A 288,358-nucleotide genomic window follows, 5' to 3' on the forward strand; every position below is an offset into this window, starting at 1 on the left:
GGCGTTTTGACGCATTTACATGCGTTTTTTCATGCGTTTGCATTTTTTATACGCATGCAGATAAATGTGTGACAGCTGCCAATCATCAAAATAAAGTAAAAAACCCACTATAAACAGAAAGAGTTAGGGGTAGGGTTAGGGGTAGGGATCCTAACCCTAAAGGGATCCTAACCCTACCCCTAACCCTAACGGGATCCTAACCCTAACCCTACCCCTAACCCTAAAGGGATTCTAAACCTAACCCTACCCCTAACCCTACCCCTACCCTTAAAGGGATTAGGGGTAGGGTTAGGGGTAGGGGTAGGATCCCTTTATCAATTTTATGGTGTGGGGTGGTTTATCAGTGTGTTTTTGTTGTTGTTTTTTTTAAAAACGCATGCGTTTTTAACACATGCAAACGCATGTGGTTAAAAACGCATGCGTTTACATAGACAGCAATGCATTTTTTTGCCACAAAAAACGCATGCGTTTTTTTGCCGCAAAAAAAAACGCTGCTAAAAATACTACATGTTGCATTTCTGCAACACAACGCATGCAGAAAAACGCATGCGTTGCAAAAACGCGTCAAAACGCATACAAAAAACGCATGCGTTTTTAATGTTAAATATAGGGGGAAAAAACGCATGCTTTTTTTGCGGTTTTTACCGCAAAAACGCAAAAAAAAAAACGCAAATGTGAAACCACCCTTAAAAATGCTCCCCAAAACCCCCATAAAAATGTTTAAAAAAAAGTATGTTGGCTAAAAACTTCAAAAAAGGAGCCCAGGAAACGACCAAAAACGGTATAAAAAAGGCCTGAACACAAGGTCATCAGATCGTAGCATAATGTTATCATTCCTACCTCTGCCATGTATTACTGTAACTTTCAGACTATAAGTCGCTCTTTTTTATGAAGAAAAATACTTGTTAAAAAATGTCTTAATGATTCTGAATGGAAGTGCACTCTGCCCAATCATGTAGCAAACTGTGCGGCTTTTCACTGCAGCTCAGTTGTCATTCTCTTTATTTGGTACTGATCCGTGTGATTGGTGCAATGACTGAGAAATGGAAAATTGTGCAATTTACATCCAGAAACCTCGATTTTCATCCACATTGCCATCCATGTGCCATTCATGTGTCTGTATTTTATGTCCATGTTACATCCATGTAGCGCCTGTATTTCTCCATCAACATATTAAAATGTGCATCTCTAAATAAAGCTTCCTATGTTAATATCGGCAATGTATCCATTCAAAATCAGATGTTTTGTGGATGATCCATATAAGATCCGATTTTGTTTTTGCACTTCCGTCTTCTTGTATAGGCAAGTCTCATCCGAGATACAAAAAGACTTCTGCATGCTGCAATTTTTTCTTTTTAACAGCGCTTCTCGGTGTGTGTGAAAAAAAAACTGTCCTCTAAACTTCCCTATTAAATTATATCGGTAAGTATACTGTCCAATTTTTACTCTATAGACAAACGAAATTGCAATAAGAAACAATATCTACTGCCTGGGATCTCCAGGGGCGAAGATACCCTGAATAGGGATCTCATAAAATTCTAACAGACCTAGCACATCTCATGAACAGCCCCCATATGTGCTCACCAGGGGGAGATATTTGACATAAGCTCGATCTAATAAAAATCAAAGTTTAGTTTTCTGCCATTATTAATTCTGGAAGACATAGTTCACTGTGAGAGTCTTCCATTTTCCTAAGTGGAGCGCTTGTTCTGTCCCCACATGAGGCGAATGGAGGTGTGGTTGATTAATAAGTGTTGTGAGAGAGAAACGTACCTCCGTATTTCTTCGATGTGAGGCAGACAGGACCAATGCTGCTCAGCGTCCAGAGAGATGATGCACTCCAGGGATTGTGTAATCCAGACTTGTTTATTTTGTAGATCTGGACATACAGCGTATAACTGGTAGTACAGAACTTCTCCAGAAATGCAGGGTAGACAGGGTACAGTAAGATGTAGCACCAAGTGTGTCTGCAAGTGTGAGCAGCATGAGAGAGTGGTCGAAAGACTGATGCCTTCCTAAGCCCAGTTCAAAAGCACGTCCTCTCACAACAGAAAGTAAACTGGAAATGGCTGCCAGAGGAAGAGAAGATTTGACCCCTGAACCGGATGTAAGACATGCCCACAAGAAATACATGAAAAACAAGCTGCCATACAGAAAAAAGCCATTGGGTGGCAGCAGAGTAAAATATAACAACATACATGGAAACTGAGGAATATACATGGAACAGCACACTCCCCGTCTGAAATTCCGTAAGGGATTTCACTATATCAATGTCCTTAAAAAGTCCAACAACCTAGAAAGTGAAACCAAACATGCATGTAATGCAATAATAACTTTAAACAAGACATTAAGTCAGTTCCTGAGATAATCCAATGGAAAACCCATCTTCGGATCAGAGAAGCCGCACTAGGCCAAACTATCTCTGACCCACTGTAATCCAATGGACAAATAGTAGTGCAGTGTTCTGTTCATAGTTTATCCTACCGGAATGTCCTCGATTGGTAGTATTTTTTGGCAGACGTGCCAACCATGACAGTCTTTGTCTCCATGTGGCTTGTGATAAGATCTCGCAATGTGGGCTAACCTTGCAATAGTCTTAATGAGTTTCATCCAATTGGAGAAGCATTTGAAGCACTGGCAACCGAGGGAGGAGGTTGGTTTAGCGTTCGTGGCCAGAGCACTGACCTCGGAGCGGACTTCTGGATCATCGTCCGGGTCCTGGATGTTGAAGACTTCCTGAACACATTCACTTCTCTTCTGTTCCAGCAGAAACTTTGGACCTGAAAGCCAAGAAGAGTTAGCAAAGGAATTTATAGACATAGGTCTAGTGGCATGGTCGGCTGGATTAAGTTCAGATGGGATATAGTGCCACTGTTCAGGTTTGGAAGACCTTCTTATTCTCTCAATGCGGTTACTGACGTACACGTAGAAGCGCCTTGTTTGGTTGTAGATGTAACCTAAGACAACTTTACTGTCACTGTAGTATTGTACGTCATCTATGTGAGTGTCCAGCTCATGCTGAATAAAGTCTGCGAGTTCTACTGCAAGCACAGCCCCACAGAGTTCCAGCCTGGGAATAGTGTGGTCAGGCTTGGGAGCCAACTTAGCTTTGCCGAAAACGAACCCAACATGATCTTGATTGTCAGATCCCGTTACCTTCAGGTAGACAACAGCTGCAATGGCCTCCGTGGATGCATCCGAGAACACATGGAGTTCCGTCCTAGTGCTAGCAGCAAGTGAGATTCCAGCGTAGCATCTCGTTATATGGATTTTATCCAAGGCACACAAAGACTGCTTCCAGGTTTCCCATTTTGGTTCCTTATCAGGAGGTAGAGGGGTATCCCAGTCCTTGACAGTTTCGGACAGCTGTCTCAGAAGGGATTTACCTTGTATGGTAATTGGTGCTACGAATCCCAGTGGGTCATACAGGCTATTTACCACTGACAGGACACCACGTTTAGTGAATGGTTTGTCTGCACAGTTGATTTGGAATTCGAAGGTGTCGGCTGACAGGTTCCACCTCAGGCCTAAGCTTCTCTGCACAGGCGGACGGTCTGGTCCCAGGTCTATGTCCTTGAATCCAGGTGCGTGGTCGCTTGACTCAAAGGCTCTCATGACAGCCGGGCTGTTTGAAGCAATTTTGTGCAGTCTAAGCTTAGCTCGGTACAGCATATGTTGGGTCCTTTTGAGTAGGTCGATTGCAGCTTCTTCTGTAGGTAGAGATTTTAGTCCATCATCTACGTAGAAGTCTTTCTCTACAAAGTCTCTGGCGTCTGTTCCATACTCGGACTCTCCTTCTTGTGCGGTTCTCCGCAGGCCATATGTTGCCACAGCGGGTGAAGGGCTGTTCCCGAATACGTGCACCCGCATGCGATACTCCACCATCTCTTTGCTGGGGTCATTGTCCTTGTACCACAGGAACCTGAGGAAATTCCTGTGGTCCTCTCGGACTATGAAACAGTGGAACATCTGTTCAATGTCGGCGGTGATGGCAATGGACTCTTTCCTGAACCTCATCAACACTCCTACTAAGTTGTTTGTCAGATTAGGACCTGTGAGGAGGACATCATTGAGAGATACGCCTTGATGTTTGGCGCTTGAATCAAAGACAACTCTAATTTGTTTAGGTTCCTTCGGGTGATATACTCCAAATGAGGGTAGGTACCAGCACTCCTCATTTTCCTTTAAGGGAGACGCTGGCTCCGCATGGTTGTTATGGAATATTTTGCCCATAAAGGTGACAATGTGTTCTTTCATCTCCGGTTTATTGCTTAGCATGCGCTGGAGAGAGTTAAATCTGGACAAGGCTTGTTCACGATTGTTCGGGAGCCTTACCCTGGTAGCTCGGAAGGGTAAGGGGAAAACCCAGTGATTGGTTTCGTCCTTAAGGAACTCATTGTCCATTATCCTGACAAATTCTTTGTCCTCCATAGATGGGGCTACTTTGTTGTCATCCTTAGTGGTATGAAACACCAATTTTCCCAAGTCGTCTGCATAGGGAGAAGGGATAACATCAGGCAGCTCTACGGAATCTGGAAGCTTTTCCTTCACCTCATAGTGATGAGGACATGGTTTGCAGAAGGTAGTGCGCCCGTCTCGGCGTACGTACGTCTTAAAGGAGTGGACTCCTGTTTGGTCCAAGCATACATTTCCTATGACTACCCACCCCAAGTCAAGTCTCTGGGCGTAGGGGGCGTAGTCAGGACCATTACACTGTTGGCGGACCTTATGTATCCTCAAATTGTCTCTGCCGAGCAGAAGTAGGATTTCAGCATCTGTGTCCAAAGGTGGGATAACGCTGGCTAGGTGCCTTAAGTGTGGTTGGTGGAAAGCAGCTTCCGGGGTAGGGATCTCATCCCTTTGGTCTGGTATTTGATCGCATTCAATTAGCGTAGGTAGGGGTATTTCTACGTCTTCATTGACAGGAGAAGCGATGAAACCTTGTGCTCTTCTGCCGCTAGTCTCTATGCGCCCCGAGCAAGTATTCAGAGTGTAGGCCGTTGCTGGTCCCTTGATTCTAAAGGCTTCAAAGAACTTAGGTCCAGCTAGGGATCGATTGCTCTGATCGTCAATGATGGCATACATTTTTACAGCCTTCTCTGGTTGCCCTTCTGGATAGACTCTGATTAGGCATATCCTGGCACAGCATTTAGCACTTTGATTCTCCCCACATACCTCTGAGCATGAGCAGGACACAGCTGTGGTGGACTTGGCGTGATTCTGTGGCTCCCCGCCATGGTTTGTAGCGGGACTAGAGGTAACTGCAACTGCTGTTTCGCCGGTGACTGAGCCTGGGTGCAAGGCTGATGGGTGTCTGTCGCTATGACACTCTTCACACTTAGTGGCAGATTTACAGTCCTTGGCCATGTGTTCTGATGAAGCGCAGCACTTGAAACATACCCCAAGTTCGTTGAGGATTTTCTTGCGCTCCTGCATGGTTTTGGACCTGAAGCCTCTACATTTGTTCAGTGAGTGTGGTTTTTTGTGAATGGGACACTCACGATTGAAAGACTTATCCCTCGACGGAATAGTGTACTGCTTGTCGGCAGGTACTGCAGGTGACGGCAGGTTAGTCTTTCTGACGCTTACACTGTTCCTTGAGTCCTTGCGTCTATGTGCGACGCTTTCATACCTTGATGAAGGTGTTGCTGGAGCTGCAGTGTTAGACTCCAGGAAGTCGAGGCTAGGGTCGTTCCTCATTTGGGCTTGTTCGTCAATGAACTTGCAGAACTGAATGAACGGAGGAAAGGTGACGTCATGTGACCTTTTATACCTGGAGACGCACACTGCCCACTTCTCTTGCAGACTATGTGGCAGCTTTGAGACGATTGGGTTCACCCCATGGGCAGTGTCCAGGTAGCACAGTCCTGACAGACGAGGGTCTCTTTTAGCAAGTTCCAGCTCCATAAGCAGATCACTTAAGTCCAGAAGCTTGTGGGCTTCCTTAAGGTTGATCCTTGGAACGTTCTGCAGTCTCTTGAATAGGGACTTTTCTATGGCTTCAGCGCTGCCGTAGGTTCTTTCCAGTCTCTGCCAGGCAGCAGCGAGACCTGCTTCAGCTTGCCCCACATAGACGGTCCTAAGACTCTTGATACGGTTTGTGGATTCAGGACCCAACCATTTTACCATGAGGTCGAGCTCCTGCTCCGCGGATAGGTTGAGATCAGCAATGGCGGCCTTGAAGGTTGCTTTCCAGGCTCTGTAGTTCTCTGCACGGTCGTCGAATTTTGAGAGGCTAGTGCTGATTAGCTCCCTGCTCACCATGAACCTGGCAAACTCGGACATGTCTGATCCTTCACTCCTTGTTACCATATTAGCTTGTGGTGCCCCTCGGGCATATAAGCTGTGTGGCGTGGAAGGGTGAATTGTTCCCGGGTAGAATGATGTCGCTGCAGGGTTGAGCTGTGGTTTAACCTCTAGAGATTCCGATGACTGCTGCTTGAACTGTGGAGGCGGGCTGGAGTGTGCCTTGTGGTCGTCTTGCGATGATGATTGCTCCTGAGGGGGTACATCACGGCGTTGGTCTTGGGTCTCTGTAGGGGCTGTGGGCGATACTGGCACCATAGGTTGGGCTGACTTGGACGTTTCCGCAATGTTGGGTTGAACGTCACTGGAGAAGGTGTGCGCTGCAGGTATCTGTTTCTGCACGTAGTCTCTGGTACGAACAGCTGGGTCGTCTTCTTCCTGTGGTGGCAGGCAAATTGGGTCGAGGTTTTGCTTCAATGCTTGCTCGAGTATTTTTACTTCGGCTAATGCAATTTCTTCCTCCATTTCTGTTTGAAGAATCCTTGCTTGAGCCTCTGCTTCTGTTTGAAGAATCTTTGCTCGAGCCTCTGCTCTCTACGCTTCTGCTTCTGTTTGAAGAATCTTTGCTCGAGCCTCTGCTTCTGCTCTCTTCGCTTCTGCTTCTGTTTGAAGAATCTTTGCTCGAGCCTCTGCTTCTGCTCTCTTCGCTTCTGCTTCTGTTTGAAGAATCTTTGCTCGAGCCTCTGCTTCTGCTTTCTTTTCGGTGTATGAACGTCTTAGTTTGGACCGCTCTGCATTTAAACGGGCCTCTAGGATTCTGTCGCTGAGGGCTGAAGTTCTTGAGCAGGATGATTTGTATGACCGAGCAGAGTGTTTAGACGAGGCTGACCTGTGCGATCTAGTTTCTTGCAGATGGGTGATACGAAGCTCCGCTTTATCTTTGGCGTCTTGCACGGCGGCGTCCCTTTCTCTGTCTGTGGAATCTGCCTTGCTTAACTCTGATAGGGCTTCGTCGATTTTAGATTCTTTTAGGAAGGCAGCATACTTTGTGGACAGTCTCTTGTATCTGTCGTGGGCCACGTCTGTCTTATAGTGTCCTGTAAACCCGCTGCATCATTTTTATGGCTTTGGACGCTTGACATAAGGGAGGCGACTCGTTCCCATAGGTCGTCCAAGTTGTCATTGAACTCATCCCTTGTGGAACAGTAATTCTCGAGGACCTTTAATGTTGGCTTGATGGAACGTACTGGTCGTGCATCTGGGTCTGCTGTGGAAGCGGGCTCCGCTTCCTGGTCTTCATAATGGACAGTATCAGGTTGTATTTGCTCTGTTTCAGCATTGGGGAACTGTGGAAGGTCCTTTTCGGCCATTTTGATTTAAGGTGCGCTGTCCCTTTAAGAAACTGAACCTTTAAATTAGGGGCTGGAAATTGCGGTGCAGCTTAGTTGCGACCCCCTGATAAGATTCCCAAGGTGTTGTTGGAGAATTGTGGGGTTCTGCGGTCCGACGATCTGCAGCAGTGTGGTATAATACACAGAGAGTCTTTATGTACAATGCAGTCTGAGGTGATGCTGCAGGAGATTTCTTAGCAGAGCAGGGCTGCAGTATGTGAGCGGGCAGAGAGCGGGCACGTGAATAGTGATATAAGGGTGGTTCTGGCCGGGCTTCAAGGCAGTCTTTCGACTGTTCTGTCCCCACATGAGGCGAATGGAGGTGTGGTTGATTAATAAGTGTTGTGAGAGAGAAACGTACCTCCGTATTTCTTCGATGTGAGGCAGACAGGACCAATGCTGCTCAGCGTTCAGAGAGATGATGCACTCCAGGGATTGTGTAATCCAGACTTGTTTATTTTGTAGATCTGGACATACAGCGTATAACTGGTAATACAGAACTTCTCCAGAAATGCAGGGTAGACAGGGTACAGTAAGATGTAGCACCAAATGTGTCTGCAAGTGTGAGCAGCATGAGAGAGTGGTCGAAAGACTCATGCCTTCCTAAGCCCAGTTCAAAAGCACGTCCTCTCACAACAGAAAGTAAACTGGAAATGGCTGCCAGAGGAAGAGAAGATTTGACCCCTGAACCGGATGTAAGACATGCCCACAAGAAATACATGAAAAACAAGCTGCCATACAGAAAAAGGCCATTGGGTGGCAGCAGAGTAAAATATAACAACATACATGGAAACTGAGGAATATACATGGAACAGCACAGCGCTTCCCTCCATAAAGATAAGAGCCATTCCTGCAACATCAGGTTTAGTGATTTTTTTTCGTTATTTTTTTTTTATGTTATGTAATTGTACATTCCGTATTGTTTTGTTCCCATTTGTATATTTTTTATAAACACTGCCTACCTTTCCGGATTAAATATATAAAATGTAATAGCTTTGTTCCTCTTGCTCTGTAAACCGCACCCCTGAAGCCATACGCTACCTGTATCGGGTGTCCAGTCAACCTATTTAAATGATTGGTGACAGCTAGAAGTTCTTTTTTGTTATTGTGGAGTTGGCAGTGACCGTACTGGGGTATATACTTATATTCCATGAGTTGGAATCAGAGGTGTACATACTATACCCTCACTGTGCGTTCCCCAATAACCGACATAGTAGTGGAAACAGATGCGGCCTTGTCCATCACTCATCAGCCAATTGCATACCTGTCCTGACATTTGGAGGTAGTGGAGTTGCCTTCCCTGACAAACTGGTGACAGTGGTTGGATCAATCTGCGCAACCGCCCCAGCTGTTATCGTTGATCAAAAAAGCATAAAATCCTACCCACTGGGACAAGGTTTACCCAATTGGAAAGGACCCTAACTCTTGCAGTTTACCTCACTACGTGTCAGCAGATGCCAAAATTGATAGTGAAGAGCAGGTCCAAGACCCAACTGTTCATACACCTGCCCATGGAAAGCTATATAAACAAAATGTCCAGCCCAATAAGTGGGGAGCCATGACCCTGTTTGTATAAAGTACAAAAAACTAACGCAAAACCAAAGAAATGAGCCGGAACATATGTTGGTATAAGTGCAATGTGTAGCTCCACATTCACACAGGAGCCATTTAACAGACAGAACCTAACCTAAGATAAAAACAAAATGATGAATTACCCTGTGATAAATGCATACAGTTGTGTTCAAAAGTTTACATACCCCAGCAGAATTTTTGCTTTCTTGGCCTTTTTTCAGAGAATATGAATGATAACACCAAAACGTTTTCACCACTCATGGTTAGTGGTTGGGTAAAGCCATTTATTGTCAAACTACTGTGTTTTCTTTTTTAAATCATAATGACAAACCAAGACATCCAAATGACCCTGATAAAAAGTTTACATACCCCATTTCTTAATACCATGTGTTGCCCGCTGTAACGGGGTCTACCAAGCTGGGGTACCTCTTTCAGTACCACCCCGTGTTTCAGGAGGTCCACTCTGCTTTGGCTGGAGTCTGAATGAAGGATGCTGGCTGGAATTCCTTGATTACCTGGGAGCATATAAAATATCACTGCTTCTCCACGTATTTCCAGTCTGACAACACTTTATTCACAGGACACAGAATATATCACACAGATAGAGAGGGCAGGCCAATAGAAAAGCAGCAGGCCAGACATACATTACAATAACCCAGTGGTCCCCAACCTTTATGACCTTGAGAGTCACATTCAGCTTAGAGAGAGGGTCACGAGCCACATCCAGCTCCCACCCCCTTCAAAAGTAGTGTCAACCAAAGCCCCCATTACAGGTATAATGATAACCAAAGCTTTTCCACAGAAATCACTCCAGAGCAGTACACTGAGATCCAGGGGTTCCCACAATACCCCCATTCAGTATTCTCCCAACACACGGTCACATCCAGCTTTGAGCACCTCCTCTAACAGGTAGTACAAACCTCCAGCGTATCATGCCTAAAACATCTCTAAACCCCTAAGACCAGTAAATGTGCATCCATATCTGCAATTCTGTGCAGGGCTTCTCACAAAATTCACCATTTTGAGATGCAGTCTTCATACCGGTTTGCTAGACCTGGACCTAATGCATCAAGCTGGCAGACAGTCGCGAGCCACAATTCATGGGGCCGCGAGCCACATGTGACTCCCGAGCTACAGGTTGGGGAGCCCTGCAATAGCCGCAGGGGGCCGGAGCCTGCCAATATTTACTGTGGGAATTACAAAGGTGGGGGAGGACAGAAGGGGGATATCTTGTCCTCTCTGCCCAGGGGCGCAGCCTGTGGGCTGATGCATCTCACATGGAACCTATTATACATACATATAACTGCACAACATATTCTGAGTGCTGAGTGGTTCTGTAACACGTAACACGGCTCCCCTTTTCAGCGACGCGATCGGCATACACAGTCTAATCCTTATCGGATCGGTTTGGGGATGACTGAAGTTTATGGGGTTGGTACAAGTTCCGTTTGTCGACTTAGTCCATCGGCGTTACCATTTTGTTTGCCGGGTCTGTAGTGGATGGTGAAGTCCAGAGGTTGTAGGGCTAAACTCCACCGCAGTAATCTGGCGTTGTCTCCGGAAACCCGATTAAGCCAGACGAGGGGATTATGGTCCGTTAGGAGAGAAAACTGTCATCCATACAAATATGATTGCAACTTTTTGAGTGCCCATACTACCGCCAGGCACTCCTCGATGGCCACATAGCTTACTTCACGGGGCAGTAGTTTCCGACTCCGGTAAGCTACCGGGTGTTCTTGGCCGTCTGGCCCGACTTGGCTCAGTACTGCCCCCAATCCAAACATAGAAGCGTCTGTGTGAACAAGGAACCGTTTAGTTGGATCGGGTGCGGCCAATACAGGGGTATTGGTGAGAGCGTACTTTAGTTGGCGGAAGGCTTCCTCACACTCTGAGGTCCAGGTTACCTGGCGGGGTTGGTTCTTACGGGTCAGATCAGTGAGGGGCTTGGCTACGCTGCTGTAATTGGGAACGAATTTCCTGTAATACCCCGCTGTCCTTAGAAACGCCATGACCTGGGTTTTAGTGCGTGGGGTGGGCCATTTGGCTATGGCCTCAATCTTGGCTGGTTCTGGTCTCTGTTTCCCACTTCCCACCCAATGCCCTAAATACTGAACCTCTGCTTTGCCCACGTGCCACTTGTTTGGGTTCAGGGTGATTCTGGCCTTGTGGATCCTGTTCAATACTGTCTCTATGTAATTTAGATGGTCTTCCCAAGTCGCGCTGTAGATGGCGATGTCGTCCAGGTAGGCACAAGCATAGTCCTGGAGACCATCCAGAAGCCGGTCAGCCAGCTTCTGGAACGTCACCGGGGCATTCTTCATCCCGAATGGCATAACTCGAAACTGGAATAAGCCAAACGGGGTGACAAATGCCGACTTGGGAATAGCGTCAGGGCTAAGGGGAATCTGCCAGTAGCCTTTGCATAGATTGATGGTGGTCAAATACTTTGCCCCCGCCAGCCGGTCTAACAACTCATCCACACGCGACATGGGATATGCATCCGTCACTGTTTTCTCATTGAGCTTACGATAGTCTACACAAAACCGTGTAGTCCCATCCTTCTTGGGCACTAACACTACGGGGGATGCCCAGGGACTATCTGACTCTTCAATTACCCCTAAACGCAACATCTCTTGTAACTCTTGTCGCATCCTTTCTCGTACAGACTCAGGGACGCGGAAGGAGGGTTGTCGCAGGAGGGTCTGATCCTGGGTCTCAACCTTGTGTTGTGCCAGGCGAGTGTACCCTGGTTTCCCCGAAAACATCCTCTGTCTCTGCCTCAACAACTCCTCCGCCTGCTGTCTCTCCCGGGGGCCTAGGTCTTCACCCAAGTGTACCTGGTCCCATTTTTTAGACTGAGTCCTTTCCCCTAAAACATCAGGCAAGGGAAGTCTGGCTAAATCCTCTGCTTCAGGTGCACAGATGGCCACTACCTCTTCAGGGCGCTCCCGGTAGGGCTTCAGCATATTCACGTGGAACATGCGGATAACCCTGGGGTCGTCACAATCGGTGACATTATAGGTTGTGTCGGCTATTTTCCCCACTACCTGATAGGGCCCCTGCCATGCAGCTTGGAATTTATTCTGCCTGGTGGGCTCTAACACCAGGACCTTCTGTCCTATTTCCAGGGTGCGCTCTCTGGCCCTCCGATCATACCATACGCGCTGGCGCCGCTGTGCCACCTGCATGTTCCCACGTACAGCCTGGGTCAGCTCCTGTAGGTGGTTCCGGAATTCCAGCACATAGGGTACAATAGGTACCCCTTCTATGATGCCCTCCCCTTCCCAGTGTTCTAGCACTAAGTCTAGGGGTCCCCTTACCCGTCTCCCATATACCAGTTCGAACGGGGAGAACCCTGTGGATTCTTGGGGCACTGTTGTGAATTCTGTGGCTGAATTCACTCCTGTGGTCACAAGTGGTACTGCAGCTTCTGAGCTTCCTTCCTCAGGTGTTCTGGTGAGCTCATTAGCTGCTTCGTTACTTAACTCCACCTGATGCTGCTATCCTTGCTCCTAGTCAATGTTCCAGTGTTGGATCTGAGCTTCTACTGATTGTTCCTGTGACCTGCTGCTCTGTATAGCTAAGTGCTTTTTTGCTATTTTGTTGCCTTTTTTCTGTCCAGCTTGTCTTTTGTTTTGCTGGAAGCTCTGAGACGCAAAGGGTGTACCGCCGTGCCGTTAGTCCGGCACGGTGGGTCTTTTTTGCCCCTTTGCGTGGGTTTTGCTTTAGGGTTTTTTGTAGACTGCAAAGTTCGCTTTACTGTCCTCGCTCTGTCTAAGAATATCGGGCCCCACTTTGCTGAATCTATTTCATCCCTACGTTTTGTCTTTTCATCTTACTCACAGTCATTATATGTGGGGGGCTGCCTTTTCCTTTGGGGTATTTCTCTGGGGGCAAGTCAGGCCTATTTTTCTATCTTCAGGCTAGCTAGTTTCTTAGGCTGTGCCGAGTTGCATAGGTAGTGGTTAGGCGCAGTCCACAGCCACTTTTAGTTGTGTTTAGGATAGGATCAGGTTTGCAGTCTACAGAGTTTCCACGTCTCAGAGCTCGTTCTTTTGTTTTTGGGTATTTGTCAGATCACTGTGTGCGCTCTGATCGCTAGGCACACTGTGTCTCTGGATTGCCTTCATTACACCTTTCATTAGCAGACATAACAGGGCACCTCTCGATAGGCAAACAGGAGGTGAGGCAAGAATTTCTCCCAGTCCCTGTAGGCCCTGGTAAAAGTCCCATTGAGTTGTTTTAACGTCCCGTTAAAGCTTTCACACAACCCATTGGTTTGCAGGTGGTACGGGGAGCTTCTACTGGACTTTACGCCGCACAGCTTCCACAGTTGGTTGGTCACCTCTGCTGTAAACTGGGTATCCTGGTCTGAGATAATCTCCAGGGGAAATCCTACCCGTGAGAAAACCTGGAGCAGGGCAGCCGCCACCGTCTCTGCCAGTATGTTAGGTAATGCAACCGCCTCTGGATACCATGTGGCATTATCTACCACTGTCAATATATACCTTTTCCCTGATGGACTGGGTTTTGGCTATTGGTCCTATCAGATCAACCGCTACTCGGCTAAATGGTTCTTCCACAATGGGGAGGGGGCGTAATTTGGCCTTGCATCGATCTCCCCTCTTGCCAATGCGCTGGCAACTGTCACAGGTCTGGCAGTACTGACGAACATCATAGGTTACCCCCAGCCAAAAGAAGTTTTGTGTCAGACGATGCCTGGTGCGACTGACGCCGAAGTGCCCGGCCAAGGGTATGTCATGAGAGATTCGCAGTAACTCCTGCCTATACTTCTTGGGAACTACCAGCTGTCGTTTTATAGTGGGGCTTGTCCCTGTGTGTCCCTCTTGTGGCTTCCCACGATATCCCTTCAATGAAGGATCCTCAAGTAACTCCCTCTTAAATTCATCTGGGGTGGCCCAAGAAATGTGCCTGGCTATGGGAATACGTGTAGGGCTGGGATGTCTTACCTTGGCCTCCTCTGAGTGTGATTCCGCCTCCGCAGCTCGAGCTTGTCTCCAGGTGGTCACAGGATAAGTCTCAGCCAGAGGGGCAACTGAGAAGGCAGACAACATGGGCCCCAATGTTATGACCTGGTGGTGAGGACAATAATGGACCTGGTGGTTAAGAGCACACGGAATGACCTGATAGTTACTAATAATACAGGACAAGCTCTGAGACGTGGGAACTCTGCTGACCGCAATCCCTAATCCTATCACACACACTAGAAATAGCCGTGGATTGCTCCTAATGCTCCCTATGCAACTCGTCACAGCCTAAGGAACTAGCTAGCCCTAAAGATAGAAAAATAAAGCCTACCTTGCCTCAGAGAAATTCCCCAAAGGAACAGGCGGCCCCCCACATATTATGACTGTGAGTTAAGATGAAAATTACAAACACAGAGATGAAATAGATTTAGCAAAGTGAGGCCCGACTTACTGAACAGACAGAGGATAGGAAAGGCAACTTTGCGGTCAGCACAAAAAACTACAAAAAGACCACGTAGAGGGCGCAAAAAGACCCTCCGCACCGACTCACGGTGCGGAGGCGCTCCCTCTGCGTCCCAGAGCTTCCAGCAAGCAAGACAAAAATCAAAATAGCAAGCTGGACAGAAAAAATAGCAAACAGAGAAAAACAAGCAGGAACTTAGCTTCTGCTGGGAAAACAGGTCACAAGAACGATCCAGGAGCGAACTAGACCAATACTGGAACATTGATAGGTGGCATGGAGCAATGATCTAGGAGGAGTTAAATAGAGCAGCCAGCTAACGAATTAACCTCGTCACCTGTGGAAGGAACCTCAGAAGCCGCAGCCCCACTCACAACCACCAGAGGAAGCCCATGGACAGAACCAGCCGAAGTACCATTCATGACCACAGGAGGGAGCTTAACAACAGAATTCACAACAGTACCCCCCCTTGAGGAGGGGTCACCGAACCCTCACCAAAGCCCCCAGGCCGACCAGGACGAGCCAAATGAAAGGCACGAACCAAATCGGCAGCATGAACATCAGAGGCAAAGACCCAGGAATTATCTTCCTGACCATAACCCTTCCACTTGACCAGGTACTGGAGTTTCCGTCTCGAAATACGAGAATCCAAAATCTTCTCCACCACATACTCCAACTCCCCCTCAACCAACACCGGGGCAGGAGGATCAACGGATGGAACCACAGGCGCCACGTATCTCCGCAACAACGACCTATGGAATACATTATGGATGGCAAAAGAAGCTGGAAGGGTCAAACGAAATGACACAGGATTGAGAACCTCAGAAATCTTATACGGACCAATGAAACGAGGCTTAAACTTAGGAGAGGAAACCTTCATAGGAACATAACGAGACGACAACCAAACCAAATCCCCAACACGAAGTCGGGGACCCACACAGCACCGTCGGTTAGCGAAACGTTGAGCCTTCTCCTGGGACAATGTCAAATTGTCCACCACGAGTCCAAATCTGCTGCAACCTATCCACCACAGTATCTACACCAGGACAGTCCGAAGACTCAACCTGCCCTGAAGAGAAACGAGGATGGAAACCAGAATTGCAGAAAAACGGCGAAACCAAAGTAGCCGAGCTGGCCCGATTATTAAGGGCGAACTCAGCCAAAGGCAAAAAGGACACCCAATCATCCTGATCAGCAGAAACAAAGCATCTCAGATATGTTTCCAAAGTCTGATTAGTACGTTCGGTTTGGCCATTTGTCTGAGGATGGAAAGCCGAAGAAAAAGACAAATCAATGCCCATCCTAGCACAAAAGGATCGCCAAAACCTCGAAACAAACTGGGAACCTCTGTCCGAAACGATGTTCTCCGGAATGCCATGTAAACGAACCACATGCTGGAAAAACAACGGCACCAAATCAGAGGAGGAAGGCAATTTAGACAAGGGTACCAAATGGACCATCTTAGAGAAGCGATCACAAACCACCCAAATGACCGACATCTTTTGAGAGACAGGGAGATCCGAAATAAAATCCATAGAAATATGCGTCCAGGGCCTCTTCGGGAGCGGCAAGGGCAAAAGCAACCCACTGGCACGAGAACAGCAGGGCTTAGCCCGAGCACAAGTCCCACAGGACTGCACAAAAGAACGCACATCCCGCGACAAAGACGGGCACCAAAAGGATCTAGCCACCAAATCTCTGGTACCAAAGATTCCAGGATGACCAGCCAACACCGAACAATGAACCTCAGAGATAGCTCTACTAGTCCATTTATCAGGGACAAACAGTTTCTCCGCAGGGCAACGGTCAGGTCTATCAGCCTGAAATTTTTGCAGCACCCGCCGCAAATCAGTGGCGATGGCAGACAAAATTACCCCCTCTTTGAGAATACCCGCCGGCTCAGGAACACCCGGAGAGTCGGGCACAAAACTCCTTGACAGGGCATCAGCCTTCACATTTTTAGAGCCCGGAAGGTACGAAACCACAAAATAAAAACGGGAGAAAAATAGCGACCAACGAGCCTGTCTAGGATTCAACCGTTTGGCAGACTCAAGATAAGTCAAATTCTTGTGATCCGTCAAGACCACCACGCGATGCTTGGCTCCTTCAAGCCAACGACGCCACTCCTCGAATGCCCACTTCATGGCCAACAACTCTCGATTGCCAACATCATAATTGCGCTCAGCAGGCGAAAACTTTCTAGAAAAGAAGGCACATGGTTTCATCACCGAGCCATCAGAACTTCTTTGCGACAAAACAGCTCCTGCTTCAATCTCAGAAGCATCAACCTCGACCTGAAACGGGAGCGAAACATCTGGCTGGCACAACACAGTCGCAGAAGAAAAACGACGCTTCAACTCCTGAAAAGCTTCCACAGCCGCAGAAGACCAATTGACCACATCAGCACCCTTCTTGGTCAAATCAGTCAACGGTTTAGCAACACTAGAAAAATTACTGATGAAGCGACGATAAAAATTAGCAAAGCCCAGGAACTTTTGCAGACTCTTCACAGATGTCGGCTGAGTCCAATCATAAATGGCCTGGACTTTAACAGGGTCCGTCTCGATAGTAGAAGGGGAAAAAATGAAACCCAAAAATGAAACTTTCTGAACTCCAAAGAGACACTTAGACCCCTTCACAAACAAAGAATTAGCACAAAGGACCTGGAACACCATTCTGACCTGCTTCACGTGAGACTCCCAATCATTCGAGAAGACCAAAATATCATCCAAATATACAATCAGGAATTTATCCAGGTACTGTCGGAAGATGTCATGCATAAAGGACTGAAATACTGATGGAGCATTGGAAAGCCCGAATGGCATAACCAGGTACTCAAAATGGCCCTCGGGCGTATTAAATGCTGTTTTCCATTCATCGCCCTGTTTAATACGCACAAGATTATACGCACCACGAAGATCTATCTTGGTGAACCAACTAGCCCCCTTAATCCGAGCAAATAAATCAGACAGCAGCGGCAAAGGGTACTGAAATTTGACTGTGATCTTATTAAGAAGGCGGTAATCAATACAAGGTCTCAAAGAACCATCCTTCTTGGCCACAAAAAAGAAACCTGCTCCCAATGGTGACGACGACGGGCGAATATGACCCTTCTCCAAGGATTCCTTTATATAACTCCGCATAGCGGCGTGTTCTGGCACAGATAAATTGAACAGTCGGCCCTTAGGAAACTTACTACCAGGAATCAAATTGATAGCACAATCGCAATCCCTATGAGGAGGTAGGGCACTGGATTTGGGCTCATCAAATACATCCCGGTAATCCGACAAAAACTCTGGGACTTCAGAAGGGGTGGATGACGAAATAGACAAAAATTGAACATCACCATGTACCCCCTGACAACCCCAGCTGGACACAGACCTAGATTTCCAATCCAATACTGGATTATGGACCTGTAGCCATGGCAACCCCAAAACGACCACATCATGCAGATTATGCAACACCAAAAAGCGAATATCCTCCTGATGTGCAGGAGCCATGCACATGGTCAATTGGGTCCAGTACTGAGGCTTATTCTTGGCCAAAGGCGTAGCATCAATTCCTCTCAATGGAATAGGATACTGCAAGGGCTCCAAGAAAAAACCACAGCGCCTAGCAAACTCCAAGTCCATCAAATTCAGGGCAGCGCCTGAATCCACAAATGCCATAACAGAATAGGATGACAAAGAGCAAATCAGAGTAACGGACAAAAGAAATTTCGACTGTACCGTACCAATGGTGGCAGACCTAGCGAAACGCTTAGTGCGCTTAGGACAATCGGAGATAGCATGAGTGGAATTACCACAGTAAAAACACAGCCCATTCCGACGTCTGTGTTCTTGCCGTTCAGCTCTGGTCAAAGTCCTATCACATTGCATAGGCTCAGGTCTATGCTCAGATAATACCGCCAAATGGTGCACCGATTTACGCTCACGCAAGCGTCGACCGATCTGAATGGCCAAAGACATAGACTCATTCAGACTAGCAGGCATGGGAAATCCCAGCATGACATCCTTAAGGGCTTCAGAGAGACCCTTTCTGAAAATTGCTGCCAGCGCACATTCATTCCACTGAGTGAGTACAGACCACTTCCTAAACTTCTGACAATATATCTCTACCTCATCCTGACCCTGACACAGAGCCAGCAAGATTTTCTCTGCCTCATCTACTGAATTTGGTTCATCATAAAGCAATCCAAGCACCAGTAAAAACGCATCAACATCACGCAATGCCGGATCTCCTGGCGCAAGGGAAAATGCCCAGTCTTGAGGGTCGCCACGTAACAAAAAAATAATGATTTTCACTTGTTGAACAGGGTCACCTGAGGAGCAAGGTTTCAAAGCAAGAAACAATTTACAATTATTTTTGAAATTCAGAAACTTAGATCTATCCCCAAAAAACAAATCAGGAATTGGAATCCTAGGCTCTAACATCGGATTCTGAACCACAAAATCTTGAATGTTTTGTACCCTTACAGTGAGATTATCCATACAAGAGAACAGACCTTGAATGTCCATATCTACACCTGTATCCTGAGCCACCCAGACTTAAAGGGGAAAAGAGAGACAAAACACACTGCTAAGAAAAAAAAATGGTCTCAGAACTTCTCTTATCCCTCTATTGAGATGCATTAATACTTTTGGCCACCTGTACTGTTATGACCTGGTGGTGAGGACAATAATGGACCTGGTGGTTAAGAGCACACGGAATGACCTGATAGTTACTAATAATACAGGACAAGCTCTGAGACGTTGGGAACTCTGCTGACCGCAAATTCCCCAAAGGAACAGGCGGCCCCCCACATATTATGACTGTGAGTTAAGATGAAAATTACAAACACAGAGATGAAATAGATTTAGCAAAGTGAGGCCCGACTTACTGAACAGACAGAGGATAGGAAAGGCAACTTTGCGGTCAGCACAAAAAACTACAAAAAGACCACGCAGAGGGCGCAAAAAGACCCTCCGCACCGACTCACGGTGCGGAGGCGCTCCCTCTGCGTCCCAGAGCTTCCAGCAAGCAAGACAAAAATCAAAATAGCAAGCTGGACAGAAAAAATAGCAAACAGAGAAAAACAAGCAGGAACTTAGCTTCTGCTGGGAAAACAGGTCACAAGAACGATCCAGGAGCGAACTAGACCAATACTGGAACATTGATAGGTGGCATGGAGCAATGATCTAGGAGGAGTTAAATAGAGCAGCCAGCTAACGAATTAACCTCGTCACCTGTGGAAGGAACCTCCAGAAGCCGCAGCCCCACTCACAACCACCAGAGGAAGCCCATGGACAGAACCAGCCGAAGTACCATTCATGACCACAGGAGGGAGCTTAACAACAGAATTCACAACACCCCAAGTCATTTCCCAGCAAGACGTCTGCGGGCAAATCCTCCATCAAGCCGACCTCAACAAGGCCATCCCCGACTCCCCAGTTCAGGTGAATCCTGACAGTGGGCAGTCGATGTATGGCTCCGCCTGCTACATGGACTGCCACTGTCCGGTCCGTCTTCTCTTGGTCCCAAGCGAGATGAGGCTTCAGAAGGGTCAAAGTTGCCCCTGAATCTCTTAGTCCCTGCATACGTTTCCCATTAACCCACACGACCTGTCGATGCTGTTGTCGATTATCTGCCCGGGCTGCCTGCATGGGGTCCACTTCATGCAGCACTTCCTCCATCTCTTCCACCCCTTGGTTAGTCGTAGCCCCCAATATCGGGACAGCTTCGCCTTGGTAGCGGTGTACAGCGGCCCGGCTGAAGGCAGCTGTTCCCGCCTTTTGCCACTGGGCATGCTGAGTCCGGTTGGGACATTGTCTTTGCAGGTGGCCCAGCTGACGGCAGGTGTGGCATCGTTCCCCAGGGGAACTGGGGTAGGCCGGGTTTCTAGCTGGTCCCCCTACAATCTTTGGTGGTTTGGGGCCCTCCAGGTCTGTGGGCAGACCCATAGTGACCATCTTTGATCCGGACAACTAAGGCTTCCTGGCATCATGATGTTCATTGGCCAGACGAGCGGCTTCCTCAAGAGTCGTTGGCCGCCTGTCCCGAAGCCATTCCTGTGTCTCAGGGGTTAGTCCATTAAAGAATCGTTCTAACAAGACGAGCTGGAGGACGTCCTACTTAGTGGTTGCTTGGCTCCCTTGTACCCACTGTAGCAGTGACCGCCGTAACTTAGAGGCCCATTCAGCGTGGGCATCGATTACTCGTTTTATAAGTCCGCGGAACTTTTGGCGGTATGCCTCTGGTGTCAGTGCATACCGGGCCAAGATCACTTCTTTGATCCGCTTATAGTCCATACATTCCTCATCAGGTACCGTGCGATAGGCGTCCGCTGCCCGGCCTGTCAGCTTGCTGGCCAGAATCTGAACCCGTTCCTCCAGCTTCACTTGATGAAGGGCACACTGCCGCTCAAAGTCCTGCACAAAGCCATCAATGTCTTCCTCTGCCTCCCCCAACTGTCGGAAGGCATTATACTGGATCTTTTTGTGGCTTACTATTGAAGGTACCTGGTCCGAGGCCAGAGCTCCCCCTGCTCACTGACTCTCCTCTCTCCGCTCTGCCATCTCCATCTTGGCCAGCTCCACTTTGGTCCGCTCTGCCATCTCCATCTCGGCTAGCTCTATCCTGGTCTGCTCGGCCATCTTTTCCTTCAGATCAGTACGCACATCAGCCATCACCTCTCGTATGATCTCTACTGCAGGGTTTGGGCCATAGAACGCCAGTCTGTTCTTTACCTCCCTCTAAAATTCAGTCTCCTCCACGTTCACATTGGGGGGCGCTACACTGTCGTGTTCCATGATGGCTGCTATCAAATCCGCTTTTGTTTTGTTGCTGGCGATCATTCCTCGGGCTTCCACCAGATCTTTTAATGTAGTCCTCTTTAACTTCTGGTAGTTGTTTTCCATTCATTCCTTTCCTCCTGTAGAAGGGGTATCATATCCCGCTGTCTGCCACCAGTGTAACGGGGTCTACCAAGCTGCGGTACCTCTTTCAGTACCACCCCGTGTTTCAGGAGGTCCACTCTGCTTTGGCTGGAGTCTGAATGAAGGACGCTGGCTGGAATTCCTTGATTACTTGGGAGCATATAAAATATCACTGCTTCTCCACGTATTTCCAGTCTGACAACACTTTATTCACAGGACACAGAATATATCACACAGATAGAGAGGGCAGGCCAATAGAAAAGCAGCAGGCCAGACATACATTACAATAGCCGCAGGGGACCGGAGCCTTCCGATATTTACTGTGGGAATTACAAAGGTGGGGGGAGGACAGAAGGGGGATATCTTGTCCCCTCTGCCCAGGAGCGCAGCCTGTGGGCTGATGCATCTCACATGGAACCTATTATACACACATATAACTGCACAACATATTCTGAGTGCTGAGTGGTTCCGTAACACGTAACACCCGCTCTAACATCACTGACAGCTTGAAGTCTTTTGTGGTAGTTGTGGATGAGGTTCTTTATTTTCTCAGATGGTAAAGCTGCCCACTCTTCTTGGCAAAAAGCCTCCAGCTCCTGTAAATTCCTGGGTTGCCTAACATGAACTGCGCACTTGAAATCTCCCCAGTGTGGTTCAATGATATTGCGGTCAGGAGACTGAGATGGCCACTCCAGAACACTCACTTTGTTCTGCTGTAGCTAATGACAAGTCGGCCTTGTGTTTTGGAATGTTGTCATGTTGAAATGTTCAAGTACATCCCATGCGCAGCTTCCGGGCTGATGACTGCGAATTTGCCTAGAGTATTTGCTGATAAGGTGCTGCATTCATCTTTCCTTCAACTATGACCTAGTTTCCTGTGCCTTTGTAGCTCACACATCCCCAGAAGATCAACGATCAACCTCCATGCTTTACAGTAGGAATGTTGTTCCTTTCATCATAGGCATTGTTGACCTCTCTCCAAATGTAACGTTTATGGTTGTGGCCAAAAAGTTCAATTATGGTCTCATCACTCCAAATTACCTTGTTCCAGAAGTTTTGAGGCTTATCTCTGTGCTGTTTTGCCTATTGTAGGCTAGATACTTTGTGGCATTCGCGCAGTAATGGCTTTCTTCTGGCGACTCGACCATGCAGCCCATTTTTCTTCAAGGGCCTCCTTATTGTGCAACTTGAAACAGCCACACCACTAGTTTTAAGAGAGTTCAGTATTTCAGCTGATGTTATTTGTGGTTTTTTCTTTGCATCCCGAACAATTTTCCTGGCAGTTGTACACAAAATTTTTGTTGGTCTACCTGACCGTGGTTTTGTTTTTACAGAGCCCCTGATTTTCCATTTGTTAATCACAGTTTGAATGCTTCTGACTGGCATTATCAATTCCTTGGATATCTTTTTGTATCCCTTTCCTGTTTTATACAGTTCATCTACCTTTACCCATAGATCCGTTGACAATTATTTTGCTTTCACCATGACTCACAATCCCGAAACGTCAATGGCTGGATGAAAGATGCAAGAGTCTGTCTGGATCACAGAAACTCACTCAACTTTTATGCACACTCTCTGATTACAAGCAAACCGGTCACAGTTGAGGATGTCACCTTTAGTAGCCATTCAAACCCATTTGTGCCAACTTCTGTGCATTTTATCAGGCCAAAATCACCAGGGCATCTCAACTTTTGATCAGGGTTGTTTGGATGTTTTGGATTGTCATTATGATTTAAAAAGACAAAACACAGTAGTTTGACAATAAATGGCTTCACCCTACCACTAACCATGAGTGGAGAAAACGTTTTGGTGTTATCATTCATATTCTATGAAAAAAGGCCAAGAAAGCAAAAAATCTGCTGGGGTATGTAAACTTTTGAGCACAACTGTAGTAATAGCACATGTAAGTAACACAGGGTGCTTAGTTGCCACTATTTTGATCAAGAAGGCGTAAAAGTCATCCCACTGCGTCAAGCTTTACCTCAATCGGGACAGGCTGGGCATTTTGTTTATATACCTCTCCACGGGCAGGTATCTGAACAGTTGGGTTTGGGTCCTACCTTGACCGCCATCTATTTTGCCATCTGTTGACACATAGTGATGTGTCTCATTTGGAGTACACCTTTTCGCAGTGTGATGGCTTTTATGCTTTTTTTGATCGAAATCGAGTTAACCAAGTACCCCATATTATTTCCCCTTTCCCAATGTACATGATGTAACATACGTGAGCAAGCTGAAGCACTCTTTCTCGCAGTGCATGCACTTTAACCTGCTCCACTTATGACGACACATACTGTTAGGGCCAGAAATATTTGGACAGTGACACAAGTTTTGTTATTTTAGCTGTTTACAAAAACATGTTCAGAAATACAATTATATATATAATATGGGCTGAAAGTGCACACTCCCAGCTGCAATATGATAGTTTCCACATCCAAATCGGAGAAAGGGTTTAGGAATCATAGCTCTGTAATGCATAGCGTCCTCTTTTTCAAGGGACCAAAAGTAATTGGACAATGGACTCTAAGGGCTGCAATTAACTCTGAAGGCGTCTCCCTCGTTAACCTGTAATCAATGAAGTAGCTAAAAGGTCAGGGGTGGATTCCAGGTGTGTGGTTTTGCATTTGGAAGCTGTTGCTGTGAGCAGACAACATGCGGTCAAAGGAACTCTCAATTGAGGTGAAGCAGAACATCCTGAGGCTGAAAAAAAAAAAAATCCATCAGAGAGATAGCAGACATGCTTGGAGTAGCAAAATCAACAGTTGGGTACATTCTGAGAAAAAAGGAATTGACTGGTGAGCTTGGGAACTCAAAAAGGCCTGGGCGTCCACGGATGACAACAGTGGTGGATGATCACCGCATACTTAATTTGGTGAAGAAGAACCCGTTCACAACATCAACTGAAGTCCAGAACACTCTCAGTGAAGTAGGTGTATCTGTCTCTAAGTCAACAGTAAAGAGAAGACTCCATGACAGTAAATACAAAGGGTTCACATCTAGATGCAAACCATTCATCAATACCAAAAATAGACAGGCCAGAGTTAAATTTGCAGAAAAACACCTCAAGAAGCCAGCTCAGTTCTGGAAAAGTATTCTATGGACAGATGAGACAAAGATCAACCTGTACCAGAATGATGGGAAGAAAAAAGTTTGGAGAAGAAAGGGAACGGCACATGATCCAAGGCACATCACATCCTCTGTAAAACATGGTGGAGGCAACGTGATGGCATGGGCATGCATGGCTTTCAATGGCACTGGGTCACTTGTGTTTATTGATGACATAAGAGCAGACAAGAGTAGCCGGATGAATTCTGAAGTGTACCGGGATATACTTTCAGCCCAGATTCAGCCAAATGCTGCAAAGTTGATTGGACGGCGCTTCATAGTACAGATGGACAATGACCCCAAGCATACAGCCAAAGCTACCCAGGAGTTCATGAGTGCCAAAAAGTGGAACATTCTGCAATGGCCAAGTCAATCTCCAGATCTAAACCCAATTGAGCATGCATTTCACTTGCTCAAATCCAGACTTAAGACGGAAAGACCCACAAACAAGCAAGACCTGAAGGCTGCGGCTGTAAAGGCCTGGCAAAGCATTAAGAAGGAGGAAACCCAGCGTTTGGTGATGTCCATGGGTTCCAGACTTAAGGCAGTGATTGCCTCCAAAGGATTTGCAACAAAATATTGAAAATAAAAATATTTTGTTTGGGTTATGTTTATTTGTCCAATTACTTTTGACCTCCTAAAATGTGGAGTGTTTGTAAAGAAATGTGTACAATTCCTACATTTTCTATCAGATATTTTTGTTCAACCCTTCAAATTAAACGTTACAATCTGCACTTGAATTCTGTTGTAGAGGTTTCATTTCAAATCCAATGTGGTGGCATGCAGAGCCCAACTCGCGAAAATTGAGTCACTGTCCAAATATTTCTGGCCCTAACTGTATATTATATGAAGGACGTTGTAGGACACAACTGTTTTGAAGAGTGTGGGCAGGCGAGGGGTCGTTGTGCTAATCTTGGAATGATAGTATTACTAAAATTTACACCAATTTCTGTTGAACAGTAAATGTGATTTTTCTGTTTTTAACTCCACTTCCATTAAGACCCACTAAGGAAAAGTTGTGCTAAAAAAAAAAAGTTTAAAATTTTTTTTCCACTAGAAAACTGGGGTAAATAGCACCATGAATCCCACATTTAGTCTTTTGAGTGTTGGCTGTCTTATCTCATCTTCTCCCCTGGTTGGGAAGTGAATTCTTAGTTCCAGATCATGCAGTGTGAATCTTTAATTACGGGGAATATGACGTCTTAACCCATCAAACATGTTTACGTTTTCCCTGCCTCTTAAGTGAGTGACAAACCTTCGACTAATACAACATGAAGCAAAACTATGCAACGACGGAACGTCTTTCGTCAATTGAGGACAAAACTTCTTTTGGGGGTTGTTGTTTTATGCTTTGTGTATACGGGGTTGAATCCCGTACAGCAATTAAAATCCAACAGGGGGTCTCGTTTAATGACACATTGAACACTAAGTTTTAACTCACAATGACATGGGAGGATTTTTCTTCGTTTTCGAACATGGGAAGACAGATGGCGATTCTCAGAGCGTTCCTGCCAGGCAGCCGAAGAGGTAAACACGTTCAGGGAGATCAAAGCGAGCAATGATGACTGAAGCCATTTTTGTACTTTCCGAAAAAATATTTACAAATGCTGTCGTTCACTGATGATTACACGTCTGCTCACAATCACTCATTTCTCTTCGACTTGCTTTCATTAGTTCTGGCTCCATTAATGCCGCAGGTCTGATTATGTGTGATTTTTACCTACTATTTCAAAGTTGTTTTTTATATTCGTCATGCCCTCATTTAAAAAAAAAAGAAAAAAGATATGCAGAGATGTCTGTGCCCGATTATAGGGATTAATGACATTATTTGGAATTGGTTTTAAAAGGGTTGTCTATCTTTGTGGCAAATTTTTTTTTTTACTTAACCCCTTAATGACCAGAGGAATTTTTTGCTCCCCTTCTTCCTAGAGCCATAACTTTTTTCATGGTCAAAATGGTCATGTGAGGGCTTGTTTTTTGCGGGACGAGTTGTAGTATTTACATATCGTGTACTGGAAAATGGGATCAAAATTCCAAGTGTGGTGAAATTGCAAAAAAAGTGCAATCCCACACTTGTTTTTTGCTTGGCTTTTTTGCTAGGTTCACTAAATGCTAAAACTGACCTGCTATTATGATTCTCCAGGTCATTATGAGTTCATAGACTCCAAACAAGTTGTATATTTGATTTTTTTTTATTGTTTAATTTTGAATGGGGCGAAAAGGGGGTGATTTGAACTTTTAGATTTTTTTAAAATTTTCTTAAATATTTTTAAAAACATTTTTTTTTTTCTCCATGGGAGACTAGAAGCTGCAGTTGTCTGATTGACTCTGCTACATACAGGTGATGAGCAGTTCGCCTGTATGTAGCAGAAATGCTCACTTTGGCGGCGCTCATAGAAATCTGGCTATGACAACCATAGAGGTCTGCTGGAGTCCTCTGTTTGTCATACCGACCCATTGGTGACCTGCGATCACATGTTGAGGTCACCGATGGGTGGGATTTCCGGTGCACTTCCAGGAAGCACAAGTTAAATGCTGCTGTCAGAGATTGACAGTGGTATTTAACTAGTTAACAGCCGCGGGTGGATTGCCATTTCACCCGCGGCTGTTGTGTGCTCATGTAAGCTGATATATATAGCTGACATGTGCCCGGAAAGGTGCGGGCTCAGCGCTGGAGCCTGGACCAAACAGGGGAAGTTCAACATCGGCGTACTATTAGGAAAGGTGTTAAAGGGGATCAGTCAGCAGATTGCCTGGTTGCTAGGCAACCCCCACTTGTACTTATGCTGGCTAACAGATGTAAATCATTCAGCTGTGGCAAGAAAAACTAAATCTCCGAGCACTAAAAAATACTCGGAGGACTCCCGAGCATGCTCGAGAAATCTCGAGTAACGAGTATATTCGCTCATCACTAAACATGTTGTATGCTGATAAAGATCTTCCCTCGCTTCCAAGCATGACATCACTCTCCCCGTGAGGAAAACAATGCCACTGTAGCAACCAGGACCCTGGGGTGTTACATTTAATCCTGCCCACACAACTGAATGGCAGCTTCCTGTGTACACTTACAATCAGTGGTGGGATTGGGGTTACACACATTAGCTGGGCTGCCTGGAACACAACTTCTAGTCCTGTAGTGCCAATCTGCTGATAAATCACTAATTACATTGAAACTTAAGCACACATAATAGTAAGTGATACATCCCTGGTATCAGGCTCGCTTGCTCTATTTGTAGCGCTCTGAATAAATAGAAAAAAAACTTGACAGAGTCCTTTTAAATGCATGTATTTAGGGGCTAAAAATAATTTTTGCAATTGGGTTTCATTTAAAAATAAATTTTACCAGGTGAGCTCGAAGATCATGTGACTTGTTTTCTGGGGGAAAAAAAGTATTTGGTCAGTATTTTACATCAGTATTTTACCTCAGTATTTATAAGCCAAAACCAGGAGTGGGTGATAAATACAGAAGTGGTGACGTGTTTCTATTATACTTTTCCTCTGATTGTTCCCCTCCTGGTTTTGGCTTACAGATACTGAGGTAAAATACTGAGGTAAAATACTGAGGTAAAATACTGACTATGTGCCCATGGCCTAACTCATATGATAGCTTCTGTATCTGGGTATTTAGTTAGTATTTACTGAAATCGGCAAGTCACATTATGGGGGCAGATTACGCAGGATCATGGGACACATAGGGCAGGATGGAGACAGATTGGGCAGGATGAAAACAGATGGGGCAGCCGCAGCATCATGGGACACATGGGACAGGATGGAGCCACATGGGACAAGATCTTGGGACAGATGGGGCAGGATCATGAGACACATTGCGCAGGATCATGGGACACATGGGACAAGATCATGGGACACATATAAGGCAGGATCATGGGACAGATGGGACAGGTTCAAGGGGCAGGATCATGGGACACATGGCAGTATCATGGGACAGATGGGGCAGGATCATGGGGCAGGATCATGGGACGCATGGGGCAGGTTCATGGGACACATGGGGCAGGATGGAGACACATGGGACAAGATCATGGGACACATGGGACAGGATCATGGGACACATATGAGGCAGGATCATGGGACAGATGGGGCAGGATCGTGGGACACATCGCAGGATCATGGGATAGATGGGGCAGGATCATGGGACACATGGGGCAGGTTCAAGGGGCAGGATCATGGGACACATGGCAGTATCATAGGACAGATGGGGCAGGATCATGGGGCAGGTTCAAGGGGCAGGATCATGGGACGCATGGGGCAGGTTCATGGGATACATGGGGCAGGATGGAGATACATGGGACAAGATCATGGGACACATGGGACAGGATCATGGGACACATATGAGGCAGGATCATGGGGCAGGATCGTGGGACACATCACAGGATCATGGGACACATGGGGCAGGTTCAAGGGGCAGGATCATGGGACAGGACCATGGGCCAGTCTAGCTAATCTGTATAATCCTGCCCCCACCACTGATTGGCAGCTTCCTGTGTACATTTGTTGGCAAGCTACCAATCAGTGACTTATCTACAGAGTTCAGCATTCTGAGCACTTCTGCATCTACAGCAGAAAAAACAATGATTCTACCAAAACTACACAAAGCAGCCCAGTTAGTAGCACATCCCTGGAATCGGGCTCTCTGTCCCTGCATCATGCTGTTCTCAGACTGGTGTTGCGCACGTCAGTCTTATTGAAGGGTTCACTTGGGGATGAAGCACTAAATTCATAAAGAGGCACATGCAACTTAATCGATTCTGGGCAACTTCTCAGTGGTGTGCGCCTCTACAGAAATGCTACTTCAGTAAAGAATTGGAGAAGCTTTTCTGGGGTAAGAAATGCTGACACTTTTCCTGAATTTGACAGGCAAGTTTAGCCACACCCTGTTTTGCCCTGGCTCCTCCCTAACTCCCCCCATTTCGGCAGAGCTGCTTCAAAAAACGTGTGACTTTTCAAAGCGTTTTCTGTCTCACTTAGCAAAGAAAAAAAAAATAAAGCAAAAAGACAAGTCATGTTACGATATAAGCCAACTACCGAGGACGTGAGCTGTCTAATTGGGAAAGGGGGTAGGGATGGGGATGAAAGGGGGTGGGATGGGTAAAGGGGGGTAAATGCTGGGGGGGGGATTGAAAAACACATGTGTTATTGTTAAATGTTTATTGCATTTTATAAATCAATAAAAATCTATTTGATTAAAAAAAAAAGCCAATTACCGTATTGGTATACATGATGCATCGGTAAATTAGATGGGTCATATGGCATGATAGCTAGATTAGATCATGGTGACTAGATTCCACGTCATTGTGTTGCATTTCAACAAGCATGTGGAAGAAGGTGGTCTGGTCAAATGAGACCAAACTAGCACGTTTTGGGCTAAATGCAAAACGCTGTTCGTGGCAGAAAACAAATGCTGTACATAACACTGAAAACCCCATCCCCACTGTCAAACATAGCGGTGGCAGCATCATGCTGTGGAGAGGCTTTTTTTTCAACAAGGACAAGGAAGTTCGTCAAAGTTTATGGGAAGATGGATGGAGCTAAATGCAGGAGGAAAACCTGTTAGAGGCTGCAAAAGACTTGAGACAGGGGCGCAGGTTCACCTTCCAACAGGACATTGGCCCTAAGCATACTGCCAGATCTACAATGGTTGGTTTATTCAAAACATATTCATGTGGGTGAATGGTCCAGTCACAGTCCAGACTTAAATCCCATTGAGATGTGCAAAGCTGGTAGAGACAGACCCCAAAAGACTTACAGCTGGACCTGCAGCGGAAGGTGGTCCTACATTGTATTGACTCAGGGGGGCTGAATATACTGTAAATGCACGTCACAATTTTTACATTTATATTTTTAAAATAATTAGAAAACCTTGTATAATTTCCTGTACTCTTCACAAATACTTGCTACGTAGTGTTGTTATATCACATAAAATCCAAAGAAAAATCACTTGAGTTTGTGGATGAGTCATTTTCTGGCTCTGGATATACATTCCCTTTAACTTGTTCTGACCCTGAAGATAGGGATCTTGAAGAAACGGAAACAATCTGCTGAGTGCATAAGTCTACGTGAGTGAGTGGTGCGCCTCGAATCGCTTGTACTCGAAGAATGGAATTATGAACACGACGTTTTCCTGTAAAAAGAGAATGACCTTTACAAGATAGGTCTTGTTTTTATTACCCCGACTTCCTAAAATTGTCTGCCTCGACACAATAGTATACACCTGCTCATAAATCACACAGTCTTATCATGAGATTGGCCTGTAGTGCCGATCGCTCAGGAGTCCCGGCACTTGCCAGCAGCTGTCACTCAAATTAAGTAATCAGGTGAAAGGTTGGAAATGGGAGCAGCAGATGCAATAAATCTGCCCATCCAGAATTAATATAATATAAAAAAAATTAAATGAAATATGTAAATCTAGAAATATTTCAATGCAAAGACACAGTTATTAAATTACCCGATGCTTCAGGTAAAACCACAATGTGGAAATCAAAAGGTTAACTAGGGTGGGGAGTTGTCACATGCACCAATAATGCGGAGTAGGGAAGGGGAGCGCAGCAGCGAATTGAGGATACATATTATTGGCCTGGGTCTTTGGCCCTGGGTGAAAGTAAGCCTTGGTTCATCACTAAAGGTAATTTTGAAAAATGAGACTAATTTCTAAGTCTGTGCACAAGATTCTTCTATTAGACCTTAGAGAACATGGATCAAATTGTCTGCTCCAAGAAAGCTGTACTGCAAGTTACAAAAGACAAGTAGGATTACAATATTTTATCAGTACTCTTTCTGACATTACATCGAAATAAATTTTGAAATATTGCAGTTTTCATGTTGCCCACTAGATGTCAGCATCACAAGATTTAGAAACAACGACTTGTTTTACATCCTGTTGCAAAACTGAACGTTATCATACTAATGTAATAAGTAGACAGCAATGGATTACCCAGCTCATCTGTCTGATTTGAGAACCACCAATCGATTATCAGTACCTGTTGTAAGAATATAGTGGAAAAACTTGATTTCATAGGTTTGTTGGCTGGTCACTATATATCAGCAGATTGATTTGCGGAGGATCGAGTCTGAGTAAATTTCCTGAAATGTATGGTTTCATGCTAATTCAAACATTTTGAGATTTGATTTGCAAAAAAAAAAAAAAATACAAAAATTGCTCAGCACTGCTGAAACATCCCTGATCACAAGCACTGATTCACGTGATAGTCATTATGTAGACCTTCTCAGTAACTGCATTGTACAGGGCACAGGTGATGTTAATGGACATGTGCTGGTGTAAGGTGGGGACTGCGCACAGGGAAAATAGTGGCGGCTGGGGATCGATTATCAAGAGACAGCTGCGGCCATGACATTGTAGAAAGCCTCAGTGTCCACAAGCCTAAACGGCAACAATTCCAGGTCAAGCAGTCTGGAAAGGTGCCCGTTTAGTGTTTTAGGCTTTAGATTGTGGACACAGGCCTTCGGCCCACCTAGTAGGGTGCTTTGATGACATATCCCTGAGCATGCTGGTGGTGGTCAGGCTGAGAATGGTCAGGCCCCTGCAGACCTTGATATGGCACAGGTTGAAAATTATTGTTCTTCTATCATCCACACTTTCTTTAAAAAAGCTCCAGACTAGGGAACACCTAACCCTTGGCCTGGGAACTTGTCACATGTGGGTGCACTGGGGAACAGTTGCCTGACTTCTCCCTCTGGGTGGGAATCCCACTGCCTTTTCCTGCATGTTTTGGTGCTGTGGATCCCTCCCCCTCTGCGCTGTTGTCCTCGCTCTGCATGGCACCTTCCCAGGTTGGGTCAGTGACTTCATCGTCCACCACCCCGTCTTCCACTTCTGCACTCTGGTCCTCCTGAGTTGTTTTAACGAGATCATTTGTTGGCAACTATGTCTCATAATTATCTAACTCTTGAGACAATAATTGCCATTCCCCACCGTCATTTTCTTTTGACCATGACTACTCAAATATTTGGCAATCACTACAAATGATCTCCTCATGTTCCTCTTGAAACCTGCAGGCCGATAGGCAAAAATGTAGAGCTCCTCGGAGTGTCTGAATGTGGGATCACTTGTCTCCTTGGACTCGCCATGATGGGAGAAAGGAAGATCAGGATGAGGATTATGTGGTCCAGATTCTTGGTTAGTGAGACATACTAGAAACATCTGCCATCAAACCGACCTCCTCTTCTCACTGTTCTGGCTACAAGAGTGGTGTCCCGCGCCCCCCTGCAAAGGGGGACAGGAATCTAGGTTTCATGGATGAGTGTGTTTGTTGTGCTCCTGCAGCAGGCACAGTTTCGCCTGGCCCAGGGCCTCAACCTCTGCATTTACCTTCCCTGTCCTTTATCGTACGCCTTGCGCATTTTAAATTAGGTACATAATATATGTCTGCAAACTTTCCGGTATTAATAGGAAAAAGAAAATATGTAGCCCTGAAAAGGACTTTTGTTTTTAGGTTGCAGCAGCAGTATACCTATGGAAGGACTGTAAGGCAATAAATCCTGACTATATATGCCTCTAATCCAAAACTATCCCTCCACCAGCCATCCCTAGACTGAATGCAGGTAACAGTGGTTTTACTAGAGAATGGACAGTATGTAATCCTGAAAAGGACTTTTGTTTGTAGGTTGCAGCAGCAATGTACCTATAAAAAGATTGTAAGGCAATAAACCCTACCTATGTGCCTCTAATCCAAAACTATCCCTCCACCAGCTATCCCTAGGCTGAATGCAGTTAACAGCAGTTTAACTAGAGAAAGAACAGTATGTAGCCCTTAAAAGAACTTTTGTTTTAATGATGGCATGCAAGTACTGCAATAGCAATATTAAACACTGTCTATATGACTGCTCTAATCTCAGCTCTACCTCCTATAACAACTTTCCCTGAACTGCTTCCACAAGCGAGTGTGTCGAGCATCACATCTTCAGGACTTATATAGGATTCCACGACGCTATGCAGCTGGCCAACATGGCTACGGGATTACCGTCTATTGCAGGTAATTCCCACATGTTTATTGGCTGTCTAGCAGGTGCGAAACGAGTGGGGCAGGGTCTCCAGCATGGCACTCGAGCACCCGTGATACTCGACCGAGTAACGAGTGTATATGAATACCCCAATGCTTGATCGAGTATCGAGCAGTGCTGAGCACACTTGTTCATCATTAGTTTTGATGTTTGATTCAGTCCTGAGATACTTGCAGTTAAATATTTGGTTTGTGCCACGTGCCGGGTATCGAGACTAGTTTCATTGACACCTTAGATCATTTCCAAATCACTCTGCTTTGGATGCACATCTGTTGGCTCAGAAGCACTGTGACTCCTGCCGTGAGAACTTGTGGAAGGAAATTTATGAGTTTTTGTTGGAAATTCTGTCTATGGGTCTACCTGCCGAAGTCATAAGAGAGCTTGGCAGTTATGGTTGGGTTTAGCCGGGGATCGTTTTCGATAGATTGACAAGGAGCATCTCAATGTCACTGTGGGTTTCTTAGTGTCTTTGAAGAAAAAAGGTTTGATTTGAAGACCAGTTACTTTTTCTCTGATACACAGGCTTCTTCAGGTTAAAAAATTACTTTTGTGTTGATAAGGTATAAGCGTAGACTGTACCGTGATGCCTCCTCTTTAGGTTTCTTTTGCGACACTTTGTCCCAGCAAAAAGAAGAGGGCTTGGGGTCTCATGATATGGCAGTTCTCACAGACAGGCTTGAAGTTTGCGTTGTTTGGTCAAAAACAAACATTGAAGGGAGAGGTGAATGGGCTACCATTGGTGTCTTAAACAGAATCTGTCAGTAGGATCAGACCTCCTAAGCTGTCTATATGGACCTGTAGGTCATAGGAAGCTGAATAACATGATGCCTTCATATCTGAGATCTGACTCCTTGTTAAAGAGAAATCCATGTTTTTCTTAATATGTAAATGAGCTTTTAAGATCTATGGGCCGGACATAGATCTCCCTGAGAATCTGATTGCCGGCTGTCAATCATTATGACGTCAGCAATCACGGCCCATCGCAGAGCAGCCTGGAAGAAGAACAGCTGCTCAGTTGACATAGACCAGCTGAATTGTCAGCAAGAGTAATCAGTGACCACAGTGAGCCGGCGACGGACACAATAGGCAGGTAGTTGCCTCTGTTAGCAACTAATTGTCTATTAATTGTTATGCCTAGATTAAAAAAAATATAATAGTCCTGGAAAATTCCTTTAGAAAGATCAAAAAGCGGTGGGTCACGTTTCTAAATTTTGCTGAAACTGTCCAGTAACTACGGTAACTACGGTAATTTCCTGAATAGTGGTGAATACTACATAGCGGTGAGCAGCCTATTTCCACCAATATGGGCCTTGAGTTCTCATCCGAGAAGTTAATATGATAGTGTCTGCTTTATTCAAAAAATTTGCTTGTGGTTCCGAGACAGTATTTTTTTTAGGGAGTAGTGTTGTAAACCCAAAATTAAAAATGTCGCTTTTTACAGTCCCATCTATAGGTTGTGTCTGCTAATTCCTATTCCAGTAAATGGGTGTAGGATGCAATACCGGACACAACCTGTGTACAAAAGTGGCACTATTTGTGCAAAAAATAAAAAATAAACCACTCAAAAAAACTAGTCAATTTTCTAATTTTATGCAACTCCTTTAACGCTGAGATGTTAATGGTGACTCACCTAGGCTCCGATACCTTAATATACTAATATTTGCTCTGTCATAGTGGTGTTGGTCTAGCGGCTTGGAACTTGGGCTTGTGGTATAACAATAATTCCCAGCGCTTCCGGCAGTAAGGCACACACGGTCATTTATCCATTTATTTGCCTACATAACACATGTAATTATGACAACCGAACCACAGCCTCCTTCCCCGGTGCAGTCGTGACCTCCGTACAATGCAGCCATGTTCCGTAGCATCTGGATAAGGTTGAGCGGTGTTTATTTAAACCAGTTTCAGGATATCCAGACGGGCGCAGAGACTTCACACGTACATGTCAGCATTTCTCCTCGAGAGGACTCAGCCTAACAACTGGATATGGAATTGAGCTCGCGGTGATGTCGTTTCTGTTGAAGGAGGCCCCAACGTTGGGAAGATGTCAAAAATAACATTTTAGAATACTGCACAAGTCCAGGTTTGTTCAGGAACCTTACAAGAAACCGGGATTCAACCACATCCTTCCCTTAAGAAAATACCATCAAAAATAAATGACGGTTCTTGGCAGCTAAAATGAAATTTTGTGTTTTGAGGCGAATTCTCTTACAAGGATGTGTGTCATAGTCCATCATATTCAATGCTGAATGAACCTTCTGATACCGGAGGATCATGTGCTGTTTTTAAAATGCAGAAGTGGTGTAGATGTTCATATTATACTTTTCCTCTGTTTGTTCCACTCATAATTTTGACTTACAAAACTGATGTAAACCACTGGCCAAAGACTAAATGTGTGAATGTGCTGTAAGAGTCTAGTTATAGAATGAAATCGCTCACGAGTCCAAGTGTATTTATTCTCCTTCCACACCACGTAAGTCTCAGCTGCAGCTTGTACTAAGCAGGGTGAGATTGCAGCAGCTGCAGAGAGGAGGGACATTGAGGAGCTGTTAATCAAAGGTAGGTGAGCAGAGCGTCTGTCACCTCTACAAATCGCTGTTTACCTACAGATTTGGCATTAATCAGCAGGTAAATAACATTAAATTGCCGTCTAACCACCTTCCTGCAGCTACAGGGGAAAAATGACCATATTTCATCTCAAGGACTGCCGGCTTTCAGTCATAGGAGCGTGCACAGAGAGATTACAGTCATCGCTCACAGAACCACTCACTGTACTGCGAACGACGGCTGTAAGAACTTTGATTGACAGCTGGCTATGCGGTGCCACTGTCCAGAACAAGCTGTCAATCAAAGTGTCGAGGCATGCATACAGCCACCACTCACAGTGCAGTGAGCTGTGCTATGACTGATGATGTAATTGCTCCGTGAAGTCCACCATGAATGAAAGCCGATGCCTCCCGTGAGGAAGTAATTTCATTTTCTCCCTGTAGTCACACTTTCAGTAAAGCAGCTGGGCAGCATTGTAATGCTATTCACTTTCAGATTAAGGCCGGGGTCACACTTGCGTGTGCAATGCGAGAAACTCGCACGAGTCTCTCGCATCAATTCCCAGCACTGCCGCCAGCTCTTGGGACCGGAATGTGCGGATGCATGTATTTCTATGCAGCTGAACGCTCTGGTCCCAAGTGCCAGCGGCAGTGCTGGGAATTGATGCGAGAGACTCGTGCAAGTTTCTCGCATTGCACTCGCAAGTGAAACCTCGGCCTAAAGGTACCGTCACACTAAGCGACGCTGCAGCGATACCGACAACGATCCGGATCACTGCAGCGTCGCTGTTTGGTCGCTGGAGAGCTGTCACACAGACCGCTCTCCAGCGACCAACGATGCCGGTAACCAGGGTAAACATCGGGTTACTAAGCGCAGGGCCGTGCTTAGTAACCCAATGTTTACCCTGGTTACCATCGTTAAAGTAAAAAAAACAACCACTACATACTTACCTACTGCTGTCTGTCCTCGGCGCTCTGCTTCTCTGCTCTGGCTGTGAGCGCTGGGCAGCCGGAAAGCAGAGCGGTGACGTCACCACTCTGCTTTCCGGCCGCTGTGCTCACAGCCAGAGCAGGAGGAGTGCAGAGAAGCTGTGCGCCGGGGACAGACAGCGGTAGGTAAGTATGTAGTGGTTTTTTTTTTACTTTAACGATGGTAACCAGGGTAAACATCGGGTTACTAAGCGCGGCCCTGCGCTTAGTAACCCGATGTTTACCCTGGTTACCAGCGAAGACATCGCTGAATCGGCGTCACACACGCCGATTCAGCGATGTCAGCGGGAGATCCAGCGACGAAACAAAGTTCTGGACTTTCTTCCCCGACCAGCGATATCACAGCAGGGGCCTGATCGCTGCTGCCTGTCACACTGGACGATATCGCTAGCCAGGACGCTGCAACGTCACGGATCGCTGGCGATATCGTCTAGTGTGACGGGGCCTTAACCCTGTATCTGCAGGTAAATAGCATTTTCAGAGGTAAGAGGATACCTTTAATACGGTTTCATGTTACTTAAAATTTTGCTGAGATTTGCTGCTGGTAGAGGAGGGAGAGAGCTGCTACTTCTAGTGTCTGGTCACAGAACTGTTCTTATGGCTGTTGTAAATCACACTATAGACATGGGAGAGTGTTATGGCTGGCAATCAGGCAACACAGCGTGCAGTAATCAGCGCACATACAGAGATCTGGCAATAACCCAAAACAATAGGACGAGCTCTGAGACGTGGAATCTCTGTAGACTGCAGTACCTGATCTATCCTCACACAACTGGAAGCAGCAGTGGATTGCGCCTATCAACTACCTATGCAACTCGGCACTGCCTGAGGAGCTGACTAGCCTGAAGATAGAAATACAAGCCTGACTTACCTCAGAGAAATACCCCAAAGGAATAGGCAGCCCCCCACATATAATGACTGTTAGCAAGATGAAAAGACAAACGTAGGAATGAAATAGATTCAGCAAAGTGAGGCCCGATATTCTAGACAGAGCGAGGATAGCAAAGAGAACTATGCAGTCTACAAAAAACCCTAAAACGAAAACCACGCAAAGGGGCAAAAAGACCCACCGTGCCGAACTAACAGCACGGCGGTGCACCCCTTTGCTTCTCAGAGCTTCCAGCAAAAGATAATAACAAGCTGGACAGAAAAAACAGAAAACAAACTAGAAGCACTTATCTAGCAGAGCAGCAGGCCCAAGGAAAGATGCAGTAGCTCAGATCCAACACTGGAACATTGACAAGGAGCAAGGAAGACAGACTCAGGTGGAGCTAAATAGCAAGGCAGCCAACGAGCTCACCAAAACACCTGAGGGAGGAAGCCCAGAGACTGCAATACCACTTGTGACCACAGAAGTGAACTCAGCCACAGAATTCACAACAGGAGAGATTTTCATAAAATTATAGGCTCTGGAAAGTATATATATGAGTGTGTACATATATATATAAACCAATCAAAGAACAAGAAGACTAGCACAGAAGCAGGGATCACCTTTTAACAAAGTAACAAGATATTTTTTATTGCATACCAAAACCTACAACATGAACATATAAAAAACATTAACGCCGCTTAGTGTGATTAAAACCAAACAGGTACATCTTATGGCTACATAATACCAAATACTGAGAAACATATATGTATATAAAAAGGACCATGGGGTATCATGAGTTGGATACAGAATAATAGGAAAATTCAAATATCGTTTTCCAAAAGCAATTGCAGTATAGCTGATGATTGGCACCAAATACCAGAGAGGGGAATTATAACCATAGATTGATAGACAGGGAAGATATAGCATATATAGCATACCAATATTAGGCTAAATGCCCATTAAGTAAGATATCCATTAAACAACCCCTGAAAAAAGATTCCTCCTAAGGTTACCATAAGGCCAGTCATACACCAATAACGATACATTACCACTCATACCGCAAATTCAGAGTAATATAGAAGGACCCCATGCCCCATAGACTCTCAAAAAGGTGGAGAGCCAGTAGATGCCCTATTTGCCCCACTCATATCGTCACCAGCGTGACTTCATCAGGGGCAGATAAGAAGTATATATACAGTACAGACCAAAAGTTTGGACACACCTTCTCATTTAAAGATTTTTCTGTATTTTCATGACTATGAAAAGTGTAAATTCACATTGAAGGCATCAAAACTATGAATTAACACATGCGGAATTATATACTTAACAAAAAAGTGTGAAACAACTGAAATTATGTCTTATATTCTAGGTTCTTCAAAGTAGCCACCTTTTGCTTTGATGACTGCTTTGCACACTCTTGGCATTCTGTTGGAGCTTCAAGAGGTAGTAACTGGAAATGGTCTTCCAACAATCTTGAAGGAGTTCCCAGAGATGCTTAGCACTTGGCCCTTTTGCCTTCACTCTGCGGTCCAGCTCACCCCAAACCATCTCAATTGGGTTCAGCTCTGGTGACTGTGGAGGCCAGGTCATCTGGCGTAGCACCCCATCACTCTCCTTCTTGGTCAAATAGCCCTTACACAGCCTGGAGGTGTGTTTGGGGTCATTGTCCTGTTGAAAAATAAATGATGGTCCAACTAAATGCAAAATGGATGTGGTAGCCATGCTGGTTCAGTATTCCTTCAATTTTGACTAAATCCCCAACAGTGTCACCAGCAAAACACCCCCACACCATCACACGTCCTCCTCCATGCTTCACGGTGGGAACCAGGCATGTAGAGTCCATCCGTTCACCTTTTCTGCGTCACACAAAGACACGGTGGTTGGAACCAAAGATCTCAAATTTGGACTCATCAGACCAAAGCACAGATTTCCACTGGTCTAATGTCCATTCCTTGTGTTCTTTAGCTCAAACAAGTCTCTTCTGCTTGTTGCCTGTCCTTAGCAGTGGTTTCCTAGCAGCTATTTTACCATGAAGGCCTGCTGCACAAAGTCTCCTCTTAACAGTTGTTGTAGAGATGTGTCTGCTGCTAGAACTCTGTGTGGCATAGACCTGGTCTCCAATCTGAGCTGCTGCTAACCTGCGATTTCTGAGGCTGGTGACTCGGATAAACTTATCCTCAGAAGCAGATGTGACTCTTGGTCTTCCTTTCCTGGGGCGGTCCTCTTGTGAGCCAGTTTCTTTGTAGCACTTAATGGTTTTTGCAACTGCACTTGGGGACACTTTCAAAGTTTTCCCAATTTTTCGGACTGACTGACCTTCATTTCTTAAAGTAATGATGGCCACTCGTTTTTCTTTACTTAGCTGCTTTTTTCTTGCCATAATACAAATTCTAACAGTCTATTCAGTAGGACTATCAGCTGTGTATCCACCAGACTTCTGCTCAACACAACTGATGGTCCCAACCCCATTTATAAGGCAAGAAATCCCACTTATTAAACCTGACAGGGCACACCTGTGAAGTGAAAACCATACCCGGTGACTACCTCTTGAAGCTCATCAAGAGAATGCCAAGAGTGTGCAAAGCAGTCATCAAAGCAAAAGGTGGCCACTTTGAAGAACCTAGAATATAAGTAATATTTTCAGTTGTTTCACACTTTTTTGTTAAGTATATCATTCCACATGTGTTAATTCAAAGTTTTGATGCCTTCAGTGTGAATGTACAATTTTCATAGTCATGAAAATACAGAAAAATCTTTAAATGAGAAGGTGTGTCCAAACTCTTGGTCTGTACTGTGTGTATATATATATATATATATATATATATATATATATATATATATATATATATACAGTGGGGCAAAAAAGTATTTAGTCAGTCAGCAATAGTGCAAGTTCCACCACTTAAAAAGATGATAGGCGTCTGTAATTTACATCATAGGTAGACCTCAACTATGGGAGACAAACTGAGAAAAAAAAATCCAGAAAATCACATTGTCTGTTTTTTTATAATTTTATTTGCATATTATGGTGGAAAATAAGTATTTGGTCAGAAACAAAATTTCATCTCAATACTTTGTAATATATCCTTTGTTGGCAATGACAGAGGTCAAACGTTTTCTGTAAGTCTTCACAAGGTTGCCACACACTGTTGTTGGTATGTTGGCCCATTCCTCCATGCAGATCTCCTCTAGAGCAGTGATGTTTTTGGCTTTTCGCTTGGCAACACGGACTTTCAACTTCCTCCAAAGGTTTTCTATAGGGTTGAGATCTGGAGACTGGCTAGGCCACTCCAGGACCTTGAAATGCTTCTTACGAAGCCACTCCTTCGTTGCCCTGGCGGTGTGCTTTGGATCATTGTCATGTTGAAAGACCCAGCCACGTTTCATCTTCAATGCCCTTGCTGATGGAAGGAGGTTTGCACTCAAAATCCCACGATACATGGCCCCATTCATTCTTTCATGTACCCGGATCAGTCGTCCTGGCCCCTTTGCAGAGAAACAGCCCCAAAGCATGATGTTTCCACCACCATGCTTTACAGTAGGTATGGTGTTTGATGGATGCAACTCAGTATTCTTTTTCCTCCAAACACGACAAGTTGTGTTTCTACCAAACAGTTCCAGTTTGGTTTCATCAGACCATAGGACATTCTCCCAAAACTCCTCTGGATCATCCAAATGCTCTCTAGCAAACTTCAGACGGGCCCGGACATGTACTGGCTTAAGCAGTGGGACATGTCTGGCACTGCAGGATCTGAGTCCATGGTGGAGTAGTGTGTTACTTATGGTAGGCCTTGTTACATTGGTCCCAGCTCTCTGCAGTTCATTCACTAGGTCCCCCCGCGTGGTTCTGGGATTTTTGCTCACCGTTCTTGTGATCATTCTGACCCCACGGGGTGGGATTTTGCGTGGAGCCCCAGATCGAGGGAGATTATCAGTGGTCTTGTATGTCTTCCATTTTCTAATTATTGCTCCCACTGTTGATTTCTTCACTCCAAGCTGGTTGGCTATTGCAGATTCAGTCTTCCCAGCCTGGTGCAGGGCTACAATTTTGTTTCTGGTGTCCTTTGACAGTTCTTTGGTCTTCACCATAGTGGAGTTTGGAGTCAGACTGTTTGAGGGTGTGCAAAGGTGTCTTTTTATACTGATAACAAGTTTAAACAGGTGCCATTACTACAGGTAATGAGTGGAGGAAAGAGGAGACTCTTAAAGAAGAAGTTACAGGTCTGTGAGAGCCAGAAATCTTGATTGTTTGTTTCTGACCAAATACTTATTTTCCACCATAATATGCAAAAAAAATTATAAAAAAACAGACAATGTGATTTTCTGGATTTTTTTTTCTCAGTTTGTCTCCCATAGTTGAGGTCTACCTATGATGTAAATTACAGACGCCTCTCATCTTTTTAAGGGGTGGAACTTGCACTATTGCTGACTGACTAAATACTTTTTTGCCCCACTGTATATATATATATATATATATATTGTGGAGGAAATAATGATTCGATCCCTTGCTGATTTTCTAAGTTTGCCCACTGGCAAAAGCATGGACAGTCTATAATTTTAAGAGTAGCTTCATTTTAACATTGAGAGATAGAATATCAAAAATAAAATACAGTGCATTTTTCAGTGAGAAATAAGTATTTGATCCCCTACCAACCATTAAGAGTTCTGGCTCCTACAGACCAGTTAGACTGTCCTGTAAGGGGTTACAAAGACTGAAAACACCCCCACCCTTCTCTCAGTTAAATGTTCCTACTGTCTATGTTTTACTACTAAATGCTACTATGTATATTGTATTATCTACCTGATTGCTGTGATGTGTAAATTGTGAATAGGGAAAGTGCAGTATGTTGATTAGGACACTAGATGGAGATACCTTAGTACAGTAACTTCAAAAGGAAGAGTAATAGTTAACAAAGGAGGGGCCAGCTGTGGATAAGATAGGAGTATTCCTTGTTGGATTTCAGAGTGGGCCAGGGAGCCCAGGCAGCCCAGGAGAGCCAGAGAGCCCAGGCAGTCCCGGAAGACACTAGAACCCGGGGCAACACAGTGGGCCCCATAACGTTGGAAGCTAGAAGCCCAGACATCCAAGGCCAGGAGATCAAGAATTGCAGCAGCACAGGAACGCGGGTGGCTCTATCATGTGGCAGCTTACTACGTGGGCAGATGCCCTTTTGTCTTGTGCGAAGCGGACAGGGGAACTCCTAAGAGTAGTGAAGCTGGACAGGGAGGACGCTGCAATACCGGACAAGACGATACGGTCCGGGAAGGTGCTGAAGGACATGAGGGAGAGCACAGGGAAAGCGAAGGATGTAAACTGTGTGGAACACTATGTTGATTCTGCAATAGACATGGATGCGCTGAGAGAAGAAACCAGTAAAGTTGTCTGTTTTAAGTTGAACTTGGACTCTGTCTCTTTATGCGTAATAGCGCCAGTAGCAGAACTTCAGCAGCCCCGATGGAACCCTCTTGATTACATTCCAGAGGTTTTAATGGGGTTCAGGTCTGGAGATTGGGCTGCCCATGACAGGGTTTTGATGTGGTGGTCTCTTAATTTTTGCCAGAGCTGTATCTTTAGCAATAGTGCTCAGACAAAGGCAGGAAATTCTGCATTTTCATCTCATAAAGGCCAAAAACCAGACTCCGTAAGCTTATATATATATATATATATATATATATATATATATATATATATATATATATATATATATATTTTTTTTTTTTTTTTTTGTGGGTTTAGATGCCTTTTAAGTAGTTGCAAAGTATACAATAATTATAAAAACTGTTTCCAAAACTGGTGCCAACCATATTAAGGCATCATCACCGCACATTGCTCCGTCTCATAGGCTGCAGCACATCGCCTCTTTATATACTGCGGCAATCTGATCATCTAAGGTTTGATCGTTCGCCACCCACCAGAGGATATTTCTTACTTGTTATACTTTGTGTGTGAGATTTATGAGCTCTGATTTTTCAGACTCGGTCTGGAAACCTGTTAACGATCCTTTACTATAAAGAAAACATTGAGATTTGCTGACAAGGTGTAATAGGCAGGAGAATGTGCAGTGGGTGCCGCGGAGAGGAAGTGGCTTTGTGCTTTCAGCAGCTGTTCTGAAGGAATTGCTAAGTGGCTCCAGTCCCAATTTTAGTTTGGAAAAGACCCTGGGGCATTCAGCGGATAAATTATTCTGTGGATCCTGCTGTAAAAGCACAGAGATTGTCTATTTATGAAAATGCAAGTGCTGTACAATGACAATACGAATATTTCCATACCAAAGGCGTAGCAAGAGGTTCAGCTCAGGGGGGCGAAATACTCTGAGGGGTCCCAAACCAGGTGTACCCCAATCATAGTGGGTACAGGGGAACCACAGCAGATGACTAGGCTGCTACTGAAAATAAATCACAATACAAAGACCAACACTGATATTACCGCCACATGGTGACCTACAGTGGTAGGTGGTAGATAAAATTCCTCCTACGACTGTAAGAGATTACAGTACAGTTACTTATAGATAGTGACTTACAGAGGACGTTCTTTCTGATGGAGTCATTCACTTTTCCCGTGTTTTCCATCTGGCCCAGACCGACATGACAACTTCTCCAGCCAGGACTCGTCTGAGAGTTTAGAACTAAGAAACATTTGGCTTCTCACACCATCCTGATCTATTCCCAACCCTTACAAACTCCTCACCGTGCTTATACCCCAAAGCTGAGCCGCTGTTGCCGTATGTTTCCCTATTACTGGACCTGCTGTGTGGCATGGTAACAGTGTTCCTCTTACTATCCCTCATAAAAATACCCATCACTGTGCCCCCTACAAGCTAAAATGCCACCTTTGTGCCCTCTAGATGGTAACATTTCCCCTTAGAAAATATAAAGCCCTCTGTGAGAGCCCTAGAAAGTAATAATGCCTCCTGTGTGCCCCTTTGATGGCTACAATACTCTGGGAGTTCCTATAATTGAATAATGCCTCTTAATTGCCCACTTAACATTTAATATTGTCCCAAGTCCCCACCCACATATAATAACAATGGCCCTTGAGTTCCCCCTCAAAAACGTAATAGTGCACCAAAATTAAAATACGTATAAACACAGCCCCCCACATGTATAATGTCCCAAAACACAGTATGATACTCCACAACACCCTAAAAACAGTGTGATCCTCCAAAGACCCACACATCTTATGATGTCCTGACGCACAGTATGATGCCCCACGACCCTCACAAACACAGTATAATCCACCCACAGTTCTCTGTTATGATGCAGTGGTCTAGGAGCAACATGGAACGAGCTCTAAAGGAAGTGGTAACTGTACTGACCGCAGTCCCTAAGCTCAACACAACACTAGAAGTAGCCGTGGAATGCTCCTAACTCTCCCTAGGCATCTCGTCACAGCCTAAGAGCTAACTACCCCTAAAGACAGAAGCAGGAAAACTATCTTGCCTCAGAGAAAATCCCCAAAGGATAGATTAGCCCCCCACAAATAATGACTGTGAGTGGAGAGGGAGAAGACATACACAGAATGAAACCAGGATGAGCACAGGAGGCCAGTCTAGCTAAATAGATAGGACAGGATGGAATACTGTGCGGTCAGTATAAAACACTACAAAAATCCATGCAGAGTTTACAAAAAAAATCTCCACACCTGACTAAAGGTGTGGAGGGTAAATCTGCTTCCCAGAGCTTCCAGCAAGACAGAATTAATTCATACTGATAACGCTGGACAAACATAGAAAGCACTGAATGGATAAGTCCACAATCTGTGAACAGAAAAGCTCAAGCAAAAACTTAGCTTTGCAGAACTGGTCAGGATAACAGGGAAATCCAAAGAGATGTGAATCCAACCAGGAACCATTTACAAGTGGCACTGGCTGAAGAAAGAGCCAGGCTTAAATAGCCGAGCAGAAGAGACGATAAGTGGTGGCAGCTGATGACAGCTAACTCCAAGGAGCAGCCATACCACTTGAAACCACAAGAGGGAGCCCAAGAGCAGGCTTAAATAGCCGAGCAGAAGAGACGATAAGTGGTGGCAGCTGATGACAGCTAACTCCAAGGAGCAGCCATACCACTTGAAACCACAAGAGGGAGCCCAAGAGCAGAACTCACAAAAGTGCCACTTACAACCACCGGAGGGAGCCCAAGAGCGGAATTCACAACAGTACCCCTTCCTTGAGGAGGGGTCACCGAACCCTCACTAGAGCCCCCAGGCCGATCAGGATGAGCCAAATGAAAAGCACAAACCAAATCGGTGGCATGGACATCGGAGGCAACAACCCAAGAATTATCCTCCTGGCCATAACCCTTCCACTTGACAAGATACTGAAGCCTCCGCCTCGAAAAACGAGAATCCAAAATCTTCTCAACCTCATATTCCAACTCTCCCTCAACCAACACCGGGGCAGGAGGGTCAACCGAGGGAACAACGGGCACCACATATCTCCGCAACAAAGATCTATGGAAAACATTATGAATGGCAAAAGAGGCTGGAAGAGCCAAATGAAAAGACACCGGATTAATAATTTCAGAAATTATATAAGGACCAATAAACCGAGGCTTAAACTTAGGGGAAGAAACCTTCATAGGAACATGACGAGAAGACAACCAAACCAAATCCCCCACACGAAGCCGGGGACCAACACACACCGACGGCGGTTAGCAAAACGTTGAGCCCTTTCCTGAGACAACGTCAAATTGTCCACCACATGAGTCCAAATCTGCTGCAGCCTGTGCACCACAGAATCAACACCAGGGCAATCAGAAGGCTCAACCTGCCCAGAAGAAAAACGAGGATGAAAACCAAAATTACAAAAGAAAGGTGAAACCAAAGTAGCCGAACTAGCCCGATTATTAAGGGCAAACTCGGCCAACGGCAAGAAAGACACCCAATCATCCTGATCAGCAGACACAAAGCATCTCAAATAGGTCTCCAAGGTCTGATTAGTTTGCTCAGTTTGGCCATTAGTCTGAGGATGAAACGCCGAAGAAAAAGACAAATCAATGCCCATCCTAGCACAAAAGGCCCGCCAAAATCTAGAGACAAACTGAGAACCTCTGTCAGACACAATATTCTCCGGAATGCCATGCAAATGAACCACATGCTGAAAAAATAATGGAACCAGATCTGAGGAGGAAGGCAACTTAGGCAAATGTACCAGATGGACCATTTTAGAGAACCGGTCACAAACAACCCAGATAACAGACATCTTCTGGGAAACAGGAAGATCCGAAATAAAATCCATGGAAATATGCGTCCAGGGCCTCTCAGGGACCGGCAAAGGCAAAAGCAACCCATTAGCGCGGAAATAGCAAGGCTTGGCCCGGGCGCAAATCCCACAGGACTGCACAAAAGCACGCACATCGCGCGACAAGGAAGGCCACCAAAAGGACCTAGCAACCAAATCTCTGGTACCAAAAATCCCAGGATGACCAGCCAACACTGAACAATGAACGTCAGAAATTACCTTACTTGTCCATCTATCAGGAACAAACAGCTTCCCCACTGGACAGCGGTCAGGCCTATCAGCCTGAAATTCCTGAAGCACCCGCTGCAAATCAGGGGAGATAGCAGAAAGAATCACCCCCTCCTTAAGAATGCCAACCAGCTCAAGGACTCCAGGAGAATCAGGCAAAAAACTCCTAGAGAGGGCATCAGCCTTAACATTCTTAGATCCCGGAAGATACGAGACCACAAAATCAAAACGGGAGAAAAACAGGGACCATCGAGCCTGTCTAGGATTCAGCCGCTTGGCCGACTCAAGGTAAATCAGATTCTTATGATCGCTCAGGACCACAACGCGGTGTTTAGCTCCCTCAAGCCAATGTCGCCACTCCTCAAACGCCCACTTCATAGCCAACAACTCTCGATTGCCGACATCATAATTGCGTTCCGCAGGCGAAAACTTTCTGGAAAAAAAAGCACACGGTTTCATCAAAGAACCATCAGACTCCCTCTGAGACAAAACGGCCCCTGCCCCAATCGCAGAAGCGTCGACCTCAACCTGAAAAGGAAGAGAAACATCCGGCTGACGCAACACAGGGGCAGAAGTAAATCGGCGTTTAAGCTCCTGAAAGGCCTCAACAGCCTCAGAGGACCAATTCGTCACATCAGCGCCTTTCTTCGTCAAATCAGTAAGGGGCTTAACCACACTGGAAAAGTTGGCAATGAAACAGCGATAGAAATTAGCAAAGCCCAAAAATTTTTGAAGGCCCTTCACAGATGTGGGTTGGATCCAGTCATGAGTAGCTTGGACCTTAACAGGATCCATTTCTATAGATGAGGGAGAAAAAATAAAACCTAAAAAAGAGACCTTCTGAACTCCAAATAGGCACTTAGACCCCTTCACAAACAAAGCATTATCACAAAGGATCTAGAACACCATCCTGACCTGCTTCACATGAGACTCCCAATCATCGGAAAAAATCAAAATATCATCCAAATATACGACCATGAATTTATCAAGATAATTGCGGAAAATATCATGCATGAAAGACTGGAACACAGATGGAGCATTAGAGAGCCCAAATGGCATCACAAGGTATTCAAAATGGCCTTCGGGCGTATTAAATGCAGTTTTCCATTCGTCACCCTGTTTAATACGAACAAGATTATATGCCCCTCGGAGGTCAATCTTAGTAAACCAACTAGCGCCCTTAGTCTGAGCAAACAAATCAGTAAGCAAAGGCAAGGGGTATTGGAATTTGACCGTGATCTTATTAAGAAGACGATAATCAATACAGGGTCTCAAGGAGCCATCCTTCTTAGCAACAAAAAAGAAACCCGCTCCCAATGGTGACGAAGAGGGCCGAATATGCCCCTTCTCCAAAGACTCCTTAACATAACTCCGCATGGCGGCATGCTCTGGCACAGACAGATTGAAAAGTCGGCCCTTAGGGAACTTGCAACCAGGAATCAAGTTAATAGCACAATCACAGTCCCTGTGCGGAGGAAGGGAACTGGACTTGGGATCATCAAATACATCCTGGAAATCCGACAAAAACTCAGGGATCTTAGAAGAGGGGAAAGAGGAAATTGACATCACAGGAACGTCACTATGTACCCCTTGACAACCCCAACTAGTCACCGACATAGTTTTCCAATCCAGCACCGGATTATGTTCCTGTAACCATGGAAAACCCAGTACAACAACATCATGCAGGTTATGCAACACCAGAAAACGGCAATCTTCCTGATGTGCTGGAGCCATGTACATAGTCATCTGTGTCCAGTACTGAGGTTTATCCTTGGCCAAGGGTGTAGCATCAATACCCCTCAAAGGAATAGGGCTCTGCAAAGGCTGCAAGGAAAAACCACAGCGCCTGGCAAATTCTAAGTCCATTAAGTTCAGGGCAGCGCCTGAATCCACAAATCCCATGACAGAAAAGGACGACAATGAGCAAATCAGGGTCACAGATAAGAGAAATTTAGGCTGTATAGTACTAATGGTAACAGACCTAGTGACCCTCCTAGTATGCTTAGGGCAATCAGAGATAACATGAGCAGAATCACCACAGTAAAAACACAGCCTATTCTGACGTCTGAATTCCTGCCGTTCTGTTCTAGTCAAAATCCTATCACATTGCATAGGTTCTGGACTCTGCTCAGAGGATACTGCCATATGGTGCACAGCTTTGTGCTCGCGCAGACGCCGATCAATCTGAATGGCTAGAGACATAGATTCACTCAAACCGGCAGGCGTAGGAAAGCCCACCATAACATCTTTAAGGGCTTCAGAAAGACCTTTTCTGAAAATAGCAGCCAGAGCCTCTTCATTCCATTTAGTGAGCACAGACCATTTTCTAAATTTCTGGCAGTATAACTCTGCCGCTTCCTGACCTTGACACAAGGCCAACAGGGTTTTTTCTGCATGATCCACAGAATTAGGTTCGTCATACAATAATCCAAGCGCTTGAAAAAATGCATCAACATTCAATAATGCCGGATCCCCTGTTTCAAGAGAAAAAGCCCAGTCTTGAGGGTCACCACGCAGCAAGGATATGATGATTTTTACTTGCTGAATGGGATCACCAGAAGAACGGGGTTTCAACGCAAAAAACAATCTGCAGTTATTTTTAAAGTTCAAAAACTTGGATCTGTCTCCAAAAAAACAAATCAGGAGTAGGAATTCTAGGCTCTAAAGCCGGAGTCTGGACAACATAGTCCTGGATACTCTGTACTCTTGCAGCAAGTTGATCCACACGAGAAAACAAACCCTGAACATCCATGCCAAAGCATATATCCTGAACCACCCAGATATCAAGAGGAAAAAAAAGACAAACCAAAGCACAGAAAAAAAATGGTTCAGAACTTTCTTTTCCTTCTTTTGAGATGCATTCAATTCATTTTCGGCCACTTGTACTGTTATGATGCGGTGGTCTAGGAGCAACATGGAACGAGCTCTGAAGGAAGTGGTAACTGTACTGACCGCAGTCCCTAAGCTTAACACAACACTAGAAGTAGCCGTGGAATGCTCCTAACTCTCCCTAGGCATCTCGTCACAGCCTAAGGGCTAACTACAAGAGAAGCAATGGTGTGCAAAAATAACACCATACATATACCCTCTGGCTCAAGACAGGATCAGCTGTGAAGGATATCCACTATTAAAACATAACTCCGCTCCGGTTTTTTTTCAAATCCCTACACACTCGTAACTAGGGGGAGGGGCTTTGGGTATATAGAGAGGCTTTACTGAGATGGGTTACACTCTACCAGAGACTGTGGACACAGACGGTCGCTTCCAGCTTGGGGTGCCTAGCCACTGCAGGCCCCACGCTCTATACGGACTTACATCTCTGTGCCCGTTGGCAATTCCTTCAATATGACTCCCCTGATGATTCTCCATGACTGGAGTTGAAACGCGTAGGGAGGAAGATACTATATCTCAAGAGGCTTTTGGGACTCTGCCTTTATACACACTGGGTGGGCTGGTTCCCTAGAGCAAGGTCCATTTGGGGCCTGTCCTTGTCAGGACAGGAGTTACATAGGGGTTACAGGGTAGACATATTATTTTAGCCCTGCCTCGCCTCATCTATTCGGATCTTTACTGTGTCGTACGGAAGTATACAGTGTCCGGCAGCTTGGGTGAGATCAATCCATATTTTTTATATTGAGCACTGGTTCACCTGAGCACTTTATATGTATTGTTATTGTCTGTGATCTGTTGGATGTGCATTTTTTAGCATTGAATATTAAGAGCTAACTTCCCCTAAAGACAGAAGCAGGAAAACTATCTTGCCTCAGAGAAAATCCCCAAAGGATAGATTAGCCCCCCACAAATAATGACTGCGAGTGGAGAGGGAAAAGACATACACAGAATGAAACCAGGATGAGCACAGGAGGCCAGTCTAGCTAAATAGATAGGACAGGATGGAATACTGTGCGGTCAGTATAAAACACTACAAAAATCCATGCAGAGTTTACAAAAAAAATCTCCACACCTGACTAAAGGTGTGGAGGGTAAATCTGCTTCCCAGAGCTTCCAGCAAGACAGAATTAATTCATACTGATAACGCTGGACAAACATAGAAAGCACTGAATGGATAAGTCCACAATCTGTGAACAGAAAAGCGCAAGCAAAAACTTAGCTTTGCAGAACTGGTCAGGATAACAGGGAAATCCAAAGAGATGTGAATCCAACCAGGAATCATTTACAAGTGGCACTGGCTGAAGAAAGAGCCAGGCTTAAATAGCCGAGCAGAAGAGACGATAAGTGGAGGCAGCTGATGACAGCTAACTCCAAGGAGCAGCCATACCACTTGAAACCACAAGAGGGAGCCCAAGAGCAGAACTCACAAAAGTGCCACTTACAACCACCGGAGGGAGCCCAAGAGCGGAATTCACAACAGTTCTCCACATATAGTATAATTTCCCACAGCGCCCCACATACAGAATGAGCCCCCATATGCAGTGCAGTATGATCACCCACAGCCCCAACACACAGTATTATAGCCCCACAGCAGTCCACATGTAAGGTTCTAGCAGGAATGCAGGATGCAGTAACGGGCAGGAGGCAACAGGTATAACAGTTTTAATGTAACAGGAATACTCCACGCAGGGAGGAAAAAGGGTTAAACAGGGAATAAAACAGTTCAATGGCAAAGGATATGTTGAGGTGAGGAATAACAACGGTTCAGACAACAGGAGTTCTGAAGAAAGTCAATGGTTCCTAAGTCTATGAAATGGATAGCGCCGACAAGAAGCGGGGCAGTATCTTTTCCAAGGAAGGTCCTGTGGGCATGAATGCCTCATCTTCTGGCGGCAGCCGTCGGTCTCCGGTACCTTCCTCTGAGCCCTAGTCCATATACTGATGTGGCCAGAAGAGTGTGGGTCACGGCACTGTCTGAGCCCCACGTGGCACCCGCACGACTTCCCTCACAGTCTCTATCAGCAGTGGCGGTGCTTGAGCGTGAGTCTATGCTGCACGGATGCTCTGGGACTGAAGCACTCACCGATTCCTGCTATAGTATCTCACAAGGGTACGGGCCACAGTCCTGTACGAGCCCAATGTGGCTCGGCAAATCTATAATGCACAGTCAGGGTGCAAGGGTCTGTCCTGTCCCCGGTCACTCTTATGGGGTACGTGTGTTGTACTCACGGACACGGTGCGTTTGGCACCTTGCTCTCTGGTAGTCACCGGTACACTGCACCTCTCTCCGTAGTTGTCAGGCACACACTGCACATCACTCTCCCTTTCTAATCCCGGCTGCTGGTGGCGGGAGATGGCGGACGCTAGCCTGCACGATGCTGGTGCTCTCCGAACGGAGCACTCCTCTCTCTGGCTGCTGCTAGACACGCAGCTCCCCTCAGCGCAGCAGCCCCTGTCCTTCTGGTATGCTCGGTGTGCACAGCTCTGCTCTATGTGTACGGCTCTGCACGGCTTTGCTGTGCACGGTTCTGCTCTGCACGGCTCTGCTCTGCAAAGCTTTGCTCTGCAGCTGTCCCTCTCTCCTGCTTGCTGCTGGGCACAAAGCTTCTTTCAACGCAGCAGACCCTGTCCTTCAGGTCTGCTACAGCACAGCCTGTCGCAGCCCCGGCACTCTCTGGTAGGGGAAGTAGAGTGCGCTCCGATCTGAAATGGCGCCACACTGACCTGCTTCACGCGCTTTTTCCTTTTATCCCTCTGCTGCTGCACACGCTTTTCTAGCTCTTTCCGACCCCCCTTGGTCAGGAGGAAGCTCCGGCTCACTCAGGCTTCCCCCAGGCTGCAGGGGAAGGTCCGCCTCCTTCAAGCTTCCCCCCCGGGAACAGTGGATGCAGCCTCTCAAGTTCCGAACCCGGAACGCAGGTCTCTTCGTTCCCCTTACACACACATAGTATGTTGCCCTCAGACATATTATGATCCACACATAGTATCATGCCCCCACAGTCCCCCTACAATTATGGATTATGAAAAATAAACATACTCACCTAACCTTGGGATCCTGTTAAATCCGCCAGCCCTGTATGAGGTACAGTGTGTGTAATCCAATGTGGTGGTCATTGCGAGGGGGACATCACAGCTCTCCGCCCATTACAGAACTTTTACGTCCCGTGCACTCATTCTGCTGTTCTGTAGGCCGCAGGCCTAAAGCAACCTGTGGCCTACAGAATGGAAAGTAAAAAGGCAGGGAGGCCTTGTCTTCCTGCTCTACCGCAGGGATTAACTTTGGGCCCTTCCTCGTGAGTGTAGAGCACCGAAGTATGAATCTGAAGAACATAGTTTTCTGAACACTGTACATGGGAAATATTAGGCAGTGTATATATTGACATATTTACACGTATGAGGTAGTAACACTCACCAAACCACGGGTAATCTGTCTTCAGCACCAGACATACAAGACGGATTACAAGGAGTGGAGCCACACAGATGTAAAAGAGAGGCAAGTTCAAAAGTGATTAATTGATTCAAAAGAAGAACAGTGAAAGTGATTCAGTGGCCAAGTGTCTCCAGGTCCGAACCCAACAGAACACCTATGGAGAATTCTGAAGAGACAAGCTATCATCGCTCTCCATCCAGCATCCAGGCTCTAAGGGCTCATCTCCACTTGTGTGAGAAAAAAACGGTCTGATTTACGGACCGAAAAAACTGATGTAACGTCTGCGAGTGCCATGCGAGTGTCATGCGATTTTTTTATCGCAACATCCGTATGACATCCGTATTGCTGTCCGATTTTTACGCACGGGTCTCCTTTGAAAAGCCGGTAATTCAGCGCAGAGTACAGTAAAATCACAGTGACAAGTTAGATGAGAGTAGATATATACACATAGAATAGGTATATATACATATATATATGTCAGGGAGACACCTATATATATATATTTATATTTAATGCAGCGCTAGATAGCTTTAAAGCTGGTAATTCAATTACCGGCTTTTGCTTTCTCCTTCACAAACCCGACATGATATGAGACCTGGTTTACATACAGTAAACCATCTCATATCACCATTTTTTTTGCATATTCCACACTACTAATGTTAGTAGTGTGTATATGCAAAATTTGGGCGTTCTAGCCATTATATTTAAGGGTTAAATGGCGGAAAAAATTGGCGTGGGCTCCCGCACAATTTTCTCCGCCAGAGTAGTAAAGCCAGTGACTGAGGGCAGATATTAATAGCCTGGAGAGGGTCCATGGTTATTGGCCCCCCCCCCCCTGGCTAAAAACACATGCCCCCAGCCACCCCAGAAAAGGCACATCTGGAAGATGCGCCTATTCTGGCACTTGGCCACTCTCTTCCCATTCCCGTGTAGCGGTGGGATATGGGGTAATGAAGGGTTAATGCCACCTTGCAATTGTAAGGTGACATTAAGCCGAATTAATAATGGAGAGGCGTCAATTATGACACCTATCCATTATTAATCCAATTGAAAGAAAGGGTTAAAAAAATACAAGGAAAGTTCCCACGATCTATGAACAGCCAGCAGAGGGCGCCTCACCGCAAATGAAGCTAAATATAGCTCATTGATCTATATTTAGACTCATTCCCCGGGGTTTTGCAGCGAGGAGTAGCATTGCATTAGCAAAGCTCCTGGCTGCAAAATGTTTTAACCCCTTCAGAAGGATTTACATCGTTGGACTTTACAGATCTGTGGAAGGTAAGTATATTGTTGGTTTATTATTTTTTTTTTGTCACAGAACGAGGGTCTTCACTGAGTGGATTGGGCGTTAAATAAAAAATTACAACAACCTTTGTTTTTATTTCATTAAAATAATTTTTAATAATGTGTGTGTGTATTTTTTTAACCCTTTCTTTCAATTGGATTAATAATGGATAGGTGTCATAATTGACGCCTCTCCATTATTAATTAGGCTTAATGTCACCTTACAATTGCAAGGTGGCATTAACCCTTCATTACCCCATATCCCACCGCTACACGGGAATGGGAAGAGAGTGGCCAAGTGCCAGAATAGGCGCATCTTCCAGATGTGCCTTTTCTGGGGTGGCTGGGGGCATGTGTTTTTAGCCAGGGGGGGGGCCAATAACCATGGACACTCTCCAGGCTATTAATAGCTGCCCTCAGTCACTGGCTTTACTACTCTGGCGGAGAAAATTGTGCGGGAGCCCACGCCAATTTTTTCTGCCATTTAACCCTTAAATATAATAGCTAGAACGCCCAAATTTTTCATATACACACTACTAACATTAGTAGTGTGGAATATGCAAAAAAAATGGTGATATGAGATGGTTTACTGTATGTAAACCAGGTCTCATATCATGTCGGGTTTGTGAAGGAGAAAGCAAAAGCCGGTAATTGAATTACCAGCTTTAAAGCTATCTCGCGCTGCATTAAATATATATATATATATATATATATATAGGTTAACAATGAGTCAGAGAAATATGCCAGTATAAACAAATGTGAAAAAGCTTTATTAATGTGAAAATAAAACAAACAAAGAAACAGAACTGTTCATACAAAGTGTCAAACAGTTCTAATGAGCAACCAATACAATGTATAGCCGTACAAACAACAAGTGTGAAGCAAGATTCCAATTAAAACAATGAACGGTTCGCCAAGCCTAATTGTCTACACAGGGTAGAAGTATATTATGTCAAATAACATCTATCACAGCGGTACTAGGAATGATATATACAGGGGATATCATATAATACATACATAGACCAAACTACATCGTATATCCATAAGTATGGGCAAAGAGTATAACGGGGATGTTTATGAAGAGGAGTAATGCTGATAATGATCCCAAAGCAGCACAAATAATGTGTCCTCCATAACTCCAATAGATCAAAAGTCACACCCACACGTATGAAACCCCCAAAGCACAGAAGAGTCAGTCTAAGAACAATGACATATATCCCCCAAATAGACCGCAGTAACAGAGAGGTGACGGTAAATAGTTACCCATGTGTACAAAGGCAGGCAGAGCCGGTCCAAGGTCCCCAACGCACGTTTCGGTGCGGGTACACCTTCCTCAGGGGGCGTGGTTTTGAAGATGACAAAGACCCTCCCTATATATCCGGCATGTGAGGTCACATGATGCGGTTCCCACCACTCAGAGTGGACCGGCTCTGCCTGCCTTTGTACACATGGGTAACTATTTACCGTCACCTCTCTGTTACTGCGGTCTATTTGGGGGATATATGTCATTGTTCTTAGACTGACTCTTCTGTGCTTTGGGGGTTTCATACGTGTGGGTGTGACTTTTGATATATTGGAGTTATGGAGGACACATTATTTGTGCTGCTTTGGGATCATTATCAGCATTACTCCTCTTCATAAACATCCCCGTTATACTCTTTGCCCATACTTATGGATATACGATGTAGTTTGGTCTATGTATGTATTATATGATATCCCCTGTATATATCATTCCTAGTACCGCTGTGATAGATGTTATTTGACATAATATACTTCTACCCTGTGTAGACAATTAGGCTTGGCGAACCGTTCATTGTTTTAATTGGAATCTTGCTTCACACCTGTTGTTTGTACGGCTATACATTGTATTGGTTGCTCATTAGAACTGTTTGACACTTTGTATGAACAGTTCTGTTTCTTTGTTTGTTTTATTTTCACATTAATAAAGCTTTTTCACATTTGTTTATACTGGCATATTTCTCTGACTCATTGTTCTCCTGTTGTATCTTATATATTGAGTCGTTTCTTGTCTGCTATTAATATGCCATTTAGCATATACATGCCACTGGATGCATGATACTATTATTAGTTTAAAATGACTTTGGGACTATTTTTCATATATATATATAGGTGTCTCCCTGACATATATATATGTATATATACCTATTCTATGTGTATATATCTACTCTCATCTAACCTGTCAGTGTGATTTTACTGTACTCTGCGCTGAATTGCTGGCTTTTCTAAGGACACGGGTGCGTAAAAATCGGACAGCACTCGCATGGTGCGAGTGGTGTGCGTTTTTTTTCTCGCACCCATTGACTTGCATTGGCGAGTCTCGTCCGAGAATCTCAGCAATACGCAGCATGCTGCGATTTTTTTCTCAGCCGACACAGATTTTTCTCAGTCCGATTTCGGCTGGGAAAAAAATCGCAAATGGAGTGTCACATATTGATTAACATTGGTCCGAGTGCAATCCGATTTTTTTATCGGATTGCACTCGTCCGTTTTCCTCACAAGTGGAGATGAGCCCTAACAGCCGTGGGTGGAATCATGATACACCCGCTGCTGTTAACCTGTTAAGTGCAACTGTCAGGCTATATTCACACTTTGCGGATTTTGCTGCGGATCCGCAGCGGACTTGACCGCTGCGGATCCGCAGCAGTTTCCCATGAGTTTACATTTCAATGTAAACCTATGGGAAACAAAAAACGCTGTGCACATGCTGCAGAAAAATCCGCGCGGAAACGCTGCGGATTACATTCCGCAGCATGTCACTTCTTTTCTGCGGATTTTCAGCTGCTCCAATAGAAAACTGCAGTTGAAAATCCGCAGAAGAAAACGCAGTAAAAACCGCGATAAATCCGCAGTAAAAACCGCGATGGGTTTTCACTGCGGATTTTGCAATTCCGCTGCGGAAAAATCCGCAGTGGAATCTGCAAAGTGTGCACATAGCCTCAAACTGTGACAGGGGCATTTAGCATGCGCTTCCGGCAAGAGGTCAAGATATCGGGTCACCAATGGGTTGGCATGACAACCAGAGGTCTCCAGCAGCTCGCTCATAGCAAGTCAGCAATTCTGCTACATACAGGCGATCTGATCATCGCCTGTATGTAGCAGAGCCGATTGGGTTATGGCAGCTTCTAGTCTCGCATGAAGACTATTGAAGCATGCCAAAAGTTAAAAAAAAAAAAAAAAAAAGAGTTTTTAAAAATATTTAAAAAATGAAAAAAAATTAAAGTTCAAAACCCCCCTTTCGCCCTATTCAAAATAAAACAATAAAAAAACAAACATACACATATTTGGTATTGCCGCATTCAGAATCACCTGATCTATCAATATAAAAAAAGAATTAACCCGATTGTTAAACTGCATAACGAGAAAAAAAGTCAAAACGCCAGAATGACGTTTTTGTTGGTTCCAACAACATTGCATTAAAATGTAATAACGGGCGATCAAAAAATGGTATCATTAAAAATGACAGCTCGGCTCGCAAAAAATAAGCCCTCACCTGACCCCGGATTACGAAAAATGGAGACGCTATGGGTATTGGAAAATGGCACAATTTATTTATTTTTTTAAAACTTTGGAATTTTTTTTTACCACTTAGATATAAAATAACCTAGACATGTTTGGTGTCTATGAACTTGTAATGACCTGGAGAATCATAATGGCAGGTCAGTTTTAGCATTTAGTGAACATAGCATAAAAGCAAAACAAAAAAACAATTGTGGATTTGCACTTTTTTTGCAATTTCACAGCACTTGTTTTTTTTTTTTCCTGTTTTCGAGTACACGATATGTTAAAACCAATGGTGTCGTTCAAAAATACAACTCGTCCCGCAAAAAAACAAGCCCTCATACGGCTATATTGACTGAAAAAGAAAAAAAAAGTTATGGCTTTGGGAAGAAGGGGGAGCAAAAAAATGAAAACGCAAAAATGAAAATACCTCCAGTGTAGAAGGGGTTAAAATGCCACAAATGTCAAAAACAAAACTTGCAGCTTCTTTGAGAACAAATGCAAATTTGACCTTAATCCAGCAACGTTTCCAGTTTCTGAACCTTGGGACACGGTGATATATGAGATTCTTAATGTTAAAACCATAATTTCTCTGTCGTTACAGATATTTATTATCCCTGCTGACACGGGGGACTGATGAACACAGTAAATAAGCTGCTTATATGCTTGTTTGTGGCTCTTAGAGGAAGATCGTTCATCATGTGAAGTCATCCAGATTATCACACGTAACTGACCATTTGCAATTCTTATTTACATGGTAAAGCGGTTCTCCTGTAATCCGTCTTCTTAATATACCAGCAGGAGTTATTCGTATGGAGATGTTACAGGTGTTTTCCTTTTTTTATTCCCTGAGGTCTGGTCCTCCAGGGACCCGGAAAAAACAGTATGAGAAATATAAATGATGATGGATGATTGATGGGCTGGTGCTGCATAAGAGAAAACATTCTAATATGTCACGTACCGAATCATCATACATAGTAAGGTTGGTTACATCGCGGTCATGGTGTGAATGTGGACCGCGAAGTCCAGACCGGCCGTAAGACTCTTATCCCACTTCCTACGGCATCATATATGTCTGTGAGGGTGTTGGACGGTTTGGAGACCGTGGTCCATATTCAGACCATGAATGTCAGACGTATGAAACTGGCCTTCAGTTAAGTCTCCACTATGAGCTTTAGACTCAATCTTGCCTTGCGCAGGCGTGTACTATGGAGGACAGAGAATGAACTTCAATCCAATATTGCAGCCAGCATGCAGCCAGCGGGTAAGGAAAGGGTGAATCAAACACCCAAAAACCCCACCTCCATGCCTGAAGATTGTTCCCTCCAAATTCAGGTGATAGTGTCCCTTTAAAGACCTTTTTTCCTTTCTGGTCTTCGGGGGTTAATGCAGTTTCTTTCCCCCGGTGGCCGCTGATGTTACTGCATTGCTTCTAGCTCAGCTGATGCTTGTGATGACCACTCCCTCCATCCTTTAAAAGGTCACCTGGTTCATCAGCTGACTGTCGGTGTTAGTTCATTGTTCAGCGACCAAGCCGGGAGTAGGATCTAGCTGGGATCTGCTGATCTTCTGCTGTGTCCGTTTAATCTGGTGTTTCTCCCTGTTGTGCTGTCTCTTGCTGAATTAAGCTAAGTTTGGGTTTCTTTTTCATTGCTTGTTTTCCTATTAGTTGTTCTAGTTTACACTGGTGCAGTCCACTCTTGGGGGGAGTGGGGGTCACTATAGGGTCTGCATAGGAGACAGGGTTACGCTGGCGGCTCGGGCCTCCCTACCTTCAAGGGTACCCCCGAGATAAGGGTTAGCCAGGGCCCCTATAGTGGCAGGAACAGGTGCGGGTTCCAAATACTCCGTCCTGCCCCTTTATTGCCGTAATCGGCATGACAACCCATTTGTGGACATTGGGCCCTTATACCACCCTCATGGAGTCTGTTGCTGACAGTTTGAGCAGACACATCGATGTTACTGGCCTGCTGTTGGTCACTCTGCAGGGCTCTGGCACTGCTCCTCCTATTCCTCCTTGCACATAGGAGGAGGTAACGGTCCTACTGCTGGGTTGTTGCCCTCCTACAGCCCCCTCCACGTGTACTGGTCTGTCTCCTGGTATCTGCTCCATGCTCTAACCACTGTGCTGACAGACACAGCTACCCTTCTTGCTACAGCTTGCATTAATATCCCATCCTGGATGAGCTGCACTACCTGAGCAATGTCTTTGGGTTGTAGACACCGCCTCATGCTACTGTACAGTACATCTAGGGTTGAGAACAATGACCAAATGCAAAAGTGACCAATACAACAACCAAAAAGGATGAGAACAGAGAAATGGTCTGTGGTCTCCCCCTGCAGAACTACTCCTTTATAGGGGTTGTCTTGCGAATTACCTATCATTTCTACCTGTTTGTTCCTTCTGCACAACAGTAGGAGAAATTGATTTACAACGAGTGTTGCTTCATAATTGGACAGGTTAATTTCACAGAAGTGTGATTGACTTGGAGTTATATTGTGGTGTTTAAGTGTTCCCTTTATTTTTTGAGCAGTGTATTTTCCAAGCACATTAGCTCATCTCTTCATTCCCAACTGATACCCGATTAATCCACTTTTCCCCTCTGTCACTGTCTTCCCCAATAGTATTTTGAACTGAATTTGCAGGGACACGGACTAAGAATGATTTGCAAGGCTGTCCACTCCATACTTCTCTGACCTAATATCCCACTACCTCCCCACATACTATCTCCTTGTTTGCACTCCTCTTGTCTGCCTCCATGCTGTCTCCATACTCTAGAACTTGCTACTCAAATCATAAGTCTGCCTTCAAAACCTTCAAACATAACCTGAAAACCAACCTGCCCAGAAAAGACACCTTGCTGCAGGGCCGGACTGGCCATCGGGCAGTTCTGGCAAATGCCAGAAGGGCCGATGGCAGTAGTGGGCTGCTCGAGTGTGCCACTGTCGGCACACTTCCCCCACTGTCGGCACACTCCCTGCCCCGCATTCAACTATACCGGCGTCATAGACGCCGGTACAGTTGAATGCAATGATGGAGGAGAGAGCGTCTGCTGTCGCTCCCTCTCCCATGATTCCCCGCTCTGCCTGCCGCTTACACTGCGGGTGTGCTATGACGTCATATCATCGCGCACCTGCTGTGTGACCGGGCGGGCAGACTGCAGCTGCTGAGACCGGAGCCAGGAGCAGTGCAAGGCAAGAGGAAAGGTGAGTAGAGTCAGTGTTTTTTTTTATTATTATTACATGGCATGGCTGCATTACATTCTATGGGGCTGGGCAGCGCTGCATTATATTGTATGGTGGCTGTGCTGCATTACATTCTATGTGGACTGGCTGCATTGCATTCTATGGGGGCTGTGCTGCATTGCATTCTATGGGGGCTGTGCTGCATTACATTCTATGGGGGCTGTGCTGCATTACATTCTATGGGGGCTGTGCTGCATTACATTCTATGGGGGCTGTGCTGCATTACATTCTATGGGGGCTGAGCTGAAATGCTGGATACAGCTGTAATTATGTTATATAGTTGTGTTACACTCCCCTCACTTCTTGTAACCTACAAGTGTACAAAGATATTATACAGTCACCATGTGACAAGTGGGCCTGTGTGACTTCAAATGCCAGGGCTGAATTTTAGTCCCAGTCCGGCCCTGCCTTGCTGCCACTAAACAGTACCATCTTGCACTTTGTTATGTACTGATAAATGAACATATTTCACTGTAAACCCTGTTTTCACATGGCAATGTGAGGGCTTTTTCGGGATGAGTTGTACTTTTAAATGACACCATTGGTTTTACCATTTCATGTACTGGAAAACAAGAAAAAAAAATCCAAGGGCGGTGAAATTGCAAAAAAAAGTGCAATTCCACAACAATTTTTTTTTTTTAATCATGTTCACTAAATGCTAAAACTGACCTGCCATTATGATTCTTCAGGTCATTACAAGTTCGTAGATACCAAGCATGGATGGGTTCTTTTTTTAAGAGGTGAAAAAAAAAAAAACAAAACAAAGTTTGCGTTTTGACTTTTTTTCTCGCTACGTCGTTTACCGATTGGGTTAATTCTTTTTATATATCGATAGATCGAGCAATTCTGAAAGCAGCGAAACCAAATGTGTGTTTTTTTTTTTTTTAATTGTTTTATTTTTAATGGGGTGAATGGGGGGTAATTTAAACTTTAATATATTTTTTATTATTGTAAAAACATTTTTTCTTACATATTACTGGCTTCAATAGTGTCCATGGGAGACTAGAAGTTGCAATCATCCGATCGCTTGTGCTACATAGAGAAGGGCTGCAGCCCTGATCTATGTAGCAGAAATGCTCACTTGCTATGAGCACCGACCACTGGATGGCGTTCATAGCAATTCGGCAATGACAATTGTCATGCCAACCCATTGGTGACCCGCGATCATGTGACACGGGCGCCGATGGGCAGGATTAGTGAGGCGCTTCTGGTACATTCACGTTAAATGCCACTGTCAGAGATTGACAGCGTCATTTACCAGGTTAACAGCCATGGGTGGATCGCGATTCCACCCGCTGCTGTTAGGGGCACATGCCAGCTGTTCAAATCAGCTGACGTGTCAGGAAAGATGTCGGCTAAGCGCTGGAGCCCTCATCAAAGGGAAAGACCTGACATGCGTCGTACATGTATGGCGCATGTCATGAAGTGGTTAAAGAGGACGATTCACCATATTTTTCATGTTGAACTGGACACACCATGTAATAGCGTCTGCAGAGTGGAATAAAAAGTTGTTTCTTAAGTTTTGCTTTATCATTGTGAAGAAATTAGCAATCAAGTATTGTATTTGTCACCTAATTAGTTAACTTTAGTTACATGCTGACCAATCATACACAGGCAGCAACACAGAGGTGTAGAAGGATCTGTGATGATGTCATTAGGGTCACATGACATAAGTGCACAGGTCCTGTCAGCCAGTGTGTGCAGCCTAAATAAGCAGTGATATATTACACAGCGCAGATATGTGGAGCCATTAACTGTGGTTAATATTTCCACACTCAGTGCTTATGTAGGCTGCACACTCTGGCTGGCAGGACCTGTGGACTCTGGTCATGTAACCCTCATGACATAATCACAGGTCCTTCTGCACTTCTATGTTGCTGCCTGTTTAACCCCTTTACCCCCCAAGTGTGGTTTGAACGTTAATGACCAGGCCAATTTTTACAATTCTGACCACTGTCCCTTTATGAGGTTATAACTCTGGAACGCTTCAACGGATCCTGGTGATTCGGACAATGTTTTCTCGTGACATATTGTACTTCATGATAGTGGTAAAATTTCTTTGATATTACCTGCGTTTACTTGTGAAAAAATGGAAATTTGGTGAAAATTTTGCAACTTTGAATTTTTATGCCCTTAAATCACAGAGATATGTCACACAAAATACTTAATAAGTAATAATAATGATAATAATGAGTAATAATTTCCCACATGTCTACTTTACATCAGCACAATTTTGGAACCAAAATTTTTTTTGGTTAGGGAGTTATAAGGGTTAAAAGTTGACCAGCAATTTCTCATTTTTACAACGCCATTTTTTGTGACACCATTCTAAAAACTGCACATCTCAAGGTGCTCAAAATCGCATTCAAGAAGTTTATTAACCCTTCAGGTGTTTCACAGGAATTTTTGGAATGTTTTAAAAAAAAAAAAAAATGAACATTTCACTTTTTTTCACAGAAAATTTACTTCAGCTCCAATTTTGTTTTATTTTACCAAGGGTAATAGGAGAAATTGGACCCCAAAAGTTGTTGTCAAATTTGTCCTGAGTACGCTGATACCCTATGTGTGGGGGTAAACCACTGTTTGGGCGCATGGCAGAGCTCGGGAGGGAAGGAGCGCCATTTGACTTTTCAATGCAAAATTGACTGGAATTGAGATGGGATGCCTTTTCGGGTTTGGAAAGCCCCTGATGTGCCTAAACAGTGGAAACCCCCCAATTCTAACTGAAACCCTAACCCAAACACACCCCTAACCCTAATCCTAACAATAACCCTAACCACACCTCTAACACTAATCCCAACCGTGAATATAATCCAAACTCTAACTTTAGCCCCAACCCTAACTTTAGCCCTAACCCTAACGGGAAAATGGAAAGAAATACATTTTTTAAAATTTTATTACTTTTCCCTTACTAAGGGGGTGATGAAGGGGGGTTTAATTTACTTTTATAGCGCTTTTTGGTGGATTTTTATGATTGGCAGCCGTCACACACTAAAAGACGCTTTTTATTGCAAAAAATAGATTTTGTGTCTCCACATTTTGAGAACTATAATTTTTCCATATTTTGGTTCACAGAGTCACATGAGGTCTTGTTTTTTGCGGGACGAGTTGATGTTTTTATTGGTACCATTTTCGGGCTCATGACATTTTTTGATCGCTTCTTATTCCAATTTTTGTGATGTAGAATGAACAAAAAACAGCTATTCATGAATTTCTTTTGGGGGAGGAGTTTATACCGTTCCACGTTTGGTAAAATTGATAAAGCAGTTTTATTCTTCGGGTCAATACGATTACAGTGATAACTCATTTATATAATTTTTTTTATGTTTTGGCGCTTTTATACGATAAAAACTATTTGATATGTAAAATATTTTTTTTTGCATCACTTTATTCTGAGGACTATAACTCTTTTATTTTTTTCATTGATAATGCTGTATGGTGGCTCGTTTTTTGTGGGATAAGATGATGTTTTCAGCGGTACCATGGTTATTTATCTGTCTTTTTGATCGCGTGTTATTCCACGTTGTGTTTGGCGGTATGATAATAAAGCGTCGTTTTTTGCCTCTTTTTTTTACGGTGATCACTGAACGGGTTAACTAGGGGGACAGTTTTATAGGACGGGTCGTTACGGACGCGGCGATACTAAATATGTGTACTTTTATGGTCTTGTTTTTTTTTTTACATAGATAAAGAAATGTATTTATTGGAACAAAAAAAAATAAATAAATAATATATATATATTTATATATTTCCGAGGGCCCCTTGTAGTCCACGGCAGCTTCCGGTCCCAGGGTTGGTATGAGCACAGGACCTGTGATGACGTCGCGGTCACATGACCGTGACGTCATGGCAGGTCTTTCTAGCGCAGGGCCTGTGATGACATCGCGGTCACATGACCGTGACGTCATGGCAGGTCCTTCTCGCGCAGGGCCTGTGATGACGTCGCGGTCACATGACCATGACGTCATGGCAGGTCCTTCTCCCATACCATCTTTGCCACCGTAACCTGCAACGGAAGATGGTGGGCGGCACGAGCGACTACGGAGGGTGAGTATAGCAGGTTTTTATTATTATTATTCTAACGCATCAGGTATTCTAGAATATGCATGTCCACGTAGTATATTGCCCAGCGACGTAATATATTGCCCAGTGACGTAGTATATTGCGCAGCCACGTAGTATATTGCCCAGTTACGTAGTATATACTACGTAGCTCGGCAATATACTACGTAACTGGGCAATATACTACGTGGCTGCGCAATATACTACGTAGCTCGGCAATATTGCGCAGCCACGTAGTATATTGCCCAGTGACGTAGTATATTGGCCAGCGAAGTAGTATACATAGTAACATAGTAACATAGTTAGTAAGGCCGAAAAAAGACATTTGTCCATCCAGTTCAGCCTATATTCCATCATAATAAATCCCCAGATCTACGTCCTTCTACAGAACCTAATAATTGTATGATACAATATTGTTCTGCTCCAGGAAGACATCCAGGCCTCTCTTGAACCCCTCGACTGAGTTCGCCATCACCACCTCCTCAGGCAAGCAATTCCAGATTCTCACTGCCCTAACAGTAAAGAATCCTCTTCTATGTTGGTGGAAAAACCTTCTCTCCTCCAGACGCAAAGAATGCCCCCTTGTGCCCGTCACCTTCCTTGGTATAAACAGATCCTCAGCGAGATATTTGTATTGTCCCCTTATATACTTATACATGGTTATTAGATCGCCCCTCAGTCGTCTTTTTTCTAGACTAAATAATCCTATATATATACAGCACAGAGCCACGTAGTATATTGCCCAGTGACGTAGTATATTGCACAGCGAAGTAGTATACAGCGCAGAGCCACGTAGTATATTGGCCAGTCACGTAGTATATTGCCCAGCCAGGTTTGTCACAGGTGAAAAAATAAAAAATAAACAAACATACTCACCTTTCCGAGGGAGCCCTTGTAGTCCACGGCAGGTTCCGGTCCCAGGGTTGGTATTAGCGCAGGGCCTGTGATGACGTCGCAGTCACATGACCGTGACGTCATGGCAGATCTTTGTAGCGCAGGCGCGCAAGGCCTGTGATGACGTCGCAGTCACATGACCATGACGTCATGGCAGGTCCTTCTGCCACCGAAACCTGCAACGGAAGATGGCGGCCGGCGCGAGCTGCTGCAGAGGGTGAGTATAGCAGTTTTTTATTATTATAAGTATTATTATTATTTAACATTACATTTTTTACTATTGATGCCGCATAGGCAGCGTCAATAGTAAAAGGTTGGGGACACACAGGGTTAATAGCGGCGGTAATGGAGTGCGTTACCCGCGGCATATCGCGGTCCGTTACCGCCGGCATTAACCCTGTGTTAGCAGTGACCGGAGGGGAGTATGCGGGCGACAGGCACTGACTGCGGGGAGTAAGGAGCGGCCATTTTCTTACGGACTGTCCCCGTCGCTGATTGGTCTCGCCAGCTGCCTGTCATGGCTGCCGCGACCAATCAGCGAATGAATAACCGTGACAGAAGGACAGACAGACGGAAGTGACCCTTAGACATTTATATAGTAGATTTTTTTTTCTTTATTTAGGAATTTTTTTTTTTTTTACTTTGTCCCGTGGAGGACATGACTATATAGGGTCAGATCACTGATCTGACACTTTGCTGTGCACTGTGTCAGATCACCTGCTCAGAGCAGGCGCTTGGAAGCCACCTCACTGCAGGACCCAGAAGGCCCCCCGCAGCCATTTTAGATCCGGGCCTGCAGGGAGGAGGAGGTAAGAGACCCTCGGAGCAATGCGATCACATCGCGTTGCTCCGAGGGTCTCAGGGAAGCACGCAGGGAGCCCCCTCCCTGCGCGATGCTTCCCTATGCCGCCGGAATGCTGCGATCATGTTTGATCGCAGTGTGCCGGGGGTTAATGTGCCAGGAGTGGTCCTTGACCACTCCTGACACATAGTGCCGGATGTCAGCTACGAGTCAGCTGACACCTTGCCCTGATCGGCCGCTCTCCCCCCGTGAGCGCGGCTGATTGGTGATGACGTACTATCCCGTCTGTGGTCATACGGGCCCATACCACCTTGACGGGATAGTACATCCGATGTCAGAAAGGGGTTAAGATTGGTCAGGATCATACTGGGAAAAGTAGACGCCCCTAGTAAAAACTACAACCCCTGGCAAAAATTATGGAATCATCGGCCTTGGAGGATGTTCATTCAGTTGTTTTATTTTGTAGAAAAAAAGCAGATCACAGACATGGCACAAAACTAAAGTCATTTCAAATGGCAACTTTCTGTCTTTAAGAAACACTAAAAGAAATCAAGAACACAAAATGTGGTAGTCAGTAATAGTTACTTTTTAAGAACAAGCAGAGGGAAAAATTCACTCATTTCTGAGGAAAAAATTATGGAATCATGAAAAACAAACAAACGAAAACACTCCAACACATCACTAGTATTTTGTTGCACCACCTCTGGCTTTTATTACAGCTTGCAGTCTCTGAGGCATGGACGTAATGAGTGTCACACAGGACTCTTCATTTCTGGCTCCAACTTTCTCTGATTGCTGTTGCCAGATCAGCTTTGCAGGTTGGAACCTTGTCATGGACCATTTTCTTCAACTTCCACCAAAGATTTTCAATTGGATTGAGATCCGGACTATTTGCAGGCCATGACATTGACCTTATGTGTCTTTTTTCAAGGAATGGTTTCACAGTTTTTGCTCTATGGCAGGATGCATTATCATCTTAAAAAAAATATTTCATCATCCCCAAACATCTTTTCAATTGATGGGATAAAAAAGTGTCCAAAATATGAACATAAACTTGTGCATTTCTTGAAGTTGTAATGACGGCCATCTCCCCAGTGCCTTTACCTGACATGCAGTCCCATATCATCAATGACTGTGGAAATTTGCATGCTCTCTTTAGGCAGTCATCTTTATAAATCTCATTGGAACGGCACCAAACAAAAGTTCCAGCATCATCACCTTGCCCAATGCAGATTCGCGATTCATCACTGAATGTGACTTTCATCCAGTCATCCACAGTCCACAATTGCTTTTCCTTAGTCCAGAGTAACCTTGTTTTTTTCTGTTTAGGTGTTAATGATGGCTTTCGTTTAGCTTTTCTGTATGTAAATCCCATTTCCTTTAGGCGGTCTCTTACAGTTTGGTCACAGACGTTGACTCCAGTTTCCACCCATTTGTTCCTCATTTGTTTTGTTGTGCATTTCCTGTTTTGGAGACATATTGCTTTAAGGTTCCGGTCTTGAAGCTTTGATTTCTTCCTTGGTCTACCAGTATGTTTGCCTTTTAACAACCTTCCCATGTTTGTATTTGGTCCAGATTTTAGACACAGCTGACTGTGAACAACCAACATCTTTTACAACATTGCGTGATGATTTACCCTCTTTTAAGAGTTTGATAATCCTCTCATTTGTTTCAATTGACATCTCTCATGTTGGAGCCATGATTCATGTCAGTCCACTGGGTGCAAAAGCTCTCCAAGGTGTGATCACTCCTTTTTAGATGCAGCATAACGAACAGATCTAATTTGATGCAGTTGTTAGTTTTGGGAACTGAAGTTTAGAGGGTGATTCCATAATTTTTTTTCCCACATAATTGAGTGAGTCCATAATTTTTTTCCCTCTACTTGTTCTAAAAAAGTAACCATTACTGACTACAACATTTTTTGTTCTTGATTTCTTTTAGTGTTTATTAAAGCCAGAAAGTTGCCATTTGAAATGACTTTAGTTTTGTGCCATGTCTGTGATCTGATTTTTTTTTTCTACAAAATAAAACAACTGAATGAACATCCTCCAAGGCTGGTTATTCCTTAATTTTTCCCAGGGTTGTACATAATAACTTTAGTAAAGTGCAAGTGAGATTAACTTACTAGGCACCAAATATTTATTTGCTAATAATTTCTACTCTCCATTGTAGAGTTAAGAAAAGACAAACGTTTTATTACGCTCTGCTGTCAGTATTACATGGTGTGTCCAGTTAAACATAAAAAAAAATTGGTTAAAGGTTCTTTAATCACATCTATTTAGATAGTATCCTATAGAACAGGGGTGTAAAAACTGCATTCCTCGAGGGCTGCAAACAGGTCATGTTTTTAGGATTTCCTTGTACTGCACAGGTGATGATTTAATCACCTATACAAATAATGAGTTGGTGATTAAATTATCACCTGTGCAGTACAAGGAAATCCTGAAAACATGATCTGTTTGCAGCCCTCGAGGAATGCAGTTTGACACCCCTGCTATAGAAGCATTGTATCTCGGGTCAAATGGTGCCAGACACTTTATACCAACACACTGCATTGCGTACGTATGTAAAATGTGATGGACCTTGTAGGACGCTCTACTTATGCATGACCTCTCATGATTACTGTGGAATTAAAACATGCTCATATTTTGATGTGAAACAAGGTCTTCCTCAGCCCTAGAGACGTGACCACACAATGTTCCACCTGAGTCTGCCGCACCTAATTCGGCAGATTATATGACCAAAACGTCTTCTTACAACATTTACCTGAATGCCAAGTTTTCTCCAAGAACTATATATAATTGCAGGCCTATATACAGCATAAAGTACAATACAACAAGGGATTGGCATAACATTGGCCAAGGGAACAAGCCTCCCACTGCCGTGCAGGTTACTTGCACACAACTCTTCTAGGTGCCTCAGCCCTAAAGATTAATTCAGACACCACAAAATCTAAATTTAACATCTAATTTGGAATAAAAGGTCTCAGAATAGGGATATTGCAGATTTAAAAATCCATTTTAGCTGCATTGTTTAATAAGAGTTTGAGCAGAGTCTCATCAGTGACCTAATGTGGTGGGAGGCACAGTGAATAGTGTTGAGCGAACGTGATTGGATAAGGTGGTATCTGATCATGCTCATGCGCTAACCGAGAGTTTTCGACGTGCTCGAATAATATGTTCGAGTCCCCGCGGCTGCAAGTTTCATGGCTGTTGGACAGCTGCAACACATGCAGGGATTATCTAGCAAACAGGCAATCTCTACATGTGTTGCGGCTGTCAAACAGCCGTGAGGACTCCAACATATCTTTCAAGCACGCCGAAGACACTCTGGTAGCACCCAAGGATGCTCGGATAACACCTTATCCCAGCACATTCGCTCATCACAAGCAGGTAAGCTTGCCTCAAATTCTCAGGGGCACTAAATTTCTGGGGCTCCCCACTGCCAACGTTATAAACTGTATCCATAAACATCTTATAATCTACAAATATACACATTACATACTAAAATAGGTTCACCATTTTGTTTAGCTTTTTTAGAAATTAAAGTGTAAACTTGCAAAGTTTAAAAAAACAAAGATTTAGTTGAAGAAATAAATAGCTTTAAATTGAAAAAAAAAAAATTGTATAAAGAAAGTATAAAAATCAGTGACAAAATAAGGGAAGCTACAGTGGTGTTTGCCCCAAGTACAAATTTTCTAAAGTGAAAAAAAAGTGCTTTTTATATTTTAAATTTTGTGCCACTAAGAAGCGACGCGCGTCGATGATGCAGAGTTGCAGTGTACTGCACATGCGCAGACCTCCTGGCTGGGCTCCCATGGATCGCTGGATAAGCTCCACTTTGAACTCCATTAATGTGAACATATTGTTGATACAGTCGGATTCTGTGTTCGGTCAGGGAGCCATAGTTTCCCTGATCCACCACACTTTCTCCTATAGTCCACAGACATCAGTGTCCCAGCACAGGTGGCACAATAATGTCACTGCACCGTGCTCGCTCTGCCGACCCGCTTTATGTGCCGGGGAAAAGGGGATTCAGTTCTTCAGATTAAGAGAATGGAAACTTCATTTTATTGTGTGGGTGATGGCACAAAAGTGACATTAATACTTGTGAGGGGGGAAAAAAGGCACTAAAAAGTCTCGAAGGTAATTATTACCACCTCTGTGTTGTAAATAGATGTGCCATTAGGTCTTAATTCCAGTGATCCAATTAATGTACCCAATAATTGCACAAAAGAAAATTCAAAAATCTACAACATATACCATAAAAAAACAAGCCCCTATACTGCAATATTCATGGAGGGGAAAAAAAAATTGGAGTCCCGGAAAAAGGTGACACAAAAATGATCTCTCCCCATAAAATATTCCCACGATGTAACTGATCCAGCGTTCTGCATCACCCACATGCCCTCATTCTACGCGCGTCCCAGCTGGCATCTCCAGAAGCGATCCAGTAATATATTCCTATGCGGCAGGAAGTGAACTGTGATGGTTGAGGCACCATTCTAATGGATCATGATAAAAGATCAATGCAAAACGCATTTCTTTTCTTTTTTCTTGTGGCGCGGACTGATTATTTATGGTGCTATGCCGTCTACCCACAGCTTTAATTAGACACAGCAAAACAAGCGTGTCTCTGCCATTTCCCGAGGAGGCCATAGAAAATGAAATGAGTCATTAAGCCCAGTTAGCTCATGGAAAATATACACACACCTCATCCCTCAGTCTATCCTCTACCTGATCAATCATCGTAATGCCAACAGACGACTTTTTTCTGCATCGCTGCTAAAGATGATATTATGGGTTATTTTTAATAGACAAATTACTCAACATTTTCCATTTCGTATTTAAGTTTATTCCTTTCTCATTTTCCAGATTTTTTTTTTTTTTAATGGAATGAAATGTACTGTTACCAGAAAACCAAACACAACCGGTATGCAATTACACCACATACTGAAAGTTATTCTAACATAACCATACTGCTTAATATCCATTTCTCGCCTCCCCGAATGGAGAAACCTCATGGAGGCTTCAGGTGGGTTGGGCAGGGCACGGGAGCTTTACCATCTTCTACGCAAATTCCGAGTTCTCCCTTTATTCCGGAAGAATCGGATAGTATGGACAGGCAAGGTTGACATTAATACAGTTCTCTCCATTTCTGTCGGAATCCCCAAGAAACTGTATTCCGAAGAGAGCATCAATCTTCCTATTCACTTGAATGAGGCCATTGTCTCGCAAACTGGTGGACACAGACAGAAGATGGCCCTGGTCAAGAACAGTACATGGGTCTTTTGCAGTCTAATAGCTCATCATAATACACAATTGCACCTGCTTTGGAGGTGCTAGTGGCCCCCATTGCCTTTTGGCCCCCTGTGTGGCTGCATAGGATGCCCCAATGATATGTCTACAATTGGTCTGACCTCGGTCCTGACAGTAATCATCCAGATGTGCACAAAAACATGGTTAACTATATACAGTTTTTCTGGGATTCCCACAGAAACGCCCTAAGGTAGTGCTTTGTATTAATGGAATTATTCAGCTTTTGGCTACAAGTCTGCAATCACTCTAGTCTCGTGGCCGCAAGTATGAATTGCATACATGTGGTCATACACCGGCTTGAAGTGCGCTGTCTCGCTCAATTCGTCTGGTTAGAATTTGGATGAAAGTATGAAGATCGTGAAAATCGCATACTTGTGGTCATATGACCAACCAGTCTCGGCACCGGAGAATCCTCACACCGTGCACTGTAGAGGGGAATCTTTGCATAGATGACTGCTATAGTCTGAATCCCACTGGGTCTATGTTCTGGGGTCGATAGCACCCATGGGCCTCAATGAGGAACTTATTTTCAGGATTTTTGGGCTAACTGTAATCCCTATACTAAGCTGTTTGATCCACTCTTTTCCTTTTATTTTCTAAAGTCATGTTTGCTTTGGTTATTTACCTTGATATCTGTTCTTCATTTTCTACATTAGGATGATACTAAGTTTGTGGTTCCAACTATGTATATAATCTCGCTTATCCTGACTTGTGGACCACCTTGATATGTTTGGACATCATTCTAGATGACCTTGGTCGTGATTTACCCGTCTGCCCTAACGAAGCTCACATCTTCCTCTGAATACCGAGTTCCACCACAGGATCTATTACATCGCCAGGAAAGGATGTTCTTCATAAAAAACTATGGGTTTTTTATACCCAGATAGATTAGCGAAATTAGGATTATTTAGTCTAGAAAAAAGACGACTGAGGGGCGATCTAATAACCATGTATAAGTATATAAGGGGACAATACAAATATCTCGCTGAGGATCTGTTTATACCAAGGAAGGTGACGGGCACAAGGGGGCATTCTTTGCGTCTGGAGGAGAGAAGGTTTTTCCACCAACATAGAAGAGGATTCTTTACTGTTAGGGCAGTGAGAATCTGGAATTGCTTGCCTGAGGAGGTGGTGATGGCGAACTCAGTCGAGGGGTTCAAGAGAGGCCTGGATGTCTTCCTGGAGCAGAACAATATTGTATCATACAATTATTAGGTTCTGTAGAAGGACGTAGATCTGGGTATTTATTATGATGGAATATAGGCTGAACTGGATGGACAAATGTCTTTTTTCGGCCTTACTAACTATGTTACTATGTTACATTTTTCTACATAACAGGACTCTGGGGACATACTCTATGATCATTAGCACACAATTTCTCCCATAACCAAATCGGATTTTTAATTCCTTTTTGTAATCAATATTGTTACATTTCATGGTTATTAAAATGTATACTGCAGTGAAGTTGGTGTCTGTACTGTTGAAGATTGTGTTTCTTCACATTGAGTGCACTCATTTATCAACCTTTCCTTCCCCTTTTATTTAATTACTCATGTCTGTTGCCTTTTTCTCATTTCCCCTCTTTTATATTTAATTTTTATTTTATTTATTCATTTTTTATTCATAATATTGTCCCTCTTTAGTTTGGTTCCATCCTTGTCTTTTTTCATTTTTCACCATACTCTTCCTCGTTAATTTACAGTCCGTGCACAATAATTCTTTTGAATATTATTTTCCTTTCTCCATATTTAAAAGTAATTACTTATATTTATATATACTTTTTTGCATTTTATTTTTGTCATCCTGCCCTATGCACTTTGTCTGTTCTGCTCCATTTCACGTTTTCATTTTGTCAAACTTATATTGTGTTCTTTTTCTGTCTTGTTTCTCGTCCCTTTTCCCACCTTTGCAGTTTTCTTTGCATCCAAAATTTCAGTGTTCTACCTGTGTACTCATGGTTTCTTTACCACATGTCTGGGTGGGTAGGCCTGCCCCTGCCCTGCCCAGATTTGCAGGCCACCCCCTGCCTACCCAGATTTGCAGGCCACGCCCCACCCCTGCCTGCCCAGATTTGCAGCTCTACCTGCTTACTATCGGTACGCATTCAATTCCTCTTCTCTTGTCTCCCGGGAGCTGCGCACGCGCACTGTCACCTGCATCCATCCTTGTGCTTTGCGCATGTGCAATCACGCTCTATTGGCAGAGACGTCTGCCAGTACTTTACATGCGCATCACTATTACCGCACTTCCGGCCTCCATCCACAGACCACATCGGTAAGTTTTTAATGATTTGCTTTCTGTTTATACCGGACACTCACATTTGTGCCACATTCCCCTGACTAAGCTCCGGGCGAAACGCGTGGAATGGGTCCCATTACCGGTCAGATGGCCTGTGCGACTTTGCCTGCATTCTGTGGCTCTTAGGCTAGTCAGGTGGCGCCACTCCAGATGACTGACAGGTGTCTCATGTGCTGGATTAGTCCTGCCTGTCCCCATGGTCCCTGGGCGGGACCATGGGTACAGGGAGAGAAAAGTATACCTGGCTGCAATCATCCAGCTAGACTTTGAGTCATGCTGTCCGTGGTTTGGGCAGCATGAATCAAATATATGTTCTGGCATTTCAGAAAAAAAATAGAATTATTCTTACCGTTAATTCGGTTTCTAGGAACCTTCCACGACGGCATATGGAGGTTGTCTCTTTGCCCTAATGGGGAACAGGAAACACAGAGAGGTTTAAAAGGACCTCCCACCTGCCAGTGACTTACAACTGAAACCATAGCACCGGTTTACCTTCTGAATCCCAGAACTAGTCCAGGAATATGTATCGGGTGGGAAATTAGTGCCGTCGTGGAAGGTTCCTAGAAACCGAATTAACGGTAAGAATAATTCTATTTTCTCTAGTCACCTTCCACGACGGCATATGGAGGAATACCAACTAATTTGGCACTAGGGAGGGACTAGTCCTTATTGGACAATACATCTAATCTGTAATGTTTAGAGAAGGTATGAAGTGAAGACCACGTTGCTGCCCTGCAGATCTGCTCTGGGGATGCACCTGCTCTTTCTGCCCAGGAGACTGACATAGATCTTGTTGAATGGGCCTTGATTCCTACTGGAGGTATTTTGTTTTGAGCAAGGTAGGCTTCCGTTATAGCCTTTTTGATCCATGTAGCAATGGTACTTTTTGCTACTTTTTTACCCTTATTTTGCACAGAGAGATGGACAAAGAGGTTATGATCTATTCTGAAAGCACGGGTCTGATCTAAGTATTGCAGCAGAATACGTCGGACATCCAGAGTGTTAAATCTTCTTTCTTCCGAGTTTGCAGGATTATGGCAAAAGGTTGGTAGAACAATCTCTTGGGAACGATGAAAGTCAGAGACTACCTTCGGAAGAAAAGAAGGATCTAGACGAAGTACTATTGAGTCATCTCTCACTAGAAGATACGGCTCTCTTATAGATAAGGCTTGTAGTTCACCCACTCTTCTAGCCGAAGTTATGGCTACCAAAAACACAGTTTTATAGGCAAGATTTTGAAGAGAGCAGGAGGACAAAGGTTCAAAAGGCGGGCCTGTAAGACCTTGGAGCACCACATTAAGATCCCATGGGGGAACTATGATCTGTTTTCTAGGATTCATCCTAGTTGCTGATGTTAAGAACCTTTTGATCAGCGATTCCCTGCTAGATCTTGATCAAAAAAGGAACTAAGTGCCGAGACCTGGACCTTGAGAGTACTGGGTCTAAGACCCATTTCTAAGCCTGTTTGTAAAAAATCTAAGATGTTAGGTATATTGGGCTTGAGAGGGTCTGAAAGGTTAGGCAAACAAAACGACGAAAACTTTTTCCAGATTTTGTTGTAGATGGCGTTGGTTACTGGCTTTCTCGATTTTTGGAGAGTAGCTATGACAAGGTCCGATAGTCCTTCTGCTTTCAAGACTTGGGCTTCAGTAACCATGCCGCTAAGTTCCATTTCTGAGGGTCTGCGTGGAGAATAGGACCCTGAGAGAGGAGATTGTTTTTTTTAGAGGTAACATTACCAGTCCATCCACTTGTAGTTGAATGATCAAGTTGAACCAACTTCTTTTGGGCCAAAAAGGAGCTATCAGGATAGTCGGAGTCCCTTCTATTCGTATCTTCCTTAGAACCTTTGCAAGGATTGGGATTGGCGGAAACGCATAGGCAAGCTGGAAGTGCCAATCTTGGACTAAGCCATCCACTCCTCTGGGATTGCCTCTTGGGTTCAAGGAAAAAAAGGTTTTGACTTTTGCGTTCTGGTGAGAGGCAAAGAGGTCGACCTCTGGAAGACCCCACTTTTTTTACTAGCATGTTGAACGTTTGAAGATCCAGGCTCCATTCGCCAGGATGAATGTCCTGGCGACTCAGGTAGTCTGCTTGAATATTTGCAGTCCCTTTTAGGTGAATTGTCGTCAGGGACAGTAAGTGTTTTTCGGCCCAATAAAAAATTCGAGCGGAGATCTTTTTCAAACTGAGGAATTTTGTACTGCCCTGGTGCTTGATATGAGCCACCATGGTCATATTGTCTGAATAGATCTGGACATGTTATTATTATTATTTATTATTATTATACATTTTTATAGCGCCATTTATTCCATGGCGCTTTACATGTGAATACGGGGCAAATATAGACAAATACATTAAACATGAGCAGATAACAAGGCACACGAGTACATAAGGAGGGAGGACCCTGCCCGCGAGGGCTCACAGTCTGCAGGGGGTGGGTGAGGATACACTAGGAGAGGGAAGAGCTGGCTGTGCGGCTGTTCAGTAGGTTGAGGATCACTGCAGGCTGTAGGCTTGTCGGAAGAGATGAGTCTTCAGGTTCTTTTTGAAGGTTTCTATGGTAGGCGCAAGTCTGATGTGTTGGGGTAGAGAGTTCCAGAGTATGGGGGAAGCACGGGAGAAGTCTTGGATGCGGTTATGGGAAGAAGAGATGAGAGGGGAGTAGAGAAGGAGGTCTTGGGAGGATCGGAGGTCGCGTGTAGGTAGGTACCGGGAGACCATGTCACAGATGTATGGAGGAGACAGGTTGTGGATGGCTTTGTATGTCAGTGTGAGGGTTTTGAACTGGAGTCTCTGGGCGATAGGAAGCCAGTGAAGGGCTTGACACAGGGGAGAGGCTGGGGAATAGCGGGGGGACAGGTGGATTAGTCGGGCAGCAGAGTGTAGGATGGATTGGAGTGGTGCCAGAGTGCTAGAGGGGAGTCCAGAGAGTAGGAGGTTGCAGTAGTCGAGGCGGGAGATGATAAGGGCATGCACTAGCGTTTTTGCAGTGTTGCGGTCAAGGAAAGCACGGATCCGGGAAATATTTTTGAGTTTGAGACGACAGGAGGAGGCAAGGGCTTGGATATGTGGCTTGAAAGAGAGGGCAGAGTCGAGGATCACCCCGAGGCACCGGGCGTGTGGGACTGGGGATAGTGAGCAGCCATTGACATTGATGGATAGGTCTGGTGGAGGGGTAGAGTGAGATGGGGGAAAGATTATTATTATTTATTTATATAGCGCCATTAATTCCATGGTGCTGTACATGAGACGGGGTTATATACAAAGTTTATAGATATTGTTTACAGTAAACAAATTTACAGTGACAGACTGGTACAGAGGGGAGAGGACCCTGTCCTTGCAGACTTACATTCTACGGGAGTATAGCAAGTATACCAACATGTTACATTGCACGGCACAGAGTATAGTGACATGTAACAGTGTACAGTACAGAGTATAGCGACATGTTACAGTGTGCAGCATAGAGTATGGTGACATGTAACAGTGTACGGTACAGAGTATAGCGACATGTTACAGTGTATGGCACAAAGTATAGCCACATGTTACAGTGTATGGCACAAAGTATAGCGACATGTTACAGTGTACGGCACAGTATAGCCACATGTTACAGTGTACGGCACAGAGTATAGCGATATGTTACAATGTACAGTACAGAGTATTGTGACATGTTACAGTGTACAGCACAGAGTATAGTGACATATTACAGTGTGCAGCACAGAATATAGTGACATATTACAATGTACAGTACGGAGTATAGCGACATGTTACAAACTCCAGGGTTCTCCCCACCACCCTAGAGTAGTGGTTGTCTCAGCTCCAGGGTTCTCCCCACCACCCTAAAGCAGTGGTTGTCTCAGCTCCAGGGTTCTCCCCACCACCCTAGAGCAGTGGTAGTCTCAGCTCCAGGGTCCTCCTTGCCACCCCAGAGCAGTGGTGGCCTCAACTCCAAGGTCCACCCCATCACCCTAGATCAGTGGTGGCTTCAGCTTCAGGGTCTTCCCTGCCACCCTACAGCAGTGGTGGCCTTAGCTCCAGCGCACACTTTTCCCAGTTATATCCATAGTTTTGCCCCTACACCACAGAGTAGAGCATGCAGACATGTTGACAAGAAATCTGATGGCTTGCTGCTAGCAGGGCCTCTTCCACAGCTTTGAGCTCTCTGAAATTTGACGATTTCTCGCTGATTGACTGGTTCCAAAGACCTTGGTAAGGAACATGATTTATTATGGCTCCCCAGCCCCTCCTGCTGGCATCGGTCTTGATCGTGGTTAGCGGAAGCTGAATCTAGCTCACACCCTTCAGGAGGTTTCTGGAATTCATCCACCATGTTAAGGATGCTTTCACTCGACCGGGTGTGTGAATCCTTTTTGTTAGAGTGCCAGGTCGACCATCCCACCTGTCTAGAATGTGGGTTTGGAGAATTCTTGAGTGAGCTTGAGCCTAAGCCACCGATTGTATGCAGGCTGTCATGGAGCCTAAGAGAGACATTCCTTCTCGAAGAGTAGGCAATCTCGTCTCCTTGAATTTTCTGACTTTTGCTACTAATGGTAGCCTGTGATCGTCTGGGAGAAAGGACATCTGTCTTGCTGAGTCCAGAACCACACCCAAGAACTTTCTGGTTTTTGAGGGTTGAAGCTGAGACTTCTTCATGTTTGGAATCCAACCCAGAGACTTCAATATCTCCAAAGTGGTTGACACATGGGACATCAGGGTCATCTCGGTGGGGGCTACTATCAGGAGATCGTCCAGGTAGGGCACTATACAGACACCTTGGCTCCGGCTAAATGACACTGCCTCTGCCATGATCTTGGAGAATACTCTTGGTGCTGAGGAAATGCCGAAGGGAAGGACTCCAAACTGATAGTGCTCCACTCGATGACTCCCCTGTATCGCAAACCTGAGGTATTTTCTGTGTCTCGGGTGGATAGGAATGTGAAAATATGCATCCTTTAGATCGATGGTTGCCATAAAGGAGTGATGTCCTATCAGAGGAATTGCAGATCTTACAGACTCCATCTTGAACTTGCGATATTTCACATGTTGGTTTAGACCTTTTAGGTTTATAATAATTCGTACATCCCCCTGAGGGTTTGGGTACTAAGAATAGCCGGGAATAATGTCCTTTTCCCTGTTCCAGATGTGGAACTGGGGAGATCACATTTGATTTCATAAGATCCCTGAGACCCAATGTCAACAAATTGTGATCTCTTGAGGTCGGAAGGGTAGTAACTTTTAGACCCTGAGGGGGGGTCAATAGGCCCTCCTTGATGACATTGAGGACCCAGTGGGAACTGGTGATATTTTCCCACTGACCCACATATTTTGAGAGTCTCCCCCCTACCGGGTCGGAGTCATTGTTTGTCCTGTTGGGACTGTTGCTGCTGCTGCTGGGGGACAAAAATATTTTTCCCTTTGCGTAACTCCACCTGCCGGTTTTGCCTTTCCCTCTTGCTTGAGGGGGCTGAGACTGTGGGGCACGAAAAAAACGTTTCCTCGGTTGTTTTTGCTCCGGGAGTGCCTTTTTCTTGTCAGTAGCCTTGTCAAGAATATCGTCTAAGGCCGGACCGAAAACAATCTCCCTTAAAGGGTATAGCACACAACTTGGCCTTTGAGGTGATATCACCGCTCCACATTTTAAGCCAGAGGGCTCTTCTAGCAGAGTTGGAGAGTACGAGAGATCTGGCGGTTACTCTAACGGATTCTAGAGAAGCGTCAGCCAGAAACCCAGAGGCTCTATGCAGGATGGGAAGTGAATCTAATAATTCACCTCTTGGGGTACCCTGAGATATATGAGACTCTAATTTCTCCAACCAGCAGGAGAGGACCCGGGCAACACAAGTGGAAGCGACATTGGCCTTAAGGATAGACGTAGAAGTTTCCCAAGACTTTTTTAGGAGACTTTCAATCTTTCTGTCCATAGGATCCTTTAATTGTGAGGAATCCTCAAAAGGGAGTGCTGTTCTTTTGGCGACTCTAGCCACCTGCACATCAACCTTAGGAATGTCCAATTTGATTGTTTCACCCTCTAGAGGAAATCTATGCTTCATCTCTGAAGGGGTACTGAGGCGTTTCTCAGGCTGTTCCCATTCCTGATCAATCATACTAACAATGTTAGCGTGCACCGGGAACCCCACTCTCTTCTCCGATCTGAGCCTACCAAACATCTGATCCTGTACGGACTGCGGTTCATATTCCTCTTCTAGGCCCATAGTATTACGGACAGCAGAAACTAGATCCTCAATGTAATCTGAGGAAAAGAGTTATTTCCTGACCTCAGCTTTAGGTGATACAGGATCTTCCCAACCCACAGATGAAGTATGGGAGAGGTCTGAATCAGAGTCCGATTCAACCACCTGAATTTTTCTCTTTTTAGCTGGGGAATGTGGAGGTGGAGGAGTAAAAGCTGCTAACGAAGATTGCACTTCCTGTTTTACGAAGGAGCGAATTTCATCCAGCAGAGATGGTTGCTCAGCTTTTACAATCCTGTCAGTACATGGCTGGCAAAGCTTTTTGTCCCAGTTAGGAGGGAATTTAGTAGAACAGACTGGGCACTTCTTTTTAATAGCGGCTTTAGGGGCAGACTTTTCTCCCTGAAATGGAAAGGGAGAGAGGAGTAAGGACACTAAACCCCCTATAGGTACTACCTCCCGGATCCTATCCCTGCAAAACACTCACTGTAGCAGGGGTAGCGCTGTGCTCCGCAGGGCACAAGGAACCATCCATACTGGGGAAATAGCCTTACCTCAGTGGTGGTTCAGCAGGGTTTAAGAACGCTGTCCTGCACCTGCCTCCAGCAATCAAGAGTTCCCCCTCCCCCTCCAGGATCCATGTGAGGGGACGCCATTAGTCCGACATGCCGGCCGGCGATCCCGGAAGAACCGGCTTCCAGAGGAATGAAGGACTGGAAGTGACGCGCGAGACCGCCGACGTCACATCTGGAACGCCGAGCCGTCGATGGAGGGGGAGAACGCCGGGCAGCTCATGGAGGAGCCCGGTGAGGGATCCCAGGCCTGCTTTGCCCTCGTGGGGGCGCGGGAAGGCCGGGAGGGGGTCCCGAGGCACCTGCACAGCAGGACGACGGGAGCAGCAAAAGGAGGAGGCAGAACGCGACCACAGCTGCCCGGCTCTGACAGGCAAAGCCTGCATAAAGGTACCGCAGTCGCCGGCCACTACAGCACCTGGAGACCTCTCCCTGTCCCATGGGGAACAGGAAAGACACTGGCAGGTGGGAGGTCCTTTTAAACCTCTCTGTGTTTCCTGTTCCCCATTAGGGCAAAGAGACAACCTCCATATGCCGTCATGGAAGGTGACTAGAGAAATATAGCTTGAAAAGACTGCCATGGACCATAGTGAGAGACTATAGTAGTCAGTCGTCACTCCCAGACGAGTTTTACCAGCCAGGGGGTCGGCGCCTGACAAGATCTTCAAGCTATATATATTTTTTAGATTATATCTTGCAGCCAGGCTCTGATTCATGCCGCCCATAGTTTGGGCAGCATTGAATAAACTCAAAGGTTCCCTTCATTTGTAGTGCAGCTTACCAATTGCAGTACCACTTTTCACCACCATGGTAAGTAATAGATATCAATGAAATAGCGCCTCCCTCTCGAAATCGGTTTTGTAGAAAAAAAAAAAGACAATATGCTTAGAACTGCCTTATTGTGGAGTGTTACACAAATTGTCATTTTTTTTCTCCCAACTTCTTTCTTACAGCAATTTACTATTCTGTTCACCTAAACTGGAGCAACCCTTTTAAATACACATATCTGAAGACCTAGCTCATTTTAAATACCGCTTCTAAATCTATGCAAAGCAAAAATGCATGCAATAAAACAAAATGGTATACCGGTAAATAAAAAATGAAATTGACTTTCAGAAATGGGTCCAAAATTACCAATTTGATACCATATATAAAAATATGAAATTAAGCCGAATTTCTTTATTAAGGGGCATGTACTGGAAATAAGAAAGTTTTTAGAACATAATTTAAAAAATACAAACTGAAAACATAGCAAAATATATGATTTTTTTTTTTGTTTATAGCAACTGAGAGCTACCAGCCAATTTACTACCAAACTGGTATATATTTTATAATATTTTTTTTTTCTTAAAAAGACATGTAAATATATAATTCATATTTATACATTTTCTAGCTATATACACAAGGAAAGCATTTACCACTTTGCTGCCCATATTTATATTACATAATTAGCTTGAAACCTGTAAAAAAAAAAATTCCTGTTTTCAGGATGATCTAGGCCTTTATTCTGGAACTTGTCCCCCTTGCGGTGTAGGTCTGAACTATATTTAAGACTAGAACTACACTAAAAGGCGGCTTCGGCTACGAGCGACAAAATAGGCCTGACTCAAACAATCAAAACCAGCGGTAAACTGGAATATGCCCCGTACCGAGAGCTGGCCAGCAGAATTTCATTTGATATGGAATAAAATCAGTGTGCGAGATTTGAGCACAGTTCATTTGTGGTAGGTGCCTAAACATTCCTTCGATTTATTAAGACATGACACATTCATAAGATATGAAGCATAGCGGCGTCCTCATCAGTTTGTCTGTATTTAAGATTCAGTTCAACTAATGGCGGACAGAGCTGCATGAAGACATCTTTGCAGAAGGACCTTATCCCAATTTTTCGCGCCAAAGGACATAGTCAACTGTATTTGTGTCTTCTTAATGGCGAAGGCATGCCCTTAGTATGTAAAAAATACCCTGCCAAATAGCAAGACCAATATGCACCAAATAGACTCCAGATCAAAGGTGAATGGTGACGTGAAGTTAGAAGACCAGAACTTGAGATGACATCTTTAAAGGAGAAACTGGTGGGTGCTTCTCCAACGATGAGGTCACGAGTTATCTCAGAAAAAAAACTTCTAACTTTACACCTATCAGATCAGATATTCTGGTACCGACACTACTAAAAGTTCACCGGCCATAAAAGTTAAATAATACTTGTGTCTCGTTTCCATTCCGAACATCTGAAATGTAAGGAGTTCCATCAATGCATGAGGCAAGACTAAAAGACACAGGCTCAAATTGGTCCGTTAGGTCTTGGAAATTTAGAACTAGGTTGAAATAGGTTTTTCTCTTATCGGAATGCATAAAACCAAGTGTCTATTAACTGGGGTGATGACCTAAGGTTAGGTGATCAACGCTTTTTAAGTCCTCCGTTAGCATATTTGGGAAGACATGGTTCATCTGGTAAAGGATCGTGAGAAAAAACGGAATCTTCCCCCGATGAACACGTGGAGCTTCGTGTATCTGGAAAACACGGAGAATACTGACTGACCGGCATGACAAGGTCGAGGTACTCCTAAAGATAAAGAAGGAGGACATAGGTTAATATAGAAATACTGCCGGAGTGATCAGATATTGCCTGGCACACAACCCACAATCCTTTCTCTTGTTTGACAGACATTTATTACCTGGTTAGAGCTTAGCGCAACAATACGGTCCAGATCTTCCACCAGTTGTACAAAGGTTGGTCTTTGACTGGGAACTGCATGCCAGCAATCTCTCATCATCATGTATCTGAGAAAAAAGGCAAAGGGCACATCATTACAGGATTGACTGACCCTAGGCGTCAACCTTATATTTCTCCCCCAAAAAATTCCAGTAAGAAGTGAACTAGAGCAAATCATGAGAAATATCTTAGAATTTTTCCACCACTGTTTGCAAAACAACCAAGCGTAACTGAAGTTTATAGAATAGAGGGAAAAAATTATTACTTCGGGAATGTGCACACATTTTTTTAAACTTAGGCAAATCTGTTCAGTATTTCAAGCAGAAGACGTTTCAGGAAACTCTCGGGTTTTTTTTTCCTGAAAAGCCTTGTGAGTCTTATTTTTTGGTCATTTCCAGAGTGATTTCCCGAGTGATTTCCCAAGAGTTTTTGGCCATTGGTGGGTTTTCCTATGGTATTTGTGCCGTCTTTTTTTTTTTTTTTTTACTGTTTTTCCAATCATTTTTTGGATAAGGAAGAAACAATGAAGGACCCCCCCCACAGGCCGACCTGGAACACGAGCATATCATTACCTCAAAACTGAAAATAAAGATTAAACAACAACCAAAAGATGGATTTCATCAACTAAGGTATCATTGTAATTAGTATAACTGCGCTGATCGGATACTGTCTGTAAGTTACTGTGCACAATCCTGCTGACAGGTTCCCTTTAAGCAAAAACAATGGACAAATGCTCCAAAAGATGTCTGGGTCTTTTCCGGCCATCTTTTGAGTCTTCAAATTAACTTGTATTGTAAAAAAAACAGAGTGTCTTCAGAATGTAAAATGCCAGAAGAATGGACTGGTCACTTATTTTATTCGCTTGCCGATTAAAAGACGTTAAAGTCTGAACATGTTCACACCAGGTCGTTTTACATAGAAATGTTTATATTCATTCTTTTGAGCGCTTTCCGTTTTTTTCAGGCAGTTTCCATGGTGGAATCAACCTAAAAAAGACGTTGCATGCACATAGCCTTACTTATCCATAATGCCGCCATTCTTGCACCAATCCAGTGGTCTCTGCTGGATCCAAAGTCCTTGCCATTTTGTCACCAGACTGTTGTGACCACTGTTGTCAACACAGAGACCAGAGTAGTGGTGCTGATTTAGAGGGGTAAGCAATACTTATTTCTATATTTCATAAGGATCCATTCTCCTCTTGCCATTTAAAAAAAATAAATGGTGAAAAACAATTTTAACTGGGGTGACTGTCCAACCGGCAAGCAGAATCCATGTTGAGTTATAAATTATGTTTGTTGAGGTCGCGCATGCATCTAAATAAAAAGCATTTCAGGCAAAAAAAAATTCCCAAAACGAGAGTCTTAGGTGGGATATGGATTGGTCGTGAGACAACTTGTCATGGATCAAACCGTTCTATACTCACAACTCATTGGTGCAATTTGTTGGCTTGTCCATCCGATGTCCTTCCTTCAGTAATTTAAATAGTTCTTCCATGGGGACACCAGGGTATGGAGAACCTCCAAGTGTAAATATTTCCCACAATAAAACCCCAAATGACCACCTACAGAATAAACCAAAGATATATTATTAATAGAAAAGTCATTTTATATTAGTCACCCAATCCAGAGAGTGTAATATCTACAACATTTCTGGAAAATAAAAACTATAGGAAGTCATAATATGGAATGATACATACACATCACTTTGATGCGTGTAAATTCGATCAAAGAGGGCTTCCGGAGCCATCCATTTTACAGGCAAACGGCCCTATAGGAAAAAATAAAATAAAAATAAGTTAATATAAAAGTTTTTAAAAAAAATACAAGATTAAAACAGACATTCGGAATAGCACATAAATAGCCAGATAGTCTATAATGTAACCAATACTGCGTTTCATGTCAGGTTGATACATTTTTATATGGCATTTTTTTCACTAGATATTACCATGTCTCATCATTTACATAAAACACCTACTCCTTTCTCCAGAGAACGGGAAAGACGCTAAATTTAAAGCAGATTTCCGTGTGCTGACTGAATGAAAAAAAGGTATAGCTTACGGAAGGTACATGGACCAATGCAAATCAATGTGGTAGTAAGTCACATGAACGTTTTCATAGACAGACTTAAAAAAATAAATAAAATAAATAAAAATAAAAAAAATTGCAGCATGAACTACTTTGATCCGTTTTTCGGAGCAGACTTGCCCATTATAAGCAAGTGCAGAAAAGTCGGACTACTTACGGGTTACATCCATATATCATTTTTCATGGATCTATTGCAATTATTAAGATAAACTGTATTTTGCCTATTATATTTTGTGATGTTGCTAGACACTCCTCAACATGGAGATTGTAAAACCAAGCAGGAAAAGTTATGGGATTACTGAAATCACAGGATCAATCGATCTAATGTCCCAGATGTGATTGATGGGAGATATGTCCGGAGACGCTACAGTACATGGTAGCGCATTTAGGCTACGCAGGCAGCTCACAGTAACACGAGAAACTGCTCCCGTGACACTTTAGAGAAATGGCCGTACCACTGGTTCCACAACTGATCCATTCTGTACTGAGGATTAAATTGGACGTCACATACCAAGCCTAAGGAATCAAACATTGTCTACACAAACCACCAGAAGGCATTTGCATGATACTAGCCTACGAGCCAGATGTCCGGCTACTGGTGATCCATTGACCTCATTCCACAGCTCTTAAAGACTATCATAGTGCAGAGCAAGAGGGCATTGGAGGCCGAAATAAAGGATTATCCTCATCAGTGACGAGTCCCATTTTGTTTTGAACACAACAATAGCCACAGTTTGGTTTAGAGACCACTTGCCCAACACCATTAAAAGGACTTCATGAGGGAGCCACAAACCGGTCCTACTCCTAGGATTATGTTGTGGGATAACCATGTACGATAGCCAGATCCCTTTAGTCCTAATTCCAGATGACTAAAAAGTTAGGATCTACATTGATTTGGTTGTAGAACCAGTGGTATGGACAACTTCTCCAAAATGTTCCAGGAGCCGATTTTCAACATGACATTGCCAAGTCGTATGTTGCTTGTGCTACTGTGAGCAGCCTGAATGGCCTAAACAAGCACTTTGATAAATTGCAAAGGGAGCTGCCAGCAGCAGATGTTGATGATTTGCCCAAGTGCACTCAGAATGGTGCTCAACAGAATGAACATTCCTCAGGCAACCATTATGAACCTCATTACACGTGGTGTTCACATTTTATATGGAATAACATTTTCATCATTTGCAGATCGCTTATATTCCATAATTCCACGACTTCTTACTGGTGCTGCGAATTCAATGTGGAGGAGTGTATAAAACGGATGCTTTATGGGAGTAAAAAACTGACATATGGAAGCTATAGTGGTGGCAAATGACTGACGCACAATACTTTACTAAAACTCTTACGTTTGTTGTCTTTTTGTAATAGTCAATGTGATGAATATCCCGAGCGAGGCCAAAATCTGCAATCTTCATCACGTTATCCTCTGTGACGAGAACGTTACGTGCCGCTAGGTCTCTATGAATGCACTGCGCATAAAAGTGTAAAACCGGCAATTAATTATAAGGTGTCGGAAGATGGAAAACACATACACAACAGTACCTTAAAAAGGCATTAAATACACTGCACAATATGGAAGTAATGCATTGGATAATCTACCAAAAAAGTCTCAGAAAATATCTGTGACTTGGAAATGTTCTAAACATGCTTTTTTGCCCACAGCATCTGTAAAATACCTTTTTAGAAGCCAAATATTCCATGCCCCGAGCCACCTGATAGGAACAGGAGACCAAATCTTTGAAGGAAAGCAACTCTTCAGGGGCACAGCTAGGATTGTAGCAATACTCCATTCCTGGTGGTCGTCTTGCACGCAAGTATTCACGCAAGTTGCCTTTAGAGGCATATTCTACAATCACATAAAGAGGACCTAGAAAACCAAACCAAGACAAGGATCAATCAGGAATGAAGAGATCTATCTGGATAGGAGTAGACCTTAAGTTTTGGGAAAAAAATTCTGTCTTGCCTGAAGTCTCATCTTCTGAGAATTTGTAAAGATCCTTACAATCCCATTTTATATTTTGCAATCTATCACACTGTCCCTGTGCCCTCAACAAGGTTAAATTTGATTGGTCTAAAGCTATTAAAGGGGTTATCCAGGACTAAATTAGTTTTATTTGGGGTCCCAGTTAAAAAAACAAACAAAAAACAACACAGGCAGGTAGTTGCCAACTACCTGCCTGTTCTGTTAGGCTCTGGCTCAGAGTGGTCACTGACTGCTTCTTTCATCAATTCATCTATTCCATGTGAACAGAGCACCTCTTCCCCTTCCAGGCTGTTCTGTTGACATGGAGTGACTGCCAGCATCATACCAATTTGACAGCCAGCTTCCCGCAGGTAGGCAGTGGGGAGCTAGCTGTCAATCATCGGCAGTCATGCTCCATCAACTGAGAAGGGCGGAAGAGAAGCCGCTGCTCTGTTGACGTGACATCATCCAAAGCCACAGGAGCGGTCTGTGAATGCTCTGAGATGTCATAGATTGGTAGTTAGCAGTTACCTGCCTGTTTTTTTATTTCCATAGTAGGAAAAATAAGTATAGTCCTTGATAACCCCCCTTTAAAGCTTCAAGGACATTCAATGAAGAGCCCTGTGTATGTCATCTCAAAGAGAGCCTTCCACTGGATTTTTTCATTTAAATTGCTGCTTTTCCAACAATTCTGGAACAGTTTTTCTTTTCTCCTGTGCCTCTCTGCAGCCAACTGTGTTAATACCACAGAACTTCTGTGGGCGTTGTCACGTTCTGATTGGACAGCGTTAAAGGAGAAAAAGGAAACTCCCATCTAGAAGTTCTGTGGTTTAAGTCCCGTTCGTTGAAGGGAAAATGTGCATCTTAATTTCTGTGGGACATCACTTTCTAATGGAGGGGCGCAGAAGAAAACCTGTTCCAGAATCCATGGATAAGTATCAATTGGAGGAGATAATCATGTTAAATTCTGATTTCAGTTAAATCTTCTCTTTTTTAAAGGGAGCAATTCAGCACAGAATGACTGTTCAAACATGGGTGCTCGGTGCACAAAAATGTTTCAGTGCACCTTCCAACTTACCGTACTTGTTTTCCATCTATCTCCATTCACCTTTTTCTTGATATAGACAGCTTTGGCTTTACAGGAGCCATCGAAAGGTGAGATGAATTGAAATCAAGTAGGTAGAAATGTGCAAGTGGTTGGCCTCGCCACATCAAGTGCCTGTGCTTGGTTTCAACAGTCAATTTGTACGGATAGACTCCCTTTTACAGTACCAAATTAAGTTAGGATTCACTTTGTGATATCGATTACATTGGGTCAACAAACTAAAATTAGTTATTCTTAAAATAATATATCTACAACTTATAGAACATATTCTACCAAAAAAAAAATACAACATAACTACGTAATAAACATTTAGGGAATAAAAGAAAAAATTGGTACGATACTGTACAGCATTGTAATAAGATGTAGATGGCAATACAAGCCCCTGCTGGGAGATAGTTAACACCACTACAAGCCTAAGCCAAAGGCTTAGGGGCCGGCTGCTATTCCCCATTTAATACTGTTTTTGAAAGGATTGACACGGACCAGTTATTTTATTTCTAAAGTGCTGCTTGTGAAAATGGGTGGGTGTACACTCTCTTTGGGAAGAGGACAAGCCTAAGCCAAGGGCTCCTCTTCTCCAAATAAAGAGGTTACCTGCATAGTAAGTTTACTAACAGTATAATTTGAAGTCCACAAATTTAGATAAAGGGGTTATCTAGGACTATTTTAGTTTTTAGGCTCATATTAAAAAAACAGGTAGTTGCTAACTCCCTGTCTGTACTACCCGGCGCCAGCACAAAGTGGTCACCGACCGCTTTGGCCAACAATTCAGCTGCTCAGAATCAAAAGAGCAGCTCTTCCTATTCCAGGTTGCACGGTAGAAGTTGTGCTGATTGACAGCTGGCTTCCCGCAGTTAGAAAGCAGGGAGCCGGCTGTCAATCAGCATGATGTCGGTAGTCACACCCCATCAACAGAGCAGAGCAGAAGAGAAGCTGCTGCTCTGTCAACGTGATGACAGTGGAAGCTGCTGAAACACCAGTGGGAGCAGTCTGTGACCACGCTGAGCCTGAAGAGATCAGTGTCGGGCACAGCAGGCAGGTAAATAGCAACTCTTTATTTTTTGCTATGGGCCAAAAAAATAGCAAGCAAATCACAGTCCCGTATAACTCCTTTAATTATTTTCATGCTTTAACTACATTCAACACTTATTACATTATGTTCATTATTGCAAAAACTTACCATCTTGTGTACAGGCTCCGAGAAGATTTATTATATTTTTGTGCTTTCCTATCATCTTCATCATTTCCATCTCCGAAATTAGATCAGAAAGGTCCTTCTCACTGGCATCAGCTAAAAAAGGAAGAGTACAGGTAATGATAGAGTATGGTAGGGGTGAAAGCAGAACATCCTTCTCCCCACCACCAGCTTTCCATTTCTTGCTAACATTGCACTGGCTGACCGTTACTAAAACAGCAACATTTTCTAGATCCCATTGCAATCCCGAAAACACTGCATAAGGCTATCCCCTATAAAGTAAAAGTATATCAGGACATGAAAATATTTTATGGTTTCCCTCTGTAGGTTTACATGCACAATGAACAGCCTAAACTGAATAACTAGTGCAAAATTTAGGAACACGTTAAAGGGAACCTGTCACCCCCAAAATCGAAGGTGAGCTAAGCCCACCGGCATCAGGGGCTTATCTACAGCATTCGGTAATGCTGTTGATAAGCCCCCGATGTATCCTGAAAGATGAGAAAAAGAGGTTAGATTATACTCACCCATGGGCGGTCCCGGTCCAGTTCTGGTCCGATGGGAGGCCCCGGACCGCGACGCCCATCTTCTTACGATGACGTCCTCTTCTTGTATTCACGCTGCGGCTCCGGCGCAGGCGTACTTTGTTTGCCCTATTGAGGGCAGAGCAAAGTACTGCAGTGCGCAGGTGCCTGGAAAAGTCAGAGAGGCCCAGCGCCTGCGCACTGCAGTACTTTGCCCTGCCCTCAACAGGGCAGACAAAGTACGCCTGCGCCGGAGCCGCAGCGTGAATACAAGAAGAGGACGTCATCGTAAGAAGATGGGAGGCCCCGACCGGACCGCATTGCCCATCGGACCAGAACCGGACTGGGACCGCCCCTGGGTGAGTATAATATAACCTCTTTTTCTCATCTTTCAGGATACATCGGGGGCTTATCTACAGCATTACAGAATGCTAGTGGGCTTAGCTCACCTTCGATTTTGGGGGTGACAGGTTCCATTTAAAACATTAAAATGGGGTGTTCGTTTCCACACTGAGAAATGAACGGTGCTAAAGACATTGTGTTTGCAGATTCCTGCCAGGAAGCATGCAACATCAACAGGACGCATGCACGGAAGACAGGCGCACAATACCTGCCAATCGTGCACACGTCCTGGCTGGTAACTGTTGGTGCAACAACATCAACACGGCTCACCTCCCGAGGTGGAAATGAGCAGTGCCAGACAAACATTTTAAATTAAACATACATGCTGCAATTTCTAACAGGATCTTAATTATTTGGCTTGCTATCAACCAAAAAGTTATTTTAGGCTATAAGTTTGACAGCCTAATCCAAAGAGACAATGGGTCATCTGTGCAAAATGGGTCATCTGTGCAAAATTGGGTAATCTGTGCAAAATTGAGTCATCTGCGAAAATGGGTCATCCATTTAATGCCCCATTTATAGCTCCAATTTTCATGTACCTGTGTGATCTGATTTTTGTATTTCTTTTTTAATACATAGCACAGACACATGACCCTTTTCACCTGTCCTTTTTTTTTTTTTAAAGGACGGAAGAAAATTCCAAAAACTTAATGTGCTACATTTATAATTTGAGTCCAATTTGTGGGGTCCATGAAATTTAACAGCACACGCAAACCATTAATTTGCTTTTCTTTTTTTCAGAATCTTGGAGAAACTCCATAAGTTTTTTTTCTCCCAAACAACAGAAACAGATGACAAAAAAAAAGGGCTAGGATGACCAAAAACAGATGAAAACTGTAATCGGTGGCACACTGATGGAAATCATTTAATTTTCTGCCTACAAGAAAAATGTCAGTGTGATTTTGGTCTAATGCTGGGCAAAACAGGTCCTCTAGGTCAGGATTTCTCAAGTATACTCCTCAAAAAACCCAACCTACAATACCAACTAAGAATCCCCAAATACCATAAATGGAAGTACAGTATGTTTTCTAAACTGAAGACACCTTTAACCCCTTTACCCCCAAGGGTGGTTTGCACGTTAATGACCGGGCCAATTTTTACAATTCTGACCACTGTCCCTTTATGAGGTTATAACTCTGGAATGCTTCAATGGATCCCAGTGAATCTGACATTGTTTTCTCGTGACATATTGTACTTCATGACAATGGTAAAAATTCTTTGATAGTACCTGCGTTTATTTGTGGAAAAAAAGGAAATTTGGCGAAAATTATGAAAATTTCGCAATTTTCCAACTTTGAATTTTTATGCAATTAAATCACAGAGATATGTCACACAAAATACTTAATAAGTAACATTTCCCACATGTCTACTTTACATAAGCACAATTTTGGAACCAAAATTTTTTTTTGTTAGGGAGTTATAAGGGTGAAAAGTTGACCAGCAATTTCTCATTTCTACAACACCTTTTTTTTTAGGGACCACATCTCATTTGAAGTCATTTTGAGGGGTCTATATGATAGAAAATACCCAAGTGTGACACCATTCTAAAAACTACATCCCTCAAGGTGCTCAAAACCACATTCAAGAAGTTTATTAACCCTTCTGGTGCTTCACAGGAATTTTTTGAATGTTTAAATAAAAATGAACATTTAACTATTTTTCACAAAAAATTTAATTCAGCTCCAATTTGTTTTATTTTACCAAGGGTAACAGGAGAAAATGGACCCCAAACATTGTTATACAATTTGTCCTGAGTACGCCAATACCCCACATGTGGGGGTAAACCACTGTTTGGGCGCATGGCACAGCTCGGAAGCGAAGGAGCGCCATTTGACTTTTCAATGCAAAATTGACTGGAATTGAGATGGGACGCCATGTTTCGTTTGGAGAGCCCCTGATGTGCCTAAACATTGAAACCCCCCACAAGTGACACCATTTTGGAAAGTAGACCCCCCTAAGGAACTTATCTAGAGGTGGGGTGAGCACTTTGACCCACCAAGTGCTTCACAGAAGTTTATAATGTAGAACCGTAAAAATAAAAAATCATATTTTTTCACAAAAATTATCTTTTCGCCCCCAATTTTTTATTTTTTCAAGGGTAAGAGAAGAAATTGGACCCCAAAAGTTGTTGTACAATTTGTCCTGAGTACGCTGATACCCCATATGTGGGGGTAAACCACTGTTTTGGCGGATGTTAGAGCTCGGAAGGGAAGGAGCGCCGTTTGACTTTTCAATGCAAAATTGACAGGAATTGAGATGAGACGCCATGTTGCGTTTGCAGAGCCCCTAATGTACCTAAATAGTAGAAACCCTTCACAAGTGACACCATTTTGGAAAGTAGACCCCCTAAGGAACTTATCTAGATGTGTGGTGAGCGCTTTGACCCACCAAGGGCTTCACAGAAGTTTATAATGGAGAGCCGTAAAAATAAAACAAAAATTTTTTGCCCCCAGTTTTGTATTTTCCCGAGGGTAACAGGAGAAATTGGACCCAAAATGTTGTTGTCCAATTTGTCCGGAGTACGCTGATACCCCATATGTTGGGGTAAACCCCTGTTTGGGCACACGGGAGAGCTCGGAAGGGAAGAAGCACTGTTTTTCTTTTTCAATGCAGAATTGGCTGGAATTGAGATCGGACGCCATGTCGCGTTTGGAGAGCCCCTGATGTGTCTAAACAGTGGAAACCCCCCAATTATAACTGAAACCCTAATCCAAACACACCTCTAACCCTAATTCCAACAAGTAACCCTAACCACACCTCTAACCCTAATCCCAACCCTATTCCCAACTGTAAATGTAATCTAAACCCTAGCCCTAACCCTAGCCCTAACCCTAGCCCTAACCCTAGCCCTAGCCCTAACCCTAGCCCTAACCCTAGCCCTAACCCTAATGGGAAAATGGAAATAAATACATTTTTTTAATTTTTCCCTTACTAAGTGGGTGATGAAGGGGGGTTGGATTTACTTTTATAGCGGGTTTTTTAGCGGATTTTTATGATTGGCAGCCGTCACACACTGAAAGACGCTTTTTATTGCAAAAAATATTTTTTGCGTTACCATATTTTGAGAGCTATAATTTTTCCATATTTTAGTCCACAGAGTCATGTGAGGTCTTGTTTTTTGCGGGACGAGTTGACGTTTTTATTGGTAACATTTTCGGGCACGTGACATTTTTTGATCGCTTTTTATTCCGATTTTTGTGAGGCAGAATGACCAAAAACCAGCTATTCATGAATTTCTTTTGGGGGAGGCGTTTATACCGTTCCGCGTTTGGTAAAATTGATAAAGCAGTTTTATTCTTCGGGTCAGTACGATTACAGCGACACCTCATTTGTATCATTTTTTTTATGTTTTGGCGCTTTTATACGATAAAAACTATTTTATAGAAAAAATAATTATTTTTGCATCGCTTTATTCTCAGGACTATAACTTTTTTATTTTTTTGCTGATGATGCTGTATGGCGGCTCGTTTTTTGCGGGACAAGATGACGCTTTCAGCGGTACCATAGTTATTTATATCTGTCCTTTTGATTGCGTGTTATTCCACTTTTTGTTCAGCAGTATGATAATAAAGCGTTGTTTTTTGCCTCGTTTTTTTTTTTTTTCTTACGGTGTTTACTGAAGGGGTTAACTAGTGGGCCAGTTTTATAGGTCGGGCCGTTACGGACGCGGCGATACTAAATGTGTACTTTTATTTTTTTTTATTTATTTAGATAAAGAAATGTATTTATGGGAATAATATATATATATTTTTTTTCATTATTTAGGAATATTTTTTTTTTTACACATTTGGAAAAATTTTTTTTTTTACTTTGTCCCGGGGGGGACATCACAGATCGATGATCTGACAGTGTGCACAGCACTCTGTCAGATCACTGATCTCACTTAGAGCAGTGCAGCCTTCACAGTGCCTGCTCTGAGCAGGCGCTGTGAAGCCACCTCCCTCCCTGCAGGACCCGGATCCGCGGCCATCTTGGATCCGGGTCTGGAGCAGGCAGGGAGGGAGGTAAGACCCTCGCAGCAACGTGATCACATTGCGTTGCTGCGGGGGGCTCAGGGAAGCCCGCAGGGAGCCCCCTCCCTGCGCGATGCTTCCCTGCACCGCTGACACATCGCGATCATCTTTGATCGCGGTGTGCCAGGGGTTAATGTGCCGGGGGCGGTCCGTGACCGCTCCTGGCACATAGTGCCGGATGTCAGCTGCGATAGGCAGCTGACACCTGGCCGCGATCGGTCGCGCTCCCCCCGTGAGCGCCGCCGATCGCGCTGGACGTACTATCCCGTCCGTGGTCATAGGGGCCCACCCCACCTCGACGGGATAGTACATCCGATGTCAGAAAGGGGTTAAGGACAAGCATCACAAGAAACATTCCAACACTGTGAGACAGGAGGAAATTTGATCCAAATGTGAACCAAGGAAATGGATCCAACAAAACATCAAATACTCACATTTTAACATCTTCACTGCAACTTTGGTGACCTTGTTTGGTTTCTCCTTGTCCAAACCTATGGCCTCAGCCAAAACTACTTGACCAAAGCAACCTTCTCCAAGCGGCTTTCCAAGACTCAACCTACGAGGAAGAACAGTGTCAACCATCTGTAGATGAATAAGGTAGTTTGAAGGAGGAAAGAAAGTCACATAGATATGAAGTTATTAGGGTTTACTTACCTATCTCTTGCTACTTCCCATCTGGGGTCTTCTGGAAGCTCATATTCTGACACCCCAGCCAGCATCGGTGTACCACTTGATGACAGTCGAGAAGGTCTTACCAATATAACTCCGGAGTTCATTGAAGAACTTGAGTCTGCAGATACCTGTATTAGAATGTCAAAACCAGCAGGTTATCATACGATTACGATTCTTACACATTTCATTAAGAAATTCAGTGTTCTTTAAATAAAAAACTAAAAGAAATAGACTTCAGCCTAGTTTGGAAAACAGTCCAAGCTCAGCCTTACGAAATGATCTTCAGAATAGAACTGGACTGGATGCCCTAGCTCTAAAACAAACACACAAATGGCAGCTGAGAATAAATGTGGTTAGTAGGTCAGTCAATGACATCTGGGTTAGCGGATGAGTCAGAGATAATAGTATTTACCTGGAGGTGTTACGGAGGAAGTGGGAAAGTATAGGGATTGCACGGAACAAAGCAGTTATTTTAAGTAACAGTCATGCAGGGAGATGTAGGCACAAAAACACACAGAGCAAACTTAATGTATTTACAAAAAAGTTTACTGACTTAAAAGGGTGGCCAAGCAACACAGAAAAAAAACCCGTCCATCTGTCCCTATTAGGGCACATAGCTATTATAAAGGGAGGTAGAGAGGGGCTCCCTGGTTTGTGTTTATCTTCAATGCTTATTATGGCACACCTTGGACCAGGTACAGCTACAGGTGAAGTGACAATGGCACTCTAGTAGTCAACTGATCAGCAGGAACCCAAGAGGAAGTCACATATTAATGGCCCATTTTAGGGCTATCAATATTTTTTCAAGGAGAATATTATAACTCAAGGTCATGTGTTCGATCTTTTTGGCTTAATTTAGATTGGTCGAAAAATAAACAATATCCCTAAAAAATAAATAATATCCCTAAAATCAAAAGTTGTCTATTTGCAGCCCATTTACTGACTGAATATAAATGTGATAAAACTAGGAGACATTATAAGAATGTCTTAGAAAGGCACAATTTTATTGTTCTCTAAAACGGGTGGTCTTGTTTAAGTTGTGCTCAAAAGTATACATAACTCGGCAGAATTTTTGCTTTCTTGGCCTTTTTTCTGAGAATATGAATGATAACACCCAAACTTTTTCTCCATCCATTATTGTCAAACTACTGTGTTTTCTCTTTTTAAATCATAATGACAACCCAAAAAATCCAAATGACCCCGATCAAAAGTTCACATACCCTGGTGATTTTGGCCTGATAACATGCACAGAAGTTGGCACAAATGGGTTTGAATGGCTACTAAAGGTAACATCCTCACCTGTGACAAATGCCAGGAAAATTGTTTGGGATGCAAAGAAAAACCCACAAATAACATCAGCTGAAATACAGGACTCTCTGAAAACTAGCGGTGTGGCTGTTTCAAGATGCATAATAAAAAGGCACTTGAAGGAAAACGGGCTGCATGGTCGAGTCGCTAGATGAAAGCCATTACTGCGCAAATGCCACAAAGTATCTCTCCTACAATACGCAAAACAGCACAGAGACAAGCCTCAAAGTCTCTGGAACAAGGTAATTGGAGTGATGAGACCGAAATTGAAATTTTTGGCCACAAGCATAAACGTTACATTTGGAGAGAGGTCAACAAGGCCTATGATGAAAGGAACATCATTCCTACTGTAAAGCATGGAGGTAGATCGCTGATGTTTTGGCTATGTATGAGCTACAAAGGCACGGGAAACTTGGTCAAAGTTGAAGGAAAGATGAATGCAGCACATTATCAGCAAATACCGGAGGAAAATTTGAAATCATCAGCCTGGAAGCTGTGCATGGGACGTACTTGGACGTTCCAACATGACAACGATCCCAAACAAGGCCAAGTTGACCGGTCATTGGCTACAGCAGAACAAAGTGAAGGCTCTGGAGTGGCCATCTCAGTCTCCTGACCTTAATATCTTTGACCCACTCTGGGGATCAGTCTCCTGACCTTAATATCATTGATCCACTCTGGGGAGATCTCAAGTGTGCAGTTCATGCTAGACAGCCCAGGAATTTACAGGAATTGAAAGCTTTTTGCCAAGAAGAGTGGGCAGCTTTACGATCTGAGAAAATAAAAAACCTCATCTACAACTACCACAAAAGACTTCAAGCTATCATTGATGTTAGACAGGGTAATACACGGTATTAAAAAATGGGGTATGTGAACTTTTGATCAGAGTCATTTGGCTTTCTTCTGGCGACTCGAACATGCAACCCATTTTTCTTCAAGTGCCTCCTTATTGTGCATCTTGAAACGACTACACCGCTAGTTTCCAGAAAGTCCAGTATTTCAGCTGATGTTATGTATGGGTTTTTCTTTGCATCCTGAACAATTTTCCTAGCTCTTGTCACAGGTGAGGATGTTACCTTTAGTAGCCATTCAAACCCATTTGTGTCCACTTCTGTGGATGTTATCAGGCCAAAATCACCAGGGTATGCAAACTTTTGATCAGGGTCATTTGGATGTTTTGGGTTGTCATTATGATTTAAAAGGAGAAAAATAGTTTTGACAACAAATGGCTTCACCCAACCACTAACGATGAGTGGAGAAAAAGTTTTGGTGCCATCATTCATATTCTATGAAAAAAAAGGCCAAGAAAGCAAAAATTCTGCCGGGGTATGTAAACTTTTGAGTACAACTGTACTCGATTAGATACTTTTTAGTTAATAAAGGTAGACTTAATACATAGACTGTTCAAGATCCTCCTATCTGGACCAGAATGAAGTTTGGTTATTAAGAACACCTCGCACTCTGGAGGACCTGACCTACACCACACTGGCAACTCATTCATGTGAATGGGCACTGTGTAATGCTTAATTTTTTCTGAAGCACTTCCTCACACAAGAAATAATTGTTGGGACCACAGTAGGGAGAAATTGATGTTTTGAAAGGATACATCTAAAAGTAAGCCAAAAACAACGTGGAGATCCTTATCTGAAGGAACCCTGTGGAACACTGAGATGTTTAGGTGTTGACTGCCCTAAGTAAAGGATTCCAGGGGACAGATGCAGCAAATGAGAAGATCAGAAGATGGGTGATCTTCACAAAGCAAAAAGGTGAGTGTGTGTGTTGTAGGAAGGAGCAGCAGTTGCGAGGCTGGAGACTTTTGGGGATGAGATCCAGTATTTTAGTAATATTTAAGAGCAAACAGTGTAATTAATGAAAGGTTAATGATAAATACCAACTAAGAATAAGTTACAGTAGTCAAAGAGAGAAATGCTTTGGGCCAGGACTGGTGTTTTAATAATTTCAATGGTGAAGTAAGGAAAGATGCAGAAGACATACTGTAATGAAGACAGTATGACCCAGCAGTGAAGATAATAATAAGAATGAAGTTCTAGAATTTATGGTAATCGGAAAATGAAGAATATCAGATATGAGTGATCCTGTGCACTGCAATCCACTAGACCTGTCTCACAAGTGTGGTGTAGGTAATGCATAATAAACCCCCTATATACTTTCTGTTACCTGTCTGCGCAGCGGTATGCTCTTGGCCAGCTTGTGGACAGCCATCTGACTATGAAACTCTGTCTTCTTGGACGGATGTTTCATCTTAAGGATGATGATGGTCACCAACATGGCTGACACAATTGTGGCGCCAGCACAGTAGATGATAATCTCCAGATGAAGGGAGGTCTTCATAAGTGATGGTTTATCCTCTGTAGCTGTACTCATGCGTACAAAAAATGTGCATTTTTAGAAACATTTTTTTTAAGGTAATTAATTATCGAATATACCAGAATGCACATACATCTGTACATTGTGTATTACTCTCTATATAACCAATAGTAAAAGCTCATTGACTGGTATATATAATTACAAAATGTACATGCAATGCAAATATAATCACTAAAACATTATGCAAAAACAAAGGAAATGGTTTAATTATTGCATTCAAAATGTTTAAAAATTATAAATTTGAGAGAAGTTATATATGGCTTAAGGAAATAACGGCCATATATTCAGATTACCCATGCAAAGAGTGTCAGAAAAGGACGTCAGAAACACAACAAGAAAATTCTATTAGCTACCAGTGCCTTTTTTCATTTTTTATATTAAATATTCAAACTTCTACTGAACTTTTTAAAAAATGTAATAGTTACTAAAAAAAAATTTGTATAATATTGTGAAAAAAGAAAAAAAACCTAAGAAAAAGTTAAGAAAAAAAAAAACAAAAAAAACACTGGCGCTCTCAACACAACACATGCATTTCATTGTAGCCAAAAAGGATCCAATTTTAGGGCTATTTCAAAGTTAATCAGTTTAGACCTATAAATTTAGTTGCAATCCCCCAATTGCGAGTTACGTAGGGGAATACAGGTCACGTGGGCTAGCTACGGTAAATATTCCACTTAACTTTACGGCTATGAATTATAAAATACGAAGTCCCAGTGTGAAGCACATTTTATACGGATAGGCCACAGAATGTAGGGTGGGGTAAAGGATATAGCGATGCATTAAAACAGTGACGAAAGGACTTGTCCTTTTTAATAAAACCCTCTTTATTAAACAGAGGGCATTGACTTTGGTGGGGCCTGGTTCTTGGTTATTTGAATTTTGAATGTTTTTTGGAAATTAGTGGATAAAAAAATTTGACAAGACTTTTTATACGCTAGGTTAGGATAAAGCCAGCCATACACAGACTTATGTTGGCCGAACCTGCCAACGACTGGTTCGGCCGAGGGTCTGATGAATATGGGGGAGCCAGCCAAATGAAGGTTGGGAGTGATGTCGATCAGGCATGTCTGATTTCGGACGGGTGATCACATTGTTCTCATATAGATAGGTTTTCGGCCAGTGTGTCAGTCGGTGGCTTTCTGATAGACAACACAGGAGTGCTCGGCCAAACGAGTGCTTCTGTGTACTGGAGAGTTGACTGTGATGGCTATCAGCCAAACAATCTTTCGGCTGACAGCCATCTAAGATATATGACTGGCTTAAGTCCCTGGAAAGGTCCTCAAATTAGATCAGTCCGACACCCAGCACTCTCACTGATCAGTCATTTTTAGCTCCGGTGGCGACCTTATGTAAACCGTAAAAGAAGCTCCAATTGAAATGAATAGGAGCGGAGCTGCAGCTCTAGACAACGCCCACTACACAGAGTATGGAGCCACGTCATTCTGGCTCCATTCACTAGATACATCCCATTGCTACTGGAGATTAATATATCTGATCAGTGGGGGTGTTGGATGTGGTATCCCCACCAATCTCATACTGATGACCTTGCCAAAGGACAGGTCATTTATATCATAACCCCCAATAATTTTTTTAAATGGGGCTGTAGAAAAAACTTGACCCATTTGTTTGGAGTCATGAATTGTAGCTCAGCCCAATATTAGACAACCAATGGACAGGTATTGCCTAATTAAGAAAACCTAAATGTCAAAAGACCCCATTTGAGAATTCGGAGCCAATGGAATGGAATGTTCCACTGAGGATTCTATCTACTGGAAGAGTATGGTTTCAAAAAGCATCTCTCACTCTGGAAGACGCAACACATCTGTGCCCTACATGACCGCTCATTCATTTCACTAGGTGTAGTGCCTCATTTCACCTGCGGTGGTGCTGCAGGAGAAAGGAACGCTTGCTGATAGATTACAGTTAGTTGCTAAAGTTCCACCCTCAGAATATAGTGGAATCCGCTAATCATAAAGGGACTGATCTAACAAAAAAAACGAATTATCTAAAAAGTGGACAACTGCTTTAAGCTAGCCTGGTATGGCACACAGAATGCACAGCAGTTTCTCAGTGAATTTTGTTGTAATTATGATGATCCAAGTTTGTGTTCACTTTTTTTTTACCTCTAATTTATTTAGGTTTAGAATTATACTGTCAAAATTGGAGTAGATGTTAATAAAAACTGTGGCTGTAGGCAACATTGGGACTTTCAGCTGATATTAAAAAGGGAATTAAAACCTACGCTTGTATACAACTTGGCTGACTCAAAAAGGCATAATTATTCCCCATGAAATTGCTAACCCGCTATGTAATACAGAGCGCTACGATTTATGGAACGATCACAACACTTTAATAAATTTATGTTCCTATGGGTAATGTGTGTTTATTTGCACAACTCCATCATTGCTTGCCTAGATAATTTAGATTTTTTTGTTTTTCCTTTAAAAGTTAAGGGTTTGACCAAGATTAGAGAAACCCTGACTACTTTCTTGCAAAAAGAGCAGTTCTCCTGCCCAATGAGTGTCTGGTATTCCAGCTCTGCTCCATTGAAATGAATAGGGCATGGCTGTAGTACCACACACATTCTGTGGACAGGTATGGTGCTAAAGTAACCAGATGTGTTTTTCTTCTCCAGGACAAAAAAAAACCCGGTCAAGGAGTAAAATTTGGGTACATTAACCTAAAACTGGATTCTTTTGGGTCTGAAATGCATGCCACATTTAAGAAGACAGAAGAGAACCTTATATACCTTCAAGAACGGTCAACCATGCAGAATGATAAGAGTGCCCAATGGAATTAGCAGCCAAGCAGGTATACTGGCCAGCATCCTCAAAAGTAACATTCGTCAGGTGGAGAACCTCCATTTCCTTGTCGGTGGTGTTGACTCCTGCAGTCTATAGAGAACAGCATCGAAAAAAGGGGGGAGGAAATAGACAAGCGAAATGCCGTGAGAACTAGAAGAGATGTGGGCAGGTACTGTCCTGAAACCATGCAAGGTGCCATGGACAGGAAGAGAAACCACTGGAAGAAATTTGTTAGAAGATTTGAAGAATACTTCTCCCTTAAGCCTGACCTAAAGAGAAGCTACCTTAGTTGAACCCGTCACCAAAATCGAGACCTCCTGCCCACTTGAAACATGCTAAAGATTGACAACATGGAAAAATTAGACCCGAGTGTGACAGCCTTGCTTGTTTCCGTAAGAAAGGGGAGGAATAGGAAAGAGATCAATAGAGGAAAAAAAGACAACATATTAGATATAATCAAAACCACTAATTTTGTGAGAAGCTGGTTGACGACTAATACGGACTGTCATTTTAACCCTCAAAGTTACGTTGCTATTCTCATCATGATTTTGAAGTCTTCCCAATTATGTAAAAATAAAGAAATTTGCAGGGTACATAGCTATGGCGAGTAGTTTGACTAAGGGCTGAAAACCTAAGAGAGTTCAAAGGCCCTCTGCCAGATTAAACAACCATTATTAATGTCCCATAGTAGAAACAGATTTTGAGCTAGGGCTACAGATTACATGTCTGATATGATTTGGTATGATTGCCATTTTGACAGTTACAAAAGCTTTTCAGAGACAGATATAGCAAATGAAAAAAAAATCAGCAAATGTCCAGCATGACTCTTGGATGGCTAAATATTGGGAATTCTTAAGTTTCGGTGGAAATTTTCTTTAAGGTTAAGACTTGCATGTAGTAGATAATTTCCAATTATGTACATAAATCCAAAGGACATGACTTTGTTATGAATCTCCAGCTCTACAGCAAAGAATCAGATTGCACTACTTCCTGTTACAGCCATTTTGGAACACTTTCAGCAATCAATATGACTAAGACCAGCTCCGAGAGCCAAGAAGAGCAGCCAAGCAATCTGAAGTTCTAAACAGTTCAGCTGGAAAAGAGAAGATTTTCCACTCTTGATAGACAAAATCATCTATAACCTCCAGATGGACGGTTACAACGTGATATAATTTATGGATTCTTGCAGTAATGGGAAACAGTAATTTAGGAAAGATTAGGAAGAATGTCAATCCAGGGCAGTGGTCTTCAACCTTTAGTTATCAAGTAACGCTGGGAGTCTCCCCCTAGCTGGAGACCGCTGATCTGGTCAACGAAGAATAATGGACAATTGTTATAAAATTTGTCAGGGAAAGAGCAGAAAAATGAAGGAAAGGGCAGAAAAATTAAGGAAAGGGCATCAGAAACGAAACTAGGCCGCACACACAAGTAATTTTCCATGGAAGTAAAGCAGACAAAAAAGGGAGAAATACAATTTGCCCGCCAAGAGTTTTGCAGAGCAAATGTTCCAACATTCTAAATTTCACTTGAGTTTTCTGGTGTTCTCAGGAGGTGCCACCGATTTTTTTTTTTTTTTTTTTTTTACCTTGTATCTCGGGTCTGGTGACGGTAAGCCACGCAGACTGATTGGCCTCACCAATATAATTGGACACTTTACATATGTATTCCCCACTTTCTGCCTCTGTCACATTGTACAAGGTCAAAACTTCTGCGTCTGAGCTATAAATCCCAGAGTGCTGAAATAAACCGATAACACGAGGGGGTCAACAGAGCAACATCATCACTAATTATATGTCATATCACCTCATAACCACTGACACGGTCCTCACCTGTCCTAGGCCTGCCCCAGATCATCCTGGATCTTCTGGAACAGACTGGAATGTTCTATCAATGGCATGTTTTGTGCACTATGAGACTGCATATTGCCTAGTCAGTGCCAGGAGATGTGGACTATAGACCTATAAAAAGCAAAGGGAGGCCCAAACAGGGGGCTGCCACTGCAGAACAACTGAAGGACAGACCTAGGTCAGGTGAGCATAATCTTTTATTAGATTTTTAACCTCTTCCATGTCCTCAAATGAATCCACAAAATGGGAGCAAAGCAGGCTGCGATTCTGCTGGATTCATGAGAACTGAATCCTAAAGATTTTTCATTCCGGCAAATTAAAAATTTTTGGGAAAGTCCGAACAAATTTGATTTGTTACAAATCACTTAAATGCTACACACAACATGGATAGATACGGGACTATTTCTGGAAAAGAGCAGCCTGTGAAGACCAACTCAAGTGACTACCAATGGACAGTATGCCACCAGTAACATTCATCGAATTGTGGTAGTTATGGGCACCACGGTACCCACAGGACAGTAGTAATTGTCCCTGAATCAACCAGGAAGCTCTGGTAATGCTAAGCAACCTCTTAATGTCACCTTTTTAAGAAAGACAATGTCTTCCCATCGGCTATATATATGTTATATATATATCAGTCTTAATGTTACCTTTTTTTAGACAAAGCCGACATCTTACCATCGACAGCCAAGAGATATATATATCTTACTCAAAGCAACCTTAGAAACTATGAAAGCCTAGTAGCATTTTAGTTTGTATTGGCTCTTAAACATTTTTAGGTCTCCACCGTTTCTAAGTCTTATAAAAACAACAAACACTTGGGTCAGTTTAATACACCCAACATTCACGGTCCGAATATGGATCGCCCGAGAAGGCCTCATCCAACCAGACCATACTGAAACATTGAATGATGGATGTGTGAAACCGACATAAAAGTCCACCCCACAATCAGGCACCATCACTTGAGGTTCCACTCGCTTTGGCCTCTTTCACACTTCCGTCTTTCAGCTCCCGTCACAATCCGTCATTTTTTGAGAATGCAATTTGCATGATCCTGCATTTTCCCATAGACTTGTATTAGCGACGGATGGCCATCCGTTTCATCCGTTGTACACTGGATCCGTCGGAAAATAGCGGTCCTTCGTGCGGAGAAAATGTTCAGAGGAACGTTTTTTCTACACGTCGGAAAATCGGTCAGCGACGGGTCCTGCGCTGTCCGTCGTCGGCTATAATGGAAGCCTATAGGCGCATGATCCGTCGCTGACCATCACACACAGGAATCCAGCGACTTATCACGTTTTTCCCCTCTGAGCATACCCGGAAGGATTTTCATATCGATCTCTCTCTCTCGTCCCCGGACATTTGATTCATGGAAATTTCTCCATTGACATTGTGGCAACAACACAAACGACGCATCCGTCATTACACTGGATGTGTCACACACGTTTTTCACTATTTTCGTGGCGTCCATCGATACGTCATTTTACTGCACAATGACGCACATCAGAAAACGGAAGTGTGAAAGAAGCCTTACATGCTGGACAGGTCTGGTAGGACCAACCCTTTTAGAGACGGAGGGAGCAGACTAAAATCGAGTTGAGTTGCACCATGGATTGCAGAGCAAATGGGGACAGCTTGTGAAAGGTTCCTAATCTGGTTCTTTGTTTAGACTAGGATCTTCCAGTTAATTGTAAACCATGTTCTGCACAGGAAAAGATTTCATAAATCACAAAATATAAAATGGCTTAAAGAAGTACAGGTAGTGCGGTTCAAAACATGGAGGGGAAGAGAAACCTGGATCACAAAGTCGGCGTGTTGTTAGGATATGCTCATGGATGGATCTATATTTAGCAATGCCTTAGTTAATAAATAATACATATCCTCGCTCGACACACTTAATGCATGCAGCTGACTGCTTGACACCTCAACCTCTTCATCTTTAGAAATCACACCACCGACACATTTAACATGTTATTTGCCTGTGCATACCTTGAGAATCTCCACATAAGGCAAACTGTCCGTTCCTATTTTACTCCCGTTGATTTCAAGGTGCCTGAGCCATTGGATGTGAGGCTGAGGGTCACTGTAGACTTTGCAATGAAACTCAACGTTACTTCCTATGGTGACCGTTTTGTTTGCCGGCAGACCAGCCTGGAGGATTGGCCGATGTGGGGAACGTTCTGAGGGGAAAAAAAAAGAAGAAGATTTTAACTTGGGCCTCATTCACACATCCATGATTTTTCTCACACTTCTAAACCAGGATGGTTGTTCAGCAGTGTTCTAGATCCAATTTTCATTAGTATTTAGTTAGTTAGTTTTTACTATCAGTGTTTAAAGGGGACATGTCATGTCCAAAAACACTATTAAGATGTAAATACGGGGTCAATCTATAGGTTAATAGTGTTTTACAGCTGTGCAGCCATTGCACTGGAAGTCTGGCTCCCTGGAGGAAATTAAGTTTTATCCTGCCTGCAGCCTCCGGCCTTCAGTTGTAGAGGCGTGGCTTCAGTCAACGATCAGTATATAGAAATGGCTGTAACCAATTCCCAGCACTGACTGACAGTATAATTACAACAGTATCATTACAGAGCCGGATTTCAGTCCATCCCAGGACATGGTTACAGCCACCGCTCGTTATGTACCTAGTGGTAATGCTGCGCCTCTACGACTGAAAGCCGGAGGCCGCCGGGAGGAAAAAAACTGCGATTTCTTCCTCGTAGCCAGGCCATCAGTGCAGCTGCTGCAGTGCTTTAGAACGCAATTAACCTACAGATTAACCTCATATCTGCAGATTAATTGAATTTTTTGACATGAAAGGTTTCCTTTAAAGAAAAACAAACAAAAAAAACAAAACTTGCAAAGCTTACATTATAATGTTAGTTATGGATAAAGCATGGATGGTTGCCATCCGTGTGCTATCAGTTATTTTCACGGACTCAGACTTACAGAGCAATTTCCATGACTCCGATCAAAATAGTACATGTCTCCATAATTTTTTACCACCAAAAAGACTATAATAAGTACAAGTTCTGTGAATGACACAGAGCATGTACATGATTCATGGATCTCTGAGGCCTCAGAGGCATCTACTTATGCATCCAAAAACTTCACGTTAAAAACAAAAAAACACTAATACAGATGATTAAATTATGATATCAGATTAGCCACACAATCAATTGTGAATATTGTAGTAGTAGTAAAAAAAAATATATATATAATAATAATAATAATAATAATAATATTGTTGTTATGACTACACTGGGAGGCAGAAGACCCAGATAGTTTTACTATAAAGTCATTATGGTACTACATGGCTAATAAAAAAATAAAAGAAAAGAGGAAATGTTTTATAGCGGCGTACGGTCATTTATTCTGGCATTTAGACATACCGTAATTAAACTATCTTGAGAACTCAATCTACCAGAGATGGAAGGTAAAAAAAAAAGAAAAAAAAAAAAGCTGACAGTCTAAATAAACTCAGCACCTCAAGTAGGCCTCACATTGCCCCCTGCACAGGAAATATCTGTAATTTAATATGATCTGTGAGGTGGAAATGGAGGAAAGCTGGAGAAAAACTAAAATATGTCAGATAATTAAAGGCGGATGTTGAATGAAGGAAATACTTGTGAGGAGAATTGGCTACTTATTGGAGGAAATGGAGGATAATTTCACGATTTGTTAGTTATAGGCCAGAAAAACAACCAAGTTTTTTTTCCCCTTTCCCCCCCTCTTCTCATTGAAACGGACAGAGCGCTATCATAACATGCACAAAATGCCTGATTTCTTTCCATTCACGTCTCAAATAACACAGCTGTTTGTGAAATTTTTGTTGTGTTTTTTTTTTTTTTTTTTTTAATCTGGAGCGTATCATAGAAGACATCTGTGTGGGGGAATTAGAAAAATGTCCAACGCAGACTTATTACATGTCGTTCAGCCATGATATAACGTGGTGGAATCACCAAATTACCTCAGCTCCACGACACATGTAATCAGCATTGTGTAGTGTAACGTTAGGTATTTATTATCTTGCGGACTTTTACCACTGTAGAATACATGCATAATAATAATACCGCCGGGATAATAAATTAGCTACACGTGGTTACCGTGCCGCGCCGACCTTCACAACAGTCAAACTTATCTATCTACACAGCGAAACCAAGATTACATTGGTTATAGGTTAAGATGAGCTATTTCACATCCTTATAGACTCCTATGTAGTTATAGTCACAGCCTTTGGCCTCTTTTACTAATACTTTATTCCGGCTCTTTGTATTGGCATTTTTTCATGCGTTTTCCCCATGTCCTACATTTTTCATGTCCCATGGAAACCAAAGGACCGATTAATTATGGGATTTATTTTTGTGAGATTCTTTTTTTTCCCCACATGATTCATATCGGTTTTGCATCTTTTTGAGGCCTTTTTTAAGCCTCTCTCTTATCTGTTCAGAAACATTGGCACGTTCAGCAATTTCCAAATGTTTTTACCTAATTTATCATTTGCTACTTTTTATACTTGCATTTTTTTTGTGTGTGTGTGCCAATCTAGCCCTCTTAGTTTTTGAGATTTTTCTTGTGCCGTTGAAAACTAAAGTGCAATTTTTAACTATAAGGTTAAAGTTACCATCATCAATTTTTGACGCTGTGTTTTCTCACTGCACAAAACAAAATGTGTCTTACAGTTCCCACAAAGGGGATGGTATTCTCCACCAATTTGTAAAGTTTTGTACTCACTGGGCAGTGGTTGAGGTAGGCACGGGAAGCGGTTTAATAAAAATGTCCAGGCAGGTTTATTAAGGACTACACAAACCGCTCAGGAAACCAAACAAAAGAACAGCCTTTTCCAGCACAAAGTGAAAATACAAAGTAAAAAGTCCATAAAATATAGCGGGTCTGCCAGCTCAGGATAGTGTTCTTTAGGCCAGGGGTCCCCAACTCCAGTCCTCAAGGCCCACCAACATGTCATGTTTTCAGGATTTCCTTAGTCTTGCCCAAGTAATAATTGCATCACTTGTGCAATGCAAAGGAAATCCTGAAAACATGACCTGTTGGTGGGCCTTGAGGACTGGAGTTGGGGACCCCTGCTTTAGGCCTTAGCAAAGACCAACCCACAGGAGATCCACACTTCTCCAGACACAGATGTGGTGCCCCAGGGTCCTGGTCGTCAGAGTGGTATCACAAACATGCAACACATTCCTGGTTATGGGGGACTTTAACTACCCGGATATTAACTGGGAAACAGAAACCTGTGAAACCCATAAAGGCAACAGGTTTCTGCTAATAACCAAGAAAAATTATCTTTCACAATTGGTGCAGAATCCAACCAGAGGAGCAGCACTTTTAGACCTAATACTATCTAATAGACCTGACAGAATAACAAATCTGCAGGTGGTTGGGCATTTAGGAAATAGCGACCACAATATTGTGCAGTTTCACCTGTCTTTCACTAGGGGGACTTGTCAGGGAGTCACAAAAACATTGAACTTTAGGAAGGCAAAGTTTGAACAGCTTAGAGATGCCCTTAATCTGGTAGACTGGGACAATATCCTCAGAAATGAGAATACAGATAATAAATGGGAAATGTTTAAGAACATCCTAAATAGGCAGTGTAAGCGGTTTATACCTTGTGGGAATAAAAGGACTAGAAATAGGAAAAACCCAATGTGGCTAAACAAAGAAGTAAGACAGGCAATTAACAGTAAAAAGAAAGCATTTGCACTACTAAAGCAGGATGGCACCATTGAAGCTCTAAAAAACTATAGGGAGAAAAATACTTTATCTAAAAAACTAATTAAAGCTGCCAAAAAGGAAACAGAGAAGCACATTGCTAAGGAGAGTAAAACTAATCCCAAACTGTTCTTCAACTATATCAATAGTAAAAGAATAAAAACTGAAAATGTAGGCCCCTTAAAAAATAGTGAGGAAAGAATGGTTGTAGATGACGAGGAAAAAGCTAACATATTAAACACCTTCTTCTCCACGGTATTCACGGTGGAAAATGAAATGCTAGGTGAAATCCCAAGAAACAATGAAAACCCTATATTAAGGGTCACCAATCTAACCCAAGAAGAGGTGCGAAACCGGCTAAATAAGATAAAAATAGATAAATCTCCGGGTCCGGATGGCATACACCCACGAGTACTAAGAGAACTAAGTAATGTAATAGATAAACCATTATTTCTTATTTTTAGTGACTCTATAGCGACAGGGTCTGTTCCGCAGGACTGGCGCATAGCAAATGTGGTGCCAATATTCAAAAAGGGCTCTAAAAGTGAACCTGGAAATTATAGGCCAGTAAGTCTAACCTCTATTGTTGGTAAAATATTTGAAGGGTTTCTGAGGGATGTTATTCTGGATTATCTCAATGAGAATAACTGTTTAACTCCATATCAGCATGGGTTTATGAGAAATCGCTCCTGTCAAACCAATCTAATCAGTTTTTATGAAGAGGTAAGCTATAGACTGGACCACGGTGAGTCATTGGACGTGGTATATCTCGATTTTTCCAAAGCGTTTGATACCGTGCCGCACAAGAGGTTGGTACACAAAATGAGAATGCTTGGTCTGGGGGAAAATGTGTGTAAATGGGTTAGTAACTGGCTTAGTGATAGAAAGCAGAGGGTGGTTATAAATGGTATAGTCTCTAACTGGGTCGCTGTGACCAGTGGGGTACCACAGGGGTCAGTATTGGGACCTGTTCTCTTCAACATATTCATTAATGATCTGGTAGAAGGTTTACACAGTAAAATATCGATATTTGCAGATGATACAAAACTATGTAAAGCAGTTAATACAAGAGAAGATAGTATTCTGCTACAGATGGATCTGGATAAGTTGGAAACTTGGGCTGAAAGGTGGCAGATGAGGTTTAACAATGATAAATGTAAGGTTATACACATGGGAAGAGGGAATCAATATCACCATTACACACTGAACGGGAAACCACTGGGTAAATCTGACAGGGAGAAGGACTTGGGGATCCTAGTTAATGATAAACTTACCTGGAGCAGCCAGTGCCAGGCAGCAGCTGCCAAGGCAAACAGGATCATGGGGTGCATTAAAAGAGGTCTGGATACACATGATGAGAGCATTATACTGCCTCTGTACAAATCCCTAGTTAGACCGCACATGGAGTACTGTGTCCAGTTTTGGGCACCGGTGCTCAGGAAGGATATAATGGAACTAGAGAGAGTACAAAGGAGGGCAACAAAATTAATAAAGGGGATGGGAGAACTACAATACCCAGATAGATTAGCGAAATTAGGATTATTTAGTCTAGAAAAAAGACGACTGAGGGGCGATCTAATAACCATGTATAAGTATATAAGGGGACAATACAAATATCTCGCTGAGGATCTGTTTATACCAAGGAAGGTGACGGGCACAAGGGGGCATTCTTTGCGTCTGGAGGAGAGAAGGTTTTTCCACCAACATAGAAGAGGATTCTTTACTGTTAGGGCAGTGAGAATCTGGAATTGCTTGCCTGAGGAGGTGGTGATGGCGAACTCAGTCGAGGGGTTCAAGAGAGGCCTGGATGTCTTCCTGGAGCAGAACAATATTGTATCATACAATTATTAGGTTCTGTAGAAGGACGTAGATCTGGGTATTTATTATGATGGAATATAGGCTGAACTGGATGGACAAATGTCTTTTTTCGGCCTTACTAACTATGTTACTATGTTACATTCATACTCCAAGCCACCAGGGGGAGCTTTTGATCCCCATATATATAACTGGAAGTCAGTAGGGAAAGTCAGTCAGTCCTTCAGGGAAGCTGTTCCTGGCAGGAGCAAATTCCTGTCAGAGGATGGAGGAGAGGGTCCACGGAGCTGTGCATGCCTCAAGAGCTGCAGCTCCCAGAAAGAGACATTTTGAAAGCAGAGTTGTATTGCAGCGAGCGTGAAGGAAAGCAAGGCACAGGAGAGGATACCAGAAGGGGACCAGCCCCGAACAGGCTGCCTCCTTCGGAGGTGCAGAACACCGGTAGCCGGAACACCAAGGTAGCAAGGACCTCTATGCCTTACTTCAGAGAGACTGCTAATTAGCAGGACAGCTAATTGCGCGTTACCTGTCCGCACCTACACCCAGGAGGCACGGTGGCACCCCTCAGAGGCCGGGGCATGCTAGAGTCCCTATAAACAGCCTCAAGCCACCAGTCATATGGGTTTTGTCCTATCCGACTACGGGGGACAAAGAGAGACACCACATCTGTGAGGACCTTATTTGAAGCTTATGCAGTAAGGGACTACTCCACTACAGCGCAAGAGAAGGCTATTGATTTCCACCTGGACAAGGGGACTCTGGACTTGCCTCCAAACTGGCCGGACTCTACCTGCCCTGTGATCTGGTGCCCTGGACTGTGGCTGCTGAAACCAACAGTAAACAAGGTAAAGAGACTGCAATCCTGGGTCCTCGTTCTTCACTGCACCTCTCACCATTCTACCATCTACACACTGGGAAGCCCTGGGGATATACTTTACTTGTGGGAAGGTGTACCATCTAGCTGCCATAACGTCACCCCAGCGGACCCCTTAAAGCAGCGTCGGTCACCCTGACCGAATACCACAGGTGGCGTCACAAACATAAACCTTATCCCTTTAAAGACCTTTCCCTTTTATACGGACATCCCAGGGCCACTCACCGGGTCAACCACCATGACATCCCCCTGTGAACCACAGGACCCGGTACCGAGTAACCCCCTTGTCCTGACTGGGCGCTCCACAGACACTGAACGAGACACTTGGTCTCCATTTTATCTGCCAAACCATGTCCAAGGGGGGGGGGGGATATGTGAGCCGTCACTCCCATACATCAAAAACGCACCTGCGGATTCTGCCAGGAGATGCAGATTTAGTGCAGAAAATTCTGCACCACATTTCCTACATGTGCGCATAGCCTAACACTGCATAAACCGACCAGCGGTGCGTGTTTGAAATCTGCAACATGCCAAATTCTCTTCAGATTTCTGGGTGGATCTGATCTCCCCAGTAGAATTGTAGTAAATTCGCAGATAAAAAAAATAAAAAAAGCATGAGCAAAAGTCATAAAAATGCATATGATCCACGCATGACTGGATCAAAGTTTTATGAAAGCCAAATACCAGAAGAATAAATTTGCTAACCACCATCATCGACAATTGTAAAATTTCCCTTGTCAGTGCAGCTTGGAGGGCAAGGCTAAGGCCGGGGTCACACTTGTGAGTGTGATGTGAGAAACTCACGGGAGTCTCTCGCATCAATACCTGGCACTGCCGCCGGCACTCGGAGCGTTCAGCTACATAGAAATACATGCAGCTGCACGCTCCGGTCTGAGTGCCGGGTATTGATTCGCAAGTTTCTCACATGACACTCTCTAGTGTGACCCCGACATAACACATACTTCAGCTTTGGCCTAGTGGAGGAGTGTTTTGGAACACTGAAAAAAAGCCGATTGCAGGTAGTGGTCCCTGTGGTGCCTGGAAAAATGTAAATGTCTGGAATTTACCTTTAAGTGACTTGTGTAATCTAAAGACTGCCATAAAAATGTAATCATAAGGTGTCATTCAGATATCTGATGAGAAAAATGGATCGATTATTTTGATCAGAGTGTGGTCCGAGCGTCATCTGTTTTTCTCATATGTCGAGAAATTAAAAAAAATAAAAGAAATTCTCCACCTTTTCCTTTGTAACAATCAGTGAAAAATTGATGATTATTTTCATCCTAGTTTGGTCCGAGTGTCATGTGTTTTTCTTATACGTGAGAAGAAAAAAAAAAGTTTCTACCCTTTTTCCTTTTTGACAGTCCGTGAAAATCGGATTGCTGTCAGATGTCATCCGAATGTGGTCCAATTTTGTCATGAACTCATTCACTTGCACTTGCGATTTTGATCCATCTGACCCTTGGATCAAAATCGGACACATCTCCATGATTTTTTATGGACCACAAGGTCTGGAGAAAATAGCGGACACGAGAAAGACTCCATAGTCTATCACGGATGCGAGTGCTGTCCATGAAACATCCGGATAGTGCTCGTATGTGAAAACCGGACATCTGAATGAAGGCTATTCCTGTTGGGAATTTTAATACTGGGATTTGCTGCAAAGTTCATTGCAGAAATTTATTAATATGGAACGTACGTACGTACGTACGTACGTGGAATGCTTTTGGAGGAACCTGGAATTGGACAAGATTTCAATTCTACAGTGCTCTAGAGGTGTCTAGCCACTTATCTGGTGTCATCCCTAGAATATAAATGCTTTGGCCAAGCTGCATAGGGAGTATTTACAAGAGTCGATGAGCTATCTGATGTCTATGGCCAGGTTTATGGGAACTTACAATAGGGAAAGGTTTCCTCTATACAGAATATCATGGCAGTAAGAGGGCGGCATGTTATGGATTCCCACCAAGTGTCAGACCCTCAGGAAATTGTTTTCCTGTACGAAGTCCATAAAGCAAGACCTTCAAGTCAAAAGAAACCTGTATATCAAAAATTCCCAGCATGCAATTGGGCAGACAGCTGCCAAAGATTTTGAGTTCAAGACCGACCGGAGAACAATGGCAACAGTAACACAAGTGGTCTGTGAACAGCTGATGAACTGCTGCCAATGTAAACTCTGTGGATGTGCAGTAAAAAATAAAGAACTGGGAAGAAGTTGGCAGCGTAAACGAAGTAAAGTAAAACTTGTTATAAGAAGATAACTATCCATTAAATATACGGTATATATACACAAATCAAATACAAATTCAGCAAAATTAACTTCTATTTCTGCATAAAGATAAAAAAAAATTCATATGAATAGAAGGGAAAAAAAATACTGAGTGGCGCTAAACTAAAATGAGATCTTCTGGTTAAAAAGAAACAAGAATTCCGATAATGGGTAGCCTCATTTTGGCAATCCCTTTTTTCAATTCTGGCGATCTCTTCTTGCCATGCCAAGCTAACTGACCATTAAAAAAGTTCTCAAAGTTTTGGCAATCCCCAAAAATTCCCACAATAAGAAATCGATGAAACAACAACTTTGGGTGTTGGGCAACAATCGTAGACCGTGATCATGATTATTGACAATCAATTCGATTTTTGTTTTATTTGGCGGAATGCAGAAAAGAGGAGCTATGGGTGTAGAGATACCTTTACTCATTGACTTAGAAAACATCTTTTTTTTCCAAGCTAATGGAAATGTTTGGGTACTTACCGACTACATCAAGCTGGTACGTGTGGTTGATGCTGCCATACTTGTTCTCAACAATACACGTGTAATTTCCTTTATCAGATGGGACGACTGAATCCATAATAAGACTCCAAGATTGAGATCGGACCTGGAAGTGAGCAGAGTGTGGAGTTACTTTAGGTTGACTGCTTGTAAAATCGATAAATCAAATTGATCTTGATAGCACTCAAGAGGCTGGATTCCTCAAACCCTTTTTGCCTGAATTCTGACAGAGCGGTTTGAAATGTCGCAAAATTTTAGCAAAACTGGTAGTTGGGCAAAATTGCTACAACTTTTTGATGTTTATTTCCCCGACAACTTTTTTTTTTTTAAAGTGTGCATAAGTTTGCTAAAAAGAGGGAGGGTTTTGAACAAATTAAGCATAACTTTATTCCACAAAAGTGGCAAAAATTACGATTAAAGTACATCAGTCAGGGACTGGAGTAAAAATTTTGCGGTGGCGCATGGCAGCTGAAAAACGCTCCAATTTCATTAATATTTGCACACTTCTTAATGAATTTCAGGAATCTTTTTCCAGTAAACACATCAAAGACTGGAGTATGAAATATTAGCCTTGATGAATCGGAACCATGGTGTTTGATCTGGCACCATACACGGTTCAGTATTTTGCAGCCCAGTGCTAAATTACGCCCCATAGATAAGTCAGTGAAAGGGAATGGTATGATAATTAAGTTATAACATATCTGAGATGTCTTAATGTGAGCATCCTATCAAATAGAAGCACTACATGTACTAAACAGTAATGCAGGAACTGCAAGATCATCTACTTGACCGGATATACAAGATGATCATCTGCAAAAGAAGAACAGGAGCAATAGGTGGGAGAAGAATGTCACCACAATCACTTTCTCCTTTCCATCTATTTGTTAATTACCCTCAGTTTGTTGAACCATCTAACAAGCTCAGTAATCAGCAGGGGGAGAGATTAATGAGCGTCAGCTTCTAAACCAGCTCAGACATCTTGGACAGCATGCTGGGCAGGAAAAAAAAAAGAAGATGGTCCCACTTCAAAGCCCAGTCTGGCACGCTAGGTGATCTCATGCCCTGGCAGCAACCCAATTAAAGTGGAACATCTCCGGTGTTGACACGCATACCCCACAAGTCACTATATAGTGAATAGTAGAGTCAATGTTTAAGCCTAGTTTTGTTTGTACCTTATATCCACCAATCCGATGATCTGGTTTAAACTCTTTGCCATTCTTCAGCCAACGTAGTGTAGGCATTGGTGTGCCACCTGCTGGACACCTGAATCTTATGGTCTTGGCTGCTGGAACAGCGTGAAGTTTCTTCTCCATTTTCTCTGGGTTTGCCCAAAAAGGTCCTGTAGTTAATGAAAAGGAAAAATAAAATCAGGTGTACTGGTTGGTATTGGAAAATATCAACAAGCTTGAAGACTGACCCATTTGTAACAGTCCAGCTCTACAGCATTTTATACTACAAATAGAATAACCATTTTAATGATAATCATATGGCTGAAAATAATTTCATAAATTACTATTATTACTCTGTGCCTACAACTGATCAAACAGCTTGGTGAAACACGACACCAAACTTTATCCATAAATCAAACAAGGATTGGTGTCCACCAAGACTCCTAGAGTTGAGTAAAAAAGTTAAAGTGCCGTCTGTAAGGTTTATCTATCAGAACACATGCAGCATTGTGCATACAGCTCCAAATGATCAAAGGATATAATGTAGCCTAACTGCTAAGTATTTTGTACAATTTTGTAAGTACATTATATTTATGTATTGACTTTAATATGGTGCTCGAAAGTCATAAAAGAAAGGCTCCTGGCAAAACTAAGCGCAGGACCTTAGCGGGCAGTATAAAACTTCTCTAGAGTTCTTTTGTCATGCCTCTCTCTCCAAGAAGCTTTGCACTAAACAAAACACAGTACATCGGCTTTGCCTAAAGGTTTTATTTTTTTTTTTTAAACATCCTACCAAAAAATATAAAATAAAGTAAAATGGTTTGACAAGTTTTAGACTAGAAAGCCATAAAGTGTTCCACAGTTGGAGGATCTCCAAGAAATAACTGTGGAACATGTGTCAAACTTGCTTCCCATCTGGCCATAGTCCAAATGCCCCTCAGCCGAGAGTATCAATGACACATGGTAGGTGGACTCCATATTCAGTGGGGCCTCTAGCTTCATTTCAGTCCTCACAAGTTGGCATCCCAGTAGTGAGAAGGTAAATGCTACACTATAGCCAGGCTTTATTCAGTAAGGATGGCATGGGGCCTAGAGGAATCCCACAGGAATTTAAGGTATGTGTTGTCTAAACGCAAATGGTTACCGGAGAAGAAGAGGAGGATCATATGGCAGCCTGTCCTGATGGTTTTATCATTAGTTAAGCTTAGATGTTTAAGAGAAAGGCCAGCTTTGGGGATAAAGACAGATGTGGTGCAACTCACATAAAAAAAGTCAACCAGTTAATTGGTGCTCTTATTTAATAGATTGCCGGATATCAATTGTAGCTTGTGTAAGCACAATAGAATAAAAAATGTGGGGGTCAAATTGATGACAATTTTTAAAGGGCTATTAGAGGAGGCATATTGGTTGGTAGTCAGACATATAATATTGCTGTAACTATTTTATTGCATATTCTATACACCAGAGTTCCCCAACTCCGGTCCTCAAGAGCCACCAACAGGTCATGTTTTGAGGATTTCCTTAGTATTACACAGGTCAGTGAATGCTTGCCTGTGCAGGTGATGCAATAATCACCTGTGCAATACTAAGGAAATCCTGAAAACATGACCTGTTGGTGGCTCTTGAGGACCGGACTTGGGGAACACTGCTATACACCAACACAAAGCCACCATCATGGCATTACTGCCTGCTGAACAGAAGTAAAGGAGAGGCCGGGCTCCCTCTTGTGCTTCTGCTCACCAGGCCCTAGGGTATAGTAAAGTATCGTGCGCCAGCCATTAGCAGCACACATCGCAGCACAGGGAGCCTTCTTGGAGCTCTACAGCTGTGCAGCTTCAAGGGAGTCGCTCCGCCTCTTCTGTGATGTTTCTGCATGTACACGCGCTATTCGCCAGAATACCAGTCAAGAAGTGGAGCAGCAGAGGATTGTATGATAGGCAAGTAATTTTTTTAAATAAAATTAATTAAATGGAGCAAATGATGGTGAATTAATTAATGGGGGAGAGCAGTTGATAATGAATAGAGGGTGGGGTGGAAGAGAGCGAGGACGTGACAATGAATTGGGTTGGAAATATATGTAAATATAATGAATCGGGGAAGCGGGAGGTAGAGAGTGGGGAGCATTGCGGATGCAACATTGTGACTGGCAATGAAATGGGTGAAAGAGTACAAGTGCTAATTAATTTATTGGGAGGGGAAGTGGCTAATAATTGTTAAGGCCCCTTCACATTTAGCGACGCTGAAGCGATACCGACAACGATCCGAATCGCTGCAGCGTCGCTGTTTGGTCGCTGGAGAGCTGTCACACAGACCGCTCTCCAGCGACCAACGATGCCGGTAACCAGGGTAAACATCGGGTAACTAAGCGCAGGGCCGCGCTTAGTAACCCGATGTTTACCCTGGTTACCATGCTAAAAGTAAAAAAAAAACAAACACTACATACTTACCTACAGCTGTCTGTCCTCCAGCGCTGCGCTCTGCTTCTCTGCTCTCCTCCTGTACTGTCTGGGAGCCGGAAAGCAGAGCGGTGACGTCACCGCTCTGCTTTCCGGCTCACAGCCAGTACAGGAGGAGAGCAGAGCACAGCGCTGGAGGACAGACAGCTGTAGGTAAGTATGTACTGTTTGTTTTTTTTTACTTTTAGGATGGTAACCAGGGTAAACATCGGGTTACTAAGCGTGGCCCTGCGCTTAGTTACCCGATGTTTACCCTGGTTACCAGTGAAGACATCGCTGGATCGGTGTCACACACGCCGATCCAGCGATGTCTCCAGGGAGTCCAGCGACGAAATAAAGTTCTGGACTTTATTCAGCGACCAACGATCTCCCAGCAGGGGCCTGATCGTTGGTCGCTGTCACACATAACGATTTCATTAACGATATCGTTGCTACGTCACAAATAGCAACGATATCGTTAACAATATCGTTATGTGTGAAGGTACCTTTAGTGGTGGGCACATTGGTTGATTACAATTTATGTTTGGAATGGTGGATTGCATAATAACTATATATTAATGGTGAGTGCACATCTGCATTCAGCAGCATAGTGTAGAAGAAAGGGAAAAAGTGTTAAATGTGCTCTGGACAGGGTGCTATAGATTACTGTGTTATTTTATGCAGAGACGAGTCCTGGCTGGATGCAGTCATGGTGGTCTTGCTGAATGAAGAAGAAAAGTGAAGATGAAGGACTTCAACTAGAGATGTTACTGGTAAGTCAGTGTGTTACCTGCACAATCACACTATACACTATATACAGATCTCCTGTGTATAATGTCACTGGTGATCACTGTATTATCTGTACACTATATACAGAGCTACTGTGTGTAATGTCACTGGTGATCACTATTACCTGTGCACTGACACTATATACAGAGCTCCTGTGTATAATGTCACTGGTGATCACTGTATTATCTGTACACTTACACTATACACTGTATAATAAGTACAGATCTCCTGTCTATAAATGGCGCTAATAGTAATATTAGTATTGTGTTTTTCAATTAATGATCAGTATTGTAGTATTTGATCACTATGTGGTGGTAATGTGTGGTCTGGTCATGGTGTGGTGGTATTTGTTCCTTGTATGTGATATTATTTTGCTACTATGTGGTGGTAATATGTGGTCTGGTCATGGTGTGGCAGTATTTGTCCCTTTTGTGTGGAATTATTGGTCACTATGTGGTGATAATATGTGGGCCTGCCATGGTATGATATAATGGTGTTTGTCCCTTGTATGTGGGATTATTGGTCATTTTAAAAAATGCATGTGACATTCCCTTAAAGAAAAATAAATAAAAACATACCTAAAAAGTATTGGGTATTTTAAGAAATGTTTAATATGTCAGAGTAGAGTAGGGCCCTGCCAAAGAGACTACCTTGTTGAGATGGCGGCTTAAAAAAATTCTTTCAGTCAAAACAAAAGCTGATGGCTATGTATATGATATGGTGTTCGATGGGAACTGTAATGTATGATTAGTGAGGACGTGGTGCAGAAGTGGAGTTTTTCCAGGGGTGGGTGGTGGGACTGTGGAAGGTTCAAGGTGTGGCGGTAGAGTCTCAAGGTGGCCCAAAAAAGTTGCCAGTATGGGGCCCTGAAATTCCTGGTGGCAGCCATGTAACCACATGAGCATACATCGAAAACAGTTGGCTTTATAATAAAGATTAATACACACTATCCCCTATTGTAATGCTAAGTTTTGCCACCCAGGCAAGCCCTTTCCATGGACCAATTTAACATGGTCTCCTAAGGTCTTCTATCCATCGCATGCCAGTCTCTGTGTTATTCGTGTCCTATGAATGGGAGACCTATGGCCATGTCCAGTCTAGCTCCCTGGCTCTACAGCATGACAAAAGCAAAGACTAATACATTGGTACATCGGCAAAAGGGAAGGACGCATCATTTTAGAATTCATAGAATGTTAACTATCGGTGCAGATTCCGCAAGGAAGAGCCATTAGATGCACAATCTGCGGGTGAAATCCAAGTTTAAACTCTGGCAAGTCCATGTTGTATAGACTGGACATTATTCTTCATGAGAATTCAGGTTTATATCTTATTCCGAGTTACTGAAACTAAAGACACCAGAACATCAGATATTGTCATTTATCAATCAACATCTGTAAGGAATTGTTCATACCATGTTTGCTCACAAAAGGTTATCTACTTGAAACAAGAGGCTGGTAACGAATAATTGACAATACTATAATTACTGAGGAGCATAGAAGAGAAACCCCCATTGTGTTGGAGTCAGACCATGTGTCTACAGGGTTGACAATTCCCAAAAACCTATTGGTTCTTTCATTGAATGGAGTCCGTAGCAAGATGCAAGTGGCCAAAGAAGGGTTTTGTGCGTGGAATTTTTTTTCCTATATCATTTTTTGTTCAAGGATTAGAGTCACGTGTAGACAGTTTTCTTCTTACAGTTCATTAAACTTTTAATTTACAGCCTCTATATAGGACTCATAGCATACAGAGAAAATATATGGGTAAACACAAAACAAAAACATCTAAAAAAAAAACACCAATCATTGCTACCAATATGACTGCTTTATTTGATTTCCTGGGCAGCCGATTGGATGTCATGCATAAAAGGTGTATGTACTGTCAACATCAAATTTAAGAATTGACATAAAACAGAAATCGTCTCACCCTTAAATGCTGATGAATTCAGGAGCTCAGATCATTTCTACTGCCTGGCATAGTATCACAGAAACCAAAAGAAAAGTATCTGGTTCAAGGAAACAAACACCATGAATAAAAGTGCTTGACGCACTAGAATCGCATTGGTGGTTGCATGGACAATTTGTGGACTCTATGTCTGGGTAGATCATGTTATTAGTGGATCAAAATATATATTGCATTTCCATTGAGCTGTATACTTTTCCTTAAATTCCTTCAAATTTTAAGAGATATAAAATGCGTTGAGTGATATTGCAAAACTTTCATTTAACCATTGGCAAGCATGGTATAATATTAACCAAACCCATTTTCCACAAAACTTTGTGTTGAAGCCATTGCAAAATATAAAATTTTCCTCTGAAATTATAAATGCCCATCACACTGTATCCATATACTCTAGCCAAAACAGATGAGCTTACTGTCATCTAGTGCAAAAAGCTCTTGGAGCAACCCAAAGATCTGGCAACATCTTGGTTTCACACAACAGGTCGTCAATCCATAACTTACGGTTTGGTTTCGAGTTCTCTGAAGCTTTCTCTTCCGAAGAAGAATTATCGTCATCGTCGTCATCATCTTCGGCAGACGGTAGTGCATCTGTGATGGCACAATAACAAGAAACCAGTTATTGTTGTACCAAAACCATCTAGATTTAATAGAAGTACGTTTTGTAGTAGGCATTCACTTGCCAAGACACGTGGTTGGACATACAATACACAATATGGAACTAGTTTTGACTCGACCCACCCAAGGATTTAAAAAAATAAAATAAAGTGGTCATGTTGTGTAGAAAAATTCTGCTTTAAGTTTAATATGTTGGTTCCAACGGAAAACAATGACAACTTTTATATATATCTAAAAATTTGAAAAATATTAAGTCAAAATTTCAGAATTTCAGCTTTCGTTGACTTTGATGACAACAGAGGACCACCTGTTATCTGTTTTGTTTTTATTCCCTTCCACCTAGGATCAGTGAGACATCTGCCAGTTCTTGGACTCAAAAGGGTGGAGACTTTTCAACACAATAACAAGAAGGAAACAAAAAAAAAAAAAGAGCATTCTATGACGAGTATTAGGTGGAGCCTCGGGTCTGGCACTACCTATTTCTTGAGGAAACAAAGGCATTGAACAGGAAAATATTAAGCGGATCAGCCCTGTGCCATATGGACAATTGATTTTTGGCAGATCCTCATGACAATAAATAATCTCTATGGGTAGCTTAAAAGGGATCTGAATTATGGTAAGGAGGACTGAAGCAAATGAAGTTAGTTAGGGCACGTTAGGTTAGGCTATGGGTTGAACTAGATGGACATATAGTCTTCCTTCAACCTTAATAACTATGTAACTATGTAACCATGTATTACATTACCCCCCAAAAAAGTACTATTGACTACAGGCAATTGGCCAAGAACTGAATTCTCCATTAGATGACGTGTCAAATGCTGATAAGGGATGACACAAAAGGGACAACTTAAGTTGATCAGCAAAAGGAATGTAGGCAAATGGTCAAAGGTCTGATAAGAAACCACTTAACACCAGGTCTCTGTCATAAGCAGGGTGCAGTCCAAAAGGTGACCTATTTGGACAAAAGCTCAGCCAAAATGACCTATCTGGACAAGAGCTCAGCCAAGTCACCGGACCATTTGCAATTAGAGAAATCACTTTGTCCTCTCTGATCAAATAATGGAGGTCAAATGAGCAGTGAGGGATCCTGAAGGGACTTTCTGCCATTTCTTTAGGAAATGTTAATGATATGCATTTCCTTACAGATTAGTGTGCAAAGGCCATTCATAGGAGAGATATACTGCAGTGATGCATTTGCATGTCACATGAAATGGAAACAATGGATATTGTGACAATCGTGGGAGGGTTGCACTTCTATTCCATCGCCATTGACAGTGTCAAAGGCATATGGAAGATGTTCAAAAAATATGGGAATCTTGTAGCACTATACGTGACTTGACGTCTTTCTCCTACTTTTAGCTGTGGCAGTTTGAACAAAAATTTACATAAATTTCAATGGATGGAAGGGAGGCTGTTTGACATCTCTGGTGTTGCTAATTGTATATTTTGAGGATATATAAAGAAAACAGCCCCCCCCCCCCAAAAAAAAAAAGACATGGCAGAGTGATTCCACACTCCCTTTTCGATAAGAAATGTTCTAAGCCAGCTTAGTATGGAGCATACAGTACCCATTTCCTTCTTCCATACTTCTAGAACTCAAAGGCTAAACTTACTGGAAATTAGGAACAATCATTAACGTTAGAATTATGTAAAAACTAAAATAAAAAAAATTGGCAAATCCTTTTAAAAGTTTAAAACACACAAAAAAATAAAATAAAAACATTTTACATTTTTTATTATATGTCACAATCAGGTAGACATCGGCTACAAACCTGATATGTTAACTTTGAATAAAACAGTATCTGTTCCAAATGGGCCACTAGTAACGCAGACATACAACCCAGAATCCTCCTGCCTGGTGTTGAGAATCTGGATCGCATCGCCCGTTATGCGAGTGCGGTTAGTCTCCGAAAGCTGAACTCCGTTTTTCACCCAGCTGATGCTCTGAACATCCTCTCGAAGCCTGCACTGTAAAATTATCGGGTCTCCAGGATGAGCCAAAAACGATTCCATTTCTTGTTTGGACTCTGGGCCAACTAAGTGGTGGAAAAAAAAAATTGGAATTAATTTTGTTTTCAAGTAGAAGGCTTTTTATTTGAGCCTTTATTTTTAAAAGGAATGATGATTTAAAGGAATAGACTTTGGGATTGGCTGGAGGTTGACTATCTCCAAATGATGGGACAATTGAAGATTTCTCACAAGGGGTTTTTGAACATGTCTAATTAAAAAGATAGGCCGTCCATCACAAGATTTAGGCCAAATTTTGGTGGTTTGACCAAACTGAGAATATTCTTCAAAACAAATTTCACACATAGGTGTATATTCTTAAAATCCTCTCTACTGAGGATCTGGGTGGAAAACATAAGATATGCAGGTACTTCATGGGTGAAGAACAGGTTGGATAGCAAGCTAGAAAATGTTAGTGTAATATAACATTAGAAGAAAAGCAAAATACCAAATTAACAACAAATGATCATTTTCGACGATAGTGAAGGATCATAATTGTCTGAAAAGAAGCTGCCCGTAAAAGATCTTTCCGTTAAGGAACATCCTCAGAACTCAGAAAAAGATGGTCTATCCTTTTCTCAGCGGCATTGGACATATATGGTCTGAATGGCTGTTGTTCAATCTTTCTATATCCTTCTATATAATGTATATGGCCCCCATCCCGTGTGAATAAATCAAAAGACACTGCGGGGCGGGATCCCGGGCAGCGCGGCCGCACAGGCGCAGTCAGCAAGACATCAAATGATGTCAGAAGACGGGCAGCGCTAACTGCGCATGCCCAAGGGATAACATAACAGCACAGGTGCCGGTACAGTTGAAAACAACGCTGAGGAGGCGGCGCCCAGCGCCAAGAGGGTATGAGTGATGGTGGTGCTGCTTCTGCATTAGGGGGAAAGACCTGCCCCCAGGACTGTTTCAAGGTATTTTGGACAATTACAAAATCGATTATTTCTGCAGTTACAGCACCAAGAACTAAAAGAGCTACCTTGTCAGAATGCAGCATTAGTGCTGCACAAGGTGGCCCTTTTAGTTACAAATGCCTAAGAGGGAGTGGGGGGGTGACAGGTTCCCTTTAATGAACTTTGCAGGACCCAGGCAGTAAGTATTCTATTTCTCTGCAGCGCCTTACCAGGGGAAATAAAGTATTACAGCATTCACATTAATATGAATGCATTTCTTTTACTCCCCCATCAATATGTCTCTGGAGTGTGGGAGCAAAACCCCGAGGAAACCCATGAAAACATGGGGAGAACATAAACTCCCTGCAGATCTTGTCCTTGGTGGGATTTGACCTCAGAACCCCAGCGCTGCAAGGCAACAATGCTAATCACTGAGCCACCATGCTACCAAGTACAGCATGAACATGCTTGTTCTTCCAGAGTAAAGGCCTCCATACATAGCCCAAACGTTCGCTTGGCTAATATCGATCTCTCCGGACTCCCCCATACAGAGGAATGCTCGAAACGGTCAAGAAAATTGTGTTCTTTATGAGAGCTGCTGCCAGATTCCAATGGCAGTGGGTTTTGTCCCTGCCAAACAAAATTATCGTTTGTTGAAATTCCAACGGCGGAATCATTCGCTCCTCTGACATCACCTGTTGGGGGAGAGCCCGAGTACAAGTAGACATTAAACTGTTGGATGAACAGTATCAATGGGTTCATCCGACTTCAATCTAATGTTCTAACTGATTAGATATCTGAAAATAGGGTTTTATTCTAAACCGTTAAAGCGATAATACAACATGAAATCTTTAAATTCTTATTATAATGAATTTATATAAGATGACCTTTAAAATACACAGCCCTTATACACCATATACACCACCCCTGCCTAGGCCAGAGTCCAAGAATCCATGAATCAGTCCGAGTGTACTTTCAAAAGGCAAAGTGCAATCGAGAAGGAATTAAACACCGAGTAAGAGCCAAGATGGTAAAACAGTCATAACATCTTCACACATTCACCGCTTTCACTTCTCTCACAACTAAGTAATAACCAATCAGTCATTTGTTAGCAATTTTCATCCCTTGCCCTTCAAAAAAACAAAACAAATTGTTTTATAAAAAAAACCTTTATTGACATGTTCTTAAAAAAATAAAGTAAAAGTTGTTTGTTGGCTTGTTTACACACAACCAGTCTTCTAAAATCTCCTAGAGCTTTTGATTTTACTGCGCTTTTTTTTTACTCTGCATTGTCAATTTTAGGGTTTTTGACACTTTTTCTATAAAATAATAAAAGTATGGAAAAAACGCATAACAAATGCAAGCAAGGGACGCAGCATTTTTCCTGCCAACATTTTTTTTTCTGCAGTGTTGTTTTTTTTTCTCTGCCTGCCTCGTTCGCATAGGTCATCAATGTTTAATTGGCGGGGGTGCAACTCCCGTCGATCAGCTGCTCCCTATGTTGGCGGCGGCGGGAACTACGGAGCTGCACAGGTCTGTCTTCGAAAATGTGGCTGCAGCCGAGTACTGCACATCCTCCTCCTACTCAAATCAATGGTGGGGTGGATGTGTAGTACCTGGCTGCGGCCACTATTCCGACTCAGCAGTTCCGCGTGCAGCTAATACCAGGGAGAGCTGATCGGCCGGGTGACGGATGTTGCACCCCGCGGATCAGACATTGATGTCCTATCCGATGCATCGCCCATCAATGATAAAAGTCTAAGAAAAAAAAATACAAAGAAAAAAAAAAAATCGTACATGGCTGCAGGATACGTTACCGCTATATGAGCGCCATGATATAAATAAAAAGAAAGAAGATACAGGAACAATTGCTTTTCCTTCTGGATGACAATTTTCTTGACTCTTACAACAAGAAGCTTTCGAGAAGGTTATACGTTGCTAGGGAACCATTAGAATCGGGAAGCGTTTTACAAGCTAGTTTGCATTTTTAAAAGGCAGGTTTTTTTTGTTCTTCATCTTTAAGAGTTTAGAAAGTGACAGATGCAGCTTCCCTTTTTTATGCCGGTTTATATGGTCATAAAACATTAAGCTTCGGAGGCTCAGCAGACCCTTAGATGATTTTAAATAAGTGAATAACCCTGTTACACCCATAATGGGACCATTACTGGAATGGCCCTAAACGAGGTCAATTGGGCTGGAGATGCCAAACAAGGCCATTTTTATTGTTTAATGACATTTAATGCCAGCGTTTCTGATATGTTACATGGCCGATCACTTACGGTTATTGCCAATTGCAGGTTTTCTGACAAGTCAAGGGAAGAACCTTATTTAATCTGTTGTTGTTCTCCTTGTGACAGGAGAGACGCTGGGAAAATTAACTTAAGAGCTCAAATTCTTGCTTGAAGGCAACTGATGTAAATGATGATGCTCTGGCGGTACGTTGGACACAAGAGGGGATTTAATTTCAGACCTGCTCTGGGCTACGTATATAAAACACCAGGACAACAATCAGTGAACAGCTCAATCATAAGAATAGAGGGTAGTCTACAGTGACATTTCTACCCCAGTCGGGGGGAAGAATCATTTTTTTGTAGTAGTAGAAGGTCTTGGTTTCAGATTAATACCAGTAGATAAATGATTCCGGCACACAGGACTCACATAATACTTTCATATTATGCTTACAAAATTGGTGAAAATTGTTAAACAATGCCATGGTGTAATTGGGTAGGAAAGGCAGTAAATGTCCTCAATGTTGAAAACTAAATTTTCTACTTGTCCTTTGTAAATTCCCCAGTGAAATTTAAAGCCACAAGTACCGTGCTGTTACCAAAACATCTACTATATAATTGTCTAAGGGTCACTTCCGTCTTTCTGTCTGTCCTTCTGTCACGGATATTCATTGGTCGTGGCCTCTGTCTGTCATGGAATCCAAGTTGCTGATTGGTCGTGGCAAAACGCTCACGACCATTGCCACAACAAATCAGCGACGGGCGCAGTCCGGCGGCAACACGGCAGCTCCTTCCTCCCCGCAGTCAGTGCCCGCTCCATACTCCTCTCACACAGGGTTAATGCCATCGTTACCGGAGCGCGGTGTAACACACTCCGGTTACGCAGCTATTAACCCTTGTGTGACCAACTTTTTACTATTGATGATGCATATGCAGCATCAATAGTAAAAAGATCTACTGTTACAAATAATAATAATTAAAAAAAACGTTATTCTCACCCTCCGACGTGTCGTCCTGTCCTCGGCAGTGCAAGCAGCAGGTTCCGGTGCTAAGGATGCTCTGCGAGAAGGACCTGCCATGACGTCACGGTCATGTGACCGCGACATCATCACAGGTCCTGCGCTCATACCAAACCTGGAACCGGAAGCAGCCGCGTGCACCGCACACAGGCGACAGGACTACAAGGGGCCCTTCAGAAGGTGAGTATGTTTATTTTTAATTTTTTAACCTGTTACATACGTAGCTGGGCAATATACTACGTGACTGGCCAATATACTATGTGCCTGTGCTGTATACTACGTGGCTCTGTGCTGTATACTACGTGGCTCTGTGTTGTGTACTACGTGGCTCTGTGCTGTATACTACTTGGCTCTGTGCTGTATACTACGTGGCTCTGTGCTGTATACTACGTGGCTCTGTACTGTATACTATGTGACTGGGCAATATACTAAGTCACTGGGCAATATACTACGTGACTGCGCAATATACTACGTGACTGGGCAATATACTACGTGACTGGGCAATATACTACATCACTGGGCAATATACTACGTGGCTGCGCAATATACTACGTGACTGGGCAATATACTACGTGACTGGGCAATATACTACGTGGACATGCATATTCTAGAATCCCCGATGCGTTAGAATCGGGCCACCATCTAGTCTACAGTATATGGGCCTCCAGCTCGTAACCATTACCAGTATATTAGAAAAAAGTCTTAGACATACCCACATGCCTAAAGTACATTTTGAGCCAAAGCTTTTTTTGCCTTGTCATTTGATATATTACAAAAGGAAAAAAAATTCTTAGGTAGAGAATCAGTATCATTCTCGCCATCAGTTTCTCAGATTCACCCTAAAAGAAAGGTATTTCCTTCCTGAGGCGCTAACAAAAGGGTTCTCTCATATCAAGAGTTTGTAAAACTCTTACAAAACTCAGTAATGAGTCATAGAATGGAATAGCAAAATACATATTTATTTTTTTTTAGAAAAAAAAATAAAAGTGGATCAAAGTTTAAAACAGGCTTTTCCATTTTATTATTTGATGTCTCACTGGATCCAAGGAAATGTTTCAGTGTTTATTCCTACATTTATGGTTAATGTACAAAACCAAAACTTCTGCAGAGACTAAAATGAGGCCCAATGATGATGATTAAATGAGGCACAAACTACATACCGTACAATAAACCGTATGCGGTATGCTCCGTCTAGTGACCTCTGCACATACACAGAAAGTTTGTCTAAAAGGAGGGATGGTACTATATTTGCAAGTCTAAAGGATAGATGGTCAGTTGGTTAACTCTGGGGTTCTACCAATCATTAAAATAAGGGGCAAGAGTTCCATGTATGATTGGATCGTCAGAGTGCATACTTGAAGCTGCTTTATTTAAAGTGATGTTATACAGCTTTATCTTCAGGAGCACAGGGGCGGTACACTCCTGAAAATTAACAGGTCCGACCAGCGGCATAGTTGTGCTGCTGACTAACAGTGCACTCTCTGACACTGCGGCAACATCAGGAGTGAAGAGGCTATTATAACTAGAGTTGAGCAAATTTGTTCAGGTTCCCTCTTATTCGGCAAGCTATAGTGATTGGTCACAGAACATACATGGAGAGCTCAACAAACAGGCTTTCCATGCATGTGCTGTGATAGTGACATAGCCGAAACACATGCAGCTGCGGCGCTGATTAGCCGGCGCGCTCCAGTTAGCCAGGTTCCCTCTGCAGCTTATTCGCCAAGCACTATCGCTTGCCGAATAAGAGGGAACCCGAACAAATTTGCTCAACTCTAGTTAAAACTAAGCTCTAAGTGTGGGGCTCCTTAGACAGTCTTTCTTTCGATGTCTGAATTGAACCAGCACTCACACCAAGAAACTTCATCAGATAGCTTGACTCGACTGCAGAGGCACGTATGAAGATTTCAGAAGAGGTTTATTCTCAGCCTGAATTCTTCTATTATGCAGCTGCTGCAACAACTGCAGTAGGTAAAAAAACAATTCTGAACCAAAGATATACAGAGATAAACCTAGCAAGATGGCTGACATACCCTAATGGAGGAGTAACTGCACTCTAGTGATCCAGACAGCTTTAGATCAGTGCTACCAAGATCTGTTTAAAAGAATTTGGAAATAGAGATGGTCGAACCCAAACAGAAATGTTTGGCATTCCTACGGGACGGTGACTGTTTGGGTTTAAACACCGAACACGGATTTTCAGCTGAAGAGAAGGTGAGAGAAAGCGAGAGATGGAGAGAAATGGAGAGGGAAGGCGAGGAAAGGCGAGGAAAGGCGAGGAAAGGCGAGGAAAGGAGAGGAAAGGAGAGGAAAGGAGACTTATGGAGAGACAACCCCTTTAAAGTTTATGGGGATTGCCAAAGATATCCAAGAGCTGTACGAGGCACCTCAGCCATTCTTGGTAGAAATCCCAGTGGTCAGACCTCTGACATTAGAAACTTGTCACCAATTGGGTAAAAATTAAGAACAGCACAGGATTGTTAAACCTAAACCACTATGGTGGCAAATGACAAGATTCTATCCACCTCCGCAATTTACATTCCAGGACCAGATGACATTAAACCCACCATATAGGTTGCAAGTAATGAGTTCACGAATAACATTCCTCAACTGCAACGCGCTGTCCGTTATAGGAACCTTATCACTGTGGTCGATTAGATGGAGGATTTCTGTTTCACTAAACACCATAATACTTTATTAACTCAGATTACATATAACGAGTCATCAACTCTTACCCTGTAAACCTCGGATAATGTTTAACCATGTTCTGCTTCACAGAATAGGGTAAAGAGTACACGGTCACATTGCCCTACTGTGCCCAATCATAGAATGCCCTTTAATGAGCTCTCTAGAAAATATAAATAATGAAGGGAACATACTGTACATGTAATGTTCATACCCCATACATTGGTATATTTGTTTTTATTTTTGATTCAGGCTGGAGGGGATCTCATATCTGAAGTGTTGATGTAGTGCTCTCTTAGGAGGATGGAAAATGTGATTTCTTTTGACATTAAACCTTAACACCTATTTCCTCTGAAGTGAGAAAACACAAAATGAAATACTATGGTCACCTTACATTTGCACCTATAATTGGAAAGCTAAGATAAGACATATATGTATATATGTGTACTAGATGGTGGCCCGATTCTAACGCATCGGGTATTCTAGAATATGTATTTATGTATGTATATAGCAGCCACATAATATATAGCACAGGCCACGTAGTATATAGGAGCCATGTAGTATATAGCAGACAAATACTACGTGGCCTGTGCTATATACTATGTGGCTGCTATGTACATACATATTGTAGAATACCCGATGCGTTAATACAGGCCACGCAATATATAACAGTGGCCACGCAGTATATAACTGTTATGAACAGGTAATTCAGAACCACAATGGACCTTGAAGTTCAGAGCACACAAGGTGACCTGACGTTTACCAAAAACATAGGACGAGCTCTGAGACGTGGAAACTCTGCTGACCGCAATCCCTAATCCTAACACACCACACTAGAGATAGCCGTGGATTGCGCCTAACGCTCCCTATGCAACTCGGCACAGCCTGAGAAACTAACTAGCCCTGAAGATAGAAAAATAAGCTTACCTTGCCTCAGAGAAATTCCCCAAAGGAAAAGGCAGCCCCCCACATATAATGACTGTGAGTTAAGATGAAATACAAACACAGAGATGAAATAGATTTAGCAAAGTGAGGCCCGACTTACTGAATAGACCGAGGATAGGAAAGATAGCTTTGCGGTCAACACAAAAACCTACAAACAACCACGCAGAGGGGCAAAAGACCCTCCGCACCGACTAACGGTACGGAGGTGCTCCCTCTGCGTCTCAGAGCTTCCAGCAAGCAAGAAAAACCAACATAGCAAGCTGGACAGAAAATATAGCAAACAAAAATAACACAAGCAGAACTTAGCTTATGCAGGATAGAGAGGCCACAGGAACGATCCAGGAGGAAGCAAGACCAATACTAGAACATTGACTGGAGGCCAGGATCAAAGCACCAGGTGGAGTTAAATAGAGCAGCACCTAACGACTTAACCTCATCACCTGAGGAAGGAAACTCAGAAGCCGCAGTACCACTCTCATCCACCAAAGGAAGCTTATAGACAGAACCAGCCGCAGTACCACTCACGACCACAGGAGGGAGCTTGGCCACAGAATTCACAACATATAACACAGCCACGTACTATATAACACAGCCCACGCAGTATATAGCAGCCACGCAGTATATAACACAGGCGACGTAGTATATAACACAGGCCACGCAGTATATAACACTGGCCACGTAATATATAGCACAGCCCATGCAGTATATAGCAGCCACGTAGTATATAACACTGCCCACGCATTATATAGCAGCCACGTAGTATATAACACTGCCCACGCAGTATATAACAGTGGCCACGTAATATATAGCACAACCCACGCAGTATATAACAGTGGCCACGTAATATATAGCACAACCCACGCAGTATCTAACACCGCCCACGCAGTATATAACACTGCCTATGTAGTATATAGCAGCCACGCGGTATCTAACACAGCCCACGTAGTATACAGCAGTGTGGGCACCATATCCCTGTTAAAAAAAAAATATTAAAATAAAAAATTGTTATATACTCACCCCCTGGGATCCACCGAAGCTCTGGCGATACGCGCGCGGCTGCTGCCATCTTCCATTCCCAGGATGCATTGCGAAATTACCCAGATGACTTAGCGGTCTTGCGAGACCGCTAAGTCTTCTGGGTAATTTCGCAATACATTGCCGGGAACGGAAGATGGAGGCAGGCTCGGCGGACTACGGAGGGTGAGAATAGCAGGTTTTTTGTTTTTTTATTATTTTTAACATTACATTTTTTTTACTATTGATGCCGCATAGGCAGCATCAATAGTAAAAAGTTGGGGACACACAGGGTTAATAGCAGCGGTTACGGAGTGCGTTACCCGCGGCATAACGCGATCCGCTACCGCCGGCATTAACCCTGTGTGAGCGGTGACTGGAGGGGAGTATGCGGGCGCCGGGCACTGACTGCGGGGAGTAAGGAGCGGCCATTTTCTTCCGGACTGTGCCCGTCACTGATTGGTCGTGGCTGTTTTGCCGCGACCAAATCAGCGACTTGGATTTCCATGACAGACAAAGGCCGCAACCAATGAATATCCGTGACAGACAGAAAGACAGACAGACAGAAGTGACCTTTAGACAATTATATAGTAGATATGTCTGTATATATGTGTAATACACAAACATACACATATATTTTTTATTGCTCAAAAAAATAAAGGGAACACTAAAATGCCACATCATAGATATCACTGAATGGCATATTTCAGTTGTAAATCTTTATTCATTACATAGTGGAATGTGTTGAGAACAATAAAACCTAAAAATCAACGTAAATAACAACTAATATCCCACGGAGGTCTGGAGTTGGAATGATACTCAAAATCAAAGTGGAAAATGAAGTTACAGGCTTATCTAACTTCAGTGGAAATGCCTCAAGACAAGGAAATGATGCTCAGTAGTGTGTGTGGCCTCCACGTGCCTGTATGACATCCCTACAATGCCTGGGCATGCTCCTGATGAGGCGGCAGATGGTCTCCTGAGGGATCTCCTCCCAGACCTGGACTACAGCATCAGCCAACTCCTGAACAGTCTGTGGTGGAATGTGACATTGGTGGATGGTGCAAGACATGATGTCCCAGATGTGTTCAATCGGATTCAGGTCTGGGGAACGGGCGGGCCAGTCCATAGCTTCAATACCTTCATCTTACAGGAACTGCTGACACACTCCAGCCACATAAGGTCTGGTATTGTCCTGCATTAGGAGGAACCCAGGGCCAACCGCTCCAGCATATGGTCTCACAAGGGGTCTGAGGATCTCATCTTGGCACCTAATGGCAGTCAGGCTACCTCTAGCAAGCACATGGAGGGCTGTGCGGCCTTCCAAAGAAATGCCACCCCACACCATTATTGACCCACTGCCAAACCGGTCATGCTGAAGGATGTTGCAGGAAGCAGATCGCTCTCCACGGCGTCTCCACTCTGTCACGTCTGTCACATGTGCTCAGTGTGAACCTGCTTTCATCTGTGAAGAGCACTGGGCGCCAGTGGCGAATTTGCCAATCCTGGTGTTCTGTGACAAATGCCAAGCGTCCTGCACGGTGTTGGGCTGTGAGCACAACCCCCATCTGTGGACATCGGGCTCTCATACCATCCTCATTTAGTCGGCTTCTAACCTTTTGTGCAGACACATGCACATTTTTGGCCTGATGGAGGTCATTTTGCTGGGCTCTGGCAGTGCTCCTCCTGTTCCTCCTTGCACAAAGGCTGAGGTAGCGGTCCTATTGCTGGGTTGTTGCCCTCCTACGGCCCCTTCCGCATCCCCTGGTGTACTGGCCTTTCTCCTGGTAGCGCCTCCAGCCTCTGGACACTACGCTGACAGACACAGCAAACCTTCTTGCCACAGCCCGCATTGATGTGCCATCCTGGATGAGCTGCACTACCTGAACCACTTGTGTGGATTGTAGAGTCCATCTCATGCTACCACGAATGTGAAAGTACAACCAACATTCAAAAGTGACCAAAACATCAGCCAGAAAGCATTGGTACTGAGATATGGTCTGTGGTCCCCACCTGCAGAACCACTGCTTTACTGAGTGTGTCTTGATAATTGCCAATAATTTCCATCTGTTGTCTATTCCATTTGCACAACAGCATATGAAATTTATTGTCAAACAGTGTTGCTTCCTAAGTGGACAGTTTTATTTCACAGAAGTTTTATTTACTAGGAGTCATATTCTGTAGTTTAAGTGTTCTCTTTATTTTTTTGAGCAGTGTGTATATATATATACAGTATATATTAGCTGAAGAGCCCGGCGTTGCCTGGGCATAGTAAATATGTGTGGTTCGTTATAGCCCCTCACTTCTCTTATTTTCCCTCTCTCATATCTCTTTTTCTCCCTTACACCTCTTATTTTCCCCCTCACTCCTCTCATTCCCCCCTAACACTTGTCATTTCGACCTCACATCTGTCATTTTCCGATCACTCCAGTATTTTCCCTCACTCCTCTCATTTTGCACTCACACCTTTTCATTTTCACCTCACACCCCTCATTTTCACCTCAGTATATACACATTTGTCATCTCCCTTATATATAGTATACACCTGTATGTCATCTCCTGTATATAGTATATACCTGTATGTCATCTCCCCTCTAAATAGTATATACCTGCTGTATGTCATCTCCTCCTGTATATTGTATATAAGTATGTGTCATCTCCTCCTGTATATAGTATATACCTGTATGTCATCTCTTCTGTATATACTATATACCTGTAGGTCATCTCCTCCTATATATAGTATATACCTGTAGGTCATCTCCCCTGTATATAGTATATACCTGCTGTATGTCATCTCCTCCTCTATATACCTATGTGTCATCTCTTTTATATAGTATATACCTGTATGTCATCTCCTCCTGTATATAGTATATACGTGTCATCTTCTCCTGTATATACGTGTGTCATCTACTCCTGTATATAGTATATACCTGCAAGTCATCTCCTCCTGTATATAGTATATACCTGTGTGTCATCTGCTCCTGTATATAGTATATATCTGTGTGTCATCTCCCCTGTATATAGTATGTACCTGTATGTCATCTCTTCCTGTATATAGTATGTACCTGTATGTCATCTCCTCCTGCATATAGTATATACCTGTGTGTCATCTCCCCTGTAAATAGTATGTACCTGTATGTCATCTCCCCTGTATATAGTATATACCAGTGTGTCATGTCCTCCTGTATATAGTATATGCCTGTGTGTCATCTCCCCTGTATATAGTATATACAGTGGGGCAAAAAAGTATTTAGTCAGTCAGCAATAGTGCAAGTTCCACCACTTAAAAAGATGAGAGGCGTCTGTAATTTACATCATAGGTAGACCTCAACTATGGGAGACAAACGGAGAAAAAAAAAATCCAGAAAATCACATTGTCTGTTTTTTTTATCATTTTTTTGCATATTATGGTGGAAAATAAGTATTTGGTCAGAAACAAACAATCAAGATTTCTGGCTCTCACAGACCTGTAACTTCTTCTTTAAGAGTCTCCTCTTTCCTCCACTCATTACCTGTAGTAATGGCACCTGTTTAAACTTGTTATCAGTATAAAAAAAGACACCTGTGCACACCCTCAAACAGTCTGACTCCAAACTCCACTATGGTGAAGACCAAAGAGCTGTCAAAGGACACCAGAAACAAAATTGTAGCCCTGCACCAGGCTGGGAAGACTGAATCTGCAATAGCCAACCAGCTTGGAGTGAAGAAATCAACAGTGGGAGCAATAATTAGAAAATGGAAGACATACAAGACCACTGATAATCTCCCTCGATCTGGGGCTCCACGCAAAATCCCACCCCGTGGGGTCAGAATGATCACAAGAACGGTGAGCAAAAATCCCAGAACCACGCGGGGGCACCTAGTGAATGAACTGCAGAGAGCTGGGACCAATGTAACAAGGCCTACCATAAGTAACACACTACGCCACCATGGACTTAGATCCTGCAGTGCCAGACGTGTCCCACTGCTTAAGCCAGTACATGTCCGGGCCCGTCTGAAGTTTGCTAGAGAGCATTTGGATGATCCAGAGGAGTTTTGGGAGAATGTCCTATGGTCTGATGAAACCAAACTGGAACTGTTTGGTAGAAACACAACTTGTCGTGTTTGGAGGAAAAAGAATACCGAGTTGCATCCATCAAACACCATACCTACTGTAAAGCATGGTGGTGGAAACATCATGCTTTGGGGCTGTTTCTCTGCAAAGGGGCCAGGACGACTGATCCGGGTACATGAAAGAATGAATGGGGCCATGTATCGTGAGATTTTGAGTGCAAACCTCCTTCCATCAGCAAGGGCATTGAAGATGAAACGTGGCTGGGTCTTTCAACATGACAATGATCCAAAGCACACGGCCAGGGCAACGAAGGAGTGGCTTCGTAAGAAGCATTTCAAGGTCCTGGAGTGGCCTAGCCAGTCTCCAGATCTCAACCCTATAGAAAACCTTTGGAGGTAGTTGAAAGTCCGTGTTGCCAAGCGAAAAGCCAAAAACATCACTGCTCTAGAGGAGATCTGCATGGAGGAATGGGCCAACATACCAACAACAGTGTGTGGCAACCTTGTGAAGACTTACAGAAAACGTTTGACCTCTGTCATTGCCAACAAAGGATATATTACAAAGTATTGAGATGAAATTTTGTTTATGACCAAATACTTATTTTCCACCATAATATGCAAATAAAATGATAACAAAACAGACAATGTGATTTTCTGGATTTTTTTTTCGTGGTGGAACTTGCACTATTGCTGACTGACTGAATACTTTTTTGCCCCACTGTATGTGTGTGTCATCTCCTCCTGTATATAGTATATACCTGTGTGTCACCTCCTCCTGTATATACAGTCATGGCCAAAAGTATTAACACCCCTGCAATTCTGTCAGATAATACTCAGTTTCTTCCTGAAAATGATTGCAATCACAAATTCTTTGGTATTATTATCTTCATTTAATTTGTCTTAAATGAAAAAACACAAAAGAGAATGAATCAAAAAGCAAAACATTGATCATTTCACACAAAACTCCAAAAATGGGCCAGACAAAAGTATTGGCACCCTCAGCCTAATACTTGGTTGCACAACCTTTAGCCAAAATAACTGGGACCAACCGCTTCCGGTAACCATCAATGAGTCTCTTACAATGCTCTGCTGGAATTTTAGACCATTCTTCTTTGTCAACTGCTCCAGGTCCCTGATATTTGAAGGGTGCCTTCTCCAAACTGCCATTTTTTAGATCTCTCCTCAGGTGTTCTATGGGATTCAGGTCTGGACTCATTGCTGGCCACCTTTGAAGTCTCCAGTGCTTTCTCTCAAACCATTTTCTAGTGCTTTTTGAAGTGTGTTTTGGGTTATTGTCCTGCTGGAAGACCCATGACCTCTGAGGGAGACCCAGCTTTCTCACACTGGGCCCTACATTATGCTGCAAAATTTGTTGGTAGTCTTCAGACTTCATAATGCCATGCACACGGTCAAGCAGTCCAGTGCCAGTGGCAGCAAAGCAACCCCAAAACATCAGGGAACCTCCACCATGTTTGACTGTAGTGACCATGTTCTTTTCTTTGAATGCCTCTTTTTTCTCCTGTAAACTCTATGTTGATGCCTTTGCCCAAAAAGCTCTACTTTTGTCTCATTCGACCAGAGAACATTCTACCAAAATGTTTTAGGCTTTTTCAGGTAAGTTTTGGCAAACTCCAACCAGGCTTTTTTATGTTTTGGGGTAAGAAGTGGGGTCTTCCTCGGTCTCCTACCATACAGTCCCTTTTCATTCAGACACCGACGGATAGTATGGGTTGACACTGTTGTACCCTCGGACTGCAGAGCAGCTTGAACTTGTTTGGATGTTAGTCTAGGTTCTTTATCCAACATCCGCACAATCTTGCGTTCAAATCTCTTGTCAATTTTTCTTTTCCGTCCACATCTAGGGAGGTTAGCCACAGTGCCATGGGCTTTAAACTTCTTGATGACACTGCTCACGGTAGACACAGGAACATTCAGGTCTTTGGAGATGGACTTGTAGCCTTGAGATTGCTCATGCTTCCTCACAATTTGGTTTCTCAAGTCCTCAGACAGTTCTTTGGTCTTCTTTCTTTTCTCCATGCTCAATGTGGTACACACAAGGACACAGGACAGAGGATGAGTCAACTTTAATCCATGTCAACTGGTTGCAAGTGTGATTTAGTTATTGCCAACACCTGTTAGGTGCCACAGGTAAGTTACAGGTGCTGTTAATTACACAAATTAGGGAAGCATCACATGATTTTTCGAATGGTGCCAATACTTTTGTCCACCCCCTTTTTTATGTTTGGTGTGGAATTATATCCAATTTGGCTTTAGGACAATTCTTTTTGTGTTTTTTTCATTTAAGACAAATTAAATGAAGATAATAATACCAAAGAATTTGTGATTGCAATCATTTTCAGGAAGAAACTGAGTATTATCTGACAGAATTGCAGGGGTGTTAATACTTTTGGCCATGACTGTAGTATATACCGGTGTGTCATCTCCCCTGTATACAGTATATATGTGTGTGTCATCTCCCCTGTATATAGTATGCACCTGTGTGTCATCTCCTCTTGTATATAGTATATACCTGTGTGTCATCTCCTCCTGTATTAGACCTCGTTCACATGTTATTTGCTCAGTATTTTTACCTCAGTATTTGTAAGCTAAATTGGCAGCCTGATAAATCCCCAGCCAACAGGAAGCCCTCCCCCCTGGCAGTATATATTAGCTCACACATAAACATAATAGACAGGTCATGTGACTGACAGCTGCCGTATTTCCTATATGGTACAGTTGTTGCTCTTGTAGTTTGTCTGCTTATTAATCAGATTTTAATTTTTGAAGGATAATACCAGACTTGTGTGTGTTTTAGGGCGAGTTTCATGTGTCAAGTTGTGTGTGTTGAGTTTTGTGTGGCGACATGCGTGTAGCAACTTTTTGCGTCGAGTTGCATGTGACAGGTTAGTGTAGCAAGTTGTGTGCAGCAAGTTTTGCGCATGGCGAGTTTTGCACGTGGCGAATTTTATATGTGGTGCGTTTTGAGTATGTGCAAGTTTTGTGTGAGGCAACTTTTGCATGTGTTGCAACTTTTGTGCATGTGGCAATTCTTCCGCGTGTGCAAGTTTTGCGTGTGGCGAGTTTTCCATGAGGTGAGTTTTGCACGTGTGGCGAGTTTTGCGTGAGCCTAGTTTTGCATGTGGCGAGTTTTGCGCGTGGCGAGTTTTGAGCGGCGACTTTTGTGTTTCGACTTTTATGTGGCGAGGTTGGTGTATGTGTGGTGAAATGTGTGCTGAGGGTGATATATGTGTTCAAGCACGTGGTAGTGTGTGGCGCATTTTGTGTGTGTGTTCATATCCCTGTGTGTGGTGAGTATCCCATGTCGGGGCCCCACCTTAGCAACTGTATGGTATATACTCTTTGGCGCTATCGCTCTCTCTCTTTAAGTCCCCCTTGTTCACATCTGGCAGCTGTCAATTTGCCTCCAACACTTTTCCTTTCACTTTTTCCCCATTATGTAGATAGGGGCAAAATTGTTTGGTGAATTGGAACGCGCGGGGTTAAAATTTCGCCTCACAACATAGCCTATGACACTCTCGGGGTCCAGACGTGTGACTGTGCAAAATTTTGTGGCTGTAGCTGCGACGGTGCAGACGCCAATTCCGGACATACACACATTCAGATATATATATATACATATACATATATATATATATATATATATATATATATATATATATATATATATACACATATATATATATATATATATATATATATATATACACACACACACATACATGTATTACACTCATCATATATTTGTACAAAATATATAATGTATATGCACACAGTATGTATATATTACCGATAAACTGTACATACGTGTGCATGTACATTATATATTTTATAAAAATACGGTATACACACACACACTTAGATAGACATATACACACATATAAGAACACACATGGTACATGGAAGGGACACTTGTTAACAAGCACTGAGGAGAATCTGAGGCAACATGTTTTGAAGAAATGGAGGGCTGAGGAGGGAAAAAAGTTGAAAACAAGGACACTTTCAAATGCAAATCGAGCAAAGCATGGGATGCAAACTTTAGTTAAGCTGATGCTGATGGAGATTTAGCCATAAAGGCCTTAAACAAAGCCTAACTAGGACAAAAGATAGTGAATGGCTCTAAGCAGCAGGCGCTGGCTGGTTTCCATGGAAACACCAATGGGGCCTAGTTAAATTTTTCCCTTCTACTTCCTGAAGCATACAAAAAAGGCCTGTGGGTACCCTAATCCCAAAACCTTAGTGGAAGGATGGGGGTCAGAAGTTTCCCACATATTAGAGCAGGAATAAAGCAGAAGCACTCAGCCACGTAACACCTTTTAATCCCCTTTCATTGACAGGAAAGCAGAATGTTTATATTTTACTCATCAAAAATCACAAGGTTAAACCTATAGTTAGGTCATGTGGAAAGGCTGCAAAAATGTCCGAGTGTACAAGAAATGTCGTATGATCAATACGTGTTGAATGACCACTAAAACTGGCAGGAAGTGTCAAATATATCAGGCAAGTAGAGACAAAAATCGACAAATGATAGCGTCAAACATTAACTTAAAGGGAACCTGTCACCTGAATTTGGCGGGACTGGTTTTGGGTCATATGGGCGGAGTTTTTGGGTGTTTGATTCACCCTTTCCTTACCCACTGGCTGCATGCTGGCTGCAATATTGGATTGAAGTTTATTCTCTGTCCTCCATAGTACACGCCTGCGCAAGGCAAGATTGCTTTGCGCAGGCGTGTACTATGGAGGACAGAGAATGAACTTCAATCCAATATTGCAGCCAGCATGCAGCCAGCGGGTAAGGAAAGGGTGAATCAAACACCTGAAAACTCCGCCCATATGACCCAAAACCAGTCCCGCCAAATTCAGGTGACAGAGTCCCTTTAAGAAAATAACTAAGTGAAAATATTAGGCCAGGTTCACATCGGGTCCGTGTGGCCGTTCAAAACTCCCGGGGACATTTATCGGAATCCAGAAAAACTAAATTTCAGTCATGCTGAATTATCAGTAAAACTGGAAAGAATTATTATAAATATATCATATGAGATGGAGCAAATAACTGTTTACAACGTTATTGTGTCCGACTAAAAAGACAGAAACCAACAGAAGAAAAGTCAAGTGGAGTTTTGGCTAAATTTGCCCCATTAAGCTAAATGACTCAGTTGGGGCCCGCTAAACAGGATTCAGATGGGTCATGAATGGATAGGCAGACACTATGTGAACCCGGCCTTTAGGCTACCATTCATTTTAGATTAATGTTGACTGAACCATCCGATATGGACGGGTTTAGCTAACTGTCTAATGTGTATGGAGTAGCTGGCTGACTGATGGTCAGGAGAGATGTTGATCAGGACTGTCAAATTTCAGCACTGTCCATGGCATTGCTCTCCCAGAGATAAGCCACCAGCTTTCTCATAAAGAACACAGAAGCGCTTGGCTAAGCGAGTGCTTCTGTATCCTGAGAGTCAGCAGAGCTGGCTTTCGGCCAAACGATCAGCCGAAACATATTTTTGCCGACAGCCATTTAATGTGCATGGCCAGCTTTAAGGCCCTCATACATGGTAAATATAAGTCACCCAATGCCACATATATCAGTGGAATTGGCTGACCATTAAATGTGCATTGGGTCTACCAAATACTCCCTGTCAGATTGGTTGGGAGATATAAGGATAAGGAGATTGGAATTGATTCGCTTGATCCTTTTGTTTGGAACAGAGATAAAATGCTGCCAGATGTCTCCCAAGGAGCCAAGCATTCTTGTGTATGGGAAATCAAGAGCGAGAAGTCAACCCAACGACAGGTCAATCGACAGCTAATGTGTATGCCTGGTTAGTTAATCAAAATGAATGATTTTAGCCTTAATGAATGTCCAACAGGTGAAATTTAATAATGATGCTGTAGCTGATGGATGACACCACCATCATCATCCAGAGCATGTGCTCAAAAAACATTGCTCATCCTTCAACCGATATTATGGAATATTTCGGCCACTTATATATGGACTACAACGTGTATGGCTTTGTTAAATGATCATCTGGTGAATGACCATTTCGCCAACAATCAACTTCTAGGTTGTGAGTATGACCTCTTTTATTCGATTTGACATTATTTGATTTTTTTTTTGGAGGATTTAAAATAAATATATAAATAATATTGTTGAGGAAATTATTTTTATTTTTTATGCTTATGGGAAATACAAATTTAGGGCTCATGCACATGGAAGTAATACAAGGCCTGTACATTCCCCAAGCTGTAATATGAGAGTGAGAGAGAGAGAGTGTGAGAGAGAGTGAGTGTGTGTGAGTGTGTGAGAGAGAGAGAGAGAGAGAGAGTGTGAGAGAGAGAGAGAGAGTGTGAGAGAGAGAGAGAGAGTGTGAGAGAGAGAGAGAGTGTGAGAGAGAGAGAGTGAGTGAGTGAGTGAGTGAGTGAGTGAGTGAGTGTGTGTGTGTGTGTGTGTGTGTGTGTGTGTGTGTGTGTGTGTGTGTGAGTGAGTGAGTGAGTGAGAGAGAGAGAGAGAGAGTGAGAGACCCTAGAACGGAAAATCTGCATGATTTGTATGGAGAATGCTTTGAAAACCGGGTCCAGGCGCCGGATTCATTGTTTCACACCTCCGTTTCATGTGTTTTTTGGCCGATTCCGTCAGTGTGCGTTTTTTTCCGCCGGACAAAAAAACGTTGCAGTGGACGTTTTCTCCGTCCACCGGAAACGACTATTTGGACGGATCCGGAAAAAAACAGATGAAACGTCTGGCCATCAGACACAATCCGGCGCTAATGGGACTCTATGGGAAAAAAACAGATCCGGCGTAAAAAAAAAACGGATCCGTTTTTTCCAAAAATTGCCGGATTGTGCCTGAAACAAAAAGCCTGATGTGTGAAAGTAGCCTAACACTTGCAAGTTCCAAGTTTCCAAATGATGCTTCATTATTTATATGCATGCTGGGATAAATATCATTTAATTGCTAGTGACTAATTACATCTTGGAATCTCCCCAAAACTACAGTTGGTTTCATGATTCCCGCTAAGAAAATGGAGGGGGGAAAAAAAGAAATTGTGTTTTCTCATTAAACCCTCCAATCCCTTATCCATCCTGACCTGACCCAGGAAATACCTCCAGGTCAAGCAAACACCCTTTGTCTGCTGGGGGGAGGAGGCGATTCATTAATTCTGCACATCCAAGCTGAGTGCATGGCTGCAAAATCATCTGTATAAGTGATTATACAAAACCTGGATTATCTCTATACATAATTGGGTTAATTAAAAATGCACAAAAGGTTGAGAAGAGCACTTACAGGTAATGAGCAATTTACAAAAACCAAGAGAGTCTGCTAGGATCCTGAATAAAATTTACAATCGAGATTACATCAATGCAATGCATAGGGGCAGCACGTTGGAGTGGTTAGCACTCTAGACTTGCAATTTGCATCTGGGATCTCAAAAACCCATTGACTTGTATGGCCGAGCCGGATCAATAAATGCGGATTAGAATAGACTCAGAATTTCAAATCACAGTCTGATCCGTTCAGTTAGCAAGTGAGGTTATGGATATAACCAAAAAAAGATCTTGGCTAACCACGGCTATGTACGTACAACATTCTAACGACTTTATAACCCTATATAGCGCTCTACATTTTATTAGCTTTTTATCCACTTCATAGTCTAATCAATGATCTTCATGGATATATGAATAGATCCATTCAACTTTGTGGATCCATGTCCTGTCTACTTAAAAAGAACAAATAAATAAATCATTAAAAAAAAAAAAAAAAAAAAAATCGGATAGCACACAGAAGCTTGAACCGCGCCTTATAAGAGCTCGAGAAGTCAGTTTTTGGCGTACCAGGTCTATGTTTTTCACAGATCGCACTCGTACCTATAATAGTGAATGGGGCCACTCATGGTTGATTTTCGTGGAACCAATTGCAGACATGTCTGATAACGATCAGTGTTCAAATTGGCAATGCATGTCTATGGATCCGTGAAAAAAAGACAGACAGTACTCAGGTGCCATCAGAGTATGGTCTGACGTTCATAGACTGTTAGATTGGAGTAGGTGGAGAAACATTTTTTCCTCCATACAGGAGGAACACCTGATGAAAAATCGGACCAAACTCTGAGGAACCTTGTAGAACACTAATGAAAATCACTGATGAAACTTTGTTTTATTCTTATACACGAAAAAAAAAGGCCATGTCTGAATGAGCTCTAGTAGAGTGGCAGATCAGAATTTTGACCTAAAATGCCATTACTTAAAAAAAAAATGAATGGGGTTTTCCAAGATTATGTCAGAAAGATTGAATCCGGCATCTGGATAAAAATGATAAGTTTATTGGGAATCCATTAAAAATCCCAAGGATCGCAGAACAAGAGATGTGTACGGGCTAATTGTACAATTTAAGGCGCATAGAGACAGCCGTACAAATTGGTCTGAGATCGTATCGCAATGCATGGACTGGCCACGGGTCTCCCGACCCAGATGTGAAAGTTTCATAGAAATACATGAAGCTGTCATGACCTGTGGCCAGTCTTGCAAGCCAATCTTTGACCGATTTGTACGGACGTCTGAATGCGCTCTAAGACCTGATTGAAGCTTTAAACATGGACGAGGATCCCTAGCCCACATTTCGAAGCTACAAGAAAAAAAAAAGGAGGAGGAGAGACTTCTCAGACTCCAGTTAAACAGGTTGGTGAATATCCCGATAAAAGGTCATCGAGAGCCATAAATGGCTCTGAAGGGCTGGAGGTTCCCCACACTTGATATAGATGAACCAATTTGCCAGATGAACTAAGAATTCCGTTTAGAACAGACCTGCGTATTGATGGGGATCCCCGGAATCTGACCCTCATTGCTCACATTTTAATGGCCAGTCCTTATGTATCTTATTGGACTAACCTTGTTCAATGTATATTCCTGGAAAAATACTTTAACGTGGAGTGATCCCATAATCTGTGATGGATTAACACACATAATTGAGCAGATCCCCCCTTTAGGTGTCTGTCTCGGAGAACACAAGTGGTTCACTAGATATACCACAGATGGACGTTTGTTCCTTTTATTTTAAGGTTTCCATAGATGTCATTTAGATGTCATGGATGCCATTCATCCTAAGTGTAGGGATTCCAGTGGCTAGACACCAAGCAATTAAAATTTTATGGCTTTTCTAATTGACAAGTCATAAAATTAACTTTCCGGGACAAGAGGAAATCATTGTATGTGAGCTGCCTAGAATGCAGGTAAACAAAAAAAAAGAAAAATACTAAAAACACTTATCTAATCAGAAGCAAAACCTTCCTGTTTGTGGTCAGGAAACTTTGCTTTGCTGCATGTGTATATAAGCAAGTGAATCGCCATCTCACACTTGAATCCTTATCTTTGATAAAGTGTTCTTAACAAATACAGATAATATCTGTTCCCAAATGGTAACGTTATCACCAATGTGCATCGCATAGGAAGTAGACTGATGCATAGGTTTAATGCAAATGACATGATAGACCGGTTTGCACCCTTCTACTTGGGTTGACACAGGACAAACAAGAGAGTCAATTAGCACAGGTTCTATAAGTCAAGAAACTGTGGATATCAGCTCTGTGAGCCAGTGATTGGGTGGTAATTACCTTACACTGATAATAATAATAATAATAATAATAATTTTATTTATATAGCGCCAACATATTCCGCAGCGCTTTACAAATTATAGAGGGGACTTGTACAGACAATAGACATTACAGCATAACAGAAATACAGTTCAAAACAGATACCAGGAGGAGTGAGGGCCCTGCTCGCAAGCTTACAAACTATGGGGAAAAGGGGAGACACGAGAGGTGGATGGTAACAATTGCTTTAGTTATTCGGACCAGCTATAGTGTAAGGCTCAGGTGTTCATGTAAAGCTGCATGAACCAGTTACCTGCCTAAGTATGTAGCAGTACAGACACAGAGGGCTAATACTGCATAAAGTGTATGAGAACATGATGCGAGGAACCTTTTTTTTTTTTTTTTTTTTTTTATTATAAATAGGCCACACAGGGATCGTTAGGTTAATGCATTGAGGCGGTAGGCCAGTCTGAACAAATGAGTTTTTAGGGCACGCTTAAAACTGTGGGGATTGGGGATTAATCGTATTAACCTAGGTAGTGCATTCCAAAGAATCGGCGCAGCACGTGTAAAGTCTTGGAGACGGGAGTGGGAGGTTCTGATTATTGAGGATGCTAACCTGAGGTCATTAGTGGAGCGGAGGGCACGGGTAGGGTGGTAGACTGATACCAGGGAGGAGATGTAGGGTGGTGCTGAGCCATGGAGTGCTTTGTGGATGAGGGTAGTAGTTTTGTACTGGATTCTGGAGTGGATGGGTAGCCAGTGTAATGACTGGCACAGGGTAGAGGCATCGGTGTAACGGTTGGTGAGGAATATGATCCTGGCTGCAGCATTCAGGACAGATTGGAGCGGGGAGAGTTTTGCAAGAGGGATTATTTTGATTAGTAAACATTAAAGGGTCAAACAAGATGGAGATAATCATTCTAACCATCAGTTCCAATCAGTGTCCACGTAAACATTGTAGTGCAGTTGAACTACATATAATTCGCTGTCGTTTATCGCACCTTTAAAGGTGCGACATCTAAAACGCATTTTTTGTTGGCAGCACGTCCAAGGGGATGTGCTGCCTAAAAATGTAAACAGGATTCTTTGGTCACTTGTAACAGAAACAGAAAAGACAAATCGCACAATTAATTGCTGGCAACAAAACACACACAAATATTGTACCTCATCAAGGACAGTCAAACAACTTGCTATACCGGTGATTGAGGTTTGTACTAGTATTTTATCTATCCATGTAAAAGAACCCTAAATACCCCCATATACATTAGGTGAAAGTTGACCGAACTCGTCAATTTCGACCGGACTAGTCAATAATCTCATACACATGGGGGTCTCTTGATTCTCCCTTCATGATATCGGCGGAAAGAACGATTAGTCTTTGGAATTTTAACTCCTGATCCTTAGTGTTTTCAGGAAAGGAAGTCGTGTCAGACAACAGCTTTCTTCACTCTCCCCATGGAAATGGCATGAAGGCTCAGCTAAGGCATGAATGCTCAGCTGAACACTCATGTGCATGAAGGAATCGGGAGACATAGTCTGTCAAATAAGCATTTGACCAACAGCTCTCTCATATGTATGGCCAGCTTAAGGATTTTATTTGCTTATATCGCACCATTAATTTTGCAGCACTTTACAGACATCATCACCCCTCTCCCAATTGGGGCTCATAATCTAACTTCTCAATCAGTTTGTCTTTGGAGTGTGGGTGGAAACCAGAAGTACCAGGAGGAAACCCACGGGAGAGCATACAAGATCCTTGCAGATGTTGTCCTTGGTGGGAACCCAGTACCCCAGCGCTAATCAGTGAGACACTGATGTAACTATTCATCAATATGGGGTCTTCTGATACCGAAAAACCCAACTATGCACTTCACTCATGGTTCACTATATATTTTGGTATGACAATTTAAAACATCAAGCACAAAAGCATCCAAGAAACTACTGTGAGATGTCTAAGGGCTTGAACTTCTAGTGGCCATTAGTGATGAGCGAACGTGCTCTGCTAACATCTTATCCGAGCACGCTCGGTGCTATCCAAGCAATTTGGAGTGCTCGTATATTATTCGAGTCTCTGCAGCTGTTAGACAGCCTGAGCACATGTGGGGATTGTGTAACAAACAGGCAAATCATGCAGCTGCAGAGACTCGAACATACTATATGAGCATTCCCAGATGCTTGGATAACACCCGAGCGTGCTCGGATAAAACATTGTCAAAGCGCGTTAGCTCATCACTAGTGGCCATGCATCATAAGATTGCCATATTGGCACAGCCACATCAGAAGCAGAAATATTGATTAGGGTTGTTATACGCCCCACAAGTGGCCATAACCATGGGCCAACATTTAGCAGAAATCTATCCCTGGATTTCTTCACAACCCCCATTACTAGCATTACTTCCAATTTTCGCAGTAGGATATTGTGATCTTAGATTATTTGGTCAGATGTCGTTTTGTCTCCTATTTGTTACAGTAGCCAACTGAGGTCATGGAGAATAGTGAAAAAAAATAAATAAGGTGAACTAAGGATCTTCAATGGAGATACTCAGATTTTCGACTAGTGTACTCAAAGGGTTTGTTCTCACAGTCAGTAAACGCTACGGGTTGGACGCTGCGTACATCCGCAGCGTCCAACCCGCAGCAGCCAGAAAGAAATCCCATCTCCACTATGCGCTGAGAGACACCCGCGGCATCCCTGCGTAAATGGACATGCGGCGTGTCTTTCCAAACTGCAGCATGCCTATGTTGCAGAGAAGCTCAGTCTCTGCAGCGTAAATTACCCATGGCTTACCATTACATGCGGTAAAACTGCATTATCTTTATAGTCACATGCGTATTAAGTGCGGGAACGCAGCATACTATGCATGTGAACTAATTTAAATAATGTCTAACCTTGTGCCACAGCCAGAACTTCGCATCCACTTCAGCGCTCGCGATGAGCTTAGCTGACCGCGAGAACTGCCATGCACGTGACCGCCGGGGACGGGGTTACCTCCGGTCACTTGTCAAATTCTCAGTGTCGGTCTTGAGAACTGCAGTGCAGGTGACCGCCGGAGACTGAGTTATCTCCAGTGGTCATCTACAAGCTCCGCTGTGTCTGGATGTCAGGCTGGATGGTGGCATAATGCTACCATTCAGCCAAAGGCATCCAGATGTTGCAGAGCTGGACTCGTCCTGGGACATTATGGATTATCTCCTCGGTGGACAGGTATAGTATATTGTTGTTTTTTTTATTTTACTTTTTTTTTTTTTTAACAGGAGATCGAGGGCTTCATGGAATTAGACGAGGTCGCATGTATGGCTTAAAGGGACACTGTCACCTGAATTTGGAGGGAACAATCTTCAGCCATGGAGGCGGGGTTTTGGGGTTTTTGATTCACCCTTTCCTTACCTGCTGGCTGCATGCTGGCTGCAATATTGGATTGAAGTTCATTCTCTGTCCTCCATAGCACACGCCTGCGCAAGGCAAGATTGTTCATTGTGACAAAATTGAGGCCTCTCTGCAGGACATCATACTCATGTCTAGAGAGCACATGCGAGGACAGGTTGATGATATGGCCCCTATTCAGTTGAGCCGGGTTCTTAATTGATACCCTGTTCTCGCATCCTGCACCAAAAAAGAAACCTAAATTTTTGGAATAGGGGGTTCTTGGCCAAGGAAAGTAGGGAAACGCAGTAGCCCTAATACTGCATTAGCTTGAATATACATCAGCGTACACAAAATAATTGTCAAATCTATGGACCAGAGGTTGTCGATGGACTCCAGATCACATGTAGACCATTGGCGGTATCGCAGGGCAAAATTTGTCTCAGTCTTGTACTTATACACTGTCAATATTCCCATTATCTGACCACAGAGTTCATAGTGCAAAGCAATAGATAAGATAGAAGAGGATGCTTGACAATTATAATCATGCAAAGCTGCTAAACTTCTCTATGGTCAGGAAATAATTGTCTCAGGAAAGGTCAGGAAGGTGTTGCACGGTTCAGTGATTTATATTTTCAACTCTGGTGAGTAAAGATTTTATTCCTCAGAAGAAGGATTAATTCCTGAAGGAGGGAAGAAAAAAAACATACAACATAGGACCCCAGCTGTTCCAGTTGGCCTCTGACCTTCTTCCTCACTAAAGTGTGATTTTTTTTTCCCCCTCACCCCTCTTGTGAAGCTTTTGCTCCCCCTCCCCCATTTTCCTCACAAGCCCAGACACAAAAGCTTCCTCAGTGCCTCTTGTTCAGGCAGCACAAAAATGTTTCTGGCCTCTTTGGCTAATGAAGTGTGTGGGTCAAAATGACTGTTTATATATGCTAATCTACTTCCTCTCCGCACTGGAGAGACAGGCCTCTCCTAAACACAAGCCGAGGCAAGAGCCATTAGAAGCACTCACGTACACGTGGTATCCTAAGGAGAACTTCTACTACTGTAGGCCTTTTTCCATCAGTTTGCCAAAAAAATAACTTGTCAACAAGTGAAAATATTGTCCTTGTAGCAAAAAGCTACATTTTTTCCTCCAGAAACAACATTATGATTTTTTTCCCCATAAGCAAGCAGGGAAATCATTTTCATCGTTCCATTTATAATTATCTGAAAATCTTCCCCGGTTTTTGCCCATCATTCTATAGAGCCAACATATGTCCTGAATGACGGGCAAAAATGGACAAACGTATCATAAATCAGGCATTGAACCGATCTTTGCATCACCTATTCTTGAGCTTTTGTCACTAGTAGAACCTGTGTGACAACTATCCTCCTCCTTTTTGTGAGAAAATGGATGAGTAGTATGAGTAGCTAAGTTTGCCATATACTAAAATCTTCACATTTTCTTGTGAGCCTCGTCATTAACGTTAAGTCTGTAAAGGATGATTTCTTAGAATCCAATATTATATGTTACAATCACTGATCGATCTTGGCTTGATCTGTGGTCAGGTCACCTAGACTGGGCTTCTATTGATTGAATTCACATCTGCCATTTAGCACAAATGGTTTGTCCAAGTACTTCTAAAATGTGTACCCAACAATGACCAAAATGGTCTAAATTGGTCTTTTAGGACACCTAAAATCTCTTATCTCTAGCCTAATGTTTGCTTATCGGCAGTCCCCCATATTTCACTCATACATAGCCCGATTCTTCTCTGTCCCAAAATCTTTTTTGACAGCTGCAACTGCTACCTCTCCAACGCAACAACTTCTATTTAGGAAGGGTTAGAGCCACACCTATGGTGGAGTCTGTTTGGATCCGCAATTACAGATTCTATAAAAGAAGTTGGAAAATATAGTTGCTATATATTACTTAAACATGAAGAATACCATGATGGAAAACCGAATCACTCCATTGTTATCAAAGGGGTCTGTTGGGCACCATCATTTTTACTTAGGACATTAAATTCTGTTTTCTGCTCCTTTGACAGAATGGACATAAGGAATTCCTAATGCAAATGTGAACCATCCTCATCAAAACATAACATGGGACTGATGGGTCATACAATCAAGATGACTTGAAGGTAAAGGTACTTTCACACTGAACAACTTTCCAACGAGAACGACAGCGATCCGTGACGTTGCAGCGTCCTGGATAGCGATCTCGTGTTTGACACGCAGCAGCGATCAGGATCCCGCTGTGACATCGCTGGTCGTAGCTGAAAGTCCGGAACTTTATTTGGTCATCAGGTCGGCGCGATTCGTCATGGTTGACAGCAAAAGCAACGATGCCAGCAATGTTTCTTCATGGAGCGAACAACCAGCGAGAACGATAAGTACGTCACTGGATCGCTCCTGCATCTTTCTGCTGTTGCCGGTGTCTGATGTCTCCTAGCGACCTAAACAGCGAAGCTGCAGCGATCGGCTCTTTGTCTATATCGCTGCAGCGTCGCTTAATCTGACGGTACCTTAAGGCTCAATCGATAGTATTTGCCCGTACTTAACCGATGATCAAAGTGGGAACAGGACTTTTTTTTTTTTTTTACAAGGCTCTTCAATTTACTACATGTGATTAAAAACATGGCTGACAACAAGCTTCACCAGAAAATTAGAACTGGTACTATGAATTGTTGGACTATGCAAGTTGTGTATAGATCATCACTTATTCAGGAATGTCAAAGTCTTCAACATACAAGTCAATCTTTACACTCTAGCTAATGATTGCTGACTGGGCAACATCTTCTGTTAGGTCTCATAAACTACTTGGTTTAGAGGTGCAAATATTTAACCAAGAACGTCTAGAATCCAAAGTATTAAGTGCTAAGTAACCTGGACAAAAAAGGAAGCGTGAGAATGTAACCCCATCCAGGTGAACTTCAAATTGTGGTGAATAGACAAGATTCGTCAAGCAGAACGAACTGTGATAATAAGTTTTTGAGAGGTTGTTCACCTCACTGGTGGCTTAGGAGCAACAGGATTTAACGCTGAAGCTCTCTAGGTGAAGTGCTACAAGTGATTAATAGGCAAGAAGAAGAGGTAATCCAGATGTTCTCTACATGGAAGACAGTCGGAAGGAAGTAGTATATGCAAGAACATTTTTTGGGAAGCAATTACAGGGTTGTTTCTGCCCTGGAATTATCATGATCAGAGAATTTATAGTTTAGAAATGCTCATCTTGTAAAGAACAATTGCAGCAAGATAACGCAAACCAGTTCCTAACTATTGGACTTCAGTCATCATCGGAAAAGGACTTTAAACACCAATGGTTGGTGTAACCCATTTATAACCTTTAAGTAGTTGATTTGAGTTGTACCACACTTTTCCATTCACTGGAAACGGACATGAAAATAGACCTCCTGGTGCTGATTCTAGTTCCACGAAGACCACCTCAACCCCTTCCTCAGCACAGGAATTGCTCACCTTTCCCCTTTTTAAAATCTTATTACCAATAGGAGAGAACAGTAACATTATCTATCCCCTGGCGTCTAATTAGAGGTGGTCATGTACAGACAAATACTGATCATGGGGATGCGCCAACACTAATTAGGCCCTACCGTCCATGTTTACACGGACTTCCCTCGAAGTATCTCAAAGACTCCATGTCTTTCACATACCCAACATTTACCATGTCCCTAAAGATCCATAGATTTCCCAGTGTCGGTATAAGGTATCTTGCACTATATACTTATATGGATGCTGGGAGACATAATATGAGCACTTCTTCTGACAGAATTATGACAAACGGTACTGTACAGATGAGACGTTTATACGCAGCACTTCTTTTTATCCACCCACATCATCACACGTCTAAGAAAACTTATCTACTTGTGCATAAAAGGATCAGTAACCCGGGGCTGTGTTCTGGTAGATTCACAACAGACTGCCAGAGAGGTATGCAATATGTTTACCGAGAAAGATGAGTGGAGATACCCTGGGGCTATGGAAAGGAAGACAAGTCCTTCGTTGGGACAAAGGCAGAACAGGAAGTCTGTGCCGGATTATCTGAGCCCCAAGGCTGGGAACCTGCTTTACGCTATACGTTTTGTCAGCTATCAGGCATAGGATTTCATTTATCTCCACTGACAAACATAGGCAAGTGGAATGCATAAAAAAAGGCGTAGTGATCAACTCATTCATAAAAAGAGCAACAAAGGCAACCAACTGAATGATTTTTGACCACATCGTGTAGAATAATATATATATATTGCTTTTATTGGTCCAAAGTATTTGAAATTATTGATGTATTTTTTCTCTACAGATGGTCGCTACTGATGGGTCAGAGCATGTAGTTGACAATCTTCCGTCCAGTTTCTATCACATTGGTTTAAGAAAATGGATGTTTTAAAAGGAGGCCAAACTCAACAAATTTGGTGAACTGGTTGCCCATCATATTAATGAGGGACTCCTAACTCTGTCCTGACCAATAATGTTGGGGAAAGAAGTATTGGGCGTGTTGAATCTCATTACCCTATCCCTAGATCTCCATAAGTTGCTGCCAGAGGTGTCTAGTAGAGATGGTGAAAATGTAACCGGTTCATTGGCCACGTCAGTAAACTGTAGCTGTTGGATGAGAGCCCTGATAACCGCATCTTATTTTTTGGCATCCGCGGCTCTTTTGATTAGCAGGCCTGGCATGACATCATCATTGCGATGTGACATCACGCAAGGCTGACTAAGCATAAGAGTTGCGGATTCTGTCAGGTAGGGGGCAGTTCTCAGGGTTCCCATCAAGAGATTGCCAACATGTCTGATGGACTGGGTCATTTGAATCGATTTGCACCCACTCGAATGTTTAGTTGTAGTTTACTCCCCTCTGACCATTAAAAACACATCCACATGTCAATATTCAGTTAAGTAGTGAGGGTCTCGACTATCATATGTTTGACAGCCATTCCTCCCAACCATCACATAGACATGAAAATTTGGCTCAGTTATCTTATATTCCACAGGAATAAAGGACAGGTTGAAATCGAATGTGTCCGACTTATTTTTCAAGGCCTCTACAGTTGGGGATGAATCGTTACACTGCCGTACTTATTAAATACTCGGCTGGTTACCAACCGAAATTACCAGGTTCAACTGCCTTCCATCTTATGTGAATGGGCATTCTTAAACTCTACCCAACAGACTAAAAGTTGGAATACGCCTATCTAAAAAAATAAAACAATTGTGTACTTTGTTTACATGCTACAAACTAGCCCTTAAAATGACACCAAAATGACATAAATGCCAACAAAACCTACCTTGATGTGGCAAGGTGGAAGGGGGCCGGGCAGCTGAAAGAGCAGCGCCGAGTAGGACACCCCAGAGAAGCAACGACCTTCCAGAGAACATCCCCACTCGGCTAGTGCAGGCCACCGGAATCCATGAGGCCTCCAGTGTCAAGAGGAGATGAGCCTCACACTGTTTCTGAAAAAAAAAACAACACAAACAAGTTACAGTCGAGCCATTCACCGATCCTTATCTAATAAACAAAAAAGAAAAAAGCAATTTTTATTAAGATTATCTTTTATTAAAGAAGCACTTGCATGAAAATTTTTATCCTCTTAATATATTGCAGTTATATTATATAGCACTGTGTACTTACAATTGCTCATTTTGCCCTTTTACCTAGTTAATCCTTCTCTTTCCACTAGGTCTATGACATCTTGTGATTAAAAACGGACTAGCTGAACCCTTCTAAGCTCTCCACAGAAACAGCAAGTCGTTTCACCGCATGAGTCAGCATTAGAACTACAATTCTACATCACTGCAAAGTCCCTGGCAGGAGAGAGGAGTGGAGAAACTCGGTCAAGAGTTTAAGAGGGGGGTGACTTATGCAGGGATACGAGACTTCCTGTTTGTACATAGAGAAAAGAGAAGAATCAACTGGGTAGAAAGGCGAAATGAGCAAGTGTAAGTATAGAGTGCTATATAATATGATGATTGCAATATTAAGAGAATAAAAACTTTGATGGGAGGAAGAGGAGGAGTGCTTCTTTAACGATCCTGTGACAGTGGACCTTTATTTCATTACTACATACCCTACATTTCGTACACTATGATATGTGCACATAATGTGTTTTCAAGTGGAAACGGTTAGGAAACACTCCTTCTTTGGGGAGTTTTTGGTTTCCTGAAGTAGTAACAAAAAATTTTGGATGTTTTTTTCCCTAAAGCATTTTTTGCATCCTTTTGATTGGTCACTGCCTAACTTGAAGCAGCCATTCCAAAGAAGTGACAGATAATTTTATCCGCCAGGAACTTTTAGACTAGGCATATAAGAATCATAATATATATGGTGGCCCGATTGTAACGCATCGGGTATTCTAGAATATGCATGTACACGTAGTATATTGCCCAGCCACGTAGTATATTGCCCAGCCACATAGTATATTGCCCAGCCACATAGTATATTGCCCAGTCACGTAGTATATTGCACAGCGACGTAGTATATTGCTCAGTCACGTAGTATATTGCCCAGCCACGTAGTATATTGCCCAGTCACGTAGTATATTGCCCAGCCACGTAGTATATTGCACAGCCACGTAGTATATTGCACAGCCACGTAGCATATTGCACAGCCACGTAGTATATTGCACAGCCACGTAGTATATTGCACAGCCACGTAGTATATTGCACAGCCACGTAGTATATTGCCCAGTCACGTAGTAAATTGCCCAGTCACGTAGTATATTGCACAGTGACGTAGTAAATTGCCCAGTCACGTAGTATATTGCACAGTGACGTAGTAAATTGCCCAGTCACGTAGTATATTGCACAGTGACGTAGTATACAGCACAGAGCCACGTAGTATATAGCACAGACATGTAGTATACAGCCCAGTCACGTAGTATACAGCGCAGCTACGTAGTATACAGCACAGAGCCACTTAGTATACTGCCCAGCCATGTAGTATATAACAGTGGCCACGTAATGTATAGCACAGTCCACGGAGTATATCACACAGCCCACATAGTATATAACACTGCCTATGTAGTATACAGCACAGAGCCACGTAGTATACAGCACAGAGCCACGTAGTATACAGCACAGACATGTAGTATATTGACCAGTCACGTAGTTTATTGCCCAGCCACGTAGTATATAACAGTGGCCACGTAATATATAGCACAGCCCACGCAGTATATAGCACAGCCCACATAGTATATAACACAGCCCACGTAGTATACAGCAGTGTGGGCACCATATCCCTGTTAAAAAAATAATTAAAATTAAAAATAGTTATATACTCACCCCTGGGATCCACCGAAGCTCCGGCGATACGCGCACGGCTGCCGCCATCTTCCGTTCCCAGGATGCATTGCAAATTACCCAAATGACTTAGCGGTCTCGCGAGACCGCTAAGTATTCTGGGTAATTTCGCAATGCATCTATGGGAACGGAAGATGGCAGAGGCCGCGCGCGGCTCAGCGGACAACGGAGGGTGAGCATAGCAGGTTTTTTGTTCTTTTACTATTTTTAACATGACATTTTTTTACTATTGATGCCGCATAGGCAGCATCAATAGTAAAAGGTTGGGGACACACAGGGTTAATACCGGCGGTAATGGAGTGCATTACCCGCGGCATAACGCGGTCCGTTACCGCCGGCATTTAACCCTGTGTTAACCCTGTGTTAGCGGTGGCCGGAGGGGAGTATGCGGGCGCCGGGCACTGACTGCGGGGAGTAAGGAGCGGCCATTTTCTTCTGGACTGTGCCCGTCGCTGATTGGTCGTGGCTTGTTTTGCCGCGACCAATCAGCGACTTGGATTTCCTTGACAGACAGAGGCTGCGACCAATGAATATCCGTGACAGACAGAAGGACAGAAAGACGGAAGTGACCCTTAGACAATTATATAGTAGATATATAAATAATCTATTATAATAAACATATATAAAAAATAATTTGAAAAACTTTTTCTAAAGAGATTTTTTTGGCAATTTTTGAAGCCGGCCTGCTCCAAAAACAAACAAACAACAAACTGTGCATATACCTTTACAGCAAATCGGTCACCAGAATTCACAATATAAACTTTATGAAGTATTAACTAAATCTTAGACCTAATGAGGCAGGAGTACTTATTTTGAAAAAAAAAAAATCAAAATGGCTGTAGAATTCGGATATAAAAATGAGCTTTAATAATAATAATAATAATAATCTTTATTTTTATATAGCGCTAACATATTCCGCAGCGCTTTACAGGTTGCACACATTATCGTCGCTGTCCCTGTTGGGGCTCACAATCTAAATTCCCTATCAGTATGTCTTTGGAAGCTTTAAGTATTAAGGTAGAGCTGACATTATAAAATGCAAATTTTAATATCAAGAAGGAAAACTTTAGAAAAAATTATAAAGTCATTTTTTTTTAAAACATTGGTTTTCAAAGTAAGTACACCATCTTCATTGGGTCTACGTTTTATTTAATAAATGTATGCAGTTTGTATTGAGAGGTTTGGTGACAGAGCAGCATTAAATAATGTTCCCTTATTTTAGTCTTTGCGACGTGGAGTGAGAACAGACAGGAAACATATTAGGCTGATTATACATTTTAAGCAAACAAAAGAACAGACATATGACGGCAGCCCAGCCAAGATTTTGATTACAATTTTCATCCTGAACGCAGTATTGACCCAGCAACCGGATCAAAGTCAGTCTTTCCGCTTAGATGCCACAAATGGGGAAGGTGAACATGGTGAATAAACAATAATATCCAAATTTGATCAACTTCACTGGAGGAGTGCAATCTGATAAGCATTCCGATTTTTTAATGGGGACTTTAACACCCTATCCACCAGTATTTGGTCTGTGTTTCAGTTTTTTACCATCAGAGTTTCATCAGTGAAAAAAATAAATTGTCAAAGCTTCTACCCATTAAACTGTTAATCACGGTCAGCACACTGATGTTATTCCTTTGAGGTCCGTGATTTTCACTGACCCATAGGCTTATATGGGCGATTTTCATCCATGGTTCCCATAAAAAAACGAACATAACTGACTTTTTTTTAGAGGACACACGGTCTGCAACAAAACACGGACATTTGAACATCCCCGTAGACCATAATAGGTAAATGTTCTACTCGTGAAACTTGAAGAAAGGACAAGTACGTGAAAAATGGATGACCAAAGGAGGCCTAATGTTATCGGCACCAAATCCCCTGTTTACATGACGATTTGCAATGATTTTATGCCAACATGTTTACATGGTCTCGTTGGCCGATTGTCAGTTAATTTGAATACACGTTTAATCTATTATCCACAAAAGTAAGCAAGGTGTTCTATTAAAGGGAACCTGTCACCCCCAAAATCGAAGGTGAGCTAAGCCCACCAGCATCAGGGGCTTATCTACAGCATTATGTAAGTCTGTAGGTAAGCCCCTGATGTATCCTGAAAGATGAGAAAAAAATGTTAGATTATACTCACCCAGGGGCGGTCTCGGTCTGGTTCTGGTCCGGTGGGCGTCGCGGTCCGGTCCGGCACCTCCCGTCTTCCTACGATGACGTCCTCTTCTTGTATTCACGCTGCAGCTCTGGCGCAGGTGTACTTTGTCTGCCCTGTTGAGGGCAGAGCAAAGTACTGCAATGCGCAGGTGCTGTGCCTCTCTGACCTTTCCCAGCGCCTGCGCACTGCAGTACTTTGCTCTGCCCTCAACAAGGCAAAGTACGCCTGCGCCGGAGCCGCAGCGTGAATACAAGAAGAGAACGTCATCATAAGAAGATGGGAGGCCCCGGACCGCAACGCCCATCGGACCAGAACTGGGCCGGGACCGCCCCTGGGGGAGAATAATATAACCTCTTTTTCTCATCATTCAGGATACATCAGGGGGCTTATCTACAGCATTCCAGAATGCTGTAGATAAGCCCCTGATGCTGGTGGGCTTAGCTCACCTTCGATTTTGAGGGTGACAGGTTCCCTTTAAATGAGTTGTCCACTACTCGGACAACCCGATCTGGCTTCAATTAGCAGCTGGAGAGCAGCCATAGCTCTCAATTTCTCCAGATGCCTTCATTTGTCCGAAGGATGTGAGAGTGAAGCCAGCGATGATCAGCCACTGGGATTGCGTGACATAATGTCATGCGATCCCAGGGAGAACCAGTGGTGACAGCGTTGGAACTACACCGGTGGCAAATCTAGGTGTTATTATTACTGTTGTCGAAGTAGTGGGCAATCCCTTTTAATGGTTCTGCAAAGAGTATCAAATTAGTTACAGGACAAGAATAACTGAAGTACTGCTCTAGATATACATAAATTATCCACACGCCCTAAAAAAAAAAAAAAGCTACAAAAAGTAAAAATGTTATATACCAATACAATCTACAGTGGGTAGGGCATTTTGGAGTTGGAAAACTTTAGGACACACATTCTGTGGCCCATAATACAAATGAATTGGTCCCAACATGTCCAAATCTGAAGCCATCAAATGTGAACTCTAGACTCTTAAGTACCAAGAAAACATTTACCGAAATGGGGGCTTCACTATCGTGAATCATTTATAAATTACAGTACATAAGTTTGTCCAGTAAATGGATGGATTACAATTTAACCAAGGTCGCGTTAGATCTCTAAAGTCTACAAAGGAAAAACACATTAGATCCAATGGAAGAAAGTTTTCTAGAAAGAGCTCCTCACCATGACCTCATGTCATTTTTTTTTTTAATAAACTGTCCTTCCTAAAATGCAATAGGTCTCTGATAATCTCCAGCAGCAAGGAGAGCGGCATAGAAGGAAGCAGCACGGTGGCTTAGTGGTTAGCACAGCAGCCTTGCAGCGCTGGGGTCCTGGGTTCAAATCCCACCAAGGACAACATCTGCAAAAATTTAAACAGGATCATGGGGTGCATTAAAAGAGGTCTGGATACACATGATGAGAGCATTATACTGCCTCTGTACAAATCCCTAGTTAGACCGCACATGGAGTACTGTGTCCAGTTTTGGGCACCAGTGCTCAGGAAGGATATAATGGAACTAGAGAGAGTACAAAGGAGGGCAACAAAATTAATAAAGGGGATGGGAGAACTACAATACCCAGATAGATTAGCGAAATTAGGTTTATTTAGTCTAGAAAAAAAGACGACTGAGGGGCGATCTAATAACCATGTATAAGTATATAAGGGGACAATACAAATATCTCGCTGAGGATCTGTTTATACCAAGGAAGGTGATGGGCACAAGGGGGCATTCTCTGCGTCTGGAGGAGAGAAGGTTTTTCCACCAACATAGAAGAGGATTCTTTACTGTTAGGGCAGTGAGAATCTGGAATTGCTTGCCTGAGGAGGTGGTGATGGTGAACTCAGTCGAAGGGTTCAAGAGAGGCCTGGATGTCTTCCTGGAGCAGAACAATATTGTATCATACAATTATTAGGTTCTGTAGAAGGACGTAGATCTGGAGATTTATTATGATGGAATATAGGCTGAACTGGATGGACAAATGTCTTTTTTCGGCCTTACTAACTATGTTACTATATGTTACTATGTTACTATGAAACTGTGGAACTTGTACGCAATACCAAACATTGGGGAGAAGAAATGGAAAAGTCTCTCATGATTGGCCTCACGTTGTGTTATGGTTCTGTACAAGGACAGTGAAGTATGAAGCTGTAATGAGCATCCAGAAAAACTGGATCACTGATTTCATATGGAGACATTTAAAATGTTTTATAATTTATAACATTACATAGCTAAGCTTTTAGAGAAGACCATGGACATGAGCTGGATGTATTGTTACACCCCCTCAATTTGGGTCTTAGGACTGCCCTAACTTGTGCTGGAAAGCGCTAGCTCCTAGAGCAAACACAGCCCTGCAGATTTGCACAGATACTGGCTTTGACGGCTGAGCACTTTCTTCTACCTGGCTCTCTGTGGACGCCACTCAACATTTCCAGATGTACAAGGGGTATCCTCAAAAAATAACCAGTAAGAAGAAAGTGTCCAGCCAATGTGGGCACTCAGCAGGCACATCCAGTTTTAGTGTGCAATTGTGCATGCACACACATGCGGGGCAGTATTTGCTCTAGGAGCGAGCGCTATCCATCACAAGTTAGACCACTACCAAAGATGCACATTGGGGAGGTGCAACAATAAACCCAGTTCATGGCCATGCGTTGAGTGCATACTGATTAAAATATTTTCACAAGCATTGTACCAGTAAGCCCGGGGTCACACTTGCGAGTGCAATGCAAGAAACTCGCGCCAGTCTCTCGCCTCAATACCTGGCACAGCCAACGGCAATCAGGACCGGAGTGTGAGGCTGCATGTATTTCTATGCAGCTGAACGCTCGGTCCGAACTGCCGGCGGCAGTGCCAGGTATTGTGGCGAGAGACTCACGCAAGTTTCTTGCATTGCACTCGCAAGTGTGACCCTGGCCTTACTGGTACAATGCTAATATGACTATATAGGGGTGAAGTCCCCTATATCACTGCATAGTTTGTGTAAAAGGCACTTTGGGGAGATAGGCTTCCTTTAAGACTATGTATATTTTGGTGTCAGACTCTGGAATGTTGATTGACATGAATGATGTGTAAAATTTCATCCACGGTCTACAGATGGTAAAGTTGGACGCTAGGTCAGTTTTTGTCCTTGTGTAGTCCTAGCAAATAATCTTGGTTCTGTGAATACAAAAGTCCTGACAATCTTGAAATGTACTTAAACTGGTCATGCATAAGATAGCTGGCTTTTGAACTTTCCTTCAGATGACAGCTATCCATACAGTGTACACATAATTCACCATTGTATAGAACAAATTGTAAGTTAGGGTAAGTTCTCGGGATGATCGAATCTTCTCTAGGTTCATTTAGTTTTTCCCCAAAAAATGTGATTAGCAGCAAATCAATCTGCCACAAATTGCAATATTGCAAAGCCCCCAAGTTGTTGAAACGCATGTGTAACAATGTCTCCTAGGACAGTATCTAACCCAGGGGTCCCCAACTCCAGGCCTCGTGGGCCGCGAACAGTGCAGGTTTTCAGGATTTCTTCAGTATTGCATCGGTGGTAATGTGATCATCTGCACAGGTGATGATTCCAACCCCTGTGCAATACTAAGGAAATCCTGAAAACCTGCACTGTTGGCGGCCCTCGAGGCCTGGAGTTGGGGACCACTGATCTAACCCCTTTTTAAGCCTTAGTAATGTCAAAGGGACTTCACCATGTATGAAACGGATAATAAATGGTAGTAACCAATAGCTCATTTAATAACAGCACACTGAAAGACTTTTCATATTTTAACAAAAAAATAAACTGTCCAAAAATTATCCCTCTTAAGGTACTGTCACACTACACGATATCGCTAGCGATCCGTGACGTTGCAGCGTCCTCGCTAGCGATATCGTCCAGTGTGACAGGCAGCAGCGATCAGGCCCCTGCTGGGAGATCGCTGGTCGGGGAAGAAAGTCCAGAACTTTATTTCGTCGCTGGACTCCCCGTAGACATCGCTGAATCGGCGTGTGTGACACCGATTCAGCGATGTCTTCACTGGTAACCAGGGTAAACATCGGGTAACTAAGCGCAGGGCCGCGCTTAGTAACCCGATGTTTACCCTGGTTACCAGCGTAAAAAAACAAACAGTACATACTTACATTCAGCTGTCTGTCCCTTGCCGTCTGGTTCCTGCACTGACTGCTGGCCATAAAGTGAAAGCAGAGCACAGCCACAGCGGTGAGTCACCGCTGTGTGACTCACCGCTGTGCTGTGCTTTCACTTTCACTTTACGGCCAGCAGTCAGTGCAGGAACCAGACGGCAAGGGACAGACAGCTGAATGTAAGTATGTACTGTTTGTTTTTTTACGCTGGTAACCAGGGTAAACATCGGGTTACTAAGCGCGGCCCTGCGCTTAGTTACCCGATGTTTACCCTGGTTACCGGGGACCTCGGGATCGTTGGTCGCTGGAGAGCTGTCTGTGTGACAGCTCTCCAGCGACGCTGCAGCGATCCGGATCGTTGTCGGTATCGCTGCAGCGTCGCTAAGTGTGACGGTACCTTTAGTCATTTGTGAACAAGCAGACTGTTCTACCACACATTATGTACAACACAGTAAATAACTTGTGATAACCTTTTCAACCCCAATTATTTAACGCTTGCCATAAAGGACAACAAGAATTGTACATGTACATAAAGCAAATGTGATATAGCGGGCTGCAGCACAATATAGGTGTGGTGGGTAGGGTTGTCATATTGGACGCTAAAACACGTGACCAAAAACAGACATGAGCAGTAAATGCTTAGTAAAATCCTCTTCCCAAATATGACATCATAAGAAATGCTGAGTAGGTGCACGTCCAAAAGGTCAGCATCTTCAAAAGGGAATTGTAGTGGTATAGTGTGTACAAATGTAAAATTTATCTAATAAAACAAAAATGCAAACAAAAAAAATTGCCTGCAATATGCACTTTGTGAGGTAGACAGTCGCAATTAAACGTCTGGATTATAGGAAATTTTCTTTTGTATTTTTTAAAAGACAATTACGGTATCCCCCCCATTCTCAAGAAGGACAGCATCAGATATGCAAAAAAACAAGTACAGTTGCTTGTGGTAATCAAGCACACCACCTCTAACTTACACAGATTTCAGAATTTTATTTTTTCTCCAAAAAATATTGTACTGTTTTGCTGTTGCTTTCTTGTGCATTAAGCATGAAGAAAAAATGGTGTAAATGTAATGGAAATTCAGGGCAGATGCAATAAGCTACACCATATCACTGATCAATCACAGGGACCCTGTCACCGCTTCTGGCACCTTCTCTCCCCCCATATCAATTGAATCTCTGTATTATTCACAGACTACTATTCATCTTTTTCACTGCTGTAGTTGTACAACATATTATCTGTAGAATTTGGACAATACTTTAGGGCACTTTCTTATATCTATTACTGAGGTGTGAGCTCAGACGTTCTCTTACTATTCTAAATTATCCTAAAATGGTTGTTGCATTCCTTGCCTGGGCTTTTATACAGGCTAAGACATGCGGTGCTGTTGCACAGAGGGTCATGGGGGAAAGAGATAAAAGGGCTTTAGGGCATACTTTAAGTTAACGCTATTAAAGGTTCTGACAGAATGGATGTACAGATGTGATTTTTAAAAATATAATCAATGAAAGACGGCTATATTCTGCTCAGCGTTGTCCATGTCGAGCCGGGCCGCGCATTCAAGCAAGCAATCACTGGTAACGAGTGGAGACTCATGGAAGCATGCTTCACTGCTATCTGGTCAAATCTATGCAATATGTTAAAATTTCATACTCTTGTGTCTGATCTTGAAGAAACAAGGCAAATTGATCCAAGGACTTCACTAAAAAAAATAAAAAATTGTGTCAAAATGATTACATACTCTTAAAGTAGTAAACTCAAACAGTACTCACCCTCCCCGGGTCCAGCGCCAGCTTTTCACTGCTACTCCGGTCTATATGTACTGGATACAGTGATGACATCATGACTACAGTGCCTATCAGCGCTGCAGCCAGTCGACAAGCTAAGCTGATGTAAATGGCACAAACAGCTGAGGTCAGCGATTGGCTGCAGCGGTGCAGGCACTGCGAGATTGTTGTTTCACAAGTATGAAATCGTTTGGATGGAGACCCAGATTCCAGAGATGTGTCACTTCGTTTACTGGGTACAGCAGTTGTGATAGGATCACAGGTATCCGAGTAGCAGATCTAGCAGAGCTGGAATGGTAAGCTGTCTACAACCCCACGCACACCACTGATTGGCTGCTTTCTGTGTACAGTGTATATTAACAGAAAGCAGCCAATCAGTGCTAGGGGCGTGGTTGGACCAGGAGGCACGAGACACCCAATCCTGTAGTGATAATCTATTGCTGATAAAACACTGATTTTATTGAAACATCCAAACACAGCCTAATAAGTGACACATCCCTGGAATAATGGCATTACATCATACTGCTAGCAGATTACACAGCAAAAACCTGCTGACAAATTTGCCTTCAGGGTATGTGCACACATGGTCTCAAACTCAGGCAAACCTGACAAGTTTTTCAAGCAGAAGTCAATTCAGAAAACGCTGGCACTTTGTTTCCCTCAAGTGTCTTCTGTCATTATTCTGATTGTTTTTTCCCATGGTTTTGTTTTTCTGGAGGGTTTTTTCACGGTTTGGGGTTGTCTTGATACGGTTGGTTTTTTTCACTCCTTTGAATAATGAGGAAACCGCTAGTTTTTTTCATCCTCTTAAGGACCAAGCCTCATTTTTTACACCTGACCAGTGTCACTTTATGTGGTAATAACTCTGAAACGCTTCAACTTGTCTCACTGATTCTGAGATTGTTTTTTTCGTGACGTATTGTACTTCATGATAGTGGTAAAATTTGTTCGATGTGACTTGCGTTTATTTGTGAAAATATCGAAAATTTGTCGAATTTTTTTTCCACAATTTTCAAACATTGAATTCTTATGCCCATAAACCAGAGACATTTTGCACAAAATACTTTAAAAAAAAAAAAACACTTCCCACGTGTCTACTTTTCATCAGCACAATTTTTGAACCAATACTTTTTTGTTAGAAAGTTATAAAGGGTTAAAAGTTGATCAATTTCTCACTTTTCCAACAAAATTTTTTTTAGGAACTACGGTATATCACATTTGAAGTGACTTTCTTGGACCTATAAGACAGAAAATACCCAAAAGTGACAGCATTCTAAAAACTGCACCCCTCAAAACCACATTCAAGAAGTGTATTAACCATGGATGGCAATGTGGAAGGAAAAATGTTTCCCTTTTTTCCACAAAAATTTTACTTTAGCCCCCAAATTTTCATTTTTACAAGGGTAACAGGAGAAAATGAACACCATAAGTTATTGTATAATTTATCCTGAGTGCGCCGATACCCCATATGTGGGGGGAAAACTACCGTTTGGGAACATGGCAGTACTCGGAAGGGAAGAAGCACTGTTCGACTTTTCTGAACGCTGGAATCAAGAGTGGACACCATGTCGTGTTTGGAGAGCCCCTGATGTGCCTAAACAGTGAAAAAAAACCACAAGTGACCCTATTTTGGAAACTAGAACCCTCAACGAATGTATCCAGATGTGTGGTGAGTACCTTGAACTCCCAGGTGCTATACAAAAATGTATAATGTAGAGCTGTGAAAATTATTATAAAAACAAAAAAAACCATTTTCCAACAAAAATGTTTTTAGGCCCAATTTTTTTAAATTTTCACTAGGCTAAAAGGATAAATGCACTGTACAATTTGTTGTGCAATTTCTCCCGAGTATGTCGATACCCCATATGCTGTCAAAAACTTCTTTTGAGGCACAGTGCATAGCTCAGAAGGGAAAAAGCACCACGTTGGAGTTCTGATTTTGCTGGAATGGTTTGAGGGTGCCATGTCACATTGGCAGAGCCCCTGAGGTTCCAGAAGAGCAGAAACCTCCCATAAGTGACCCCATTTTACAAATTACACCACTCCATTAATTCATCTAGTGGTGCAGTGATCATATTGACACCACAGGTGTGTCACAGAATTTTATACCATTGGGCAGTGAAAAAAACCAATTATAAAATTTTTGTCACCCAAATTTTGTTTTAGCCACAAATTTTACATTTTCACACTAAGAAATGGGTAAAAATGGCACCAAAATCTGTCACACAATTTCTGCTAAATGTGGCAATACTCCTTGTGTGGCTGTACAGCACTGCTTACCACATGGCAAAACTCGGGAGAGATGGAGCGCCAATTTCCTAGAATAGTTTGCGAACTCCAAATAAAAAGCCCCCAAGTTCTGGCAGAATGCCCCTCAAGTGAGCCCATTTTAGATATTATACCCCTGCCAAACATGTTGAGGGCTCAGAAGGAAGGGTGGCATTTTGATTTGGGAGCACAGACTTTGCTGAATTTTTTTTTGTGGGGGAGAGGAGCCATTTAGCTTTTTCAGAGCCTTTGTTCTACCGGTAACGTGAAAGCCACCTATATTGGATGATGGACCTGAGTGGGGACTTCTTTTTTTTCGATTGAGTTTAAGTTTTTATTGGGAACATTTTACATAATGTTTGGGATCACATTTATCCGGCACTCTACTCTGAGCACTTACTTTGGGGTTTCTATCTAAATATCCAAGTGATTTAATTGAAATAAAACCCCCGAGGGATCCATTCACTATAATGAGGCAGCAGAGTTACTCTGGACTCCGTATGGCCCCTGTTCAACGGTGTCCTTTTCAGAAGTGCACAAAACTGTGGTGGACCGCACTTCTTATGCACCCTAAAAAAAACGGACACCACTGAATCATAGACCATACGGCGTCCACAGAGTCTCCATCTGCCTCATTATACAAAATCTTCTTCAGGGGACTCTGTCTGAATCACGTATTTCAGAGATTTACATGGAAACCCTGATGTAAGCACTCAGCAAAGAGCGCAGGATAAATGTGCGCCGAACCTTACTGTGATCTTTGGGAGGCAGAATCAACAAATCAACAGCAGATGAAGAATTTGTTTTATTTATTTTTTTACGTAGTTCCTTTTTCACTTTGATCACAGGTATAATGCAATGCACCAAAACAAAAAAAAAGTTTCTCTTTTGATGTTCATGCAAACATCAGTAGTTGCATTGTTTAAAGGGGTTGTACAGACTTGCATGATTGCTGAAACGCAACAGTGTGCGGTGCATATGCCGTCCTGATTCCCCGCCAGCGCGCAAGTAAGCTAATGTATAAAATTTGTGCACCGATTACAGTATTCTGGAGTCTCTCAATTCTCATCTTTTGAGAGAACCTACAAAAATGCAAAATCACATACATAGGGCGACGCAACCACCCACTCGCACCAGCAATGCCGAGGAATTGTGACAGTGTGTGCATCCGATTCAGCGGTCACAGAGTTTTGTCCCAAGCCTGGACATCGCCTTTAAGGAAGAAAGCAGCCACGTTTTTATAATCCTGAACAGAACGGATGTACATTAGTTAGTTTTATTTAAGTACAAACAATCTATAAAAAGGAAGAATATCAGAGCCTGAAAGACTGGAAACTAAACATGTCAAAAGGAGGACGACAGACTTCCTCAATTGATCACAGGGCATGTCAAGTATCAAGAGATTCATAAACCACTCAGACACATCCTAACTGTCGAGCGATGGTCAATTCCACTGGGTTCATCCGCTTCCCCTCAAGTTTCTGATTATTACATAGGCAGAAAAAAAGCAGAGGATAAGGTTCGATAGGTCTGCCTGCTGAAGAACTTGATGGACGTTGGAGTCTAGTCCTTTAGAGAAAGCCAATAAATACAGCGCCAAGGCTGCAGAACGATGAAGAATAGATGTAGGGTAGGTCCTAAGGCCATCTAAGACACGACAACCAACATTAATATTACAGTTTAAGTTTGAAGTCAAAAAGTAATAAAACGTGGGAGGAACATTTCATATATGAAGGGATTAACTTGCAAAGGAATATTCGAAAAGTTTTGTTGCCTTATGGAAAACCCGTCGGAAGGATTTACCCTCTATAAACCGATGCCGCCAATATGTGTGACCGTAAAAATATTTTTCTACCTTTATATTGTTAGTCAATTGCATACCTTACAAAAGTATAAAAAAAAATAAATAAAAATCAAATGCCCTTGCCATATCGAATCTATAGCTCTCCATACACATGCTAACAACCAAAACGGCCTTTATCGACAGGTTCGGCCAACAGATTAATGTGTATGGAGTCCCCCAAACGATATCGATGGGAAAGTTTCGTATTGCAGACACACACACGATGATCATATGTGATGACGGTAATAGTAGTCATCAATGTTACTGCAGCACCAAAACACCGGGACCATGTTCATTACATAGAAGAGAGTTTATTAATATTAAGGGTTTTGAGTCATCTACCCATTACGGGGTTGAAACAGCCACTTCCTTAGAATAAAAAAAAAAAACACACTACTATACACATGTATAAATACATACAAACGGCACCAAAATGATTTGTTTTTCATATCACAATCTTTATTTTAAAAAAAACAACACAAATTACGGTAGTAATCTTGCAATTATTTTTTACACTTTTACTATCCTATCTTTTCAGGAAAAAAGTTAAACAGAAGTTTCCTTATCAGAGGCTATTTTTTAGAATAACTTCCTGTAATTTTAGAAAATTGACATGCACATTAGCAGCAACAAAAAGAATCCAACCCTATCTGCTGTAATGAAGCAACTAATGTGCGTGTGCAAAGATCACTGTGAAGTGGGAGGAGGGGGGGGCGAACTCACCTACTGTGATTGATAACATAGTTAGAAAGGCCGAAAAAAGACATATGTCCTTCCAGTTCAGCCTATATTATGTCAGAATAATCCCCAGATCTATGTCCTCCTGCAAAGTCCCTGGCAGGAGAGAGGAGCTGGGTCTGAAATTAAAGAGGGGGTGAAGTGGGGCTGCCAGGGACATTGCAGTGATGTAGAATTGTAGTTCTAATGATGACACATGCAGAGAAGAGAGACTTCAAGTTTGTATATAAAGCTAAGAAGGATCCAGCTAGTCTGTTTTCAAGAACTGTAAAATCAAAAATCTTATTGAAAAGAGAAGAATTTCTGAATAGAAAGGCAAAATGAGCTATTGTAAGTACGCAGAGCTAAATAATATGATGACTGCTGTTGTGAATTCTGTGGCTGAATTCACTCCTGTGGTCACAAGTGGTACTGCAGCTTCTGAGCTTCCTCCCTCAGGTGTTCTGGTGAGCTCGTTGGCTGCTTTGTTATTTAACTCCACCTGATTCTGTCTTCCTTGCTTCTTGTCAATGTTCCAGTGTTGGATCTGAGCTTCTGGATATTTCCTGTGGCCTGCTGCTCTGCTTAGATAAGTGCTTCTTTGCTTTTGTTGCTACTTTTTCTGTCCAGCTTGTCATTTTGTTTTGCTGGAAGCTCTGAGACGCAAAGGGTGTGCCGCCGTGCCGTTAGTTCGGCACGGTGGGTCTTTTTGCCCCCTTTGCGTGGTTTTTTGCTTAAGGGTTTTTTGTAGACTGCAAAGTTCTCTTTGCTATCCTCGCTCTATCTAGAATATCGGGCCTCACTTTGCTGAATCTATTTCATCCCTACGTTTGTCTTTTCATCTTGCTAACAGTCATTATATGTGGGGGGCTGCCTTTTCCTTTGGGGTATTTCTCTGAGGCAAGTCAGGCTTGTTTTTCTATCTTCAGGCTAGTCAGCTCCTCAGGCTGTGCCGAGTTGCATAGGTAGTGTCAGGCGCAATCCACTGCTGCCTTTAGTTGTGTTTAGGTTAGGTTCAGGTATTGCGGTCTACAGAGATTCCACGTCTCAGAGCTCGTTCTATTGTTTTTGGGTTATTGTCAGATCACTGTATGTGCTCTGATTGCTGGCACACTGTGTCACTGGATTGCCTACATAACAGTACAAGGAGCCAACCTAATGATTCTCAATAGAGGGAAAAAAGAAGTTCTGACATCATTTTTTTTTCTCAGCTCTGTGTTCAGTCTTTTTTTTCCCCTAGACATTTGGGTGTTTCAGGACACAGGTGTGGACATGGATATTCAGGGTCTGTGCTCTTCAATGGATAATCTCGTTACACATGTACAAAGGATTCAAGATACTATTGATCAGAAATCTATGTTAGAACCAAGAATTCCTATTCCTGATTTGTTTTTTGGTGATAGAACTAAAGGCCCCTTCACATTAAGCGACGCTGCAGCGATACCGACAACGATCCGGATCGCTGCAGCGTCGCTGTTTGGTCGCTGGAGAGCTGTCACACAGACAGCTCTCCAGCGACCAACGATGCCGGTAACCAGGGTAAACATCGGGTAACTAAGCGCAGGGTCGCGCTTAGTAACCCGATGTTTACCCTGGATACCATGCTAAAAGTTAAAAAAAACAAACACTAGATACTTACCTACAGCCGTCTGTCCTCCAGCGCTGCGCTCTGCTTCTCTGCTCTCCTCCTGTACTGTCTGTGAGCCGGAAAGCAGAGCGGTGACGTCACCGCTCTGCTTTCCGGCTCACAGCCAGTGCAGGAGGAGAGCAGAGCGCAGCGCTGGAGGACAGACAGCGGTAGGTAAGTATGTAGTGTTTGTTTTTTTTAACTTTTAGCATGGTATCCAGGGTAAACATCGGGTTACTAAGCGCGGCCCTGCGCTTAGTTACCCGATGTTTACCCTGGTTACCAGTGAAGACATCGCTGGATCGGTGTCACACACGCCGATCCAGCGATGTCTCCAGGGAGTCGAGCGACGAAATAAAGTTCTGGACTTTATTCAGCGACCAACGATCTCCCAGCAGGGGCCTGATCGTTGGTCGCTGTCACACAGAACGATTTCATTAACGATATCGTTGCTACGTCACAAATAGCAACGATATCGTTAACGATATCGTTATGTGTGAAGGTACCTTAAGGGTACCGTCACACTATACGATTTACCTACGATCACGACCAGCGATATGACCTGGCCGTGATCGTAGGTAAATCGTAGTGTGGTCGCTGGGGAGCTGTCACACAGACAGCTCTCCAGCGACCAACTATGCCGATGTCCCTGGGTAACCAGGGTAAACATCGGGTAACTAAGCGCAGGACCGCGCTTAGTTACCCGATGTTTACCCTGGTTACAAGCGTTAAACTAAAAAAAAACAAACAGCACATACTTACATTCTGGTGTCCGTCAGGTCCCTTCCCGCATTCACTGACTGCCGGCCATAAAGTGAAAGTGAAAGCACAGCCGCTGTGCTCTGCTTTCACTTTACGGCCGGCAGTCACAGTGCGGGAAGCAGACGGCAAGGGACCTGACGGACACCAGCATGTAAGTATGTGCTGTTTGTTTTTTTTTAGTTTAACGCTTGTAACCAGGGTAAACATCGGGTAACTAAGCGCGGTCCTGCGCTTAGTTACCCGATGTTTACCCTGGTTACAAGCGAACGCATCGCTGGATCGCATCGCTAGATCGCTAGATCGGTGTCACACACACCGATCTAGCGATGACAGCGGGAGATCCAGCGATGAAAGAAAGTTCTAAACGATCTGCTACGACGTACGATTCTCAGCAGGATCCCTGATCGCTGCTGCGTGTCAGACACAGCGATATCGTAACGATATCGCTGGAACGTCACGAATCGTACCGTCGTAGCGATCGAAATGGTATAGTGTGACGGTACCCTAAGTTTCTTAATTTCAAAAATAATTGTAAGCTATTTCTGGCCTTGAAACCTCATTCTTCTGGTAATCCTATTCAACAGGTTTTGATTATTATTTCTTTTTTGCGCGGCGACCCTCAGGACTGGGCATTTTCTCTTGCGCCAGGAGACCCTGCATTGAGTAATGTCAATGCGTTTTTCCTGGCGCTCGGATTACTTTACGATGAGCCTAATTCAGTGGATCAGGCTGAGAAAAATTTGCTGGCTTTGTGCCAGGGTCAGGATGATATAGAAGTATATTGTCAGAAATTTAGGAAGTGGTCAGTACTCACTCTGTGGAATGAATCTGCGCTCGCAGCTTTGTTCAGAAAGGGTCTCTCTGAGGCTCTTAAGGATGTCATGGTGGGTTTTCCTATGCCTGCTGGTTTGAATGAGTCTATGTCTTTGGCCATTCAGATCGGTCGACGCTTGCGCGAGCGTCAATCTGTGCACCATTTGGCGGTATTGTCTAAGAGTAAACCTGAGCCTATGCAGTGCGATAGGACTATGACCAGAGTTGAACGGCAAGAACACAGACGTCTGAATGGTCTGTGTTTCTACTGTGGTGATTCCACTCATGCTATTTCTGATTGTCCTAAGCGCACTAAGCGGTTCGATAGGTCTGCCGTCATTGGTACTGTACAATCCAAATTCCTTCTGTCCATTACCTTGATATGCTCTTTGTCATCGTATTCTGTCATGGCGTTTGTGGATTCAGGCGCTGCCCTGAATCTGATGGATTTGGATTATGCTAAACGTTGTGGGTTTTTCTTGGAGCCTTTGCGGTGTCCTATTCCGTTGAGAGGAATTGATGCTACACCTTTGGCCAAGAATAAACCTCAGTACTGGACCCAGCTGACCATGTGCATGGCTCCTGCACATCAGGAAGTTATTCGCTTTCTGGTGCTACATAATCTGCATGATGTGGTCGTGTTGGGGTTGCCATGGCTGCAAACCCATAATCCAGTATTGGATTGGAACTCTATGTCGGTATCCTGCTGGGGTTGTCAGGGGGTACATGGTGATGTTCCATTTTTGTCTATTTCGTCATCCACTCCTTCTGAGGTCCCAGAGTTCTTGTCTGATTATCAGGATGTATTTGAAGAGCCCAAGTCCGATGCCCTACCTCCGCATAGGGATTGTGATTGTGCTATCAATTTGATTCCTGGTAGTAAATTCCCTAAAGGTCGATTATTTAATTTATCCGTGCCTGAACACGCCGCTATGCGCAGTTATGTGAAGGAATCCCTGGAGAAGGGACATATTCGCCCATCGTCATCACCACTGGGAGCAGGGTTCTTTTTTGTAGCCAAGAAGGATGGTTCGCTGAGACCGTGTATTGATTACCGCCTTCTTAATAAGATCACTGTTAAATTTCAGTATCCCTTGCCATTGTTATCTGACTTGTTTGCTCGGATTAAGGGGGCTAGTTGGTTCACTAAGATAGATCTTCGTGGTGCGTATAATCTGGTGAGAATCAGGCAAGGAGATGAATGGAAAACTGCATTTAATACGCCCGAGGGTCATTTTGAGTATCTAGTGATGCCGTTCGGACTTGCCAATGCTCCATCTGTGTTTCAGTCTTTTATGCATGACATCTTCCGTGAGTATCTGGATAAATTCCTGATTGTTTACTTGGATGACATTTTGATCTTCTCAAATGATTGGGACTCTCATGTGAAGCAGGTCAGAATGGTTTTCCAGGTCCTGCGTGCTAATTCTTTGTTTGTGAAGGGATCAAAGTGTCTCTTCGGTGTGCAGAAAGTTTCATTTTTGGGGTTCATCTTTTCCCCTTCTACTATCGAGATGGATCCGGTTAAGGTCCAAGCCATCCAGGATTGGACTCAGCCGACATCTCTGAAAAGTCTGCAAAAATTCCTGGGCTTTGCTAATTTTTATCGTCGCTTCATCTGTAATTTTTCTAGCATTGCCAAACCATTGACCGATTTGACCAAGAAGGGTGCTGATTTGGTTAATTGGTCTTCTGCTGCTGTGGAAGCTTTTCAGGAGTTGAAGCATCGTTTTTGTTCTGCCCCTGTGTTGTGTCAACCTGATGTTTCTCTTCCGTTCCAGGTCGAGGTTGATGCTTCTGAGATCACAGAGAGGTTCTGGTTGCTCAGTGTTGAAACCATGTGCTTTCTTTTCCAGGAAGTTTTCGGCTGCTGAGCGTAATTATGATGTGGGCAACCGAGAGTTGCTGGCCATGAAGTGGGCATTCGAGGAATGGCGTCATTGGCTTGAAGGAGCTAAGCATCGCGTGGTGGTATTGACTGATCATAAGAACCTTACTTATCTCGAGTCTGCCAAGCGCTTGAATCCTAGACAGGCCCGTTGGTCGTTATTTTTTGCCCGCTTCGATTTTGTGATTTCGTACCTTCCGGGCTCTAAAAATGTGAAGGCGGATGCTCTGTCTAGGAGTTTTGTGCCCGACTCTCCGGGTTCATCTGAGCCGGCGAGTATCCTCAAGGAAGGAGTCATTGTGTCTGCCATCTCCCCTGATTTGCGGCGAGTGTTGCAAAAATTTCAGGCGAATAAACCTGATCGTTATCCGGCGGAGAAACTGTTCGTCCCTAATAGGTGGACTAGTAAAGTTATCTCTGAACTTCATTGTTCGGTGTTGGCTGGTCATCCTGGAATCTTTGGTACCAGAGAGTTAGTGGCTAGATCCTTCTGGTGGCCATCTCTGTCACGGGATGTACGTACTTTTGTGCAGTCCTGTGGGATTTGTGCTAGAGCTAAGCCCTGCTGTTCACGTGCCAGTGGGTTGCTTTTGCCCTTGCCGGTCCCAAAGAGGCCTTGGACACATATTTCGATGGATTTCATTTCTGACCTTCTCGTTTCTCAAAAGATGTCAGTCATTTGGGTGGTCTGTGATCGCTTTTCTAAAATGGTCCATCTGGTGCCCTTGGTTAAATTGCCTTCCTCCTCTGATTTGGTGCCTTTGTTCTTCCAGCATGTGGTTCGTTTGCATGGCATTCCTGAGAATATTGTTTCTGACAGAGGTTCCCAGTTTGTTTCAAGGTTTTGGCGAGCCTTTTGTGGTAGGATGGGCATTGACCTATCTTTTTCCTCGGCTTTCCATCCTCAGACTAATGGCCAGACCGAACGAACCAATCAGACCTTGGAAACATATCTGAGATGTTTTGTTTCTGCTGACCAGGATGATTGGGTGTCCTTTTTGCCGTTGGCTGAGTTCGCCCTTAATAATCGGGCCAGCTCGGCTACCTTGGTCTCTCCATTTTTCTGCAATTCTGGGTTCCATCCTCGTTTCTCTTCAGGACAGGTTGAGTCTTCGGACTGTCCTGGTGTGGATTTTGTGGTGGACAGGTTGCAGCAGATCTGGACTCAGGTAGTGGACAATTTGACCTTGTCCCAGGAGAAGGCTCAACTTTTCGCTAATCGCAGACGCCGTGTGGGTCCCCGACTTCGTGTTGGGGATCTGGTTTGGTTACCTTCTCGTCATATTCCTATGAAGGTTTCCTCTCCTAAATTTAAACCTCGTTTTATTGGTCCGTATAGGATTTCTGAGATTCTCAATCCTGTGTCTTTTCGTCTGACCCTCCCAGACTCCTTTTCCATACATAATGTATTCCATAGGTCGTTGTTGCGGAGATACGTGGCACCTATGGTTCCATCTGTTGAGCCTCCTGCCCCGGTTTTGGTGGAGGGGGAATTGGAGTATATTGTGGAGAAAATTTTGGATTCTCGTGTTTCTAGACGGAAACTTCAGTATCTGGTTAAATGGAAGGGTTATGCTCAAGAAGATAATTCCTGGGTTTTTGCCTCTGATGTCCATGCTCCAGATCTTGTTCGTGCCTTTCATGTGGCTCATCCTGGTCGGCCTGGGGGCTCTGGTGAGGGTTCGGTGACCCCTCCTCAAGGGGGGTACTGTTGTGAATTCTGTGGCTGAATTCACTCCTGTGGTCACAAGTGGTACTGCAGCTTCTGAGCTTCCTCCCTCAGGTGTTCTGGTGAGCTCGTTGGCTGCTTTGTTATTTAACTCCACCTGATTCTGTCTTCCTTGCTCCTTGTCAATGTTCCAGTGTTGGATCTGAGCTTCTGGATCTTTCCTGTGGCCTGCTGCTCTGCTTAGATAAGTGCTTCTTTGCTTTTGTTGCTACTTTTTCTGTCCAGCTTGTCATTTCGTTTTGCTGGAAGCTCTGAGACGCAAAGGGTGTACCGCCGTGCCGTTAGTTCGGCACGGTGGATCTTTTTGCCCCCTTTGCGTGGTTTTTTGCTTTAGGGTTTTTTGTAGACTGCAAAGTTCTCTTTGCTATCCTCGCTCTATCTAGAATATCGGGCCTCACTTTGCTGAATCTATTTCATCCCTACGTTTGTCTTTTCATCTTACATAGTAACATAGTAACATAGTTAGTAAGGCCGAAAAAAGACATTTGTCCATCCAGTTCAGCCTATATTCCATCATAATAAATCCCTAGATCTACGTCCTTCTACAGAACCTAATTGTATGATACAATATTGTTCTGCTCCAGGAAGACATCCAGGCCTCTCTTGAACCCCCCGACTGAGTTCGCCATCACCACCTCCTCAGGCAAGCAATTCCAGATTCTCACTGCCCTAACAGTAAAGAATCCTCTTCTATGTTGGTGGAAAAACCTTCTCTCCTCCAGACGCAAAGAATGCCCCCTTGTGCCCGTCACCTTCCAGCGAGATATTTGTATTGTCCCCTTATATACTTATACATGGTTATTAGATCGCCCCTCAGTCGTCTTTTTTCTAGACTAAATAATCCTAATTTCGCTAATCTATCTGGGTATTGTAGTTCTCCCATCCCCTTTATTAATTTTGTTGCCCTCCTTTGTACTCTCTCTAGTTCCATTATATCCTTCCTGAGCACCGGTGCCCAAAACTGGACACAGTACTCCATGTGCGGTCTAACTAGGGATTTGTACAGAGGCAGTATAATGCTCTCATCATGTGTATCCAGACCTCTTTTAATGCCCCCCATGATCCTGTTTGCCTTGGCAGCTGCTGCCTGGCACTGGCTGCTCCAGGTAAGTTTATCATTAACTAGGATCCCCAAGTCCTTCTCACTGTCAGATTTACCCAGTGGTTTCACATTCAGTGTGTAATGGTGACATTGATTCCTTCTTCCCATGTGTATAACCTTACATTTATCATTGTTAAACCTCATCTGCCACCTTTCAGCCCAAGTTTCCAACTTATCCAGATCCATCTGTAGCAGAATACTATCTTCTCTTGTATTAACTGCTCTACATAGTTTTGTATCATCTGCAAATATCGATATTTTACTGTGTAAACCTTCTACCAGATCATTAATGAATATGTTGAAGAGAACAGGTCCCAATACCGACCCCTGCGGTACCCCACTGGTCACAGCGACCCAGTTAGAGACTATACCATTTATAACCACCCTCTGCTTTCTATCACTAAGCCAGTTACTAACCCATTTACACACATTTTCCCCCAGACCAAGCATTCTCATTTTGTGTACCAACCTCTTGTGCGGCACGGTATCAAACGCTTTGGAAAAATCGAGATATACCACGTCCAATGACTCACCGTGGTCCAGCCTATAGCTTACCTCTTCATAAAAACTGATTAGATTGGTTTGACAGGAGCGATTTCTCATAAACCCATGCTGATATGGAGTTAAACAGTTATTCTCATTGAGATAATCCAGAATAACATCCCTCAGAAACCCTTCAAATATTTTACCAACAATAGAGGTTAGACTTACTGGCCTATAATTTCCAGGTTCACTTTTAGAGCCCTTTTTGAATATTGGCACCACATTTGCTATGCGCCAATCCTGCGGAACAGACCCTGTCGCTATAGAGTCCCTAAAAATAAGAAATAATGGTTTATCTATTACATTACTTAGTTCTCTTAGTACTCGTGGGTGTATGCCATCTGGACCCGGAGATTTATCTATTTTAATCTTATTTAGCCGGTTTCGCACCTCTTCTTGGGTTAGATTGGTGACCCTTAATATAGGGTTTTCATTGTTTCTTGGGATTTCACCTAGCATTTCATTTTCCACCGTGAATACCGTGGAGAAGAAGGTGTTTAATATGTTAGCTTTTTCCTCGTCATCTACAACCATTCTTTCCTCACTATTTTTTAAGGGGCCTACATTTTCAGTTTTTATTCTTTTACTATTGATATAGTTGAAGAACAGTTTGGGATTAGTTTTACTCTCCTTAGCAATGTGCTTCTCTGTTTCCTTTTTGGCAGCTTTAATTAGTTTTTTAGATAAAGTATTTTTCTCCCTATAGTTTTTTAGAGCTTCAATGGTGCCATCCTGCTTGCTAACAGTCATTATATGTGGGGGGCTGCCTTTTCCTTTGGGGTATTTCTCTGAGGCAAGTCAGGCTTGTATTTCTATCTTCAGGCTAGTCAGCTCCTCAGGCAGTGCCGAGTTGCATAGGTAGTGTCAGGCGCAATCCACTGCTGCCTTTAGTTGTGTTTAGGTTAGGTTCAGGTATCGCGGTCTACAGAGATTCCACGTCTCAGAGCTCGTTCTATTGTTTTTGGGTTATTGTCAGATCACTGTATGTGCTCTGATTGCTGGCACACTGTGTCACTGGATTGCCTACATAACAGACTGCAATGTATTAAGAGGATAAAATCTTAGATGGTAGGGCTTCTTTAAAGACACAAACAATAAAAACAGATCACAATAGGTCTTCATACTTCATCGAAACACACCTTAAAATGTGATATTTCCCATGGGAGGTCATAAATAATATCAAGTGCTAGTGTAGCACAAGCCTAATACCAGTCAAAAGGAACATACACTTCCTATTCTAGATTTGTCACATTTCTAGGTCAACATCGCATGAATGTAAGATAATCATCATAGCTACAGTAATAAGCACGAGGAAACTCCGAGATACATTGTGCCAGAACTTCCTTCATTAAGAAAAATAATCTGCCAGAAAATGATATCCATTTAATGCAAACATTGTTGGAATCAATCGCCGGGGGCCGAGCTAAGTATTTCATATAAAAACCTAACTGGTTTATGGAGCAACGTGTTATTTAATACTTGGAAATGATTACTTTCCAAAGCCAGCGCTAGAGATAATTAACAGAAAACACCATACAAAGCTAAGACTGTAAACTAGCCAGCAGCATGTAAATTACATTAATAGAACATCATTCCGATAACATTTTTCGCATCCCTGAAAAACGCAGAATTTATGGAGAATTTGTAACACCGCTAATGGGGGAGGAGGAAGGGGCGACGGCTCTAAAGCTGGCAATACATACTAGATGGCGGTCAATCCAACGATAACGGTCGGACGATAGTAATTTGTCCCCAGTCCTCATACACAGGTGTGGTCAGCTCGGCCAAACATTCATGTGTTCTCTATCTGGACGCGGCTCATCTCCCCATGGAACAAAAGGATCCAAATATTCCATCTACACTAGAGTCGAGAGTCCCCCATGCACATTAGACGGTCAGTCGATCCCGCTGAAAATCAGTTTGTTCAGCCAACTCGAATATGTATGGGGGCCTTATAGGGGTTGTATACACTTGTATGTAGCGAGGCCGCGACCTCTAATTGGATATGCCCACTGGACTGCAGCGTTATTGGGCGGGGCCTCAGCTCAATACAGGTGTATGGAGCAAGGCCACGCCCACTGGCGGGAGTATGTATAACTCATGCATACCCTCCGGTCTAGGGTCGAATGCCCGTAACACACAGAGCATACGCTGAGATTCATAAGTCACACAGTGACTGCAGACTTATTGATTTGGACCAGACAACCCCTTTAAGTAGTTGTTATTTTTTTTAGGCCAGATATCAAGCCACTCACATACAATAGAAGATGGTGAGCCACACAGTATTTAAAGAGTAACCAATTAATTTAAATTTTATAACTCAATAGTACATAGTTTTCAAAGTTGCTTATTTCATATATTATTAGAGGAAACGACTTCTTTCTCCTCCTGAATTGATCTTTTGTTCTAAAAACAGGGGTTAAATCTGTATTCAGTGAAGACCGCAGTTTCCATTACTGAAATAGAAGATGACCATTGCTGCTTATAAGATTCTATGGAGGTGGGAGGAGCTTGAGGAAGACTCAGACATTCTACTGCAAGTTCACCAGAAATGACAGTTTAACTTTTTCACATTTCAAAGCGTAACTGTCATTTCAGGTGAACTTGCAGCAGAATGTCTGAGTCTTCCTCAAGCTCCTCCCCTCTCCATAGAATCTTACAAGCAGCAATTGTAATCTCCTAAGTAAGAGGTAAATGTGTCTTCACTGAATACAGGTTTTTACAATTTTTTATCCTTGAATTGAGATTGAAAGATCAGTCCTGGAGGAGGAAGAAGCAGATTTCTCTGTTAAGATATTATATTATATTGATTTATGAAATAAAACTTAAAACGGAAGTTACTCTTTAAAGAAAACAAGCGGCTAGTCACATGAGAAACTTGAAAACGTTTCAGACTTTCATAGTTTAAAGCTTCCAATAGAAAGTCGTTCTGCACCACAAAATGCCCCGGATCCAGCATACAGCAAACTACATACATTACATAATTGAGGTATGATGGAGCTTTGGATGCACAACGATAATGGTTAATTTCTGGGTAAAGCGATGGCCAATATAGGATCAGCTGAGAAAGGAGAACCTGTGGTGCCAACAGACACTAGTAGACTATGGTGAAACTGGTGGTCTTTTATGACCAACTTAAAAGGGTAGACAGAATCTTCCACTTTGAACTCTCCCCTTTAAAGTCAATTGAAAGGCCATGTCTCATCTCAACATTGGTATCAAACAACCCTTCTCTCAACGATGTACAGTAATTAGTAGTTTAGAGGGTTTCGTTGTATACTTGCCTTATACAAGTAGCTTCCTCATCTAGGAAGACTACAGGAAGCCTAGTTCCACCTACAGACCTAGCAATCCAATAAGTCAAAATAGACCCTTTAATGAGCCTTGCCCCATGACTTCAGATAAGAAGCCAAACCAGAAACTCAATTTTCAGACAGGTATCTTTGGGTGTGAGTGGCCAACACCTTGTAACACTGCAAGTCGAGTTTCTGGTTTTGACTTCTTATCCCAAGTCATATGACAAGACTCGTTAAAGGGTCACTATTGAATTTTAGGATTGCTAATCCCATAGATGGAACTTGACTTCCTGTCCTCTTCCTCTCTGAAGAGACTACTTGCATATTTAAATTCCCAGGGGATGATTGCATGACCTTAAAGTCTCCCCATGCCATCTTGGCACTCTCCACAAGGAGTAACGTTAACCCTTAATTTATAGTTATCCGGCTAGGCGTCCATTATAGGTGAGAACAAAAGGATTTTGAAGCAGCAAGCTATGAAATGCTCCTATTACTGGACACACCTAGGAGGCAAAAAAAAGGATAAATCCATCAACCAGACGGTACTAGCCTGCGATAATCTAGGCTTCCAGACTTGAACTAGCTTTTCAATTGCCAAATGACTTTATTTAGCATTTAGGCAAAATTGTCACTATCATTTTCACTGTGTCAGACTATAGGAATTTTCTTCCTGTAACGGTTGGTTGTGTTCATGGGCTTATCCAAGCCGTTATATCCATAAATTTTCAGATTATTATTATTATTATTATTTATTATTATAGCGCCATTTATTCCATGGCGCTTTACATGTGAGGAGGGGTATACATAATAAAACAAGTACAATAATCTTGAAAAATACAAGTCACAACTGGTACAGGAGGAGAGAGGACCCTGCCCGCGAGGGCTCACAATCTACAAGGGATGGGTGAGGATACAGTAGGTGAGGGTAGAGCTGGCCGTGCAGCGGTTTGGTCAATCAGTGGTTACTGCAGGTTGTAGGCTTGTCGGAAGAGGTGGGTCTTCAGGTTCTTTTTGAAGGTTTCGATGGTCAAAATATGATCAAAATAACTTTTCATATAACCATCATCGGAACAGGTATACAACTTTAGCTCTACTTATCTCAAGGCTCATTGCCTCGTCAACACATTTGCCACCAAAATCTTGGCAGTCTCCACAAGATGAAAGAGTAACTCATGACATCGGTATAAGATGCATTACCTAACTAATAAGTTGATGAGGGCTCATTGACTACACTGGAACTTTACAGCTTTGCTCCTCTTACCAATCATTTAATTGGTGCACTATAATTTAGTACCTCAACCCTTATGGTCAACAGCCTCAGAGAAATTAACCGCAATTATAATAAAACTATTTCTCAGAGATCAAATGTCAGCAGTTTAGGACTTGTAGAGGAGTAAACACGGCAGGAAAGGACATCATGTTCTTGAATGCATTTCCGGGGTTCTTTCATTAACGGATTTGTAAATATATAAAAAGTAAAACAACTTCATCTTGGTCAAAGACAAAATGATAGTTGAGTGCAGTTGAACTCTTTAAGATGTAAAGGCCCCATACACATTAGACTAATGTCAGTTGAACCCACCGATATCAGTCAATGTGAATGTGGGCACCCAGGGTTGTGGAGTCGGTAAGCCAAACCTCCGACTCAATGACACTGACCACCAAAATGGGCTCCGACTCCACAACTCCACAGCCCTGGAGGCACTGGCCGAAAGATGTTGATCGGACATGTTTGAGTTCGGACTGTTGAACGCATTGGTATTCCAGAGACTAGCAGATGTCAATTGGTGGTTTTCTCAAAGAGAACACAAGAGCTCTAGGCAGAGTGAGTGACCTATGAATGGGAGAGTCGGCTGAGATGCCCATTAGCTGAAGGATCGGCCAAAGCGTCAACAATAGCCATCTAAGAAACTTAATTCCAGCTCACCCAGTTGCTCTATGCTCATCCACCTGGGGCTCAGACACTGGCCTCGTCATGAGTAAGACTGCCTAGTGCAGTCAAAACGCGTCGACTGGGTCATGTCGACCATGTAAATTTTTCTTTTGTATGCAATATATTTTCTTTTGGAAAATAGAAAGAAAAGAAAAATCCAGTCCTGTTGAGCCGGATTCCAAATTTTTCTAACAGCCATCTAATGTATATGGCCGGCTTAGAAGGCTTGTCCCAGTATTGCCATGCATGGCATTTTGCAATCTCTGATCTATGCTTAAAAGTGGCAGCAGAGTTCTAAAAGTATCATGCCACGTCCTCTCCTGTCGGATCCTTTGGTCTATCCTCCATGGTTGGCCCAATATTGACATTAGCTAATATCTCCTCTGAAAAAGCAGCATTAAAGGTACCTTCACACTGAACGATATCGCTAGTGATCCGTGATGTTGCAGCGTCCTGGCTAGCGATATCGTTGAGTTTGACACGCAGCAGCGATCAGGATCCTGCTGTGCCATCGTTCGTCGGAGAAGAAAGTCTAGAACTTTATTTTGTCGCTGGACCTCCCGCAGACATCGCTGAATCGGCGTGTGTGACGCCGATTCAGCGATGTCTTCACTGGTAACCAGGGTAAACATCGGGTTACTAAGCGCAGGGCCGCGCTTAGTAACCTGATGTTCACCCTGGTTACCAGTGTAAATGTAAAAAAAAACAAACACTACATACTTACATTCCGGTGTCTGTCCCCCGGCGCTGTGCTTTCCTGCACTGACTGAGCGCCGGCCAGCCGTAAAGCAGATTACAGCGGTGGCTGTGCTTTACGGCCAGCCGGCGCTCACAGTCAGTGCAGGAAAGCACAGCGCCGGGGGACAGACACCGGAATGTAAGTATGTAGTGTTTGTTTGTTTTTTACATTAGCACTGGTAACCAGGGTAAACATCGGGTTACTAAGCGCGACCCTGCGCTTAGTAACCCAATGTTTACCCTGGTTACCCGGGGACCGGCATCGTTGGTCGCTGGAGAGCTGTCTGTGTGACAGCTCTCCAGCGACCACACAGCGACGCTGCAGCGATCGGCATCGTTGTCTAGATCGCTGCAGCGTCGCTAAATGTGACGGTACCTTTACAGGAGACAAATTAGCAAAATTGATTTCCCTGCACTTTGTTCTGGTGATAGGTAGAGATTAAAAGAGAAATGCTACCAATAATGTCTAAGCCAAATCAACCCCTTCTAAACAGAAAAAAAAATGATTAAATATAAATTGGTTCCCTTGAGCTCAATCGTTGTAGGTTTAGCCGATTGGCATCTGTCATTGCTACTTGCTTTAATAATTGTTATAATGGCAAATAAGCTGTGCTCCGACATTACTTACCATTACCATTGTTGGAGTTACAATGGTGGCCCCAAGATCTGCGACTCATCTTTCTTAGAAACTGGTATAAAGGGATCAACAGAAGACAAGATCTCAAAAGCAGGGGCGGACATACCAGTGGCGGAACTAGGGGCCAAGAGGTAAGGAGGTCCATTTCCATCTCCAAAACAGGTGTAATTGTGCATTATGATGGACTATTGCATTCAAAAGGGCCCTTATATTGTTCTTGCACAGGGGCCCTTTTCGGTCTGTGTCAAAATCTTATATTAACTGGGGAAAAACTTTTTTTTTTCTTAAATGGTACAGTTTCTTAGACACCATGTGTCCCATGACTGGTTAAGGTGTTACATAATGTCATGTATAAATCAATATTACCCAACCAATATTATATAAAGTGTCAGTACAAAGCATAGCAAAAACTAAAATCAATCATTACCGCGAGTGGATAAAAAGAAGAACCGAATACCTATAAAAGGGAGTTTCCTTTAAAACTCATATTCCAAATGTAAAACCTCATCCTCAACCCCAAACCAAAGTGCAAATAAGAAAATTTGATTACAAGGTAAATCTCTTTAAAAGAAAAATCTGGTAACATGAAAAAAATCCCACCAAAATTAAAATGTCTCCAGGTCATACTGTAGTCCAATGGAGCCAGTCCATCTGGAAATCTAATATCTCCAAGGGTTTGCAAACCACCTGTGAAAACAATTTCATGTTTAGATTCTGTGGGCTACAGCTTCTTCACACCTAACCTTATGTTTCTATCCAACAGGGCTACTTCAAAGGCCAGCCATTAAAGCAGATGGTCATTGTCGCCTATTTAGGACTGGGAAGACCTGCAAATCAGCCAGTTAGACCCGAAAAACAAACAAACCTTCCATACACAACCAGCTTTTATGATGCACATTAACATCTACTCTGAATATGCACACCTCTAAGTACATACAATCCTAAATGTTGTTACTTCACTGCTTTTAGCTTTCTGTGGGCAGCAGAGGATTCATGAGATGGCCCTCAATGTCCCATCACAAAAGTTCTCCACACACCCAAAAAGTCCTTCAGGTTGGAATTTGGTTGTCATTTGAAGAGCAGCGTGTCTCAGTGGGATATATAGTACACACGTCTATAGGAATAGCAGTCATTGAATAAAGGCCCTTGTTATAGGATAGGTGAGCAGACTATCTGACCAAAAATAGTTCTGCGGTCAAAGCCATGACGCAAAGCTGCATTTGCTACAACCTAGTCATAACGTTGTGTCAAGGACAACCCAACAAGCAGTATTTTTTTTTACTCGCTTATATAGCACCATCCTATTTCATCATCATCATCACTGTCCACATTGGGGCTCACAATCTAAATACCATATCAATAGGTCTTTGGAGAGTGGGAATACACAGGAGTGCCTGGCAGAAGACCACGCAAACATGGGGAGAACACAAAAACTGCTTGCAAATTTTGTTCTTGGTGGGATTTGAAGCAAGGACCCCACTGCTACAAAACAACAGTCTTAACCACTGGGCCACTCAATAAGCAAGGAAGATGTGTCGTTGCCACTGAGCAAAACCAGAGGTTGACTCACTGAATGATGCTGCTGTTCGACAGCCATCACCATTGACTGCTCATCAACATGCAGGTCAGATCCTCGGTTCCTCAGACAGAAGAAGACCATCTAATGGGCTCTATATTCATTGGAGGATTGATAGACCCCAATGATATTGTCAGGATTGGATGACAATCCTTTGGGTCTTTAGGCACGCCAATCTACATGACATAGGACCAAATACCCACCAGGCCTGGAAGATATACACTTCACTAAACCAGTCGTATATAATTGGGGCAAACTATATCCATCTGTCCAAACCATAGCAAGTCAATGTTTGAAAATCTCAAACTTTCAAAGCTAAATTTCTCACGTTCCCCAAGAAAGATATAAAATGAAATATAATCATGACAATAAATGACCGCACGAAGCCGACATACGCAATAGGAGTCTTCATTATTAGGTGTCCAGGTCTTGAGACGTCACCGTAAAGTCACCCTGAGGCACAGAACAGGTTTCACAGACGCCATCTCTTCAGCCAACAGGTTGAGATAAGCAAGACAAATTATCGACGTATGTGGAACGCCAGCATTTAATCTAATTATTTACTGCAAATCAGACACATTTGTAACACACGACTGCAAACAATAGACCGAGGATTGAATAAGCAAAAGCTGGAGACGAATACTTGCCGGAAATCAAGCGTCATCTACAGCCAAATTTCCACACCACGTCAGTGCTCGGGATACAGAGAATATTTTTGTCACACATTTTGTGACTCATCTCATGTTGGATCACAAATGTCGGCCTAGATAAAATGAAATGCTGGGAATACTGGTGCAAATTTTGGCAATTTCTGGGACCTTTACCACCATCTTTGACTATTTTTGATGGGTTTAAATTACCCATCTAAGTCTAGCTATGGAAGTTCTTGAGTTAAAAATCTCAAAAAAACAAAATAAAAACCTCCGATGCAAAAAAAGATGCCAACCATCAGACCAAGAAGGGATTAATGCTACTTTGGATAGAAAGCGGGTTTACTAAGCGTATATGGCCTACAGGCATATTTCTGAATAACTGATTACTCATATACTTGGGCACTCTAATGGTCTGAGCCTTGCACCTGCACAACCAGAAAAATAAGAGGCATCAATGGATAACGGAGGCAAAGATGGAAGGAAGGATAGGTAGAAGAAAGGAAGGATGGATAGATGATAGGCAGAAGGAAGGATAGGCAGAAGGAAGGATAGGCAGAAGGAAGGATAGGCAGAAGGAAGGATAGGCAGAAGGAAGGATAGGCAGAAGGAAGGATAGGCAGAAGGAAGGATAGGCAGAAGGAAGGATAGGCAGAAGGAAGGATAGGCAGAAGGAAGGATAGGCAGAAGGAAGGATAGGCAGAAGGAAGGATAGGCAGAAGGAAGGATAGGCAGAAGGAAGGATAGGCAGAAGGAAGGATAGGCAGAAGGAAGGTTAGGCAGAAGGAAGGTTAGGCAGAAGGAAGGTTAGGCAGAAGGAAGGTTAGGCAGAAGGAAGGATAGGCAGAAGAAAGGATAGGCAGAAGAAAGGATAGGCAGAAGAAAGGATAGGTAGAAGGAAGGATAGGTAGAAGGAAGGATAGGTAGAAGGAAGGATAGGTAGAAGGAAGGATAGGTAGAAGGAAGGATAGGTAGAAGGAAGGATAGGTAGAAGGAAGGATAGGTAGAAGAAAAGATAGGTAGAAGAAAGGATAGGTAGAAGAAAGGATAGGTAGAAGAAAGGATAGGTAGAAGGAAGGATAGGTAGAAGGAAGGATAGGTAGAAGGAAGGATGGATAGATTGATAGAAGGATCCCTATGGGTATGAATGGAACAACTTTCTGATCCTGACCCAGCAAAGAAGTTCATCCTCCGGCAGGATTTATGATGGAGTCATGGAACATTCTGTTGCAAATACTTTCCGAAACCTCTTTCTGAAAACACTGTCTGCACACTGTACAGTAATACAAGCAAAGAGGAGAAATAAAATATATTCTATAGATGGCTCATACCATACATTCCCTATACTGGGAGATACACAAAATGTCCCCGCAGACAAGTTTCTATGGAGCTACAATTATCAGTAGTAAGGAAAGTGCGGTGACAGGTATCGGCATATTTTTCAGCAGACTGGAGAGAAAAGAGGTTGTGCAATTATCATAGAATACAAAAAAGTACAATATATATATATATATATATATATATATATATATATATATATAAAATGTTCTACTAAATAATATATATTTAATATGTAAATAAAAAAATGCATTATTTAAAGGACTCCGGGCTGGAAAGTTGGACAGAAAATCATGGCTTGGCAAACATTCAAGTCACCTATTGTACAAGTATGAAAACATAGGAAGGAGCAGGAAACTCTGATAGAAAACATATGTGCTGAATGGATCTCACTGACTTCATCATCAAATCAAAACCAGAATATATAATTTTATACCGTCACCGAAACCATTTTGCTTTACATAATAATACTTAAAAAAAAAAACTAAAAAAACTGAAATCAACAAAGCCTGATACTAGTAGCAAACATTAGTATGCAAGTAAAAAACTATGTATGTATTTACCCACTTGAAATGTTTGATTTTTTGCACTCCGAGTCTTCTACTTTATCCTTCTGTAGATTTCAACAGTTTAAAAAAATATATATATAAAAATGTAAAAGAAAAAAGAAAAAAAATAAAAGTTTTGTTTTGGCCCCCAACTTCCAAACCGTCTTCTTAACCCTTTTGTTTCTCTCCCATAAAATAAATTACCGGGTTAGGATTCACCGTAGCCCTTTCTTGAGAAAAAAAAAAAGAAAAATAAAAAAATAAAAAAAATTCAAGGTATTTGAAAAAAAAAAAAAGTTGGAAAGAGTTTAATTTAAACCGTCTGGTGCCCTTGGGACAAAAATATGGACCGTATGAAGCACCTACAGGAGATCCAGGCAGGACAGAAAGTTTTAGAGATGCAATCAAAAAGTTTTCTTTCCAGTGATTGAAAAAAAAAAAAGAATCTTGAAGATGATAAATAAAGAAGATTTGTGAAACAATGTATCCAGCTCTGCTCAGGGTACATGAGGCAGAAAGTGTATCCCTCCAAGTGTGCAGGATTCCTTGAGCATGGAGAGAAGTGAGGCAGCTCCTATTCAGACCTAACAATACACTGCAGCCCCATCCCCCATGTTCCCTACAAGAATTTGCAGCCCCTCCCAGGTAGAGTTCATTTACACAATCCCCTCCCAGCCTCTCAGATTTCTCCCTGTGCACACTGGGGTTTGTAGTTTACATGCCAGCCTGCATAGACTTCAGGACATGTGCAAGGAAAGGGTCAAAGGGAAGAAAGCTGGGACTGCGAAGGGACTTTATCCTGGGACTGCGAAGGGACTGTACCCTGGGACTGAGAAGGGACTGTACCCTGGGACTGAGAAGGGACTGTACCCTAGGACTGCGAAGGGACTGTACCCTAGGACTGCGAAGGGACTGTATCCTGGGACTGAGAAGGGACTGTACCCTAGGACTGCGAAGGGACTGTACCCTGGGACTGCGAAGGGACTGTATCCTGGGACTGAGAAGGGACTGTATCCTGGGACTGAGAAGGGACTGTATCCTGGGACTGAGAAGGGACTGTATCCTGGGACTGAGAAGGGACTGTACCCTGGGACTGAGAAGGGACTGTACCCTGGGACTGAGAAGGGACTGTACCCTGGGACTGAGAAGGGACTGTACCCTGGGACTGAGAAGGGACTGTACCCTGGGACTGCGAAGGGACTGTATCCTGGGACTGCGAAGGGATTGAACCCTGGGACTGCGAAGAGACTGTACCCTAGGACTGCGAAGGGACTGTATCCTGGGACTGCGAAGGGATTGTATCCCCAGGATTGCTCTCAGACCAATCCTACATAGTTTATTAGGTGCAAACTCCCACAGCACTACACACAACAATGTGAAAAATTGGACTACTTTATATATATATCGGGCTCATTATTTGAGCTGTCTTAAAAGGAAGGCTTTGCAAAAGTCACATTTGACATAAGTGGTTAAAGTATCCCATTTTTCACTTTGCAAGTTGATCTAGTAGTGATGAGCGAGCGTGCTTAGACAAGGTGTTATCTCAGCATGCTCTGGTGCTAACCGAGTGATTTTGGCGTGCTCGAATAATATCTTCTAGTCCCCGCGCCTGCCTAACAAACAGACAATCCCTTATTATTATTTATTGTTATAGCGCCATTTATTCCATGGCGCTGTACATGTGAGGAGCGGTATACATAATAAAAACAAATACAATAATCTTAATACAAGTCATAACTGGTACAGGAGGAGAGAGGACCCTGCCCGCGAGAGCTCACAATCTACAAGGGATGGGTGAGGATACAGTAGGTGAAGATAGAGCTGGTCGTGCAGTGGTTTGGTCGATCGGTGGTTACTGCAGGTTGTAGGCTTGTCGGAAGAGGTGGATCTTCAGGCTCTTTGTGAAGGTTTCGATGGTAGGCGAGAGTCTGATGTCTTGTGGAAGAGGGTTCCAGAGTAGGGGTGATGCGCGAGAGAAATCTTGTATGCGATTGTGGGAAGAGGAGATAAGCGGGGAGTAGAGAAGGAGATCTTGTGAGGATCGGAGGTTGCGTGTAGGTAAGTACCGGGAGACGAGGTCACAGATGTATGGAGGAGACAGGTTGTGGATGGCTTTGTACGTCATGGTTAGGGTTTTGTAGTGGAGTCTCTGGGCAATGGGGAGCCAGTGAAGGGATTGACAGAGGGGAGAGGCCGGGGAGTAGCGGGGGGACAGGTAGATTAGTCGGGCAGCAGAGTTTAGAATAGATTTCAGGGGTGCGAGAGTGTTCGAGGGGAGTCCACAGAGCAGGAGGTTGCAGTTGTCAAGGCGAGAGATGATGAGGGCATGGACTAGGGTTTTTGCAGATTCTTGGTTGAGGAATGTACGGATTCGTGAAATATTTTTGAGTTGAAGTCGGCAGGAAGTGGAAAGGGCTTGGATATTTGGTTTGAAGGAGAGATCAGCGTCAAGGATTACCCCGAGGCAGCGAGCTTGTGGGACTGGGGAGAGTGGGCAGCCATTTACTGTAATGGATAGATTTGTTGGGGGGGTCGCGTGAGATGGGGGAAAGATGATGAATTCTGTTTTGTCCATGTTAAGTTTCAGAAATCTAGCGGAGAAGAAGGATGAAATAGTGGACAGACATTGAGGGATTCTGGTTAGTAGGGAGGTGACGTCTGGTCCAGAGATGTAGATCTGTGTGTCATCAGCATAGAGGTGATACTGAAAACCGTGAGATTCTATGAGCTGTCCCAGGCCAAAGGTGTAAATGGAGAAGAGCAGGGGCCCAAGGACTGAACCTTGTGGGACTCCGACAGATAGGGGGCGAGGTGAGGAGGTGGTGTGTGAGTGGGAGACGCTAAATGTCCGGTCTGTTAGGTATGATGTGATCTAGGATAGGGCCAAGTCTGTGATGCCAAGGGATGAGAGGGTCTGTAATAATAGGGAATGGTCCACTATGTCAAAGGCAGCTGACAGGTCGAGGAGGAGGAGGACAGAGTAGTGTCGCTTGCTCTTGGCGGTTAGGAGGTCATTGGTGACCTTAGTTAGGGCAGTTTCAGTGCAATGGTGTGACCGGAAGCCAGATTGTAAGCGGTCAAAGAGGGAGCAAGAAGAGAGATGGGAGGAGAGTTCAAGGTAGATGTGTTGTTCCAGTAGCTTGGAGGCATAAAGGAGAAGTGACATAGGGCGATAGCTAGATACAGAGGATGGGTCAAGAGAGGGCTTTTTGAGGATAGTTGTGATGGAGGCATGTTTAAAGCTTGAGGGGAAAACACCAGTTGTTAGTGATAGGTTGAAGAGATGGGTTAGGGTTGGGATGAAGACTGTGGTGAGGTTTGGGATGAAGTGGCATGGGAGTGGGTCAAGTGCACAGGTGGTGAGATGTGATCTTGAGAGTAGAGTGGAGAGTTGATCTTCTGTAATGGTGGAGAAGTTGGTTTTGGAGGTGGAGGGCTGGGAAGTCGGGAGGAAGGGCTCTGGGGGTTGTTGACCAAAACTGTCTCTGATGCTATCAATCTTCTGCTTGAAAAATGAGGCAAAGTCTTCAGCTGAGATAAGTGGGGAGGGAGGAGGTGCTGGGGGACGGAGGAGAGAATTGAAGGTGTTGAATAACTGTTTAGGGTTGTGAGACAGGGAGGATATGAGAGATGAGAAGTAGGTTTGTTTAGCTGTGGCGAGTGTGGTCTTGAAAGTAAGAGACTGTTTGAATGCGATGAATTGCTCGTTGGAGTGGGATCTTTTCCATCTGCACTCAGCAGCCCTGGAAGCTCGCCTCAGTTCTTTGGTCAGGCTGGTGTGCCAGGGCTGTCTGTTGATTTTGCGAGCTTTGGTATGTGTTAGGGGGGCAGCAGATTCCAAAGCTACAGCTATTGTGGTGTTATATAGAGCGGCAGCGTCATCCGCATTGTGTAAGGAACTTATGTCTGTGAGAGGGAGGAGGGATTCAGAGAATGAATGTAGGTCAAGATGTTTAAGATTTCTGCGAGGGTCTGAAAGTTTGTGGGGTGGGGATTGTAGACATGGAGTGGAGAGGGAAGAGAATGTGAGAAGGTTGTGGTCAGAGAGAGGAAGAGGTGAGTTAGAGAGGTTAGATAGAGAGCAGAGGCGGGTGAAGATGAGGTCCAGTGTGTGACCATCTGTGTGGGTGGCTGCAGAAGACCATTGAGTGAGGCCAAAGGAGAAAGTGAGAGATAGAAGTTTAGTGGCAGCTGAAAGGGAAGTGTCGATGGGGATGTTGAAGTCGCCCATGATAGTGGGGATGTCCGCGGAAAGGAAATGAAGTAGCCAGGTGGTGAAGTGGTCAAAGAAGGTGGTGGCTGGCCCTGGGGGGCAGTAAATGATAGCCAGTTGGAGGGGGAGGAGTTGCACACAGAGTGCACCTCAAAGGAAGGGAGGGTAACAGAGGGTGGCAGTGGGATTGGGGTGAAGGAGCAGTTATCTGACAGGAGAAAACCAACTCCTCCACCATGTTTGCTGCTGGGCGGGGTGTGTGAGAAAGGTGGAAGCCACCATAAGAGAGTTCAGCAGGGGAGGCTGTGTCAGAAGGGGTGAGCCAGGTTTCGGTGATGGCGAAGAAGGAAAGTTTGGTAGTAACAAAAAGATCGTGGATGTAGGAAAGCTTGTTGCAGACAGAGCGAGCGTTCCACAGAGCTCCTGTTAGTGGGACTGGGGAAGCGGGGGCTGGGTGAATGGGTATAAGGTTAGAGAGGTTACGGAAGTTTGTGATAGAGTGTGGATGGGAGGTAGAAATGACTGTGGGAATGTGGTGAGGAGGACCAGGATTTGGAGAGATATCACCAGCAGTGAGAAGGAGCAAAGAAAGTGTTAGCAGGTGGGAGCAGGAGAGGGCATGAGGGGGCTGTCTGTGTTTGGGCAGCACGGTGGCGCAGTGGTTAGCACTGCAGCCTTGCAGCGCTGGGGTCCTGGGTTCTAATCCCACCCAGGACAACATCTGCAAAGAGTTTGTATGTTCTCTCCATGTTTGCGTGGGTTTCCTCCGGGCACTCCGGTTTCCTCCCACATTCCAAAGACATACTGTTAGGGATTCTAGATTGTGAGCCCCATCGGGGACAGTGATGATAATGTGTGCAAACTGTAAAGCGCTGCGGAATATGTTAGCGCTATATAAAAAAAATAAAGAAAGAAGAGGATTATAGGTTATGGAACAGTTCTGAGGAGGAGATGAGATGGATGGGGAGGATTGAAGAAGAAATGAACAGTTCCTTACTTGGTGTGGGGATTACGGGAGGTAGCATAAAGTGAAGGATTATAGGGGTGAAAGTGAAAACAAACAGAAACATTGTTTACAGTGACTGTGTTCAGTTCCCTTCAGGTTCAATTCAGGTTTTAATTCTACTGTAAACTTCACACTTTTAGGACACACTTATAGGAATCACGCTGCAGATTGAAGTCATTGCAGACTTGAGCTATGCAATATATGTAAAACTAAGTGCATTCAGGTGTGAAGCAGAGAGGAGTGGTCTCTGCTCATCTTGGTCAGAGAATTAAGGGTGGACCAGATGCATACAATCAAGCCAGAGTAAACAAGGTCATAAATAACACTGGGGTAAGCTGGGGTTAGCTGAAAGGCATACCATGAGAATGCTAGGAGCAGAGGAAAATCTGTGTGCAAAGCTGGGTGATGTACTATGTGCACTTCATAGACAGACAGCAGGAGAGCTGGGTGGATGAACATACCATGAGAATGCTAGGAGCAGAGGAAAGTCTGTGTGCAAAGCTGAGTGATATACTATGTGCACTTCATAGACAGACAGCAGGAGAGCTGGGTGGATGAACATACCATGAGAATCCTAGGAGCAGAGGAAAGTCTGTGTGCAAAGCTGAGTGATGTACTATGTGTGTGCACTTCATAGACAGATGCAGGAGAGTTGGGTGGATGAACATACCATGAGAATGCTAGGAGCAGAGGAAAGTCTGTGTGCAAAGCTGGGTGATGTACTATGTGCACTTCATAGACAGCCAGCAGAAGAGCAGGAGAGCTGGGTGGATGAACATACCTGTCGGAAGAATAGAGATGCTTGTTAGAGTGCGATGGTGGCAGGTAGCAGGGCACAGTCTGTCTTTCAGGTTTTAATTCTACTGTAAACTTCACACTTTTAGGACACACTTATAGGAATCACACTGCAGACTGAAGTCATTGCAGACTTGAGCTATGCAATATATGTTGTATAGCTCAATATATGTCATACAGTATGTCATATGTTGCGACTGTCGAACAGCTGCAAGACTTGCAGGCGCGGTGATTCGAACATTGTTTTCGAGCACACCGAAGACACTCGGTTATCTCTGGAGCATGATCAGATAACACCTTCTCCCAGCACATTCGCTCATTACTTCTATCTATCTATCTACAGGTGCTTCTCACAAAATTAGAATATCATCAAAAAGTTAATTTATTTCAGTTCTTCAAAACAAAAAGTGATCCTCCTATATAGATTTATTACAAACAGAGTGATCTGTTTTAAGTGTTCATTTCTGTTAATGATTTTGGCTTACAGCCAGTGAAAACCCAAAGTCTCAGTAAATGTGAATAATTAACAAACAACACCTGCAAAGGCTTCCTAAGTATTTACAAAGGTCCGTTAGTCTATTTCAGTAGCTCCACAATCATGGGGAAGACTGCTGACTTGACAGATGTCCAGAAGGCCATTATTGACACACTCCACAAGGAGGGTAAGCCACAAAAGGTCATTGCTAAACAAGGCTGTTCACAGAGTGCTGTATCCAAGCATATTAATGGAAAGTTGAGAGGAAGGAAAAAGTGTGGTAGAAAAAGGTGCACAAGATAACCGCAGCCTTGAAAGGATTGTTAAGAAAAGGCCATTGAAAAATTTGGGGGAGATTCACAAGGAGTGGAGTGCTGCTGGAGTCATTGCTTCAAGAGTCACCACACACAGAGGTATCCAGGACAAGGGCTACAAGTGTCACATTCCTTGTGTCTAGCCACTCATGACCAATAGACAAAGCCTGAAGCTTCTTATGTGGGCCAAGGAGAAAAAGAACTGGACTGTTGTCAGTGGTCCAAGGTGTTGTTTTCAGATGAAAGTAAATTTTGCATTTCATTTGGAAATCAAGGTCCCAGAGTCTAGAGGAAGAGTGGAGAGGACGCAATCCAAGTTGCTTGAGGTCTGGTGTGAAGTTTCCACAATCAGTGATGGTTTGGGGAGCCATGTCATCTGCTGGTGTAGGTCCACTGCGTTTTACCAAGACCAAAGTCAGCGCAGCCGTCTACCAGGAAATTTTAGAGCACTTCATGCTTCCCTCTGCCGACAAGCTTTTTGGAGATGGAAATGTCATTCTCCAGCAGGACTTGGCAGCTGTCCACACTGCCAAAAATACCAATACCTGGTGTACAAACAACAGTATCACTGTGCTTGATAGGCCAGCAAACTCGCCTGACCTTAACCCTATAGAGAATCTACTGAGTATTGTCAAGAGGAAGATGAGACACCAGACCCAACAATGCAGACGAGCTGAAGGCTGCTATCAAAGCAACCTGGGCTTCCATAACATCTCAGCAGTGCCACAGGCTGATCGCATCCATACCACACCACATTGATGTAGTAATTGATGCAAAAAGAGCCCCGACCAAGTATTGAGTGCATTTACTGAACATACATTTCAGTAGGCCAACATTTTGGATTTTAAAATCATTTTTCAAGCTGGTTTTATAAAGTATTCTAATTTACTGAGATAATGACTTTTGGGTTTTCATTGGCATAATCATCAACATTAACACTTGAAATAGGCCTAATGCCAAAACCTTGGCGCAAATTTTCATGCGAGAGATTGTAAAACTACATGGGATCCCTACCGATATTGTTTCTGACTGGGGTGGGTGCAGTTTATTTCTAAATTTTGGAGGGCGTTTTGCACTCGTCTGGGGATCCATCTGTCATTCTCTTCAGCATTTCATCCGTAGGCAAACTGAACTGGTTAACCCGAATTTTGAGACTTATCTTAGGTGTTTTGTGTTGAAAAATCAGGAGGATTGGTTTACCTACTTGCCTCTAGCTGACTTCATGGTAAATGATCGTTGTCTTGAGACTACTGGTAAGTTCCCATTTTTCGTAGTATACAGGTTTCATCCTCAGTTCAGCTCATTTTATAGGAATCGTTCTTCTGGAATATCTGAAGAAGAACGGTTTTCATCATTAATTATGTCTGTGTGGCAAGAGGTTCTTGATCATTTGAGGAAGGTAGGGTCCAAATATAACAATGTGGCTGATCGGAGATGTTTGGTGGGTCCGGACTGGTGTGTTGGAGACTTGGTGTAGTTGTCCTCAAGGGACATTAAGTTGAAGGTTCCCTCTTGGAAACCGAGTCCCAGGTTCATCGGTCCTCATAAGATTGAGACCCTCATCAATCCCGTAGCATTCCTCTTTGCCGCCAACTTTTAGGATCCATAATGTGGTTCATAGATCTCTACTCAAAACATATGTTGCATCCTCTGTACCATCACCGCTACTGACATCTCCTGTCATTGTAGATGGAAATTTGGAATTTCAAATAGCTAAGATCATTGATTCTCACTTAGTAGCTTCAGTATCTGGTACACTGGAAGGGATACTGTCCTGAAGAGAGGATGTGGGTACCAGAATCTGACATCCATGCGGCCAGGCTGATTTGGTCTTCTCACGTGGCACACCCTGATAAACCCGGTTCTGAGTTTCCGGAGGTCTCTCGTAGAACTGGGGGTACTGTCACGGGTTTAACACGACAGAGGGGAGTCAGAAGTGCTTCTGCAGCGACCCAGGGTCCTGGTTGTTTCAGTAATATCATTCTCCTCTAGGGGGAAGTGATGTTACGTTTGGAGGCAATAAAGGAGATCTCTTTACCAGGTAACACCAACACACAACACATTTCATACTCCAGTCCACCAGGGGGAGCTATGCTCCTATTTATTAGGGCACTCTTCACAATTAGGTAAAACTGGTGGTCTGAAAAGTGAGACAGATGCTGGCTGGGCTTCTCCCAGTTAGCTGCTGCCTGAGCTCTGCTCACTGAGTTCGTCCCTGACAGGGGTGGGATCCTGTCAGAGGCCTAGACAGAAGGCCACGGAGCTGTGCCTGCCCCACGTGCGGCAGCTTCCAGAAAGAGACATGAACAGAGAACTGTATTGTAGAGAGTAAGAAGAAGTCATAGCAAAAGGAGAGGAAACCAGAAGGAGTTCTGCCCTACACAGGCTGCCTTCTTCTGAGGCGCAGGATCTCGGTAGCTGGAACACCGAGGGAGCAACAGTTCTCTATGCCTTGCTACAGAGACCGGCAGGACAGCTAATTCTACGTTACCTGCCCGCCCTATACCCAGGAGGCAAGGTGGCACCCACGAGAGGCTGGGGCGTGATAGAGTCCCTGTAAAAAGCCTCACGCCACCGGTCATACGGGTTTGTCCTATCCATCTGGGGGACAGAGAGAGACACAACATCTAGAACATCTACAATAGTTGTGAGGACCTTATGAAAGGCTCAGCTATAAGGTACTACAACACCCAGGCGCTAGAGGAAGGCTACTGATTTCCACCTGGATAAGGGGACTCTGGATTTGCTTCCAAACCGGCTGGACTCTGCCTGCCCTGTGATCTGGTGCTCTGGACTGTGGATGCTGAAGCCTTCAGTAAAGAGGTAAAGAGACTGCAACCTTGTGTCCTCGTTCTTCACTGCGCCTCACACCATCCACCATCTTATAAACTGGGAAGCCCTGGGGACACACTTCACCTGTGGGAAGGTATACCATCTAGCTGCCATAACATCACCCCAGCGGACCCCTAAGCAGTGTCGGTCACCCTGACCAAATACCACAGGTGGCGTCAAGAACATATCACTTTAAAGACCTTTCCCTTTTACAATGGACCTCCCGAGGGCCACGGACGGGTCAGACACTGTGACATCCCCCTTGAGAACTGAAGGACCCGGTACCGAGTACCCCACTTCCCTACGGGGGCACTTCAAATCTTTTGGCGTCACAAACAGGATCTACTTAAGCCTGAAAATCGGGTCATGTACACCTAAGAACTGTGCCAGAATTGTACTTGAACTGTGATTTGCTTAAGGACTGTGTATTGCAAAAGACCGCCAAAAATTCCTGCCAAAACTGCCGCCATTACAGCGCCACGAGGAGCGCAGAAGAAGAAGGGCGTGTCGTCGTGGTCGTGAACTAACTGAGAAGCACGAAAAATAATGGCCGCCCAGTCTAAATATCTCTGTACCTTGAGGACGTGTCCGTCAGCAGCCGAGATCCACCTCCTGATCATAATGACAGGCGGAGACAAAGAACAAGAAACCGGCCCCGGAGAAGAGAGCGGGAAAAGGACGAGGAAAAAGCAGACATGGTGACCCATGGGCACCTGAGAGGAAACGATGCGACCCAGCACGGACCTCAGTCACCGTAGGAACATCCATAGCTACCGCCGTCGGAGAGCGTGAACTTCTCGGAGTCGTCAATGGAGGAGTCGCAGTCTATGCCGCCGCTGATCTTAGCGCCCTCCTGGGAGGAGTGGGACGGCATCGGTGGAGTCACATCTCGCACAGGTACCGGGGAAGACCACATCAAAGGGATCTGCTTGCCCCTCCGTGACCGCTCCTTCCCCCTCTATGGCCGCTGGAACCTCGGCGCCCCCTCTTCGGGCTCTGGATTAAATGGGCACGATCTTAGAGTCCTCCCCTGGAGGGAATATCAACGCTACTTGATATCCCAGTGGAGAGAGGAAGAGGAGCAAAGGGCCCAGGGTAACGCGCAGGACAGCCCTTCACTGAAATGGGGCATTGTGGTATTCTTCCATCTCCAGAAAGGAAAGGGGTTTATCCAGGAGATTGGGCTGCCGGTGAGGGTCCATGTCACCCGGAACGAAGTGGAACCCTGTCTCAGAGGGTAACGCCTGGACCCATACCTATACCCAGGGGATGCTGTGACCTACTCTCGACACCGGAATGGAAACGGATGGTGGGCTCGAGATATCAGGAGATGCGCAGCCCTCATGGCATCACCTGGGGCCCAGAAAGAAGAACTCATCACTGAGACAACAGACTTCCATTGCTGCGCATGATATGACAATCCACGAAAGACATGTAGAAAAGCCGCGGAGACACCATCACGTGTTTCTCAACGCAAGCAATAAATAGTCAGGTCTTTCACCGGGAAGGAACAACCACGGGAAGGGCAGCATCCAAAAAGGAAAACCACCTATGCCAAAACATGGTATTCATCCACAGACAGCTGTGGGGACACACTTCACCTGTGGGAAGGTATACCATCTAGCTGCCATAACATCACCCCAGCGGACCCCTAAGCAGCGTAGGTCACCCTGACCGAATACCAAAGGTGGCGTCACGAACATATCCCTTTAAAGAAAAGAAAAAATCATTCCAGCTCCAAATAGTAAAATCCAAATTCCAACTTTATTAAACCAAAATAAAAACAACGGTGGACATATGCTCTACATGTGCATATCAGGACACGAGCGCTCGTGTCCTGATATGCACATGTAGAGCATATGTCCACCGTTGTTTTTATATTGGCTTAATAAAGTTGGAATTTGGATTTTACTATTTGGAGCTGGAACGATTTTTTCTTTTCTTCATGAGATGACCGCGTGGATCAGCGTTGGGTTCTGTGCTCCTGCGTTGGCTACTTGGTGAGCTGGCTTTTTTTCTTCTTTGCTATATCCCTTTAAAGACCTTTCCCTTTTACAACGGACCTCCCGAGGGCCATGGACCGGGTCAGCCACCGTGACATCCTCCTTGAGAACTGAAGGCCCCGGTACCGAGTACCCCACTGCCCTACGGGGGCGCCCACTTCTATTCACTGATTAGAAGCACTTCACCTTCATATTAATGGGGTGAAAGTTGCTTGAGGTTGATCTGCTCAGTTGCGAGCTCCTGGAAGCTTTCCTGCCTTAAAGGGAACCTGTCAGCAGGATTGTGCATAGTAAACTACACACAGCGTCAGGTCTGCACCATTATACTGAATAAAATGATACCTGGGTTGATGAAATCTGTCTTGTGATTGTTTCTTAATCTTTATTTTCAATTTTGTGCTAATGATGTGCTCGTGCCATAAGACAGGTCTGGAGATCCCTCATTGACCTGCCCCCTAGTTTGCATAATAAATGCCATCACATGCTGAATTAAAAAAAAGAAACGCTTCTGCAGGCAGGTGCCGGCCGTGGCCCCTGCGCTACAGCATAATCGCATGGTTACTGCGCACTTAACCCCCAGAGCTTTTTTCGGTTTTGCGTTTTCGTTTTTTGCTCCCCTTCTTCCCAGAGCCATAACTTTTTTATTTTTCCTTCAATTTGGCCATGTGAGGGCTTATTTTTTGCAGGACAAGTTCTACTTTTTAACAACACCATTGGTTTTAGCATGTCGTGTACTAGACAACGGGAAAAAAATTCCAAGTGTGGTGAAATAGCTAAAAAAGTGCAATCCCACACTTGTTTTTTGTTTCGCTTTTTTGCTAGGTTCACTAAATGCTAAAACTGACCTGCCATTATGATTCTCCAAGTCATTACGAGTTAGGCTACTTTCACACTTCCGTCTCTTGAGATCCGTCATAATCCGTCGATTTTTGAGAATGCAGGATCCTGCAAAAAAATTTGCAGGATCCTGCATTTTCCCATAGACTTGTATTAACGACGGATTGGGACAGATGACCATCCGTTTCATCCGTCGTGCACTGGATCCGTCGTAAAATAGCGGTCCGTCGTGCAGAGAAAATGTTCATTGTAACGTTTTTTGTGTACGTCGGAAAATCGTTCAGCGACGCATCCTGCGCTGCCCGTCGTCGGCTACAATGGAAGCCTATGGACGCAGGATCCGTCGCTGACCGTCACACACTGGAATCCAGCGACGGATCCAGTTTTTTCCTGCTGAGCATGCCCAGAAGGATTTTCTAGTCCGGGAAAAAGTCTCTCTCTCTCTCTCTCACTCTCTTCCCCGGGAATTTCTACGGCGGATCCATCATTACACTGGATCCGTCGCACACGTTTTTACCTATTTTCATGACGTCCGTCGATACGTCATGTTGCTACACCACGACGAACCCCAGAAAACGGAAGTGTGAAAGTACCCTTAATAGACACCAAACATGTCTAGGTTCTTTAGGTATCTAAGTGATGAAAAAAAATTCCAAACTTTGCTTAAAAAAAAAAAAATGGCGCCATTTTCCGATACCCGTAGCGTCTCCATTTTTCATGATTTAGGGTTGGGTAAGGACTTATTTTTTGCATGCCGAGCTGGAGTTTTTAATGATACCATTTTGGTGCAGATACGTTCCCTTGATCACTGCATTTTAATACAATGTCGCGGCGACCAAAAAAAGTAATTCTTGCGTTTAGAATTTTTTTCTCGCTACGTTTAGTGATCAGGTTAATTCTTTTTTTTTATTGATAGATTCGGGCTATTCTGAACGTGGCGATACCAAATATGTGTAGGTTTGATTTTTTCTGTAATGCTGTAGATAAGCCCCCAATGTATCCTGAAAGATGAGAAAAAGATGTTATACTATACTCACCCAGGGGCGGTCCCGATCCGATGGGCGTCGCGGGAAAGGTCAGAGAGGCCCGGCGCCTGCGCAGTGCAGTACTTTGCTCTGAGCATCATGTGTGGTGGCCGTTATACAGTATTGAGCATCATGTGTGGCCATTATACAGTATGGAGCACTGTGTGGCCATATTTTTGTTTTATATACAATAATTATAAGCAAACAGTGTGATCAGCAGTGCTAAACGGCTGCGATTGGGACGTGGATATGGGTGTGACTAGTTGTGAAATGGGTCTGGTCAGAGGCGTGGCCTAAAATTTGCCGCGGCGCACTACGCGCGCCGCACACGTTATACCTCCTTCCCTTCTTCAAAAGTTGGGAGGTATGGTACCACATTTGCCAGATCACGGCAAGTGCCGCAAATCCCATAGGGAATGAATGAGGCCGAACGCAGTGTTGCCGTAAGTGATCCGTTACGCGGCAGATGCAGAAAAACTGTAGGATCTGCTGCAAAAGGCGACTTTCACATCAGCGATTCTTGCCAAAGTCTATGCCGATAGTGTCATACTCACCAAAGGGGGAGGCAGCACTAAAAGTGCCTAGGGCAGCAGAAACTCTAAATACGGCCCTGGGGGGCTACATTATATTCTGTGGGGGGACTGCATTATACTCAAGGTACTACATAATATTATGGGGGCTACATCATACTATATCAGGGGGCTACAGCATACTCTATGGGGGGGCTGCATTATATTCTGTGGTGGAACTGCATTCTCTCGGGACTACATTATATTCTGTGGTGGGTGGCATTATACTATATGGGGGGGCTGCATTATACCCTATGGGGTGCTACATTATATTCTATGGTGGGGACTGCGTCATACCTGAGAGGGTTGCATTATATTTTGTGGGGTGCTGCATTATATTCTATGAGAGGGGACTGCATTATATTTTATGAGGGGGCTACATTATATTCTGTGAGGGGGCTACCCCAACCCTTGCTACATTATTAAGACGTGAACTACCTTATATTATACCCTGATATTAGCGCTTTTTACCGCACAATTGGTGGTCTTGTATCTATTTCTATGTAGCTACATAGTGGGCCCCAAGAATGATTTTCTCTAGTGTGCCCAAGGTGCTCCAGTCCGACGCTGCCCACAATGGTCACCGAAATAACTTGAATCTGACAAAAGTAATAAATATTCTATGAAAATGAACAAATGAAAGTCAGACGTTGCTTTTCAACCATGCTTCCACAGAATTTGAAAAAAAAACCTCATGAAATAGGCCTGGACAGAAATGATGGTGCCCCTGAAAATAATGTGACAAAGGGACATGGTATATCAATGTGTGTCCACTATCCAGCATCACAGGTGTCAACAATCTTGGAATCAGTGAGTGGACCTGTATAGGGCTACAGATACTCGCTGTGCTGTTTAGTGACATGGTGTGTATCACACTCAACATGGACCAGAGGAAGAAAAGGAAAGAGTTGTCTCAGGAGATTAGAAAGAAAATTATACACAACCATGTTAAAGGTAAAAGGTATAAGACCATCTCCAAACAGCTTGATGCTCCTGTGACTACAGTTGCACATATTATTCAGAAATGTAAGATCCATGGGACTGTAGACAACCTCCCAGGATGTGGCCGCAGGAGGAAAATTGATGACAAATCCCAGAGACGGATAATACGAATGGTAACAAAAGAGCCCAGAAAAACTTCTAAACAGATTAAAGGTGAGCTTCAAGCTCAAGGAACATCAGTGTCAGATAGCACCATCCGTCGTTGCATGAGCCAAAGTTGACTTCATGGGAGACGACCAAGGAGGACACCATTGTTGAAAAAAAATCATAAAAAGCCAGACTGGAATTTGCCAAACTACATGTTGATAAGCCACAAAGCTTCTGAGAGATTGTCCTATGGACAGATGAGACAAAAATTAAACTTTTTGGCAAAGCACATCAGCTCTATGTTCACAGACGGAAAAATGAAGCATATCAAGAAAAAAACACTGTCCCTACTGTGAAACATGGAGGAGGCTCTGTTGTGTTCTGAGGCTGCTTTGCTGCATCTGGCACAGGGTGTCTAGAAACGGTGCAGGGAACAATGAAATCTGAAGACCATCAAGGGATTTTAGAGAGACATGTGCTGCAAAGTGTCAGAAAGCTTGGTCTCAGTCGCAGGTCATGGGTCTTGCAACAGGATAATGACCCAAAACACACAGCTAAAAACACCCAAGAATGACTAAGAGGAAAACAATGGACTATTCTGAAGTGGCCTTCTATGAGCCCTGACCTAAATCCTATAGAGCATCTTTGGAAAGAGCTGAAACATGCCGTCTGGAAAAGGCAACCTTCAAACACGAGACAACTGGAGCAGTTTGCTCTTGGCCAAAATACCTTTCGAGAGGTGCAGAAGTCTCATTGACAGTTACAGGAATCGTTTGATTGCAGTGATTGCCTCAAAAGGTTGTGCAACAAAATGTTAAGTTAAAGGTACACTGTCACCTGAATTTGGAGGGAACAATCTTCAGCCATGGAGGTGGGGTTTTTGGGTGTTTGATTCACCCTTTCCTTACCCGCTGGCTGCATGCTGGCTGCAATATTGGATTGAAGTTCATTCTCTGTCCTCCGTAGTACACGCCTGCGCAAGGCAAGATTGTATTTTCATGACTATGAAAATTGTAAATTCACCCTGAAGGCATCAAAACTATGAATTAACACATGTGGAATTATAATTACTTAACAAAAAATTGTGAAACAACTGAAGAACCTATAATATAAGACAAATTTTCAAAGTAGCCACCTTTTGCTTTGATGACTGCTTTGCACACTCTTGGCATTCTCTTGATGAGCTTCAAGAGGTAGTCACCAAAAAGGGTTTTCACTTCACAGGTATGCCCTGTCAGGTTTAATAAGTGGGATTTCTTGCCTTATAAATGGGGTTGGGACCATCAGTTGTGTTGAGCAGAAGTCTGGTAGACAGACAGCTGATAGTCCTACTGAATAGACTGTTAGAATTTGTGTTATGGCAAGAAAAAAGCAGCTAAGTAAAGAAAATCAGGTGGCCATCATTACTTTAAGAAATGAAGGTCAGTCAGTCTGAAAAACTTTGAAAGCGTCCCCAAGTGCAGTTGCAAAAACCATCAAGTGCTACAAAGAAACTGGCTCACATGAGGACCGCCCCAGGAAAGGAAGACCAAGAGTCACCTCTGCTTCTGAGGATAAGTTTATCCGAGTCACCAGCCACAGAAATTGCAGGTTAACGGCAGCTCAGATTAGAGACCCGGTCAATGCCACACAGAATTCTAGCAGCAGACACATCTCTGCAACAACTGTTAAGAGGAGACTTTGTGCAGCAGGCCTTCATGGTACAATAGCTGCTAGGAAACCACTGCTAATACCAGGCAACAAGCAGAAGAGACTTGTTTGGGCTAAAGAACACAAGGAATGGACATTAGACCAGTGGAAATCTGTGCTCTGGTCTGATGAGTCCAAATTTGAGATCTTTGGTTCCAACCACCGTGTCTTTGTGCGACGCAGAAAAGGTGAACAGATGGACTCTACATGCCTGGTTCCCACCGTGAAGCATGGAGGAGGAGGTGTGATGGTGTGGGGGTGCTTTGCTGGTGACACTGTTGGGGATTTATTCAAAATTGAAGGCACACTGAACCAGCATGGCTACCACAGCATCTTGCAGCTATTTCATCCGGTTTGCATTTAGTTGGACCATCATTTATTTTTCAAAAGGACAATGACCCCAAACACACCTCCAGGCTTTGTAAGGGCTATTTGACCAAGAAGGAGGCTGATGGGGTGCTATGCCAGATGACCTGGCCTCCACAGTCACCAGACCTGAACTCAATCGAGATGGTTTGGGGTGAGCTGGACTGCAGAGTGAAGGCAAAAGGGCCAACAAGTGCTAAGCATATCTGGGAACTTCTTCAAGATTGTTAGAAGACCATTCCCGGTAACTACCTCTTGAAGCTCATCAAGAGAATGCCAAGAGTGTGCAAAGCAGTCATCAAAGCAAAAGGTGGTTACTTTGAAGAACCTAGAATATAAGACATATTTTCAGTTGTTTCACACTTTTTTGTTAAGTATATAATTCCACATGTGTTAATTCATAGTTTAGATGCCTTCAGTGTGAATTTACAATTTTCATAGTCATGAAAATACAGAAAAATCTTTAAATGAGAAGGTGTGTCCAAACTTTTGGTCTGTACTGTATGCCTGCTCTAAAATAATCTCTGCCTCCTGGCTCTCATAATGGCAGCTATAAGCCAACTCTGCTGCTCACATGACCGTCTTGCTACAGGTCCAGGTGCCAATTCCTCCCCTTCTCGCACCTTCCGGGCTTTTTATAATTATTAACTGTACCAGGGTTCAGCAGCTCAATATTCAAAATCCAATATTTGGCCTCTTGCAGAGTCTAAGCAACTTACACAGTGTTAGGGCTAGCGGAACGCACCGAGTAAATAGAGATGTTTATTGATATTGGTGCGTTCGCAGCCCGGGGTCCACCGTGCAGGAGTACCTGCTGCTAGCAAACGGCGGAGCTATATGGCGGTATAGACTAACTCAGTTAATTCACTGAGTAGCCGTGAAAGGAAAGCACTGTGCCCTGTTAGACTCCACAGAGGCACAGGCAAACTGCCCAAACAGAGAGCAGTCAGTGGTCACACAAACACACAAAACTCCTCGCCGGAGGAGCCAGCATTCTAGGGGCTTATTTCAGCCGGGTCCCTGAATATACTCAGACTCAATCTCCTCGCCGGAGGAGCCAGCATTCTAGGGGCTTATTTCAGCCGGGTCCCAGAACACTCATACATGTGACCACACTGGCGCAAAGCACATAACATAAGACAATACTAGCGCATGGCCGTGCGGTCATGCGCTGTTTATATAGTTGCAGCACAGGAAGCTGCTACTGAAGTTTTTGCCCTTTCAGGACCTTCCAGAAGGACCAATGGAAAGTGCTGCAGTACCTGAGCATGTTTTGCCCTTTCAAGACCTTCCAGAAGGACCAATGGAATGTACTGCAGCACCTGAGCATGTGACCGAACATGTGGCCCTCGACCTCCAATGGGAGACCCTGCCCTGGGCATGCTCAGTGTGAGTAAACAAGGACTTAGTCCCAGAGAGGCTCGCTCGCCGCAGATCAGTGCAGGGTACCATAGGAAAGCCAGAAAAGGCAGTAGTGACCCTATGCACCGAATCAGCCCCAGCGAAATGCTGGGAGCGACGTCTCCTCTGAGCAGAGCCCACTGCGGCCGATACCGAATGGGAGACCGCAGCAGACACAGATCGAGATTCCCCCTGTGCAGCAGAGGAAACTCGACTCCTAACATTACCCCCCCCTCCTAGGGCCCCCCCCCCCCTCCTTGAGCCTCACTACGCTCAAAAGCTGCGATAAGCAGCGGAGCCCGAATGTGCTCCACAGGATCCCAGGTTCTATCCTCTGGGCCGTGACCCTTCCAGTCCACCAGATAAAATTTCTTGCCACGTACCACCTTGCACCCCACAATAGCATTCACCTCAAACTCATCCGTGGATGAACCCGATGTCCCAGCAGATGACTCGGAAAACCGGGACAAATGAACGGGCTTTAAGAGGGAAACGTGGAAAGTATCGGTGATACCAAGGCGTGGAGGAATAGCCAAACGGTAGACCACAGGGTTGACCTGTTCCAGAACCTTAAACGGGCCAATGTAGCGAGGAGCAAACTTAGTGGACTCAACTCGCAGCCTGATGTTACGGGCGGAGAGCTACACTAAGTCGCCAGGAGCAAAGACCGGAGCGGGGCGCCGGTGTGTATCAGCCGAAACTCTCATTCTCTCCTTGGAGGCCCAGATGGCATCCTGTGTGCGGTCCCAGATGTCACGTGCCTCCACCGCCCAGTCTGCCACCCTAGAATCGGTGGATGACACGGGCATGGGCACAGGGACACACGGATGCTGGCCGTAATTAAGGAGAAAAGGAGTTTGACCAGTGGAATCGGCTACGGCGTTGTTCAGGGCAAATTCCGCCCAAGGTAGCAAAGATGCCCAGTCATCCTGCCTAGCAGAGACGAAATGTCGCAAATATGTCACCAGGGTCTGGTTGGTTCTCTCCACCAACCCATTCGTCTCGGGATGGTATGCAGAGGAGAGGTTTAACTCTATGCTGAGTAAACGGCAGAGCTCTCTCCAAAACCGAGATGCGAACTGGGGACCCCGATCGCTGACAATCTTATCAGGCATACCATGCAAACGGAAAACGTGTTTAATGAACAACACCGCCAAGGCCCGTGCTGAGGGTAACCGAGGAAGCGGCACCAAATGCACCATCTTGGAGAAATGGTTGGTGACAACCCAAATAATGGAGCAGCCACGCGACTTGGGTAGACCCACCACAAAGTCCATCCCGACCATCTCCCAGGGCCTGTCTGCCACCGGTAGAGGGTAAAGCAACCCAGCAGGCCGTTGCCGAGGAGACCAATTCTGGGCGCAAGAAACGCACGCCTGAATATAGTCCTTGACATCTCGGGCCATATGCGGCCACCAGTATGTTCTCGCCAGAAGCTCAGATGTCCTCTTGGTCCCAAAATGCCCACCCACTCTGGAGGAGTGAGCCCAAGAGAGAACCTCCGGTCGCAAGTTAGCTGGTACGAAAGTCTTGCCCGGGGGCACAGACTCTAGCGAAACCGGAGCTACAGTTCTCAGGCTCTCAGAAGGGACAATAAGCCGAGGCTCCTCCTCCTCCTCCTCCGATGACACCACGGAGCGGGAGAGAGCGTCAGCACGAACGTTCTTCTCCCCGGAGAGGAAATGGAGAGTAAAATGGAAACGGGAGAAGAACAGGGACCATCTAGCCTGGCGAGAATTCAGCCGCTGGGCCGTTTGCAGATACACCAAGTTCTTGTGGTCAGTGAAGACTTGGAAGGGAAAGCGAGCTCCCTCCAAGAGATGTCTCCACTCCGAAAAAGCCAACTTCATGGCCAGCAACTCCCTGTCCCCGATGGAATAATTCCTCTCCGCTGGTGTGAAGGTCTTGGAGAAGAAGAAGCAAGGATGCTTCCGACCTTGAGCATCCTTTTGGAAAAGGACTGCTCCAGCACCAACGGATGAGGCATCCACCTCCAAGATAAATGGCTTATCAACATTGGGGCGATGTAGGATGGGAGCGCTAGCGAAGTGTGACTTGATCGAGAGAAAGGCTTTGGAGACCTCCACTGACCACAACTTGGGATTTGCTCCCTTCTTGGTGAGGGCAACCAAGGGAGCTACCAAAGTTCAGAAGTGTGGAATGAACTGGCGATAGTAATTAATGAACCCCATAAAGCGCTGCACCGCTTTAAGAGAATGGGGTTCCTGCCAGTCCATTACAGCCTGTAGCTTGGCAGAATCCATAGCCAAACCCTGGGCAGAGATGATATAACCAAGGAAAGGCAAGGACTCCTGCTCAAACACACACTTCTCCAACTTGGCGTAGAGGTAGTTTGCCCATAAGAGGTCGAAGACTTTGCGAACATCTCTCCGATGGGAGTCAATATCTGGAGAGAAGATGAGAATATCATCCAGATAGACTACGACCGAGGTGGTGAGCATATCCCGGAAGATGTCGTTCACAAAGTCTTGGAAAACGGCTGGGGCATTACAGAGCCCGAAGGGCATCACCAGATATTCATAGTGCCCATCCCTGGTGTTGAAAGCCGTCTTCCATTCATCCCCCTCACGGATGCGAATCAGGTTGTAAGCACCCCGCAGATCTAACTTTGTAAATACCCTCGCTCCCCGTAGCCTATCAAACAGCTCAGATATCAGGGGTAGTGGGTACTTGTTCTTAACGGTGATGGCGTTAAGACCCCTGTAGTCTATGCATGGACGTAAGTCGCCAGTCTTCTTCTGTACGAAGAAGAACCCTGCCCCTGCCGGTGACACTGACTTCCTAATGAATCCTCTTGCCAGATTCTCCTGGATGTACTGGGACATTGCCTCCATCTCCGGGAGAGATAACAGATAGACTCGACCCCGGGGAGGCTCAGCACCAGGCAAGAGGTCAATAGGACAGTCATAGGGGCGGTGAGGCGGAAGGGTCTCCGCAGCTCTTTTGGAGAACACGTCTGCATAGGGCCAATAGTGCTTGGTGAGAGAGGAAAGATCTGCGGGTACCTGTGTAGTAGCAACCTGAACGCACTCCCTCAGACATCTACCCTCACAAGATTTACTCCATGCCAAAATTCTCCCAGAGGACCACTCAATATGAGGAGAATGGTAGCGAAGCCATGGTATCCCCAACAGGACCTCATCAATTCCCTCAGGAATGACTAATAGGGAGATTATCTCCTGATGTGATGGAGACACAGATAGCGTGAAAGGAATGGTTTGGTGGGTAATCTGTGAAGGTAGTGTTGACCCATTTACCACTCGAACGGTTACCGGCTTGGCGAGCATCACCAAGGGTATTGCGTGACGCTGGGCAAAAGCGGAAGACATAAAGTTACCCTCTGCCCCAGAATCCACGCATAGCTCGACCATAAGAGTGGATGGGCCTATGGTAATTGTCCCCTTGAAGGACAACTTTGAGGCAAATGTCGCCGTGGCTAGTGTACCTCCTCCAACTGCCACTAGACGCTGACGTTTCCCCGACCGCTGAGGACCCTTGGAGGCAAGGTGTCCTGACTGCTGGCAAACATGACGGACCTTATGTGCACGGGCAGACTGAGACTTGGATCCCGCTCGTGTCACCTCTAAGGCCTCATGTGACTCGGATGCCTGGACTGGAGATTCCAAAGGTTTGGCGAAGGTGGGAGCCAGCCGAAACCTCTGCCTACACTGGGCTTGCTCCAACCTCCGCTCGTTAAAACGGAGGTCAATACGAGTAGAGACAGTTATTAACTCCTCCAGTGTGGCAGGAATCTCCCTAGTGGCCAGAGCGTCCTTAATGTGGTCAGCCAGGCCCCTCCAAAATATGGGGATAAGGGCTTTATCTGACCACTCCAGCTCGGAAGCTAAAGTACGGAAGCCGACGGAAAAATGGCTGACCAAGGACTCACCCTGAGTTAATGCCAGTAGTTGGAGCGCTGTGTCATGGGTGACTTGAGGTCCTAAAAAGACCTTTTTCAGAGTGCTCAGGAACAACGGAGCACTCTGCACCACATGATCACCACGCTCCCACAGCGGCGTAGCCCACTCCAACGCCCTGTCCGACAAAAGAGACACAATAAATCCCACCTTAGCCCGCTCTGTAGGAAATTGTGCAGCCAGGAGCTCGAGGTGAATAGAGCACTGACTCACGAATCCCCTACAAGTTTTGCTATTTCCAGAAAATTTTTCTGGCAGCGGGAGGCGAAATAACATCGGAACAGGGGTGGCAGTGGACAAGGTTGCTGCAGCCACGCTAGCAGCCTGTACAGCAACTGCGGTAACATCCACAGCTGAGGTTGAGCTCTCGAGAGCCGCCAACCTACCCTCCAGCTGCTGGATATACCGCAAAGATTGCTGAATGTCCGCCATTTACTAGCCAGACCCTGGCGCTAGTATTCTGTTAGGGCTAGAGGAACGCACCGAGTAAATAGAGATGTTTATTGATATTGGTGCGTTCGCAGCCCGGGGTCCACCGTGCAGGAGTACCTGCTGCTAGCAAACGGCGGAGCTATATGGCGGTATAGACTAACTCAGTTAATTCACTGAGTAGCCGTGAAAGGAAAGCACTGTTCCCTGTTAGACTCCACAGAGGCACAGGCTAACTGCCCAAACAGAGAGCAGTCAGTGGTCACACAAACACACAAAACTCCTCGCCGGAGGAGCCAGCATTCTAGGGGCTTATTTCAGCCGGGTCCCTGAATACACTCAGACTCAATCTCCTCGCCGGAGGAGCCAGCATTCTAGGGGCTTATTTCAGCCGGGTCCCTGAATACACTCAGACTCAATCTCCTCGCCGGAGGAGCCAGCATTCTAGGGGCTTATTTCAGCCGGGTCCCTGAATACACTCAGACTCAATCTCCTCGCCGGAGGTGCCAGCATTCTAGGGGCTTATTTCAGCCGGGTCCCTGAACACACATACATGTGACCACACTGGCACAAAGCACATAACATAAGACAATACTAGCGCATGGCCGTGCGGTCATGCGCAGATTATATAGTTGCAGCACAGGAAGCTGCTACTGAAGTTTTTGCCCTTTCAGGACCTTCCAGAAGGACCAATGGAAAGTGCTGCAGTACCTGAGCATGTTTTGCCCTTTCAGGACCTTCCAGAAGGACCAATGGAATGTACTGCAGCACCTGAGCATGTGACCGAACATGTGGCCCTCGACCTCCAATGGGAGACCCTGCCCTGGGCATGCTCAGTGTGAGTAAACAAGGACTTAGTCCCAGAGAGGCTCGCTCGCTGCAGATCAGTGCAGGGTACCATAGGAAAGCCAGAAAAGGCAGTAGTGACCCTATGCACCGAATCAGCCCCAGCGAGACGCTGGGAGCGACGTCTCCGCTGAGCAGAGCCCACTGCGGCCGATACCGAATGGGAGACCGCAGCAGACACGGATCAAGATTCCCCCTGTGCAGCAGAGGAAACTCGAGTCCTAACACACAGGTCCTCTACCTTGCATATACAGATCCAAATACCAGAGGTGTTTGCACCTCCACTCCCAGACAAGGAATGAACAGATCAGCTGCCCTTTTTAAACCAGCTGCACCTCCTGGATTGCAGAGTGGATATGACAAGCTCCGCCCACCTCATCAAATTATTACTGACAAACCTGGACCTATATATTGGTCCTATTCACCCTCTCAGTTCCTCCTATGCAGGATTCTGCCAGCTGCTTGTCTACAATATACTGCAAATATATTGTGACAAAGTCACTGGTAAACTGCTGGAGGGGATACGTTTCACTGAGACTGTTAGCTTCAGTGACTTGAAACCCAGAAATTTGCTCCAGCACATCATATGTTCAAAGCGCTTAATCGGCCACTTTAAGAACTGAGTTTTTGTGGACAACCATAGAGCGGGTGGGAAGTTGTCCACTTTATTTCCACCCCAGGGTGTGGTATGGGGTTTAAATAGTCAGCTTTCTCAAGCATTCAGTATTCAGTAGGCCTGGAGATAGGAACTCCAGTGCTGTGTGTCCTGACAAGGAAGCTGAATGTGTGGTGATTGATTTTCCCTTAATGGGGCGGAACCCTGCAACCACACGGACTGTGCTGCAGGTTATGTTTTGTTTTTCCTTAGGTCAGGAAGGCCTTGTTTATATTTGCTATCTCTGCACTGGCTTATGCAGCAACCCTAATAAACCAGTGAAAGACTTAAAAAGACAGTGTTCCTTTGTCTACCTCTGTTTGCAACCGAGTTAGCTGATCTACCACAATATATACACCTATACTGTATATTCTATATGTATGTAGTATACCCTCTGTCCTTTCTCTCTTTTTTCTGTTGCCGTTATATATATATTTTTCCCTTTGTCTATATAGTACCGCCATATTTTGGAGGGCTGTACACAGATAGTCCCTGATACAGCTCACAATCTAATCTCCTTATCTTTCCTGCATGCTAGGGGCTATCACATAGGAAGTCAATAAGAATGAGATTGGAGTGTGGGAAGGAAGTTATTTTAAAGGGACACTGTCACCTGAATTTGGAGGGAACAATCTTCAGCCATGGAGGCGGGGTTTTTGGGTGTTTGATTCACCCTTTCCTTACCCGCTGGCTGCATGCTGGCTGCAATATTGGATTGAAGTTCATTCTCTGTCCTCCATAGTACACGCCTGCGCAAGGCAATCTTTCTTTTTTTCAGTCAAGATGGGGTGCAGAGTGTACATTAATGAGAAAAAAATAAACTTTTTTGAATTTGCCAAATGGCTGCAATGAAACAGACTGAAAAATGTAAAGGGGTTTGAATACTTTCAGTACCCACTGTAGATGTTGTTTCCCACCATCAAGCACTTCCAATAGGCAATGAGGCAATGATTAGAGATGAGCAAACTAATTCTAAACTAATCAGATTTGTCACAAATTTCATGAAATTTTTTTCTTCAGCTTTTCTTGCTATGACTAGAGCCCAAGTGACCGCTGTGGCCCAGGAAGACTGAAGACTGAAACAAAATCCAAGCAAAGACTGGAAGAGCCGCAGTGGCAAGGCAGGTGAGAGGTGGGCCTAGGACATAGTAACATAGTAACATAGTAACATAGTTAGTAAGGCCGAAAAAAGACATTTGTCCATCCAGTTCAGCCTATATTCCATCATAATAAATCCCCAGATCTACATCCTTCTACAGAACCTAATAATTGTATGATACAATATTGTTCTGCTCCAGGAAGACATCCAGGCCTCTGTTGAACCCCTCGGCTGAGTTCGCCATCACCACCTCCTCAGGCAAGCAATTCCAGATTCTCACTGCCCTAACAGTAAAGAATCCTCTTCTATGTTGGTGGAAAAACCTTCTCTCCTCCAGACGCAAAGAATGCTCCCTTGTGCCCGTCACCTTCCTTGGTATAAACAGATCCTCAGCGAGATATTTGTATTGTCCCCTTATATACTTATACATGGTTATTAGATCGCCCCTCAGTCGTCTTTTTTCTAGACTAAATAATCCTAATTTCACTAATCTATCTGGGTATTGTAGTTCTCCCATCCCCTTTATTAATTTTGTTGCCCTCCTTTGTACTCTCTCTAGTTCCATTATATCCTTCCTGAGCACCGGTGCCCAAAACTGGACACAGTACTCCATGTGCGGTCTAACTAGGGATTTGTACAGAGGCAGTATAATGCTCTCATCATGTGTATCCAGACCTCTTTTAATGCACCCCATGATCCTGTTTGCCTTGGCAGCTGCTGCCTGGCACTGGCTGCTCCAGGTAAGTTTATCATTAACTAGGATCCCCAGTTGAGTAGTGATTGGCAAAGCCCCCGATGTTCGGGATCGGCGGGTTCACTCGAGTTTTTCTGCAAAGTTCGAGTTCGAGCCCGGAGATGACGCGAACTTGCATCCGAACCGCTTGGATTTTACAAATATGGGATGGGGGGGCAGTTGCGTCCGGGAGACAGCGGGACTGAAGGACGCGACGCTGGGCAGGTAAGTATAATTATAATGTTTATTAGTAATTTTATGCTTTCTATACAGTTGCCCTGGACCCGAACTGGACCCGAACTGTAACACAGGTTTCCCATGGAAACCCGTGTTCGGGACCTTGTGACCGAACAAGTTTGGTACGGTCCCAAACTTTATTGTTCGGATTCGCCCATCCCTACAGGTAAGTATAATGTTTTATTCTTTTTTTAACCTCTTCTCACACATTTATTTATTGTGCTTTGGAGTCAGGAGAGACCTTACAGCATAATAAGACTTTTTTTTCTAGGCATTTTCAATTTTAGCCAAATCAATTCAGATCCAAATCAAATTTTTCACACAAATTGAACTTGAATCAAATTCTTAAAAGTTTGCTTATCTTTAGTCATGATTTAAGAAAATAAATTCCCAGCAGGTTCTGACTGCTGCTGTTATGGTATGCTGTTGTTGTACATTTCTCCCGTGTATTCTGGACTCCGCTTCCTTCACGTGGGTCTACAGCCCTCTTCCATGCTCCACATCAGGTTTTGCAGGTTGCCCAGAGAGGATCAGTGACATCTTCTCCCTAGACCTATTTAAGCCCATTTAGACACATGCCTGTGTTACATAGTTACATTGGGTGAAACAAGACCTGAGTCCATCAAGTTCAACCTTTCTCCAAAAATTGTATATTTTGTCACTAAATTATCTATAGCCCACAATGTTGTGTACTGAGGAAATCATCCAGCCCCTTTTTAAAAAGTTGTTCTAGTGTCTGCCATTAGTACCTCTTGTGGTCGTCATTCCACAGTCTGACTGGGTTCCATTTCATTCATCCTGCTGCTCCTGAGATTTCTGAGTGTACCAAGCCCACGCCACCTACACTCTTTTCTGCTTCCTGTTGTAAGATAGCGCTTACTGCTTGTGTTGGGGGACACTCGCTTGGCAACGGGATAAATGTAGTCATTCACGGTTTTTCCACATAAACAGTCTATTCTGGTTTATTCAGACATCATAAACTACACCCTAGGACATGTTGCACATCACAGGTCTACACGTAGTCCGTAGCACTTTACAGTATATGGCTTTAACTCGCAGTCACTAAACACACGACATTAGGTTGCAGGCACTACACATGCCATGGGTGACTCACAACAGTCCAGACTCTTCGAAGGTCGGTAGCTCCCCAATGCAGTGCCGTCACTGACTCTGCTCACACATGGCCTCTCCGTGCACTCTTCAGGGATCTGATACTACTCCCAGGAGCTCCCAAATCAAAAGTCTTTCAGTGCGCTATTCAGGGATGCGATCCTACTCCCAGGATCTCCCAACACACAAGTCTTCAGGTTCACGGCCTTTCAGTGCGCTATTCAGGGATCCGGTCCACACACAGGACATCCCAACACACAAGCCAACCAGGACCTATACACTCTCTATCACAGAGACCATGTGACCACACCATGGTCACATTATGTACTTGTAACCACTCCCATAGGTGGGAGGTGTGTGTGGTTAGCCAGACCCGCCTAGCTCTCTGGCTAACCCTGCAAGCCTTCCTTTTAACTACACAAATACCTGTGGGACTACAGTTCCCAGAACAACAACATTACTGGCTTACAGCGCAGACTCCCTCTGCAACACATACCGGCTATTTACAATCCTGCCGGTCACTGTTTCACCATCATAATCACAGATATATGCCTCCATGCGGATCTCAAGGACCACCTACAGCGCCCTCTAGATGTAACAGGGGTCACTGCATCACACTGTGTAAATGTGATCGACTGGACAGTCGCATTCCTAACCTTGAAGAAACCAATCGCATCATGTTCATTGTGTAATGTGTATTGTGTCCTGCATCTTTGTAAATATATTGAGATGTGGTTGTGTACAGTGTACAGTAGTATTATTTATAAGTAATGTATAGTGTAGAATGTTAAAATGTAAGATAGGTAGTATAGGTAGTGACATTAAGGTAAGTTAGGAGTTAATGTTTGAGACTAGCCATTAGTGGGACGGGCTTAGTGTTAGAGAAAGAGTCTGCTTCCTATAGATAGTCAGATAGGGTTTGTAGACTGAAGAGAGAAGTGCTGCTGTTGTGGTGATCCAGAGAAGAAAAGGTGACTTGAGTACATGGATAGCGAGATCCTGAAGTGACCTAGGAGACAGAGTGGCCTTCCAGAAAGGGGTCCTTGAATAGGACGACAAGTCACGAGAAACCCTGAGCTTGCAGAATACCGAAGGTAATGGACCTAAACAGGGCTTAGTTCACGGGACTAATGGGGGTCCCGAGCGGTAGATCCAGGGTCCCAGCAGTGGAAGAAATAGGATGCAAAACTGCTGAGTGAGTAGAGAGACTTGCTGAACAGGAATGTGGCGACGAGCTAGGTTGTGATGAAGTAGGGTTAAACAGTGTGCCTCACCGGCCCTTGAGTAGAATACAGAGGAAGGATATTGTGTGGTGAAAATAATTTGTACTGCAAAGGAAATGTCCATAAGACTTTGAACCTGCTATCCCTTTTACATAACCCTCACTAAGTTACCGTTCGGTAAAGACTCTGTTTTTGAATGGAAGTCTCCTTTTTTGAACTGTGGAGCATACATGCTTGGCGTGCCAACCCAATTGGCTATAAGTGGCCTGCATGGGCACAAAGCCCTAACTACACGAATACAAACACCCACCCAGGACCAACACTTTCATGTAGAACGCCAGGGCGTAAAAGGAGGAGACACGTGCCTCACCCACAGCTACGTGCCACATCTGAATCAGCGCCTGGGGTCCATGTGCTCTCCCGGACCTAGGCTCAGTTAATCCACCTAACCTAGTGAGCCTTAACAGCTGGAAGTTGAAGTTTTGCAACAACTGGAGATTCCTAAGCTTCATAGCATTGAAAAAGCGAGAACACAGCCATATTGTCCAGACCATCATGGGGGTCCTGACCCAAACTCAACAACCTCACCGGTATGTTTGACACTGTTTGCTTGGGGGTAGGATGCCCACGACCAAACTGGACATTATTGTATATACTTGGATCGTGTTTCATGGATGTATGAAAAACAAACTAATTATGTCAACTCTGCAGTACTGAGGAAATCCTGAAAACATGACCTGTTGAGTTGAGATACATATCCATTAAACACAGTGCTCTTTATCCTGGGCCAGTACTATCTATTAGACTCTGGGCAATGGCAATGTTAATGCTTACCTATAGCATACACAACATAGTCATTGGTCAGAACCTCCGTTTTGGTTGGGATGGGCCAACAATCCCATATGAATTGGGATTCCTGACTCTTCCTCAATGGGAGATCATGGATTGGAGACACATGTGGAGAAACTACTATTAGGTAATAGGATATTTCAAGTAAATTTCTCTTTTGGCCTATTTTTTTATTATGCTCTACATATGCACCAGATTTGCCATAAGCCTTATGTGCTCAGTGATAAGCATCAACTTAAAAACAGCAGGAAGCACAGCGTGGAATGCATGGACACATGATCAACAGCTGTTTCGCGGCAGTCAGGGCCTTCTTCCTGGTCCCTCAAAATCATCCCTATACACACTCATATATATTGCAGAATAGATCCTGTATATTTCCTGTGACACTTGTTTCTGACTAACTTTCGGCTTCTGAATCCAAAAGTGACCCCAGTTTTTCTCTATCACAGTTTTTTAAGCTACTGGTTACCCTCCCTTTGTCTCCAAAACCATACAAAATGTACCGTACATACAATGGAAAATAATGCAAAAAATGATTTGAATGTATTGTTTATTTAAAGCTATTTTGTTCATACAAAGGATATATTGTTATTGTAAGTCAAATTGTGTGCCAGTAGTAAAGTTAGGAAAAAAAATTGGGTCAGCAAACTGAATTAAAAAAAATAAATCTTTATTTCATTCTTTTAAAAAAATTAGTCCAGACAGATGATAAAATCATATAGCATTCTTATGCATTTCTGGCCCTAGCCCTTAGTCGTAGAATAAGTAAAGTTAGGTAGCAGTTAAGGTAAAAATGTATGCTTATAGCTTTTCCTCGAGTGTTCAATCTGTGTTTCCCCTGATGCTCCAAAAATAGCCATCACATGTACATCCCATCTACACTGATATCGTCCCTCCATGACCTTAAAATGCTGGTGAAATTGTTCACCTTGCTCATCACTGAGGGCATCAAGGTTTTTAACTATTCACCCCCTAAAGTCAGCACTTTGCAGAGCCTCCTTTTGCGGCAATTACAGCTGCAAGTCACTCTGGTTAAGTCTCTATGAACTTTACACATCTTGCCTACGGGATTTTTGCTCTTTCCTCAAGGCAAAACTGCTCATACAAGCTAGATGGTTTTCTCTGCTGAATAGCAATTTTCAAGTCTGACCACAGATTCATGATTGGCTTAAGGTCTGGGCTTTGACTAGGCCACTGCAAAACATTTACACATTTCCCCTTAAACCACTTGAGTGTTGCTTTAGCAGTATGCTTTGGGTCATTGTCTTGTTGGAAGGTGAATCTCCGTCCCAGTCTCAAATCAGTGACAGACTGGGACTGTTTTGTTCAAGAATATCCATGTATTTTGCACCATCTATCTTCCCCTGACTTGGACCATTTTCCCTGTTCCTGCTGCCGAAAAGCATCCCCACAGCATGATGCTACCACCATGTTTCACTGTGGGGATGGTGTTCTTAGAGTGATGAGCTGTGTTGGTTTGGCGCTAGACACTGCATTTACCTTGGTAGCCAAAAAGTTAAATTTTGGTCTCATCTGACCACAGCACCTTCCACCATACATTTGGGGAGTCAATCACATGTCTGTTGTGGTTGTGGACAGGGTTCCTTCCCTGTTCTCTCAGGGTTAATTTTTTATGGCCTCCTTTTGGTTTGGGGAGGGCTTGGGTAGTCCGTTTGCCTTCTCGTGTATGATCCGGTCCGTGATCTTGTTCTGTGCATTGCTTTGTGATTCCGTGCTTACTGTCTGTTTCTGGCTCTGACCTTCGGCTTGGTACTCTTACTAATCTCCTGTCTGCCCCGTTTGTACTGCACCGCTATCTCCGACTACCTGATCTTTTACTACGTCCTCACCACTCTCAGCGTCTAACTCTTTACTACTTCATCGACCTCCTGGCTTGATTTTGGCACATTCAGACTACTCTCCGGTTTCGCCGGTCACCACCGCTACTCGGCGTTTGGCTCCACCTCCGGCCCCTTCCCAGTGGTCACGTGTTTCAGTTCCTGCGCCCCGCAGGTAAGCTCACCGCAGCCCTCCCCTCTCACCCCCTGTCCTTCTATATATCTCATGCACAAACTCCTGCTGTAAGTCTGCAGCAGGGTTTTTGATAATGTCTTTTGGTGAACTCAAAATGAGCATTACAGTTTTTGTGTGTAAGTAAAAAATGTTTCTGCTCAATCTTCCATAAAGTCCATCTATATGGAGTGTACGGCTTATCGCGGAACTATGGACAGATACTCCAGTCTGTTCTTGGGAACTCTGCAACTCATTTGGGGTTACCTATGGTCCCTGTGCTGCCTCTCTGAATAATGCCCTCCATGCCCGGGCTGAGAGTTTTGGTGGGTGCCCCTCTCTTGGCAGGTTTGTTGTGGTACCATGTTCTTTCCATTTGATGATAATGGATTTGATGGTGCTCTAGGGGATCATGAGAGATTGGGATATTTTTTTTTAGAACCCAACCCTCATTTTTACTTCTCAACAACTTTGTCCTGACTTGTTTGGAGATCTCCTAGGTCTTCATGGTGTTGTTTTGTTAGTGATGTGGAGCGCCCGCTAGGGCCTAGGGGTACTCAGTACCGGGTCCGGTGGTCGGCAAAGGGGTAGTCACGGCGACAGCGACCCAGTCCGTTGCCCTGGGTGTCCAAGTTAAAGGGAAAGTCTTTAAAGGGGTTGTTTTGAAAAATAATGTTCGTGATGCCACCTGTGGTAGTCGTCAGGGATGACTGACGCTGCTTAAAGGGGTCCATTTGGGATGATGTTATTGCAACAGGGATGGTATGGCTTCCCACAGGTGAAGCTTAGTCCCCAGGGCTCCTGTTGTAGTACGCAAAGATGATAGATAGTGTGGTCCCAGAAAGAATTAGAGGACACAAGATTGCAGTCTGTTTACCTTTTCCTTGTAGTATGCAGCCACAGTCCAGGGTATCGGTAACAGATGATTGTGAGGTCCGGCCAGCCTGGAAGTGATTTGGAGTCCCCTTAACCAGGTGGGGTTGGAAGCTTTACTTACTGCGCTGTAGTGTGTGTCCCTTGCTGCCTGAGGCTTCACACAAGGTCCCCTCTCTCTTTCCTATATGTAGGACAGTACCCACATGGCAGGCAACCGGAGCCTTTTTACAGGTGTCTCTACTTGCGGTGACTCTGGGCTTATATGCTGCTGTGCCTTTGGGTGTAGTTGTGGACAGGCGACTTGAAATCCCCTGCCCTCTGGTTTCTGCTGTGGGGCATACAGTCCCACACAGCCTTGGACTCCCGGTATCCGGTTCTTGCGCTTCAGCGTGGAGGGAGCTCAGTCGCTGCTCCCTTCCAGCTCTTCACTTCTCCTGTGCTTCTTCTCCCCTCACACGTTCCTACAGACTGCACTCTGTCAGGAGCTGCAGAACCTCAAGTCTGCACGGCTCCAGCTCTGACTAACTCTGACTCACTCTCTAACTCCTACTACAGCCAGAATATATATCTAGGGGAGCTACCCCTAAAGTCTGGATCTCCCCCTTCTGGCCTGGAGTCAGAACATGTTGCATGCATGTGCTACCTGTTAAAGGGATCCTTGTCGCTTCCAGGCATGGCATCACCCTTCCCGAAAGGAAGGCAGCACCACTGTAACAACCGACTTCCTGGGGTGTTACAGGTGCATCTTGCTCAACGATCTCAATGCAGCCTCTATGGCCTTTCAAAAAGTGTGTATACACTGACAGACCATGTGACACTTAGATAGCACGCAGGTGGATGTCCTGTCACTAAGCATAATAATAATAATAATACATATGCACATGGCAATTTTTAGTTACTTCATTCCAGAAATTTGATTTATGCCTATATTTTTCTCACTTCACTTCAAAAACTTAGACTGTTTAGTGCTGATGAATCACACGCAAATCGGTTTACAAAAATATTTCAACACAGGTTATAATGTAGCAAAATAAATAAAAAGCCAAAGGGGGTGAATACTTTCACAAGCCACTGTATATTTATTTTTCTTGTTATATTCTGAAGTTTTCACTTCACAAAAGTAATAGTCACTAGACTGATCTCTTGGTTCTCCCTAAAACATAGGTATACCAAATGGCATGCTATCGCGTGTTCCCCTCGCCCACATCCGTAAACTCTCGATACACTGCTTGTACACCTTGTTGGGGACCCAAGGTATATCACGATCATCAAATTTTACTTTGAAATGTGCAAAATAGGCTTGCTTGGCAAATGTGTTGATATTCGTCATTTGACTGGGAATGGTGAAACTGCCACAAATATCAGCCAGAACGTCTCCTTATATGTTACCAATCTTCATATCCACTACAACTCTCCATGGCCTTGCTTCAGGTCATGTTCATGTACATTTGTCTAAAGTCCACTTTAAGGGAGGATATTAGCGAAGGGAATGAGGATGTCGAGTCCATATGGGTCGAAATTCATGGAGGGAAAAATGGTAACAAAATTCTCATTGGGGTCTGTTACAAACCCCCAAATATAACAGAAATCATGGAAAGTCTACTTCTAAAGCAGATAGATGAAGCTGCAACCCATAATGAGGTCCTGGTTATGGGGGACTTTAACTACCCGGATATTAACTGGGAAACAGAAACCTGTGAAACCCATAAAGGCAACAGGTTTCTGCTAATAACCAAGAAAAATTATCTTTCACAATTGGTGCAGAATCCAACCAGAGGAGAAGCACTTTTAGACCTAATACTATCTAATAGACCTGACAGAATAGCAAATCTGCAGGTAGTCGGGCATCTAGGAAATAGCGACCACAATATTGTACAGTTTCACCTGTCTTTCACTAGGGGGACTTGTCAGGGAGTCACAAAAACACTGAACTTTAGGAAGGCAAAGTTTGACCAGCTTAGAGATGCCCTGAATCTGGTAGACTGGGACAATATCCTCAGAAATAAGAATTCAGCTAATAAATGGAAAATGTTTAAGAATATCCTAAATAGGCACTGTAAGCGGTTTATACCTTGTGGGAATAAAAGGACTAGAAAAAGGAAAAACCCAATGTGGCTAAACAAAGAAGTAAGACAGGCAATTAACAGTAAAAAGAAAGCATTTGCACTATTAAAGCAGGATGGCACCATTGAAGCTCTAAAAAACTATAGGGAGAAAAATACTTTATCTAAAAAACTAATTAAAGCTGCCAAAAAGGAAACAGAGAAGCACATTGCTAAGGAGAGTAAAACTAATCCCAAACTGTTCTTCAACTATATCAATAGTAAAAGAATAAAAACTGAAAATGTAGGCCCCTTAAAAAATAGTGAGGAAAGAATGGTTGTAGATGACGAGGAAAAAGCTAACATATTAAATACCTTCTTCTCCACGGTATTCACGGTGGAAAATGAAATGCTAGGTGAAATCCCAAGAAACAATGAAAACCCTATATTAAGGGTCACCAATCTAACCCAAGAAGAGGTGCGAAACCGGCTAAATAAGATTAAAATAGATAAATCTCCGGGTCCGGATGGCATACACCCACGAGTACTAAGAGAACTAAGTAATGTAATAGATAAACCATTATTTCTTATTTTTAGGGACTCTATAGCGACAGGGTCTGTTCCGCAGGACTGGCGCATAGCAAATATGGTGCCAATATTCAAAAAGGGCTCTAAAAGTGAACCTGGAAATTATAGGCCAGTAAGTCTAACCTCTATTGCTGGTAAAATATTTTAAGGGTTTCTGAGGGATGTTATTCTGGATTATCTCAATGAGAATAACTGTTTAACTCCATATCAGCATGGGTTTATGAGAAATCGCTCCTGTCAAACCAATCTAATCAGTTTTTATGAAGAGGTAAGCTATAGGCTGGACCACGGTGAGTCATTGGACGTGGTATATCTCGATTTTTCCAAAGCGTTTGATACCGTGCCGCACAAGAGGTTGGTGCACAAAATGAGAATGCTTGGTCTGGGGGAAAATGTGTGTAAATGGGTTAGTAACTGGCTTAGTGATAGAAAGCAGAGGGTGATTATAAATGGTATAGTCTCTAACTGGGTCGCTGTGACCAGTGGGGTACCGCAGGGGTCAGTATTGGGACCTGTTCTCTTCAACATATTCATTAATGATCTGGTAGAAGGTTTACACAGTAAAATATCGATATTTGCAGATGATACAAAACTATGTAAAGCAGTTAATACAAGAGAAGATAGTATTCTGCTACAGATGGATCTGGATAAGTTGGAAACTTGGGCTGAAAGGTGGCAGATGAGGTTTAACAATGATAAATGTAAGGTTATACACATGGGAAGAAGGAATCAATATCACCATTACACACTGGACGGGAAACCACTGGGTAAATCTGACAGGGAGAAGGACTTGGGGATCCTAGTTAATGATAAACTTACCTGGAGCAGCCAGTGCCAGGCAGCAGCTGCCAAGGCAAACAGGATCATGGGGTGCATTAAAAGAGGTCTGGATACACATGATGAGAGCATTATACTGCCTCTGTACAAATCCCTAGTTAGACCGCACATGGAGTACTGTGTCCAGTTTTGGGCACCGGTGCTCAGGAAGGATATAATGGAACTAGAGAGAGTACAAAGGAGGGCAACACAATTAATAAAGGGGATGGGAGAACTACAATACCCAGATAGATTAGCGAAATTAGGATTATTTAGTCTAGAAAAAAGACGACTGAGGGGCGATCTAATAACCATGTATAAGTATATAAGGGGACAATACAAATATCTCGCTGAGGATCTGTTTATACCAAGGAAGGTGATGGGCACAAGGGGGCATTCTTTGCGTCTGGAGGAGAGAAGGTTTTTCCACCAACATAGAAGAGGATTCTTTACTGTTAGGGCAGTGAGAATCTGGAATTGCTTGCCTGAGGAGGTGGTGATGGCGAACTCAGTCGAAGGGTTCAAGAGAGGCCTGGATGTCTTCCTGGAGCAGAACAATATTGTATCATACAATTATTAGGTTCTGTAGAAGGACGTAGATCTGGGGATTTATTATGATGGAATATAGGCTGAACTGGATGGACAAATGTCTTTTTTCGGCCTTACTAACTATGTTACTATGTTACTATTTATTCAGGATTGTTCTAATACTATCTATTAATAATCTTTCCTGATTACCCACCACAGGGCCCATCATCCAGGAGCTTCAGTGTTTTATTATGGCTTTCCATACATTGGATGCATTAAAAGGTAATAAAAGTCCAAAAACATTTTGCCAGTCTATCCTGTAACTACTCAGTCTCAGGGCCGGATTTAAGAGGTGGGTGGCCCGGGGCCCATTTTGGAGGGAGGACCATTTTTAAAGGTGTTGCAATATGTAATGCAAAAACACAGAACGTAAGTTTAGTTACAAAAATCATTTACGCAGAGTAATTCAGGTAAAATCATTCATTTTTTACAATTCAGGCACTTTCCTTGATTTTCGTGCTGCAAAATCCCTAATGATGTCACTAAAGTCCAATTCACGCAGTATATCGGACTCGATGCTCATGATAGCCTAATTTACAAGTCGTTCCTGCTTCGTGGATGTCCTTAATCGGTTTTCAACTAATTTGAGTTTTGAGAAGGAACGCTCACCACTGCAGTTTGTTACCATCAAAGTTAGATATATCCTTAGAGCTATCTCAATATTTGGGAAAGTGTCCTGCACACCCTTTTCCATGATAAGCTTGTACATGAAAAGTTTAGTGCTGATATCTTTTGGCTCCTCGTCTGTGAATAAATTGGCAAATGTTACAAACTGACACAGTTCATCGATAAATGTAATGTCCAAGTCACCTGAATAAGACCTGACGAGATGCTCTGCTGTGGCCTTAAGCTCGTCTGAAGACAGTTCTTTCAGATGGCTTAAAAAGCTAAATTTGCTTGATATATCTTTATATGCTTGAAGACGTTGGTCAAGAGAAGCGATAAACTGATCAGTGATAGGCAAGAAAGTTTCTGTTCTGTATCTCCGCGGTGGAGAATCCTCTTCTCGCGCCGACATCGTGGCTCCATCTCCTTCCTCGAAAGTAGCTGAACAAACTCTCATCTGATCTAATCCGAGGGAGCGATCATATAGCTGAATAGGTAGCGGCTCGAAACTTCTGTTGGGATCGGAGAAGGCTGCTGCATGCCATTAGCTAAGCATTAGGTACAGGGAGGGTACTAAGGAGGGACGCAGGTCAGGTGCCATGACTCTGCCGCTCTGCTCCAGCCACTGAGATGTAGGACCGTAGCCAGGTCCCTACGCTTTCAATAGTTTCTCTTTTGTTAAATGATCCTTAACATTAGAAATGGTTCACAGCAAAGAGATGTGTATTTTACATGTTTTGAAATATTTATCCCTATATTGGTGGGAGGCCCCCGCCTGGTGGGTGGCCCAGGGCCCGGGCCCCTTGGGCCCACCCCTAAATCCGGGCCTGCTCAGTCTAAACATGTGGAATACAGGAGGCATGAAAGTGTTAAGGTACTGTCACACTAGACGATATCGCTAGCGATCCGTGACGTTGCAGCGTCCTCGCTAGCGATATCGTCCAGTGTGACAGGCAGCAGCGATCAGGCCCCTGCTGGGAGATCGCTGGTCGGGGAAGAAAGTCCAGAACTTTATTTCGTCGCTGGACTCCCCGTAGACATCGCTGAATCGGCGTGTGTGACACCGATTCAGCGATGTCTTTGCTGGTAACCAGGGTAAACATCGGGTAACTAAGCGCAGGGCCGCGCTTAGTAACCCGATGTTTACCCTGGTTACCATCCTAAAAGTAAAAAAACAAACAGTACATACTTACCTACAGCCGTCTGTCCTCTAGCGCTGTGCTCTGCTCTCCTCCTGCTCTGGCTGTGAGCGTCGGTCAGCCGGAAAGCAGAGCGGTGACGTCACCGCTCTGCTTTCTGGCTGCCCGGCGCTCACAGCCAGACCAGAGAAGCAGAGCGCCGAGGACAGACAGCAGAAGGTAAGTATGTAGCGTTTGTTTTTTTACTTTTTAGGATGGTAACCAGGGTAAACATCGGGTTACTAAGCGCGGCCCTGCGCTTAGTTACCCGATGTTTACCCTGGTTACCGGGGACCTCGGATCGTTGGTCGCTGGAGAGCTGTCTGTGTGACAGCTCTCCAGCGACCAAACAGCGACGCTGCAGTGATCCGGATCGTTGTCGGTATCGCTGCATCGTCGCTATGTGTGACGGTACCTTTAGTGTATTCCATCTTTTTGCCATGAATGTTCTCTAGGTGGGAAAACAACTTGCCTAGGTTTAAGAAACAACTCCTGTGTAAATATTTGCCATGGAGTGAAGCCATCTTGTATCATGTCACCTGATTTTTTATTTTTCCACATAAATTTACTAGCGGTGTGGAACATCATCTGAAGAGTATAATTAAACTATTATCTAGCTGTCTATCTATCTATCTATCTATCTATCTATCTATCTATCTATCTATCTATCTATCTATCTATCTATCATCTATTATCTATCTATCTATCTATCTATCTGTCTGTCTATCTATCTATCTATCTATCTATCTATCTATCTATCTATCTATCTATCTATCTATCTATCTATCCATTATCTAGCTATCTATTATCTATCTAATATCTATCTATCTATCTATCTATCTATTATGTATCTATCTATCTATCTATCTATCTATCTATCTATCTATCTTTCTATTATCTATCTATCTATTATCTATCTATCTATCTAAAATAGGGGGCAGCACTCCAATGTCAGATGGTGAGAAAACAGATTTTTATCAGCATATGGACTGATTAAAATCTGTTTTCTCCCCATCTGACATAAGGGTGCTGTGCCCATTTTTTTGATTTGTAAATAAACTGCTTTTGATGATAACCATGGGGACTTCACACCCATTTTTGCCTGAAAAGCGCTGTCTTTCGTTCTTATTTTTTTCCTTTCTCTATATTTGGCTGAGCACTTTCAGATGATTTTTTATTATACGGTCGTATGACCTTAGCCTTAAGGTACCGTCACACTCAGCAACTTTCCAACGATCCTGACCAGCGATACGACCTGGCCGTGATCGTGGGAAAGTCCTTGGGTGGTCGCTGGAGAGCTGTCACACAGACAGCTCTCCAGCGAACAATGATGCTGAAGTCCCCGGGTAACCAGGGTAAACATCGGGTTACTAAGCACAGGGCCGCGCTTAGTAACCCGATGTTTACCCTGGTTACCAATGTAAATGTAAAAAAAAAAAAAAACATATACTCACATTCCGGTGTCTGTCACGTCCCCGGCGTCCGCTCCCCTGCACTCCTCCTGCATCCTGTGTAAGCGCTGGCCGTAAAGCAGAGCGGTGACGTCACCGCTGTGCTCTGCTTTACGGTCGGCCGGCGCTGACACAGGATGCAGGAGGAGTGCAGGGAAGCTGATGCCGGGGGACGTGACAGGCACCGGAATGTGAGTGTGAAGGAACAAATTATGAAAGATTCTCCATTTTGTGCTTTGACTCCATTTTGTTGTTGGTTAAAGATAAATTCTGTTATTTACTTAGGTAGAAGGTTACAGCTGCTATTAAATAACTCTGTCCCGTTTCTCACGAAGATAACATTTTGTTATTCAGCTAGTCTATGGTTCATAATTGGTATAAAGACCTTGAGTATTCTAAGGGTACCGTCACACTATACGATTTACCTACGATCACGACCAGCGATATGACCTGGCCGTGATCGTAGGTAAATCGTAGTGTGGTCGCTGGGGAGCTGTCACACAGACAGCTCTCCAGCAACCAACGATGCCGAGGTCCCTGGGTAACCAGGGTAAACATCGGGTAACTAAGCGCGGTCCTGCGCTTAGTTACCCGATGTTTACCCTGGTTACAAGCGAACGCATCGCTGGATCGCATCGCTAGATCGCTAGATCGGTGTCACACACACCGATCTAGCGATGACAGCGGGAGATCCAGCGATGAAAGAAAGTTCTAAACGATCTGCTACGACGTACGATTCTCAGCAGGATCCCTGATCGCTGCTGCGTGTCAGACACAGCGATATCGTAACGATATCGCTGGAACGTCACGAATCGTACCGTCGTAGCGATCGAAATGTTATAGTGTGACGGTACCCTAACTCGAGTGAGCCAGATAAGAGACTCGTGGGGGTATCGCTATACAAGACTGAGGCATCTGTTAATATGTTTTTCTATGCCAAAAAGACATTACCACATCTGTAGTTTCCATTTTTCCTGGATCCTCATGGGTTAAGTTTTTCCTGCATTCTTATAGGTTAAGAATTGTGAGCGTATTCTTATGCTGATTGGTTGAAGTATAATTTCTATGACTATGAAAACTCATACACAATAAACGGGGGCCCAGAGATCTGCTCGATCCCCCACACAGAGGCACGAGTCTCCGTCTGGTCATTTTCAGTTGCCGGCAACGCACTTTAGATTAATTTGGAAATCACTGAGTCAACCGTGAAGGATCACTTTAGATCCTCCCTCAACAGCTTGGCGCCCAACGTGGGGACCCAAACAGGAACGCCTCTGCCCCCCGGAGGACAAGACAAAGGACCCTCGGAGCGGACACAGGCACTGGAAAATTGGGACTGATCATCCCCCACAACAACCACGGTAAGTTGGCAGTTATACTGTCCAGACTGACCGTTTGGTGTGGTTTTCCTGTGTTTGTTGCTGCAAAGAGGATCTGAGGTTTGTCCCCGATGGTGGGTGATTTTTGGGTGGAATCATATAGAGGTGTAGTTCCGTTGGGAGCCCAGTGCTCGAACCGTACTTTATAAGGGACGGACACCCCGGATTGACCAGTGATGTAATTCTCTTTATAGTCAAAATATCCTGAATTCCTGATCATCGTTAGAATCAGGCGCGGTGAGGTGATCGAAGATTGGGTAGGATACGTAACTCAGGAATATATAGAAGTATACAGTATATATATTCAGAGGTATTCGGAGGGAATGTCTAAGACGCCCTCCTCCTTTCACTGAGTACCGCGTTTTTGGGTTGTCCCAGCGGGGGACAGGTAAACCTAGTGGAATAGACTATATACAGCCGCTCTGGTACTATGCACGACAAAGTAAGGATATTTAGCTCTAAAGGAGAATCATGTTTCCATGGAAGTAAGAGAAGACTTTGAATTTGTGTGTTGAATCTGATACTGTTAGCCCAAAGATGAGGAAAATATTCTCAATCATTGGTTTTTCTAAGGTGTTCTGGCATATGAATTGTGTGATGAAGGTTTTGTAGAAATGAATTAAGTCTGAGAACTGCTGTATTCTGTTTCTGTGTATAGATTTCCAAAATATCCAATGGGAGGGGTCAAACATCTGCGCTGTGTCTTTCTGCTTTCTGTGCTGAGGAATGCTGTAAATTCTTATCTCTGTGTCTCTGGTATGGAGGGGGCACAATGCCGCGTCCTCTCTGAATTTTCTATCCTTGTGTAGTGTGTGCAATAGTACAATATTGTATTGAATTAGAAAGAAATATTGTAAGTTTAAAGTAAAAAAAAAAATAAAAAATGGCGCCTAGTTTTAGAAGGAAACTTGAAAGAGATGGTTATCAGTGTGATTGAAAGATTGGTAAAAGATTCACCTGCTTCAAGTTGAGTGGTTGATATATAGCAAATTAAGGATTAACAGAGAAAGTGAATTCGGATTTGTTTTTGTTACGTTGAAAAAAGGAAAGTTGTCTATTACTATGACAAAAAGTGGATGTTTGTGGTGCAAGAAGGAACTGAGAAAGTGATTGAGGGTAATGTGTTAGAAAGACAAATAATTAAAAATAATAATCTGAAACAGGGGGGCTCCCTGCTAGATGATAAGGTCCCTCCCCAGGAAATCAAGCCTCTTCTCCCGACTGTAAGCTTTGTGCCCCTTAACCCCAAAGCTCCAATATATCCTGGGTTGCCAAAACTTAGTGCGCCCCCACCCTATGATCCTGCCGGGTGGATTTGTGATGTATGCAGAGTTACTAATTCTCAGTGGAGACAGGTCTGTTACAATTGTGAAGGAAGAAGACCCGGAGTTGTAGCCCCCACCTTTCCCTTGGTAAACGCTGACAGGTTATCAGCCAGAAACATCCCCCATGGCCTTCTATAGACAAATAGCAGCGAATCGAGAGATTTATTCCACTCCAGACGATGCATTAAAAGTAGTACAAAGTTTCCAGAAGAACTTAACCCATTCTGTATCAGCAGCTGCGCTCTCTAGCCCCCACCGCTCTCAGCCCCCTTCCCCACAGCTGCAAGGACACAGCTCCCAGCTCCGTTCCTTATCAGTGGCCCAAGAAGAAGACTTCAGCTCCAGCCCCCCTCCCCTACACAAATCCAGTCTCATACTCCAATATTCATTTTAACCCTGTGTCTGGAAATCTCCCTCGCCATGTTAATTCTCAGACCAAGACAAGACAGATGGACTTGTAAACATTGCGGTCAGACAAACCCAGACTGGAGAAATACTTGTATAATCTGTGCTGCAACCCAACCTAAGTGAATTACGCTGAATCCTGTCCAGACAAGATCACATGTAGTGACATAAGAAGCTGACACAGGATTGTGGTTGGTGGGTAGTGGGGGCATTAACTTTTGAGAGTAAGCTGACAGTAATCCTTTTGGGAAGGAGCTGTAGACCAGCATGTCATGTCACCCCCACCACCAGAGAACCAACCACATCAGGTAGTGTAGGACAGATACAGGAGTATTATCCCTGGAAGCCCTCTGACTAGGTAGCTACGCTAAAATAATTGGCTGACCCTGAGAACAAACCTTTCCCATTTTACAGACAAAGACAATATGATGGATGTATAAGTGCACCTGAGCAGACCTAGAGAGTTGGTGAGCCAAGATGATGGTCAGATGGTCCTTACGTTATATAACCCCTATGCAGATGAGCATAATGAGATGTGTATCTTACATGTCCTTTCCCGATCAGTTTGCAAAAAAAAAAATATATGGGCGAGTGTCTTTAACCCTGTCAGTTAGAATATCCCTATGTCACGTTGCTTCAGTATGTGGGACATCTTTTGTTATGTGCACAGAGAGAGCAGGAAGCCATTGTTGCCACTGTTAGTTTCCTCAAGTATCTTGCAGATCTGAACTGTCGGGTTTCGGCCTCGAAACTTCGGTTCTGCCTTGGTCAAGTGATATTTTTGGGTCACTGTCTCCTTCAGGGTGCCAGACACCTCACAGAAGGAAGAAAAATAGCCGTCAGCTCCCTTCCTTTCCCAAAAGATGAGACTGCACTCCAGCGTTTTCTTGGATTATGTTCTTATTGTTGTCAGTGGATACCGGACGCATCCCGCATAATGCTACCTCTCTACAAAGCCTTGAAAGACGGTTCAGGATATGATGATTTTGGCAGATTCCGCACAGGATACGCTGTTACTACGGAAGACACTGTAGTGCCCGGAGCTGCACTCCCTCCCTCCCTCACTGTCAGCACAAGAAGCAGAATTTCAGGCTCTGTCTACTGCATGTGTTCTGGCCAAAGACAGGCGGGCTAATATACACGGACTCACAGTATGCATTTGGTATTGCTCATGATTTCGGAGCCCTATGGGCCAATCGAGGGTTTGTTACTACTGCCGGGACTCCAGTGAAGAATGCTGAAGCTGTTAAAACCCTTATGGACTCAATCAAATTACCTACCCAGGTGGCCATTATCAAAGTTAAGGAGCATGGTACTATGGAACAGTCCACAGACTGTTGGTAACACCTTTGCGGATATGCAAGCAAAAGCTGCTGCTCTTCTACCCGTTGAACCGCCCATACCAACTATGGTGACCACACGCTCTCAGCGTAAACAGTTACAAGAAACAGTGACTCTACAGGAACCTGATGATCTATGCCAGACTGAGGTTTTCTGCCGGACCCCGCGAGACCGCTTAATGACGATGCAGAGAATGTTTCCAAAGGAAGAAGTGAAGCAGTGGAAGTTGATGGAGCACGTATGGACAATGGTTTCTGGAAAAAGGACCAACTTGTGTGTCTCCCTAAGCGGATGTACCCCGCTATTGCCACGTGGGCGCATGGGCCCACACATCGAGGTATCTGTCAGACCTGCAATCCCGGTCAACTTCAACGTGTAACCCCGAAGCACCTTGCTAAGCCCGACTATCCTTTCCAAAGGCTCCAGGTGGACCTCATCACGTTGCCTAAGTCTGAAGGTATGAATATTGTCTGGTGGTTGTCGATATGTTCTCCAATTGACCAGAAGCATTCCCCGTTACCAACGTAACTGCAAAGATCACAGCAAAGAAACTGGTGATGAAAGTTATATGCAGATATGGTGTTCCAGAAGTTGTTGAAAGTGACCAAGACCCGGACTTTCCTTCTCATGTGTATCAGGAGGTTCTGACAATGCTTGGATCCACTGTAGCCGTCCATATTCCGTACCATCCACAATCTAGTGGGAAAGTTAAGAGGCTGAATGGCACATTGAAGGGACAATTGACCAAAATGATACAGGAGACTACGGCTCCATGGCCAGGGCTCTTATATATTCGTACTACCCCTATTGCAAAACATGGCCTGTCCCCATATGAGATATTGTTTGGTGCTAGGTTCTCAGTTGTAAATTTTCAGTCTCAGTAGTTGTCAGAAGAAACTGACCGTGCTGTTCAATATGTTATTCAGTTTAGTAGAAATGTTGCTAACACCCATGTTTTAGTTTCTTCTTCCCTTCCAGATTCAGCAGAAACCGATATTGGTCACAATTTGAAGCCTGGTGGTTTTATGGTCGTGAAAAGCTATGTCAGAAAACACGGACTAGAACCCTTGTATGATGGTCCCTACCAAGTCCTCCTCATTATTCCTATGTCAGTAAAGCTGGAAGGAAGACCGACGTGGATCCACGTATCGCACTGCAAGCTGGTCAAACAGACTAGTAGCAAATAAGGGGACATGATGTTTTGGTTTTTCGTATTTCCATTTAATAATATTGATAACCGAATGGGACAGCCTAAATTCCACAACATCCTTGAATAATAAGTTTGTACAATATCATGAAAGATTAATAGTACAGATGGGTATAGCCAATAAAATTGTCAGTTCTATTTTCATTTACCCTATGATTACACAAATGTGGGATAAATTGCTTAGGGCCACAGATTATCCAGATGATCAAATTTGGGGATATATTGGATATACTTAATACCACTGCCTGTGTTATGAATCTGTTGAAGGGTTTAAAGCCCACTGATTGCTCAGATTATGTCCCACTAATTCATGAAGCACCTAAACTAAAGGTCCCAGGGGGGATAACCGTATTAGCTGATAATTATACCTGCTATAATACCCACGACACTACAGGTACACCAGTAGGGGTCTTCGAGACAGGTTTCTGCAACAAGAACAGTTCCCTGGATACTGACTTGCTAGCTAATCATACACAGTATATGTACGACATTTATTGGTTATGTGGAGATGGTAAGCTCCGTCCTAGGTTGCCTAATGCCTGGACAGGTCAATGTACCCTTGTTAAACTAGCTATGCAGTTCAAGATTTTACCTTGGGATCCGGAGACACCTGATGAATATACCAGAAGGAGGAGAAGTCTCGATCAGCTCCATATGAGTTATGAAGAAAATCCATTGATATATGTCGATGGCATTGGAGTGCCAAGGGGGGTGCCTGACCAATTTAAAGCCCAGAACTAGATCTACAGTATGCTAGCTTTGCTTCTATAATCCCACAGGTGCAGATTAATAAAAATGTTGATGGGATCAATTACATATATTACAGTGAACAAAGGTTTGTCAATTTTACCTGTGATGCTTTCCAAGGTATAGTTGAGGAGTTGAGCCCTAACACTAGAATGACCCTCCAAAACCGAGTAGCCATTGATATGATCTTAGCTGAGAAAGGAGGAGTCTGTGGGATGGTGGGAGAGGAATGTTGTACCTATATCCCTCAGAACTCTGGGGTAAATGGAAAGACCATGATAGCCCTTAAAACGATAAATGGGTTAGCAGCAGAATTAAAAACTAATGTTGGAGTAGACACATCTTTCTTTTCCGGTTGGTTGGGTGGGCTCAAAGGATTCCTCCAACAAGCTTGTCTGGTACTGATTGCCCTTCTTGTAGTTAGATCGATAATCCTCTGTTGTGTTATTCCCCTGTATAAAAAGGTTATCACTGAGGCAACTCCGACTGGCACCTTCCTCAACCAAGAAGTAGACTCACCAGAGTGCGATGGCACTGATCCAGGGGAGATCCCCAAGTACGTCCCCCTCAAGAAGTTAGACAATACCCTTTACTCTCAGATGATGCTAAGAGATTTAGTTTAGGGACAGTGGGAGAACTCCATGTGAAGCTAGTGAAGGGTTCAGCTACCTGGAGGCCTCTCACAAGGGGAGAGTTTCTGAGGTGTCTGGATGAAGAAATCCACCTCCCCTTTCCCCATCACATGGACAGTCTCGAAGGATCTTTCTTTTTAGGGAAAAACTTAGTGTTTAGTCAAGGTGAAAATATATATCTTTATACTCTTTTGTACTTTTATATATTCTTATGCTGTGAAACAAGTTTTTCCCCTTATGTTTGCTAATGCAAATTTAACTGTATTTAAGATGGCTGCCAGTATTCACATAAGTTAGAAGATATTCAAAGACTCAGAGATTAATATGATAGAGACAATGACCGTAATAAGGACAGTTGGTGGGCAGACACCTTCTCCTTTCTTAATCCAGCCAATTGGTTTGAGGGACTTGCGGCTGGATAGCTGGAATCTTACAAAGTTTGTTACATATCACTGCCTTTATCCTTGTCATGTATGTAATACTAAAACTTGTTTTTTTGGTGTATTTCTGTATGTATTAGGAAATTCTGCACTAAGACAACTAATGATGAAACCAAAAGCGTTGCCACCCCTGCTCTCTACACCAATTTCACAAAGTTACCTGATGAAGATGTTGAAGCCAAGCGCATGGCTATCTTCAAAAGATACCCACCACCGTTATCAACAATTGTAATTCATAAACTCTAGTATACAGGGGGGACGGGTACGCCGCAACAGCCATGGCTGGTAACATGGCACCAGTCATGTGAAGACAAGTACCCCTCGAGCTTATAGCTTGGGATAGTACCTCTGATGCTGGACATTAGTTAACAAAATTTATCTAGGGGGGAATGTGAAGGAACAAATTATGAAAGATTCTCCATTTTGTGCTTTGACTCCATTTTGTTGTTGGTTAAAGATAAATTCTGTTATTTACTTAGGTAGAAGGTTACAGCTGCTATTAAATAACTCTGTCCCGTTTCTCACGAAGATAAAATGTTGTTATTCAGCTAGTCTATGGTTCATAATTGGTATAAAGACCTTGAGTATTCTAACTCGAGTGAGCCAGATAAGAGACTCGTGGGGGTATCGCTATACAAGACTGAGGCATCTGTTAATATGTTTTTCTATGCCAAAAAGACATGACTATATCTGTAGTTTCCATTTTTCCTGTATCCTCATGGGTTAAGTTTTTCCTGTATTCTTATAGGTTAAGAACTGTGAACGTGTTCTTATGCTGATTGGTTGAAGTATAATTTCTATGACTATGAAAAGTCAGACAATAAACAGGGGCCCAGAGATCTGCTCGATCCCCCACACAGAGGCACGAGTCTCCGTCTGGTCATTTTCAGTTGCCGGCAACGCCCTGTAGATTAATCTGGAAATCACTGAGTCAACCGTGAAGGATCACTTTAGATCCTCCCTCAACATGAGTATGTGTTGGTTTTTTTTTACATTTACAATGGTAACCAGGGTAAACATCGGGTTACTGAGCGCGGCCCTGCGCTTAGTAACCCGATGTTTACCCTGGTTACAAGTGAAGACATCGCTGGATCGGGGTCACACACGCCGATTCAGCGATGTCAGCGGGTGATCCAGTGACAAAATAAGGTGCTGGCCTTCTAGCTCCGAACAGCGATGTCACAGCAGGATCCTGGTCGCTGCTGCGTGTCAAACACAACGATATCGCTATCCAGGACGCTGCAACGTCGTTCTCGATCTAAAGTTGTTCAGTGTGAAGGTACCTTTAGGTTGTTTTTTAATTAGTGCTGGACTCTACCTGCCCTTTATAGTTGTAGGTCTTGGCTTAGGACAGGTATGTCTGATAAAAGTAAGGGTTGCATCAAAAAAGGTATTCCTACTAGATGGAGGAGGGCGGTAATGTCACGATGGGGGGCAGTCTTTGCAGCTTTGAGAATCTCTCCCCCCATGTGCTCACCCACCTGTCCACTCTCTCTTTCCCCATGTGCTGACTTCTCCCGTCTGTGCTCTCTTCTTTGACCTGTCTACCCCATGTGCAATCCCCTTGTCTGCTGTCTCTCTCCTTCCTGTTTTTAGGAGGAGCCATGTTGGCATTGATATTTGCTTTTTAAAGGGGTTTTCCCACGAATGAAAGTTCATTTTAAAAATTGTCTGTGTCTGACCGTGTACAGAACATACCACGGCTCCTGGGCTGGGGAGGAAGCAAAAGACAATACTGACATTACAGCAGGCGATCACAGAGGATTCATTTTGTGAGGTAAAATATTGTTTCAAAGCAGTCAGTAAGATATTTTACCTCACAAAATGTATCCTCTGAGATCTCCTGCTGTAATGTCAGTATTGTCTTTTGCTTCCTCCCCTGCCCAGGAGATGTGGTATGCTCCGTACACGGTGAGACACAGACAATTTTTAAAATGAACTTTCGTTCGTGAGAAAACCCTTTAATGTGACTGGCTTCCTCTACCTGTAGACACGTCGCGCATCTGCTGCCGGGATCAGCCGATTGATTCACTGCACCTGCAGGCGCAGTAAATCAGACCGCCGCCATCTTTGTGCAGATAGATAGCGGCGGTCACATTAAAACTTCACATGCGCTCCTCCTGTACAAATATGGTGGCGGTCAGTGAATCATTTGGCTGATTCCGGCGACAGTGTGTTCACGACGGTGCTCCGCTGGTGGTACCGCGCAAGAGGCTGCGTACAGCGTATACAGTGTTTGTGTGGTGCATACGGCGTATACAGTGTGTGTGTGTGTGTGTGGTGCGTACGACGTATACAGTGTGTGTGTGTGTGTGTGGTGCATACGGCGTATACAGTGTGTGTGTGGTGCGTACGGCGAATACAGTGTGTGTGTGTGTGGTGCATACGGGGTATACAGTGTGTGTGTGTGGTGCGACGGTTTTCCGATGGTGGTACCACGCAAGAGGCTGTTACCACCATCAGTTTCCATATTGAGACACCCATCACTTGGGTGTCCCAATATGGAGGTCGGTGAAGTTCCGCCGCTTGGAATTTTGGGATCCGAACACATCTGGACGGAACAGGATGTGAAGACATTACACGGTAAGTATATATTAAGATATGGCAATAATGCAGTTCAAAATTCATACAGTCACTGTTTGTAAATATCTTAGTGTGCTGCTGCGCTGTTATTAATCTACCTTTCAAGGCTTGAAGGGGCGCACAGTGGAACTGATTATTCCTGTGGTAGGCCCAACTGCCTATCTGAGCAAAAGTTGGCAAAATACACTTGATCCTTTATGTACAAACAAAGGCAGCATCTTATCATTCATTTAACAAACTACTCAGTGTATTATTATATAGAAGCAGAAGTATATTTGTGAATGAGAGTAATGTAATATTTGCATACAGTAGAGCAATGGGCCCTCAAAGTAATGTTACTGGTGGGCCATTTGCACTCCACTCAAACACGATCTATCTAGGCTTGGACAGAGCAGGCCGGAGGGAGCCGTCCCCTCCCCCACAGACGGCGTACGTGCAGGCCGTCATGACAGGGGTTTGGGAGCAGAAGGTCAGAAGAGGTAGGGGTTAATTATGGGAGGAGGGTCGTATGCATGAGGAGGGGGTTTATAGGGTAGGGGGGGTGGTGCTTACCAGTTCCCGCTCTGGAAGCATCAGGAAGATCCCGCCCTCCCGCCCTGTTTTTTGTGTTTTTGTATTGTTGCGTTTTTCGGTAATTGTTTTTGGGTCATGGTGGCTCGAGGCGGTGGGAGGGGTCCTTGGAGTTGGTGCTAAATTGGCCTGGAGGATCCGTCGGGGTACGGATTCTTCAGCTGGTGTAAACTTTGGTTTTGGGTCTGGTGGTTCGGGAGGGGGGTGGGGGGGTGGAGGCCACACACACTACTGAGCATCATTTCCATGCCTTGAGGCATTTCCCCTGAAGTTGGGTCAGCCTGCAACTTCATTTTCCACTTTGATTTTGAGCAACATTCCAGCTCCCGACCTCAGTGGGATATTAGTTGTGATTTACGTTGATAATTTTTAGGTTTTATTGTTCTCAACACATTCCACTATGTAATGAATAAAGATTTACAATGGAAATATTTCATTCAGTGATATCTAGGATGTGGGATTTTGGTGTTCCCTTTATTTTTTTGAGCAGTGTATTTTCAGGAAGTATTGCTCCCAAAATCTGCTATCTGTCTTTTCTATTTTTCTATCTATCTATCTATCTATCTATCTATCTATCTATCTATCTATCTATCTATCTATCTATCTATCTATCTATCTATCTATCTATCTATCTATCTATCTATCTATCCTATCTATTTAGGCTTGGACTGGCCTAAGGGCGAATAGGTGAATCTCCTTGTGGGCCCACCTCACTATATGAGCAGTAGTTGGCACAATACACTTGATTCCTTTATAGACAGACAAAGGCAGACTACTCAGTGTATTATTACATAGCAACATAGGTAAATTTGTGAATGAGGGTAATGCAATATTTGTGTGGTAGCAAAGTGGGCCCTCAAAGTCAATGCTACTGGTGGACCATTGTTATTTCCATGTCAGCTATGAAAATCTGATTGTGAAATAGCCATGTAGATTACTGTCACCAATTTATTAGATTTTGTATATGGCGTGATTAATTTTGGGAGTCTGTAATTTGCTAAAAACAGTGTCTATCTATAATGAATTTGGAAACTTATGTGAATCCAGTTCATTCCTTGTCCTACAGTGGACTGGCTATAAATTTAAATCACTGAGAGAATAGTCATTGAGGTCCTTCGAGTGTTGTCCAAGTTTTACCATAGGCTGGGTTTGGAATTGCAGTTCAGTCCGTTCACTAGAAATGGGACGAGCTACTGTATAATACCATAAACATAAGGATGAATGACCTCGGGGAGATCAAAACATCCAACACCATGGAGACACCATCACGTGTTTCTCAACGCAGTGATCCAGAACACTGCGCCCATCCCTTATGGGAAATATGCAAATGCATGTAGAAAAGCCGCGGAGACACCATCACGTGTTTCTCAATGCAAGCAATGAATAGCAAGGTCTTTCACCGGGAAGGAACAACATGGTATCCATCCACAGACAGCTGTTTCAGGGTATTTGCCCTGAAAACCCCGAATACCCCGAAACAGCTGTCTGTGGATGGATACAATGTTTTGGCATAGGTGGTTTTCCTTTTTGGATGCTGCCCTTCCCGTGGTTGTTCCTTCCCGGTGAAAGACCTGGCTATTCATTGCTTGCGTTGAGAAACACGTGATGGTGTCTCCGTGGCTTTTCTACATGCAACTGTATAACACCAGGCACTGCCCAGGGACATTCATGATGCTGGCTTTGGAAATAAAATCAGTCACTTCTTTTTAATTCCATCAAACAAATAATCAAAATTTGCAAATCATGTAAACTATTGTAGATTCAATGCATTTCACCCATGTGTTTCATTGTTGACATTGTCGACTCGTAGAAGAAAAAATACTTTCTGGAGGAATTTTGTTGGGAAAATGCTAGTAGTAGTATTTGCTGTAAGAGATATGCATGTTGTAGATTTGCTGAATACTCTTGGGAGTATTGCATTTTTCTTCATCTGTTCCATTCAGGATTCATCCGGCCATTACTGAACAAATTTCACCTCACCAGGGAAGGCCATGAGATGCCTCCCTAAATCCATCAGCTCCGTCCTCATGACATGACCAGATGTACAGCTGGACCTCAGCTCTGCATGACATCTTCACCTCTCCTAGTCCCTGGAGTGTGGACTGAACACTTGGAAGACTTCTCTTTATGCCACATATTCACCTTCTGGTTTACTTGTGAGAAAATCTTAACTTCTAGGTGGTAACAGCTGTACATCTACTGTTATCTGTGATTTCTCATGAAGTAGAAGTTCTGGTTTTCAGAAATAAACAATATCCTTTTTTGGTGACAATTTTCTTTTTTATTTCTTGAATATATGGATTTTTTGGGATCAAAATAGTTTTTTGAAAGTGGGTCCTGTTAAATCTTTAGCACCGTTTTTCTTCTATATCCTTTTTGTAGCCCCAAAGTAAAAAAAAAAAAAAGGCAACCCATTGGACAACTCCTAATAGTTTCAGTAAAACTTCATCAGTCTAGATCTAGATTTTCCTTAGGGGTCACGTAAAAGACCGTGACTGAGGTGGAGAACCAAACTAATAAACTAAAATTGATTCTGCTCAGTATTATTATTATTAGTAGTATTATTAATAATATCATTTTACTATTAATTATCAATATTATTACATTAATATGAATTTAATCACGCAACCCCTTCACACTCCATAACGGATATATATTTGTCATGTAGGGTGTCAATGACTTTGGAGCGTGCTCAGAAGCAAAGCCTGTGCCACACAGGGCAGATGTCGGCTAGCTTATACTGTATAGCCGGCATCTGCCTCTAAAAGCAGCAATCAGTAATTTGTTAATTAGGTATTGGTCCCAGAGTTGAATCTCCCACCTATTAGACATATGTGGCATATATTATGTAATATGGGAATACTTTTTTTAAGCAAGCCATACGTTGAAACCGAGATGATCGGCTTTTTATATGCAGTTTTCTATAGGTCATAGGAACATAGGAATAAAGTATGATATGGGATAGTGATAAATATACCAAACGATAAACATATCGATACTTGGTGTGTACCACAATTTTTGGGGTGTGCTACTGGTGTGGTTTCGTCACATTACTCTTATGTGTGTGAACAGACTGTCATGCACATGAAACTCTCGTCAAGCCTTTACCGAGGCACACGAAGTGGTCTATTCTACTAGAGAGTTGTAGACCCCTTTTCTGCTGCCATATGGAGACTTTGTATGAACCTGTTAGATGTGAGGCTTCTAGGGGACAATACCTTCATACATGGTATTTGGCCACGATAGTTCAGCTTTAAGGGAGGATATTAGCGAAGGAAATGAGGATGTCGAGTCCATATGGGTCGAAATTCATGGAGGGAAAAATGGTAACAAAATTCTCATTGGGGTCTGTTACAAACCCCCAAATATAACAGAAACCATGGAAAGTCTACTTCTAAAGCAGATAGATGAAGCTGCAGCCCATAATGAGGTCCTGGTTATGGGGGACTTTAACTACCCGGATATTAACTGGGAAACAGAAACCTGTGAAACCCATAAAGGCAACAGGTTTCTGCTAATAACCAAGAAAAATTATCTTTCACAATTGGTGCAGAATCCAACCAGAGGAGCAGCACTTTTAGACCTAATACTATCTAATAGACCTGACAGAATAACAAATCTGCAGGTGGTTGGGCATCTAGGAAATAGCGACCACAATATTGTGCAGTTTCACCTGTCTTTCACTAAGGGGACTTGTCAGGGAGTCACAAAAACACTGAACTTTAGGAAGGCAAAGTTTGACCAGCTTAGAGATGCCCTTAATCTGGTAGACTGGGACAATATCCTCAGAAATAAGAATACAGATAATAAATGGGAAATGTTTAAGAACATCCTAAATAGGCACTGTAAGCGGTTTATACCTTGTGGGAATAAAAGGACTAGAAATAGGAAAAACCCAATGTGGCTAAACAAAGAGGTAAGACAGGCAATTAACAGTAAAAAGAAAGCATTTGCACTACTAAAGCAGGATGGCACCATTGAAGCTCTAAAAAACTATAGGGAGAAAAATACTTTATCTAAAAAACTAATTAAAGCTGCCAAAAAGGAAACAGAGAAGCACATTGCTAAGGAGAGTAAAACTAATCCCAAACTGTTCTTCAACTATATCAATAGTAAAAGAATAAAAACTAAAAAAATGTAGGCCCTTTAAAAAATAGTGAGGAAAGAATGGTTGTAGATGACGAGGAAAAAGCTAACATATTAAACACCTTCTTCTCCACGGTATTCACGGTGGAAAATGAAATGCTAGGTGAAATCCCAAGAAACAATGAAAACCCTATATTAAGGGTCACCAATCTAACCCAAGAAGAGGTGCGAAACCGGCTAAATAAGATTAAAATAGATAAATCTCCGGGTCCGGATGGCATACACCCACGAGTACTAAGAGAACTAAGTAATGTAATAGATAAACCATTATTTCTTATTTTTAGGGACTCTATAGCGTCAGGGTCTGTTCCGCAGGACTGGCGCATAGCAAATGTGGTGCCAATATTCAAAAAGGGCTCTAAAAGTGAACCTGGAAATTATAGGCCAGTAAGTCTAACCTCTATTGTTGGTAAAATATTTGAAGGGTTTCTGAGGGATGTTATTCTGGATTATCTCAATGAGAATAACTGTTTAACTCCATATCAGCATGGGTTTATGAGAAATCGCTCCTGTCAAACCAATCTAATCAGTTTTTATGAAGAGGTAAGCTATAGGCTGGACCACGGTGAGTCATTGGATGTGGTATATCTCGATTTTTCCAAAGCGTTTGATACCGTGCCGCACAAGAGGTTGGTACACAAAATGAGAATGCTTGGTCTGGGGGAAAATGTGTGTAAATGGGTTAGTAACTGGCTTAGTGATAGAAAGCAGAGGGTGGTTATAAATGGTATAGTCTCTAACTGGGTTGCTGTGACCAGTGGGGTACCGCAGGGGTCGGTATTGGGACCTGTTCTCTTCAACATATTCATTAATAGAGTTGAGCGACCTTGACCTTTTTAGAGTCGAGCCGGGTTTCGCGAAACCCGACTATCTCAAAAGTCGGGTCGAGTGAAATCGGCCGATTATGACGTAAAGTCGGGATCGACCGAAACACGAAACCCAATGCAAGTCAATGGGGCAGCATAGTCGGCAGTGAGTGGGGGCCAGGAAAACACCTAGAGTGCCCATTTTAATGTCAAAACCATCCATTCTTCTTAATGAAGCTTGTCAAGCGTAATTTACCTTATAATAATTGGAAGGCATTTGAAATTGGGGGTCATTTGGCTAAAGTTGTGGTGGGTAGGGCTGGTTCAAGTAATTAGTGGGCCCAGGAAATCTGGACCACGTCACGGCAGTGGAGCAGGGAGAGGTAAGTATTTCAACTTTGCAAGTGCTGTGAACCTGAGCAAGCAGGGGGGGCCCACTCGTTGGCATTGGCACTGGCACAGGGCCCCTCAAAGTACAGCGGTGTGTTTGCACGGCGGGGGCGCCTCCCACCGGCAGCAACACTTTTGCGTACCATGAGAGGCCCTGTGCCAGTGACGTCGCCAACTAGTATTCCTCCCCCCACCTGATGAAGGAACCTGCACTTTCATCTGCACCTTCCTGTTTGTCCCCGTGTAAGGTGGTATGGTATGCGGGAAGGGGGACCTGACTTTCAGCAGGGTCACAATCTTGCAGTGTAGCGTGCACGGGAAATGTTGCGTTATGGGTCAATGTACCAGCAGACTCATCTATCACTGGCTGGGCAATGGGCAGGATGAGGAGGAAACACAGATATAGGCCCAAAGAATAAAGTGGGCTAAATGCAGTTCAAAATTGGTAACACAGGACTAATCAGGGGGCATTGCAGTGGAGGACAACTGGAATGAGAGGCTGACACAGAGAGTAGGCCCAAATCAGTAAGTAGTCGAAATGCAGTTCAAAATTGGCAACAGTAGTAAACAGGCGGCACAGCTTTGTTCAGTGGAGGAGAACAGCAAGGAGTGGCAAACACCGATAGTAGGCCCCAACCCAACTAGTAGGCCAAATGCAGTCTAACATTAACAACTACTTAACGAGCGCCTGAAAACGGAATTTCAGGACAGGAAACCAGGAGAACAGCAAGGAGCGGCAGACACCGATAGTAGGCCCCAAACCAACTAGTACGCCAAATGCAGTTGTTCCGTTTAACCACAATTTAATGAGAGCCTGAAGATAGAAGTTCAGGAAAGGCAACCTGGAGAACACCTTGGAGTGGAACACACCATCTCTCTACACCCCATACCCAATTTGTAGGCCTAATGCAGCGTAGTTTCCAACAACTACTAAACGAGAGCATGATGATCGAAGCATTGGCAAGGAAACCTGGGGAACACCTTGGAGTGGAACACACCATCTCTCTACAGTGGAACACACCATCTCTCTACACCCCATACCCAATTTGTAGGCCTAATGCAGCGTAGTTTCCAACAACTACTAAACGAGAGCCGGAAGATCGAAGCAATGGAGAGAAAACCTGGGGAACACCTTGGAGTGTAACACACCATCTCTCTACACTCCATACCCAATTTGTAGGCCCAATGCAGCGTAGTTTCCAACAACTACTAAACGAGAGCCGGAAGATCGAAGCTCAGGAAAGGCAACCTGGAGAACACCTTGGAGTGGAACACACCATCTCTCTACACCCCATACCCAATTTGTAGGCCCAATGCAGCGTAGTTTCCAACAACTACTAAACGAGAGCCGGAAGATCGAAGCAATGGAGAGGAAACCTGGGGAACACCTTGGAGTGTAACACACCATCTCTCTACACCCCATACCCAATTTGTAGGCCTAATGCAGCGTAGTTTCCAACAACTACTAAACGAGAGCCGGAAGATCGAAGCAATGGAGAGGAAACCTGGGGAACACCTTGGAGTGTAACACACCATCTCTCTACACCCCATACCCAATTTGTAGGCCTAATGCAGCGTAGTTTCCAACAACTACTAAACGAGAGCCGGAAGATCGAAGCAATGGAGAGGAAACCTGGGGAACACCTTGGAGTGGAACACACCATCTCTCTACAGTGGAACACACCATCTCTCTACACCCCATACCCAATTTGTAGGCCTGATGCAGCGTAGTTTCCAACAACTACTAAACGAGAGCCGGAAGATCGAAGCTCAGGAAAGGCAACCTGGGGAACACCTTGGAGTGGAACACACCATCTCTCTACACCCCATACCCAATTTGTAGGCCCAATGCAGCGTAGTTTCCAACAACTACTAAACGAGAGCCGGAAGATCGAAGCAATGGAGAGGAAACCTGGGGAACACCTTGGAGTGGAACACACCATCTCTCTACAGTGGAACACACCATCTCTCTACACCCCATACCCAATTTGTAGGCCTGATGCAGCGTAGTTTCCAACAACTACTAAACGAGAGCCGGAAGATCGAAGCTCAGGAAAGGCAACCTGGGGAACACCTTGGAGTGGAACACACCATCTCTCTACACCCCATACCCAATTTGTAGGCCCAATGCAGCGTAGTTTCCAACAACTACTAAACGAGAGCCGGAAGATCGAAGCTCAGGAAAGGCAACCTGGGGAACACCTTGGACTGTAACAAACCCTCTCTCTACACCAGGGAAGGGCTGATTCTTAGGAAGGAAGGCTGTCGGAAAGAAGCAGGGCGCGTCCGAGGGTGATTATATTCTTATTAGGTATATACTCACCCTCGGACGCGCCCTGCTTCTTTATTTGTAATGAATGTTTATTTGCAATGTGGTTTTGACTTACTCTATTTTTTTGGTAAATAATGATTTTATTATTTTCATTGTTTTGCATCTTCTTGGCAATAATATAAAGAAGACGCGACAGGACAACACTCGGTAGATGCCATATCTGTGTTTAAAATTGAAAAAACCTTTCAGTTAACTACTTGCAGGAGAAAGTTATTGTAGCTGGTGGCCATTTTTAGTACTGTACCAGATTTTTGTTGTATGTGTTTGTTTTTAATGTTAAAATGTCTGCATTTGATATCTCTCCAGTATTTTCTTTTTTATAAGCAAAATACTTATTTTTATATTTTCTGATGTTGGTTCCAGGGGTACACGGGCAGCAGTGGTGTGGTCAGTGGAGGCCTAGTGGAAGGAGTGACCGCAGACAGGCATCGAAGGCCTAAAATAATAACACATGGCTGTAGGCAATTTTAAATTAGTTCCAGGGGTACACAGGCAGCAGTGGTGTGGTCAGTGGAGGCCTAGTGGAAGGAGTGACCGCAGACAGGCATCGAAGGCCTAAAATAATAACACATGGCTGTAGGCAATTTTAAATTGGTTCCAGGGGTACACGGGCAGCAGTGGTGTGGTCAGTGGAGGCCTAGTGGAAGGAGTGACCGCAGACAGGCATCGAAGGCCTAAAATAATAACACATGGCTGTAGGCAATTTTAAATTGGTTCCAGGGGTACACGGGCAGCAGTGGTGTGGTCAGTGGAGGCCTAGTGGAAGGAGTGACCGCAGACAGGCATCGAAGGCCTAAAATAATAACACATGGCTGTAGGCAATTTTAAATTGGTTACAGGGGTACACGGGCAGCAGTGGTGTGGTCAGTGGAGGCCTAGTGGAAGGAGTGACCGCAGACAGGCATCGAAGGCCTAAAATAATAACACATGGCTGTAGGCAATTTTAAATTGGTTCCAGGGGTACACGGGCAGCAGTGGTGTGGTCAGTGGAGGCCTAGTGGAAGGAGTGACCACAGACAGGCATCGAAGGCCTAAAATAATAACACATGGCTGTAGGCAATTTTAAATTGGTTCCAGGGGTACACGGGCAGCTGTGGTGTGGTCAGTGGAGGCCTAGTGGAAGGAGTCACCGCAGACTGGCATCGAAGGCCTAAAATAATAACACATGGCTGTAGGCAATTTTAAATTGGTTACAGGGGTACACGGGCAGCAGTGGTGTGGTCAGTGGAGGCCTAGTGGAAGGAGTCACCGCAGACAGGCATCGAAGGCCTAAAATAATAACACATGGCTGTAGGCAATTTTAAATTGGTTCCAGGGGTACACGGGCAGCAGTGGTGTGGTCAGTGGAGGCCTAGTGGAAGGAGTGACCGCAGACAGGCATTGAAGGCCTAAAATAATAACACATGGCTGTAGGCAATTTTAAATTGGTTACAGGGGTACACGGGCAGCAGTGGTGTGGTCAGTGGAGGCCTAGTGGAAGGAGTGACCGCAGACAGGCATTGAAGGCCTAAAATAATAACACATGGCTGTAGGCAATTTTAAATTGGTTCCAGGGGTACACGGGCAGCAGTGGTGTGGTCAGTGGAGGCCTAGTGGAAGGAGTCACCGCAGACAGGCATCGAAGGCCTAAAATAATAACACATGGCTGTAGGTAATTTTAAATTGGTTCCAGGGGTACACGGGCAGCTGTGGTGTGGTCAGTGGAGGCCTAGTGGAAGGAGTCACCGCAGACAGGCATCGAAGGCCTAAAATAATAACACATGGCTGTAGGCAATTTTAAATTGGTTACAGGGGTACACGGGCAGCAGTGGTGTGGTCAGTGGAGGCCTAGTGGAAGGAGTGACCGCAGACAGGCATCGAAGGCCTAAAATAATAACACATGGCTGTAGGCAATTTTAAATTGGTTACAGGGGTACACGGGCAGCAGTGGTGTGGTCAGTGGAGGCCTAGTGGAAGGAGTGACCACAGACAGGCATCGAAGGCCTAACATAACAAAAATGTCAATACAATGGTATTGTCAGTGGCAGGCATTGAAGGATGTCAGCGCATAGACTAAACATTGGTGGAGCTGTGAGATAATTTTGCAAGTGGTAGAGCACTGTTTGAGCTGGGGTGGGGGGAAACTGTCTTGTGGCCGGCGGTACAGGCCCAGGGCCCCTCATATTACAACGGTGTGTCTGACATTGGGTGCGCACCACCACCGCCAGAGACACTTTATTGTCCTAGGAGGGACCCAGTGGCAGTGCCGTCGACCAAAAGCGGGCTCACCCACCTCTTCAGACAAACTGCACTCTCACGGGTGCTGTCGCCAAGTGTCGATACCACGGCCCCGTGTGGGGAGTTTGGCCATTTAGTGAGGTGTAAACATGTCGTATGCTGGACAATCAGGTGCAGAAAATTACGAGATTGGAAAAGGCATTCAGAATAGTCCACAGGCAAGACCTTTTCATAGGAAAGCTAGGTGTCAGCCGGGCAAGGTGGGGCAAAAGATTTCGAAATCCAGTTGTGGTTCATTTTAATGAAGGTTAGATCATCTACATTTTGGGTAGCCAGACGAGTCCTTTTTTCTGTTAGTATTGAACCTGCAGCACTGAATACTCTTTCTGATAGGACACTAGCTGCCGGGCAAGCAAGCTCCTGCAATGCATATTCTGCCAATTCTGGCCAGGTGTCTAATTTTGATGCCCAGTAATCAAATGGGAATGACGGTTGAGGGAGAACATCGATAAGGGATGAAAAATAGTTTGTAACCATACTGGACAAATGTTGTCTCCTGTCACTTTGAATTGATGCTGCAGTACCTGTCCTGTCTGCGGTCATAGCAAAATCACTCCACAACCTGGTCAGAAAACCCCTCTGGCCAACGCCACTTCTGATTTCTGCCCCTCTAACTCCTCTGGTCTGCTGGCCCCTGCAGCTCGTGTGAGAACGATCACGGGCGCTGTGTGCAGGGAATGCCAGAAGCAAACGGTCAACAAGAGTTGATTGTTTGGTTGCTAATATTAGTTCCAAGTTCTCATGTGGCATTATATTTTGCAATTTGCCTTTATAGCGAGGATCAAGGAGGCAGGCCAACCAGTAATCGTCATCATTCATCATTTTAGTTATGCGTGTGTCCCTTTTGAGGATACGTAAGGCATAATCCGCCATGTGGGCCAAAGTTCCAGTTCTCAAATCTGCGGTTGTGCTTGGTTGAGGGGCAGTTTCAGGCAAATCCACGTCACTTGTGTCCCTCAAAAAACCAGAACCCGGCCTTGCCGCGCCACCAATTTCCAGTGGCCCCGGAAAAGCTTCCTCATTAAAAATATAATCATCCCCATCATCCTCCTCATCCTCCTCCTCCTCTTCGCCCGCTACCTCGTCCTGTACACTGCCCTGGCCAGACAATGGCTGACTGTCATCAAGGCTTTCCTCTTCCTCAGCTGCAGACGCCTGATCCTTTATGTGCGTCAAACTTTGCATCAGCAGACGCATTAGGGGGATGCTCATGCTTATTATGGCGTTGTCTGCACTAACCAGCCGTGTGCATTCCTCAAAACACTGAAGGACTTGACACATGTCTTGAATCTTCGACCACTGCACACCTGACAACTCCATGTCTGCCATCCTACTGCCTGCCCGTGTATGTGTATCCTCCCACAAAAACATAACAGCCCGCCTCTGTTCGCACAGTCTCTGAAGCATGTGCAGTGTTGAGTTCCACCTTGTTGCAACGTCTATGATTAGGCGATGCTGGGGAAGGTTCAAAGAACGCTGATAGGTCTGCATACGGCTGGAGTGTACGGGCGAACGGCGGATATGTGAGCAAAGTCCACGCACTTTGAGGAGCAGGTCGGATAACCCCGGATAACTTTTCAGGAAGCACTGCACCACCAGGTTTAAGGTGTGAGCCAGGCAAGGAATGTGTTTCAGTTGGGAAAGGGAGATGGCAGCCATGAAATTCCTTCCGTTATCACTCACTACCTTGCCTGCCTCAAGATCTACAGTGCCCAGCCACGACTGCGTTTCTTTCTGCAAGAACTCGGACAGAACTTCCGCGGTGTGTCTGTTGTCGCCCAAACACTTCATAGCCAATACAGCCTGCTGACGTTTGCCAGTAGCTGCCCCATAATGGGAGACCTGGTGTGCAACAGTGGCAGCTGCGGATGGAGTGGTTGTGCGACTGCGGTCTGTGGACGAGCTCTCGCTTCTGCAGGAGGACGAAGAGGAGGAGGAGGGGGTGCGAACGGCTACAGCCAATTGTTTCCTAGACCGTGGGCTAGGCAGAACTGTCCCAAACTTGCTGTCCCCTATGGACCCTGCATCCACCACATTTACCCAGTGTGCCGTGATGGACACGTAACGTCCCTGGCCATGCCTACTGGTCCATGCATCTGTTGTCAGGTGCACCTTTGTGCTCACAGATTGCCTGAGTGCATGGACGATGCGCTCTTTAACATGCTGGTGGAGGGCTGGGATGGCTTTTCTGGAAAAAAAGTGTCGACTGGGTAGCTCGTAGCGTGGTACAGCGTAGTCCATCAGGGCTTTGAAAGCTTCGCTTTCAACTAACCGGTAGGGCATCATCTCTAACGAGATTAGTCTAGCTATGTGTGCGTTCAAACTCTGTGTACGCGGATGCGAGGCTAAGTACTTCCTTTTTCTAACCATAGTCTCATGTAGGGTGAGCTGGACTGGAGAGCTGGAGATCGTGGAACTAGCGGGGGTGCCGGTGGACATGGCAGACTGAGAGACGGTGGGAGATGGTATTGTTGCCACCGGTGCCCTAGATGCAGTGTTTCCTACTACAAAACTGGTGATTCCCTGACCCTGACTGCTTTGGCCTGGCAAAGAAACCTGCACAGATACTGCAGGTGGTGCGGAAAATGGTGGCCCTACACTGCCGGAAGGGATGTTGCGTTGCTGACTAGCTTCATTGGCCGAGGGTGCTACAACCTTAAGGGACGTTTGGTAGTTAGTCCAGGCTTGCAAATGCATGGTGGTTAAATGTCTATGCATGCAACTTGTATTGAGACTTTTCAGATTCTGTCCTCTGCTTAAGGTAGTTGAACATTTTTGACAGATGACTTTGCGCTGATCAATTGGATGTTGTTTAAAAAAATGCCAGACTGCACTCTTTCTAGCATTGGATACCTTTTCAGGCATTGCAGACTGAGCTTTAACCGGATGGCCACGCTGTCCTCCAACAGGTTTTGGCTTTGCCACGCGTTTTGGGCAAGATACGGGCCCGGCAGATGGAACCTGTTGCGATGTTGATGCCTGCTGCGGCCCCTCCTTCTCCGCTTCAGAACTGCTGCCGCCTGCACCCTGTTCCCCCAATGGCTGCCAATCGGGGTCAAGAACTGGGTCATCTATTACCTCTTCTTGTAGCTCGTGTGCAACTTCGTCTGTGTCACCGTGTCGGTCGGTGGTATAGCGTTCGTGATGGGGCAACATAGTCTCATCAGGGTCTGATTCTTGATCAGCACCCTGCGAGGGCAATGTTGTGGTCTGAGTCAAAGGACCAGCATAGTAGTCTGGCTGTGGCTGTGCATCAGTGCACTCCATGTCAGATTCAACTTGTAATGGGCATGGACTGTTAACTGCTTCACTTTCTAAGCCAGGGACGGTATGTGTAAAGAGCTCCATGGAGTAACCCGTTGTGTCGCCTGCTGCATTCTTCTCTGTTGTTGTTTTTGCTGAAGAGGACAAGGAAGCGACTTGTCCCTGACCGTGAACATCCACTAACGACGCGCTGCTTTAACATTTACCAGTTTCACGAGAGGAGGCAAAAGAGCTAGAGGCTGAGTCAGCAAGATAAGCCAAAACTTGCTCTTGCTGCTCCGGCTTTAAAAGCGGTTTTCCTACTCCCAGAAAAGGGAGCGTTCGAGGCCTTGTGTAGCCAGACGACGAACCTGGCTCCACAGCTCCAGACTTAGGTGCAATATTTTTTTTCCCACGACCAGCTGATGCTCCACCACTACCACTACCCTCATTACCAGCTGACAATGAACGCCCCCGGCCACGACCTCTTCCACCATACTTCCTCATTGTTTTAAAAACGTAAACAAACTAACGGTATTTGTTGCTGTCACACAAATTACACGGTGAGCTATAACTTCAGTATGATTTAGCTACCCCTTTACAGGTGAGTGAGACCACAACGAAAATCAGGCACAATGTTACACACTCTGTTGTTGGTGGCAACAAATGAGAGAGATGCCACACACGCAGGACTGTCACTGAAGCACAAATGTAAATATTAATCTCCCACTGATTTGATTTTTTTTTTTTTATGGGAGACTTTAGGAAAAAAAAATAATAGAATAAAATGATTTTTTCAGGAAGAATTTAGAAACCAAATAAAATAAAATGATTTTTTCAGGGAGAATTTAGAAAACAAATAAAACAAAAAAAGGCTTTCTATGGCCCACTGAGTGAGAGATGACGCACACAGGAGTCAGGAGTGGCACACAAGCCCAGAGGCCAATATTTATCTCCCACTGATTGATGTAGTGATTTTTTCAGGTAGATTTTGGAACCCAAATCAAGCTAAAAAAAATAATAGGCTTTCTATGGCCCACAATTGGAGAGAGAGAGAGAGAGAGATGGCACACCCAGGAGTCAAGACTGGCCCACAAGCAGAAAGGGCAATATTAATCTCCCACTGATTTTTTTTTTTTTTTTTTTTCAGGGAGACTTTAGGAAAAAAAAAAAATAGAATAAAATGATTTTTTCAGGAAGAATTTAGAAACCAAAGAAAATAAAATGATTTCTTCAGGGATAATTTAGAAAACAAATAAAACAAAAAAAGGCTTTCTATGGCCCACTGAGTGAGAGATGACGCACACAGGAGTCAGGAGTGGCACACAAGCCCAGAGGCCAATATTTATCTCCCACTGATTGATGTAGTGATTTTTTCAGGTAGATTTTGGAACCCAAATCAAGCTAAAAAAATAATAGGCTTTCTATGGCCCACAATTGGAGAGAGAGAGAGAGATGGCACACCCAGGAGTCAAGACTGGCCCACAAGCAGAAAGGGCAATAATAATCTCCCACTGATTTTTTTTTTTTTTTCAGGGAGACTTTAGGAAAAAAAAAAATAGAATAAAATGATTTTTTCAGGAAGAATTTAGAAACCAAAGAAAATAAAATGATTTTTTCAGGGATAATTTAGAAAACAAATAAAACAAAAAAAGGCTTTTTATGGCCCACTGAGTGAGAGATGACGCACACAGGAGTCAGGAGTGGCACACAAGCCCAGAGGCCAATATTTATCTCCCACTGATTGATGTAGTGATTTTTTCAGGTAGATTTTGGAACCCAAATCAAGCTAAAAAAATAATAGGCTTTCTATGGCCCACAATTGGAGAGAGAGAGAGAGAGAGAGATGGCACACCCAGGAGTCAAGACTGGCCCACAAGCAGAAAGGGCAATATTAATCTCCCACTGATTTTTTTTTTTTTTTTTTCAGGGAGACTTTAGGAAAAAAAAAAAATAGAATAAAATGATTTTTTCAGGAAGAATTTAGAAACCAAAGAAAATAAAATGATTTTTTCAGGGATAATTTAGAAAACAAATAAAACAAAAAAAGGCTTTCTATGGCCCACTGAGTGAGAGATGATGCACACAGGAGTCAGGAGTGGCACACAAGCCCAGAGGCCAATATTTATCTCCCACTGATTGATGTAGTGATTTTTTCAGGTAGATTTTGGAACCCAAATCAAGCTAAAAAAATAATAGGCTTTCTATGGCCCACAATTGGAGAGAGAGAGAGAGAGAGAGATGGCACACCCAGGAGTCAAGACTGGCCCACAAGCAGAAAGGGCAATATTAATCTCCCACTGATTTTTTTTTTTTTTTTTCAGGGAGACTTTAGGAAAAAAAAAATAGAATAAAATGATTTTTTCAGGAAGAATTTAGAAACCAAAGAAAATAAAATGATTTTTTCAGGGAGAATTTAGAAAACAAATAAAACAAAAAAAGGCTTTCTATGGCCCACTGAGTGAGAGATGACGCACACAGGAGTCAGGAGTGGCACACAAGCCCAGAGGCCAATATTTATCTCCCACTGATTGATGTAGTGATTTTTTCAGGTAGATTTTGAAACCCAAATCAAGCTAAAAAAATAATAGGCTTTCTATGGCCCACAATTGGAGAGAGAGAGAGAGATGGCACACCCAGGAGTCAAGACTGGCCCACAAGCAGAAAGGGCAATAATAATCTCCCACTGATTTTTTTTTTTTTTTTTTTCAGGGAGACTTTAGGAAAAAAAAAAATAGAATAAAATGATTTTTTCAGGAAGAATTTAGAAACCAAAGAAAATAAAATGATTTTTTCAGGGATAATTTAGAAAACAAATAAAACAAAAAAAGGCTTTCTATGGCCCACTGAGTGAGAGATGACGCACACAGGAGTCAGGAGTGGCACACAAGCCCAGAGGCCAATATTTATCTCCCACTGATTGATGTAGTGATTTTTTCAGGTAGATTTTGGAACCCAAATCAAGCTAAAAAAATAATAGGCTTTCTATGGCCCACAATTGGAGAGAGAGAGAGAGAGAGAGATGGCACACCCAGGAGTCAAGACTGGCCCACAAGCAGAAAGGGCAATATTAATCTCCCACTGATTTTTTTTTTTTTTTTTTCAGGGAGACTTTAGGAAAAAAAAAAAATAGAATAAAATGATTTTTTCAGGAAGAATTTAGAAACCAAAGAAAATAAAATGATTTTTTCAGGGATAATTTAGAAAACAAATAAAACAAAAAAAGGCTTTCTATGGCCCACTGAGTGAGAGATGACGCACACAGGAGTCAGGAGTGGCACACAAGCCCAGAGGCCAATATTTATCTCCCACTGATTGATGTAGTGATTTTTTCAGGTAGATTTTGGAACCCAAATCAAGCTAAAAAAATAATAGGCTTTCTATGGCCCACAATTGGAGAGAGAGAGAGAGATGGCACACCCAGGAGTCAAGACTGGCCCACAAGCAGAAAGGGCAATAATAATCTCCCACTGATTTTTTTTTTTTTTTTTTCAGGGAGACTTTAGGAAAAAAAAAAAATAGAATAAAATGATTTTTTCAGGAAGAATTTAGAAACCAAAGAAAATAAAATGATTTTTTCAGGGATAATTTAGAAAACAAATAAAACAAAAAAAGGCTTTCTATGGCCCACTGAGTGAGAGATGACGCACACAGGAGTCAGGAGTGGCACACAAGCCCAGAGGCCAATATTTATCTCCCACTGATTGATGTAGTGATTTTTTCAGGTAGATTTTGGAACCCAAATCAAGCTAAAAAAATAATAGGCTTTCTATGGCCCACAATTGGAGAGAGAGAGAGAGAGAGATGGCACACCCAGGAGTCAAGACTGGCACACAAGCAGAAAGGGCAATATTAATCTCCCACTGATTTGTTTTTTTTTTTTTTTTTTCAGGGAGACTTTAGGAAAAAAAAAATAGAATAAAATGATTTTTTCAGGAAGAATTTAGAAACCAAAGAAAATAAATGATTTTTTCAGGGAGAATTTAGAAAACAAATAAAACAAAAAAAGGCTTTCTATGGCCCACTGAGTGAGAGATGACGCACACAGGAGTCAGGAGTGGCACACAAGCCCAGAGGCCAATATTTATCTCCCACTGATTGATGTAGTGATTTTTTCAGGTAGATTTTGGAACCCAAATCAAGCTAAAAAAATAATAGGCTTTCTATGGCCCACAATTGGAGAGAGAGAGAGAGAGAGATGGCACACCCAGGAGTCAAGACTGGCCCACAAGCAGAAAGGGCAATATTAATCTCCCACTGATTTTTTTTTTTTTTTTTTCAGGGAGACTTTAGGAAAAAAAAAAAATAGAATAAAATGATTTTTTCAGGAAGAATTTAGAAACCAAAGAAAATAAAATGATTTTTTCAGGGATAATTTAGAAAACAAATAAAACAAAAAAAGGCTTTCTATGGCCCACTGAGTGAGAGATGACGCACACAGGAGTCAGGAGTGGCACACAAGCCCAGAGGCCAATATTTATCTCCCACTGATTGATGTAGTGATTTTTTCAGGTAGATTTTGGAACCCAAATCAAGCTAAAAAAATAATAGGCTTTCTATGGCCCACAATTGGAGAGAGAGAGAGAGATGGCACACCCAGGAGTCAAGACTGGCCCACAAGCAGAAAGGGCAATAATAATCTCCCACTGATTTTTTTTTTTTTTTTTTCAGGGAGACTTTAGGAAAAAAAAAATAGAATAAAATGATTTTTTCAGGAAGAATTTAGAAACCAAAGAAAATAAAATGATTTTTTCAGGGATAATTTAGAAAACAAATAAAACAAAAAAAGGCTTTCTATGGCCCACTGAGTGAGAGATGACGCACACAGGAGTCAGGAGTGGCACACAAGCCCAGAGGCCAATATTTATCTCCCACTGATTGATGTAGTGATTTTTTCAGGTAGATTTTGGAACCCAAATCAAGCTAAAAAAATAATAGGCTTTCTATGGCCCACAATTGGAGAGAGAGAGAGAGATGGCACACCCAGGAGTCAAGACTGGCACACAAGCAGAAAGGGCAATATTAATCTCCCACTGATTTGTTTTTTTTTGTTTTTTTTTCAGGGAGACTTTAGGAAAAAAAAAAATAGAATAAAATGATTTTTTCAGGAAGAATTTAGAAACCAAAGAAAATAAAATGATTTTTTCAGGGAGAATTTAGAAAACAAATAAAACAAAAAAAGGCTTTCTATGGCCCACTGAGTGAGAGATGACGCACACAGGAGTCAGGAGTGGCACACAAGCCCAGAGGCCAATATTTATCTCCCACTGATTGATGTAGTGATTTTTTCAGGTAGATTTTGGAACCCAAATCAAGCTAAAAAAATAATAGGCTTTCTATGGCCCACAATTGGAGAGAGAGAGAGAGAGAGATGGCACACCCAGGAGTCAAGACTGGCACACAAGCAGAAAGGGCAATATTAATCTCCCACTGATTTGTTTTTTTTTTGTTTTTTTTTCAGGGAGACTTTAGGAAAAAAAAAAATAGAATAAAATGATTTTTTCAGGAAGAATTTAGAAACCAAAGAAAATAAAATGATTTTTTCAGGGAGAATTTAGAAAACAAATAAAACAAAAAAAGGCTTTCTATGGCCCACTGAGTGAGAGATGACGCACACAGGAGTCAGGAGTGGCACACAAGCCCAGAGGCCAATATTTATCTCCCACTTTTTTTTTTTTGTTCCAGGGAAAATTTATAAACCCAATAAAAAAAATAATAAATAGGCTTTCTATGGCCCACTATCTGAGAGACAGAGAGAGATGGCACGCTTAGGACTGGCACACAAGCCCAAAGGCCAATATTAATCTCCCTTTTTTTTTTAAGGGAGAATTTATAAAACAAAAAAAAAAAAATAAATAGGCTTTCTATGGCCCACTATTTGTGAGAGAGATGGCACGCTCAGGACTGGCACACAAGCCCAGAGGCCAATATTAATCTCCCACTTTTTTTTTTTTTTTCCAGGGAAAATTTATAAACCCAATAAAAAAAAAAATAAAATAAATAGGCTTTCTATGGCCCACTATCTGAGAGAGAGAGATGGCACGCTTAGGACTGGCACACAAGCCCAAAGGCCAATATTAATCTCCCACTGATTGATTTATTGATTTTTTCAGGTAGAATTTAGAACCCAAATAAAGCAAAAAAAAAAAAAAACAGGGCTTTCTATGGCCCACTGAGTGAGTGATGATGCACACAGGAGTCAGGAGTGGCACACAAGCCCTGAGGCCAATATTTTTCTCCCACTGATTGATGTAGTGATTTTTTCAGGTAGATTTTATAACCCAAATCAAGCAAAAAAATAAATAGGCTTTCTATGGCCCACTGAGTGAGAGATGGCACACACAGGGATGGCACTCTAGCAGAAATGTCAATCTTAATCTCCCACAAAAAAAAAAAAAAAACAGGGAGTGTCCTTCAATTACTATCTCCCTGCAGTAATCTCAGCCAGGTATGGCAGGCAGCAATAAGGAGTGGACTGATGCACAAATTAAATAAAAAGTGTGTACAAACCAAAAAGATAGCTGTGCAGAAAGGAAGGAACAAGAGGTTTTGTGCTTTGAAAAAAGCAGTTGGTTTGCACAGCGGCGTACACACAGCAATGCAGCTATCAGGGAGCCTTCTAGGGCAGCCCAATGAGCTACAGCGCTGAGGAAAAAAAAAAAAAAAATGTAGCTTCCACTGTCCCTGCACACCGAAGGTGGTGTTGGGCAGTGGAAATCGCTACATCACAAGCGGTTTGGTGGTTAATGGACCCTGCCTAACGCTATTCCTGCTTCTGACGAAGCGGCAGCAACCTCTCCCTAAGCTCAGATCAGCAGCAGTAACATGGCGGTCGGCGGGAACTCCCCTTTATAGCCCCTGTGACGCCGCAGACAGCAAGCCAATCACTGCAATGCCCTTCTCTAAGATGGTGGGGACCAGGACCTATGTCATCACGCTGCCCACACTCTGCGTTTACCTTCATTGGCTGAGAAATGGCGCTTTTCGCATCATTGAAACGCGACTTTGGCGCGAAAGTCGCGTACCGCATGGCCGACCCCGCACAGGGGTCGGATCGGGTTTCATGAAACCCGACTTTGCCAAAAGTCGGCGACTTTTGAAAATGAACGACCCGTTTCGCTCAACCCTATTCATTAATGATCTGGTAGAAGGTTTACACAGTAAAATATCGATATTTGCAGATGATACAAAACTATGTAAAGCAGTTAATACAAGAGAAGATAGTATTCTGCTACAGATGGATCTGGATAAGTTGGAAACTTGGGCTGAAAGGTGGCAGATGAGGTTTAACAATGATAAATGTAAGGTTATACACATGGGAAGAAGGAATCAATATCACCATTACACACTGAATGGGAAACCACTGGGTAAATCTGACAGGGAGAAGGACTTGGGGATCCTAGTTAATGATAAACTTACCTGGAGCAGCCAGTGCCAGGCAGCAGCTGCCAAGGCAAACAGGATCATGGGGTGCATTAAAAGAGGTCTGGATACACATGATGAGAGCATTATACTGCCTCTGTACAAATCCCTAGTTAGACCGCACATGGAGTACTGTGTCCAGTTTTGGGCACCGGTGCTCAGGAAGGATATAATGGAACTAGAGAGAGTACAAAGGAGGGCAACAAAATTAATAAAGGGGATGGGAGAACTACAATACCCAGATAGACTAGTGAAATTAGGATTATTTAGTCTAGAAAAAAGACGACTGAGGGGCGATCTAATAACCATGTATAAGTATATAAGGGGACAATACAAATATCTAGCTGAGGATCTGTTTATACCAAGGAAGGTGACGGGCACAAGGGGGCATTCTTTGCGTCTGGAGGAGAGAAGGTTTTTCCACCAACATAGAAGAGGATTCTTTACTGTTAGGGCAGTGAGAATCTGGAATTGCTTGCCTGAGGAGGTGGTGATGGCGAACTCAGTCGAGGGGTTCAAGAGAGGCCTGGATGTCTTCCTGGAGCAGAACAATATTGTATCATACAATTATTAGGTTCTGTAGAAGGACGTAGATCTGGGGATTTATTATGATGGAATATAGGCTGAACTGGATGGACAAATGTCTTTTTTCGGCCTTACTAACTATGTTACTATGTTACTATGTAAGGGCTCGGGCACACGGCCGTAATAATCGGACGAGTGCAATCCATTGCTTTGATGGATAGCACTCGTCCCCATGTTATTCTGTGAGGCAGTGCACGTGTACATTTTTTTCCTCGAACTGTTTTGGTCTGAGAAACAAATCTCTGTATGTACGAGTTGCCTCCGATAGGATGGTACTCGGCCATTTATGTCTGTTGGAAAACATCAGACTGCACTTGGATGATTTTCACGGGAGAAAATTCCTTTTCTCCACATCTGAGATAGTCGGAGTACACCATGATCACACTCTGATTAAACTCTGATCAGAGTTGGATGAGCATAATCAGACCGATTTTCTCACATGACCCTAGCCTAGCTGGTCATACACATTCAATTGTTGTCTTCCAAAAGCTCATTTGGCCAACAGCTATTTGCTCCAACTCACCACCCCGTTATACATGCACATTCGATTTGGCTGAGTTTGCATGTTATTCCATTGGGGAGAAAGAATTAAGCCACTGAAATACAACTTTAGTGGCGAGGTGACTTATCTTCTCTAAGAACAATAATGTCCAATGATAAAATTCAACATACCCGACCCTTCTTCTTCACCCCAACATCCTCTCTCAGGGGAGAGTTGGGAGGTCCTCATTACATATGAAATAGCCATCCACCTTGCCGAAATAATTGGGGTCAGACAACTTTGATCACCTTTAAGTATTGATTGTGGTTGGCTTTTTTGGTTATATATTTTTTTCCAATTGCAAGGTCGTAGCTCAATTTATACATTTCCTTAAACCAATGTTTTCCGAGAGTTTTTGGAATATCTTTCAAGGAACTGATTGTTAATTATTTCTTAAAGGAAATAATCGGAACAAAACCTTATTGTAAACCGGCAAACCTTTTCCAGAGATACAAAGTGACCTCTACTGTGTGGTCAACGTAAAGGGACAATACTGTTTGTATTTGACAGGATCACCTCCTGTAGAGGAGTAATGATTGCTCCCTTGCTCCTTTTGTTAGCCAAGAAAGGATTAAATCTTCTTTTATTTTGCTTGGTTGATCCCTTTAGACACTATATCCAGATGGGGGACATGCCTCAGCAAGTACAGTATGTGTAATATATCCTGCCATGATGCCAAGCCCTTATTTGCAGTTGACTGCGTATTCAAGGACATAATTCATTTAGTCAAAGGTCCCATATGAAAGCTTCTTCTTATAGGATGCTAATGGGATGGAGTAAAGGTCGCCATACACATTAATTAAAACTAGTTTTATGGTTGAACAATCGGTTCGCCTACATAGCCATAGACATTCTAGCCAATTTTGGTCATTACAGTTCAGCTTGGCCATACATGTTCGGTGACACCGGACGACAAATTAACAGTCTTTCTGGGAATATTCTTCCAATGAATGATCGTTCATGGATAGAAGATCTTTTTATAAATAAAAGAACTTTCAGCTGATGCTCGGCCGAAAACAACCATAGACATCTTCATTTCAGATGATGGCGGTCTGGGATCAGTTGGCTTAAAAAACCTCTGGAGTGGTGTCATTAATGAATGTTCCCTTCTTGTAGTAGAATACTTACCGGTCACTGTCCTCTGGTGCTCGCGGCGCTGCTCCAATCAGCTTCTGCTCTTTGTGACTGGCCGGGTGGCTCCAATGTTTGGTAGGAGGTCCCTTCTCAATTTAAAGCCTCATTCAGATATCTGATTTTCTAATGTATGAGAAACGGACTGATTAGTTTGATCAGACACTGGTCAAAGTTTGATCAGAGTTTGGTCCGAGTGTCATCAGTTTTTCTCGTTCATGGAGAAAAAAAAAGTTTCTTCATCTTTTCCTTTCTGACAGTCCATGAAAAGTGTTTGGCCTCTCAAATAGCATCTGAGTGTGGTTCGATTTTTTTTTAACCAACCCACTGACTTGCATTGCTGATTTTGATCCGACCCTCGATCAAAGTCAGACTTGTCTCCGCAATGTTCCAGTCCACAAAAAATCACGGACATATGAAAGACAATCACAGGTACCAGTACTATCTGTGAAAACAATAGATAGCCCTTAGTTAATGAGCACCAGAATGAGGCTCTCAAAGACTTAAGGTACCGTCACACATAGCGACGCTGCAGCGATACCGACAACGATCCGGATCGCTGCAGCGTCGCTGTTTGGTCGCTGGAGAGCTGTCACACAGACAGCTCTCCAGCGACCAACGATCCCGAGGTCCCCGGTAACCAGGGTAAACATCGGGTAACTAAGCGCAGGGCCGCGCTTAGTAACCCGATGTTTACCCTGGTTACCATCCTAAAAAGTAAAAAAACAAACGCTACATACTTACCTACCACTGTCTGTCCTCGGCGCTCTGCTTCTCTGGTCTGGCTGTGAGCGCCGGGCAGCCGGAAAGCAGAGCGGTGACGTCACCGCTCTGCTTTCCGGCTGACCGACGCTCACAGCCAGAGCAGGAGGAGAGCAGAGCACAGCGCTGGAGGACAGACGGCTGTAGGTAAGTATGTACTGTTTGTTTTTTTACTTTTAGGATGGTAACCAGGGTAAACATCGGGTTACTAAGCGCGGCCCTGCGCTTAGTTACCCGATGTTTACCCTGGTTACCAGCAAAGACATCGCTGAATCGGTGTCACACACGCCGATTCAGCGATGTCTACGGGGAGTCCAGCGACGAAATAAAGTTCTGGACTTTCTTCCCCGACCAGCGACAGCACAGCAGGGGCCTGATCGCTGCTGCCTGTCACACTGGACGATATCGCTAGCGAGGACGCTGCAACGTCACGGATCGCTAGCGATATCGTCTAGTGTGACAGTACCTTTACATTGAGCGCTTGTGACTGTTAGCAGTGACTTCCGGTCAGTCAGGATCTGCGGTCACAAGACTGCGAAGCAAGACCGGGAAAAACAAGATGACGACTGGTAAGTAACTTACTAGGAGCAGGGATCAGACATTAGTGATACCACTCTGGCAGGGAAATAATACAAAAAAGCCAAAGTGGTGCTTTAACCCCTTCATGACCGGAGGTATTTTCGTTTTTGCATTTTTGTTTTTGACTCCCCTTCTTCCCAGAGCCATAACTTTTTATTTTTCCGTCGATATGGCCATCTGAGGGCTTGTTTTTTGTGGAACGAGTTGTACTTTTGAACTACATCATTGGTTTTTACATATCATGTACTGGAAAACAGGAAAAAAATTCCAGGTGCGGTGAAATTGAAAAAAAAAGTGCAGCCCCAAAGTAGTTTTTTGTTTTGCTTTTTTACTATGTTCAGTAAATGCTAAAACTGACCTGCTATTATGATTCTCCAGGTCATTACGAGTTCATAGACACCAAACATGTCTAGGTTCTTTTTTATCTAAGTAGTGAAAAAAGTTCCAAACTTTGTTAAAAAAAAAAAACACATCGAGCTGACGTTTTTAATGATACCATATTGGTGCAGATACGATCTTTTTTGCACTTTAATGCAATGTCGCTGCGATCAAAAAAATGTAATTCTGGTGTTTTGACTTCTTTTCTCGCTACATTGTTTAGAGATCAGGTTAATCCTTACTTTATTGATAGATCGGACGATTCTGAACACGGCGATACCAAATATGTGTAGGTTTGATTTTTTTTTTATTGTATTATCTTGAATGGGGCGAAAGGGGAACGATTTGAACTTTTATATTTTTTTATTTCATTTATATTTTTAAAAGCTTTTTTTTTACTTTTGGCATGCTTCATTAGTTTCCCTGGGAGACTAGAAGCTGCCATAACCCGATCGGCTCTGCTACATACATCATCATCATCGCCTGTATGTAGCAGAGTACCTCACTTGCTATGAGTGCCGGCCACCGGCAATACGGCAGTGACAACAACAGAGGTCTCCAGGAGACCTCTGGTTGTCATGCCAACCCATCAGTGACCCTGTTATGACCTGGTGGTTAAGAGGCCACACTGATAAGACCTGGTGGCTAAAACGCAACATGGAGCGAGCTCTGAGAAGGTGGTATCTTTACTGACCGCAGTCCCTAATCCTAACAACAACACTAGAAATAGCCGTGGGATGTTCCTGACTCTCCCTAGACACCTCTTCACAGCCTAAGAAATAACTACCCCTAAAGAAGGAAATAGAAAGCTATCTTGCCTCAGAGAAAACCCCCAAAAGGAAAGATAGCCCCCCACAAATATTGACTGTGAATGGAGAGGGAAATGACGTACACAGAAATGAAATCAGAATTCAGCAAAGGAGGCCAATACTAAACTAGATAGACAGAGAGAAAAGGATACTGTGCGGTCAGTATAAAAGCTACAAAATCCACGCAGAGTTTACAAAAATGAACTCCACACCGACTCACGGTGTGGAGGGGCAAATCTGCTTTCCCAGAGCTTCCAGCTAACCTGAATAAGACATAGTGACAAGCTGGACAAAAAGAGACAAAATGCAAAGCAATAGAGTCCAAACAAATGGACAAACAAAAACTAGCAAAAACTTATCTTTTGCAGACAAGGACTGGCCATATGAAAATTCCAAGGAGAGAACCAAATCCAACCAAGAACATTGACAGGCAGGCATGGACTAAAGTCCAGAGCAGGTTTAAATAACAAACCCAGGCAAGGCGATTAGTGAAGGCAGCTGCTACAGCTACCTAAAGGAGCAGCAGTTCCACTCGAAACCACCAGAGGGAGCCCAAGGGCAGAACTCACAAAAATACCATTAGCAACCACAGGAGGGAGCTCCAGAACGGAATTCACAACATGACCCGCAATCACGGGGGTCACCGATGGGCGGATTTCCGGGGCGATTGCCGTAAGTGCGTATTAAATGCCGCTGTCAGCGTTTCACAGGCGCATTTAACAGGTTAACAGCCATGGGAGGATCACGATTCCTCCTGCAGCTGTTAGGGCACATGTCAGCTGATCAGATCAGCTGTCATGCGCCGGAAAAGGTTCGGACTCATCGCTGGAGCCCGCACCAAACAGGGGGAGGCATCCTATGATGGATTTATCCGTCATTGGTCATTAAAGGGTATTCCCATCTCCAAGATCCTATCCCAATAACTATCAAGTGTAATAATAATACAGGGTGGGCCATTTATATGGATACACCTAAATAAAATGGGAATGGTTGGTGATATCAATTTTCTGTTTGTGGCACATCAGTATATGGGAGGGAGAAAACTTTTCAAGATGGGTGGTGACCATGGTGGCCATTTTGAAGTTGGCCATTTTGGATCCAACTTTATTTTTTCCAATGGGAAGAGGGTCATGTGACACATCAAACTTATTGAGAATTTTACATGACCACCAACGTCTCCTGATGTGACCCCCTTAAGACTTTTATCTTTGGGGCCATCTGAAGGCAAGTGTCTATGCTGTGAAGATAGGAGATGTGCAGCATCTGAAACAATGGATACTGGAAGCCCGTGCTAGTATTTCTTCTGCTGTGTTGCTATCAGTGTGTCAAGAGTGGGAGAAGAGGGTTGCATTGACAATCCAATGGGCAGCACTTTGAACACATTTTATAATTGGTCATTATCTTGTAAATAACTCATGAAAGAATAAAATTACATTGAAACCAAGCTCACCATTGTTTTTCTTGTGAAATTCTCAATAAGTTTGATGTGTCACGTGACCCTCTTTCCATTGGAAAAAATAAAGTTGGATCCAAAATGGCCGATTTCAAAATGGCCGCCATGGTCACCACTCACCACCCATCTTGAAAAGTTTTTCCCATCCCATATACTAATGTGCCACAAACAGGAAGTTGATATCACCAACCATTCCCATTTTATTTAGGTGTATCCATATAAATGGCCAACCCTGTACAATTAGAAATGTAGCATAGTTATTCTGGTTCGCTATGTTGCTTACCCCATGTGCAGGGCATTGCAGTAGCTTAGGTATCCATGGTTATGATGACTCATATACTGACAGTTAGTTAGATGTTAGTGGTTGTAACCATGGTAGATACCTAAACTACTGCAATGCCCTGTACATAGGATAAGCGACATAGTGAATCAGAAGAACTATGCTACTTTTTTAAATCATAGGTATTTGCTGATATTTTTATTACACCTACTACATATTGGGATAGGTATACCATGCTATGTTTTATCCAACGAAAGATCATTCTGGTTGAATCATCCATTTTCATCAATGAAAGACTAAAGTCTATGGGATCCATACCTGCCTCATACCTGTCGGAATTCCCGATTCATCTTCTGATTGGTGTGTGATGCAGAAATGACTGTTAATGAGGACAGGCACCAGGGAAGCAGTGCACAGGGCTCTCGTCTGGCAGCCATGGGCTACTGGTCTGGCCGCTGGACCAAGAACCTGCGAATGGATTTGCTCATCAATACTTGGAATCTGTCAATAAGTTGGTGGGTCTAGAGACATGTTTTTGCAGATGGCCTTCTGTTACTTCTTAAAGAAGAATATGATGAACATTATCCAAGCTGACAAATTGTCTCTTTATCAGTAGCTTCTCTGTTCTTACTGCCCCCGCCATAAAATCTATCACAAAGACCCTCTTTTGTCTTCCAAGGACCCAGTTTATGTGTCGTTTATTGCTAACTAATCTTGTGGTTTTAAACCATCCATAATAGTGACTGTGACTAATGTATAAGATACATGTGATTCTTAGCCGTGTTAGCAAGGACATCGTGGTATAGGCAGACAAAGCTTCTTAACCCCTTTACCCCCAAGGGTGGTTTGCACGTTAATGACCAGGCCAATTTTTACAATTCTGACCACTGTCCCTTTATGAGGTTATAACTCCGAAACGCTTCAACGGATCCTGGTGATTCTGACATTGTTTTCTCGTGACATATTGTACTTCATGATAGTGGTAAAATTTCTTTGATAGTACCTGCGTTTATTTGTGAAAAAAACGGAAATTTGGCGAAAATTTTGAAAATTTCGCAATTTTCAAACTTTGAATTTTTATGCAATTAAATCACAGAGATATGTCACACAAAATACTTAATAAGTAACATTTCCCACATGTCTCCTTTACATCAGCATAATTTTGGAACCAATTTTTTTTTTTGTTAGGGAGTTATAAGGGTTAAAAGTTGACCAGCAATTTCTCATTTTTACAACACCATTTTTTTTTAGGGACCACGTCTCATTTGAAGTCATTTTGAGGGGTCTATATGATAGAAAATGCCCAAGTGTGACACCATTCTAAAAACTGCACCCCTCAAGGTGCTCAAAACCACATTCAAGAAGTTTATTAACCCTTCAGGTGTTTAATAGGAATTTTTGGAATGTTTAAATAAAAATGAACATTTAACTTTTTTACACAAAAAATTTACTTCAGCTCCAATTTGTTTTATTTTACCAAGGGTAACAGGAGAAATTGGACCCAAAAAGTTGTTGTCCAATTTGTCCTGAGTACGCTGATACCCCATATGTGGCAGTAAACCACTGTTTGGGCGCATGGGAGAGCTCGGAAGGGAAGGAGCGCCGTTTGACTTTTCAATGCAAAATTGACAGGAATTGAGATGGGACGCCATGTTGCGTTTGGAGAGCCACTGATGTGCCTAAACATTGAAACCCCCCACAAGTGACACCATTTTGGAAAGTAGACCCCCTAAGGAACTTATATGGATGTGTGGTGAGCACTTTGACCCACCAAGGGCTTCACAGAAGTTTATAATGCAGAGCCATAAAAATAAAACAAAATTTTTTTCCCACAAAAATTATTTTTTAGCCCCCAGTTTTGTATTTTCCCTAGGGTAACAGGAGAAATTGGACCCCAAAAGTTGTTGTCCAATTTGTCCTGAGTACGCTGATACCCCATATGTGGGGGGGAACCACCGTTTGGGCGCATGGGAGGGTTCGGAAGGGAAGGAGCGCCATTTGGAATGCAGACTTAGATGGAATGGTCTGCAGGCGTCACATTGCGTTTGCAGAGCCCCTAATGTACCTAAACAGTAGAAACCCCCCACAAGTGACACCATTTTGGAAAGTAGACCCCCTAAGGAACTCATCTTGATGTGTTGTGAGAGCTTTGAACCCCCAAGTATTTCACTACAGTTTATAACGCAGAGCCATGCAAATAAAAAATATTTTTTTTCCACAAAAATTATATTTTAGCCCCCAGTTTTGTATTTTTCCAAGGTTAGCAGGAGAAATTGGACCCTAAATGTTGTTGTCCAATTTGTCCTGAGTACGCTGATACCCGATATGTGGGGGGGAACCACCGTTTGGGCGCATGGGAGGGCTCGGAAGGGAAGGAGCATCATTTGGAATGCAGACTTAGATGGATTGGTCTGCAGGCGTCACATTGCGTTTGCAGAGCCCCTAATGTACCTAAACAGTAGAAACCCCCCACAAGTGACACCATTTTGGAAAGTAGACCCCCTAAGGAACTCATCTTGATGTGTTGTGAGAGCTTTGAACCCCCAAGTATTTCACTACAGTTTATAACGCAGAGCCATGCAAATAAAAAATATTTTTTTTCCACAAAAATTATATTTTAGCCCCCAGTTTTGTATTTTTCCAAGGTTAGCAGGAGAAATTGGACCCTAAATGTTGTTGTCCAATTTGTCCTGAGTACGCTGATACCCGATATGTGGGGGGGAACCACCGTTTGGGCGCATGGGAGGGCTCGGAAGGGAAGGAGCATCATTTGGAATGCAGACTTAGATGGATTGGTCTGCAGGCGTCACATTGCGTTTGCAGAGCCCCTAATGTACCTAAACAGTAGAAACCCCCCACAAGTGACCCCATATTGGAAACTAGACCCCTCAATGAACTTATCTAGATGTGTTGTGAGAACTTTGAACCCCCAAGTGTTTCACTACAGTTTATAACGCAGAGCCGTGAAAATAAAAAATCTTTTTGTTTTCCCTCAAAAATTATTTTTTAGCCCCCAGTTTTGTATTTTCCCAAGGGTAACAGGAGAAATTGGTCCACAAAAGTTGTTGTCCAATTTGTCCTGAGTACGCTGATACCCCATATGTTGGGGTAAACCCCTGTTTGGGCACACAGGAGAGCTCGGAAGGGAAGGAGCACTGTTTTACTTTTTCAACGCAGAATTGGCTGGAATTGAGATCGGACGCCATGTCGTGTTTGGAGAGCCCCTGATGTGCCGAAACAGTGGAAACCCCCCAATTATAACTGAAACCCTAATCTAAACACACCCCTAACCCTAATTCCAACGGTAACCCTAACCACACCTCTAACCCTGACACACCCCTAACCCTAATCCCAACCCTATTCCCAACTGTAAATGTAATCTAAACCCTAACCCTAACTTTAGCCCCAACCCTAACTGTAGCCCCAACCCTAACCCTAACCCTAGCCCTAACCCTAGCCCTAACCCTAGCCCTAACCCTAACCCTAGCCCTAACCCTAGCCCTAACCCTAGCCCTAACCCTAGCCCTAACCCTAACTCTAACCCTAGCCCTAACCCTAGCCCTAACCCTAGCCCTAACCCTAACCCTAGCCCTAACCCTAGCCCTAACCCTAGCCCTAGCCCTAACCCTAGCCCTAACCCTAGCCCTAACCCTAGCCCTAGCCCTAACCCTAGCCCTAATGGGAAAATGGAAATAAATACATTTTTTTTTTATTTTTCCCTAACTAAGGGGGTGATGAAGGGGGGTTTGATTTACTTTTATAGCGAGTTTTTTAGCGGATTTTTATGATTGGCAGCCGTCACACACTGAAAGACCCTTTTTATTGCAAAAAATATTTTTTGCAATACCACATTTTGAGAGCTATAATTTTTCCATATTTTGGTCCACAGAGTCATGTGAGGTCTTGTTTTTTGCGGGACGAGTTGACGTTTTTATTGAAAACATTTTTGGGCACGTGACATTTTTTTATCGCTTTTTATTCCGATTTTTGTGAGGAAGAATGACCAAAAGCCAGCTATTCATGAATTTCTATTGGGGGAGGCGTTTATACCGTTCCGCGTTTGGTAAAATTGATAAATCAGTTTTATTCTTCGGGTCAGTACGATTACAGCGATACCTCATTTATATCATTTTTTTATGGTTTGGTGCTTTTATACGATAAAAACTATTTTACAGAAAAAATAATTATTTTTGCATCGCTTTATTCTCAGGACTATAACTTTTTTATTTTTTTGCTGATGATGCTGTATGGCGGCTCTTTTTTTGCGGGACAATATGACGCTTTCAGCGGTACCATGGTTATTTATATCTGTCCTTTTGATCGCGTGTTATTCCACTTTTTGTTCGGCGGTATGATAATAAAGCGTTGTTTTTTGCCTCGTTTTTTTTTTTTTTTCTTACGGTGTTTACTGAAGGGGTTAACTAGTGGGACAGTTTTATAGGTCGGGTCGTTACGGACGCGGTGATACTAAATATGTGTACTTTTATTGGTTTTTTTTTTTTATTTAGATGAAGAAATGTATTTATGGGAATAATATATTTTTTTTTTTTTCATTATTTTGGAATATTTTTTTTTATTTTTTTTACACATTTGGAAATTTTTTTTTTTACTTTGTCCCAGGGGGGGACATCACAGATCAGTGATCTGACAGTTTGCACAGCACTCTGTCAGATCACTGATCTGACATGCAGCGCTGCAGCCTTCACAGTGCCTGCTCTAAGCAGGCTCTGTGAAGCCACCTCCCTCCCTGCAGGACCCGGATCCGCGGCCATCTTGGATCCGGGGCTCGAGCAGGGAGGGAGGTGAGGAGACCCTCGCAGCAACGCGATCACATCGCGTTGCTGCGGGGGGCTCAGGGAAGCCCGCAGGGAGCCCCCTCCCTGCGCGGTGCTTCCCTGCACCGCCGGCACATCGCGATCATCTTTGATCGCGGTGTGCCAGGGGTTAATGTGCCGGGGGCGGTCCGTGACCGCTCCTGGCACATAGTGCCGGATGTCAGCTGCGATAAGCAGCTGACACCCGGCCGCGATCGGCCGCGCTCCCCCCGTGAGCGCGGCCGATCGGCTATGACGTACTATCCCGTCCAGGGTCAGATAAGCCCAGGGCACCTCAACGGGATAGTACGTCTAAGGTCACAGAGGGGTTAAGATCAGACACTGATTCATTTGTGGCTCAAGGAAGTTTTCAATTCGTAAAAGCCCTTTATCCCGAGACATTACTTATTCAAGAACAATAAATATTTTTCTTTTACAGCCCTTGTTTCGTCCTGCTGCATAACACCGCGCTCCATCTGTGTAGGCCATTTATAGTAGACGTATTAAGCTTTCACGATCGCCAAATCCAATGTTAGACCAAGTGGATGCCATGCAGTGAAGAACCGGTGCGGCTTCTCTTATACAGTAATGGTATGTTCACACAAGGTCGTTTTTGCAGGAAAAAAGTTGGCCTACGTTACTTATGTTTTTTTATGCTTTTTTGATATGTTGTTAGTTGCATTTTCGTTGCGTTTTGTGGTCGTGCTCTTTAGGCCTTCATTTGAATGGGTAAAAAACACTGCAAAAAAACGATGAAAGAAATGTCATGCTGCAGATTTGAAAAATGCATTAATGGTTAAAAAACTCACAAAAAAACACAGCACGTGGATGACATTTTGGGAATCATATTTTTGTATGCTGGGACTGTAAAACGCTGGTGAACAAACGACACGTGGAGAAAATGCTGCAAAAACACAGCATGTGAAAAAGCCCTAAGAGTTTCTCTCTTGATCATCGACCTACCTGTGAAAAATTGAAATACCAAATCGTAGTATACTTATGCTCCCTTTGTAAAGTATATATAGCATGAACACCGATTTTCTTTGGTTTTCACGGATAGCACTCATTCCTATGATAATCTATGGGGCTGTGCACGTGTCCAATTTTTTTCCTCTGATCTAGCGGTCCGCGAAAAAAATTGGAGACATGACCAATTTTGAGCCGAGTGTCAGAGCAAAATTAGTAATGCGAGTCTTTGGGGGAGTCCGTGAAAAAATATCTGACCGCACTCGTCTAAAATCTGACTGTGGACCAATTTTCACGGGCTGACAGCATGGAGCAGATGAAGTTTTTTTTTTTCTCTCCATGTCCGAGAAAAACTGGTGCCGCTCTAATCAAAGTCTGATCAGAATAAAAGCACTAGTTTTCTTGGATGTGGAAACATTGGTCATGTGAACTTATCATAAGAACAACTGCTCAAAAAATAAGTCTATGCATTGCCCTTGTTGGAGAAAAACAGCCAAATAATAATAATAATAATCTTTATTTTTATATAGCGCTAATATATTCTGCAGCGCTTTACAGTTTGAACACATTATCATCGCTGTCCCCAATGGGGTTCACAATCTAAATTCCCTATCAGTATGTCTTTGGAATGTGGGAGGAAACCGGAGAACCTGGAGGAAACCCACGCAAACACGGGGAGAACATACAAATTCCTTGCAGATGTTGTCCTTGGTCAAAGCAACTGATTTTGGGGAGATCGGTCATCAAATATCTAATCTGTATTTAGTTGTCCTAGATGATGTCAGAGGGAGAGGGGCCAATATCAGTTGAATTTCAATGCCCAATCCTTTTGTTTCCAGGGATGAAATATTACTAAAAGCAATTTTTGCCTTCTTTCCATTACTACAAAACCAACATATTCCATAACGATGTACAAAGAGTGGTAGGTCTCACTCGGCTGCTTAATGAAGTAGTCAAAGGAATGCTTCTCGTTTAAATTTTTAACTTTTTTATTAAAACAGGCTTCATAAACCAGTCCAAACACAAGAAATAGACATATTCAGTCTTCTTGACATAAACCAAACAGCACTCACTATAGTCCTTAAAACTGCGGAGTTTGACCACACAGGAAACAGGATTCATCCCTGTTTACCCAGCTCTCCTAAAGAGTACACAGAACAATCATTAAAGGTACCGTTACACTAAACGATTTACCAACGATCACGACCAGCGATACGACCTGCCCGTGATCGTTGGTAAGTCGTTGTGTGGTCGCTGGGGAGCTGTCACACAGACAGCTCTCTCCAGCGACCAACGATCAGGGGAACAACTTCGGCATCGTTGAAACTGTCTTCAACGATGCCGAAGTTCCCGGGTAACCAGGGTAAACATCGGGTTACTAAGTGCAGGGCTACGCTTAGTAACCCGATATTTAGCCTGGTTACCATTGTAAAAGTTTTTTTTTTACTTTTACAATGGTTACCAGGGTAAATATCGGGTTACTAAGTGCTGCCCTGCACTTAGTAACCCGATGTTTACCCTGGTTACAGGTGAACACATTGCTAGATCGGCGTCACACACGCCGATCCAGCGATGACAGCGGGTGATCAGCGACCAAAAAAAGGTCCTGATCATTCCCCAGTGACCAACAATCTCCCAGCAGGGGCCTGATTGTTGGTCGCTGTCACACATAAAGATATCGTTAGCGGGATCGTTGCTATGTCACAAAAAACGTGACGTTGCAACGATATCCTTAACGATATCGTTATGTGTGAAGGTACCTTAAGTCCAGAGACTTCACTTTTTGCCTCCTGGATCCCTCCCTAGGGGAGAGATATGGTGAACAGCTGTCCTGCCCACCTCTTCAGCTGTTCATAATAGACCTGGGCCTGTCATGGCCGATTAACCCCTCTCAGCCTATAACATGCTCGAGCAAAACTTCCAGATTTATATCACAGAAGCTAATAACCTCAGTGAAACATATCTCCCCTCCAGCACATTACCAGTGACCCTGTTACACCCAAATGGGGCTTACAATCTCTATTTTCGCTATATTAGACATACAAGCTAAGGGCAAATTGATAGAAAGCCAATTCGCCTCTTAGTATATTTTTGGAGGGGAACATACGAGCTGCACACAGATGTTTTACTTAGTCAGGCTTGAACCTCAGATTCCAGTCTTTTTATCTAAATGGGTGTGGTCCTCAAGAAGACACCCACAGAGAAGAGTTAAGGATCACGCCCACTTGACTAAAAAGGCTAAATTTACAGAAGGAGAACAAAGAGTCATATCTCAGGAACAGAGAGGCGCAGGAGCAAAAGAAAAGCAACGCCGGTGTCACGGGTTTACAGTAACAGAGAGGAGCCAGAAGACCGCAGTGTCTGATTTCTCCTATTCCTGCAATGATTAGAAGCACTTCACCTTCATATTAAATGGTGCAGGTTTCTTTAGCAGTGCAGGGATTAATCTGCTCAGTTGAGAGCTCCTGGAAGCTTTCCTGCATTAAGCCTCTCAACTGTTCACTGTTAGCCACTCCCATCTCATATAATCTGGGTCCTGGCTAGCACTCATTGTCAGAGTTAACTTTTGCTGCATGGCTGGAGGTTGTTGATGGTTGTTATTTGAGAAGGCGTTTGGTGAATTTATCTTTGACTGTTAGGTTTTGAGTGTGTGATAATTCCCATTCTTCTCCTACTTTGGTTTAACCCCATCCTCCACTCTGCAACAACAGTGTCCTGCAATGCTCAAATGCTAGTCCATATGGTGTCTAACTTTTACCATCATATAGATCCCAAATAATAGCTGAAAATAATGCTCCAGTAGAATGTGTATACCGCTATACAAATGTCATCCAGTGGAACACTGGAGGCATATGAAGAGACAGAAGAGGCCACATCCCGGGTGAAGGAAAGCATAGCTATGGCCAGGGTTCATAAAATAGTTGTTTCTCACTATAGAGAAGCATTGTGACATGTTTCACGGAGAAGAGAAGGACACATTTGGTGTCAAGTTTGTTGACCAAGTCTGGTGGGATTGTATATTAGGGGTCCCTAAATAGCTAAATGGCTCTGGTCAATTGCCTTTTATTCCTACCTATAATACAGCCTTGGCAGCTCTTGTACAGTGGGTTGTTTTTTCTTCTTCAAACATTTAAAAATGAGTCCTAGAAAGTATGAAGTCACTCAGTGAATACTGAAATGTGCATTTGAAGAGTCATTTAAGACAATTTGCCTAACAAATTGGAATTTTACATAACCCTCCGGTCATGTTCTCATCTACTGGTATTGAGAAAAGCAAGGAAATATCAATTCTGACAGTGACAGTAAAGAGCGAATCTCCTCTCTCATATCAGACTCTTGTTGTGGTGACAACATTTTGGTCTGGCAAAAATTAAGAGACCACTGCAAAATGTTCAATTTGTATGATTTTTCTCTTTATAGGTATATTTTTGAGTAAAATGTAAATTGTTCTTTTATTCTATAAACTACTGACAACATGTCTCCAAAGTTCCAAGCAATACATTTTGTATTTATTTTCTGAAAATGAGAAATGGTCAAAATAATAAAAAAATACATTGCTTGCAGACCTCAAATAATGCAAAAAAAAAAAAACAAGTTCATTTAGAAACAACAATACTAATGTTTTAACTCAGGAAGAGATCAGAAATCAATATTTAGTGGAATAACCATGATTTATAGGGCCCTCATTCCTCCTGGCATCTGTTTTGAACTGTATTTCTGTTATGCTGTAATGTCTATTGTCTGTACAAGTCCCCTCTATAATTTGTAAAGCGCTGCGGAATATGTTGGCGCTATATAAATACAAATTATTATTATTATTATTATTATTATTATATTTATAATCACAGCTTTCATGCGTCTTGGCATGCTTTCCATCAGTCTTTCACACTGATTTTGGGTGACCTTATGCCACTCCTGGTACAAAAATGTAAGCATTTCTTCTTTGGTTGATGGCTCGTGACTATCCATCTTTCTCTTGATTACATTTCAGAGGTTTTCAATGGGGTTCAGGTCTGTAGATTGGGCTGGCCATGACGCGTGGGGTACACTTGACTCACAAGCGCCTTTGATGACTATACACTTTCTCCAAAACCCTTTTATTTAAACAACCCCCCAACCTATGATAGAATTAGTTGTAACACCCAAAAATGACATTACACCAGATTTTGGATTAAATGGCCACAGCAGCCTTTTATTAACATACAATTACAAAAAATTGAACAACAACCCAAACTAGGAAGGGGTGGTCCTCAAAGCCACAAATTAAGCATTTCCAATGTTCCAATTTCTATTCCTTTTGGCCTCCAGGCTTAGTCTTAAGGTACCGTCACACTAAGCGACGCTGCAGGGCCGCGCTTAGTAACCCGATGTTTACCTTGGTTACCGTTGTAAATGTAAAAAAAAAACCACTACATACTTACATTCCCGGTGTCTGGTCAGGTACCTCGCCTTCAGCTTCCAGCACTGACTGAGCGCCGGCCGTAAAGTACAGCGGTGACGTCACCGCTGTGCTTTGCTTTACGGCTGGCCGGCTGTTGTGGATTCTGTTTTTGGGCTCCCTCTGGTGGTTACAGATGGTACTGGGTGACTTGTGTTTTCTGCGGTCTCTGGTGTCCACCTGTTCTATCAGGATATGGGAGTTTCCTATTTAACCTGGCTTTCTTGTCATTTCCTCGCCGGCTAACAATGTAATCAGTGTGTCTTGTTACCTCTGCTTCCCGCTTCTGTAATCTTCAGGACAAGCTAAGTTTTTGATTTTCCTGTTCCACGTTTTGCTTAATTTTTGTCTTAGTCCAGCTTGCAGATATGTGATTCCTTTTTGCTGGTTGCTCTAGTGGGCTGATATTACTCCTCATGTTCCATGAGTTGGCACATGAGTTCAAGTAATTTCAGGATGGTTTTTTGTAGGGTTTTTCGCTGACCGCGCAGTTCACTTTTGTATCCTCTGCTATCTAGCTTTAGCGGGCCTCATTTTGCTGAATCTGTTTTCATAACTACGTATGTGCTTTCCTCTCAATTCACCATCATTACATGTGGGGGGCTGCTATTTCTGTGGGGTGTTTCTCTGGAGGCAAGAGAGGTCTGTGTTTCTTCTAATAGGGGAAGTTAGTCCTTCGGCTGGCGCGAGACGTCTAGTAATCATCGTAGGCACGTTCCCCGGCTACAGCTAGTTGTGTGTTAGGTTCAGGATCACGGTCAGCTCAGTTTCCATCACCCTAGAGCTTGTTTTGTTTTTTGTGCTTGTCCTTTTGTGATCCCCTGCCATTGGGATCATGATAGTATAGCCGGCCAAAAAGTGGTAATCGTATTGGCTGAAGTAGGAGGAAAAGTAGTCTGAGGAATTTTTTTTTTTTTTTTCCCTCAGAGTTTGCTGCCTAGCCTTAATTGCAGCCTGGCTGCGTCTTACCTCCTCTTAATCCCTGAATGGCTCTGACCTCAGCTGTTTATCATGGACGTCCAGAGTTTGGCTTCCAGCCTGAATAATCTTGCTGCTAAGGTTCAAAATATACAAGATTTTGTTGTACATGCTCCTATGTCTGAACCTAGAATTCCTATCCCAGAGTTTTTTTCTGGAGATAGATCTAGTTTTCTGAATTTTAGGAACAATTGCAAGTTGTTTCTTTCTTTAAAATCTCGCTCCTCTGGAGACCCTGCTCAGCAAGTCAAAATTGTTATATCTTTCCTGCGGGGTGACCCTCAGAATTGGGCATTTGCATTGGCACCAGGGGATCCTGCGTTGCTTAATGTGGAGGCATTTTTTCTGGCATTGGGTTTGCTCTATGAGGAACCTAACCTAGAGATTCAGGCTGAAAAAGCTTTATTGGCTCTCTCTCAGGGGCAAGATGAAGCAGAAATATATTGTCAGAAATTTCGGAAATGGTCGGTGCTTACTCAGTGGAATGAGTGCGCCCTGGCTGCAAGATTCAGAGATGGCCTTTCTGAGGCCATTAAAGATGTTATGGTGGGGTTCCCTGCGCCTACAGGTCTGAATGAGTCTATCACTATGGCTATTCAGATTGATCGGCGTTTACGGGAGCGCAAACCTGTGCACCATTTGGCGGTGTCTTCTGAACAGGCACCTGAGACAATGCAATGTGATAGAATTCAGTCCAGAAGTGAACGGCAAAACTATAGGCGGAAAAATGGGTTGTGTTTTTATTGTGGTGATTCAGCTCATGTTATATCAGCATGCTCTAAACGCACAAAAAAGGTTGATAAGTCTGTTGCCATTAGTACTTTACAGTCTAAGTTCATTCTGTCTGTGACTCTGATTTGTTCATTATCAGCCATTTCCGTCGATGCCTATGTGGATTCAGGCGCTGCCCTGAGTCTTATGGATTGGTCATTTGCCAACCGCTGTGGGTTTAGTCTGGAGCCTCTGGAAGTCCCTATTCCTTTGAAAGGAATTGACTCTACACCTTTGGCTATGAACAAACCTCAGTACTGGACACAAGTGACCATGCGTATGACTCCCGTTCATCAGGAGGTGATTCGCTTCCTGGTACTGTATAATTTACATGATGTCTTAGTGCTTGGTCTGCCATGGTTACAAACTCATAACCCAGTCTTGGACTGGAAAACGATGTCTGTGTTAAGCTGGGCATGTCAGGGGGTTCATGATGATGCACCTCCGATTTCTATCGCTTCATCTACTCCTTCTGAGGTTCCTGTATTTTTGTCTGATTATCGGGATGTTTTTGAGGAGCCTAAGCTCAATTCGCTTCCTCCTCACAGGGATTGCGATTGTGCTATAGATTTGATTCCTGGCAGTAAATTTCCTAAAGGACGTTTGTTCAATCTGTCAGTGCCAGAGCATACTGCTATGCGGGATTATGTTAAGGAGTCCTTGGGAAAGGGACATATCCGTCCATCTTCGTCCCCTTTGGGAGCAGGTTTTTTTTTCGTGGCCAAAAAAGATGGTTCTTTGAGGCCTTGTATAGATTACCGTCTTTTGAATAAGGTTACAGTCAAATATCAGTATCCTTTGCCATTGTTGACTGATTTGTTCGCTCGCATTAAGGGGGCTAAATGGTTCACTAAGATTGATCTTCGGGGTGCGTATATTCTTGTGCGGATAAAGCAGGGTGATGAGTGGAAAACCGCATTTAATACGCCTGAGGGCCATTTTGAGTATTTGGTGATGCCTTTTGGACTTTCTAATGCTCCTTCTGTCTTCCAGTCCTTTATGCACGATATTTTCCGTGAATATCTGGATAAATTTATGATTGTGTATTTGGATGATATTTTGGTTTTTTCTGATGACTGGGAGTCCCATGTTCAGCAGGTCAGGAAGGTGTTTCAGGTCCTGCGGGCCAATTCTTTGTTTGTAAAAGGTTCAAAGTGTCTCTTTGGAGTCCAGAAGATTTCTTTTTTGGGGTATATTTTTTCCCCTTCTACTATTGAGATGGATCCCGTCAAGGTTCAGGCTATTAGTGACTGGACGCAGCCTACATCTCTTAAGAGTCTACAGAAGTTCTTGGGCTTTGCTAATTTTTATCGTCGTTTCATAACTAATTTTTCTAGTGTTGTTAAGCCTTTGACGGATTTGACTAAGAAGGGTGCTGATGTTGCTGATTGGTCTCCTGCGGCTGTGGAGGCCTTTCAGGAACTTAAGCGCCGGTTTTCTTCTGCTCCTGTGTTGCGTCAGCCAGATGTTTCGCTTCCTTTTCAGGTTGAGGTTGATGCTTCCGAGATTGGAGCGGGGGCTGTTTTGTCGCAGAGAAGCTCCGATTGCTCAGTGATGAAGCCATGTGCGTTCTTTTCTAGAAAGTTTTCGCCCACTGAGCGGAATTATGATGTTGGTAATCGGGAGCTTTTGGCCATGAAGTGGGCATTTGAGGAGTGGTGTCATTGGCTTGAGGGTGCTAGACATCGTGTGGTGGTCTTGACTGATCACAAAAATCTGATTTACCTTGAGTCTGCCAAGCGTCTGAATCCTAGACAGGCTCGTTGGTCACTGTTTTTCTCCCGTTTCGATTTTGTGGTTTCATACCTGCCAGGTTCAAAGAATGTGAAGGCGGATGCTCTTTCTAGGAGTTTTGTGCCTGACTCCCCTGGAAATTCTGAGCCCACTGGTATCCTTAGGGATGGGGTGATTTTGTCGGCTGTCTCCATAGACTTGCGACGTGCTTTGCAGGAGTTTCAGGCGGATAAACCTGATCGTTGTCCGCCTGAAAGACTGTTTGTTCCGGATAATTGGACCAGTAGAATCATCTCCGAGGTCCATTCTTCTGTGTTGGCAGGTCATCCTGGAATATTTGGTACTAGAGACTTGGTGGCCAGGTCTTTTTGGTGGCCTTCCTTGTCGAGGGATGTGCGTTCTTTTGTGCAGTCTTGTGAAGTTTGCGCTCGGGCTAAGCCTTGCTGTTCTCGGGCCAGTGGATTGTTGTCACCTTTGCCTATCCCGAAGAGGCCTTGGACGCACATTTCCATGGACTTTATTTCGGATCTCTCTGTCTCTCAAAAAATGTCCGTCATCTGGGTTGTGTGTGACCACTTTTCTAAGATGGTTCATCTGGTACCCTTGCCTAAGTTACCTTCCTCCTCTGAGTTGGTCCCTCTGTTTTTTCAGAACGTGGTTCGTTTGCATGGGATTCCGGAGAACATCGTTTCTGACAGGGGATCCCAGTTTGTGTCTAGATTTTGGCGGACGTTCTGTGCTAAGATGGGCATTGATTTGTCCTTTTCGTCTGCATTCCATCCTCAGACGAATGGCCAGACGGAACGAACTAATCAGACCTTGGAAACTTATTTAAGGTGTTTTGTTTCTGCTGATCAAGATGACTGGATTACCTTTTTGCCGCTTGCCAAATTTGCCCTTAATAATCGGGCTAGTTCTGCTACCTTGGTTTCTCCTTTCTTTTGTAATTCGGGGTTTCATCCTCGTTTTTCCTCTGGTCAGGTGGAGCCTTCTGATTGTCCTGGAGTGGACATGGTGGTGGATAGGTTGCATCAGATTTGGAGTCATGTGGTGGACAATTTGAAGTTGTCCCAGGAGAGGGCTCAGCAGTTTGCTAATCGCCGTCGCCGCGTGGGTCCTCGACTTCATGTTGGGGACTTGGTGTGGTTGTCTTCTCGTTTTGTTCCTATGAAGGTCTCTTCTCCTAAGTTCAAGCCTCGGTTCATCGGTCCCTATAGGATCTTGGAAATTCTTAACCCTGTGTCGTTTTGTTTGGATCTCCCGGCATCGTTTGCTATTCATAATGTGTTCCATCGGTCGTTGTTGCGGAGGTATGAGGTACCTGTTGTTCCTTCGCTTGGACCTCCTGCTCCGGTGCTGGTGGAGGGAGAATTGGAGTATGTTGTGGAGAAGATCTTGGATTCTCGTGTTTCCAGACGGAAACTCCAATATTTGGTCAAGTGGAAGGGTTATGGTCAGGAGGATAATTCTTGGGTGGTTGCCTCTGATGTTCATGCTGCTGATTTGGTCCGTGCATTTCATAGGGCTCATCCTGGTCGCCCTGGTGGTTCTCGTGAGGGTTCGGTGACCCCTCCTCAAGGGGGGGGTACTGTTGTGGATTCTGTTTTTGGGCTCCCTCTGGTGGTTACAGATGGTACTGGGTGACTTGTGTTTTCTGCGGTCTCTGGTGTCCACCTGTTCTATCAGGATATGGGAGTTTCCTATTTAACCTGGCTTTCTTGTCATTTCCTCGCCGGCTAACAATGTAATCAGTGTGTCTTGTTACCTCTGCTTCCCGCTTCTGTAATCTTCAGGACAAGCTAAGTTTTTGATTTTCCTGTTCCACGTTTTGCTTAATTTTTGTCTTAGTCCAGCTTGCAGATATGTGATTCCTTTTTGCTGGTTGCTCTAGTGGGCTGATATTACTCCTCATGTTCCATGAGTTGGCACATGAGTTCAAGTAATTTCAGGATGGTTTTTTGTAGGGTTTTTCGCTGACCGCGCAGTTCACTTTTGTATCCTCTGCTATGTAGCTTTAGCGGGCCTCATTTTGCTGAGTCTGTTTTCATAACTACGTATGTGCTTTCCTCTCAATTCACCGTCATTACATGTGGGGGGCTGCTATTTCTGTGGGGTGTTTCTCTGGAGGCAAGAGAGGTCTGTGTTTCTTCTAATAGGGGAAGTTAGTCCTTCGGCTGGCGCGAGACGTCTAGTAATCATCGTAGGCACGTTCCCCGGCTACAGCTAGTTGTGTGTTAGGTTCAGGATCGCGGTCAGCTCAGTTTCCATCACCCTAGAGCTTGTTTTGTTTTTTGTGCTTGTCCTTTTGTGATCCCCTGCCATTGGGATCATGACAGCCGGCGCTCACCAGTCAGTGCGGGAAGTTGAAGGCGAGGTACCTGACCAGACACTGGGAATGTAAGTATGTAGTGTTTGTTTTTTTACATTTACAACGGTAACCAGGGTAAACATCGGGTTACTAAGCGATTGGATGAGAAGTTGTCCAACACCTTGCTTCTTTAATGGACGACCTGCATCTAAGAAATCTCCAAAAAGGAAATGTCCAACCTTTTCTACTTAGCAATTAGGGGGTCTAGAGCTGGACTACCCCACAGATCCCATAGAATTGTGGTGGCCCTGCCTTCAAGATACATGGACACATTTTTCAATCCTAAAATTAGCTATTGGCAAAGGGTTGGGGCGGTAGCCATTTCCGTTGGACCCTTTTCTATGGGATCAATAACACGGGGCTGCCTTCTATGAACTATGTGATGCTTGATAGAAATCCCTCTATCCTCAAATTAGCAGACATGTCCTGGGAAGTACGCAGCTGCATAAGACAGGTCTTTGTGTGCAGGTCTCAACATCAAAAAATGTCCTTTACATGTTTATTCCCAGGTTACTTATTAAATGAAGTAATTACGAGACATGTTTTTTTAAAGTAAAGGAGAGTTCTTCCAGATACAAGGGAAATAATACACCATCTGAGATATTATTGTGCAATTTTGGGAAAGAAATACAGTTTCATACTGCATTGCCATATATATTTTTATGCATACACCTAATCTGTGTTTGGGGATCAGACATAACATTTCAGCTATTTATAAAAGGCCTATACCCATTAGATGACTTTTCTCACCTTTCTGTTCCTTTGTTTTTTCAATCACTGTTTATCGTTTATTTATTCTTATATGATGTTTAAATATATGTTCATACGATTAAATTAAAAAAATCTCACCTTAAAAGGGTAATTCCCAAAATAACAAGTTAGCCCCTATCTGAGTACAGCATCCGATTGTTTCCATCAGTCACACACAACAGGATGGAAATGGGGGAAGAAGGTCCTACCGATAGGGAATGATGGACGGAACTCTTAACGCGCAAAGCGGGTCCTTTCCCCCGCCGCCATCACAAACCTCGTCCCTCGCTGTCACCTCGCACTGCCCTGGATAGTGTACTTGCTGGCAAGGGCGCTAGCCTCACCACTGCAGATGGTACAACACAGGGGGTGGAGAAAAGCACGAGATAGACAAGGTAAAAACACCAAACTTAGCTTGCTCCCTACTGCAGAGGACACAGAAACAGGACTCCAAACTCCAGAAGCAGCTGACATCAGAGAGCTACAACAGCACGGCTGGTCTCTATAGAATAACTCTATCACCAACATATATGCATCAGGTGACTATTTAAAGGATGGTGGGAGTGGTCATCACCCACATCAGCTGACAAGCAACTCTACAGTTGCAGCAGGCTGCCAGCAGGCAGGCTACTAGCAGGGGAAACTGACATTAACCCCCGCTGGCCTAAAAGGAAAAAAAGCTACATTTAAAAACATAGTGGCACTAGAGCTGCTACGAATCCAAAAATGGATCATGATAGTGAGTTTGCTGGACAATCAAGCACAGTGATACTGCTGATTTTAAACCAGGTATTGGTCCTTTTGGCAGTGTGGACAGGTGCCAAGTCCTGCTGGAGAATGAAATTTCCATCTCCAAAAAGCAGAGATAAAGCATGAAGAGCTTTAAAATTTCCTGGTAGACGGCTGCGCTGACTTTGGTCTTGATAAAACACAGTGGACCTACACCAGCACTGGCTCCCTAAACCATCACTGATTGTGGAAACTTCACTGTAGACCTCCAGCAGCTTGGATTGTGGCCTCTCCACTCTTCATCCAGACTCTGGGAACTTGATTTCCAAATAAAATGCAACATTTACTTTAATCTGAAAACATCTTGGACCACTGAGCAACAGTCCAGTTCTTTTTCTCCTTGGCCCAGGTAAGACGCTTCTGGCGTTGTCTATTGGTCATGAGTGTCTTGAAACAAGGAATGTGACACTTGTAGCCCATGTCCTGGATACGTCCGTGTGTGGTGGGTGGCTCTTGAAGCAATGACTCCAGCAGCAGTTCACTCTTTGTCAATCTTCCCCAAATTTTTGAATGGCCTTTTCTTAACAATCCTTTCAAGGCGGCGGTTATCCCGGTTGCTTGTGCACCTTTTTCTACAACACTTTTTCCTTACACGCAACTTTCCATTAATATGCTTGGATACAGCACTCTGTGAACAACCGGCTTCTTTAGCAATCACCTTTTGTGATTTACCCATCTTGTGGAGTGTGTCAATAACGGCCTTCTGAACATCTGTCAAGTCAGCAGTCTTCCCCATGATTGTGGAGCCTACTGAAACAGACTAAGGGAACTTTTTAAACTCTTCGGAAGCCTTTGCAGATGTGTTTTGTTAATTATTAGTGATGAGCGAGTGTACTCGTTGTGTTATGATCTGGTGGCCTAGGAGCAGCATGAGACGTACTCTGGAGGAGGTGGTACCTGTACTGACCGCAAACCCTGAACTTAGCAGCGCAACTAGAAGTAGCCGTGGGGGGTACCTAACACTCCCTAGACCCCTCGACACAGCCTAAGAACTAACTTCCCCTAAAGACAGAAACGGGAAAACTATCTTGCCTCAGAGAAAATCCCCAAAGGATAGACAGCCCCCCACAAATATTGACTGTGAGAGGAGAGGGAAATAACATACGCAGACATGAAACCAGGATTTAGCATAGGAGGGCATACTAGCTAAAAAGAAAGAATAGGACAGAGTACTATGCGGTCAGTATTAAAACACTAGAAAATATCCACCACAGAAAATACAAATCACCACATATGACTAAAGACATGGAGGGTATATCTGCATCTCCAGAGACACAGCTTGGCTGCAAAAAATCCTTCACAGACAAAGCTGGACAAGACAAAACATGAAAATGCACTGAACTATAAGGCCCACAGCATGTGGACAGCAAAAACAAAGCCAGGACTTATCTTTGTTGAAAAGCACAGCAAACAGGAGAGACCAGAAAGGGATGTGAATCCTCCAAAAACAATGGACAACTGGCACTGACTAAAGGATCAAGCAGGACTAAATAGCTGAGTCCAAATTGCAAAAAGTGAACACACCTGATAAATGCTGCGATCCAAAGACAGCAGCACTACCACTCATAACCACCGGAGGGAGCCCAAGAGCAGAATTCACAACATCATTGCTCGGGTTTTCCCGAGCACCCTCTGGTGACCTCCGAGTATTTATGACTTCTTGGAGATTTAGTTTTCATCGCGGCAGCTGAATGATTTACAGCTACTAGCCAGGCTGGGTATATGTGGGGGTTGCTTGGTTGCTAGGGAATCCCCACATGTAATCAAGCAGGCTAATAGCTGTAAATCATACAGCTGCCTCAATGAAAACTAAATCTCCGAGCAGTCATAAATACTCGGAGGTCACCCAAGCATGCTCGGGAAAACCAAAGCAACAAATACACTCACTCATTAATTATTCTAATTTACTGAGATAATGACTTTTCGGTTTTCATTGGCTGTAAGCCACAATCATCAACATTAACAGAAATAAACACTTGAAATAGATCACTCTGTTTGCAATGACTCCATATAATATATGAGTTTCACTTTTTGTGTTCAAATGTGTGCAAAATGTAAAGCGCTGCGGAATATGTTAGCGCTATATAATAAAAAAAAAAAAAAGATTATTACTATATAAAAATAAAGATTATTGTGTTGAAGAACTGAAATAAATTACCATAACTTTTTGATGATATTCTAATCTTGTGATAAGCACCTGTATATTGTACGGATATCTTGGTATTTTTGGAATAACCCTTTAAATGAGCATTCTCAGATTGGTAAAAGGAGATGGAAACATGTGCACATAGCCTAATACTGTGTGGCGCGTGTAGGGAGCTACTTTTAGGCTTTGTTCACACGATGCGGATTTTGCCGCAGATCCGCAGCGGATTTGACCGCTGCGGATCCGCAGCAGTTTTCCATGCGGTGTACAGTACAATGTAACCCTATGGAAAACAAAATCCGCAGTGCACACGATGCAGAAAAATCCGCGCGGATTCTCTGAGGAATAGAAGAAGGAGCATGTCACTTCTTTCTGCGGATTCCGCAGCAAATTTCAACTTGCACCAATAGGAAAGTGCAGTTGAAAACCCGCAGAGGAATCCGCAGAAGAAACTGCACACAAATCCGCAGTGA

General features: G+C 43.7%; 1 protein-coding gene and 1 long non-coding RNA gene across 7 annotated transcripts; one reads left to right on the forward strand and one right to left on the reverse strand.

The window, feature by feature from the left end:
- Positions 1–83,254: 83,254 nt before the first annotated feature.
- FGFR1 (fibroblast growth factor receptor 1) lies at positions 83,255–191,094 on the reverse strand. Of its 6 annotated transcripts, none has more exons than XM_069766887.1 (18): positions 190,500–191,077; positions 156,372–156,537; positions 125,034–125,297; positions 123,148–123,234; positions 117,467–117,633; positions 116,277–116,400; positions 107,098–107,288; positions 104,847–104,997; positions 100,248–100,444; positions 96,744–96,889; positions 96,524–96,645; positions 91,136–91,246; positions 88,564–88,754; positions 88,234–88,356; positions 86,503–86,573; positions 86,230–86,367; positions 84,769–84,874; positions 83,255–84,656 (listed from the first exon to the last, which is right to left on the reverse strand). In XM_069766887.1, the coding sequence occupies exons 2-18, from the start codon at positions 156,460–156,462 to the stop codon at positions 84,492–84,494; spliced, it is 2,445 nt and encodes an 814-aa protein (XP_069622988.1). In that variant the 5' UTR covers positions 156,463–156,537; positions 190,500–191,077; the 3' UTR covers positions 83,255–84,491. The 6 variants fall into 6 exon arrangements, with proteins under 6 accessions (XP_069622988.1, XP_069622985.1, XP_069622986.1 ...); XM_069766884.1 differs by having other exon boundaries at positions 96,744–96,888; positions 100,241–100,444; XM_069766885.1 differs by having other exon boundaries at positions 96,744–96,888; positions 100,241–100,444; positions 190,496–191,077.
- A 27,976-nt stretch (positions 191,095–219,070) lies between these two features.
- On the forward strand, positions 219,071–238,799 carry LOC138677061 (uncharacterized). The gene is made up of 3 exons (XR_011320856.1): positions 219,071–219,235; positions 227,293–227,355; positions 235,797–238,799. It is a non-coding gene; the product is annotated as an uncharacterized lncRNA (long non-coding RNA).
- Positions 238,800–288,358: the final 49,559 nt, after the last annotated feature.

The sequence above is a fragment of the Ranitomeya imitator genome, chromosome 4 (assembly GCF_032444005.1).
Source record: "Ranitomeya imitator isolate aRanImi1 chromosome 4, aRanImi1.pri, whole genome shotgun sequence".
Taxonomy (NCBI): domain Eukaryota; kingdom Metazoa; phylum Chordata; class Amphibia; order Anura; family Dendrobatidae; genus Ranitomeya; species Ranitomeya imitator.

Excerpts from the sequence above, each read along its gene's own strand:
- FGFR1 (XM_069766884.1), bottom strand. The coding sequence starts at position 156,462 with ATGTTCTCTGGAAGGTCGTTGCTTCTCTGGGGTGTCCTACTCGGCGCT. Across the intron at positions 117,634-123,147 it reads AGAGAACTCGAAACCAAACC|GACCTTTTTGGGCAAACCCA; the intron begins GTAAGTTATGGA and ends CATTAACTACAG. Across the intron at positions 116,401-117,466 it reads ATCGGATTGGTGGATATAAG|GTCCGATCTCAATCTTGGAG; the intron begins GTACAAACAAAA and ends GCTCACTTCCAG.